The 227,704-nt window shown below is 40.2% G+C and overlaps 5 protein-coding genes, 4 long non-coding RNA genes, 1 other non-coding gene and 4 pseudogenes across 20 annotated transcripts; 7 read left to right on the top strand and 7 right to left on the bottom strand.

Annotated features, from left to right (window-relative positions):
* Window positions 1-13,955: 13,955 nt before the first annotated feature.
* LOC110988145 (broad substrate specificity ATP-binding cassette transporter ABCG2-like) lies at window positions 13,956-95,742 on the top strand. 5 transcript variants are annotated; one of them, XM_087129697.1, is made up of 17 exons: window positions 13,956-14,118; window positions 42,270-42,466; window positions 43,981-44,040; window positions 58,660-58,774; window positions 58,996-59,148; window positions 60,974-61,131; window positions 62,497-62,648; window positions 63,736-63,837; window positions 64,184-64,383; window positions 81,660-81,725; window positions 82,328-82,410; window positions 82,789-82,878; window positions 85,001-85,125; window positions 90,607-90,761; window positions 91,526-91,615; window positions 93,352-93,419; window positions 93,636-95,742. In XM_087129697.1, the coding sequence occupies exons 1-17, from the start codon at window positions 14,026-14,028 to the stop codon at window positions 93,781-93,783; spliced, it is 2,055 nt and encodes a 684-aa protein (XP_086985823.1). In that variant the 5' UTR covers window positions 13,956-14,025; the 3' UTR covers window positions 93,784-95,742. The 5 variants fall into 5 exon arrangements, with proteins under 5 accessions (XP_086985823.1, XP_086985824.1, XP_086985822.1 ...); XM_087129698.1 differs by lacking the exon at window positions 13,956-14,118 and adding an exon at window positions 24,020-24,149; XM_087129696.1 differs by lacking the exon at window positions 13,956-14,118 and adding an exon at window positions 31,673-32,105.
* Window positions 16,843-21,892, top strand: LOC110988146 (uncharacterized). Its single transcript, XM_022251414.2, has 4 exons — window positions 16,843-17,689; window positions 18,043-18,104; window positions 19,574-19,747; window positions 20,234-21,892. The coding sequence occupies exons 1-4, from the start codon at window positions 17,592-17,594 to the stop codon at window positions 20,335-20,337; spliced, it is 438 nt and encodes a 145-aa protein (XP_022107106.2). The 5' UTR covers window positions 16,843-17,591; the 3' UTR covers window positions 20,338-21,892.
* Window positions 25,999-31,273, bottom strand: LOC147796036 (uncharacterized). Its single transcript, XR_015423342.1, has 2 exons — window positions 30,162-31,273; window positions 25,999-29,938 (listed from the first exon to the last, which is right to left on the bottom strand). It is a non-coding gene; the product is annotated as an uncharacterized LOC147796036 (long non-coding RNA).
* Window positions 48,492-64,377, bottom strand: LOC110988150 (uncharacterized). Of its 2 annotated transcripts, XR_015423341.1 has the most exons (4): window positions 64,238-64,377; window positions 63,730-63,857; window positions 49,456-49,584; window positions 48,492-49,269 (listed from the first exon to the last, which is right to left on the bottom strand). It is a non-coding gene; the product is annotated as an uncharacterized LOC110988150 (long non-coding RNA). The 2 variants fall into 2 exon arrangements; XR_002599380.2 differs by lacking the exons at window positions 63,730-63,857; window positions 64,238-64,377 and adding an exon at window positions 61,319-61,538 and having other exon boundaries at window positions 48,495-49,269.
* LOC147796037 (uncharacterized) lies at window positions 68,171-70,969 on the top strand. Its single transcript, XR_015423343.1, has 2 exons — window positions 68,171-69,401; window positions 69,960-70,969. It is a non-coding gene; the product is annotated as an uncharacterized LOC147796037 (long non-coding RNA).
* On the bottom strand, window positions 73,944-76,215 carry LOC147796038 (uncharacterized). The gene is made up of 3 exons (XM_087129960.1): window positions 75,955-76,215; window positions 75,512-75,651; window positions 73,944-75,039 (listed from the first exon to the last, which is right to left on the bottom strand). The coding sequence occupies exons 1-3, from the start codon at window positions 76,213-76,215 to the stop codon at window positions 74,871-74,873; spliced, it is 570 nt and encodes a 189-aa protein (XP_086986086.1). The 3' UTR covers window positions 73,944-74,870.
* LOC110988149 (uncharacterized) lies at window positions 82,261-97,962 on the bottom strand. Its single transcript, XR_015423340.1, has 3 exons — window positions 97,785-97,962; window positions 93,655-95,889; window positions 82,261-83,824 (listed from the first exon to the last, which is right to left on the bottom strand). It is a non-coding gene; the product is annotated as an uncharacterized LOC110988149 (long non-coding RNA).
* A 1,972-nt stretch (window positions 97,963-99,934) lies between these two features.
* On the top strand, window positions 99,935-188,411 carry LOC110988144 (broad substrate specificity ATP-binding cassette transporter ABCG2-like). Of its 6 annotated transcripts, none has more exons than XM_022251404.2 (18): window positions 99,935-100,389; window positions 117,843-117,952; window positions 156,281-156,387; window positions 156,631-156,690; window positions 157,605-157,719; window positions 162,620-162,772; window positions 163,943-164,100; window positions 165,344-165,495; window positions 167,154-167,276; window positions 174,568-174,761; window positions 175,105-175,170; window positions 175,670-175,755; window positions 176,276-176,365; window positions 177,812-177,936; window positions 180,194-180,348; window positions 180,878-180,967; window positions 184,100-184,164; window positions 184,671-188,411. In XM_022251404.2, exons 2-18 carry the CDS (start codon window positions 117,851-117,853, stop codon window positions 184,816-184,818), a joined length of 1,989 nt encoding a protein of 662 aa, XP_022107096.2. In that variant the 5' UTR covers window positions 99,935-100,389; window positions 117,843-117,850; the 3' UTR covers window positions 184,819-188,411. The 6 variants fall into 6 exon arrangements, with proteins under 6 accessions (XP_022107096.2, XP_022107102.2, XP_022107095.2 ...); XM_022251403.2 differs by having other exon boundaries at window positions 99,941-100,107; XM_022251405.2 differs by lacking the exon at window positions 99,935-100,389 and adding an exon at window positions 108,709-110,103.
* On the top strand, window positions 104,539-108,571 carry LOC147796039 (uncharacterized). The gene has a single exon (XM_087129701.1). It carries the CDS (start codon window positions 104,539-104,541, stop codon window positions 105,505-105,507), a length of 969 nt encoding a protein of 322 aa, XP_086985827.1. The 3' UTR covers window positions 105,508-108,571.
* Window positions 110,117-117,835, top strand: LOC110988147 (uncharacterized; annotated as a pseudogene).
* Window positions 125,015-132,215, bottom strand: LOC147796040 (uncharacterized; annotated as a pseudogene).
* Trnal-uag (transfer RNA leucine (anticodon UAG)) lies at window positions 186,655-186,738 on the bottom strand. Its single transcript is given in 2 exon segments — window positions 186,655-186,690; window positions 186,702-186,738. It is a non-coding gene; the product is annotated as a tRNA-Leu (tRNA).
* Window positions 188,412-188,438: 27 nt separating the features above from the next.
* LOC110988153 (uncharacterized) lies at window positions 188,439-190,863 on the top strand (annotated as a pseudogene).
* A 19-nt stretch (window positions 190,864-190,882) lies between these two features.
* LOC147796042 (uncharacterized) lies at window positions 190,883-194,414 on the bottom strand (annotated as a pseudogene).
* Window positions 194,415-227,704: the final 33,290 nt, after the last annotated feature.

Below are 227,704 nucleotides of genomic sequence, written 5' to 3' on the forward strand. Positions count from 1 at the left end.
ATTAAAGGATCCATGAAATGAGGTTCACTTGGAAGCACTTTTTGTGTATCTCTGCACTCTCCTTTGATGTATAAAGACTGTGTGAAATCCTTTTTGAGTTGCATAAGATGCACAGTAAAAACATTTAAAATTGACCGAGCATTTGCAACATTGAGGCTGCCTTCAGTGCAATCACAGGTTTTCTTATGAATGTGCAAATTGCATTTAAAAAAAAATATCAAAAATATGGGTTAAAATTGCCAAAACATTTCCACCAGTTCTATTGAAAAGGTGCTGTTTCAAGGGTTTTATTATTTTTTTTATAATGATCCCTCTAAGCGTACACAATGCAAAACCTGTCTGCTTCTTTTTTGAACACGAAACAAATGTATACGAAAGACTGACGAAGTTTGCTAAAACGATTATTAGTTTCACTTGTGTGACTGGCCTGTCCCTGTCATCCCTTGAAACCCTGAATATTCAGACAGAAAAGTAATCATTCATTGAGTAGAACCAGTATGATGCATGTCATTACAGGATACTGATTTGCATTTACAGACAGAATTGGCCCTCTCGACACAATGGGGCGGACATAATGGGCCCGCGGACACAATGGGGCGGACATAATGGGCCTGCGGACACAATGGGGCGGACATAATGGGCCCGCCGGACACAAGGGGGCGAACATAATGGGCCTGCAGACACAATGGGGCCGACATAATGGGCCTGCGGACACAATGGGACGGACATAATGGGCCTGCGGACACAATGGGGCGGACATAATGAGCCAGAAAAAGTTTGCGGACATAATGAGCCATGCAGACATAATGGTCCGGAACATACGTGTGGTGGTGATGAGTCCCGAGCTGGACTACCCAATCCAATTGCCGTTCATCACTAATGATAAGTTGACGGTTGAGAGATTTTTAGCCTGGATTGAGCAGGTGATCCAGAGCAACGAGCAATTTTCTTTAGATAGTAGTCTCCAGATCAGCATTACCCACGTGGCCATGCCTTTGGGCGGTAGAGTTTCCAAGAAACGCTATGTCAACTTTGACCGGTTTCTACAAGAGAAGAAATGCATCATTCAAATTATCAACAAAGATGACCTGTGTTGTGCAAGAGCTATTGTTACTGCCAAGGCCAAAATCCACGGGCGTGAACGGTGGGATTCTATTAGAAAAGGATATTCGCTACAACAGACGTTGGCCGAAGATCTCCACCGGCAAGCTCGAGTACCTCTGAATAGGTGTGGCGTTGAAGAAATCAAATTGTTCCAAGGTGTTCTAGGGGGATATCAAATTGTGGTCGCATCAAAAGAACATTTAAATGCTATTATACAGCCGATAAACAAATTTATCGGTACTACCATCACGGTCATTATGATGTCATCACCAAGATGCCTGCCTTTGTCAATCGTAGTTACTTTTGTCTGTCCTCCCTGAAAGGTTAAAACACAAAAATGGAACATCGGTGCGCAAATTCTTGCAAGCTCTGCTTCCAAACCACCTGTCCGAAGGAAGAGTGGGTGTACTGCCGTCACTGCAACAGGCATTTCAAAAGCAAGGCGTGCTTCGAGAATCATCTGAAACAAAATAGCGCTGGCAATTCCGTATGTAAAACCCCTACAGATATCAGGATTGCAGCCAATTTGTCAATCGGGAAGAAACAAAGGGAAGAAACACGTATATGGAGAGAAATATTGTTCCGTATGCAGAGAGTACGTGCTCCAGGATCACCTGTGTTATATGCAGCCGGCAATGGAAATGAGTCCTTCAACTGAAGAAACTTTAGTCGAAGATGTCCCGTTTAATGATCAGGAGGTACAGGGTGATGTAAGCGAAAAGACAGGATCCTATATTTTCTTTGACTTTGAGTGTACGCAGGAGACAGGCATTCACGAGCCCAATCTGTGCATCGCTCACAAAGTCTGCATTTAATGTTTAGACCAAGAAGATATTGTAACAAAATTTGGGTCTTTCCTTTTTTTAAGTTAAGGAGTAAGTTCCTCTAAAATATAAGTGTTCTGGCCACAGTACTGCAGGCCCTTATTGTTCATTAATCTTTTGTTATTTCATTTGACCCTGGAGCCCTGGCCTGACTCTGTGTTCCTCAGTAATGCTAGTTTGGTTTGTTCATTGCAGTCTTCAGAATTCCTCTCCTTGTTTCTAGTAGCAGTGGTGCAACATTTCTTACATAACTTTCTCTACAGGCTTATAAAAGCTGCCTGTTAGGCTAGTAGGTGTGGACTTACGGCTGGGCATGGTGGTGGATGGTGGTGTATATATTTGTTCCCTTATTTCCATTTTAGTTCCTGCTGCAGGATCCCTAGTAGAATGAAATATCTTTTCACTATTACTTTGCACCACCACTACAATAGATTTTTCTGGACAGGGTTCGATGGTTTGCTCAGTCTTTCTGTGAGTATGTTCTAATTTAGTTTTCTTTAGTTTTACCTTGTGCCCATTTCCTTTGCCACGCCCCAACTATGGTGTTTCACCGTAGTTGGTCTACATCTGCTACTATTTTACACAGTTTCAGACTGTTTCAGTTTGTAACTCGCCCTCCCCTGGTGTTTTGTCATAGGTGAAGAAGCGCCTGTTAAATTAATAAATTCAACTGTTTGAAGGTATAATTTAAATTTCCTTTCTTGTATTCTTACTGATTTTTTTGTTTAACTTCATAGAAATATAGTTAGTTCCCCTTATTGGCGGTTGGACCTGTTTAGGTTGCCGTTACAATATCACGACCTGTCGACGATGTGGGGATCGAGAGCGAGTGTTTCATGGTTCAGATACACAGAGGGAATTCTGTGAATGGCTTTTTGGAGAAGCCAACGCTGGTTCTGTCATTCTGTGTCATAACTTCCAAGAATATTTTGCGGTATTCGTATGACAATGCAGTTTTGCCTGAAGTCATATTTTCAACGCATCTAAGGGTGCAGTGTCCCAATTCAAGGAAAATTCTCCGCCAGGCCGAGGCGCAGAAAAAGTACCCCCAGAGATTGTTTCGAAAAGAGGGGTCTGTTTGGGCCAGGAAATGGTGGAATTGTGTCAGTATGGCCCAGGATCATCTCTGTAGATTCAGGGACACCCATCTGGGGGCAAAGCAGACAAAAATGGGATTGAAAATTAGTCAGAAGAGCTCCAGGAAGGTGAGGGATGTCATTTGAAAAATGGCCGCTGGGAGGGCTTGGCAACATTCACTTTTTTGGGGGGGGGTGAATTTGTTTTGGGCGGATGATTAAAAAATTCATTGGTTAACCTACTAAAAATTGAAAATCAAATGAAATCTGAAGGACCAAACAACACAATGATTTTTGTTTGAGAGGCCTCAGGGACTTCAGTTACCTGCCATGGGGCTCCAAACTTGGTTGATTTTACACTATTTTCAATGGAGCTTGAATTAGTTCAGTGCACCCTATATTGCCAAGACGGCGGCGTCCTGGATGTCATGGCGGTTGGATTGAAAAATCATTTCTCACGTTTGCGATAGTTACACCAGTGGTGGAAAGAATGGAACAAGCCAGGGATAGCAGTTTTATGAATTGTGAGACATGAGAAACATTTGATTGTTGGCAGCAACACTCCACTGGTAAATACCCATGCAATCATGTGGAAATTCTGAAAAACAATTAACTCTGTCACTGTTCATGCTGCTTGCGTGTAATTTTCAAGAAATCAGCAGTGACCGAAGGACTTGATGATTTCCGTGGGCCAACCCTGACCGAGCTTAACCCTAACGGAGGCCAACCCTAATGACGGCTAACCCTAACGGAGGCCAACCCTAATTATGAAGGGTAACCCTAACAGGGCCCTAACCAAGGGTGGGGATACTTCCTCGATGGTCAACTACAGCCCGCGCACCAACTGACCAAGCTGTGGATATATGCGCAGGTGACTGAAAGTTCTCGAAACACTCTCCTTGGTGGTTTGTTCCACTCTTGTGTTGGAAGTGCCCTATTTTGGGCTCAGGTTTTCAACTCTTGGGCTGGAGCGTGTCAACAGGAATAAATTCTACGTAGAGCTTTCATGTCAAAGCATGGCTGAAGTTTCATGATTTTCTTGTATTTGATCTCTGCTGTTGGTAGTGTATGGCCAAAGGGGTAACCCTTCCTTATCAGTAGGACATGCTAGTTGAAGCTATTCATGGGGAAAGGTGCAATTTTCAAATGCTGATTGCACATTCTTCTGTTTGCACTATAGTAGAAGTGTACATGTACAGTGTATGTATAGGCAGTTTGTGCACATTTGCTATTGGCTGACCTTGATGATTTACTCCCCATAGCACAGCCAGTGGACTTTTTTTTCCAATTTATTTTCAAAAATTGAGTTTTTTGGAACATTCTCAACCATTCAGCATTGTTTCTGTGTCAGACTGTGAAAAAGGGGTGTATATAAAGGGTGCAGTGTCCCAATTCAAGGAAAATTCTCCGCCAGGCCGAGGCGCAGAAAAAGTACCCCCAGAGATTGTTTCGAAAAGAGGGGTCTGTTTGGGCCAGGAAATGGTGGAATTGTGTCAGTATGGCCCAGGATCATCTCTGTAGATTCAGGGGCACCCATCTGGGGGCAAAGCAGACAAAAATGGGATTGAAAATTAGTCAGAAGAGCCCCAGGAAGGTGAGGGATGTCATTTGAAAAATGGCCGCTGGGAGGGCTTGGCAACATTCACTTTTTGGGGGGGTGAATTTGTTTTGGGCGGATAATTAAAAAATTCATTGGTTAACCTACTAAAAATTGAAAATCAAATGAAATCTGAAGGACCAAACAACACATTGATTTTTGTTTGAGAGGCCTCAGGGACTTCAGTTGCCTGCCATGGGGCTCCAAACTTGGTTGATTTTACACTATTTTCAATGGAGCTTGAATTAGTTCAGTGCACCCCTAAAGTCATGAGTATCATGGTTGCAGTCAATGAAATGAAATTCGTTGACTCTCTCAACTTCCTCCCCATGCTCCTCTCCAAGCTACCCAGTGCGTTCGGTCTGAAGGAGTTGGCCAAAGGCTACTTTCCGCACTTCTTCAACACGAAAGCGAACCAAGATAAGATCATGACCCATCTGCCTGACATGAAATATTACAACCCTGCAGCCATGAAGACAGGAGACAGGCAGAAATTCATGGACTGGTACGACCTACATCAGAATGATGAGTTTGATTTCAAATAGGAAACCATTAAATACTGCCAATCCGATGTGGACATTCTCTGTCGATGCTGTCTCCGTTTCAGAGCTCTGTTTATAGATATGACGGCTGATGAGAACACTCTTGGCATTGACCCCTTCCAGCATTGTATTACCACAGCGTCTGCTTGTAATCTCGTGTACTGGACCAAGTATTTAGAGCCTGAGACCGTCGGCATCGTTCATCCTCAGGGATACAGCTCCAACGACAGACAGTCCGTCAAAGCGTTAAAATGGCTGAAATGGATGACCTATCAAACGGGTCATTATATTCAACACGCGGCAAACAATGGTGAGGTACGTGTGGGCAAATACAAAGTGGACGGTTAATACGATGCGGGGGTCAAGACCGTTCTGGAGTTCCACGGCTGTATTCACCATGGGCACACTTGTCTAGACCGTACCACAAACAACCCCTTCAACAATTTGACAATGGAAGAACTATACCAGAAAACCATTGAGAAACGGCAGTTCCTCATCGACAAGGGCTATCGCTATATTTAGCAGTGGGAATGCGAGTTCCATGCGCAATTGAAAAAGGATGACTCGATGAGAGAATACATTGAGGCCTTGGAAGTTCCCACCCCTGTCGTCCCTCGTGATGCCGTCTGCGGAGGACGCACCAACGCGACCAGACTCTTCTACGAAGCTAGGACCGGGAAGAAAATCAAATACGTGGATTTTACCAGCCTGTACCCATACATAAACAAGTATGGTAAATATCCTATCGGTCATCCCACCATCATCACCGAGAATTTTGGTGATATAAGCGAGTGCTAAGTGCTTCCTCCCAGAGGGTTGTATCACCCAGTACTTCCCTACAAGGCAACTGGCCGGTTGATGTTTCCTCTATGTGCCAAGTGCTGCGAAACTCAACAGCACTCTTCCTGTCTCCATAGTGACGAAGAGCGGGCTTTGAAGGGTACCTGGGTCACGCTGGAACTTCAAAAAGCACTTCAGATGGGCTGCCGACTGCTTACTATCTATAAGGTGTGGCATTTTGACCGTGTTGCTCAGCATGATCCCGATACAAAAGGAGGAGGACTATTTGCGTCATGCGTCAATGCTTTCCTAAAAATGAAGCAGGAAGCCAGCGATTGGCTGCAGTGGTGTCAGACAATGCAGCAGAAACACGATTACATCCACACGTACTTCGACAGGGAAGGTGTCAAGCTGAAGTGGGATAATATCCAAACGAACCCTGCGGAGTACTTTGAGAGTTTAATGCGCAATGACATCCAAGTGAACCGCGTCCACTTCGTCTTGGAGGAGATGGTTGAAGTTCACTGGCAGAATACTGATGATTTCATCGAGCCTTCTGGACGGACCAACGTAATCATTGCAGCGTACACCACAGCGCAAGCTCGCCTCAAATTATATGAACTGTTGGAGAATTTAGGACATCGAGTATTGTATTACGATAGCGTGATTCACGTTAGTCGTGGGGGGGGGGGGAATGGGACAGAACTCATTTTAGCATAACTTTGAGAAGTACACGAGCCAACGCTGCAGTGAGTATGCATTCGATTTAGTTTCCTCGTGATTGACACAAGTGGAAGCCACAAAATGGAATGAGTCGGATAAGTGTTTGCGCCTGAAGTAGGGGAAAAACTAGTCATATTTTTAGTTATAAAAATACAAATATGCTGGCATCCTTTTGTCTGTCCATATGAGAGTAAGAAGTGGAACACCATCATGTTGATTTGATGAGCTGGATGGTCATTTAAAATTGGTTTAACAGTTTTTGTGCGACTTCTTTCAGATCGTTGGTCTTAAGTTAATTGGTTGCCATCTTGCTTCCTCCATTGCGCACGCATCTTGGGACAGCCACCAGAGACTGGGTTATACCCCTCACTTAGTTGGTGCGCATGCGTACTGAATCCCACTACGGCTAGAATCCTGTAATGTCATGGATTTTGACCAGGCAGGTGGACCCCGATAGTAATCGATCAACATATTGTATTTGATGTTCAAACTCAATAGAAAGGGATGAGCACAACTCAACAAACAGAATGAAAGGAACGCAGAAATCCAGTCTGAAAGGTGGAACTAAACTAAACAAAATGTAACCATTTACACTTCTTCTTTTATACACTTGGGCTGGCCGCCAGCGCGGAGCGATACATGCAAAGTAGTGCCAAGTTAACATAATAATAGATATCACACAGCATCAAGCTCAGATATAATTGTTAGCCCCCATTTCCATACCGATTAGAAATTAAACACTCAAAGTCCCTTTTGCTAACTTGCACACTATGAAATTCTATTTTCTGTCAATTTCTTGCCTGTCTTTGTCACGTACCTCCAAAATAAGAAGTTGGAAGTCAAGCCAGCATCATGAGACTTTTTCAGTTTCACTGAGTTTTCCCTGATATTTATCTCGGGGGCCTACTTTTGAAAAGTGAGGAATATCATAAACTCTCGAACGAGACACGCAAGAAGGAAACTGTATGGATGAGAACGGAAAGTTTTTGTTTGTGCATTGTAGTCGGGTAACTTGACATCATTCTACGTATTAGTGCAATGAAGTAGGCAACTCGTATAGCCAAACGCACTCGTATGATTTTAAGTGTATGTGTACATTGTGCCCACATCCGGACATCTCATTTTTGTGCGCTATCGAACTCAGTGCGGAAATTTGAATCCGTATGAAAAATGGACTGCATTTCATGTAATAAAGTTGGGTTCAGGTTGACTAGAAATGAGACACAAAGGGGTGAACTCATCGTTTGGGGTTCGCCATGCGGGCCGCTATGTTTGCACATGATTTATTCTGCCGGCGGGCGGAACGTGTAGTTCGTGACATGGGCGCAAACGTTTATTACAATATCTCCCCTTTTTCTGAAAGGAAACAGCTTAACAAACAATTAAGTGAATGCAACAGCTTGGAATAAAGTTACAGGTTCAGCTCTTTGAATAAGATTATTCCGAGAGTTTCTGTACTGGATTGAGTTGTGTTTGTTTAGCTGAGAGTTCACATGAGGTCTGAATATCTTTCAGAATAGACATCTTGATACCGTTCAGAGTCCAATAAAAAGTTAGCTGGAATTGTGAATTGGAGTGTTATTGACCGAGTGATGACTGATTCTGAATGGTTGGGAAATATAAAAACATTATCTTGTTAGAATGTATGACAAGTCTAGTGTCCAGACATGATGTAGTCTTTGTGCCAAATTGGTGCTCTGGTGACTCGAGTGGGTCGAGCTTCTGGGGGTTGAGGATCCGTGGATGGTGTGGCGATGTCAAGGACTGGATCTGGTGATGGTTTGGGCAGCAGGATGATGTAACGTCGGTTTCGACGGTACTCGGTGCCATTAATGCTGATGATGTAGGACCGAGGTGTTCCGGCGTGGCGTACAACTTAACCTTCTGGGCTCAACTGTCCTTTGGTTCGTATCTTCACTCTGTCTCCAGGTGTTTAATGGATCCAGGTCTCTCGCACCATGTTGTCTGTTGAAGTTACATGCGCTCTTCGACTTGTTGACAGTGTCTGCAAATCTTAGCTTGTCGTAGTTGATCTGTTTGGGTTGCAGATTGCAAGGCAGGGCTGGAAGATTGGTGCGCAACTCTCTTCCCATCAGGAGACTTGCTGGGCTCTGGCCAAGGCTAGGCAGTGGAGTGGACCGGTACATCATAAGAGCACGGACTGGATCATCTTGACTCAACAGTCTCTTAGCAATGTGTACAGCCTTCTCTGCTTGTCCATTGGCCTGTGGGTAGTGGGGACTTGAGGTGAGATGTTGGAAGTTGCACGAGCGAATTGGTCGAATTCACCGAGAAACTGAGGACCGTTGTCAGTCACCACCACGTCAGGGATGCCGTATCTCGCGAATGTTGCCTTCATGAAGTTGATCACGGATTTGGCAGTTGTTGTATGGAGGGGATGCAACTCTATCCAACGGGAAAAGTAGTCTACTACCACGAGGTACATCTTCCCCTTCACCTCTGCTAGGTCGCAGGCAATTTGAAACCATGGTCTCTGTGGCAATTGTGTAGGCATGAGGGGCTCGGCTTGTTGTGATGGCTGTATATCCTGGCAGTGTGGACATGATTGGACATATTGAGCTATGTCGGTGCTTATACCCGGCCACCACAGGGCTTGATTGGCCCGGAGTCGGCTTTTTGAGATGCCCTGATGACCCTCATGGATTCTCTGCAACATTTGTCGTCTCAGGCTCTGTGGTATCACAATGCGGTCACCATATGTGAGGATACCCCCAACTAAACTGGCTCAACATCTTTCTGGTACTTTGGCCATCCATCTTTGACGAAAGAAATGACGGCACTCAGAGTACGGTCATGGCTGGTGGCTGCTGCAATTTCAACTAGCTTTGCATCAGATGCTGGCCACTGTGATGTGATCAGGTGGACATGGGCTTCAACCTCTTATTCCAAATCTGCACTGGAGTCGGTAGTGTTGTCCTGACGGAGAGGGGCACGCGAGAGTGTATCAGCCACGACTAGGTTCTTGCCGGGGGTATACTCTGCATAGCAGTTGTACTTCATCAGTCTCATTAGTAGTCGTTGGCAACGCAGGGGGGCATCGCACAAGTCCTTTTGGTTGATGAGCGATATAGGGGGTTTGTGGTCTGTCTGGAGCGTCACTTGGAGACCTTGGAGATAGATGTAGAAACGCTTGCAAGACCAGACAGTAGCCAGTAGCTCCTTTTCGATTTGTGCATAGCGTTGTTCTGCACGTGTCAAGCTTCGGGAGCAATATGCCACAGGCTTCCAAGACTCATCGGTTTGCTTCTGCAGGATACAACCACCGACACCATAACTGCGGCATCAGCACTGACCATGGTTGGCTTTCTGGGGTCGTAGTATGCAAGTGTTGGGGCTGTTGTTAGCAGAGTTTTGAGTTGTCGAAACGCGGTGCGTTGTGCTGGGCCCCAAGTCCATTCTGTGTCATCCTTCATCAGGTCATTGATCGGTGCTGCAGTAGAAGCTGCATGTGGTATGAAGCGAGAAAGCCAGTTGACCATCCCCGTCAGACGTTTGACTTCCTCCTTCGTTGTAGGCGGCGACATTTGCAGAATCGCGTCTACTTTGGCAGGGTCAGGGTGAATGCCTTCCTTACCAAGTCGATGGCCAAGGAAATTTACCTGCTCTTGTGCAATTTTGCACTTGTCCTTGTTCAGCCTCAACCCAGCTCCTTGAAGAACCTGGAGAACATGATGGAGACGAGTATCATGTTCCTGTGGCGTTGCACCTGTTACGAGGACATCATCCATGTATATGACGACTTCTGGGAGATTAACCAGCAGATCGCTCATGATCCTCTGGTACAATTCCGGTGCTGATGTTATGCCAAATGGCAAGCGATTGAAGCAGAACCTGCTAAATGGCGTGATGAAGGTGGTTAGTTTCTGGCTGTCAGGATGGAGTGGGATTTGCCAAAACCCATGCTTGGCATCGAGTATGGAGAACACCTTGGCACCAGCAATTTTAGCAAGTACTTCCTCCAGGGTAGGTATGGTGAACTGCTCTCTGGCCACGGCTTTATTCAGCATTCGCAGGTCCACGCAAACCCTGATGTTCCCATTTTTCTCGGGAGCAATCACAATTGGGGCGCACCAGTCAGTAGGCTCCGTGATGCGCGAGATGATGCCATGTTTCTCCATTTTGTCCAGCTCTATCTTCAGCTTTGAATGCAAGGGCAGCGGTATGCGGCGAGGGGCATGGACACAGTGTGGTGTGGCATTGTCGGTCAGCTTTATCTGGACTGGAAGTCCTTGAAGGCAGCCAGTTCCTTCAACACACTATTGTCATTATCAAGGTGTACACACGTTGCACCATGTTAAGGGACACACAGGCATGTTTTCCCAAAACTGGCTCACCACCATCAATAACAAGGAAAGTCAGTACATGGTACTTGCCCTTGACTTCACAGGACAGACGCTTCTGCCCCCTCGGTTTGACTTTCCCGCCGAAGAAACCACACAGACGGGTTGTGGGTGTGAACTGCAAGGTCGGATTGCGGAGCTTCAAAGTGCAGTAAACATTGAACGGTAGTATGTTTACCTCGGATCCGGTGTCAAGCAGGAAGTTGACGGGTTTATCCTCGACTACGATGGTCTGGCGCAATGAAGTTGGTGATTGGCCATTGTCGCCGGAGACTGCACCGACAAAAAACTCAGTATCATCTTCGGTGTCATTGGGGGCACTCACAGCTCGCATGTGTTTGCGTTTGGAACGGCAAACTTTACTGAAATGTCCGGTTTTGTGACAGGACTTGCATTGCTGGCCTCTAGCTGGGCATGACACATGACTTGGGTCATATCCGCAATTGGGACACCTGACCTGTCCGGTGCGGGGCTTGGGTTTTGGTGTGCGAGTGCTAGACGCTTTCTGTCGTGGTCGATGTTGTACTGCCTGAACAGCTGCGGAGTTGTGAGTTCCTTTAATTTCATGGAGATCTTTGGTGGCAGTCTCAAGAGTTTTAGCAATTTCCAGGGCTTTTTGGAAAGTGAGGCCGTCCTTGGTCAGAAGATGTTTCTTAACATATTCACTGCGGAGGCCACAAATCAGGCGCTCACGCAAGGCGTCATCCAGAAATGTCCCAAACTGGCAGGGGCTGGCCAAGTTCTGTAGTGCAACTGCGTACTGAGCGATGGACTCATCGATGTGTTGATCACGTTTGTAAAATCTGAAACGTTTCACTACAACTAGACGCTTTGGGCCATAGTGCGATACTAGCATCTCGCAAGGGCCTTGTAGCCCTTCTGTGATACTGGAGTTGGTTCAGCTAGGCTTTTGACAGTCTTGTAGACAGTAGAACCAACTGCACTCAAAAGAACTGCCGGTTGTTTTGCCGCAGGGATTTCATTGGCAACAAAATACACGTTGAGACGTTCGATGTAGTTCCGAATATCTTCAGTCTGTTCGTATGGGTCCAGACGACCGATAAGCAGAGCGGCGGATACCAACGACGGGGACTGCGCCATCGTGATGCGTGAGTTTATTCCTGTGCGTGAAACTCACACAAGTTCGTTGGAAAGTTGTAGCGGGAAGGTCACGTTTTGGTGAACAAAACGGAATGCAAAATGACGGCTATGTTATTCTGAATCAACCACCGCTGCCACCATGTAATAAAGTTGGGTTTAGGTTGACTAGAAATGAGACACAAAGGGGTGAACTCACCGTTTGGGGTTCGCCATGCGGGCCGCCATGTTTGCACATGATTTTATTCAGCCGGCGGGCAGAACGTGTAGGTCGTTGCATGGGCGCAAACGTTTATTACAACATTTCAGACAAATGGTTCTCGATCTTGAAGAACTGAACTGATGGATATGAACGATTCGTTAGTCTTTCGGGCAGTATCACCGAAACCGAAAGAATTTTGTAAAAGTGTGAAGAATGGGAGCTGAGTAATGTGAAAAACATGGAAAATGGGTCCCAATGAAAAATGAAGTGAATTTCCAAAAAGTTATCTACCTAGAAGTGAGAAACGTTTTTGGTCTTTAAAGTTACAAGTCTTTCATGTGGCATTAAATTTGTTTGAAGGTAAACCCGGCAAAATTGTGAAAATTAGACACAAAGGTAGGAAAACGATAATTTTCTCATAATTATCCTTTGTCGTAAAATTGACATGTTCCATTTCTTTGATTATTTTCCAGAGGTCTATCTTACCAGAAGCTATTTAATATCACCATTTGATAGATTCTTGGCAGTTTTTTCACACACGCGGTCTTCAGGGAAATGGCAGAACAAATCCCTCACAACGGGTCAACACCGATATGCGTTGTCTCATTGTTAGAATAATTTTTCAGGCCGACGACCATTAATGTCACTATTGCCCATGCGCAAATACACAATATGAAATAATGCATGCAGTCTATGGGGCACGCATGCCTTATATAACCCTTATATTACCACATCATCCGCGAATCCACGAAGTGCACGTGATATGTGCGCTGGATATTCTGTATCTTTTTACGTGTTGTAGACCTTTGTACTCATTTAACCCTAGTTTAACCCTCACGTGCTCGGATTAACTATATGCAGTTTGCGACCATTCATTTAGTGCATGTGACGATCCTCGTTTAAATGTTCTAAGATCCCCATATTTGAACTATGTAGTTTTGAGAGTTCAAAACAAGTTTAACGTTGCTTTTGTTCGGGAACCAGTGCCTATGCATTTGATAAAAACTTTGCCCCCATTCAATATGAAATTTTAAAGACTATAAGCAAACAGTTGGGAGGAACATTTTATCGAAATATCGAGGACATTATTCCGTACATTCAATTGGGTTTTACTGACTGAGGTTTTGCCATTTTAGGTGTACGGAAGTTGCCAACTGTTGAGCAAGAAACTGAAATTTTAAGCTGGCGTAGTTAACACATCCACACAGATAAGGGGAGGATGGCTGAACGTTTAATTAAATAGTAAGTAGTAATTGCTTATTGGGAATTGTAATGTACCTCTTAAAAATGCACAAAAAGTCGTGTAGCTCAGTGTTCAAGAAAGCAAAGCGCTAGAGAAAAAATAAAAACAACGTGTTGAAAGAGGGGCTGGGTAAGATGATCGAACACACACAAAAAAATGAGCTGTGTAAGATGACCCATATGAATACCGAAGTTGTTTGTTAAAAACACGTCTATAAAACAGCAGGTTACTCATACAACACCCGAGTGGTCCGTTTTACATCTTCATGGAACTGCCATACAGGTGATGACTTTGCAAACGGTTTTGATCTGACGTGTCAACAAGTATTGCGTAACGGTAGAGTTGCTAAGCTTGTAGGCCTACATATATATTCCGTGTATGAAGCACGTTGGGGTAGAAGTCGTTTATTTAGTTCACATGCAAGTGTCATTGGTGCCGTACGTACGGAAAACGTTTATCGCTGAAACTGAAAAAAATGGAGAGAGAAAGAACTAGTATTGACTACCAAGAAACTGCCCTTGATGGTGTACTGGAAGGAGTCAAATTAGACAACTACATATCAACACCGGTAAGTGAAAGCATGGAGCAAGGAACAGACGTGACCCCCAGGCATTGGAATTTAACTGGACCAGTGGTAGTAAAAATGTTACGGTGAATTTTCAGGCATTCTGTGTTTCATTTTCACTTTGCACGAGACTCTTGGATAAAAGTTAACATTCAAAAGTCATTAATGATGCGGCGGAATATAATGAAGTTGTTAACCTTATCACACTCTAATCTTGAAAATAATGTGTTCTGCATATCTAGCCAAGGCACTTAATTTAAACATGATGAGGCTGGCCGAGGCGGCACGACGAGCCCCGAGTTTTTGTGCCAATCCGATAAATTCTCATCGCCATTTTGTAGGGATTGGAATCGGATCGGGCTTATAGGTGTCCACTGCCGAATGTACCCTTCGTAGTTTGTTAGTTAGTAAAACACATTTTAAATTACTGGTTAACGTTCTTCATTCCGATCCGTTTCCCCGGATTGATAGAGGCTGAACGAGGAGCCTCACAATAGGGTCTGTTCTTTGACGGCACAATCGTGTTTTCCTACAAGTCACTGCTTTTAATATATATCGCTGGCCTTCGGGACAAAAGTAAAACAATAATTCACAAAGTGTTAAAAAATCTCATGCAACTTTCAGAACAGAAGATAACAGTACATGTAGGCCTACTATTAAATACTGAATGAAACTACATCCCTATTTAAAATTAATGGGACGGATATACAGTTTGAACGACTTTGATGTAACATTGAAACCAGTCAAAGGTGATTTCTGCAAACTTTTGCCGCCCATACAAGTTGTAAGCAAATGAGATTGGACTAATCTTGGGGGTATTAAGTTGATTTAAGGAGAAACGACGAAAATTGGAGAATCAAAGAATCTGCACCTTTTGAGTAGTTTCTCCCACTTAAACCACGTTTCTCTCTAAAGTTTTCCGGTCTTGTTTAAATTTGGTCGGTAAAAGGCCAAGACAGTGTTGTAATTCTCAGCTTTCAATGATGCATAATCGCGCATTTGCGCGATTGCATCATTTTCTTTCAGCCAGTCTTTGGTGTTGCCGGCACACGTCTATATCAGTCCCCCGGGGTAGTTAAGTTTAAGTAATGGTCGTTGGGATTATTTATCCTAATTACCAAAGTTCATATCTTCCATCAGGGGCAGCCTCAGCAGACTGGCAGGGAAGAGTAAACTGTGGCAGATAAGCTACACTGCAATTTTCATTATACTACAGCATTCTAGATGTTACTGCCGTTTTTATTTTATACTAGCTAAATGTGGCTCAACCTGATAAGGCCACGATACTCCACTAAAAGCACGAGGTTGAGTTCCAGCTGATATATACCGTCCCGGGACAACGGGCACCATGCCCCCCCCACACACACACCCAACTATCAACAATTAAAAAAACAGATATTATGACAGAAAAGCGATTTGGGTGTCATTTCCTTTCCTTCAGAAAGTGTAAACCCCGTATAATGTAGCCTTAACCCTCAGAAAGGCCATAAAAGATTACATTTAAAACTCCAATTTTTACCCTCTCCGAAAATGTTTGGCCCCTCGAAAATAAGACTCTGGATCCGCCCTTGTCTTTGTGTACCCTGTAAAAGATTTTTGTTTTTTATTGCGATTTTTTTCTGTTATATGGTTTTACATGGAATATTCATATAAATAAAGAAAAATAAATTTTTTCTAACTTTTACTCATTTTTTGGTAATTTGCCAGAACTTTTGTGATTTGATCTAAACTTTGTAAAAAAACAGGGCGTCATGCAAAAATTTAGTTCTCTTTACATGTTCTTTTTCAGTAATAGACAAGTCTCTGCCATTCTACGCTGCAAATGTAAAATTACAATGGAAAACGTATTTTTTTTTGTTTTTTTTACCGCTGTTGTTTTTAATCTTATTACGGTTTTTTACAACATTTCTATTCGATTCCTATTAGTTAAGTGTTTTACACTACATCCATGTAAATACAGATGTTTCTACTTCCTGGTAATAACATTTACACTGATGGTGTTTTTTTAACACGTCTCTGTTACTTTACAAAACAAAATGGTTAAATCATGGCTGCTGTGGGTTTTTTTTACGAAATTGGCATCATTGCTTTGCTTGTTCTTCTCATCAAATACGTTTAGGTAATCATCTTTTCTTAGTTTTTAAGTTGTCGATATATTTTTTCGTCAAATTTTAGAAACATTTGTTGAACTGCAACTATTTCCAGTGCTGGGCTTGGGCCTAATCTATACCACTGAAATTGAATAAGTTTGATGTCCATCCCCAGATATAGTAGGCTATTGTCCTCTTTTGCAACAATGTCGCTCAGGAGTGGAAAGCTTTGATATAAAGTCTGTGTTAAAATGTTGGGGTATGATGGATTGGCTGCACGATGAAATGAATGTTACATGCAGGATCCGTTAATTGTGAGTCAGAGTTTAATCGAGGGTACCGGTAAAAACTCCACGAGAAAAGTGTTTTTTAACAAGCTGTTTCTTCATTTCAAAACCGTTCTGTCTCGGATCACGCTGAAATGCCATGCTTTCTTGGGCGTCAGCAAATCAGAAGCTCGCCAGCATGCGGGTTCAGCGCGCGCGGGGGGTTTGGGATTGTGGCGTGATATGACCATCGATCCAGATTGCAGCTGTGTGCAGAGGAAACTCGTCCATGTCGTCACTTAGTCACAGCCAGCGCCAAAGTAAAGGTAATTTTACTTGCATTTTTGTATGCATGGTTGATATTCAACCTACTACAGTATATTCAGTCGATGTAGAAATAATGAAAATTCATAAATAAGAGTGAAACTAAAGGTAAAACTTTACAAGTTTAGTTGAAGGCCATCCGACATGTCCAAAGAGTTAGGGGTGCACCACTGAAAGTAAATTCCCATAGACAGCAGTGATAAATCCCCATACTTCACAAATATTTTAAATTTTTAATATTTAAAAATACAACTCTCACAGGTGTTCAGGCTGCACAGAAAAATGATGTTCCACATGTCCTCTTTCATTTTCCTTTCAATTTTTGGGGGGTTGACCAATGAATTTTTGAGAAATTTTCACCAGAAGCAGACCACCCCTAAAATGCAGAAAATGGCCCTGTCCAGAAAAGTAGCCATTTTGAAAAACCCTCCCTCTGCAAAACGGCTCAAATAGTGCCACTTTCAAACCCGATTGCATCCAAATTGCTCAGAATTGGAAGCCCTGAGTCCGGCCCAGAGGTCCAGTCTCATATTTCTTCAATTCCTCAGTTCCATGGCTCTCAGGACCCTCTAATATAGAAAACTTCGATGTGTATAACTTTTATTAATGAGCTCGGCGGACATATTTCTGGCCTAAATATGAGGGTGTACCCTTAGGCCTACAGTGCCCTATATACGTACTAGGCCTACTGCGGTAGTACATGTAGGCTGCATGTACTTCGCGCATAGGCCCTACCATAATACGAACCCTAGCCAGTACAAATTGATGTGGATTTCTTGAAAAACGTTCATTTTGGATGTGTCATGCCATAAATTTTTGGCATACAGGCCTACTTGGCTTTATGAACACAGCGGTGGACATTGGCGTTGCCAGGATTCTTCCAGCCTCCAGGGGGTGGGGGCAATTTCTTTTTCTTCCGGCTCCCTATTCAATCCCCCTTCCCTCATAAGTTATGATTTAATCTAGGCTATATCTACATGTCATGTACAATAAAGTGTACCCCGAAAGACACAAACAAAATCAGAAAATAGTTCCATGACATAACAAGTTAACTAATTTTCCTGTGTAGATAGTGAATTATAAATGCCAGTCAGTTTTTGCACTGTGAAATTATAGGCTAGGCCTAAACGTTTTCGGAAAAAAGTACTTTGAATTTGTTAGACTGGTCTCGTAGACTTTGTATGGAACTCCTTGCCAAATTATCTTGATGGTTGTTTCAGTAAATTTAAATTTTGTTTCCTTCATAGGAACGGTCACGACGGTGGGTTAAAGATAACGGACACTCACCTGGACCTAATTGAGACCAAAGGTATGCACTTGTACATTTAATAGTAAACATGTACATTTGCCAGTTTTGTTCACAGGCAACATCCTCCTTGAAGACATATACTGCACACCGGCGAGTTCACAGAAGTGTTCACACTTTTAGATTCCCTTGTGGTGTCCCAGAGTGCTCAAGATCATTTGCCTCATATTCCTCATTAAACAGTCATGTGACTTGCGATCACAGCAAATACCGAACATACCATGTAAATTAAGAGGTATGGAACTGATAGATACGCCCAGTAAATGCGAAGTCCACAGCAGTCAAAAAAAAATCCAAAACAAAAGTGATATGATTAAGCACATGAAGCATCATATTGACTGTGGAATACGAGTTGAATGTCCATTTTCTAGCTGTTCAAAATGCTTCAGTAATAAGTCTTCTTTAGCTTCACACATTTCCCGAAATCGTCGGGAAAGGTCAGCCACAGAATATTTTCTTGTAGACCCATCTGTTGTGGATGAACAAAAAATTGGAAATGTGCAAAGTGACAAGAAGCCATCTGACAAGTCAGGCATGACTTTTGATGAAAGTGAAACTGGATTGGATACTCTTGTCCCAACTGAAAGTGTCACACTTAATTTGGCACTTTTCCTTTTGAAACTTCAAGCTAAGTGTCATGTACCTGAAAGGACAATTTAGCTTGTTGTTGAGGAACTAGATAACATGCAAGATTTGGCTATAGAGTACCAGGTTGAAAACATTGTTTGAAGAAGGACTCGGAGAAAGTAGTGTTAGACAAGTGGTCAGTGAGTTACTTGCAAATAATTACTGGAAACAAGCCGTGGAGAAACAGTCAGGTAGTTTGAGGTGGGCATACACAAGGAAAATGTACTACCAAGACAACTGTAGATATGTAAGTCCTGTGTCGTTGTGTCTGGGTAAGGACAGTAGGCAAAAATCAATTTGCTTTCACAATGTACCTTTGAAAGAAACTTTGAAGGCGCTCCTGAAAGACCCTTCTATTCAAGCAAACATGCTGTGTTTTACCAACAGCAACCCTGAGTCTCAACAAGTAGATATTTTAGGAGATTTCAAGGATGGAAAAGTGTTCAAAGGCAATAAGTTCTTAAATTCATCTGACACTGACCTAAAGTTGGTATTATTCCAGGATGCTTTCGAAGTGGCCAATCCCTTAGGCTCAGGAAAAAAGAAGCATAAATTTTAGCTGTTTATGTGTCTATGGGTAACCTCCATGCCTATGTCAGATCGGCAATAGACCAAATGCAACTGGTTCTTCTGTGCAAGAGTGGGAAGGGGTGGGGTTCACTTTGACAGGGTTACCCCACAAACGTCGCCCCATGTGCTTTACCTCTTTGTTTTTTGTCTAAATACAGTCATTGAATTTGACCCCTCCTCAAAGTGGAATTGGTTTTTCACTAGCTTTTGACCTTCCCTGACATTGAACAAATACTATGTAATAACCCTAATTTCGCTTTTTTGATTCATGCCAGGTTCATCTGCTTTAACTGCAAAGACGTTTATGCTTGCCATTGACAAGACAATCATTGTCAACAGATCAATCCCATCACCCTTCCAGGCTCTGTGCATGCTTGTGGCTGCCTTCTTCAACTTCAATGCGGAGTATCCAGGCATCCGAAACAAGCCACTCTTGAACCTGTGCAGCGGTATGCAAAATATTCTTTGAGTTAAAATGAGCGCTATACAAAAAATGGTATACTTGTTTACAACTTGGTAGTCATGGTATTTACATGTAATAAATGTTTCATTGGTTTGAAACACCCTCATGATGTGTTGACTGGCAAATGCACATTTGAAAAGGTTTGGCATGTTGTGTATTTCACCACCATGCTGCAAAGTTTTGACATCTGTGGGCACTGGGATTTGCTCATGTAATGGGGATCACCCACTTGATTCTTTAAATTTTGTGCAATCCGTTGCAGATAATCCCAGTTTTTGGTAAGGTAGAGGCTAGGCTTTGTGTAAGGTTTTTGATGGAACAAATCTAAAAGAAGTGTGGTTCTGAGAACTAGAGATCTGTGGTCCTGTCAGATACACCACAAGAAGGAACAAAGTTACATGTACATGTATGTTTAGGAAAGTGTTTCAGTCATGTGAATATAGTTATGGTGAATATAGTTTTTCATCCACAGCTGTCTCCTTGGTATCAATCCTGAAAGGGGTACGAAAGCAAAGAGAAAGAGAGAGAAGGGGCGTGCAGTGCACACTGCCAACAGCAAGGTGCTCTCTTTCGTGAATGCCATCAAGGACTTTGAAACCGACTGGACATTTTAAGTAAGACTTGACTGAGGTACATTAAATCCTGGCACATATCAGAGCTATTTGTTTTGTCAAAATTCATTTTGCCATATTTCCATCACATGGGGAAAGCCAACATCTAAAGTGTTCCATATTTATTTTGATTTCCAGACACCCAGTATGTGTCAGGTAATCATCTAGATCCCACATTGTCAAAGGTACTTGTAAATGTATTTTTTTTATATAAGACATCCAGTGTGTGTTAGTAAAGTGCTCGAATCAGACATGGGCAAAAGGAACAAGTGAAAGTCATTTTTGGAGGTTTTTTCGACCCCCCCAGTGTCAGCAAATAATTTCAATCTCACCAAGAAAAGGTACATGTATTTTTTTAATACTTTTTTATTTCAGTCACCCAGGATGTGTGAAGATATTTTGTCTTTCTTTCATGGAGCAAAGTCCATGTAAAATGCTTTTTATATTAGTTATCAGACACTGAGTGTGTGTCAGCTTAGGAAGAGGTTCCAGAATTTTAAAAAGTACAAAATTACGTTGTTTTTCCTCTATTTTGATCTTCAGACACAGGTTAGGTAATTATTTCAATGCCACGTGGTTGAAGATACTTTTTTTTCGTCATATTTGTTATCAGACACCGATTGTGTGTCAGGAAATCTTTCCAGAAATTAAAAAAACTAAGGTTTATAGAAAACATATTTTTCTTTTTTTTATTTTCAGACACCCAGTGTGTCAATCAAACATGGTCATGTTTTAATTCAGTCACCCAGTGTAAGTTAAGAAAACTGTTCCAGTCATGAAAAAAGTACATGGAAAATGTGTTTTTTCTTTGTGTGGATTTTGAAGCACCCATTGTGTGTCAGGTAATTATTTCGATCCAACATGGCCAAAGGTAATTTTAATCTTTTTTTTCCATAGTGGTTATCAGTCACCCAGTGTGTCAGTAAAATGCTCAAATCAGACGTGGACAAAGTTCTTGTAAAATGTATTTTTATACTCAGACACCAAGTGCTGTCAGGAAACAGTTCTAGAAAAAAGTTCATGGAAAGCATGTTTTTCTTTTCTTTTATTTTTGACTTTTACACACCCAGCGTGTCAGGTATTTATATCAATCCCACATGGTCAAAGGTACATGCCTTGTTTTAAATTTTGGTTTTTTAGACACCCAGTATAAGTTAAGAAAACTGTTCCAGTCATGTAGAAAAGTACATGGAAAATGTATTTGGATTTTGAAGCACCCAGTGTGTGTCGGGTAATTATTTCTATTTGACATGGCCAAATGTACTTTCATAGTGGTTAGCAAACGCCCAGTGCGTGTCAGTAAATGCTCAAATCAGAAACGTGTTTCAGGCATGGAAAAAGTACATGTAAAATGTTATTTCTTTATTACTTTACTTTTCAAACAATTTATTTTTTTCTTAATTTTAGAGTCTCAGTGTATGTCAGCATAGTTCAAATTAACATTTTTCCTGTTCTTGCCTCCACTTTTGGGCTTGTAAAAATACAGTTAGAAAGAGATTAAAATACGGTTCCTTGATGTGTTGTGGTGTTTCTAATTTTACTGACGTTGTGTGTAAAAATATTATAAAAACATGCAAATTGACTGACATTGCTTTGTAAAAAGTAATACATATGAACTGTTTAATCCTAAAACAACCGCTAGTTCAACAAAAATTGTTCAGATCAATGGAAAAAACAAGCATGAATTGCAAGAACAAATAAAGGCAGACAATAAATTAACATTTGATGATTTTAAAGAAAACATCCCACATGTTTTTGGAAAAATTAACATTTTCGTTTACATGAAATAATCGATATTAAATGGGTTATTGAAAACAGATGTGCTGGTATTTGACAGAGGACAAGTTTTATGAGAATATAGTTGCCTTTGTATATCATAAAACAAACGTGCTTGTAAACGCAACAAAACTCATGTATTATACCTTACAAAATAAAACTAAATTAAACAAACGGGAGAAGTCTGGCAACTCAGTTGACCTGTCATTTTCTGTAATTTTACAGAATTATTTTTTACAGTGTAGGAGTTCTTTCGTTTTTTGTACTATCGTCAACACTGTGGTATGTATTGAGGTTTGCATTCAAGCCGTCTATCGGTTCGCTTAAGTGGAGGGAAAAACAACCCAAGAATCTGACAAAGTTAAATCCTGTTTGATTGCAAGTAGGCTGTTACATCCGAGGATGTAACAATCGGTCAATAATGTAATACTAGTCAATAATGTACTAAAAATCGGCCGATAATGTAATACCAGCCGATACTGTGATAACAATCGACCGATTATGTAATAACCCAAGCGTCTCCGCGGTGTCCCCATCTGTTTCTCCTCAACGAGAGACCTGTGTACTAATGACGTGTTCCCCGATGGCTCGAGACTAGGGAAAGTGCATAATGTGACGTCATCCGTAGATAAGCCTATGCCCTCACCTTCCAACGGAAATTTTATTAAAAGTATACGTGTACGGAATGACTGCCCAGATCCAAAGATGCGTGATTCCCAAATTTGCCATTAAGGCACCTTTCCATGTACGTTTATTGGCTGCTTTGCGTACACGATGCGTTTCACTTTCACGGACACCATAATCGAGCCATTAACGTAACAGGCGTGTGCGTTGCGTTCGACCGTCAAAATCACTCAGGGAGCGATTTTGACAGATACGCAACGCTTGGCGCAAGTGTTGACGCGCATATGGGAAGGCGCCTTTAATCTTCTTAATTTTTACTATTAAAACGGGCGAAAAATTTATTCATACTGGCACCCCCATCTTAAAAAAAAAAGCAGCTACGCACCTGAAACGCGGGTGGTCACTTTGAGCCTCGGTAAAATTTCTTTATGATAGCGAATTATTTGTTTTGAAGGAACAACATTGTGCAGTGTCCATGTACTTGATGCAGTATTAAAACGGATGTGCATTGAGATGGGATCGAAAATGCATGTGGGAGGGAATCCTTAGAATCTTTTGCTTTGGGTTTATGGAACCTGTATTTAGTGTGTGCTCTCAAAATTCACTCCCGTTTTTGTTTTACACCCTGCCGCCCTGTTTTGCAAAGTTGATACCGGGATGTAACTCTATATGTTCACTGCTGGACTTTTTACACGAAAAATAACCTACAGAATTAATTTTACTGACTGGATATCTTAAATTTTATAATTCCCAATACAAGAGCTGATTGTACCTTAAAAATGTTGGGTGCCAAGCAGACCATAAACTAGCTTTGATTAAAATACGGAAAAAAGATTCGCCCATGTGTTGGTGTATATTATAAGGAATGGAAATCAATAGGCCCTACAGAAAGTTAAAGGAAAGAGCAGTTTATCCTTGTAAAAGAGGTAGGGCCTAATCGTTTAGACAAAAGAATTACATGTATTTTGGGAAAGCTAACTACGTCTTGGGACCCTTTCTCTGCTGCACGTTTCATGTTGATTCCACAGAATGATTGCGCTTGCTAATTTGACAGTGGAGATTTATATCTGCAACGAGAAGATAAGGTCGTTCTTTTAATAGGTGCTACTGCGATGAGAACGTAGCGCCATCGCCCGCATGTACCTAATTTCAAATTCGTTTACATACGCATAAACAATTTAATCATTAATAATAAAACAGGCGAGTCTCACTGACGCCCTATGTGTACATTTTGTACATGCTCAGCGCTGTTGGTCTGAGGCCAATTTTCATTGTGTTTCCGCCGCTATCACCGGTAAAATGATGCTAGAAATGGAAAATCCAGAAAAGGAACTGGGTGGAACAGACCACAACCAGCCAAAGGAGACTGCTCAAATGGTGAGACAAAATAATCTGTCATACTGGCAGGTAAACTCAGCAAGGTCGATTACTATTATGATCAACACAGTTTGGTTTTTTATATTTTTCACGTTGTGCATTAAGGCATGCCTAATGTGCCAATATAATACTGCTGATGGATAAACGTTGTTTTACGATGTCAATCATTACAAAAATTCCCATTGTCTGTGGCTTTGTAAGCAATCTCTCTACTTTTTGCAGCTGTTCAATAATAAAAATATCACGAGTTTTTCCGTGATGCAGAGAATTTTCTAGCTAATATATTGTAATAGTAAGAAGACATTACTTCGGTGGTGTAACACTCGTGGGCAGGTGGTACGCGCGTGTTCCTTTCCTCTTTGACCAATAGGATGTCGTGATTTGCCAAATACACGCTCGCGTCAAGCTGACAAATGTGCGTGTGAGTGCGGTGCCACCGCAGTTATCCGGTGTGACGTCACTTCAGTTGAAACTGGGCCCACTGCACGTGCACTGCACACTGATCACCGTTTACATGGAACTATGGAACCGGAAGTTAACGCAACAACTTCAGCGATCGCCCAACTGAGGGAGCCTGCAAGTCTTGGTGCGTCCGCCTCTGTGACGAAGCCACTTACGAACTAGGTAGAGTCTGATCGGATTAGTCTATAGACGCGCTAAAACGTCAAACGAACAGGGCGACGCGCAATGGGCAAAACGCGTTTAAGAAAAAAAAGGCAAGATAAAAACCGTACAGAAAGTCTGTATTGCAAATTTTTCGGTCTTTCTGCATACCGCAATTTAATATTTAAATGCTATCCGTGTACATGTATGTTACAACATATTTTGCAATATATAAAATAGGGCCTAGTTTTAATAAATATTACTCGTCCTTCGTTTTTACACAAGGAAATGTACAAAGAAAAATTCGTGAAACGAAGGGCCCAAGTTAAGGTTCTTCTTAAGCCTTTACTAATACCGTAAAATTTCACTCTGTACAAGGAACTTTTCATCAAGTGCTATGTACCATTCTGTGTTTTTATTGAGTGTTGAATTTTCTGCGGCTTGGCATAAAATGTGAGCACACATTATGAGTAGTAGAGACCGGTACGCACAAGACCCCAACCGACCTTCAATCATCGTCCCCCATGCAGTTTACTCCAAAATACCCAAACTAAAACACAGCAAAATCGAAACCCCCCAACACCTGCGACCCACTTTTTAAAATTTTATGAAGCCATTTCACCCTCGGCAACTCGAAAACATCTGAAACCATCTCGCCCTTAAAAACCCACGTTCCAATTTTGCCGTGACTTAGTTTCCGATTACCGCGAAAAGGAACGATGATGGAAGGTCGGAGCGTGTCCATTGCGTACCAGTCTCTACTACTACGGTTACAAAGAGACTATGCTTTTGGTCTGGGTCTTCAAGCAAAAATGAGTTTAAATTAAAAAATCTACATATAAAAAAGGTATGGATACAGAAACTACTAGACCGCAACGCCAACCTGTTTTTTTTTCGGGCTTTAGGCGCTTGAAAAAATCCTTCTTGGCCGATTTTATTAAACGATATGACATTCTTTTACCGACACCAAAGCGTAAACAACAAACAAAGTCGGAACTCGTAAAAGCGGTTCAGCTTTTAAAAATAGCTCAAGATAACGACATAGAATCTACGGCCCTGGGCGCCAAAGGAAAAATATTACAAAAGGATTTGATCACCGCGATTAAAGCGTATATTAACCCACGGGTGATGGAAGAAGTGGACATCCGAAGAATTAGGCGCTTCGGAGACAATTATAGAAATTGGGAGTTGATACCAATGTAGTGTAATTCCCGGTGACGAGAGAAAGTGAGGCGGTGAGGCCAAATTTTGGGGTTCCTGTGTCACTCTCAAATTTTGGTTTATTGGAGATCTCCACTTGGCTCAAGAAAAGACCTGCCAGTACAAAATTATTAATTTAAACAAACACGAATCTTTGGTTCTATAAATTAAATACCAATTTCCATGATCAATAAAGAGTATTGCTGTTGCTACATGTAACTTAAGATGTAACATGTACATGCTGCGGATTTCCAAGGTCATGCATAATATATTGTACATGTACAATAACAAAGGTGGAGGTACTCGTACGTGCACACCACATTGCAAATTTGACATTCAACTTGCCCCCTACTACATACAGCCACTTTTATGACCTTATATTAGCTATTATATAACTCGCTATACACATGTAACTCACCAGTCGATGTAGCCAATCTGCCCCTAGCCTAGGGCCCCCAACCCTGCTGGTACAATTCAGCAAATCCACGGGACCATTCCAGGCCGGCCCTGAACCTGACGACTACAAAGTTTCTAGAAGTTTTGGAAGAGGTCCAAGGTTGTGGGGCGAACGACCAATTTACACGTATATTCATGGCACCGGAGCTTAACTGATTGCAATTTAATCCCTCTATTAATCGATCTGGACTATTAAATATATAACCATTTGCATTTATCTGTAACTCACATAACCAAGCCATTAACATTTTATAAATGAATGCATTATTAAACCTGGCACTATCTCTCGTGTCCGCATAGCATGTCCAAAACACCAAGATTACTACACGGCAGCGTACCGAGCGATTCATGGACAACATGAATTGCGCCCTCATGTGACTACAGCACTTAACAAACACCACACCAAAGACGACCTGATTTACTTTTTTGATTTTTATAGAAAGTATATCAAGGACAGGGCACTCGCCAAGTTTAAGGAAATTGGATCGTTAAAATTACAAACGTCCATTAAGATTCAGTTTAAGATGGAAAAGCCTGGTGCTGAAACTGTCAAAATACAAATCCATTTGACAGTTTTAATTCTTTTGGCGGTAAATTTTCTAAAACCGACTCGAAATCCGCGTGACCTTTTACTTTCAGGCTCTATTCAAAATGTAGATCCGTAAACAGGGACAGACGAATACTCCTCCTTCGTATTCAAAATGATACTGTGTATGAAGTCAGATATGTCGGCAGGGGCTGGTGTGTGTATTGATTAGTTGTTTTGACACCTTAGATGTTAATGGAATGTCCTTTCCATGCAGGAATTTGTGTAGTGTGCCCTGTTTTCTTTCACTGATAGGGAAGTATTGTTTTAGAGATAAGCAAGTTTCCTACCTCCATGGTTTCCTTACCTCTCCTGTATCAGGCACGAAATTAGTCTGGATACCAGACCTGATGATTCTGACTACGAATTAAGGGTCAGTATCACCTAATATCCACGCGTGACCATGTGTATATTAGTAGCTCCATGACGTGGCCAAGACTGCAGGGATTTCTCCAGTTTTCTGGAAAGAGCCCAAATCTTCCGAAGTCGTCCCGTCTATATTCGACATGTTCGGATGGTATCATTAATGTTCGTTAATTCCCGGCCGGGTTGGTAGGCTAGCTGTTGAACGCAAACTGCCTATCCAAATGGCAGCTGTTGATCCTACAACATTTGACTTTACGCTTAAATCGGAGGTCTCCTCGGTAATCTCCCTAGAAGAGAATTTAGGAAGAATCAGAACCTGACGACTGGCAAATGACGTACAGCAGGGTGCACCACTGTAATGAAATAAAAACACCCAGGCTCTCATATGCAGCAAGGTATGAGACGGAGAGAACCCCCCCCTGCTTTGTGTTGGTCATTGTCTCGCAGGAATCTGGGGAATTCCTTTCAGACATCTTGGGGGATGTGTTAAGTAACAATAGTCTGGAATGTGTATAGGGATTGGACATGTTGGGGGGGTACCCCTCGGTCTCATTTCTTGCTGGGTATACAGGCTCTCGACTTGTGACCCCTGCGTCATATCTACTTATGGGTGCACCACTACAAATAAATCCCCATACTTCACAAAAATTTTAAAAATACAACTCTCACAAGTGTTCAGGCTGCACAGAAAAATGATTTTCCACGTGTCCTCTTTCATTTACCTTTCAATTTTCGGGGGGTTGTCCAATGAATTTTTGAGAAATTTTCACCAGAAGCATACCATTTTGAAAAACCCTCCCTCGGCAAAATGGCTCAAATAGTGCCACTTTCAAACTCGATTGCATCTAAATTGCTCAGAATTGGAAGGCCCAAGTCCGGCCCAGTCTCATATTTCTTCAATTCCTCAGTTCCATGGCTCTCAGGACCCTCTAATATAGAATATTTTGAGTGTGTAACTCTTATTAATGAGCTCGGCGGACATATTTCTGGCCTAATTACGAGGGTGCACCCTTATACCTGTGGGTGATGCCCACTGGTCTTTATACACTGGATGGGCAGCTCAGCAATAACTGCCTACGTGTGAATTGAAGTGACAGCGAGTAGTAAGGAATGGATATTTCTGTGATTTTTCTAAGAATTGAAAAATTTCTCTCTCCAAAAATAAAAAAAGAAAATCCAAAAAATCCGCCAAAACTTTAACAAATTCACAAAAATCTCCACTCTCCAAAAAAATCCATAAAAATCCCCAATTCCTAAGACTTAACCAGGTTCCCTAAACTTGTCGCTCACCTTTGCAATCCAATTTGAGTGCGCAAAACTAGTCGGCGGGCACGCCACTCGGTTAATTAAACACTTAATCTACAGCGGTGAAAGAAGACGCCATAGTCCGAGCAAAAAAAGACGTGCAGCGTCAAAGGCATCGCACTTGCTTCGTGTGGGAGACGAAAGACGGTTTTGAAATAAAATTCGACGTCTCTCCTCAAAGAGGAAAGACGCCGATAATAATGATAAAATATACATTATAATAAAAAAATTACCTAATTAGAAATGCAAAGAAATCAAAATGTAATGCCGCAAAATCGTGAAAACAGATTAGATTATATCCATCATGCAATCGAGTCCGATCAAGACTCTTCCTACCGAAATACAAGTTCAGACTGTCACCCAGAGTAAAAATCCCAGGCAAGTCGAACAAGGAAAACGCGTGGCAGAACATAACAAGCGCATGAAACAACAACTTTTAGAATTAAAATCTCGCGAGCCTGCCAAGACAAAATCAGAAACTAAAATATACGCGGATCACAGAAACTTGATTTTAGGCGGATTGTTGATAGGGGTAGTCACTCTCGCATTGTTTTTTTTTTTTTAAAGAAAATGCCTGATGTAAACCAAATACGAGCGCCATCGCTGCCTGTCCCAGCGAAAGCTAGTGCATCAGAAAATTTAGCAATGAAGTAAAATAAAAATCGCTATATAATAAAAAAAAAAATGAGTAAAGCAATCGATGCAAACGAATTGCCAATATAGTATATCACTGCGTTGCTGTCAGCGTCATTTCGATGGGATACGCCATGCTTGGTAAAAAGCTGCTGAAAAATTAAACCCCCTGATTTAGACAAACTCAGCGTAGAAGACGCGGCCAAAATGACCGCGATCGCAAGCGGGGTGTTGGCTACGCAAGGTTGGCTAGCATCAGTTGTCCCGCCACACTATGTTCTGGCAAAAAGGTGCTTCTTTCAAACTGGCTTGAGCTTGTTGAGCGAAGTGTGAATTGAAGTGATGTTGAAACTACCATACACGTAACTGACAGTCAGAATGCATATTAATGCCAGACGATTGTGGTATGCAAGCACAAGAGTTGAGTTGCTCCCAGTCCCATGTTTTATTGCATACGAATCTGTTGTCTAGAGTTTGGTCTAGGTCTCCAGGCCTGGGGTATACGCGCAGACAATAGACCTTATGCCTCTGATGTCATCTATCCTTAGGAACTGTAGGGCTCCCTCTGGGCCAACCAGATCTTGCAGTTAGCCTGACCTTTAGTTCCTTCTTCCACAGCTTGACACCGCTCTGTTGTTATCTGTGTTGAACAGAAAATAGACTTTGGCTCAATACATTTGTTACTACGTGTACATTCATCGTTTCATCGAAGAAATATTTCAATCATATCACGGGACTAAAACTGGTAATCAAAAAAAGTACTTTTAGCTCTAAAAATTATCCCATTTTTCTTGGAGGCATTCTATCAGCACACTTATTTAAACAACTGATGTGAACTGCTGGTCATGTATTTAGCCCCATACCTTGAGTGAGTCATCTAGTCTCAGTTGGGCATGCTTGCTGTAATGCAAATGCTCATTGCAAATGCAAGTCTGACTTCTGAAAAACTGTTCAAATCATTGTTATTGCTTAAATTGATTGAAGGCTTACATTCTCCATTCATGGAGGCTAAAACTGTTTCAGAAAGACCATTCTTGATTTTTGGATGTATTCTTTAGGTTTGAAGGCCATTTACCCATGTGACAAACATGTAGTGAAATTACAAGAGGCAAGTTTTCAAAAGTGGCAGGAGTTCTGCTGGGTGGAGAAAACTGAACCTTCATTGAGTCACTGACAGTGGCACATTTCTGAAATAGTTGAGGGTAAGTCAGGTCCAAACTGTCCGGGTCATAGAGAGATGAGAGGGCCTTGGGGTACATGTCAGTAGCAGAGAGGGGAATAAATTCTTGGGCATATGCATCCATGACACAATGAACAAAGTGAAGAAAGTACACCTGTACATGCTGTCGTTGGAAAGCTTTATCGGCGTCGCTCCCCTATGGCATAGTTGCTGAAGTAAAAATCATCAGATATAGGCGCGTGCTATTCAAAGTAAATAGACATTTACTTCAGTGTTTTGCTTTATTGCTGTATTTCTATGTTTCAGTGGCACTATCTGACTTAATTGTTACTGAGCTAAATAACTTTAAAATTAGTGGGTTAAAAATCAAGTGAAGGTGGTAAGGGCACGGGCGCTTTTAAATTCTGTGGTTCTCATCGTTTTTTACCCTTTTCCCGACGTCGAAAAAATGCCCTTTTTTCTGCCGACCCTGCTCAGAGGACCTCGCCTTGTAAATTGTAGGGTATGGTGGGTAGGGTACCGTTGAAAACATCGGTGAAAATGTACATATGCGAAACTGTGACGATTTTGCCTAAGCATCAATGCAGCGACAGTTGAAAAGCACAGGCGGCATACATGTACTGTACATGTACATGTATGCAGGTTGGACTAAAGCGCCGACCGGATGAACCCACACCGCCCTCATATGTACGCAACAAACAAGCATGCTGGCCTTCATTTACGGGGGGGGGATTGGAATACACACTGCTTATACACGAACACCGTATGAATTAGAACGTTTCTCATACTTTTCGAATTTTGTATTAGACTGGTGGTGTTAAAGGTATTTTCAGTTACTGTTGGGAATTTGGGGGACCATTTTCACTTTATTATATATGTGGAGCGTTAGTTTGAACATGGAGGAAGGAAACAGTAGAGCTAGCCTTGACACACTGACTCCAACGAAGTCTTGTGATGTGAACCAATAAATCTATTTCAGCTAGAAACAGACATTCATGGTTCTCGATATAAAACAAGTGACAAGTAAACATACCGGTAGTGCAATTTGTTAGTGGTTCAGTCATCAATGTACGTGGGATGGATTGTTTTAATAAAAAGGAATTTTCTTGTTGTTTGACCAACCGACCATCCCTCAATTGAATAAAAAAGAAGAAGATGTCTGGAAACCACACTATATAAAACGGATGCCCTTTGAAACCATGAGCCCAATTTACACTCCTCAATGACCTTGACTGGAGCGCAAAGTTGTGTAACAGTAATACGCATTCACGTGACTAGTTACTAAATGTGTGTCGCGTCGTTGCGGCCGTGCCTGCTTGAGACTATGCTAGCCCAGACCATCAGTCATCACGGCAGGCACTTACGGTATTAAGAAGAGATGATGCGTGGCTCGTATCGCCGGACAAGGAGTTAAGTGGAAAACTGAGGAAAGTTCAGAGCGTTTCCCTTAGACTGCCTTTCTGCTGTTGCAATGAGCATTTTGGAAGCTGGGGATAATTCAAATTGGGCTAAGCAGACAAATTCTCTGCAAGTTCAATTGGCAACGTCGTCGAACAGAGGCCGAAAGATTCCACAAGGCGGCCACGTTGAGGGCATGGAGAACAAACGATTCAAGGGAACCGTTCGGGTGAGGTCGCTGTCGTGAATACGTTTTCCGTCACTGTAACAATTTTTCTTTCAGTGAGAATGAGAACAAACAGCTTAGCATCGTTTTCGGCTGTTTTTCAATGATTTTCTTCATACTTACTGGGCCTTGGACGATAGTTATGTTTGGATTTCGTTGACTGCGTCAGACCACCTGTACTATGTGTTCTGGTTCTGGTTCCATACTGCGCAAACACGTCAGTGGTTATCACGCGCAGGTCGGATTGAGGGACGTAGTTCTTAACAAAAAATAATGTTATGTATTTGACCCTCCCAGCACCCTGCACTGTATGGGTGGTTTGTGACAAGTTGAACGCATGGATGTGAGGTCAAAGAGCCTGGGGATTTCAATCCAGTTGATGAAAAAGTGTGTGTTAATTAGTTTTCCTTTAACTTCATGTCATTTTTCATTTTGCCGGCTGAAATCTCCTAATTCGTAGCAGATTTTAATGTTGAAATGATTTCAACATCGAGGTTTGGTCCAAAATGGCAACAGACGTTGGCTAAAAATATGCATGGGCGTCACCAGAATTTTTTTGGGGGGGGCAAACTGTCTTGTTAAAACAATAACATTTAACGGCGGGAAGAGGTTCAATTTTCTTGGTTTTCTTAAGCAAATAATTATGTTCTATTTCATTTCTAATTTTTATTTCTTTGGCTGTTTATTTTTCATTCTTTCCAAGGTCCCACCTTATGTAAATAAGATTATTTAAAATATAAATGAAAAGGTGCCGGGCAGTCTACGATGGAGTCAAAGTAGTCTATCCCACTTCTGGATGGAAATTCAATTATGCCCCCAAAAAGAGATTTCTTTTGTTTTCTTTTTGTGTTCAAAATCAAGCTTGGTTGAAATGTAACATCCCTTTTGTTCCAATTAGCAATCTAAATCTAACTCCCACCGCATTTCACCCAAAAGACACATTTGAAAACGGCCCTCTGAATAGGACTTATGAAACTTTTGAAGTATTTACTTCGGCGTGGGATATATTGATGCAACGGCAAGATCTTGTAAGTCACCACGGTGAGATACACATTCAAAAATTTAACTCGCAGTGGTGAGATAATAACTCACTGCGGTGAGATAGCAACTTGCCACTGCAAGACAGTAACTCGTTGCGGTGAGATACCTGTAGTAACTGGGAAAATTTTTTTGTGAGTGGCCCTTATACGCTTCCTTAATACTCAGACGTAGACCGACAAACCCCACACATATCATAATCTTGTTCACCACCCAAACTGTAGGGTTCATTTGTCATCCGCCACACTTTGTGGGACGACAAACCCCACAATAGTTGTGATATGATACATCAGTATACACTGTAGACACTGGCTACTCCAATTCACTACTCCATGTACATGTAAGTTACATGGATGATGGCCCTTATACGCTTCCTTAATACTCAGACCTAGACCGACAAACCCCACACATATCATAATCTTGTTCACCACCCAAACTGTAGGGTTCATTTGTCATCTGCCACACATTGTGGGACGACAAACCCCACAATAGTTGTGGTATGATACATCAGTATACACTGTAGACACTGGCTACTCCAATTCACTATTCCATGTACATGTAAGTTACATGGATGATATGCTTCTCATATATTAATGTGCAAAACGTTGAGAACAGGCCTAGACCCATGCAATGTTCTTGTTTGTTTACTTCTTTAAAAGTCACCTTGGAAAAAGGCATTTGTAAATTGTTTGCCATCATACAGTGTATTAATGCACCTTTTCCTGGTTCTTCATATTAAAGTGTATCAGTTAACTGAAATTCGGTCATGTGTGGTTCACTAATATGGGCTTGTACATTGTATATGAATTTGGTGTCAGCGTGACTCGACACGCATCTAGATATTGTGCACTTATCAATTCCAGAGACTAGTGCTCAGTTTTGCACCAGACTTGAAAATTTTTGACTGGTTATAGCGACCTTTGGAGGTTTCTATGGCTCCTTTTAAAACATTGAATTGAAACAGTTAAAAAACATGCAAGATTTCTTTTCCTAGCTGTATACAGGACTCAAAATTAGTCTGGGTCTATGAAAACTGAAGTTTAACTTTCAATTTTTGAATTGGTATTGAGTGAAAAGTTGAATTTAAACTGTTAAAACCCTGGAAGAAGTCTTTTACTTTTTGAGTATAGCAACTGTGTCAAGGGACACTACATTAAAATCAGTATTTTTTTAATTCTTGAAATGCCAATTGGAAGTTGAATTAAAACAGTTAAACCCTGAAAGAATAATTTTCCAGTTTGAGGTGTGTTATGAAATATATGGACTGGCCAAATTCAGTCACTAGTGCACGCCCATGTCCCCCCCCCTGTGAGTGATCAGATGAGGGTCCTATTTTCCTTGGCCTTCGACCTCAGGGGAAATAGGACCCTCTTCTGTTCACTCACAGTCCCTTGGGGACAGAGAAATATCTTGCCACAATTGACCTCTCATCTCCTATAATCTAAAAGACTTGTGAAAATTAGTGTTTTTGTACACAGATGAATACAGTACGTGTAGAACTACAAAATCACATTTTATTGTAGTCTTTCGGAAAAAGCTAAAATAAAACAGATTAAAATGTTTTCAGCATTTTGCCATTTATAAGGAAGTAAACTTACAGGAATAATCTGCTTTTCCAAAGATTCTAAAGTTTAATGTAACCTTTGGAAATGAGACCTACATGTACAGTAGGAACAGTATTGGCAGAAATGAAAGGTTGTATGAAATTTTTTTTCCCATCTCTTGGAGACTTTTCCAAAATATTACTTAAGAAACACAATTTAAGTAAATTCTGACATGAGTATTTCTTGGGGTAGTTTAAGTTACATGTACATGTACGTGTAGGAACCATTTTTCCCAAAAATTATCTAACCTGATAGGATTGCCCCATGTCAAATCTACATTTAGCCTTTCAAATAACAGAAGTTAAAATTTATGGAGAACACATCTTCTTAATTGTAATAAAACTGTTTCATCTCCAAGTTGAAAATATTTTGTGTGCAAACTAAATTCATTAAAGTGCTTGCAAACTGATGAACATTTGTTATGACATATTGCCACATTGATCTATAGGTTATTGTAAACCTTGTGTGTCATACAAATGTACCAGTAGACTCCTGAATGACATGCTCTGAACTGGCTCATTGCCAGCATCTAGGACTTCCAATTTACAAGTTCAGGTGCCAAGCTGGCCTTTGAAGTGGAGATACACGTACATGTACATCCTGAATGGAATAAATTTTCAGTAATCAGGATGTTGAGTGATCCCAGGTTGAAGGAATTTGGTAAAGGAGTGAGTTACGTGTACAAGTTGGGGGATACCAGTCCACAAAGCTTTGCATTGGGGTCTGCGAAAAGTTTCCATGTTCTTGACATTTTGAACCATATCGATCAATATTCTAACAGGTAGCCTACATGTACCATTGTGGCATCCGGAGCATTTTAAATGCCCTTTCTCACAACCATTCAGCTTCCTGTGTGCATGTGTAGTTTCTTCACTTCGTATTATACATTTTGTAAAGGATCCTTGACATGCAAATGTAACAGGGAAAAATGGCACACTTCAGATGAGAATAAAAATAAATAAAGAAGAGACTTGAAGAAAATAAAACACTTGGGGAACTCGCAAAAAAAAAAACTTTAAAAAGGATCAAAAGGGAGGAGTCGCAAGAAGTCTAAAAGAATAGGGATACGGGGACTGAAACTTGATTCCAACAACAAAATCTTTTATTTCTTCTAAAAAATATCCCCCCAAATAGGAATGCAACTAGAGAACTAAAAAAACAGGACTAAGTCGAAAATCAGAGAATTGTTGAAACCAAACCTAAAATGTAGGGGAAATATGACCAAGACCAAAATTAAATTTAGAAATTAGACCAATCCTAGACCAAAGTAAATCCGCAACAGAATCAAGGTAAGGCTTAACCAATCTAAAACAAGACCAACCCAAACTAACAAGAAAAAAACCAAGAACCTACAAAACCAACAAAACCGACAAAACCAACACAGCACCTAAGAAAAGTTACAGATCAATTCAACTCAAGCGTTAACTACCAAGTCCACCGCAGGTCTGAGCTTTCAGGGCAGAACTTGACTGGTATTTAATAGGTGTGTTACTTCACCGACTGCCAACCTGCTTACTGAGACTTGGGCTCAAAGCATGCCCATAGTGCCTGTCCAGTTGCATGAGTCATCAAGTAAACAATTATGAGGGGCACAGTGCAACTTTAGGATGGGTAGACTAGGGGGTGCTACTCCTATGCAGTGCATGGACATTTGCATTTAGTACAAAGGAAATAAACTAAGTTAAATCTGCCCCTGCTACACAAACATTACCTGCCTGTTTCTTCATTTTAGTTTTAAGTTAATGTATGTAAATGAACAGTGGGCAAATATATGCAAATTAGGAAGAAGACGACTTGGGGCCAGTCAGAAAATGCATACAGCAATTCAAATTGATGAGGAAGCTAATTAAGGTGAGAACTGGTACTAGTTCTAGAAAACTACTGATCAAATGAGTTTGTTAACTGCTCCTAAGGCCAGTTATGGGGGCGCTTTAAGCCACTTCACACAGACGCAGAAACAGGCAACATGTGACTATCAATTGGACTATCAACGTTTATTTGTCCCAGTCCTGTGTGGGTGGCTATCTTCCGGTGACAAAATAAATAAAGGAAAAATACAAACTGGTTCAAATCAGCAAAGGTTTTATGTGCTTGTCACGGTTTTGAGAAATCTAAACTTAAACAATTATACAGCCATAATCAAGTTTACTAACAATTAAAGTACAACATGTTCAACAACAGATTTGGAAATTTGTCGAGAAATACCACTATTAATTAGGGAAGAACATTCATAAGGGTGCTCACCTGATGTAACTGCTCTACGCCTCAAACTCTGACATTCGGGCCCGTTGCTGACTTTGCTGTCTGTAACTGTATCCAATTAGTTAAAGGTTAATTAATGCAAGCACAAAATTACCAAGGTAACTTAAATGTCAAAAAAGGGAGCGAACTTATCACTTGAATCAAAGATTGGGTTGTCTCGTACGTGCATTGTACACTGTAAGTAAAAAATGCTCCAAGTGTAGTTATGGACTCCGAAATATTAATGCTTCACTCACAATCGAAGCTGTGAATTCTGAGCCAAACTGAAAACATGACATATTATTCATATTCTGCAATTCTTACTTCTAAGTGAGAACTCTTTATAAATCATAAATGGTGAGAATTATGGCGCCCCAACAGTCGTGTGTAACATGGCAGATTCCATGTGGCAAGGTTAAAAATTTCAACGAGTATAACTACAAAAACACTATTCTATTTAGAACACAAAATATAACAAATACAACTGTAAGCTCACCAGTTGTCTACAACACCTGACCGCGATAGTTTCTTCTAGCACTCGCGCCCAAATAGGGCAGGTCTGGGTCGAGATTTTGGTCAGTTTTCTGGCGCCATGCACGCTGCATCGCCAACCTATTGTATGTGCCATGCAGGTTTTCGCGGGCGAGAGAGGGCCTACTAACATAGGAAGTGATCTAACAGAGTTGGTTTTAGAAAACATTGATTTAAATCAACAATTTAAATTTTTTGAAAACTTAAAAGAAAAATGTTCCAATTTTTAGTTTTGTTTTACGTGATTGACAATTTTTCCAGGCTTTGCTCATTTATATTGTAAATAGCAAATCCCATCTGTGAGCCCTTCAGTCCCTACTGTTGATAGGAAGTATGAATACATGTGTGACACACAATCTGGGTTGGTGGGATTGTTTGTTGAATTCAAGCCACTTGTGACGATATACATGTGTACATGTAAATCAGCTTTTTTTGCAGTGCATGAATTTCATGTTAAGAAATTATAATCACGATTTACTGTACTGTAGTTTCACTTAAGTTAAAGTGTTCAGTCCTGAGTTTAACAGTGCAAAGTATTAGTATGTACATGTATGTACATACGTGTACTACCTTTTACATGTATCTCTACAAGTAAACAGGTACCACCTTTTATCACATAACAGATAAAAGGCATTATGCTCATCGAACACAGTCAGCTTCCCTCACTCTACTGCCCCTTGACCTGGTCCTTGAGATACCCCTTCTGTTTTAGGCTATGCAAATGAGTGCATGCAGATGCAAATATGGAAGATTGTTTCAGGCAATAAAGGTTAAGCTGGTGAGTAAAAGGATCATGACATAACTCAACTTAGGTAAATAAAGGGAAAGGGCCAATGAAGAGGAGGGGCGTGATTTTCTTGGCGGGAATATCTAGGAGTGTCATTCTGTCACAGTCACTCGGATGAGGCAGAGGTGTTTCTAGAAAGAAGTTTACACTTGAAGAAATATCTTGTTTGGAATATATTTTGCTAACCATTTTCACTTGTCATGTACTGTGCACGAGTTACTCAGCAGTGTCGCCGCCCAAGCTGCTTTACGACAGAAATTGGATCTCAGCCTGCCCCGAAAAGGCAGAAGCAACAAGCAACACGACAGCCTGCTCAGCACTGCTGTATGGGCCGTTCATGTTGCTGATGAAGGTGGCCCCTCTGCCTCATCAGACATGTCTTGACCGCCCGCCGGTGCAGGAGCAGCCATCTCGACAGCAGGCCTTAACTCCGGAATTGGGGCTGGCTATGGCACGCAGCCACTGGTTTCGAAGGGACCAAAGGAGCTATTCCTCCACAGGTGGTGATTTCAATTTCGGTGGGGTCACGCGCGGTGAGGGCGAGCCCTGCCATCTACCCGCCGGTGTTGCTCGCCGTCATTCCTGTGGGCCCATCTGCTGTGTCTGTGGTGCAATCGACCACCATGACAACTGTGATGTATAACTCCGGGATCTCTATGCCGACTGGAAGTGCTGTTCACGGACTGCCAAATAGCTACCAGCTTCTCCCCTCTGGATTTGCTGTGGGCTTCACTGTACCAAGAGCTTGGGCGGCCGGCGGCTTTGGAGCATCATGCACATCAGTATTGTACCATTCCTGGGCCAGCTGTAGTCACACCTGGGGTGCATGGGGTCCCCTATCTCGACTGCCCACACAGCATGTGCCGTCTCATGGCGACGTTGTTAACCGCCAACCGTCCTCTACCCACTTTGCAGTGTTCCCCAATTGGCTTAGCTCCAAAACAAGAACCCGATCGCTTTCGGCTTATTCATCACCTTTCTTTTCCAGAAGGTGAATCCATCAATGATTTCATTGATAAGCATTGTGAAGTTTCGATCGGGCAGTAGAATTGGTAACTTTTGGCGTGGTGCGTGGCTCACAAAAGCTGCTATAAAATCTGCATTTTGCTTATTGCCAGTTTCTCCTTTAGATTATGACTTGCTTGGTTTTACATTTGAAGGTATGTTTTATTATGATCGGTGTTTGCCCTTGGGTTGCGGTATTTCTTGTGCACTGTTTGAGAAATTTATCACACTTTTGGAATTTCAAGTTAAGTCAGTTTCTGGTTCAGCAAATGTTACTCATTATTTGGATAACTTCCTGTTTGTTGGCTGTAGTGCAAATGACTGCATGCAGCTGGTGCATTCTTTTCAATGGGTTTGTGTGAAGTTAGGCATCCCTCTAGCTGCTGAGAAAATGGTGGTGCCTATACAGGTCATTACTTTTTGGGTTTGGAGATTGATACCCTGCAGGAACAAGTACGCATACCGAATGATAAAGTGCACGCTACATCTGAGCACATTCGTACAGTTTTGGGCAAATGCAAGATTTCCCTTCAAGGTGTTCAGTCCCTCGTGGGTTCACTCAATTTCCTCTGCAGGGTGGTTCCCCCGGGCCGTGCTTTCTTGCACCCTTTAACAGTACTCTTTCAAGGCTTACGCCGCTCACATCACGCTGTCCGCATTTCTCGCGGTGCCCGCTATGACTTGTTCATGTGGCTAGAGTTTGTTACTTGTTACAATGGGTATTCAGTATTTTCTAAGAGTGATTGGCAATCTAATGATGCACTTGATCTTTTTACTGATACAGCAGGTAGTATTGGTTTTGGGGCTTATTTTCAGGGGAAGTGGATCCAGGGCCGCTTGTCTACAGATTGGTCCCAAAACCATCTTTTCGTTGCCTTTTTGGAGTTTTTCCTTATATCTGTTGCGTTGCGTTGCTGGGCCCCGCTGCTGGCTGGTTGCAAGGTGCGTTTTCACACTGACAATGTTGCTGTTATGCACATCATTAACAAGACGTCCGCCCCTTGTCCTCAGATCATGCAGCTTGTACGCTCCTTTGTCTTGAAGTGCCTCTAATTTACCATTTCACTTAAGGCAGTGCATGTTCCGCACCAACTTAATGATATTGCTGATGCTTTATCCTGCTTTCAGATGGCTCGTTTTTGCCGAGAGGCTCCCGGCGCCGCCGAGTTGGCTTTGACCCCAATGCTGGTCCCACCTCGGGTGATTTATTAGATGGTGAGGTGGATGCCTGCTTGCTGCTGCCATAGCTCAAAACTTCCACAAGACTTATGAAACAGGCTGGAGGGCTTTCTATGGCGTGCCCCCCTTGTGGTCAAGGATGTCTGCCACTTTATTGCTTGGTTGTCTGTGAGCCAGTTGGCCCCAGCTACCATTGCAACATACATGTAGTTTGGTTTAAAACCGTATGCACTTGACCCTTGTACATGTTCCAGCACCTGTGTCTGAAGAAATCATTTTCCATCTCTGCAGTTACATGAAGGTACAATGTACATGTACTGTACTGCATGCGTTTCATGTGGGCTTGGAAAATATTGAAGGTGGATTGTGATTTTAATCTAATTACTTGAATTAAATATCTTAAATTTAATCCCAAATTTATTTCATTCTGTAACAAAAAAATTAAAGAACTTGAACACACCTGCCGCTACATGTACATAGATAATTAAACTGACTTCTCTCTAAATCTTATACTAGTAGAAATAAAAATATGATTTAAATAAAAAATCTCTAATAGATTTTTAAAAATCAAATTATTTTGATTTTGTTTTAAATAAGACTTTGCCAGCCCTCTCCTAGTTATTCATTCAGTTATCATATCCATTGCAGCCATCCACATTCTGGCTCTGCTACTCACTTATCAAATGTTTAGCATTCTCAATTTATTTTCCCCTTTCTTCCATTTTCGTGCTTTCAGACAGCAGGTTTATAGTTTTTTCATTCATAGATTTGCAAAGGTTCAGACATTAGATTGTGTGAAGTTGTACATGTACAGCTTTGTACAGTTTTGCAGCGTTGATTGTACAACATTTTGTGGGGACCATTGTGCATGGTCCACTTATAACAGCCATTGTTATGCCCAAAACTGTCTCATGAAATTGATATTGTCCACGGATGAGCATGTGCAGTAGATGTAAGAGAGTAATTGATATACTGCTACAAAACAGTGCCTGTGCTCTGTCAGGCACATTTATGCAATTCAGTGGTATTTGGTCAGATCAGAAAGTATGTACATGTACATGTATACATTAATTTTGCAGGGGCGGACACTATTGCAATCCATGTACATTGTACTGCTCTCCCCAAACCCCCCACAGCTTTTGCTTCAGTTATAAATCAATGTCATCTGAATACATGCCCATTATTTTACTGCATTGTCATAATGTGCATGATATGCCCATGTGTACAGAATGTTTTCAAACATTTATCATAGATTTCACTGGAATGCTCTTACACATGTGCATATTTTATTGATAGTTAAATCGAAAGACTTTGACAATTTGAAACGTGCACAGTAAATTAGATATAAATTTCAAGGAAAATTATTGATTGTGATGTCCTTTGTTGACTGATGTTTTTATGATGTTTCATTTTTTGCCATATGGGAGAAGTCCAGGATTTATAACAAACTTGGTTAACAGAGAAATCTGTGATCCACAAGGGATTGGGGGTTTTGTCTGGTGGTTGAATTTCAAGACATTATTTACACCAAGATCCATTCAAAAGTATTGACAAAATTGAAGAGCAGACAAGAAGATACAATGGCATGAGTTGTTTTAACAGCAATAGCAATCACAGCAGAAGCTGTGATCAGTGCATACTCGTGTTCCATGAGGACATACATGTACACGTAGTACCACTGTGGCTATCCACCCTCCAACATCACTTTCTGGTAGAATTGCCCAAATGTTGTCATGTCCAAATCTCATGAAAATTTTCCCTATCAATGTTCTTCTTATTTAGGAGACCCTTCTTCCCAGTGTTTCCTCCTCTATCTATGACAGCCTCGCTGAAAGTAACCATGCCCCCCCTGAAGAACCTCGTTCTGAAAGGAGCCGTTCTGTTCATGGATGCACTGTATCTTTCCACAATATCAGCTACACGGTCAAGACCAAAGAAGATGGCAAGAGAATAAACAAAATCATTCTCAATAATGTCAGGTAAGTGAACTGGAAATTTCATTGGTGTGGAAAAGTGATTATTTTTGCATGCCAATATGGCATATTTGATCAGAATGAAAACATGCTTGAAACACACTTTAGAATAATTTTAACACTAAACCATAGTTCATGCGTAATTCAAAACGCAAGGTATCTGGGTGTGTGGCAGTTTTCAGATTATTTTTCTGGTAATATGTGGAATCAGAATCTACATTCAAGGACTAAGAGGACACAAGTAGATTTGTTGGTTAATGTCCAATAGAAAGCAATGGTGAACTTGAAAAATTAAAACCAAGCTCCTCAGTGCCTACAAGAACGGCAGAAAAATTGTCAATACTCTACTTTATAAAATATAAAGTCAAGTTTTGTCATCCCACTCAACTTCATGAATATTTGTGTTTATCATCACTGGAGCTGATCTTCGTACCAGTATTTGCATCTTTTGGTATTTTATTAGATTGACATTTCTTGATGCACTATACATACTCATGTAGTTCACAAACTTCTTTGGAGCACAAGATTACAACTTCATGATCATTACTTTAAAACAAATGAATGTTGGTGTTTAATGTGAAAGTTAATTAAGGTACAAAATATGCATAATAAAGGTACTAAATCACAGAACTCTTTTTTGGATGCAGGTTCGTACATGTACACTAAAAATGCATTGTATCAGTATGTGTACTGTAACAGTAGGGTTTCCTAATCTGAAACTTGAGCCCCCATAGGATTGTTAAAATGTTTGGCTGTGTTTATACGAACATGTACATGTAATTTATTTTTTTACTCAAGCTGTAGGCTAACAATGATCATATACAGAAATGACATCAAGATTTGGTTGGAACATCACACACTTTTACACGAAATGATGCATTATGTACCGTACTTATTGTACAGCTACCCAGTACACCCAATTGTATAACTTTACTGGCTGACATTTCAAGGGTCACAAAAATTGTGCCATGAGGTGTTCTGTACATTTAATTAAGTGAGAATAAGGATGAATAATAATCCTGGGGGGATAACTTGGACTGCATACAGTACATATACATGTACATGTACATGTAACTCTTGAAACATACATGTACATGGACAATACGGTACGGTATACATGTATGTATGTCACCCTTCCCAAATAAATGTACTTGTACATGTACTTGAAGTTTAATGTTGAAACCTGCTGGTCATAAATCGTCTACTTTTATCTGATGCACAGTATTTACTGACTGCACTTACACGTAAATAGGTGTTGGTCACACAAATATGTATAGAATAGGAGAAAGTCTACGATTTTCTTGTGTGGTCCTAATCCTCCCCCAGCTTTCACCCACAATGGTATGAGGTTCGCTTTCTTTGTTTTCCTGAATACAATTTGTGTTCTTTTTCACCCACAATGGTATGAGGTTCGCTTTCTTTGTTTTCCTGAATACAATTTGTGTTCTTTTTCACCCACAATGGTATGAGGTTCGCTTTCTTTGTTTTCCTGAATGCAATTTGTGTTCTTTTTCCTGCAGTGGTATATTTGGACCAGGAATGAATGCTATTCTTGGGCCAACAGGCAGCGGGAAAACATCGTGAGTCATTTTTTTTTCATGTTATGTAATGCCTCATTGGCTTTTCTAGCCCCCATGTACATGTACATGTAGCTCCAAGTTTTACTTCAACAAATCTGATATTTTGATGGGTCTAGGTTTGCATATGTGTAAATGTAATTGCTGGGTTTCAGTTTTGTGGGACTTGTGAATACCAGCTCCTCAAAAGACTGCTTCACTGATCTATTCTTACACCCATTATGATTATCCTCTGCTCGCCCTCCCTCCATTTTATACTGTGGTGCTGTTGAACATGGCTCCATTTAGTTAGACATGTACATATACTTGGATATTGTTAACCTTTGTTACATGTAGTTAGTGGTCAGTTGCAACTCTGCTCAAGACAGCTAATTATTTAAGGTGTGCCACCCACTGGACCCTGTTGGGCAAACACAATAAGGCACTTGTTTGCTCTGTGTGCAAGTTTTGCTTCACAGTGTATAACAAGAAGCCAGTTGTGGGAACTCCTGTTACAGGTCAATCAACTTACAGACACTTTCTTTGCTAAGGGTGTATTCAGAGCCACTAAATTTTCAGACAGGGGAGAGGAGGGACCCAATATATTTTATATCATATTACCAGCACACTCTGGAGAAAAGTGGTCAGGATCCTTTTCTTTAACTTTTGCTTTAAATGCAGTGCTTACGGGTTTCTAATGTCCCTGTGGATCATGGCTGATACACATTAGAGGGAGGGCCAACTGTCCAATGGAATTGTGTGATGGTTTTCTGTAGCCACACCTCCCACATTATGCTGAGAACAGTTTATGACAGTGGTTTGTGGTCACTATGCTTCAGTGTATTAACTACTAAGGTCAGGTCATACCATACTGTCTGTGTCCTTTCTCTCTGGTAAGAAGTGACCCCAGAATGCACAATGCACTTCTGGGTGTAGTCCACTAACTCAGGCCCATTGAAAACAGTGTAAAATCAGCATTGTTCGGGGCCCAATAGTATGGGTACCAACATCCCTGAGGCATCTGAAATACATGTTAAATTATTGCATGGTCTATAATCTTTTACTTTCTTTTCAATTTTTCGTGGGTTAACCGATTACATTTTGATTTATTCCCTCAAGACAAAATTACCCCCCAAAAAGTGATTTTTCCAAAGTCTGCTTGAAGCCATTTTTCAAGTGACAACCCTCAACTTTCTCAGGCACTTAAGACTATTTTTCAACAGTATTTTGTAGCCATTCTGCTCTCATATGAAAGCTCAAAGACCCATACAATCTCCTTTTTCAAAAGATACTGGGGGGGCACTTTTAATGCTAATGAGCTGGTCAGAAATAGTGGACTGCACCCTTTATGTATACAGTACGTTGCCTTTGAAAGTTAACGCTGTGAAAAGGAATGGGAAAAAAAGTGAAAGGAATTCGCATTTTGCATTTTGACCATAACTTTTCCCCCTGTGAATTTGCAGCGAATTGGATGCGTAAGGGGTAACAACGTGCGAAAACGGTGCAAAAATTGTGCGAAAACAGTGCGAATCTATTGCGAACACGGCGTGAAACAAACGAGAAACATTGTGCAGCGAAAATGCTCAACACTTGCCACATGCGCACAACTGTTATGCAGTGAAGAGTCCTTTACGCAGGCTGCGCTGTGCTTGGGGCCGGCCGGTCGGGCCAGCTCACCACATGGAATGGGCTGTTGTAGTCTGGTAGCGATTTCCTTGGCGGAGCTGTCCGGTCCATGCAGCGCGATCGCGGGGATGTGCTCACCACGGCGAGCCGTGCCCGCATGGCGCAGTTGTTTTCTTTGATTACCATGAATAAACACTGGTCAATGTCAGAGAATGAATAAATGTTTTAAAGTTTTCTGGATGTTGAGTGATTGAACAGGAGTCCCCAAGTCATGAAGTCAAGAAGCACATGAAATGTACATCACTATTTGTATGTATTACAACAAACTTAACTCGCTCTGTTGCAGCAACATGGGTTATTTGCCCTCTTTTTATTTATTCTCGTGGTTTAGTTTGGCGCACCAAAAAATCAACAATGAGACACTACATGTAGTATTTTGTTACTGAAAGATTTCTTTCGATCGACAAATAAAATCAACTGCTTAAATTGTACGTGTATCTTCATGTAGCAAATCTCGTCTTTTCGCCGATTGTGTTCGGTGTGACATATCGGGTCTGTTTTCACTTGGGTTTCTGATGACATGTTACTTTCTGTGGTCACATGGTTATTGGAAAAAGTCAGCGATTGGACTGTCCATGAATGGGCATGTAGTAGCAGTCAGGATGTCGGGATAGGTGTAGATGCAGTGTGTGCTTCGCGATGTGGTGCGGCATGCACGAGGTCTTGTGGCGGTTTTTGAAGAGATTTGGTCTTTGTCAGCTTCACGAGAACTTCGAGATAACCGGATACAAGGCATTTATTCCGAAATCACGGTACATACATCTGCCAATACATGTAAATGTATTTCACATACATGTACATGACAACAGGTGGATACATGTACATGTGCACATATGCGGTGCACATGTTGAGCATCCATCCAACTTCCAAGGGGTTAATTTAAACGCCACAATAGCCAGCTTTGATTTCGCTTGTCGCATTGTATTTTGCTCAAAACCGAGAAACATACTGCGTTGACATTTTAATGCAGTCTTCTTCAAGTAATCTGAATTTCCTGAGAATTGAAGAACTTTTCTCTTAGACTGATTTTCCTCCACTTTCTATATTCAGCGATGCGCACGTTTGAAACCACAGAGAACAAAAACTTCTGATGTCTACATGTACATGCACAAAATACTACTTAATGAAGAAAGCTTGCAAAAATTATTTCCCCACTACCACAGAAAATCTGTGAAAATCTTTTCCCACTTGTGAGAAAAAGTGCGAAAATCTGTTCTCACTTGTGGGAAAATCTGTGAAAATCTTTTCTCACTTATGGGAAAATCTGTGAAAATCTTTTCCCACTTGTGGGAAAATCTGTGACAATTTTTTTCCCATTTGTGGGAAAATCTTTTCCCACTTTGGGGAAAATCTGTGAAAATATTTTCCCACTTGTGTGAAAAGGTGTGAAAACATTTTCCCACTTTTGGCACACTTTTTCACAATTTGTGAAATGAAAAGGAATTCCCTGGGAAGAGAAAAAATGTGAAAAAATTTTCCCATTTTGGTGTTAACTTTCAATCGCAATGTACTGTACATGTACACCAATTGTTGACTGTCTGGCATGAAACAGCACTGGATGCTTGAGAATGTATCCAAGCCTCTATTCCAGAGAAAAATTTGAAAAAAAAAAATTGTCCAGTGGCTGTATACTGTATGGGGAGAAAAGGCTCGAAGTCAGCAATAGCTCTGTACACAAAACAGACTACTACATACATGTACATGTGCCTGTACTTACTGCTAGTGCGAACTCATTCTGCTGTCAGCATCTGAAAATCACCCTTTCCCACATGAGTAGCTTCAACTAGCTGTTCCAACGGATAAGCGAGGGTTACCCCCTTTGGCCAGACACTGTGAGCGGCAGAGGCCAAGTGCACGAAAGACACTCATACACGCAGTGCTTTGAATTGACATGAAAGCTTGATGGTAGAAATTACTCCAGTTGACAGCCTCCAGTCCAAGAGTTGAAAACACGAGCCCAAAATAAGGCACTTCCAACACAAGAGTGGAACAAATCACCAAGGAGAGTGTTAATCCGAGGACTTTCAGTCACCTGTGCATACATTTACATATCATCCATGGCTTGGTGCGCAGGCTGTACTTGACCATCCAAGATTGACACCCCCGCAGTTAGGGTTACATATGCAGCAAGGTATGAGACGGAGAGAACCCCCCTTGCTTTGTGTTGGTCATTGTCTCGCAGGAATCTGGGGAATTCCTTTCAGACATCTTGGGGGATGTGTTAAGTAACAATAGTCTGGAATGTGTATAGGGATTGGGCATGTTGGGGGGTACCCCTCGGTCTCATTTCTTGCTGGGTATATTGGGTTAGCCTTTGTTACGGTTAGCCTCCATTAGGGTTAGCCTCTGTTAGGGTTAGGCTCCGCTAGGGTTGGCCTCCGTTAGGGTTAAGCTCTGTTAGGGTACATCTTGTAAAAACATTTCTTGAAACTGACACACAAAAAATAACAAAATTACATGACATAACCTATGCATAATTCTCATGTGATTACCTGGACATTCATTGTGCCAACAATCCCATATTTCTGATGTCTCATAATCCTTAAAACTCTAATTCATGGCTTGTCGTCGTCTCTCCACCACTGCTACGAACAGAAACAAAAGAAATGATTTTTAAATCCAGCTGCCCTATGAAGGCATTTCACATGATTTCCAAATTATTTCATTACACAGTCAATTTATAGCAAATATGAAACAGCATATCTTCAGGAGTTGAATATCGCAAAAACTGTCTTATATTGACTCCCAGGTCAAAGGTCATCCTTTGTTTTTCTTTATAAAGTGAATGGCACCAGGAAAAGCTCACTTAAACAAGGTTTTTCTTCTGTTACTTTGGAAGGACACATTTTATTTCTGTCAAACTTGGCATTCTTACAAATTTGCACATCACTGCTACAAATTTCCACATTTAAAATACAAATGTGTACCTGATTCGCATATTTAATTGATATATATGTCAATAAAACGAGATGTCCTGACTCCTGGCAGCTGTAGACTTCGATTAGATTTCTGATGTGGTGGTTGCACGTATGTTGGTAAACATTACTGTTTGTCTTATTTAAAAAAAAAAGCCATTTTCTAATTAATTAATCAATATATGCAATGCGTAAAATTGATCAATTTGCATATATAATTATTCATCCTTTTTTAACAGTACAGCACCAGTGATCGGGGTTTTTGAGGATCAATGCCACATGTACTTGTACGGTATACTCCTAATGTATTTGACATACCCTGTACTCCTCAGAAACTACAGATGAAAGTTCAATTACGTGAAAATGATTTGCATATTAATAACCTTTAATAAGGAATTCTGTGGATTTTTACAGCCCTTTGAGTGCAATGCCAACTGTCACTTTCATATCACAGAGCTTTGACTCGTACCACACTTGTGATTTTAGTTTTAGTATACTAACAAATTCGATGATAGTTCTGTTTGAATGTACATGTAGCTGTGCAGTTCAAGGACGAGTCCATTCTTGATGTGGGTTTGCACTGGAAAGCTTGGTCCATCCTGAGCGAAGTGCCTCCGGTAGATACCATCTTCCTTGGCATATGGCCCAATATCTAAAAAGTACACACTAAATAATAAGATCAAATATATAGCAAGATGCTAACAAAGGTTACATTCATATTAACTCACAATGTTTACCAATTTAGAGAACACATTGTAAATATCAAGTATAGATTTATTATTTTAAAATGCAAGTTGAAAGTATAAAAGGCAAGCAATTCAAGATTTCTAGTACACACCGCCACTGCAGGAGGTTCCTTCAAGTTGATGGTCACCAGCCTGATATGGTGTTGGAGTTTCCAGAACATTGGACACCTGGCTGAGTTCATGGACTGGTTGTTCCTCTGGTCATCTTGTGACACTAGTGTCTGCCATTAAACAAAAGTATAGATTATTTGAATTATTTATCATTAAAGGAAAAGAACAGGCAACAATTTAAAGGTTATTCTGTATTACAATGATACTGATCACCATTGTTCTAGGCATGTTTCAAAAGTAGTCCTAAAAGTAGGAAAGTGTCCATAAATAACATGAAGTAAGTTACTTACAAAGTTACATTCTGCTTAAATTCTGTTCAGAATTACAAAATGATTGGGTAACTTTAAAGAGAAGATTTTTCGAGATAGGCCTAGCAAACATTTTGGAGTGACAAGTATTTTTTTATGATTCACCTTAAAATGGTGTAGATCGACCGGAAAGTCCAAACAAAATCTCACAGTTTACAAATTGGCTTTGCTTTCTTTGATTATATATTTTTTTTCTCATATTTTGACAAACCCCATTGAACAATCTCAAAGACATGTTAACGCGTTGTTCACTTCATGACGTGAACACCTGAACAGTTTGCCACAAAATAGAAACCACCACATGGGATGATTTTACTGAGCATAAATTCGTACAATGATGTCATTTTTTAACTAAAAAACCTAAACCTAACCAAAAGATTAGGAAACTTTTCACTCTTTAAGAATGATATTAATGCTTAATTTTGATGAGTTCATGATAAAAGGGCTCGAAATATATGACGGTGATGATTCACGTTTACGAATTTCTTGAACTAGTCGGACACCCAGACTCCCATCATTAGATTTGGGGTGCCGTCGAGTGGTACGCAGTCTAGATTTAACAGGAACGATTTCTCCGTACAAACTGCTCAAACGTCGTCCGGAACAAATACATTTCCGGATGCTGTTACTAGGCCAATATTCTTAAAAACTCGTGATCAAAACACACTGTGGATCAGTGACGAAAACCCGAATGTCGATGCGATCCAAACCGAACCACGTGCAACCACGCGTGCCGTGCGAGCTTGCACGATCAATGCTTTGACCACTGTGCGGCCAATGGTCACCCCGGGCGTGCTTCCGCAAGGAATTTATTCACTTTTGTCAGGAAGTATTTGGTTTTTTGTGCTAATTTTTCGGAGATCAATAGTTAAGATATTGATTTCTGCCATCCTAAAATTTGAAGGTGAATGGATGCAGGGAACGTTAGATATGGGTGTTAAAACTTTGTCATGTTTTTGTTTTTGCATGGGTTTCATGTCACTTTCTGTATGCGTGTGTGCCCGTGCGCATGTGCGGGCATCTGGGTGTGGTGACGTCACTGAATTGCCTAATTATAGCATGGACGCCGCCATTTTGAAATATAGGGTGTAGTCCACTAATTCAGGCCCCATTGAAAACAGTGTAAAATCAGCATTGTTCGGGGCCCAATAGTATGGGTACCAACATCCCTGAGGCATCTGAAACACACGTTAAATTATTGTATGGTCTATAATCTTTTACTTTCTTTTCAATTTTCTGTGGGTTAACCGATTACATTTTGAGTTATTCCTTCAAAACAGAATTACCCCCCAAAAAGTAATTTTTCCAAAGCCTGCTTGCCTCAACTTTCTTGGGCACTTAGGACTATTTTTCAACAGTATTTTGTAGCCATTCTGCTCTCAGGTGAAAGCCCAAAGACCTAGGGATTTGATTTTGGTGAAGATGTACACAGTCTCACCATTTTGGGGCCATACAATCTCCTTTTTCAAAAGATACTGTGGGGGCACTTAATGCTAATGAGCTGGCCAGAAATTCTCGCTTGAATTAGTGGACTGCACCCTTCTTGCAAATGGTGGGGGGGGGGAATTGCTGCCAGTGGCCACCATCAGCAGGAATTGCTTCAAGTACCTTTCACTTGCACATAAACTTTGTCTGAGTGCCTTTCAATACACACTGAATTCCAACAAATAAAATATTACATGTACTATTTTTGTTGCAAATTGTAAATTACAAAACCTGTTATTATTTTTGAATCACTGAAATGGATGCAAAAACGACGGAAATGCCATGAGTAGGCCAAGAAATTAAGAGGTGGATACTCGCGTGTTGAGTTAACTGGCGATTGATTAAAGTGTTAATTTGAAAGAAATAGACGCTTTGAAAATCTGATTGAAATAAAATCAGAATTCTAAAGCAAAATTGCCTGATTGGAGGGCCAAAGTATTACAGTAAAATGTTTCTACCGCTTCATGCGATCCCTTCCAAAAAGCAAAGGGACCTAAACTTTGGATTTCTAAATGCTAACATCGATAGAATTTATTTAATCACATTCGTCACACACATCCATGGATGAGTACTACTTCGTGGTGTTGATGATGATAGAAAACAAAGACATAATGTCAAAATTAACAATACCACAAAAGGATTAAAAAAGCTGACAATGTTGAATTTACAGCTTTGTAGATGATTTATTTGTACATGTAACAAATATTTGATTTGCAGCAAATCAGCTATTTATGAATTCGAATGGTTTGATTGTCAGTATTTAAAGTTTGTAGTGAAGTTTTTGGGTAATGAAGACAAAGGTTCCAAAGATATCAAAGATTTCTTCTTGTAAAGTCGAGGTTTAGAAGTTACCAAGAAATAATTTCGACAGTCACGCTAAAGTATTTATAAAGAAAAGAAAACAGGCCCAGAGCCGAAGACATCGCATTGATGATGATCAAGTCGCTTACTATCATAAATTGTCACAAGTTCTAACTGATCATTTGTCAAACGGGGCTGGGTTGTGCGTATTTCCAGTCAGAAAAGTCAGCCATCGTTTATTTTGAAAAGGAAAGAAGTGTGTCTCTGTCTCCACTGTTGAATGTTTCACACGCCTTATTCGAAAAAGACAGTTGAGTGTTATTTTAAATGAAAAGCTTTCAACTCTCTTATTCTAAAAAAGGACGTCCAGTGTATAAAAATGTCTGACCTACCTTATTCTAAAAAGGGGGGTCGAATGTATTTCCAATGATACGAATACGACCCCCCCTTATTCTAAAAAGGGAGCTCGAGTGTATTTCCAATGATAAGAATCCGACCCCCTTATTCTAAAAAGGCATGTCCAGTGTATTTCCAATGATTAGAATCCGACCCCCTTATTCTAAAAAGGGGGTCAAGTTTATTTACAATGATAAGAATCCGACCCCCTTATTCTAAAAAGGGGGTCAAGTTTATTTCCAATGATAAGAATCCAACCCCCTTATTCTAAAACGGCGTGTCCAGTGTGTTCCCAATGACAAACGTCCGACCCCCTTATTCGAAAAAGAGGGGTCGAGTGTGTATCCAATGATAAGAGTCTGACCCCCCTTGTATTAAATATGGGGGTGGAGTGTATTGCCAATGATAAGAATCGGACCCCTTTCTTCTAAAAAAGGTGGGGTCGAGTGTATTTCCAATGATAAGAATCCGACCCCCTTATTCTAAAAAGGCATGTCCAGTGTATTTCCAATGACAAACGTACGAGCCCCTCCCCTTATTCGAAAAAGAGGAGTCGAGTGTTTATCCAATGATTAGAATCCGACCCCTTTATTCTAAAAAGGGGGTCAAGTTTATTTCCAATGATAAGAATCCGACCCCCTTATTCTAAAAAGGGGGTCAAGTTTATTTCCAATGATAAGAATCCGACCCCCTTATTCTAAAACGGCGTGTCCAGTGTGTTCCCAATGACAAACGTCCGACCCCTTTATTCGAAAAAGAGGGGTCGAGTGTGTATCCAATGATAAGAGTCTGACCCCCCTTGTATTAAATATGGGGGTCGAGTGTATTTCCAATGATAAGAATCCGACCCCCTTTATTCTAAAAAGGGGGATCGAGTGTATTTCCAATGATAAGAATCCGACCCCCTTTATTCTAAAAAGGGGGATCAAGTGTATTTCCAATGATAAGAATCTAACCCCCTTATTCTAAAAAGGTGTGTCCAGTGTGTTTCCAATGACAAACGTCCGACCCCCTTATTCGAAAAAGAGGGGTCGAGTGTGTATCCAATGATAAGAGTCTGACCCCCCTTGTATTAAATATGGGGGTCGAGTGTATTGCCAATGATAAGAATCGGACCCCTCTCTTCTAAAAAAGGTGGGGTCGAGTGTATTTCCAATGATAAGAATCCGACCCTCCTTATTCTAAAATTTCCAACGTATTTCCAACGACAAGCGTCCGACCCCTCTTATTCTAAAAAGAGGTGTCGAGTGTATTTTCAATGATAAACATCCGATTCCCCCTTATTCGAAAAAGGAAGGGCGAGTGTATTTCCAAAGACAAGCATCCGATCCCCCATATTCTAAAAAGGGGTCTAGTGTACGTATATTTCCAATGACAAATATCCCCCCCATTCTAAAAACGTCCGACCCCCTGGTCCAGTGAGTTTCTGATGACATTTATCCACCCCCCCCTCATTTCTAGTGGTGATAAAACCACACGAAATTTACAACATACATGTACATGTACTTGCATACCTACTTGCATTTAAGCAATTCACTTCATATAGCAATATAATGCCTATTGGCTGTGCATAAACAGTACTCCTGAGCATGCATGTTCAAAACCAGTGACTTTGCGGTCACACATGTCAACCCCACAAACTGCAAGATGAAATTTACAACTGGCTCAGGCCAGCAGTAATATATAATGGGGACAAACGCTATGCACAAAACCCCCCGGCCAGTGGGGTTTCCCTATTCAAGGCATCCAGACCACTTTTCACAAGAGTGTGCTGGTGCTGAGTGGCGGCGGCTGAGTGGCGGAGGTCGTACGATGGGGTCCAGAAATTTTTTAAATTTTAGGTAATTTATGGTGGCCCTTTCAAAGAGTGAACTAGGCTAAATACAGTGGCTTCTTTTACAACCTTTTGGAAGGAGTGGGGTAAAAGTTCTCCCAGATCACCTTTTCCTCAATGTTTAAAAAAAAAAAACAAAAACAAATTGTGGTCCGCCCATCCACCAGTGTTTCTTATAAGACAGGCCCACCAACAAGTACATATACATTAGGGTAATCTCTTCCTCAATCCCTCTAAATTTCATTAAAAGTGGAATGGACCTTTTTCATTTATGGGTGTTTTTTCCTTTGACAAAAAAAAATTACTCAAAATCTTTAGATCTTAAGCTTACTTAGTCTTAAATCTGATGAAGGTTTTTCATCTTTGAATTCTTCAACAGTTTAATTCAAGAAAACTTGCAACATTTCTGGATTCTTAACTTGATTCACAAGTTGCCACGTCATTGCATCCTACCGGCTACTGTACAAATTAGACCACAGTCCCACATGTGTGCAATAAATGTCTCTTGGGTCAACTGCATGCAGTTCGTACAACTAAAACAACTTGCAAAAAAATTAGGGCGGTGCCGAATATCTAAATAATCAATCGATTAGTGAATAGTTGAATATTATTTTTCAAATTTGAATATTCAAATGCAAAATTTATGAAAAGGAAGAGAGAGTTTTCTTTTGTTTTAAGAGAAAAATCGCACTATGGAGACTTGCTTTTAAAAAAGGAGATTTAAATGAAACATGACAGAAAAATATATTGTACGATTCAAAAAGTAAATTATTCAATATAAAATTTAAAAGGAATAAAAATTTTTAACAGGGTAAGAAGTTCATTGTATTAATTGTCTGTGAAATCTTACTAAATCTTGGCTGAAGATACTCCTAGAGGTGAGAAGCTACTGGCGCATGTATTATCGTGATTATAATTTACAATTGTGTGCATTATTGCAACTGATTTTGTGTATAATTTGTTTATCAACAATCTGCTGGTTGGTGAAACTGAATATTCAGATATTTGATTGAATCGAAGGTAGAATATTCTAATCGTGAATTACTCGAATCCCAGCCCTATAAAAATGTGCATGGGCCTTGGGTTGTGAATATGTGCAAGTTTGCCACTTGATACATCTTAGGAATGTTGTTACAAGGCAAAATTACTCCACAGGGAAGTTTACTGCCAAAACAATTTTTGAAGTCCAATTTTTAACAACAAATTGGACAATTATTTGGATGGCTGTGTTCATGTATGGTTGGGTTTACTCTACCAAAGGACAACTCTTGTCGCATGTACCAGTACAGTTGCATAGAGCATGGAAACAGTGAGTGACTTCACATGGGCATTCCGCTAGTCTTGGCCCAAAATTAGGCCTAGATTTTTACAAATTGAAATCAGATTTTCAATTTATGTAAACTTGTTCATATTTTTATGCAAATTGGAAGACAAGTCAGCTTAAAGGGAAAGTTACACCATTGATTTTTTGTCATAATTTTACAAGGTTGGCTTAAACACATGTAGGAGTGTAAAATTTACTGCAGCTTTCAATCCTCTGACCTATTTTGTGTTTGGGAAAAATCAAGAAAAATGCTGTGGCCATTTTGACGGTCAAAGTGAAGATCTTGTAATTTACATGTACATGTATCGTTGCACAGCATCAATTACATGTACTTATGACTAAGCGAACAACGTACACATGGGGTCCATCTGTAGATGAACATGTGTGACTTGCCCTTCCAAATGAACAGTTTTCAATGGCTCACTAAATCAGCAAATTTACCTTGAAGTAACAATGTACATGTACATGGAGCACTGTGAATTCATGGAAAAAACTTTATTGAGCAGTGAAGTTACTGCAGTTGCAATCTCAACTTGTGTCCATGACACAGTGTGCATTTGTGTGCGTGATAGTGGTTCGTGACCACACTTTCGCAGCAGTTTTGTCAGTAGAAGTCTAAAATCCATTCTCAGGTTGCTATCTAATAATTATGGGCACAGTAATCACGGAAATCTTGAAACACAGGAGAATTAACATTTAGAAATTGTAGTGATGAAAATCCTTTCATTGCGCAGCAGCCACTATTGTGCTTCGGGTGTGGAAGTGAGATTTTAGCATTCTCACAATAAGAAAATCCCTTTTCATAAATAAATTGAACTTTGAACTGATCCATATTACGCTAAACCTCACTTTCATTTTCCTCTTTCTTAACTTTACAATGTACATGTATATTGTATTTGATGAATTTCTGTCTGTGTGTTTTTGCTATTTTTACCATGACCCATTTATTCATTTTCCTACACGTACATGTACATGTACAACATCTGTACTCACCATTCAAAAACCTTGGCAACCATTAACAGATACATGTATGGTATTTAAAACAATGAATTTTTAGATGATGGTTGGCCAACCATCCTTTATTAAAACGAACAAATTTTGATATTCTCAAACATAATAGCATTCTTGGCAGAAATATTTTACAGGTTTTTGTTGACCAAGGATGTTATTTACTTTCTTTCAAGTAAGATACTGGTACATGTAGTTAAGGATTATTTGGCATTCCCATTTGTGGGATTTTACCAATGGTGTAACCTCCATGTACCTTTATTTATTTATTGCAAAGCAAGTAAATTCGAAAGTTTCTATTGTTACAAAATTAAGCAAATCTGGATTTAAATTACAAAATCAAATCAAGTGATTTGATTAAAATCACAAACCTGGTAAACCACCATAAATACCGATATTGTCTAAGCCCAGTTAAAATGCAGCCAGTATACATGTATACCCTTCATCATGTACATACCCAAAGAGGAAACAGTTCCTTCAGAGATTCAGGTACATGTACCAAGGGCGAAGTACCCGGTTTTAATCCGGACTCTAAATTTTGACAAAACTACATGTATTAATTTTGCATGCTATAAGTGTAGCCTGGTACTTTAACCTTGTTCTATCATTATAGTGCAGGATCAACAAACCTGTTGTAATATAACTACCCATTACAACAGTTTTTTTTTTTTTTTGCTTTGAAATGTTAATAGAGTAATAACTCGGGCTTGACTAAAGCTCACTTTATTAAGAATATTTAGTTACTTGTGTTGGTTGTATTTCATTGCATAATGTCTAAAATGTCTTGAATCCTAATGAAATGCACATGTACTTGCAGAGATTAAAGGTAAATGTACATGTAGATGTATGGTACACTGATTCTTTTAATACTATGTTAAACTCAGAAGTGGATACTTAAATGAAGTGAAATCAAATCATAATTTAAATCATTTACATATAATTCATGCACTGAAACCCAAAAGCTGATTTAATCAAAACAAGTGGTTTGAATTGAACGAATAATCCTGCCAACCCAGATTTTGTGTAATGCATGTGCATTCATACTTATCAATACTGGGAAAGGGCTCAAAGACGGGGATTTGCCAGTTGAAATTTGTGAAACTTATCAGTTTTAAAAAAGTGAAACTTGCACTATTTCCACAGATTCAGAAAAAAAATAAACTGCTGATGATTTAAAGCAGTGATTGAAAAACTTCAAGGTGATTAAATTGGCCAAACCTTCATGTCGGGCCAAAATGGTATTTTTGCCGTAAGGTGAAGAAAGAGAAAGAAAAAGGAACACCCCCCACGCTAAGGTGTAGAAACCAAAACTAGCATTCCTCAAGATAACAATATCAAACGCATCCATTTACTGTTATCTGGAAATATTCTGATTTGAGCACTTGCTGATGCTTGGATTGCCATTGTCAATTTATGATGTACATTTTGTAATAACTTACTGCACCCTACAATCATTGTTTCTCAATTTGAATTGTTTAAGGGGGATCACCTTCAAAATTATGTTCACACACCAGATGAAAATTGGGGCTGCTTTTCTAGAATAATGGCCCCTGTCATGTTACAGTTGCTGTCACAGCACTGACTCCAGTTCCTGAATGGAGTGGCTACCTTGAGCATGAAAGCATTGAGACAGTTAAATTTTTGCACTACCTGTATTTGTAAGAAAACTTTGCTGACTATTGTTCTGTTATGAGCTGAAACAACTGTTACAGATATTTCTGTACAAAATTTTCCCAGACTTTGGGATATGTTATTGTCACATTCTTTGTGTTAAGTCTCTTCCTTGGCTGATATCACATTAACATGAGCTCATGCAAATTTTCATTGGTATGAAAATCAAAAGACACCAAAATTCTCTCGAAATAGCACAAAAAATTGAAAGTTGGGTGAAATGAGACACAAAATGATCATTTGCAAGAACTGCATTAACAACCATTATATTGCATTGGCCATTTACATGTAATATGAAATACAGTACAGCCATCTGTTTTAGTTCAACAACTTCAGCATTTATATTTTATTAAATTAGACTCCTGGACACCCTGGCAGCAAGGAAAGACCCGAAGGGCTTGACAGGAACTGTGCTTATTGATGGGAAATCTCAGCCTAAAAACTTCAAACTAGTCTCTGGCTATGTTGTTCAGGTGGGTGACTGACTAAACTTTTCCAAGACTACATAATTAGTCAGATTCCATAATGAAAGTACATGTACACCTGGACAAGTTTACAGGTTAGAACTGGTAATGCTTTTCAAAGTAAAAAGTGTTTAAAAAATAAAGGATTTTGCTGTACCATAACTTGTTACAACTTTGTTTCCATAGTTGCTATTACTTGAGATGTAGAACATTTAAAAATTGTTCAACAGGACGATGTTGTCATGGGAACTCTAACCATCCGAGAAAATCTGGCATTTTCGGCAAATCTGCGCCTGTCCAAAGAAGTGTCTTGGGAAGAACGGAAGCAACGGGTGCAAGATGTTATCAACGAACTTGGCCTTAATCTGTGCTCAGAGACAAAGGTAGAGTTAGTTTCAGGATAAATAAATGTAGTTTACATCGTTGTTGCCAGCATTAAAATCATATCATTATGTTCCTCACTTTTAATCCTGAGGCACTCTTTTGCTGGGAACTTTCAGAATCGCCCAAAACTCTTTGCTAGAGTAGAACTGATGTACTGGAATGGCACTTTGACACTCTATACGTGTACCGTAACTTTCAGGATCACTTGAAAGTTTTAGGTTGCCTGGAGCACCACATATTATTATAAACTTGTAAAGTTGTAGTGACCAAGTCCTACAAAATCCTCAAATGGTTTGAGGATTTTGCAGGAGGCTAAAATTCACAACTTTCAGTATAGCCTATGTTTGTGTGGTTTACACATTTTTAAGAGTTCTCAATAAATTGAAAGGAATTAATAATAATCACTGACCTTTAAACTCCAAATGTATTGACACAGAATAAATAATTACAAAAATTAAATTCAAATTCTTACTGTTTGGGTAACTTTTATTTCTTAATTATAGAAGTTGGCTTGAACTGTAAGTTTGTATATATTTCAATTTATGTTTACAGGTAACTGTGACTATCTGTTTTCATTATGTATTTTGACTTCTGTTTCACTTGTGTTTTTGGTGCTACATAGGTATATATGCCTTTTGTACAGTAATTGTGTTTTTGTTCATTTTGTCATGGCATGTCTAATTTTAGTAAGAGTGTTTTTTTGCCCTTTGACCCATGCACGTGATTGCCAGCAGTCTAGAAGTGGTTCCAGCAAAAGGTTGTCTGGTCAACATTTTAATATTTGCAAAGTAAATTCACAGATGGCAGTAGGGATATTCAGTGTTCTATGAATACCCAGTGTAGTGTATTAGCTGCAGAAAAAAGTTTCATTTTTGTACAGAGTGCTATTCAGTTTAGAGGGATGGGTGCAGAGTTAAACCCCTGACATCCATCATGTACATGTAGTTGGAACAGAAATTCAACATCATCTCCTGTACTGTATTACATGTACATTAATATGGGCAATTTTTTGGCAATGAAAGTAGTTACCAGTATTCAGTTGAAATATACATGATTGTCCCCAGCAATATCATCATAATTTTGTCAATGTTTTTTAAAGAATTGTCATTGTGTTTTAGAACAAATTATCAAAAATCATAAATATAAAATGCACGAAATTTGAGATGTGAGTCTAAATGCTAACCACATGGTTCTTTATTTCATTTAAAAAAAGACTTGTTCTAAAGGTACATGTATGTGTAAGGTGAAAGAGTAAAAGCACTGAAAGGGTTAATTTTACTGGGAGACCCTTTAACACAAACAGAGAAACAGCCTTATGGCCAACAAACATGACAAATAGAAGCACACAGCCAAAACCATCAGTAATGAACAGATACTGGTACATGCAACAGTGCACATAATATATAAGGATTTTGAAGGATTCACCAGGGAGGCAGAACCCAGCCAAAAGACAATGGGGATCTGGGTAAAAATCAAACAAAGCTCAATTTTTGCCTTCAGAATAGAATTAATGTGGTACAAGGATTTTTTTAAGAAGTTTGACAGGAAATGAGATTTTCATTTCCTTTTTCAGGCCATCTGGCTGATAAGGACTTTTGAAGAAGGAAGATTGTGGTATGATACAGTCACTTTACTTAACATGACACTTTGCACCATGTGACATGTCTCAGAAAGTCAAGTTTAAAGAAATTTGCTCGCCATCTCTGTACAGTGGCACATTTGGAGGATTCTGGCAAAATGCCAGATTCCCACATATTGCAATTTGGCTCAGTATCAAGTCTCGCCACTAATAATCCTTGAGAATTTTCCTTCTGAATTGGCAAGGTTGGGACTGAGTTCATCCGGGGGGTCTCTGGTGGGGAGAGGAAGCGGACCAACGTTGGTATGGAGCTGATCACAAAACCATCAGTGCTGTTCTTGGATGAACCAACCACTGGCTTGGATGCAAGCACAGCTAATGCTGTCACTTTGCTCCTCTCCAAGTGAGTAGCTTGGTTTACAGGGTAAATAAAGTGACTGGTCTCTTATTGGTATATTTCCCAGATGAAAAGCTTATAGAGCCATGTTCCCATTGGACCTTTTTTGGTTAACTTACCATGACTTTTCTGTAGAATTATAAAATTAAATCCAATGGGAACACACAGTAAACTGACGTCCCTGTCAACTTACCACAATCGCAGTGTAAAACTACCAGGCTGAAAAGGGTCGCAGAAGATTTCCGCACAGCCACGGTAAATTAGCAGGGGTGCAAAAAAGTTCAACTGGAACACAATGTAGATTGACCTCAACCATGCTAAACATACAAACTAGACTACTGCCTACACAGAGATCAATAGCAGGCACACAAAAATGGTTGTATTGTTCCAGCTTCCTGCGCACAGTACGGCAGGATGCCGCGCACACACAGTGAAGCATGCCCCGATAAAGCTGTACACATTGTATCGGGGCTTTTCCTGTAGGGGTTCGTCGTCCTTGTAGCAGATTTGGTTGAATTAGTCAGATTTTGTCTCTGTTTTTGTCAGATTTTGCCAATTTTGTCATGATTTGTACAGTGCAGGCAATGTAATCAACAGGTCTTATTAGGCCTAACACAGTGAATAAACATTCTGTTATGGTAAAAAAGTCCATGTGGGAATGCACAGTAGATTGACAAGAAGGAATGTGCAGTAAGTTTCTGTGGGAAAAAAAGGCCAACAAGGCTCTCATGGGTTTTTCCGGGAAGGTATGGAACATGTTGTGACAGTTGGACACATTGAAGATAAAGCAGTCGAACTCAGAGTAATTGAGTTGTGAATGGAAATATGACTCTGCTTCATTCACAAGACTTCTGCTTCTTTGACAAGATATCTAAGTATCAAAGTAAAACTGTTGTGAACTGCTTACTGTCCACAGTGACCTGAAATATACAAATCTTAAAACAGTTAGAATGCTTGATGTTTGGTTCCAGAAGAATTAGTATCAAAGGCAAAATAATTTCAGCATGCAGATTTTAGCGGTAGTAGGAAGACATTTTTATTGTGTTCTTCACATTTTTGGGTAGTAGTTTCCCCCGTAACAAATGGCTTATGTTCAGGGATTTCTTTGCAGTGTATTATGATCTTAATAGTAAACTCCGTTCATACAAGTTATCAATTTGCAAAACACTCTGAATGTTGAAAGTCTTATCATACAAATAGAATCACAACAAATGATTGATATGCTACCCCTGGAGGCTGTTCATTGCTGTTCTTCCTTGGGTGCATTTTTTTTGTCCTGAATGTGCTCTGTAGTGTCTCATCCTTTTCAATGTTAACACAAGAACTGGACATACAGGTACACCTGTCTTTTTGTGTACTGACATACTGCAGATTGTCCAAGCGAGGGCGTACCATCATCTTCTCCATCCATCAGCCTCGGTACTCCATCTACAAGCTGTTTGACAGAATGCATCTCCTGTCACTAGGCAACACAGTGTACCACGGCATGGCCAATCAGGCCCTAGAGTACTTTTCACAAAATGGTTGGTTTTGAGAAAACATCTTACTTGCTTACTTTTGATACGTTTAAATATTTGTTGTCCAACCTTCAAGGAACAGTCTTTGGTGTAATATATTGTGAGAAAAACAACATTCAAGATTGTCAAGTCCAAATCAGAAGTAACAGAATCATGTTTTGATTTGTATGCAAATTCCACACACCCTTGATAATTGTGCCAAAACTTGACTGTGCTTCACCAAATTATAAATGAACTAAGAATGGCAGTGTCCAACATGTGTTTAAAGACATATTTATGAAAATGGCATTCTTTCATCACTTTCCTCAAAATGACAGCTTACTTGCAAAGTCCCATACATGTAAGTTCTTTAAACCAAGTTTGCTTTTCAACAATTACATGTATTTCATCAATTACTTTGCACCGCTGTAAATGTGGGATTGCACCTCTAATTGCACTCACTGTTTAAACATCCAAACTGGAATATACTTGAATTGTTACAGTGTAGTATTTATATACTACACTGTAACAATTCAAGTATATTCCAGTTTTAATTGCAATTGATTTCTCTTGAGATATTCTGTAGGTTACAAAAATAAGTCAAATTACTTTGTTATAAAAAACAGAGTATATATACATGTAGAAGGAAAATATTAAAAACTGCACTTATACTTCAATAGCAATTTTCTGTAAATTTAATAATGAAATTTTCAAATCTAAGCATAATTCATGCATAGTTTAAGTGTATTTGTGGAACAATTTGACATTGTTAATTCATAATGTTGTAATTGGCACTTACTGAAAGGAGTTGCTAGTGCCTTTTGTAAATTTGTAGGATGACTGCTTGCCTTGACATACATAAACCTTCACAAAGAATCGCTGTAAAATTTATGAAGTAAATAACTGTTTAAAATATGTAAGTACCGTACTTAATTACAGAAAATAGTTGGTTTGAAGTAAAATGACTACATACATAGTCACCCAGATAGATTACACACAGTTGGAGAAAGGCAAAACAACCAAGCAAGCCCAAGCCAAACAGTTTGCATTAATGATGAAATATTAGCTTTGGGAATATTTTGCTCAAAGATGAACACTCTTGACCCACCTTCAGGGTACATCTGCGAGGAACACAATAACCCTCCTGATTTCTTCCTGGATATCATCAATGGAGATTCTATGGCCATCACCACAGTAATGGAGGACAGTGGAACAGGTGAAATAAGGATGCTTACACTAAGGAAGATTTGTAGGGAAAGAAGCAAGGTTCAGGGGTTATATCAACTTTGCTTTGTAGTCCATGTTTCTGAGGGATTGCACATCAATATACGCTTGCTAGATACAGAATGTTTGCTTCCATTTACAAGACTTTTGAAAATATCCACACCAACAGGGACATGAAAAAACTAGAGCCAAAATTTATAGAATTACATGTACCAATAAAGAAGATCCCTTTCGGCTGGCCCCAACTTTAAATAATTTTCCCCGTCAGGGATTTTAAAACTAAATTCTGAGATCACACTTTCCAAGTTTAAAGGGCCACTTGGACTCAATTTTTGCAGGCATTGAAGACAGCCAAGATTCTATTGTCAATGTGGACTCACGGTCCGACTTACTGAGTGACAAGCTTGCCAGCCTGTTCAAGAACTCAGCCCTCCACAGCAGTCTGCAGGAGAAAGCTAGTCAGATCTACAAGGAGTACATGAGCACAGAGGAGGTTGATATGAGAATCATTAAGTACCCAACCTCCTTCTTGACACAGGTATGTTGACGCAATGCTGGGCTCCTTACCTTCTCTCCCTCCACCATCCTGCCCACCCACTCACCTCTCACCATTTAGATTTGCTTTTCACTGCTTTTTAATTACTTTAAGCAGTTACCAATATCCACAAGAGACAGTGTCAAGCAGTTTAACACCAAAAATGTTTTTCTACACCTTTGTACAACAACCAATCAGCATTTGACATTGCAGCACATGACAGGATCACTACAATTTGATACAAATAATCAGTTGGATGCATTAAAAATACATGTAATTGAATGAATTAATTCTCAGATTTTAACTTTATTTTTCCATGGTTTTCAGGTAAAGGATAAGGCCCACATGTACTTCTCATGTACTTCAGAATTAACGGTATCAGAATATGAAATAATATTACGTTCAGACTGAAAAAGGTACTAAGATAGGTACATGTACCTCGTACATGTATATACCCCTCCCAGCTCAAATTTGTTGACACTACCCACCTGGAAGTTGTGTAAAATGGATCATTTTGCGAGATATGTCAGAGAAATAAACTGTTTGGAGTTGCGGCAATGCTTGTAATTGGGCAACCTTCGCAGTTAGGCATCCTGTCCAAATTCTTGTTGGGATCTATAGGGAATAAAAAACCTCCTGACATCTACATTTCCTGACTGAATCCAGTAGGCTTTGTGTAGCACCGTTATCAGGATATTGACAAACATATAATATATAATCAGTGCTCTGAAATATGTGACTCACCTCTCAGGTTTTCTTTTCACTGTACTGTTATTACTTTAGGCAGTAAGCTTAAAGCTTACTGCTTTGGGTGAGAGGTGAGGTCATATATTTCAGGGCACCGATTATACATGTATATTATATTACTCTCAATATTCTGATCAAGGTGCTACACGGCTCTTCATATTTCTCAGGCTTCTTTTGTAGCTTTTTCATTAGTTCCTTTTGCCCCTACAGGGTAAAGGTCTTATACATGTACTCAGCAAACCTTTATCCGGCTCACAGCAGTACATCTCAGTCATCAAACTCTGTCATATTTTGTGCGGCATGCTTAGTGATTACTTCAGGCCTGGCCAGATATCAGCCTAATAAGGGACAATTGTGCAATGTGTGAAAGGTCACAGGCATGCAAATCATGCTGGAAACCTTTGACCAATTAGATTCTCTTGGTTACGTGTCGCAATGGTAGAAGTGCAGATGGCTGTAATTGCACAGCCGCTTGCCCTTCTGGGTGCTCAGTCAAACATAAAATTTCCTGCATTCCATTTTTCACCTACTACCACCCCTGTAGCTCCACCTACAAAGCACATTCATTCAGATCTTTATATTGTACAATAGCAGCATGAAACAGTACATGTAGGTATTTCTTAGGGCAATGTCTGTGGGTTCTTATACATTGCTGCATTCTTTTGGGTTTGTCTGGCAAGTTCCACAGATACAGACAGCCAGTAACTCCTTTTCCTCATATTTTTGAATTTAAATTCCTTTGGATTAATTATCTATAATTGTCACAAAAATTCCTACCAATAGACCAACTCCAACGATGCTAACTTTTCTCATTGAATCGAATTCAGATGAGCCAATTCTAATAAAAGTGGCACATATCTGTATTTCCTTTGCAATGCACAATTTTGTGTTAGTTAAACAATTTTTGTACCCATTTTTCCTGTGACTCCATTCCAGTATTAAAAAAAATGGACATGTTGTTATGACTCATAAGCATCTAATGTATAATGATTTTTGTGATGTATTACCATTTAAATGAAATACAACAATGCGTACACTTTAGGCATGCATAGCACACGCAGCCACGGACGACAGCACGAACTTGAAGAATGCTCTTATTCTTCGGAAACTCATAGAATTTGAATCCCAGTTCTTTTGCAAATTTATGGTTTCATCCACCAATGACCCACAATTTCAGCATTATTGTAAATTATGATGAAAGGACCACAAATTCTCGATAGGGCACTGTAGATGCGGCACAAAGATCAATCTCCGGTATACGGTGCACGCACATGTAGCTCCATGTTTATACATGGACGCTCGTAGGGGAACCAGTCGTGCCATGATACCAGTTTCAATGTTTTCTCCAGTATTACATCATACAAATTTCATTTCTCAACAGCACCGTCAGCTGTTAGATTGTGGAAATTTCTCATAAAACTCAAAGACACCATTCAGAAGTTTCGGCAAAATTACAAAAAATACAGACCCAAAACAGACTTGATTTGGTAATGAATATATGACTTAGTCTTCTGCTTTCAACCTACCCCAAACAGTCGCTAAATATGCAAATTCCTTTGCATCTGATTCAATTCACTAAAATTTCTGATCTACTGTTGTGCGCCCTCTAGTCCCATGATGCATAGCGGAATGGCCGTCATGTTCATCCTTCTTTTCCTAAGCGTGATTCTAAACGGACGTGTCTTTTTGACTTCTTCGAGTTTATCAAGTTTCTGTTTCGCTTCTACACCTTTGTGATATTCTGATCAAACTGTAACGTATTGTAATGAACGTACATTCAATATTTCAGAGTTGATGTGTGTATTTTTTTGTTTTGGTGGTATGGTTTCTCTTCTCATGTGTGTACATTTTATAGATTGTTGACTCTACACTATTATACTACCAAGCACACAGGGTCAACGGGGTGACCCTGGGATTGTTGGGGGTTCCGTGAGACAGAGGTCCAATACTGCAGTCCCCCTTTTTCCTTGGTATATATAGGGTCATCGGGGTGACCCGGGGTTTGTTGGGGTTCACAACGAAGTGCGAGCATTCGGAATTCCATGACCCGCTTTCCCCTATAGACCGACAGGAGTCGGTCTGCGGAGGATCGAGTGGCATCTTGCTAATCTTGTGACTCCGTGGCAAATGTCTGCTTCAATGGTCTTAGCTGCAGTGCGTGCGATATCCAAGGGCTCAGTTCCCCAATGTAACACCAAAGCATCGCAATCGATGATAGTGCAAATTTCCTCCACCAGCTAGGTCTGGGCGCAAAACTTCTGCGTTCCAGTTCCCAAGCATTCCGAACATGTGATGCCGGCCGACAACAAGCTCTTGTCAACACCTACCATGGGCAACACCCGACATCAGCATGGCTCACAAGACTATGCGCCGGAGTGGGCCCACACTGCCAGTGCTATGTACACCGGTCGCATCACCCCCGGTGCCATTGTCTTCAGACACCCTTTCAACCGGGGCACCCAGCCGTGACAAAGACACTGACTCTCCATGGGACAATGTAATGCTGTTATGTAACTAAGGCCTAGTGCATAAATGCAGTTTTATTAGGCCAAAAAAATACGTGATGTAGTTGTGCTGTGCATGCCTATCAAAAATTGTGTCGGTAGGATGGAACATTATGTTTATTTGAGGGCAATTTTGTGCTGATTGAATCAGTGGGGGCGACAGCCTCCAAAAATATCTCAAAAAGTGATTAACACCTGTCTTAATTTATGTAGAAAATTTTGAACAATTCACACAATCACGACGGCAATCACTACAGCAAACTGGCCAACAATGTCCTTGTATCGCGCAGTAAGCATGCATGATGCATCACCAGCGGGCGATAAACCTTGTGCCATGAGCAGAACAACCTCAAATTACACTCATGAATTGTATACATAAATAAATATGAGACCAAGTTCTGTGAATTAAATTAGAGAAAACCTCTTGCAACATAACATCGATGTCTTTCTGGCCTGCAGCCTTCTGCATTCGTGACATGTACGGCCGATGAAGAGTTTTTATGTACAATACATTCAGTACATGTACATGTACAGACTGCCCAGTGGGCACACGACGCGTGAAAGACGTCTTTTTGCGGTCGTTATGTGGTCGTGTGTCGTAAAGTGGTCGTGACAAAAAAACGACGTCTTAAAGACGTCTTTTATCCTCGGCTAGAAACATTGCTTCAGCAACCATGACCACAAAAAAACATGACGTCTTTAAGACGTCGTTTTGCAGTCGTTATCAAATCATCGGTACTACACATACAGTGAAAGGAGAAAAAGACGTCTTAACGACGTCTTTTTTCTCTATTTGAATTGTTTTCTTCAACAAGCAATACATGAAACACACGACGTCATTTTACAGTCGTTATTAAATCGTCAACATACAGCAGAAAAAGATTTAGATAACCTTATGAAGATTTTGCACGGTGACTTTTAGTTTGTCTCGGATTTTGCCGGTTCTCACTCGATTTCACCGCGGTCGTTATCAAATCGTCAACATACAGCAGAAAAAGAAAAAGATTAAGATAACCTTATGAAGATTTTGCATGGTGACTTTTAGTTTGTCTCGGATTTTGCCGGTTCCCACTCGGTTTCACCGCGGAAGGTCAAGTCCCTCCAGAACAATGGCATACAGTGTATTGCGAAATCCCGCCTGTGGCCGCAGATGACTGTTCTGTTTGATTGTTCTCATCTATTCGTCAAGAGGGATGTGTGAAATAGCAGTAGTGCGAATGTCCATTTACAGGAAAATTTTAACACAAGAGGAACTGCGAGTGTGGTTTAGTACACATGCTTGTGATTTATGATTATTTGCAGTGGAACTGACCCTCAACCCCCTCGCCTGATTTAAAATAACATGACATTAAAATACCCCTACATTTAGAATGGATGAGGCTATTTTCTTTCATTGCCTGCATGCTCGCAAGCAACGACTGGCTTCAAGCGTGTGCACCGCGTTACTATAGTGGCTCTGGCTTAGTCTTAGCTGGTTCCAGCCTTCCGAGGAGACTCTGAGCATGCCGACTGGAACCAGCGATGGCAAAGACTGAGGTCATGTCCAAAAGTCAAAACGGGCTTCCAGAACTACGGTTAGGTCTATTGACTTTGGCGTCTACACGTATTTCTAATGGAATAAAGATCTTCAGGTCAGGGAACCAGACTACTTCATAATTTAGTCCGTGCTTTGAATTAAGAGAGCTCGAGTACATGTACATGTTCTTGTATCGCTGCAAGCAGCTTGTCCGATTAAAGAAGAGCAAGACAGGTTAGGCCCTTCCTTAAAAGGTAAGTGCTTATAAAATGTAGTTCTGTTACGTATGGGCATTGTTGGTGAAGCAGAGGTCAGGCTTAAACGCAATAATTTTAATCCTCAACAGCCAACCAGGTTGGCCACGGTTGTTTCCTACCTCCATGGGTGGACTACAGACAGTTTTTATTCGTAGTCGTACGTAGACTCGCAGTCGTAGTGCAGTAAGGAGCATCTGGGCTAGCCATAGTGCCCATACTTCAGCGTCATCAAATATGGCAAATACTATCAGCGTCAATAAATCTAATTTACCCTTTTAAGATTAAACGTTATACCGTTGTATTGGTGAGACTAAATTGTGAAAATGTAACGGCAGTACATGTATGTGATGCAATGTACAATATTGGCCACTCGATGTAGACATGTTAGAGACAGTTGGTGGCAGAAAAATTCTTTTTCATTCTCAATCACAATGAACATGCGCACTTAAGCTCAGACGTGGTGTAAACAGTGGTAGAGGACCGGTTTATTTGCTGCCACCAAAGTCTTTATAGTTTTAACAAAAATGAATTGTCTTATTTGTCTAACATTTGCAGAAAGTGTTGCATCACACTGCACAACAGTGTCTGCAGTAAGACATCGAATAGCGAAGTACCTCAAGCTTAGTATTCCTACCAGAGACAAACCAAGAGCCCTGAGTAATTCAGCAGGCATGCCCACCGGATAACTGTGCGACCAGTCTAGTGCATCAGATGGCCTGTTTCCTGGCTGTTTCATATATTTCAGTGATATTTAATTTATGAGCATAAAGCCTATTTTTGTATTGGGTCTTATTTGAAAACTTTAAACCTTTTGTTGTTCAAGTAAAATATGTTCATTGTTTCCTCGGGTTTATTTCCTCAGGTTGAAGCAATGAAGGCTGTTTAAAGTACGGTAATAACAAAATTACACGTCTGATCGGTTTTTTTTTGGGGGGGGGCATGGGTAAAATCTTTTGCGGCATTAAAACACGTACAGTAATTTAAATTGTAACTGACTAGATCATCCTGTTCCAGGATAGTCTGTTTTCTAAAAATTTGACAAACCACTGCATGAGACAAAATTTTCTCCAAAAGGTGTTCAATATTTCCATTTTTTTTAATTCTAAGCCAACTCGATTTGAATTGTCTTATTAGTACAAGCCTACATCTTTTCATCAACTGATGTCTGTTTTTCTCGCTCTCATAAATGCCATTACATGTACATCTAAAACGTATTTTACTAAGTCTTGCCTTGTTGGAAATGTTTTGCCAAATATTCAGTTACATGGCTTGTACTACATGTACATGTACTGTATGATTAATGTTTCTCATTCTTGCCTTGTCCGTAAAAGTAAAACCTTTTAACTGCTTTTATCCAGGAAGTGTAAACACAAGTGTACCTTGTTTCATCGTCACGTTGATCGTGCTGGGTGTAATTGTAATGGTCCGTCCAAAGCCATTGAATTTACCAGAAATATTATTGGTACATAATATTTGTGTAGACCATCATTTTCAGCAAAGTGTGCTAAGAGGTTATTATAATGTGAAGAATGAGAGTTAAATAAAAAATTATGTTTAGTTGTAAACAGTCGCTTTAGTCAAAATTTATTTTATAGCCAGGCAGCGTGTTAAGGCATGTGAACTTCTTTTTATCATAAAAGAGTAAAAAAAAATTGAATCGTCCAATGCAGATGTCTTTTTTCCTTGATATTTGATGGATAAAAGACGTCTTAATGCTGACGTCTTTTACTGCTCAATAGCTGACGTCTTTTATTAGTCGCAATGTTGACGTCTTTTATTAGTCGCAATGTTGACGTCTTTTATCAGTCGCAATGTTGACGTCTTTTATTAGTCGCAATGTTGACGTCTTTTATTAGTCTCAATGTTGACGTCTTTTACTAGTCGCGATGTTGACGTCTTTTACTCGTCATAACGCTGACGTCTTTTTCTAGTCAGATCACTGACGTCGTTTACTGGTCAGGATGCTGACGTCTTTTGGCTTTGCATATACGACTCAAAAAAGACATTAATAAGACGTCAATATTAGACGTCTTTAAGACGTCATAACGACGTCTCGTGCCCACTGGGTGGTACTGCTTGCTACATTTGCATGACGCATTCTTTTGCATGGGTGCGGTGCAGCGGGAACTAGAGCACCTTCGTTTAATGCATAGAGTTTCGCACACGTTTTCACTACTGTGACAGCGAAACACGAATGTTGACGATGTGCAAAGTATTGGATAAAAAGTGATGGCTCTATCCCATTCAGAGACACTCGCTCTTATAGATTGAATCCAAACGAATAAACTTTAGGTGCTTTTGAAAAAACTCATGTTTATTCGAGGGTGTGTCACTGAGTGATTTATTTCTATGTGGAGACTATAGGGGAGCCTCGGGAGGGTAGAAATAATAAGAATTAAACTTGTGTAGACTGAAACCATGTTTATCCAAGCGGTGGGTTTGATTTAGGTTTTACCTGAGAAATTAGCGGGAATGCATTTTCATCCCTTCGGGGACTAATCAGCTGCTTGATTCAAAATATGAATTGGAATGTGTACAGGTATGGTTTAGTGAGTGGAATGGCACTCACTTGACGGAAAAGTGATTGCGTTTCTCTGGGCATGATATTCATGCACAATTAGTTTGAATGGGTTTGTTCATTCAAAAGTAAAATGAGGATATCTAAAGCGTAGTCAGGTTCCTCAGGTGTGGAGGAGTGATAGTCTTCCGCATGGCTGAGTTTGGCTGTGATAGTGTTCTTCTTGATATTTTTGACTACATTGTAGGCAACTATTAAAAGGAGGTTTGGGGAAAACTTCCTTTAATATTGGGTTGCCAGAGATGAGCTGCCAGTGTTTAAGAAGAGCTCTTTTGATATCTTTGTATTTCACATGGGGATTGTGCATAGTGGGGAAGACGAGTGGAAGTTCTTTTTTGTTCTTCACTTTTCAGTTGTTGTGAATCATGGATTCCTGTTGCCGGAAATTAATGGACTGCATCGACCTTTGAATCTCGGCTTGATTGTAGCCTCGTTGCAAAAGTTTTTCTGCAAAACTTTGTTTTTTTGTAGAAAATCTTTCCCATTATTTGTTTTTCTGGCTTATCTCAGGATTTCTCCTTTGACGAAGCCGTGGAATACGTGTTGTGGATGGGATGAAGTTCTGTCCAGGTATTTGAACGTTTCCGTTGGTTTCCTGAATACTTTCGTATCCAGGGTACCGTTAGAGAGGAAATGTGGACCTTAGAAAATTGTAATGTCTAAATAGGTAATGGAAGTTTGGGATGCCTCAAAAGTGAATTTGAGGGTAGGGTGCAGTTGATTCAGGTGGTGAACGAATTGGGTGAAGGAATCAAGTTATCCATTGTAGATGATGAGAATGTTGTCTCTGAATCAAGCCCAGAATAGGATTTTGTCCATGGGGGCTAAGATTTCCGACTCAAATTCATGTAAAACTATGTCGCAAATTTCTGGGCTGGCTACTGATCCCATTGCACATCCGATTTTCTGTCTGAAGAATTTACATCCAAACTGAAAGTAGTTGCAACCTAGAACAAGTTCTAAGAGAGTGTGGATGTAGTTGGATGGGGATCATGGCGTAGCTGAAGTTGTAGGTTTTGCATACCGATTCAATGGCTTGCGCCTGGTGAATGTTGGTGTACATAGAGACAACAGTGATGCTTGCCAGGAGTGAGTTTTGGGGAAATTTTTCCTTTTCTAGTTTCCGTAATATGTCTGTTGTGTCACAGACATATGTGGATTGGGCGGATACTATAGGAAGGAGGAAATAGTCCACATACTCAGAGATCTTGGCTGTTGGACTTGTGCAACCACTGATGATAGGTCTGCCGACAAAGGGTTCACCCGGTGGGGTTGTTTTATGCATTTTCGGAAGAAAATACATGGTAGGGCAGTTAATGTATTGCTCAAGTGGGTGGAGGCATCAACCCCAATTTTCACAGAACTTCCAGTTGACCGCTCATGCGTCGAGATGTTTAAAAGTTCTCGTTGGTGCCAAACAATGGCGTCCAGAGCTTCGACTTATTTCCAGTTTGCTAGGGAGGACTTTGACAACTTCCTCTCTGTCCCTGAGATTCCAACTGAGGCTAAAGATAAACTTTCCTCCAATGCTCACAAGCCTACAGGAAAGTCTCCATTTTAAGACAAGGACAAGTGTTTTGTTGAGTCTACTCTTCCTTAATTTGACAAAGCCTCATGACATGGTCTTCGCTGCACCATGTTTATGGCACTCCTCTCTGAGTATTTGGCCCGAGCGTGTGACGAAGATTCACCAGTTACTCCCGACTTGGCAGCTGTCGCACTTCGAGTACTTGATGATAACGTCAACTCTGTCTTCGAGCAGTTCGTTTGGATGTCCATTTTAGCCACTTCTGCAGGCAGATCCAACACCTTAGATGCCATGAACGTTCCCCATGAGGGAGTCAAGTAAAAACTTCAAGTACTTCCCCTTTATGGCAAAGACCTTTTTGTGGGAAAGTTCATGGAGATGATGGAGTCAGAAGTTATGCGCATTGACACAACACAAACTTAGTTTCCGTGAACCTCAGCCAGCAGCTCCACCTCACCAATCTCATCCTGATGACCACAGGGCCCGACCCTTCAGACCTCCATGTCAGGGCAGTTATGGTTCCTTTTACCCCATTTGTCAACCCAGTTACCAGACAAATTGTGGCTGTCCATCCTCCTCTCGGCCTACCAAACCACCCCAGAGGAGCTTCAAGGGAAGAACTATCAAGTCGCGTTACCCCCGACCTCCTGGGGGTAGACTTTCGTGATATTGCTTTGAGATATTTAAGGAATGCATGTGCAGGTACTGTATTATGATGAACAGTATGATAAAAATGTATACATTGAGAAGGCATACATTCTGAGTTTCATATACCGTAGGATTTTTATACGTCGTAAACAAAAAAAACCTAATTAAGTACAAATTCCCTTTTGCGTTTTTTTCCCATACTTTTAACCAAGACAGGTCTACTCATAAAGCACTGTAATTGGCCCCAGGAGTGGCAACCTTAATTTAAATTTATACTGAATGAGGTACAGTACTGTAATTTACGCTTAACTTTGGAATGCCAGATGATGGCTTCCCTAATTATTTTGTGTGGACCAAAATGTCATGTGAATTAGCTGGTCAAGTTTCTTGGCTATACCTGTATACATAATATGAGAGGTAAAACTGCCTTAAAGTCTCTTCTATGTAAACAAAATACATGCTGGCAAGAAGATGTTTTGGTTTAAAACACTTTAAACCAAAACTTTAGTTTACAAAATGCAAGAAAAAAAATATTGGGAAGGCAATACATGTAGCTGCTTGTTTTTTCTGGCAAATGAAAAAGCAGCGTTTCTTTTTGCATGTGTTGTGCATACTTAGTTGTCAGGATACTGCATTAACTGGTTTAGTAAATTCAGCCGACAGGCATCATATTTATTCGTCTTTTAGGAAACCATTAAGAAGAGGAACATTTTTAGTCCTGCTCAGCCTGAGTAGGGGCAGCAGCAGCTGTGACAGGGGCACGGTTCTGTCTATTCTTCCGTCCACCGCATTGATCTGCTGCCCCTTCCAGTAATGGACGACCTCCTTTTGGATCTCCAGGTCTATAGCCTTGCTTGTTGTTTTGTTCCTCCGGATCGATTCTGTATGAAACAATGTAAATTAATTTAAGTCCAGTAGATTTACTCAAGCTAAACAACAATGATACAAAACCCTTGCCCTCTTAAGTGTGTTAATTGATAAGCTCTAATTCGAGTTTGAATCCAAGCATGGTTTTCAAAAAAGCTCAACATTTATGGGACCCAAATACCTACCCAAATACCTACAAATACCTACAGCAAATGGGAGGGAAAGGAATCCCCTTCAGAAAATGTGACCCTCTCTCGCTCGATTTGAGAAAAAGAAATTAATACAAATGAAGTTTCAACTTAAATAAAAAATTGGGGGTTGTTGTCAACATTACTAGCTAGGCAAACTGTGAATTTGCACGAGGGAAACCTTAAAAATAACCAGACATCGGACCAAATGACAATTAGTTGATATTTTCAGTGGGCTTAATTCAGTTCAACTATCTCCAAATACATCCACAAACTTATTTTCCAGAATGCTCATCACTTTAAGCTTTTGAATGACTTCTTTCCCCCTTGCCCTGTCCAGTTTAACATTTTGAGCACGTCGTTGTGGAAAGCCCTTCCAATGATGCGGTTTAAGGCCTCATAAGTGGAGAAGCCTCCTGTACTGGACCAGGATGCAATCTAAAATAAAATCCACAAACAGATGAATCATTTTATAAATTCATTCTTGTACAAATTTTGAACTTAACATTCGCCCATAGGCTGAGAAAAAAGTAATGAACTGGTTGGCTTATTTTCATTAATTTATGCAAAAATGAAATGCCAAAGCCAATGTGTAAAATTTTTACTGCAAAGTAAAAAATAGAGATTTTTTGTGTACAATTTATAATGAAACTTTGATACTTGTGGTGCCTCAGTATACTTCAGTTGTCTTCAGGAATATGTAAATTTTCATTGGCATAACAGAGTCATGAATTTCCATACCAGGTGCTTCTCCAAACGCGAGTCTTCCTGAAGAAGCCTCTCCAAGAAATCGATGTCTTGAAGAGACGTCAGGGGAAAGATAAGGCCCTTTGGTAGATAATAGTCTTCTCCATGTTGTCCCGCATCTACATGTAGCTGCAGAGAAATCAGCAAATTGTTTTGCTGGTCCACCTTTCTCTTCAATTCTAGTATTTCTGTTTTAAGCTCCGTCACCAAGGTGCCAGGGAGGTGCTGTGTGGCCACCAGAAATAAAAAACTCATTATGCATGTATACATGAATAATGCCTACACGACTCATGTATTTTGCAATTTTGACAAAGTGACGAAACTCACTACAAAGCAAAAGACAGTATTTGTGCAGCAAGAAAATTTTCTCCTGAATCATGTTAGAATTGTCTCCCGGGGACACTGACATTTGCTCATATTAAATAAAAGAGTTATGCTGACATAACAAGGAGGAATGAGGACACGGTACACAAATCAATTGGATTGATTCTTTTTATCCCAATTCTCTGAGTGCATCATTTTTTTCAGTATTTGTGCTTGTCAAAAGATAGGTTCAATTTCCTTACACGTGTTCACCACTGTTATGTGCTGTACATGAAGAATCCCTCTTCTCAGCTAGTTTAACAACACATTACTTGTGCAGCAGGAATCAACTTATTTGAGCAAATTGGCTTCATACAGTCCCACTTCAAACTGGTTACTGATTCATAACCCCGCCTATGACGATTTCGGACATTAGAAGATACGGAACTTGTGGACGGAATCCTACCTCAGTGTAAGGAAAAAGTGGAAAAAAATTCAAACTCCAAAATCTCGCTATAGCAGCTAACGTTACACATGGACAATTCATGGCCTGATGGACATTAGGCCTATGGTCACAAAGTCAACTGAAATGCCATGATTGTCATGATCGTAATGACATGAATGAAGACCTTGTCAAACAACCTGCATGACCTGGGCGATCAAGGCCTCATGAATTTAGGCCAACTGACAGGACCACACCGACTAGTCACAAGCAAAGCATTCCATGGGGCTCTACACTACAATGAACCATGCCTACTGCATGCAGTTAACGGCCATCATGGCCATGACATGACAAAATTTGTACAAAACACTCATGTCCTTAGGCTACAAAGCACCGAGCCTGAATAATTCTACATGTATACTACACTCATCTCAGTTAATCCAAAATCCTGTGAAGAGCCGGAAAATGGAGCTATAACATTAGTAATATTAAAAAAGTCAGGGAATTTTCAGCATGAAGTGTATCGCGTCGCGCACAGAGGAGGCTTGCAAAATTCAAATGTCTGACAGTAGGCCTATGTACATGTACGTACTGTACATGTACTGTACATGAACGTGCCACGTTGACATGCGAATTGTGCGCTGGGACTGCTGGCTGGCCGATGGGCGTTGTGGATGACTGGTGTGCACGCGTGTATCACATGGGCACCGCGACCTCATGTCGTGATGCATCAAAAATCTCCAACCAAAGTTCCATTCCGTGGCTGGCGCTGCAGGGGTACGGTGATACTGCTAGATCATTCGCATCATGGCAGCATATTATGGTCAGAATTGGAAAACAATTGGCACAATCAGTATCCAAAATCCAAATTGTATACGTCAATAAAAGATTGAAAAAAGAAAAAATAGTTATATACATTTATTTTAAATTTGCCATTAATTTCTTTCGACCGATCCAGCTATTAATTGTTAATTAAACAAAAATTTTATCACAAAACCTTTGTCACTATCGGTCCAACTGTGGTTCAACTTTGGCTACATAACGCGGTTCGTGGGTGTTCTACGATCAGCAAAACCTATGTCTAATACGAGGTGGCTACCATCAGTGGACCTTAAGAAGCTAATGAGCTGCGTGCTAACGCCGCCCAGCCGCTGCTCAGCTGCTGGCGGTCCGACGGTAGCTTGCGCTCTGGGTGTCGGCGGGCGACTTCAACTCTTCGCAGAGTCTTGGGAAAAAGTCACATCAGACAGCCGGTTGCTCATGACCATTTGTTACAGATGCGCCCTCAAATTCTTGAGCTCCCCTCTGTCTGTACCTATCCTCCGTCCGACTCCAGTTCCTACTGACAGAAACAAATGACAGGCACTGGAGTCCAAGATAGACTCTCTCCTTCCGAAACATGCTATCTGCCCGGTTCCCGAATCTCAAACGAACAAGGGCTTCATTTCAACGTTCTTCCTCACTCCAAAGCAGGAACTCAGCAGCTGGTGATCTGTTATCAACCTCAAACCTCTGAACCGCTCTATCCACCCGAGGGAATTCCGCATGGAAACCCTTCGGATGGTCACGCAATCTCTACATGTTGGGCCTCTTCCATAGACTTGAAAAATGCCTACCTTCACATTCCGATTCACCCACGAAGCTACGAATACCTACGCTTCCTATACAACAGGAACCTCTTCGAATTCACAGCTCTCCTCTTCAGCCTCTCCACTTCACTGAGAGTGTCCTCGAGGGTTGCAAAGATCATTGCTGCCCACCTTCAAAGGCGGGACGTCATGCTGTTTCAGTACCTGGACGACTGGCTGATCATCGCCAGATCATTCAACATAACAGAGGTTTTTGCCCGCCTTACTCGCGACATCATGAATCGCCTGGGCTTCATCATCAACCACGAGAAGTCAAATCTCACCCCTGTGCAATACCTGATGTATGTAGCGGCGTCTGTCAACCTTCAACGAGGCATAATCTCACCAACGACCGAACGCATCGACAACCGTCTCGACTGCATGAACGTTTTTTCTACCGAGCAATCTGCTCCGGCCCGCACCTGGCTCCGTCTCCTCGGCTTGATGGCCAGCATGGTGGACCTCATCCCCCTCTGCAGGCTGTACATGCGTCCACTACAATTTCATCTTTTAGCTCTCTACAGGCCAAAATGGGACTCAATCAATCTCCAGGTCCCCATCTCTGACTTTATCAGCCCCCATCTCCAGTGGTGGTTAGTGAAGAGACGCCTCTCTCTCGGAGTTCCCTTCCCCAAGGTGAACCCGGAAATAACTATAACTTCTCATCTGGGCTGGGTAGCCTCCCTACCACCGCTTCACGCATCGGGAACATGGGACCTCCAGCTCCAAGGGAGTCACATCAATGTACTGGAACTTCAGACCGTATTTAATGCACTGAAAACTTTCCACCCATCATAGCATCATAGGTAAACGAGTCCTCATCCACTCGGACAACTCCTATGCCTCCTGATGAGACAAATATTCCTTTGGGCCGTGGATTATGGCATCAACCTCCAGGTGACCCACATTCCTGGTGTTGACAACTCCATAGCAGATCTTCTGGGGAAAGGTACGTCCCACGGAGTGGACTCTGCACATCAGTTTAGTCGAACAGATCTTCACCGAAGTAGAGAAACCGAACAGCGATCTTTTCGCCTCGGCAGAGAACACCCAACTGCCAGTATTCTGCACCAGATTTTACCACCTGCAAGCCTGGGCAACAAACGCTCTTCAAATCAACTGGGAAGGAATGTTGGCCTACGCTTTCCCTCCAATATCCCTAATACCGGCAGTTCTCTCCAAGATCAAATGGGAATGCTGTCATGTCCTTCTCATCGCCCCCTTCTGGCCACGCCAGTCATGGTTCCCGTGTCTGACCAGACTTCTCGTCCGGGTACTGGTGATCCTTCCCGGCAGACCGGATGTGCTACATCAACCAAAATCATCAATGTCTTCAGATTATGACATTTTACTTCGTGGTGTTCAGAGTGAGGTTTTGTTCCGACCGAAATTTCTGTGACATCTATAGCTGACTTCTCCATGCATCTGTTCAAATCAGATCTCCATGTTTCAACTATCTGTAACTACCAGTCAGCCATTGCGGCTATACACGATGGCTTGACTGTGTCAGAAAATACTGCTCTTAAACATCTACTCCGGGAATGTTTCTTGAGAATAATCCCTTCATGGGACTTGTCAGCTGTTCTCCAACTGCTTGCTGGTCCCCCTTTTGAGCCTCTCAGTGACGCATCGTTGATCAACCTATCAGTAAAATTGGCATTCCTACTAGCAGTTTCTACCTCACGTCATGGCAGTGAGATGAAGGCAATGTCCATCACAGATGGCCATATTTCATGGGAACCCCATGGCATTCATCTCATCCAAACGCTGGGGTTTCTCACCAAGAACCAGTGAGGTTCTTTCCTTCCTCCTGACATTTTTGTACCAGACATTGCCAAACACACGGGGACTCCCGACAACAAACCATGGTGCCCAGTGTGACCTTTTAAATGGTACTTAGCCAAAACCAGAAAACTCAGAGGCACAACTTAGCAGCTTTTCATCACTACAATAAAACCTCACCGAGCTGTGACCAGAGATACTATAGCCAGATGGACAGTTTCCGTTATCAAGTTTACCAACCCATATTGGCCAAACTCTGTGGACAATAAAATACTACGCCTCATCAGTGCTCATGATATCCGAGCAGTTACCACATCATGGGCCTACATGTACTTCAGGGGCATACCGATGGAGGAAATATGCAAGGTAGCATGCTGGAAGACCCCATCTCCTTTCACCACATGCTACCTCACCAATGTTCTGCAAAAGGACCCCGCACATGGCAGAGTGGTCCTAACATCAGCCACATCGATGCCAAAGGTTTCTTTATCAAAGTGGTCCACCACTGAAACGACATAACTCCATTATTTGGTGAGTCCGCAATAAAGTTTGGACAATTTCATACTCCTCTGGCGTTCATATTATGTAGTGCGTCCTCGCCGCACCCCCCTCCAAGGGCTCGGTGCTACTCTACATATTTAGTGATTGTTTGGGGTAGGTTGAAAAGAGAAAACTCCTCCCCACAGAAATGGCGTACGACGGTTGATCAGAAGTTTAAGCGAATTCGGAATCAGACGCAAAGGAATTTGCATATTTAGCGACTGTTTGGGGTAGGTATTCAATTAGGTATTAGGATTACACACTAAACACTTTTAAAATCGTTTTGAGTTGGTCTTTAAGGTTTCCATAGTGCTCAAAAGTGTTGCAAGGCTATAATTTCCTGGCTGATTTTAACATCAGTGGGAAGTGATTGTATGTTAATGCACATGTGAACTGTGGTTTGGCTCCTGTACATGTACACTTAGATTTGGGCATGTGGTATTCCCATACTTGTTGGGGCCTGTGTTGTTCAAGGGCCTGGTGTTGCACCATAACTGATGTGCCTGGTGTGCCTATTATTTACTAACTCTTCTGACAACTGGTATGCCCAAATCCAGTATCTGGATAAATAAAACTTCATTAAGGCAGTGGCATAAAACTCGATAATTTACTTTCTGGCTGTTTTACTTTGAGTCTAATTCTAGGGAAGGCGTGGAAGGCCAGTGTTACATGTATGTGGTTTTGGAGTAGATACCAACACTACCGTCCTCAGTTATAGGCACTTATTAGCCTTACATTTCTGTGGCCCCAGAAATCAGTCATGATATTTGCAAACACTGTGGAATTTGTACCCCAGTTTAATGGTTAAAACGTGAAATATGTTCAGAAAGATATTAGCGTTACACTGATACCCAGATACAAAGTGTTAGAGTTGAACAATCTGATTTCATTGAATTGAACTTGGCATTTAGTGAATTATTGCCATGCTCAGTCATCTCGTTGGAGTTCATCACTCTGATGCAGTAATTAAACATCTTCATTCATATAAACAATTTCTGCTGCAGCTGTACTTCGTGTCCAAGCGGACAGTTTTGAACCTTCTGAGGAATCCCATGCAAACATACATACAGGTAAGAAGGAAGGATGACATGTACAATACATGTACAATGCATTCAGATTCTGAATTCAGTTGCAGCCATATGAACCTTGAAGTATACATTGATGTAAGCTGCTCTCTGTTGTCATTTAAAAATTGGAAGTGACCCATCTTTGATTCTTCAAAATCTCCTGGAGGTTATGGGGGAATTTAAGGGGTTTAGTGTGGCAGAGCCCAGCCAATGTTTTTTTTAACAAATAGCTGGATTTGCCTCATAAAAGCTTAAATGCAAATATTCTAGAAAGTTTCTCTGGAGTGTTGGATTTTGCAGGATTTGGAGGGATGTTCTTGGAAGAAATGCAACGAGTGAATAAGCCAATATGGAGTTTGTGGCAGTAATATGCGGAAGCAGAAATGCCTTAGAAAAAAAAGTGAACAGAAACTAATTATTTGTCTGTAAAAACTTTGCGGAATTATCCTTGTGGGCGCTATTCAGTTCACGCCTGAGATCCAAAGACTTGTCTAGTGCATACAGTACTTGGTGCTCATAATAACAAATCAGTGTGGTGTTTCATTATTGAGTTTGCATTATTTTATTGTTGTACTTCTTTATCTCTGTTAACCAACCTCTTACAGTTCATCTTCATGATTATATTTGGCCTTGTGGTTGGGGGTTTGTACTTCCAGCTTGATCTCTCCACCTCAGGTCTTCAGAACAGGTATGCATTCAGAAAGAAATTCTGAAATTGCAGTTGCTCTAACAATTTGGACACCAAACAACAAATTTTGGAGGAGAAAGAAAGAACAGGCTTAACTCACAGTCCACAAGTTTTTTCCAAGTAGGAAATTCAACACTAGTCACAACAAGACTGTGTCTGGAGCAGACAACCATAGCTACAGCTTTTTCTTCTGTTAGCATTTGCTCATGTGTTTACAACTGTTAACTTAGGCTTGAGCCTTGTTCTACATGTAGACACAAGATGTGAATACAGCCTCATAATAGCATGCCTGTTTGATCTTTTCCATTTTTGGTTTCAAACATTAAACAGTCGTAGAAAGATATCAAAGTTGTGTTTTGTTGTTTGTTTTTCTGTCAGAGTTGGTGCTTTCTTCTTTCTCATCATGAACATGGTCTTCAGCAACCTCAGTGCCGTGGAGCTTTTCATCAAAGAGAGGGTTATCTTTATGTAAGTTTAGATAGCAAAGTTCAATCATTGCATAATATGATGCAGTTAAAAAGTCATCCCTTACAGTGCACTTAAGCACCATTAGTTACTGGCACACACTGTTAAACAGCATACACTGGTATTTGATACAACTCCTAGGTGAAGGGTTTCTGAAACCCCACTCACATTTGGATTATGGGATGGGCCATTTGATCACCCCCCATAATTCAGTGGTGCAAAGCATACTTTTTCAACAGCCAAAAAATGACTAAAATAGGAACAAAAACAGAACAAACAGCACAAAAACTTAAAAAGTAGCATGCTTTTGTAAGACGAGGGCACATTATATTTGCATGCAAGTAAAATGAAGGTGTATATCTTTCTCACATTCCAAAGTTTTCCCTTTCCAAGAAATTAGACCTTCATTAGTCTGGTATACAGTGCAACAAAATAGGTTTCCAATTACACAACTTTCCTTTAGTACATACAAAGTTAAATACATTTATTTACATTAATATGCATAATAGCTGTATTTACAAAGTGAGATACATTTTATTTACATTTTCACAGATCATTCTTAACAGGCAGAAATAAACACCATTTTCAAATGTTTGTTCTCCCAGTGATTTGTTCAAAACCTTGGGTTTGACTTATTCACTCAATTGTTAGCAATAAAGGTTGTCAGTACTAGTGTTTAGTGGGTATAATTCAAAGAAACTGTCGGTGTTAAGGTCCACCGTGCAGCCTGTCTTCTATGGCAGAGATGATGTTTCTCACGAGTCCACAGCATTCTTACCAGAGGGGTAGTAACTCACATGTGAGTTTGCTGACAGATTTAGCCTGTCCAACTCCCCTTTACTTGTCTCTCATGGAGGAACCAGGTCTCTGACAATCTTGGTTCCTGGGCCAATCTCTCAAGATTGACAACGTCAAACAGGCTCTCAGTTGCTCAACCTTGGTTTTGGTGCTGTTGAAAGAATCACAACGTACATAATACTCAGTGCCTGTAGCTGGGTAAGAATCGGCCTCTCATAGCTTTCTACTTGCAGGAAACCGAACAGACTCAATTCTTTTCTTCTCAGTTCATGACAGTAAAACCCTTGAAAGTCCCATGACCAATTTGGATGTACACATGTACATGTATTGTTTTCCACACCCTATTTAGTAACTTTGAAAAAAAAAAGATATTCTGTCATTAATCTGAAATGATTTAACCACTTCGGACCGGGGCATTTTTCAACGTTGAGGATGCTGGGCCGGCATGACTATCAGTTTTTCCGTTTTCAAAATCCTTCAACAATTCATCATTCCATTTAATAGTCGTTTATAGCCGCACGGAGTAATCTTCAGGCACTACTCTTAGTTGACAGGTGACCTTCATTGACGCCCAAATATTTCAGCCAGGCCTGCAGCCTTGTAAACAGAGCCCAGATTGTGCGGTGTTATACAGCTGTCTTTTGTTCACGAACCTGGCTCAGTGCACTGCTGACCTCTTTTCAATAGGGGCCAGATTAGCATGCAGCGGTGCTGTGTGGCTCATCGCTGCGGTGGTGGAGAGCTTTTGTCCCCGGTGGTAATCCGCTTGCTCTAAATACCCCAAACCCTGGTATACGGTTTCAAAATAACACTGGATTATCACCACTTTTGAGAGTGAAAAATGCCGGTCATGCCCAGCAGCCTGGTCTTTTGTTCGGAGTACGGTCTTTTGTTACAGGGCCCTGTTTCCTTTGTCCGAGTTCGGAGACCCCGGCCACACATATAAACCATACGGCTCTGATCCCGGAGTCCCCAGCTGGTAGTGGTTAACCAATCAGATCTGTACTCTCTGTCCATGTAATTCATGGTAATTAACATGATAATAGTAAGAGGGGCTTGCCATCCCCTGGACATATACAAACACAAACTTGTTCCTTACACTAGGTTTGGCCTATAAAAACATTTATAATTAAAATTAATAAATCAATAAGGTGTGTAGCAAATATGAAAGTCAAAAGAGTATTCTCCAGACTTCAATTCACATAGGGATAATCTTTTATCATGAATAGTGGCCTGAGTAAGTTCTGCTCCCTCCCTTTCCCCTGTATCTTTTTGAATGTCCCATCCCCTTCTCATTGAAACTGTTAACTGGTTTTGTTTGTTCTAGTCACGAGTCTGCCAGTGGATTCTACAGGTGTTCTGCTTACTTCTTTGCCAAAGTCTTCTGTGATCTTCTCCCAATGAGAATCATTCCAACATGCATATTCTGTGCAATCACATACTGGATGATTGGTAAGTGACAGCAATACAGGTATATGTTGAGTTAGATGCATGTCTACTAGGCCCACTAGCCACTTAATTTGGGTGTAATGTGTCTTTAATTGCAAGCTCACATTTAACTTAGAATATCAGTTACACTGGAGCTGAAAGTATGTAATGAAATCTAGGATGGAGGCTAAAAAAGGTTGATTGATCTGTTAATCGGTGGTGCAAACAGCATTTTATAGGAACCTGAAATGTGCCCACCTTACACCTGTCCCATTGCATTGTGACATATGGACCACAAGAAATAGTCCGAGTGTTAAAGACACACTCATTATTTCTGGAAGTGTCATTACAACCAGGAATTGATTGAAAGTATTGTGCAACATTTCATTTGGCATAAACATCAAGGCCATATGCTAAAGAGTAAAAGAAAGCTACTGTATGGCCCTTCTGTGGTCTGGCCCCATCTTTGAAAATGAAGGCCTGGTGATAACTTGTAAATCACATTGAAGTGGGATAATTTAGCCATGTTAGGGTGAAGCACATGCAACATATCAAACCAAATTGCCATTAGGTTGAAAATTCACTGACATCATGTTTTCTCTTATACTGTATATGGTTTACTGTATATGGTTCATGTTGACAAAAATCAAACTTCACAGTTGAGTGCTTTACAGGTTGTCAAAAATTTTCCCGAAGTTCTCACCTGCAGTTATTATTAGTATTATTTATTTCTGATAATGACACCAAGGATTCTTCAAAAGCTCCCTAGGCACACTGTACTGGTAGCTTTTAAGCCTGAAGAAATGTGTCGAGAGGATACAATGAGAAGCAGTTACAGTTTTAGAGGTGGGAAGACACCCCAGAGGAGTATTCTGGGTAAAACCCGTAGAATCAGGTGGGGAGTGAAAATCCAATCCACATGTAGACCGAGCCGGGATTCAAACCTGGACCGCATAGATGGAAGGGAAGGAAAGAACGACTATATCAACCTGACTCCCCAAGTCTCAATAAGAAGTCACATGAATTGTATATTGTAAACATTCCTGGGTTAAAGTTAACCACCTGCCGCCGGGGAGCCCGGTTTCGGGCACATATTCTTTATATGTATAGCCGGGGTCTCCAAAATCAAACTAAGGGAACTCGGCCTTGTAACAAAACCATACTCGTAACAAAAGACCAGGCTGCTGGGAATTACAGTGAACTCCGACTAAGTCGCCATTGCGTAACTCGTTATATCGTCCAAGTCAGCCATTTGACAAAGTCTTGATCGCCTGTGATGCATTTCCATTGAAAATTTCATTTCTAAGTCGGCATTTATAAGTCGTCATTTTGTATAAGTCGGCACGTTTGCTTTGTTTAAGTCGGCATTAGAAAAAAATGGTGCTTTGGTATTGGTTTCCTTCACCATGGTTGCCAAAGAGTGTCAAGGGCGAGTCCCATGCGTGCGCGGCCAGCATGAATACATCAATACCAGTAACCCCTCTAGTGCTACATGCATGAGCTCTGTCCATTTTGAGGGTCGCTTTATTAAATGTAATCTGTTTCCCTGCCCAAATATTCCCAGACAACCCTTGATAATGATTCGTTGGGTAGTCAGAATCATTGGGTCTGGTATCCAGACTATATTGAGTGAACTTAACCAATGCATGAGTGTGATTGAGAGTGTGTTTTCTGTATACAGTAACTGTATCACATACATGTACGTACTGCACTGTAGAATCGTAATGTGATATGCAAGTGGCTTGCCATCTTTGCTTCGTCATTAGGGGCACATAATTAAATATCAAATTTGCAGCCCGTTAGGACAAAGAACAAATTTGCTGGGATCGACCATGGAGCCAGGGTAGACCAGGGTAAATCAAAGCCATTGAATTAGTGCAAGGAATTATAATGTACATACTGTAGGCAATACATGTGTACGTGTAAGTTGGCAAAATGATGACTTACACGTACAACACAAGTTGGCATTTGTGTAAGTCGTCATAATTCTTGAGTTCCGAGAACGCTGGCTTAGTCGGAGTTTGCTGTACCGACATTTTTTCACTGTCAGAAGTGGAGAAAATTCAGCATTTTTTTGAAACAGCATACCACTGTTTGGGGCATTTAGAGCGAGCGGATTACCACCGGGGACAAAATTGCTCCACCATCGCATCGATGAGCCACATAGTAACGCTGCATGCTAATCTGGCCCCAATTGAAAAGAGGTTGATCAGTAGCACACTGTGCCAGTTTCCTGAACAAAAGAAAATTATGTATCACTGCACAGTCTGGGCTCTTTTTACAAGGCGGCAGGCCTGGCTGAAATACTCCAATGTCAATAGATGTTGTCTGTCACATTAGAGTAGAACCAGACAGTCCTTCGTGTGGGTATAAACCAACCCAGGAATTTTTAAAGAATTTTGAGAACAGAAAAAATGAAAAAGATCCTGTCCAAGCAGTATCACTATTCATAAATGCCCGCAGCGCGATGTGGTTAAGTGTTCGTGTATAAGTGGTAACACTTCTTCTAAAAATAAGCAAAACAACTTGTGAAGGACTTAACAACAGCATCAATAATTAAACTCAACATTGGTTTTGAGAGGCCCAATTTCATAGCATTTCATAACAACCGATTTTTTGCTAACAGTAGGGGTGTGCATTTGCGGGTATTTTTAGAACCGGGTACCCGTTTTTTGTTAACATCGGGTACCCGGGGACCCGGAAAAGAGATCGCCTGATAATGGCATTGCGCGCAACCCGGTGGATCATGTGCCCGAAACACGGTTCTTTTTGGTACCTAGGAAGCAAGCAGAACATTGTTCTAAACGTCAGAGATAATCTTTCCTACCTTTTTATCAAACGAAATTGTTACCTTCAGTTTTCAAATTTTGTGTGGGTGTATGAAACAGAAAAACAAATCTTCACGGGAAACGTCAGAAAAAAGAACAGAGCTGCAAACCACGCACATGATATACGCACCTGCAAACGCTCAAAGGAAATGTCCCGGATGCTGCATGACCACGGACACGCGGAACGCATGTGGCGTGCACGAATGGTGAGCGCTGGTCGTGTCACGTGCGGACCAGATCAGCGCTATGTACGTCACGGGTTAAAAGGCTCAAAGTTTTATGTACAAAAATACCACCGTAACTCGAACAATGCCCACACCATTACATCCACTTATTTTGAAGTTTCTGATTAAAAAAACCGCCACCAAAATGCTTCAAACGGCGTTGAAAGTATCGGAAGTCTAAATAGGGTCAGGAGTCATCGCAAGTTCATTTCTTTTCTGACGAGGACCAGCACGTTGCATAAATCAACGTAGCTGCAACTGTGTAATCCTGGCTTTCAAGACGCTGAAACTAACCTGATTGCAACGCGGGCCCAATTGTAGTCCCCTTCAGGCAGTCCAATCGCTGACACTGCAGCAGCCATTTGACCGTAAAAAGAAAGGTCATGTGACCACACATAAGGAAGCCCAAGTGAAAAAAATAGCTGCGCTCCACGTTGTTAAATGACTAAGCGATACGAAAGTTTTGCCACACGAAGGTACGTACCACGATGAAGTGGTTTAGTTTTATAAATACTTTTTCAGGATAACTCCATTCCCCTGAGGTTCAAATTGTCGAGATTTTAATGCATAAGTACTTCGACAAGTGATATTTGATTGGCCGACTGTATTATGACTTGCACCTGTCAACATTTCCTTTTTTTTTCGAATGAAAAAATACTTGGATTTGAAATGCTTTAGTACATACAGAAAAAAATCATTCCTGTTTTTTGGTCAATTCCTCATCCACAGTTCCGCTGAATCACTGAGGAAATTCAAGTTGCTTTAATTTGAAAATAATTTTGAAACGGAATATTTCTTGGTATAAAACTTAACTAAACTGGTTCTCTGACTCTTTGGGTTTGTAGCGCACATTTAGTGCTTTGATTATAAAAGAGGCCGATCAACCGCACAATTTGTGTGTGATCGCTACTTACCGCACGCCGTGTGGAGTCCCAGTACCGCAGGAATATTACACAATCCGCTCTCGCTTCGTCGTCAATCCCGACATAAAGTACTTTTCATTCATATTGTTTTATTTGACAAAAATACTCTTAATTCAAACAGTAAGCACTACTTATTCTGCACAAAAGTCATTTAGGCCGACAGGGTTTGATAGTTACATATACAGTCATGCAAGTGTACATCAACAGCGCTCCCCCCTCATAAGACAAAACTCCTTCGGTCTCTTGTTCATATAGGTTTGGTACAGTCATTTTCCTAGTTCCAGATCGCGAAAATTATTCAGTAAGACTGCAGCTAAAAAATCCTCAAATTCGAGTGAAATATGGTCAGAAGTCAACTTTGTGTTTTGGATGTACTTCAATTTTTTTTCTTCAAAATCTAAGCTTTTATATTTGGATTCACAGGATCAATCGACGAAAGTGATGATGACACCTTTCCTAGTTCTGGATCGGTTTAGAATCGAGACAAAAACGTCTTCACAAATAAAAAGTAACCACACGAAAAATCCATTTTCAGCCAAAACCATTTTAAAAAGTTGCTTTTCTAATAGAGAATCTTTTAATTTTGAGAAAATTAGATGAAAAATAAGAATTCTAATGAATTAAAAAAGGTAGAAATTGCGTACGGTTTGACTCGACTTTTAAACTGTACAGTGAGCTATCAACGTTATCCTCCCCGCGCCGCACAGTTGACGAACCCATTACGTCACATACATTTCTGCTGCGCCCGTGTAGTTGAGTTCGCAACGACTTTGCGTGGTAACGCTGGGCGATCCGAGAGTGGGGGAAAAGCTTGCCGTTTTCGCTAAATTAACAAAAACGAAAACTCTAAAAAAGTAATTTTGATTAAGCGGACATTAGATGCAAAGGTTTATATGACTATTCAATTTAAAGAAATATTTAAAATCACACGTAGCGAGTGACCTATCGCCTGTGAATTTTAGTGTTTTTTTCGCTCTTGTGAACTAGGAAATTCCGGAACTAGGAAAACGACTTGCGGTGCAATTGGCGGAGTGGGTAAAAAATTAGCTGTCAATCTCCGAACTCAAGTTTCATGTATGACCGCGGGACCGGGTTTTCATCGGCACGGTGGTTTTCCATTAAGTCTGTCCTTCAGTAAGAAATTTCACAGACATTTTATGCATGAATGTTTGTTCCTAATTTATTTACTTTTTTACGGGTACCCGGCCCGGAAAAATGGAACCGGGTTTTGAAATCGACGGGCGGGTACCCGGGTACCCGGCACAGGCCTAGCTAACAGGGTCTCCGTCTAATAACAAAACTGTTAAGCATTATGTTTAGCAAAAGCATGCTTAATCCAGGAGGAAAAAGTCGGTACAATCAGTGACATAACCAAAAAAAAATCACTGTGCGCTTGTAACTGTTCACATATCCCTGCCATAATACAGTGCATTAACAAGAATATAGTTTTGTGCTAACTCTAAGTTAGTAGTGCTGTGAAATTGAGCCCTGGTGTGATTATGATGGATTTTGCCATCTCCCCATCTACAGGGCTTAAGGCAGAGTTAGATGCTTTCTTCATTTTCTGTGTGAACATGGTCCTAACAACTGTGACTGCCTGTGCCTTGTCATTTGCCATCAGCTCCAGTGTGTCAATTATGGCCGTTGCCACTCTTTTTGTTGCTGTCTGTTACATATTCATGATGGTAAGATTTTATTGTTGTTTTCCTTCAAATTATTAGGAGTGTGTGCCAGTAAATGGGTTTCAAGTGTAATTTATTATTTTATAATCTGTATTGTCATACAGATGGTATAAAATGGAAAATTAGTGCTGTTAAGTGTCAGGGGGGGTGTAAATATTCACAATGGGAATTAAAAAAATGCAATGGATATTTAAATCAATGACACCAACTACACAATATTGTAGCATGTCCCGCTGAACAGGGTTCGACGCTGGTATAGAATGACATACCGCAACTCACCGTTTTGGTCACGAAATCTCTGTTTTATTGCTGTCGCGTACACCACAATGTGCTCTTCCGACAAGCTCTAAACATGGCGCCCATCGGTAGGGACTGCGCAGGCGCGAGGCGGGAAAACCGCGGGCCGTTCGCATACCAGCGCGGGCAGCCAGCCAACTCCATGGGGGTCCGAGCTGGCACCCCCACCAGCCGGACCCGCCGGCGCTACAATATGAAGTAATTACTTACTGTTATTCTGTTGAATCAGGATACAGGAAGAAAGTTTCAAGTGTAATTTATTATTTTAAGAACATGTTACAATTATTTAAATCAAAAACTGTGAATCAACACCATAGATTAATGTATTACAACTTGAACATGTTGAATAGCAAGATCCCAAATTGGAGATGTTACTGACAAAGACTGAATCATCTGGGCAGACAAATAAAATGAATTATCTCCAAGGAGTGGCATGCCCTAATAAGTTGACTTACTTTATTTGATGACAGATCTTCAGTGGACTTCTACTGAATGTCACAACATTACCAGAATGGCTGCAGTGGCTTCAGTACTTGAGTATATTCCGATACAGTCTTAATGTAAGTGTGCTTTGTTAGCCCCACCAGTTGCATACATGTACAAAGTCAGTTTTAACTTAAAGTCTGGCTGATTATGTCTGGATTTGTGTTCAAAGGGTCTGAGAAATGAAATTGTTTTTCTATAGGCCTCGAAAATACACTTTTGCAACCTTGTACCCATGTGCCAAGCAGTGTGTCCCTGTGACCACTTGTTCTCCGACTCTGGTACTGGATCACTTGCACTTATAAATGTATGCCCACATGTCAATTACGAATAGTCTGGTGCCTAGAAATACTGTTCACAATTCGGTGTCTGATATAAAAACAGGGTTAATTATATGTGTCATTGTGAAGCTGAACACATTTCAAAAGATCAAAAGAATAGAATCTTATCCAGCCAATTCACACTGTCACATGTCATACAGATGGTATAAAATGGAAAATTAGTGCTGTTAAGTGTCAGGGAGGGTGTAAATATTCACAATGGGAATTAAAAAAATGCAATGGATATTTAAATCAATGACACCAACTACACAATATTGTAGCATGTCCCGCTGAACAGGGTTCGACGCTGGTATAGAATGACGTACCGCAACTCGCCGTTTTGGTCACGAAATCTCTGTTTTATTGCTGTCGCGTACACCACAATGTGCTCTTCCGACAAGCTCTAAACATGGCGCCCATCGGTAGGGACTGCGCAGGCGCGAGGCGGGAAAACCGCGGGCGTTCGCATACCAGCGCGGGCAGCCAGCCAACTCCATGGGGGTCCGAGCTGGCACCCCCACCAGCCGGACCTGCCGGCGCTACAATATGAAGTAATTACTTACTGTTATTCTGTTGAATCAGGATACAGGAAGAAAGTTTCCCATCCAGGGGTTACTCTGGCAAATAAGTGGAAAAAGACCCAAAATACATGTTCTCTGGGTATGAGATTGTGTTTCAACCAACGTTTCTTTCAAAAGGCATTATGGTGCCTTTTTTATGCAAATGCAATTCCTGTATTCTTTAGACAAATTGTGCAGTTTTCTTAGAAAGAAAACCTCCATGTAGTCCAAAAAAATGTGAACAAAAAAGTGCTGGAAATTTTGATGTTTTGCTATCCAAAATTTCCTTTTCTTTTATAAATTATTGTGTAGTTACAACACAAGCAACCCTTTGTCATAAATGTTTTCAGTGCGCAAATTTTGGGGTGACAATTGAACAGAAAATAATACAAAATGTACTGCATCTTCCCTAATATGGCATCACAGCAACAGCACCCTCGGTAATGGGAGACTTTGAGATAGTCCTTTTTAAACACCAGTTCTGAGTGTGCACACATTGTTCTATGGACCAGTGAATTTAGCCAAGACGTTTTGAAAACTTTTACAGGCCCAAAAATTTTAGTTCAGGGTCATCTGCTAAAAACAATTTATCAAGAATTTTTCAAGAAATCATCATAAAGAGTTCATGATTAAAGAGTGTTCACCATGCTAGTAAGTATGAGGGTTGTAATTTTTTTTTAACAAGACAAAAATAATGTCCTCATAAGGTTTGTCAAACCAGTGTGCGCTAGTTGTGTGAAAGAAGTCACTTTAGAACATTATCAGGGATGTACTAAGTTCCAAATGTGACATGAAGATTCTGGCTTTTGAGATGATTGTTGAAGTTCCAAAGAGATTTGAGATGTGAACTGTGAAGACTTTAACCATAATACTCGAAGCAGAGAACAGAGCTGGAGTCTAATATTGTACATGTACATGTATTTATGTCTTCAGGCCCTGTCGGTGAATGAACTTCGTGGATTGGAATTCTGCAGTTTTGTGAATGGTACTAAGATAAATTGGTGAGAAAAGCTCATTCTTTGTTTTCATTCCACTATTAAATGCAGAAATTACAGATAGAAGGGCATGCAACCTTGTTCTTGTTTGACGTTTGTAATTTTACATGTTACGGTTGACTTGTGGAGTTTCTGTGGGATGATGTCAAATGTGCCCTCTCCTGAAACATGATGAAGCACATGTAGGTTTGTTCTAATTTGTTTTAATCCCTCTGTGCACAGTGTGCCAGGGGAAGCTTACCTTGGGCAGCAAGGCATTGATGACACAGACTGGGGTCTCTGGAAGAATGAGGTTGCCCTGGGATCAATGATCATCATCCTTCTGATCTTGGGTTACATCCAGCTGCGGCGCATCCACAAGCTTAAGTGAAACTGATACCCATTGCAAAAGACAAGCAGTGAATCGCCTGCACAGTTGTCACAGCTCCTCGACACTGTTGTTGGGTCTTCAGCTGGATACTTTGCAGGGAAGCAGACACAAAGAGGAATTTTACACACAGTCACACTTATAATAAACATCAGAGTTCTAATTGACAGCAGTTGAAAGGGACTCAACTTCTGCAGATCCTCAGCTTGAATCTTAAAATGTTGCTTTTGCATTCACTTTCCCATTACGTATGAACCTACCTGTATTCTGTTGTATAACCATTAGGTCCATGATTAACCACTTCGTGCTGGGGCATTTTTCAACATTGATGATGCTGGGCCGGCATGACTATCATTTTTTCCGTTTTCAAAAACCTAATATTCATCATTTCATTTAACAGTCGTTTATAGCAGCACGAAGTAATCTTTAGGCACTACTCAATGTTGACAGGTGACCTTCATTGACGCCCGAGTATTTCAGCCAGGCCTGCAGCCTTGTAAACAGAGCCCAGATTGTGCGGTGTTATATAACTGTCTTTTGTTCATGAACCTGGCTCAGTGTACTGCTGACCTCTTTTCAATAGGGGCCAGATTAGCGTGCTGGGGTGCTGTGTGGCTCATCACTGTGGTGGTGGAGCGCTTCTGTCTGTAATGCCCAGCAGCCTGGTGTTTTGTTCAGAGTACGGTCTTTTGTTACAGTGCCCTGTTTCCTTTGTCCGAGTTCGGAGACCCCGGCCACGCATATAAACCATACATCTCCGATTTCCCCGGCAGGAAGTGGTTAACATGTCTTGTGCACAGTGGGTTTCAATTACCTAATAACTTAAAGAGTCCAGGACTGGTAGTGGTGATCCTTTTAAAATGTAAGCAAGTAGGCCACACATTTTGTGCTCAACAATTTTTAAGGTGATTTTCAGTAGCACCGTCAACTGACCATAGTCATGGAGTGTTGTCATAGAACGTTCCTCCTTTTGTAACCCAAAGATCAAGTTCAGTGTGCATTACATTGCTTGCTTTGCAAAACCAACCTCACTGAACTCTTAAAAAATATATTGTAATATAGAAAAAGTATGGAAAAACAGTCAGCAAAAAGTATGCAAAGGTTGATGGAGTTAAGAAAACACTTCTGATGTAGAGAAGAAGGAAATCACAAATTTCTCAATTGAGATTTTATTTGCAACTTATTTTTACTGAAAAAGCTGTGATAATAAAAGGTGGAAAATGTTTGAAAATTATCTGAAGTTGTTTTGCTTGACAAATCTGTAACATAGAGTTTTTGGTGACCCTGTGTAAGCAGATCTCATTTTAGAAGTGTAGCTCTGATAAAAACTGATGGTTTGGATCAGTGCGATGTTTTAGAAAAAAATTATAATGTATGCATGGGGCATTGAGATAACTGTAAGCTAATGCCAGTTACTACCAAATTGACAAATTCAGAAGTTTGGAAAGGTTATAATGTGCACTGTGTAATATACATTGTCATTCAAAAACGTCAGTGTCTTTATAATGCAAATTTGAATTTTGAATTTTAACTTCACAAACAATGGATTATTAAAGTATGTACATGCTTACTAATTTTAAGCAGTGTGGGGGTTGAATGTGACCTCCCTCAATTTTACATCATGATACAAAAATTGTTTATTAATTGTAGTTGTATTACAAGGTTGTCGAATTAACCTCACATCATGATTTGTTACAGTTAAAACTCAACAAATTTGTACATGCGTTGTATCACAGAATTGGTTTTTGTAAATGCGGACATGTTTTTCATGATCAGATATTTAGAAATCCAGTTTCAATTTGAAATGAGGAAATACTTGATATAAAATCGTATAAGTATATGTTTGCCATAATAAGATTTCAGTGTTGCCACATTTTTTAACACTTTGAACAAAATCTAATCTGCATCAAAATACTTGTGCTGTCATTATTTGTTATAAACCATTTCCTATTGTTACACGAACATGGAGTCCCAAGTCTATGATGTTCTCGCTGTTAACTTGACCCTTCGCCTGTGTGCACACCTCTGTTCCATCCATCCGCGCATAGGTTTGGGCTTTGTGAAACATCTACATAAGGCCTGAGTGCAGGAGTCCCTGTGAAATGAAAACTGTCAAACTGCGTGGGTAAATATAAGTCGTCAGTTAGACTACGATAATTATTCACATATATGAAAGTGAATAAATCATAACCAGTGGCGTATCCGGTGATGGGGGGCAACTTGCCCCCAAACTGTGTTTTTTAAAATTGTTTTTATTTTTTACTTTTACAAAGAACACTTGCTAGGTAAGACAGTAATCGCGATACATGTATATGTTATTAAACATTAGCACCAAAACCCGAAATGAAATCAAGGATGTCGGGACTGTGAACATTAGGCTTTTGATACTCTCCCGAAATCATGTTGAATTAGTCCAAAGTCACAGTCACTTTTGAATTTGCCCCACCTGATACCAAAGGCTGGATAACACCGCTTCTCATAATGCATACAGCTTAATTCTTGGAAATTTCTCACCCGAGGACAATTTTTAAAACAAACAAAAAAAGGGTGAAGGGTATTTTTTTAAAATTTGTTTCACGAGGCAGGAGGGGAGTGATTTTCTTGATTGGGACAGGATTTTTACTGCGTCTAATATGTGCTGAGTCGTCTTTGTAACTAATGACCAAGAAATTAATTAGGACAAAAAATGTGTGGGCTACAATTTTTAAAGATGTGCACTTCCAATCAAAATCTGACATCGGAACTGGATTTGGATTGATCCTTTCCCATAATCCGGCAAATTCTAATTTTACCACAACTTGGCATGAACCAAGATTTATTTCTTCAAATTACTATCCCGCCGTGGGGAGATGTAATGATTCTGCCTGGTATGTTCCCAGTTTCGATATTAAGCCTTATCCCGAAACTTTATGGCGTCTGCATCCTGGAGTTGTCTCCCTCTCCCTCCTTTTTGCCACAGCGGCATACATGACCCATTGTATTTGCACCAGGAATGAATGGCATTCTTGGGCCAAACAGCAGTGGAAAAATGTCGAGCTATTTTATTTGTCCGTTGTTATAAGAGGATTTTTAATGACTGACAACTCAATTTTTCCATATCATTAGACAGACAAATCACGGTTTTATGTTCAGCGGAGGCACTTATTCATTGACCCGAAAAATCTGATTCGTCCTGTCTTCTGCTTTCAACCTACCCCAAACTGTCCCCGTGAAAAAAATATGTACATGCCTTTGTTAAAAAATGGCTAATGGTGTCGTATTGCATATCCAAGATATCTGGTTGGGTGAGAGGACACCTGGACCACTTATTTGATGCGAATGTTTTTTACGAATGAAACTTTTTTCCAAGTTCGTGTTAACGAGGTATATAAAAGATGTCATTCTTCTGTATAAGACTGTCTTCTGAATATGCCTCCGTATTTGCCCCCTTTTATTCTAATGTCTCATGATCTTATTTAACTTTCACTCTTGTAGTCATAAATTTTTCATTTATTGACCTCGTGTGTAACTTGATATGTACATTGCAAAACGAAAATAAATGTTGAGTCAATTAAAAAATGCACCTCTGCACTGAGATGTGAACGTGCTCGTTATGTTACTGGGATGGGGGGTTCCCCGCTCATACTTCACCCTCTAGACGCAAAATAGTGAAACTTCACTCTCAAAAAGAATGAGTTTCATATAAATCAACTCCAAAAGAGTGAAAACCACTCAAAAACAAAGCCTAAGGAAACCACTCCAAAATCACAGAGGAGCCATAAAGCCCAAGGGCGAGATCTCCTGTCAATGGCTCCTTGGCAGATTGTAAAATTTCATTCTTTTGGAGTGGTTTTCACTTATTCCGGGGGTTTTACTTTTGTCAGAGAGGGGCTCACTCTTTTGGAGTGTTTTAAGAATAAGAGTGCATGAGTTCTTCAATCTTTTGCATTAAGAGAGCATGGTGCCAAACAAAAGAGAGTGAATGAAAAAGACATTTAGCTGTGCATCAGTAACAATATAATTACCTATGCGTCTGCCCGTCCGCAACAATCAGACATAACAAATCTGAGGGCTTAGCTCCGCTGGAAAAATTCCTGGATTCGCCTCTGATAATTGGCACAAACGTTTCTCGGTATTTTTTCTGATGTACGTTTTTATGGAAGGGGCGATTATACCATGGAGGTAGGAAAAGACCGTAGGGGTGCAGACCCCTAATTCAAGTGAGAATTTCTGACCAGCTCATTAGCATTAAAAGTGCCCCCCCCCACAGTATCTTTTGAAAAAAGAGATTGTTTGGCCCCCAAAATGGTGAGATTGTGTAAATCGTCACCAGGATCAACTCCCTGGGTCTTTGAGCTTTCATATGAGGGCAGAAGGGCTGAAAACTACGGTTGAAAAATGGTCCTAAGTGCCCGAGAAAGTTGAGGGTTGCCACTTGAAAAATGGCTGCAATCAGACTTCGGAAAAATCACTTTTTGGGGGGTGATTTTGTTTTGTGGGAATAATTAAAAATGTAATTGGTTAACCCACAAAAAATTGAAAAGAAATTGAAAGATAAGTGACCAGACAAGAATTTCATTTGTGTTTCAGAAATCTCAGGGATGTTGGCGTGCATGCTATTGGGCCCTGAACGGTGCTGATTTTACACTGTTTTCAATGGGGCTTGAATTAGTGGACTGGACCCTATATTTCAAAATGGCGGCGTCCATGCAGTAGTGGCGGCTGGGTTTAAAATTTATCCCTCTTGTTTACGTTGGTCCTGGCAGTGGTGGAGAGACCACAACAAGCCATGAATAACAGTTTTATGGGTTATGAGACATCAGAAATACTGGATTGTCGGACACAATAAATATCCAGGTAATCACATGAGAATTATATATGTACATGTGGAACATGTCACTTTGTAATTGTTTGTTTGTCGGATTCAAGAAATTCTTTGATTAGGATGGACTGAATGAAACCTAGAAAAGCTGGATTTCAACCCTAACAGAGCGTAACCCTAGCGGATGCCAACCCTAATGAAGGCTAACCCTAACAGAGGCCAACTGTGGCGGGGGGGGGGGTCCGGTTCAATTTTAGATGGTCAAGCACAGCCTGGGCACCGACTGGCCAAGCCCTGGATATGCACAGGTGACTCAAATTTATCGAGACACTCTGCATGGTGATTTGTTCTACTCTTGTGTTGGAAGTGCCCTATTTTGGGCTCAGGTTTTCAACTCTTGGGCTGGAGCCTGTCAACTGGAGTAATATCTAGGGTGAGCTTTCATGCATGGCCAAAGTTTTACGTCTTTCGTGCACTTGGCCGCTACAGTTGGCAGTGTCTAGCCTGGGTAACCCTCCCCATTATTTGTAGCAACAGGTAGTTGAAGCTGCTCATGTGAAAAGTGTAATTTTCAGCTGCTTACTGCACATTGTATTTGCACTAGTTAGTGTATATAGGCAGTCTGCAGTAGTTTGTGCACATTTGCTATAGGCTGACCTTGAGCATTTTCTCTCCATATACAGCCATTAGACAATTTTTTTTCATTTTTTCTCTGGAATTGAGGTTTTTGATGCATTCTCAACCATTCAGTGTTGTTTGGTGTGAAAAACTGAAAAATGGGTGTATATAAAGGGTGCAGACCACTAATTCAAGTGAGAATTTCTGACCAGCTCATTAGCATTAAAAGTGCCCCCCCCCACAGTATCTTTTGAAAAAAGAGATTGTTTGGCCCCCAAAATGGTGAGATTGTGTAAATCGTCGCCAGGATCAACTCCCTGGGTCTTTGAGCTTTCATATGAGGGCAGAAGGGCTGAAAACTACGGTTGAAAAATGGTCCTAAGTGCCCGAGAAAGTTGAGGGTTGCCACTTGAAAAATGGCTGCAATCAGACTTCGGAAAAATCACTTTTTGGGGGGTGATTTTGTTTTGTGGGAATAATTAAAAATGTAATTGGTTAACCCACAAAAAATTGAAAAGAAATTGAAAGATAAGTGACCAGACAAGAATTTCATTTGTGTTTCAGAAATCTCAGGGATGTTGGCGTGCATGCTATTGGGCCCTGAACGGTGCTGATTTTACACTGTTTTCAATGGGGCTTGAATTAGTGGACTGGACCCGTAGGGCCAGGGAGGGGTTCGCCGAGCGCTTAATTTTACCATGAGAGGGCGCTACAACTATCGGTGAGGTCGAGACCGCAGCTCCGCGCGCGCGATCGACAAACAAGCTGCACGGCCGGTCAGGCTGTACTGTGCGACGGCGCGGCGAGCCAGCTTCGTGCGGGCTGCACATGGGAATATGCCAGCTGCCAGTATAAGTGGAAAGGCCTGGAGGCCGGCGGGATGGTTATTGTCCGGCAGCTCAGTAAAGGTCAGAATATTGTTTGTTGTATGACTCAACAAGGGATTTCTTTTCTTCATAACAGCTGAACTCCAACTGTCAGAGTGCCTCCTAAATCTCGACGAGTTCGCTGTATATGGTCAGATTGGTTTGATTGGGCACTAGGCTCAGCAAACGCGAGGGCGAGAGTTTGGCTCGCTCGTCCATGTTGCCAGTGAGCTGGCCAGCTGTACCGAAGAGCGTGTGCAAGTTGTGGTGCCCGGAACCCCCTCCGAATTCTAGAAGACACGCCTCACTTTGCTTGGCTTGCGTGTGAGTAAGAACAGTGTACCCTCTTTGATAGTACTAAGAGCCAGTCACTAACCGTGTGCTAAGAGAATTGGATTGTAACGTCTTATTTGTTAAAATTTTATTTTGATGGAAGCAAAGATGGACATTTTCAGTTTCACGTGAAGGCCAACATGTAAATTTTATTATTCTTAGTCGGGGTCCCCATGCCTACTCGACAAGCACTGCTTCTAAGGGACCCCATCTACATTTTTCCCTTTATGTCTACATATCTACAGTTATGTAGGAAATTGAATGAATGTAAATTGTTGAGTTTTGAATTTTTTATGATGAAACTGAAAGTGGGAAACAAACTACAAAGGTATGGATTTGTGGTCATACTAGTTAACAGTTATAAAATATCTCCTGTCTTAGTATAGGTGTGTGTGGTTCTAATAAGTACTGGAGGGTACTCACCGTTTTTAATAGTATGCATTCTCAGTCAGAACAGCCTAAAAGCACTTTCCATATCACAAAGGCATGTCAAAGTGCTGAAAAAATCAGAGGTTGATAACTTGGATAAAACAATACATGTACATGTATCTTACAAAATGATTGTAGTCCAAACATCTGACATGCCTGCTGTGGACCCTGGTAAATAAACAAATTCCTATACTATATATGTACCGGATAATTGGTCATGTCTTTTTGTTTACATAAGTCAAATATGGCAATTAACCAATGCCAGGTCAGATCAATTGCTTGCTTACATGTACCAGTATGTTAAGTCTTGCCGCATAATCTATCACTACACTACATGCACTATGTACATATTCCACCTTCAGCCTGGTACGTGTACTTTTGTATTATTCATGGTAGCGGATTCAATCCTAACCTCTTTATCCTGAAAGTGAATGATTCTCAAGTCTTGAGGGCTGAATGGCAGAAACTATTCCAAAAATCTGGACATATACATGTATAGGTATGGTATCGGTATCTCAATATCAGGCTACATATACGCCAATTTCAATTGTCTTGATTTAAATCAAATTGATCTATGTACCGGTATGTAAAGTGCTGATTTAAATCAGCAGTTTCATTTCATTACTGAATAGGGTATGTTGAAATTTTGTCAAATGATTGATATTTTATCCCCAGGTTTTGCATTTTCCTTCTGTGAGCCCGCCTTACAGTACACCCACATGTATAGTGTTGATAAGAATGTTGTGAACTCAGACAATATGGGCTGGGAGTAAGCCATGTGGTATGTGGTTGATTCAAATCAGCGTTTTGGATTAAGACCATAAATTAAACAATTCGTAATATAACATTTTCACCTCGGAGTTCAATGTGGTAAAATGCCACTGTGTATCTTTTTATGTTTTCAGGTATTTTATTGGAATATGGACAATTCACAATAGTGCACCTCTAAGAGTTTATAACGCATTGACCAATCACAACATGCAGGTCTGTCCACCCTTTCCAAACGTGCATTGGGTCGACAGATTTCACACATAGTGATTGGCCAATGCATTGCAAACTTGGTGCACAATTGTGAAACGCCCATATTAGAAATGTATATATGTGAACATGTACATGTAGGTCATTATACAGTGAAACCAAAACCAGTGACAAAATGTTCTTAGTATTGTGAGTTTAATCAAGCCTGAGTCACCACTCTTACGTGTAATGATCACCAAGAATTTCAGATTTTTCATTCACAAACCTATTATAATAAATGAGCTTAAGTAATTATTTGATTATTTATCTAGAAACTTGACAGTTCTAATTGAACAGGTACACATATTTTTGAAGTGTCACACCCCAAAGCATCTAAAGAAGAACACATATAAATAAAATTGACCACCCTGCTCAATGTTGTGTATGAGAGTCCCAAGATATACATGTAAGGCAGGGACTGATACCGTATCTGTCCAACAAGTGCTTACAAGTATATGTACATATGCACTCGTGGTCTGTGCAATCATGGAGGAAGGACACAGAAAGATGGACAACTCTGGCACTTCAAAGTGTTTGATGATCATCACTTCCCAGTCAGACAAATAATAGAAACCATCCCAAAAATATGCTATTGCAGCCTGCAGCTTACATGTAGCTGGACAAGTGGTGCCAGTAATATCCTAGCTATACTAGGTGGTGGTGTTTTGCTTGCAGAATATAACTTATCCAGGAAATATTGAGAAAGAAATCATGTTTGACCTTCATGTACATGTACATGTACTTTTGCTATTTGTAAATAAACTTTTTGATTTTGATACGGTGTTCCATTATCCTTGGACTATTTGCAGTTTTATTTTTGTCCCTCCAAAACGTCAGGTCTCCTGCGTTCACATACCCATGCCCAGCCTAAATTTCCCATGTGCCTATTATAATTCGCTGAAATACTTGATTATACGTGCTGCCCCTTGAACCTCCACAACGCACTGCTGGTCCAGCCACCATGTTTGTCCTTTTCTCAGTGCTTATCGTTTATGGACGTGTCTTTTATGGCATTTTCGGAGTTGCGAGTTCTGAACCTTTTGTATTTGTGAATTGACTTGATTTCTGTCACAAAATAAAGAGTGATTTCCTGTCTTTTGGTAAGAGTGCTTATTTTTTATATTTTCTTTGTTCTTATCTGCCCCTTTTTCTGTGCATCATGTACAGGTTTGGGTGTGATCTACTGTGATGCGATGTGTTGGGTATGGCCGTTGAACGGGGTTGGGAAGCTCTTTTTTATCAATGTGGTGCGTGCGTTCGAATAATAATGGCCCAACGCCATACGGGTCTGGCCGCGGAGCGTGGCTTGGTGGGCTGCCCTGCTCCTTTGTGGTGTGGTTTTGTGTTATCTGATTAGCGGCCTTGACGAGGAGAGACCCAGTGGATTGAAAAGGCCGGGGTTGAGCGTGCTATGCCGCAACACTGCCCTGGACCTTTATCTACAAGATCGGGTTGAGCATGCTACATGTACATGTATGTTGTAACAATACTTAGATCGCTGATGACCACTACTGGAATTGATCGGGCTGAGGGAGCGGGTACCGTAACAATGCCCCTGATCACTGATGACTTCTCCATTCACTTACCCACCGGGCCGAGCGTGCTGGACTGCTACACTACCCTTGGTCATCGGCGCCCACTCTACGCCTACAGATCGGGTGAGCGTGCTATGCCGCAACAATACCCTTGATCATGATTGTCAGGGAGTAATGAGCTGTTCCTTTCTCTATGCTGCAGGTTCCGGGCATCGCTACCTACTTCATTCCTGGATGGTCCTACCAACCGATGGCTCAGCGGGGCCCCTGGGGCAACGGTCCACCGTCCGCCCCAGGTCCTTCACGGGCTCCTGCTCACCGAGCGGCACCTACTCGGAGGTCAGGCCAGTCAACTCCCTCCAAGCGGGTAACGGGTCCCACAGCGGGCTCGCCATGCTCCACCACTTCTGCCACGGGCGAGTCAGCAATTCAGCATGGCACCCAGCCTTCCGTTGGTGTGGACAATGGTGCCCCTTCTGGACTGCTACCGGTATGCCACCGGGGCTTCAATTTGCCACATCCCATCCAAAGCTCTAGCTTGCTGATGGACTCCAGTCATGAGGCCACCGGGGACACTCCGGGACAATCTGTGTGCTCCTTGAAGGAAATGACCAACCACTTGGGGGATCCCCGCCCCATCCTTCGTCCAACCGTCCTGGCCTCCAGCTCCCCCGCACTGGTGAAGACTAAGAAGCGCAAGGCCAAGTCATCTTCCTCGGCCTCTTCTTCATCCAAGGCCAAGAAGAGACGCCACTCCGATCCGGGTCCACCGCCACGGATGGCGGCCGTGCCGACCCTCTTGGAGGCCTTCACCTCTCTTACCCGCAAGATAGACTCTAAGCCTCAGCCAGCAGTGACGGCGCCCGACCTGGGTGCCCTCCCGGCCGCCCCCCTCCCTCACATGGGGCCTTCTCGGAGACCGAGGCGACTTCTATTCTCCAACGAGAACCATCTCTTCAGCGAGACCCAGCGCCGGAGTTGGCCCCGGCTCATGGTGATTCGCTCCGCTTGGAACATGGCTCGGCTCTCCATTCTGCCTGTCTTCGGCCTCTCTCCTCCGAGGATGATGACATCGACTCTATGGCTGGTCTGACTCAGCCGGAGGGCTGCCTCTGCCTTCTTGAGTGCGACATGATCTTCGTTCCCATCATCAGATCCCATGCCGACTGAACAGGAACACATGTCGTTCAAGTGTCGCCCTTCTCCTGAGCCCATCTTCCTGGAGATTCCCCTGGATTGTTCCTGTGTGGAGATGATGAATGCCTATGTGAAGGTTAAGCGCTGGCGTGCAGCTCCTCCCAGGGCCGTGTCTTACTACCGCTTTCCCCAAGAGGATGTCTCTCACTTCCTGTCAACCCCAGATATTCCTGACGCTGCCAGAGACAAGATCTCATCCGATTCAGGCAAACGCAACACCTTCAGGGTTAAGGACAAGGCCAACTTTGACGCACTTCTCCGTCACCTAGATATGGCATCCCGCTTCAGCCCCCGATGTTCAGCCTTCCTCCTCCTTCTATCGGAGTATATTACCCGAGCCTGTGAAGAACACTCTCCTGTCTCCCCAGACTTTGCAGCCGTGGCTCTGCGAGGGCTCGACGAGGGACTTAACTTGGTCTTTGAGCAGTTAACTCGTATCTCCCTTCTGGCTACTTCTAGCCGCAGAGCCAATGCGATGGACGCAATGAATGTCCCCTATAATTCCGTCAGGAACAAACTCCTGGACCTTCCGCTTCTTGGGAACGATCTCTTCGCCAGAAAGCTCACCGAGGTCCTGGAGTTGGAGGTGATGTGTATGGAGACTGCCAAGAAGATCTCACTTCGTGAACCTGCAGCTCCTCCGCCACTACCTCTTCCGCCAGATGTTCGCAACCACCTCCAGTGGTGGACTATGAACGAGCACCTGTCGACTGGTTGCCCCTGCATTCCCCCGAGACCGAATGCCACGGTGATGACTGACGCGTCGCTATTCGGATGGGGGGGCCTCCCTTCCTCCACTTCATGCATCCTGGGCTTCGGACTCTTCCTTCCGCAACAAACACGTCAACCTGCTGGTATTTCAGGCAGTGTTCAGTGCCCTTCACCATTTCCAGGAGCATTCAGTAGGCCTGTCAGTTCGAATTCAGAGTGACAACTCCACAGTGGTGGTGTACATCAACCATCAAGGCGACACTCGCTCCCATCAGCTCTGCGTCCTTTCATGGCAGATCTTTATGTGGGCGAGCGATCCCGACGGAGTGGACTCTTCATCCGGGCTTGGTCAGTCAGATCTTTGTGGAGATCAAGTGTCTCCATGTCGACCTTTTTGCATCGACCTTTTCGCATCAGCTGACAATACTCATCTTCTGACGCTATGTTGCAGGTTTCCTCACCCTCAAGCCTGGACGACGGACACTCAACAGGTCGACTGGTCTGGCCTTCTGGCGTACACCTTTCACCCAATCTCCTACATCTCGTAGGTCATATCCAAGATAGAACAAGAGCCATTTGGGATCCTCTTCATTGCCCCGTTCTGGCCTCGCCAATCGTGGTTTGCGAGACTGACAAGGCTCCTTGTTCGAGGACCATTGATCCTTCTGCCCAGGGAGGACATTTTTTGTCAACCCTCCATCCTGCACTGGGCGGTCTTCACTAGACGTGTTGGATATATTGTCCAACCGTCGTTCAGAGTGTCAGGCCTTTCTGCGGATGCTGTGTCCATGGGGGCCCAGAGTCAATAACCCACCACACGCAAGATTTACAACAGTTGACTAGAGCATTTTACTAGATGGTGTTTCTCCAACGGAAGCTCCTGTGAGTTCTGTCGCAGACTTTTTCATGTATCTGTTTCAATCCGGCCTCCAGATTGCCACCATCCGCAACTACTGGTTGGCCTTGGCGGCCGTTCATTCCTGGTTCAGCAATGGATCAACAGTTACTGATAACGCTGCCATTCACCATCTTCTTCGGGGAATGTTTGTCGAGCATCCTCATGTCAAACGCTTCATTCTATCCTGGGACCTTGGGAGTGTTTTATGCATTCCTGCCAGTCTCCTCTTTGAGCGACTTTCTGATGCATCTGATCTCCATCTCAGTATCAAGCTGCCATTTCTCCTGGTGGTAGTTACTTCCAGACGCAGCAGCGAGCTGCATGCTCTGTCAATTGCTGAAGGTCACATCCGCTGGAAACCGCACAGGGTAGCCCTTATCCCAGCCATTGAGTTTTTGACAAAAATCCAGACACCTACCTTCTGACCTCCTGACATATTTGCCCCGAACATAGCCTCGCTTTCGGGAGGTACACATGTAACTCTGACAAAAAATGGTGTCTGGTTTGCACTCTCAAGTGGTACCTTGCCAGGACCAAGCGTTGCCGAGAGCCTGGTTCCAGCCTCTTCATCACGGCGACAAAGCCCTTTCATCCAGCAGCAAAGGACACTATTGCCCGATGGACAGTCTCGGCCATCATCTTTGCAAACCAGGACTGATCGACACGACATGACGAGACGACCCAATTTCACGTCAGAGCCCATTATGTTTGGGCCGCTTCCACGTCCTGGTCATGCTTCAGAGGAGTTTCCCTGGCGGATATCTGCCAGGCGGCTTGTTGGAGATCCCCCTCCACCTTCACCGAGTGCTATTTGAGGGATGTTCTGCGGAGCGAGACGGCTCATGGCACAGTGACTTTGTGCTTGGCGGTCGGGACAGCATCCAGCACTCTCCCAGACCGAACAATGAGTTCTTCATCATAGACACGTCTTTCTTTTTGTGAGTGTTTGCTTGCGCGACGCCTGTCTATATTCTTTGGTAACTACACTCCTGTCACCGACCCACCTCCAGGGTACGGTGCCACTCTGCATATGTAGGCTGGGTAGGGGTATGTGAACGCAGGAGACTCCTCCCCGCATTAGTGTGGGTCAGGTCTCCTAGTGATACTTACCCCTGCCCAGCCACTCCTGCCCGTCCTTCCCCACTCTGGCTCCGTTTTTTTTTCTCCGCTTCGAAAAGGACGAACATGTTGGGTGGACGGCAGTGCATTGTCGAGGGTCAAGGGACAGCATGCATTTTACGGCATGTTCTTCATAAAATGGACCAAAATGCAACTCCGGATGTCATTTTTCAAAACTTCTAAAAAAGAGTGACTTTGATCATGTATTAAAGATACAAATTAGCACCTTCAGATTTATAAAAATGATTATATTGGGATAATTAGGCATAATATGTACTTATGGTGGACATTTGGTTGGCTACCAGTGCAAAGCAAATGGAGTTGAATTCATTTAAAGTTTTACGTCAAAGTGTTTACACCAGAGGACTTGATTTCAAAAGTTCTCTCAACAAGAAGGGAGAATTCAGTATATTTTTTGACTGATGTATTTTAAAGCACCTAAGAAATAACTTTTAAAAAATATAAGCCATGGGAAAAAAAGAGCGAAAAAATTGACAGAAAATGATGAGAAAAGTTTGGCTCTCTTCATTCTCTTACCATTTATAATCACCCTCTCTATACCAACATATTTTCCAGGTCTTATATCTTTCGACCACCAAAAATTATCTTTAAGTTTGGCTGCCTGAAAAATTTATAATGAGTACAATATGTTCGTTGCGAACGTCATATTTGACAGAATTTTGATGACGTTCAAGAATTTTGACAGAAACTGCATGACGTTCGAGAATGCCGAAAATGCTGTCACATGTAGTGCACGAAAATTCCATTTGTGATTTTCCTTTTGCAGGTAATTTGGAAGATAGCTCCGCTGAAAATAAAATTTAAATTAACAACTCTAAGCATTAGATTTTCATCATGAATCGTATTTTATGTCATTTTTTTGCCTACGTCATTCAGAATGATGGATTTTCTTTTGAGAAAAATTGTTCCAAAGAGAAAAATCGCAGAGCGTTGCCATTCCGTGGAAGGGCTCATGAATATCAAATAAAAAAGAGGGCGCACTATTTAGGTTGATGTCAAAGGTGAAACAGGCCATGATGCAGCGAAATGTTTCTGTAACATCAGTGCGAGAGGTTGATAGAAGCCGCAAAGTCGCCATGATCAGTATTTTGGACTGCAGTTTTCGGGAACATACTTGAAGAAAATGTGATCGGTCCAGTCGTAAGAGGATGATGGTTTGGCGGTGCTTTTTTGCACTTTTTTAAAAGCTTGTGTTGTACATCGGTATATGGATTTTACTCCCTTTTTTTGCAGTCGATTGTTTTTTACACTAATGACAGAATCGAATGACATTTGCGACTGCCGACTTCGAGACCCGATTAATTGTAAGAGGTACTTTTTAATTCTGAGATTATGGTTTTAATATGTGTAAATATTATCACCTTTCACCACATATAAATCTGTGTAAAATAACCTCGGGGATTATCACTCCTCAGTAAATTCTATTGGCATAGATTTTAACAAGGGAATTCATGTCTGTCAAAAATGCTGACGTTGAAGACTTTAACTCCAATTAAGTTGAAAGGTTGACACGGTCATCATTGTTCCAGATATCAGCTATGACTTCCCTCATTTAATACATCAAATATTAGAAATTAATTCACTGCTGTTCACTTCAGGAAAAATTGAATTCCCAAAGTTGAACATTATCTAATGGTCCATATTTTGAGGAATCTGCCATAATCAAATCTTTCAGCGAATTGTAATAGGCACATGGGAAATTTGCATATGTAGGGTGGGCAGGGATAAGTATCACTAGGAGACCCGACCCACTTAATACAGTTTTTCGGTACTCGTCTCCGAAGAACATAATTTGGGTCCGGGGGGAGTGAGAACGGGCATTCTAAGTTTGGTCCATGCCAATCTGGATCAGCTGGTATGCGGATCAGACCAATAACAGGCTGGGCTTTCTCGCGTGCTTTCCCAGTTTACGCAGGAAGGCCGTCACTTTCTTGGTTTTCCCCACCATACATGTTTGCATCAAAATTTCATCTTGGTTCACATCGTAATTTTGTCAAAAATCCTGCCTATCAACCTAACTTCTCAAATCCTCGATGGCAAAGAACGGACGAGGTCGGAAGAGACAGGCTCCCGAGAGCGCCGAAGCAGCAGCAAAGAAGGGAAATTCAGCCAACGCTTCACGCCCTCCAAGTCAGACTCGGTCACAGGCCAGAGCTATGCAGGCATTGCTCGCCCCGCCATCATTGGCTGCACGCCCGCCAGACGTACATGTTCACAGCGGCCCCGATGACCCCGTGGTGACAAGTCAGCTGAACCAGATGATCGTAACAGCGCCCTTTCGTGGCCAGGGTTCGCAGAGTGCGAGCACTGCAACATGTACACCATGCCGTCCTCAGCCGATCTCGTCACCCTTTCCGGCCCCGAGTGTAGCGTCTTCGTCGGCCCCTCTGAGCTCCGTTCAGCCTATTCCAGTGCTGGTATCTCAGGGGCCCCTTCCTCAACATTTACTTGGCGCTCCGCTGCCAGAATTAAGCCAACTTTGTCCCTCAGGAACTTGCCAGTCTTGCCAATGCCAGTCGCAAACGAGCGGTCTAGAGTGCCAGCCAGCCGTTCCAGCATCGTGAGCGCCAATCGTTCGGTCGATTAGTCATCCATCAACTCATCCCAGCGGGCGCAGTCTTGATGCTCTTCCCCTTCAGCAGGTCATTTCTGGAGCCCCAGCTACGGTGACATCCCAACCCACAGGTGTACCATCTCTTCTACCATGACCAGGTGGAGCATGTGGGGCTGGATCCCCTCCAAGTTCAGTGGTGCCTGGCTCGAGTCACCGCCCTCTTGGTGAGTATGGCATTCCTATTCAGGGGCCTCCTTTTGCGTGGCACAACACCTCTACACAAGGGGTGGACGACGGTCCCTTAGTTTCAGTTTGTGATCCCTTGGGGGCTACAATTCTAGGTAGTACTAGAGAGAGGATCATAAAAAGTGAATTCATTGAATTAGATCTGCTTCTGGAGTGCCACTTTCACAGCTCCCCCAATTCAAACCTCACACTTAGTTTTGACAACTCTGGGCAGTTACTATTGAAAGACACCAAGAAAAAGCCCCGAATTACATCTATTTTGGGCTGTACGGATGCTTTTTCTTGTCTTTTCCTTGATATTTATCGGCACGTACCCCAAGCGGGCCCAAGAACTCCAAAGGACGTGCATGTGATTAGGATGGCCGGTTTTCGGGTAAGGGCTGGTTAGAATACGATAGCTATTGCAGGTTGCGCCAACAATTCCACCCTAATACATGTAGATCCTGGGCTATTATTGACGGCGAACTGTGGGCCCTGTTTGTGACCGCCCCCGCTGGCCCCAGCTTCAGCCTTGGGACCCAAAAAGGGGTCAATTCTAACTTTCCCAAGCAGCGCCCTTTCAACTCCTTTCGTGGCAGGGCTTCATCCCGTGGATCCGGGTTTTGTTTCGCATTAAACCGCACAGGTTGTACCAATTCCCAATGCAAGTACGCCCACATGTGTTCCTCCTGCCAATCCCTCAAACAGGGGGGCCCTCATGCACAGCACAAAACAGCAAATCTAGCGTCTCCCGCCGCTAAGGCGCTACTTCCCACTCCTAGTCCTTGTTACCCAAACATTTCAACAACTTGCATTAATAAAACCCACTGTTTATGCTGCCTAGCATATACTCCAGTACAGTTATCTGCTTTATTACCATTTCTTGACCTGTACCCCAATAAAGAGGCTGCGACGTGCCTACGTAATGGGTTTTCCGCTGGGTTCAAACTGGGGCTCCAAGGAGCAAGGACTAGTTTTGATTCTCCCAGTACTCAATCTGTCAACAAAAACACTTCTGCTGCCCTAGATAAATTATCCGATGAGATTGCTCATGGTCGCATGGCAGGTCCCTTCACAGATAGGTCATTGCCAAATCTCAGAATTTCCCGAATAGGGCTTGTCCCGAAACCGGAACCAGGACACTATCGTCTTATACGTGATTTGTCTTATCCAGAATCTGGGTCATTAATGAAGGGATCGACACACAGCTTTGCATGGTGCATTACACAAGTTTTGATCATGCGGTCGACTTGGTAGTTGGGGCAGGAAAAGGTGCATTTTTGGCTAAAGCAGATGTAAAATCAGCATTCCGTCTGCTCCCCGTTCACCCTGACGATTTTTGTCTCTCGGGCATCAAATTGCTCGATCATTTTTACGTTGACAAAGCTCTACCAATGGGGCCTTCCTGTGCCCCTGCCTTGTTTGAAACATTTTCTACCTTTCTTGAATGGGTGGTTAGGAAAGAGTCAGGTACAGATCGCATCTGTCATTATGTGGATGATTTCTTGTTCATATGGAGTTCAAACTCATGAGGGGGTATCTCCTGCCTGGAAATCTTAAACTGTTTCAGGAAAGTTTGCAAGGAGTTTGGAATTCCGTTGGCAGAAGACAAAACAATCGGCCCGTCCACTACACTGACGTTCTTTGGACTTGAGATAAATTCAGTAACCCAAATGGTTTCGGTTCCAGAAGCAAAACTCCAAAACAGAGGTTCAGTCTATAGCTCAGTCAAAGAAAGTTACCTTCAGTCCCTCATTGGTTCCTTGTTATTTCTGAGCCGTGCTGTTCCCCCTGGGCGGGCATTCCTCAGACGCCTCATTGACCTACTCTCAGGTGTTAAGAAGCCCTGGCACTTCATTCAATTGTCACGTGGTGCCAAAGCCGACCTGAATATGTGGCTGGTATTTCTGCGTAGATTCAATGGAAGGGCCATCATTCCAGATCGGTTTTGGTTGGAAGACACCGACCTGCAGCTATTCACGGATGCAAGCGATGGCATCGGCTCAATGGAAATTGGTTCTGTGACACTTGGCCCCAGTCGGTTTTGGCTGATTCTCGGTCAATTAGATGGCTGGAATTTTTTCCGGTAGTTGTTGCACTACCTCTGTGGGGCAGGCGTCTGACAGGTAAGCGGATTATCATTCGCTCTGACAACAAGGCTGTAGTTGCTATTGTTAATAAACAGTCTTCCAAGTGCCCCAAGATTATGCATTTGGTCAGATTCTTTGTCCTGCGGTGCCTCTCGGATGTCTCTTTCAAGGCCACTCACATTCCAGGTGTTAAAAACCAAATTGCTGACGCTTTGTCACGTTCCCAGATTACCCGGTTTCGGGAGCTGGCTCCATATACGGCCATTCAGGGTACGGAAATCCCAGCCTTCCTTTGTAAAATTTAATGGCCGAGGCAGAGCGACTCCTCGGAGCTTCCATGGCCAGCAGCACGTGGGTGAGCTACAATAGAGGGGTTTCACTGTTTCAAGAATCTCGCCTTCAAACTGGCTTACAGACTTGCTGGCCGGCTCCATATGGCCAGGTTGTGGCATTCATAGCTCATTTGTCCCTGCAGGGCCTGGCCTCCTCCACAATTAGCTCCTGCACCTCTGCTATTTTGTTTGTTCACAAAATACACAACTGGCCCGATCCAACTAATAACTTCTTGGTTCTAAAAATTCGGGAGGGTTGCCGACGGCAGCCTCATCAGTCAGACAGCCGTCGTCCCATCACAGCTGGCCTCTTGCAGAAGATCTGCACCATATTAGGCCACATCACTTCATCGGATTTCGAATGTTCCTTGTTTTGTTCTGCTTTCCTCCTAGCGTTCTATGGGTTTTTACGGGTAGGTGAGTTTACTGTAGGCAGTAAACATGCCGACAGCTCTCGCACTCTGGGGCTCAATGATGTCTGGTTTGAGGACTCCGATCCATTAGTCATGACTGTAAGACTCCGTTTTTCTAAAACTGATCAGCGGGGAGAGACTGCAACTCTCCGTTTTCATTAGCAGGCTATTTGCACAAGCGGCCCACTTTAGGGGGCCCTCTATTCATCCACTTCGATGGATCCCCCGTAACTGCCTTTCAGTTCCGTCACAAGCTCAAAAAGTCATTGGAAGCAGCAGGAGTTCCCTCAGCAGGCTTCAGCGGTCACAGCTGCCGCATAGGAGCCGCCAAATCCGTGGCCCTTAATGGTATTTCAGTCTCAGAGATTCAGACTCTGGGTCGTTGGAAGTCCTCAGCGGTAAATCTCTACACCCATCCCCATAGGGTCTAGCTAGGAAAATATTTCATTCCTGTATTGCTAAGTGCAATTCATCGGGTAATTGACTTTAACACTGGGTTTTGGAAAGGCCTTTGCTCTCGTTCCCTTATTTTATTCATCCACAGGCACTACACGCACATGGGTAATTTGAGACAGCATTGTCTTCAGAGCCAGTCGGTCCGACCTTTGATGTTCAGCTACACAGTGCCTCCAGTGGTTTGGCATGAGGGGAGCAAAACTGATAGAGCTAGTTCCCATGCTCAACCGTCTTTTGAAATCAAGGCCAGCGCCTAAAACCCTTGTCATTCATTTGGGTACGAACGACTTGTTCTCAACCCCGGTCGTAAGATTAAAATGTACCTCTGTACTGTTCGGGAAACATTCCCGACCACTCGTATTGTTTGGTCAGATATCTTATATCGATTGTTTTATCATGGGGAGGCAAAACATGGGGTTGGCAAGACCAATGTTTGTGCTTTAAACAAGTTTGCTCACATGGTTTGCCACCAAAGCTGCTATGCCAGTACAATCATTCATGTACACAACATACATTTAAATGCATCAGATCCATCCCTATTCTGGCGCGATGGCCTACACCTCTCCAATGTTGGCAATATAAAGTTTTGCGAGAATTTGCACAACGCGCTGGCCTTCTTTTCACTCTATCCAGATGCACCTTGTTACCCACCTTAATGTTTAGAGGTTTCACACACCCCTGGGAGTCGGTGCCGATTTGGCTATTTAGTCTGGTTAATTTTGTTTTGTTTTTTGGGGGGGGTTGGCAAGTTTTCTTAATGTCAACTTGTTTGGTGGTATGTCTATTCAATTTGAGTAGGAAATGCTCCTTGTCCAGCCTGGGGTCATCTTCCCGGGGCTAGCCTCCCTGTACCTTGGGGAGGTGGTTGTGGGAAGGGACCCTCCCGTTGGGAGGTGGATTCTGCCAGATTGCTACAGGTTAGCAATTTTTCCAAATGGGGCCTCTTGTTTAGTTTTCGTTGAAGCACAGGGCTGTTCCAGGCGACAGAGCATTCTTTATTTTGACCAAAGTGTTGCTTTCTTGTTTCAAGTACAACCAGAAAACCGGTAAATCTGATCATCAATTAAAGCCCAGCTGGCAGTTTACTTGTCGTTCGAACTTCATCTGATCTCTTACAGATTTTAATACTTTAAATCATGTACTTGTTCAGTGTTCTTGCTTGTTGAAAAAGTTTGGGAAAAAAGTCAAGAAAATAAATTCGGTGGTGGACAACCAAAGAAACGGCAGAAAATTGTCTCTGTATTCTCATTTCCTCTGGAGCCAATGTGGGGGAAGATTTTCAAAGAGCTGGTATGAGTTTAGCTAAGACTGGAGAGCTAAGTTTATCATGAACAAAATACGCTTTTTCATCACTAGGAGTCATCATGAGATCTCAGCAAATAGTTTGTATAAAAAGTGTCTGTTAAAAAGTGGATCAAGGTACTTTATAACCAAGCCTCCTCTTCAGTTCTGGTTAATGGATTCCTTTCTCAGTCGTTTCAGATTGGGAGAGGTTGTAGGCAGGGGGACGGCTTAAGCCCTTATCTGTTCCTTTTGTGTGCAGAAATTTTTTCAATGATGGTATGCATTGATAAAGATCTTCAAGGCATTGCGGTTGAGGGAATGGAATTTCGATTATCCCAGTATGCTGACGACACAGTTTTGTCTTGAATGGCTCAGCGAAGTCAATGCAGGCTGCTTTCAGAATTCATGACCAATATGTCTGGTTTAAAGGTTAACGTTGAGAAGACTAATGCCATTTGGATTGGTTCATCAAAAGATAGTGGGGAGAAGCTTTGTGAAGAGATCAATGTGAACTGGGTCACAGCTAAGCAACCTTTAAGAATTCTTGGTGTTGGCTTCTCCACTGATCTTAACTCTATGATTTCGCTGTATTACAATAGGATTATCCCGACCTTACATGTATATGGCCAAATTTTTAATTGGTCAAAGAGACATTTAACAGTGTTGGGCAGAATTGTTTTAGTTAAATCATTACTTATGTCAAAACTTATCTACCCAGTGTTAATCCTTCATGATCCTCCCTGTGATATGATTGAGGAGTTAAATGGTCTGGTTTTTAATTTTATTTATGCATATTTTATTTAAAGTGAGTGTAGCTACTGGTACATGTCAACTTACATGTACTTACAAAACTTGCCCCATCCATGGATTTCCACAGTTTTTCTTTTTTAAGGCATCTCTGCTAACAGTTGTTATTTAAATGAGAAAGAAACACCTGCTTGTTTTTTATAGTGAGAGTTTCAGTATTGTTTTTCAGATTGGTTAAATTTGAAAATTTACATTACAAAATGTCAAAATGATTGCTGATTAAACTTGGCCCAAGGCTGCTGAATGATCCAATTGTAAACAGTGGTACAAGCAGTCCTACCCCTGTCTTATTCATCATATTTAACTTGTTTGACACCATTGCCATATGTGCAACAGGTTGGAGAAAAACTCTTTTAAAATCTGAACTGATACCAGGAAGTTGGTGTGTTAGACCTCACTTTTTTCATTGATATGTTTGGGAATTTCATCAAAAATAAATAAAGCTGAACCGACTTTGGTACACAATAAAATGCAGGTACAGTACCAGAATCACAAATACTGCTCAGTATCTTAGAAAGTGAAATCAGGTCAAACTCATGTAATAGATTTGGTGTAAATTATGTCCTTCAAATGATTTGGTGTGAATCATGTTCTACACACGTGATACTCACAAATGCATTTTCACCGAATAATCATGTGATTCAGTCACATAAAAATGAAGGTAATTTAATCATTATAATCATTTGTTTGGAGCAATAACAGGCATGCACTTTATTGGCCTATTCTTTTATCACGTTTTGCATGCGTCAAAAATGTGATTGACTAGTTCTTTTACCATGTTTTCAAAGATCCAACAGGCACATTATTGGCCTGTTCTTTTGCACTCCTCATTTACTTTTTCACTGTTTAGCATTGTAAATGGTGAAAATGGTGTTCTTTTGCATGAGGTGGGAGCCAGTGCAGTATAGCTGTAGCTGTAATTCATTGAGCTTTGTGCACGTTTCACCATTGCAACAGCGAAATGCGCAACAAGCAACAAATTGAAAGGCAGCCATCTTTGGAACCCTCTTAATCAATAGACTTAATTTTAGATCGACACATAGATAGAGCCATCACTTTATCCAGCCCAATTATTCAAAATGTCCACCAATTTGTTACTTCAATTAATTCAAACTCCTGATTCGATTCTTATTCCTGGTGCACCTCACAATAATAAATCTGGTAGGGAAAGCTGCAGTATTTCTGTCATTCAATAGAAAATATTAAATTTCCTTAACTTACGGTTGCTGGTCGATGTTGTTGACTTGTCTCCCTCCAGCGTGCGAAGTAAAGATACAAAAGTAAAGTCACAATCTGCTCCAAACACAATCTTATAAAATAGCTGTAATTCTTCCAAGCCAGATGGACTCAGAAGATAACTCTTTGGGCCTATAGCTTGCCCACAGATCAAACAAAATCGCTGCAGCAGAGCAGGTTAACGGCACAACCACTCACTCAGATACATGGGAGACGACTGCCCTGACTCTATGTTCAAACCGAACAACCTTCCACTAATTTACACCTCATTGGCTCATGCTCTTCAAACTTCACTGTACCACCATTCTCATTCAAACCAAAACTCATGCATATACAATCATGTTCCTCAACAGAGTGGGGGTTACAGAGACTATCCATTGTAAGTGTGTGTGAATGTGGGTATTGGGAAGATGCTCCCAAAAGTATGCATGTACAAGGTGTCTTTATTGTTTTACCTGTTCACTACGGCTCTGGCCCAAAAGACGGAACTAAACAGAATTATTCACAGATACTCAGGGTGGTTTATTGTAACACTACTCATGGTCTTCTGTTTGTGTGAGACATCAGCATTAGTCAGTCGTAACGGATCTATCACCGGGTAAGAGCTACCCACGAATTAGTCTGGTTCCTTGGACAAATTGCCCTTCCGACTTATGGACTTGTGGCCAGGAATCAGTCTACGACTGTGAACAGTCAGGCGGTGCGGAAATAGAGGGGTCCTGTTCGGAAAATGTTGAGAAAAAAAAAGGGCAAAAAAATTGAAGCCCATCTTCAAACTCGACACGCGCACTGACCAGAGACTGACCATTTTTTTGGGGGGGGCTTATGGAGTGAAATTAAGGCTTTATGTCATGCTGAGTGTGGATTAAGTTTTAAGGTACATGTACCTGTAGGGGTACAAAGGTTTTTGGTCATTTCAGACCAAGGAAACCAGAGATATATGTACATGTACATCAGCCTGATGATGAGTCAAATGGCTTGGAACAGATTTTCATTTTAGTACAAATTGACTCTTACAGGCCAAAGAAGAGAGGAACTCTTTAATAATGGAATGAAATTTGTTTTCCTAAAAAAAACTAAGATGGTAGGGTCTTGAACAGTTTTTTCTTTTTTGTTATAGCACAGAAAATGGATGCTACCATTCCCAATGGGAGAATATCTCCAGTACCGATACCTGGCCACAATCCTGTAACCTTAATGATGTCTCATGAACAAGAAATGAAAAACAAGGTTTGTATTTTTATACATTACATGTAGCTATGTTTGCATCCAAGTTTAGAACCAAAAAAGTTGTTTTCAAAGAGTGATCTAGATACATGGATAATGGTTGTTCAACCTTTTTCCAAGTTTATGAATTGAAAGTCCACAGGATGTAGACCTGTCCCATCCTGTTGTAGTGTACATTTTGTATGCTCCCGAAAAGGATGGGGAAAAACGGATAGCCCTAAATAAAAACTGTGGACAATACAATCTTCAAACACTGTGCTTTTTGTTGATCATCAGCTGGCTAATCTCAAGCCACACTATTCAGGGCTAATTTGGTACCTGTACGTATATGTATGTGCAGAGATACAGCAAATCAATGTAAATTTACAAGCACATCTACAAGTACTAGTACATGTATGTATTTGCATTTGTTCAGCCACTTTGAAACTGAGCTGTATAGAATAGATTATTAGATGAGATGTCAACACTGCGGTGGTACAACACGCGTGCAAATGTTAATGTGGAGTTGTGTTTGCGCTGGACTATTTTTTCCAACAGTTTCACCAAGCCATTGGTAAAATGAAGAAACCCACTGTCTGCACTGGACTTTTGACGCAGGAAAACTTTACAAGACCATAGGAGAAGTTGTCAGTGTAATGAGTTATGAGGGCACTTTGTGTGACTCCTTTCTGCATAACATTTCTGTCCTCGTTATCATCTGGCAATGGCGCACTCTCAACACCAGTTAATCTTGGAACTGTATCAGTAACAATTTCTGCTATGATTAGGATCAACAGAGGAACAGATGCACTGGAAATATTCACCTCATGCCACACTGCAACGAAATGTGCAACATGCATGCTGTTGTGCTTGGGCCAGATTGCCCATGCTTTTACCACCTCATGCTGTATATACTGGACTTACATGTACATGTACAGTGTACATTTAGCTTGCGAATTTGTGATAGTTGTTACTACTCTAAGGGGCATATCCAATGTTGGGGGCGGGGGAGGGGTACAAGAGGGACAACATCTATTGAGTGGGGGCCACAAAATTGGAGTTTCTTTGTGTAAGGGTTTATGGCATTTTTCAGGGGCTGGTGGCTATGGGCAAGGCTGAATTTTGGGGCATTTTTCAATTTTCATGCTCTTGAAAGGAAAGGAGTTGAAATAGTCCACCCGCCCCCCAAAAAATCACCTTGCTCTCATTATTTATCAAAAACTAAAATGACTTTGCCCCTGGGGGGAGGGGTATGGCCTTTGTTGGCTCCCGCCCGTGACTAACAGAAAGTTCTGGGAGTTGAGCATTTTGTTGTTTTGGATTTGCCACCTGTCAAGTTAATGATGCATATTACTAGTTCATTTAGCTGTACTGGTAAAAAAAAAAAAACTAGAAGCAGTAGTTGTTACAGCAACAACCACAGAGCTTTTTCGGATTTCGAGTTGTTGAACAGATAATTGTGTCAGTGATGATCTGTGACAATTTTGTTCTTGGACCCTCTGCAGCAGCTGGAGTAAGAGTTTACACCTAAATATACAGTCGGTCACATCGACAAAAGTGCCAAAGACCGGCCGTTGAAAAACAAGTACAAAACCTGTGGGGAAAGTAAAATATTACAAAATGAATTTTAAAAATCACAAGGTGATGTCATCGTGACATTTTCATTTGGAATAATTCTTTTTATCAGGGTCTTTGTTGGGTGCAACTTTGATGACGATCAAACGTCGCAAAGTTATACCAACATGGTGGCTTGAAAACATGTGCAGTGTCAATAGATGATTAACACACATGTATGCTCCTTTAAGTTTATGTCACATGATTTGCGTCTAAACCGAAAAGGTTTCATGAAATATTACTTGATATTTTGACTCTTGAGTATGTTCCAAATCGAAAAGCACTGCGTAAAACATACAATTTCCCTTTCATTCTTGAGCGGAGGTTGAGGATTACTCGCTCATCACGATTGGTAATAGTGTGTTGTAGAAAAACGTGTGAAAAACCTACGGGAAAGGACTGCAACTTTATTCTCGGGTCACGTAACCCCAAATGTTGATAGGCAGCCCCTCGGGTTGATGAACTACATACGCTTTCAATACAAAGTCGCTCAGATGAATGAGTGCGACAGTCTTTGACTTCAGAAAACTTGTACAAAACCTATGGAGACAAACTGCACCTTTAAAGTCATGTCATGTGATTTGCCCTTATATCAAGAAAAAATTATGAAATATTATTTGATATTTGGACTCTTTGGTATATTTTTAATTAAAAGAAAGGGAAAATTTAGTTTAATTTTTCGTTTGTTCTGGTAGTAATTTTCAGTCGAAGTTGAGGACTACTCACTCATTAGGCTCGATAATAGTGTGCAGTAGAAAAACATGTACAAAGTCTATGGGGAAAATTAAACATTCAAAAATCAATCAAAAATAGTTGATGACGTCATCACAACTTCATAATCTTGGTATCATTATTGTACAGGTATAACATTTTTTGTTTGCTGTAATTTGATGACTATTAAAGATCACTAAGTTACGAAAACAGTGGCTTGAAAACATGTATAAAGTCAAAGGGCTGTAAACGTGTGCAGAAAAGCTGCTCCTTTAAGATTTGCATCTAAACTGAAGAAAAATTATGAAATATTATTTGATATTCTAAATCTTGGGTATATTTGGAATCAAATGAAAGGGAAAATTTAGCCGGACTTCTCTTTCGTTCTGGTAGCAATTTTCAGTCGAAGATGAAGACTACTCACTCATTAAGCTCGATAATAGTGTGTAGTGCAAAAACGTGTACAATCCCTATGGAGAAAAACTGCACCTTTAATCTCATGTCACATGACCACTGATGATGTCGTGATGATGCAGGTGTTCTGGACCCTCTTTACGTAGTGGAGTAGGAGTGTGCACTAACATGAAATCAGTTAGATTGACCAGCGTCCCGAAGTGTGGCTGCTGAAAAACGTATACCAAAACTATGGGGAAAAATAAAATATTCAAAAATCAATACGAAATAATGTGATAATGTCATCATGACGTCATCCATTTGATATAAATCTTGCATAAGGGTCTTTGTTGGCAATCACTTTGTCAACGATCAAACATCGCGAAGTTACCAAAACTGTGGCTCAACTACGTGTTCAAAGTCAATGGGCTATAAACTCATGTGCAGAAACACTGCTCCTTTCATTTCATGTTACGTGATTTGGGCTTGAACTGAACAATTTTTATGAAATATTATTTCATATTTGGACCCTTAGACATATTTCAAATTAAGTATCGGAGCGTAAAGTACCAGATTTCCTTTTCTTCTTATAGCAATCTTGAGCCAAAGTAAAGACTACTCGTTCACTAGTGTCAAGTAGAAAAATGTGTACAAAACCTATGGAGAAAAGTAAAATATTCAAAAATTAATATAAAATAAGGTGATGACGCCATCATGACGTCATTCGTTTTCAATAAATCTTGCCTCAGGGTTTTTGTTGCCTGTAACTTTGATGATGATAAAACCTCTGAAAATTACACAAATGGTAGCTTGAAAATGTGTACAAAGTCACTGTGCTGAAATAAATATTGAAAAATCAATACTAAATCACATGACGACATTATCATGATGTCATTTCTTCAGAATAATCCTTGTATAAGGGTCTTTGTTGACTTTCACTTTGATGGCGATGAAATGTCGCACAGGTTTCAAAATAGTGGCTTGAATATGTGTACAAAGTCATTGGGAAAAATTAAATACTCAAAATTCAATAATACATGTAAATCAAAGGACGATGTCGTCACGACTTCGTCAGTTTGGTATCATGTTGCTATCACAGTTACTCCTTGGTGTAACTTTAATGATGATTGACTATTGCTTAGTGACCCTAATAGTGCCTTGAAAACTGTATACATAGTGCTTGGGAAAAATATTAAATATTCAAAAATGAATAAGAAATCGGTTGATGCCTTCATTGTGACGTCAACATTTTGTTTTCAAGTTGGCATTGGTGTCAATCCTTGATGTAACTTTCATGACCTTTGAACTACATTAAATGACCAAAAATGGTGATTGTTGGAAAACCGTGTGCAAAGTCTATGGGAAAAAAATTAATTATTCAAAAATCAATAATAAGTAATTGATGATGTCATCATTCTGAATTTCTTCTAGGACCATCCTTGGACGATCATCCAACTATCCTCCAAGTTTGAAATCATTCTGATTTTTCTAACTGCCAAAGTGTACTAGTGGAAGAAGTTGTCTGAAAAAGGAGGAAAAAGAAACTAGGCACATCTTTGAACTAAGGTCCTTCAATGATGTAAGTTTCGATGAAGTTCCAAAGGTGCAAAAGGACCAAAGTCGATGGTGGAAGAAACATGCACAAAACAAATGGGCTTTTGGTCAGAAGAGGAAGAAGAAGGAAGAAAATAAAAAACAGAACAAAAATTGGGATAAGCCAACCCCCCCAAAAAACACAACGATTACAATAGCTGTTTTGGCAACTTGCCGAAACAGCTTTAAAAAAAATGATAGGGAAAACAATACCAGTTTCGGCAAACTAGAGGTTTGACTGTTGTTAAAATAACGGCAGGCTCTCAATTTTGAAAAAAGAAATTCAAGAAATTAAACTATGAAAGTATCAGAAACAAATACCGTAAGTAATGATGTTTTATTCAATACGATGCGATATGTATTGAAATAAGGCTTTGAATAAATGTGATTTTTAATGTGATGAGAGCTGTTTACTGATAATGTTTGAAAGAAATCATCACATGTACTGGTATTTCAAAGGATATTGAGCTTGAAGAAGTGCACTTTAAATGTCACTTAACTTGTCACCTAATACTTCCCTTTGTAGTCAACAATCTGCAAAATTTCAACCCAACGGGACGTGTATTTAGGAGATATCAGGCCTTAAAGGATGCGTATGGATTGTAGAGGAAATATCCTGTTTGAATCTGCAATATTGGTCCTTCTGTTGCAAGGCCGGTGGACATATCGAGCTATAAAATTAGTCATTTTGGCGTTTCTGTAGACCTCAGCACTGTGGTCTTACAGTTCTAATATCAAGGGCGCATTGTGCAGAGGCATACAGAATATAGGCCATTTTCCAGTTTCCAATACTTATGCCCTTTGCACAGACAGCCAATGAAGAAGCAACATCTTGCACTAGGATAAAGAAAACCCAAAATTAGAGAATAATGAACCAGGGCACACATGCTGATTTATAAAGAAAAAAAATATTCAACCTCCGACATAGGCACTTCTCTGCATACTAAATATGGATACATATAGCACAACACAATGAGTTAGAAAACTAGCCACTTTGGTGTTTCCACTGATCTCAAAGTTACCAGGCTCGTGGCTTGAAAATGTGTACAAGGTCAATGGGCTGAAATAGATCTTAATAAATCAATATTTAAGAAATCAGATGATGACTTCATCATGAAAACATCTTATGAAATATTACTTGATATTTATACTCTCAGGTATATTTCAAATCAAATAACAGGGTAAAATGTACGATTTCTCTTTCGTTCTCATAGTAATCTTGAGCCGAAGTTAACGACTACTCACTCATGAGTTTTCATAAGTAAAACATATACAAAACCTATGGAAAAAACTGCGGCAAGAGTTGCCGAAACAGCTAAAAATAATCAGAAAAGCAGTAGCTGTTTCGGCTGACTCACCGAAATAGCTAAAAAAAATCCAGCGAGTATTTTCACCTGCTGGATTGTTTATTGCCAGATTTTCATCAAAAGTCTCTAAAGTGGTTGTGTCTTTGTTTTCTTGAACATTTAACGTTTCAATTGCATTTTTTGTGCATATACATGTACCACGTACATGTATGTATCTGAACATTTTCAAGGTGAGCGGCCTTGCTTTTTCCATCCTGAACTTTAGCTCAGATTCAGAATGAACCCATTTCTCCCAGTGCTGTACCAGGGGCCCCATTTGCAAATATGCCAACAGGTGTGAACAGGAGTAATGGCTGCTGAAACAACCTCCCAAGATTTATATGGACAGATAATGACCAGGGTTTCAATAAATGCTTTGTTTTGCTTTTTGGGCAGTGGATTATGCCAGGTAATTCCCCTGAGTGGAGTGCTCAAGTTAGGGGGACTTCTAAACCCAATAAGATATGATTTATTATTTAACTTGCACTTGAGCATGCTGTACATGTACATTTACAGGTGCAGACACTGAGGAGAAAAATTCTCCTCTGAACTTTTTGAGAGGATAGGTGATTGTGTTTTTTGGGGGGATGCCTGAAAGAGTTTTCTTGAACTCTCGTTTGCTTTTTTCTTTCTCTGTACCAGCCTGGCATAAATGAGCATGTAATTTACAGGACGGGCAAATAACAGTGTACATGTACATGTATGCATGTGATGTGTAACTGCATTTAGTCTTGTCCAGAAATGTAGTTTACATCATTTCAAATTGACACTGCTGCATTCTTCCTAAGCATACATGTACTTAGTATATGTCAAGTTTGAAAGATTAATAGCGTTTTCACAAGTCTAGAATTTTCTGCCCTTGTTGAAATCGACCTGCACTTTGCAGAAGTCTCCCTCCCTTAGATAAGGCAGTTGATCTACAGTACAGGTGTACCCCATTTTGTTCAGTGTACATAATGTACATGTACTTCTACATGTACAGTGTACATGTGAGAAGAGTACTGAAACCAAAATGAAAAAAAGGGATTTCAGTAGACCTTTCCACTGATAAATTCATAATTTTGCACACATACATGTACATTGTACCAAGAACATTTCCGGCAGCTTTATAATTGAAAAATATAAAAACTTCCCAATCATTCTCTCTCTAATGCTATGACGAGGCAGCACTGTTTCAGCCTTACTTCCCAATCATTCTCTCTCTAATGCTATGACGAGGCAGCACTGTTTCAGCCTTACTTCCCAATCATTCTCTCTCAAATGCTATGACGAGGCAGCACTGTTTCAGCCTTACTTCCCAATCATTCTCTCTCTAATGCTATGACGAGGCAGCACTGTTTCAGCCTTGTCCTCCAATGTGTCTGTGAATGGGTGCATGTGTTTGACAAAGACTTGCATTCAAACGTGCAAAACAGACAGTAATTGCAAGTTAGCTACCAAAGGCATTATTTACAAAACCCTCTGCTTTGGAATCACTAGCACTCAGGACTCTTTTGGCAATTAATAAATGACCATCACTTCCAACTACAGAGTGCACGGTAAGGGTGCCCGGAAATGTCTTCACGTTGGACCAGTTATCGGTGATTACCTGTCCACTGGCAACGCAATCATCTTTTGTGATGAAGAAGTACTGTATTTTGTTGCCTTCCTTTCCGCTCCTGGCAAGCCCAAGCAAAAAGTCAAGAGCATCCTGTATTACTGCAGCTTTTTTCTTGACGGCTTCATCTGCCAGACACTTAACTGTACCGCCGATGCCATCACTGGTTCCTTTCCTGTGTTGTGCTTCGAAGTAATCCCACTGTGCTTCTACACCGGTGAACAACTTATCGTGGTCACATACATGTGTATATATGTACACGTACATGCGTACCACTGCAAACATTGTCTTGTTTCTGTATTGTGCTGTTGGACTGTCTGTCCAGTAATGGACTCTTGATAGATTTGGCACAGTTTCCTTCAACTTTGGCATCAAATTTGTAATTATTGCAAGTATTGTGGATGTATTGTGGGCTCTCTCATCTGAGATAGCAGCTAAGCTTTTGTGGACTAGCCTACCATCTGTAGTATACTACGAAGGGGTGAATGGTGACAGAGTCATGTGTCCAGTAACCACTTGTACTTCTTCAAGTGGAACGCACGTGTAGTTGTCTGAAAAATCCATGTGCACAATTCAGTGGTCAGGGGGAAAATCTTTGCATTTTGACATAGCACGATACTTGTTCTGCACGCGGAGAACATGCAACCAAAATTCTTGGATGTTCTTTGTAAATCTTGCACAGAAACCATCTCTGCCGAGTGAAACTTGAATGAGCTTTGTTTTTTTCTATTGTCTACTGTAATGCAGGCCCATTCCTCAAAGCTGATGTGATCTGGCTGGATTGACTGAAGTAGCAAATGTACTTCTTGCTCATTGCTGTCTTTTATGAACTGATCTTGGTTGTCTCTTGATACATTTCCCAAATTTTTGAGAGCCTTGAGTTTCAGCGACAAGTTCTGATGTCTTTGACACAAGTAAGCATTTTGGGATGCAAACTGAACCAACTTGATGTGAGGATATAGGTTTCTTCTTACCCTATGAAAAGCTGATAGTGACAGGTGCCGTTTCTCTGGATTTTCTGTGATGTACTTAAGGTGTAGATTGTCTATGTAGTCAATGAGGTATCATGTCTGTTTCTTGTCACCCACACCTGTCTTGCATGCATCTTTCTTCCCAGGCATCATTCTTGAGTTGTCATCCCTTTCTAGGAAATCTTTAACTTCATTGTGAAGAGAATTCCAGAGTTGCTCTGTCTTTGTCTCAGAACCAGCAGAGTTTCCTGTCGCCTGTGCCAGGTTTTGTTGACCCAGACCACTTGATTTCTGGACCATAGACAACAACCAATACTTCCTGAGAACTTTTTACCACAAAGAAAGTTGCTCTTTATTTGATTTGGTTTTCTTTGAAGCACCAGTCATCTCGTCTAACACAGCATTTGAGAAAAGCAAGTGTCTCTTCATTTCTCTCGTAGCCCTTTTCTCTGAAATGCCAGCATTCTTCGGTATCAAGTTGGCTTTTGACCTGGGTGTATTTGAAGCGTTCACATTTGGTTTAGATGAGGTTTCATGATATGAGGGATGAACTCTATATGTATTAATCTCTTGATTCACCGAATACAACTTGATAACATTTGAATAATATCTCAGAGCTATGTGTGATTCTGTCGATAACGTAGATTACAAGTGGAGTTTGGGACACACTTTAATATTTAAAATCGAAATCCCTAAAGGTAAGAAAGGACAATCCTGATTGGGGATCATTTTGACATACATGTAGCATTTCCACATACATTAACATCAAAACCAGTACAAAGTGACACTAATTTTGAACAGCACAGTCCTGGAAACGCCATTTCACTTTTTTGCAACAAATACGTTCAGTGTACATGTATATTGATGAAAACATTCATTTGAGACCAACGCTGGATTGAAAAACAAGAAGATTGAAGACAGCTTATATTTTCGAAAATTTGTTTGTAATGACTTGCCTTAAATAAAAACTGTACATTTCCAAATTACCATGCCCAGATTTAGGCATAGACTCGGTCAAACTTATAAATGCGACATGATAATCATGCATTTGCGGTAATGTACCAGTACTGGGAATGGCCCTACTGGCTGTGGTGAGCCATACATGCTTATGTCAAATATTTTTTTTTCCTTCGTGTTTTTTTTTTGTTAGAATAAAAGTGGAATTTTGCAAAAGATGAAATATCCTGTCTTATCATTGTGTACACTCAGAATGAAAAAAAGAATTATTATAATGTCAAGATAGCTTTGTATTTTGACTTGTTGCTTTTCTATAGGGTTCTGTTTGAGTTCACTGGTGTATCCAGCTTGGGGGGAGGGAAGGAGGACAACCTGCCTAGCGTCTGGTGACATTTTGCCCTTCAGAAAAAAGTGCCAAGTGTAATCGTAAAAAAAGGGAAATAAATTATCCATTGCCCCCCACCTCAAAGCAGTTTGATCAATTAATAGTAATCAGTGATCAAGCAATCTTACAAATGATATCTAAATCAGGAGAATGAGCAAGATTTTCTTTTTCATTTTCTTTCTATTTTGGATGAAATTGGTAGATGACATGGTGTTTTTTTCATGGACACATTTGTCTGAAGCTGTCTGCAAACAGCTCAGTTGCTTTCAAAATTCCAAAGTGAACAAATTGTTTTGATTTCTCTTTTCTTTATAGTACTTATTTCTGATTAGTCTCAAGGTTCCATAGGCTTGTTTTGATTTTTTGATAGATTAGTTACCGGTATTACAGTTCGTTAGGGTACAAGGTATTCATTGTCAACAACTAATTGCTTAATTTGCACTAATGAATGTTGCAAGGATGGCTCTGTATATGTAACATACAATACAGTGTCAATGACATTGAATTTATTAATTGAAAGCAAAAACAACAATGAAATGGCAAACACGAGAAAACTTAGTCCAGGAAAATCTACAAAAATGCAGGACTTTCTGCGTACAAGCCATAATGCAAAATTGAAGCTTCTTCCTGAGAAGGTTGAAAATAATGTTTACTGAGGCACAAAGATGTATTTCACAGGTTTGTAATCAAAAACATTGATTGCAGCTACCCTTTAAGGAAAAGCAGGTAACGCAAGTGATCTTATCCAAAGAAAAGGCAAAACATGCTGGAGAGGCACTTTTGAATTTCCTTCCACCTCCTGCATGCAAAATACTTTGAGGTGGTCTTCACTGTAATACCATAATTCCTGCTTATAAAATGTACAAGCAAAGGAAAATCTCAAAAACAAGGAATGGAAAAACAACAAGGGACCTTTTTCAGTTCCCTGATGTGGTAGGATAAAGCACACAGACTGCCAGCTGGTGACATAAGGATTAGGGACTTTGGGGAGGAGGGGGGTCCCTTCAAAAAGTTGATGTCCAGAAAACAAAGTTCAGTGACAGGAAGTAACTTTAGCCTTAGGTTGGTGAACTTTGCCGTAATAAGCTTTCTTTGGATGGCCTCTAGGGTCAGATGTGGTACCTGCTAACTGAGTGTGGGAAGAAAAACAGCTTAATTTTAATGTATCGTATGAAACAGTGGGGAGAATTAAAATGTAGTTAATCTAGTGATAAAAGGTTAATCTTATACACTGTACATGTACATGTACCATATCACATCATATCACAATACTGTACTATGGGGCTGTTCATACCATAGGGAACAGAATTAACCAGTTCGTGAAACATACCGGTAAAGGTCTGGTATGCATTGAGCTTTTGATTTTAAGCAAGAGGCATATCCTTGTGTACACTAAATATTGTTCTTTTTTTTAAAAAACTCGTCATTCCAATAAAACATCACTGTAAACGCATGTGTATTTTAAAACCTAAACCTCACTAAAGGCAAAAATGTTGAATTTTGTATCAATGGAAGTGGGAAATTATAACGAAGTGCTATTTGTAGGCCTATTAAGTGACTGGTTTTTCCACTACACTGCACTGCACAATGCTACAAAATCCACTTATGCTCTGTGGTTCATTTACAGTAATTTACTGCTTTTTGGTGGATTCAAGGGTTTACCGGTAGTTGGGGTTTAGTTGTACCGGTAGGAGGCATACTACTTGCACTTGTGAGACTGGTCTAGAGAATGTTCCATTAGAAGATTTCATACTTCTAGTGTTAACTCCTGGGAAAGTTTGGGCATAAATCTAGTACTATACCTCATACATGTGCATGTACAGCCTTGTTCTGACATACCGGTACTGCTAAATAAGGTCTGCTGTTTGTGCACCCTTATTTTTTACTTATAACTTAACAAATGAAACCAAAACAAAATTGGAGACTCATGCATCCAAGTACTACATATACATGTACACGGTGTACTTAGTATTCTGAGATTTCAAGGTTCTTTGTTTCTTGTTCATACATTTGAGAGTGCACAGTGAAGAACCAGCATAATGGTTGGTTATGCTTGGCCTACGTTCCCACAGCTCTCTGTAGAAAATGTACGTTATGAAACCATAAACAATAGAATCCTGCCAAGGCCAACAAACAGAATATCCATACAGAACTACCGGTACATGTATTTCCACTGAAGCATGAAGCTACACTGAGTCACTGTATGGCACTCACACATAAAAAATGAGAATCGAAATGTTGATGAACAGGCCAGCATGGTACATGTATCATGTGTATCATACATGTACAAGTACATGTAAATCCTTCATACTGTTTTTTTTATTTCTTTTAAAAAAATGCTTTCATAACAAAATGCTTTCACTTTCCAGTTACAAGCAAAACAAACCATGAAGTGTTAAAGCAGTGCACAATCCAATTCTGCTACTGACATGTACATGTACGTACATGTACTGTGTACAGGCATACATGTATACGCATACATACATGTATACATGGTACAGTAAAACTGCTGCTTAAAAGAACAGTATACATTGTACAGGCTGTTGCTACATGTAGAATAAAACATACAACATACCGATAACAGCTGTTGTGTTTGATTAGTTTTCATCCTGTTTCAAGTCAATAGTAGACTAGGGTACATGTACATGCCTCGCATTATAGGCCACAGGCTGAAGCTCAAAAGACGCTTAAAAAATGAGTACCACTCCCACCTCTGGGGTCTACTTTTTTTAGAGTATATTTTGTAATTTGAACATGTTTCCTGCTTTACAGTAAAACTTCTCCACAAAAACTTTAGTTATTTTCTAGAAATAACATGCTGAAATTCATCGGTCTCACCGTGGCGCTGTTCTTATTCCCAAGATGTTGTGAAAAATCCTAAGAATGGAAAAACTCTAAGATCTTGGGAGGTTGGGAATTTGGTGGAATTAATAAAATCTTGGGTTTTTGCATTTCTGTTCACCTTTTTATATATGTGAACATAAATTTACGACTGGCTAAGCACATTAAATTTTATCACTTCATGATCAAATTATTTACATGTATAAGCTGCAAATTTGGCAATAAATTGTACCCTGTGCTCATTTAAGCATTTGGCAGAGGGGATAGCACTGTTGTATAGTAGCTTCCGGTTACACCGTGTGTGCATTACATGTGCAGGTACGTATACCGGTACTGTGGTTAGGAGGCATTTATACATGGAAACCCATTGGAAATTTTTTGACAAAATCGGGATCCTCTCATCCAAAAAACAGCCAATTAGGAGCCGCAAAAAAATGTTGACCAATGGCGAAAATGGTTTGGAGGGGCAACCATCCAATCAGAAATTTTGTTCTTTGTTACTTGGCAAGGCCTGGCCAGAAGCCAATGAGAAGTTGGGTTGGTTCTATTCTCTTTGGGGTTAAAACGTTGGGCGGGAAGGAAAAATTGTCGTGTTGTCACTCTTGTCTCGGCCTATGGAGGAGCAACAGCTACAGTCGGATTCTTCTACATCTTCTGCCAGAGCAACTGTGGCTGCTGCCGGCTCTTGATAAAGCACGGCCATACCTACAAAACTAATATTCCAAAGCTTGTCTTTAATGGCCAATGGTACATGATACCCTAAAGGGGTCACTTCTGATGGGATAGGCCTAGTATTTTTGTCCTTGTGTGTTTCATGTTGTCTGCTTATAAACATGTACATGTACATGTATCCAAGTCAAATAAGGCTTAAGGTCAGTATAATGTCTAAACAAAAGTGTAAATTTCCAATGCATGGAGGATCAACCACTTCTTGGGAAAAAATCTGATTTGCCTCCAAAATCATCACATGAAACATGTACATGTATGTCCCCCTTACAGCAGGCTAGCCATAAATATCTATGTAGGGACATGCATGTGAATGGTACATGTACCATGATGTAGCACGCCTGGGCTCCCAAGATACATGTGCACGCTCCTCAGCCAAACTGCACACAGGAAGCCAATGACAAGGAAAAGAAACAAACCCAGAAAATTCCTCTAAACTGACACAGGTCACCTTTCAACTGAAAATCACTGCCAAGTTGGGTGAACACTTCCTGTAACAAGGACTGATTTTCAATAATTTCCAATGCTTTTCTCTTTCCCTTGCCATAGAATACACTTGTTGAGTGCACCTAGAGAAAGTGTGCAGGCCAATCAAGGAACTGCATAGTTCTGCACCAAGCTGGTTGCACATCTTCAAGTCCAAAATTCCACGCTTTCTCCTTATTCCTGTCCAAAAGAACAAATTACAGTCAATACTTTCTTAATTACCTAGAGCAAGGATTCCAACATTGGTGTCTGGACTCTTGATGGTAACACTGGAATGATCTAAGCTTGCATGTTTAGCATGTAAAAGCAGCGTCGTAGCGGCTTCTTTGTGATCACATTCCAAACTGTGGCACTCATAAACTTCACAACAAGCATCCTTCCTCAATAACTTGTGACAAATCCTCCCAGGAGTTTTTAAAATCTCCAAGTCAGTTTCAAGTTTTGTTTTCTTCCAAGATTCAAAAATGAACTCCAGAAGCTCCTCTTTGTTTGTGCCGTCTGATAAGAACTTCTTGAACTGCTGGGGTGTCTTCTGCTCTGGACCATATATCTTTATTACATCAGACCCTGTGGCTGCTCTACTCTCTCTTTCCAAGTTTTTGATTCTGTCAACTGGGTATCTGTCGCTGACAAAATCAACTGTTGAACATCCATTTATGCTCCCCATGTTTACTATTGGTGTCAGTATGAGATTGGAGAATTCTCCAAAGGTATCAGGAATGTCTCACATTGCCTGGAGATGTGCCATGGCATTTATCAGCAATGCTCCATGGGGTATCTCTGAGACCTTTACTTCCTTACACTTCTCCTCCAGGACCCTCATCAATGCAGATTTGTCAGTCTTTGCCAAGGTGCCATTCATATTCAAAGGAAAGGAAACACTACCGAGAGAGTACTTGAAGACCTCCTTTAAGTCAGTATTCCACTTTTGCCCAGCCACAAGGAGATGAGAGAAGAACACTTTAATCTTTTTCATAACGTCTTTTCCAGTTGTGCTTTTACTTGTGGAATCATCAGTGAATGTCTTTAGCTTCTGCTGTTTGATTGTGGCATGAAAGTCCTGTGTCTCTGTAGTTGTTTTCAGAAGACATTGTTTGATGAAATTCAATGTACTGGTACATGTAGCAGTTTCTCCCTTGGTCTTGGCATTAAGAAGATCACTTTCAACAGCATCACTGGCAACTGCCCCTGAATTGAGAGCAATGAGTTTTGAAGTAATTTCAAAGGGATTGATCATACTCTTAATTGTGGAGACTACATGTACATAGGTGATGGCTTCTTCAAGCCTTCTGATACGAGGTTGGTCAAGTTCCTTAGATAACCTCTCCACCTTATAGTAGCCTGCCATTCTTTCACATTCTCTTGCTACTGCTGCTCTCTGTGGCTGTGCTACAATCCATCTTTGGACAGCACCTCTATTGAGACTGATACCTTTAATTTCACCAGGTGTTTGGCAGTCACGGTTGAGGGTTTCTTCAACAGCTTGGTCACATGCAATGGATGTAAAGGCATGATTACTTTGTCCCTGAACTGTCGATGCACCCGTCTGACTTAATTCACCATTCACACGAGGATGAGACTGTGGCAATCTAATCATCTCCATCCAATATGCCAGCAGGAATCTCGCATTGTTTGTCCTATCTCTGAAGCCTGCCTCTCCAAAACGCTTTCCAATGATAGACATGAATGACATGGCAGTATGGAATTCTCTTAGTCTGACCACTAGGTGCTCCTTGAGAGCATTCTGTGCCCAACAAATTTCCTGCACTTTGGCATAAATTGCTTGGTCAAAGACCAGGACAATTTCATTGAGGTGGAACTTGTCTGCTATCACTAGGCTGTGGTGTAATACCTCCTTCTTTGTGCTCATCTCTGTAGGCGATGCTTCAACTGAGGGGTGCAGGCCTCGAATTTCATTTTTTTTTAGGGCACTGCCATTTGGCATTAGTGGACTGGCAGAAATAAAGGGCAGTAATGCCAAACATGAGGGCATTAATGCCATCAGCGTACCAAAGTTAAGGGCGTTAATGCCATCCCAATTTTTTTTTTTATATCGCATGAAAATGTTTCAGGTCTAAGAAAAAGTAGGATATGCACAGAGCGTGCCGTATTAGACAAAAAAAGTGCTCGAACAAAATGTAATAACACAATCAATGTTGTTCTGCCATTACCATCTTTTGATCTGCCATATTATATAAAAGCTATAATTGTAACATGCAGTGTCAGGTGTCGAAATACACCTTTTTCCTGGTCCTACCAGAACCACACATGCAGCAGCATTGAGCAATCTTTGTTCGGGAGCAGGCCATGACAATTTTTGGGGTTTTTTTTTGGTTTATTTGGTTTTTTTTTTAGTTTGCCCATTTGGGTAGACCATGTCGTAAATTTGCTTCTTTTCCTACCTCCATGATTTAAGTAAGGCCTACTGCATACATGCAGTATTTTATTAGGTTAAAAACATACATGTGATAGGCCTACATGTAGTTGTGCTGAGCATGCAATATGCCTCTCAAAAATTGGGTCAGTAGGTCATAACATTATTTTGTGTGGGGGCAATTTTGTGCTGATTGAATGGCATCAGTGGGGAGGAAAACTTCCAAAATTATCTCAAAAAGGCAATACACAAGAAAATTATGAAAAATTCACACAATCACGACGGAAATCACGACTGCAATCACGATGGCAAACCAGCCAACAATGTCCATGTACGTCCTTATGCAGTTATCTGGTAATGGTGTAGGCTATCGCGTGGTAAGCAGGTGTGATTCATCTAGTCGGGCGCTAAAATGAGCAGAACAACCTCAAATTTCTCATGAACAAAGAAAATACAGACATAAATAAGAGACCAAATTCTGTGAATTAGCTTGCAGAAAACCTCTTGCAACCATGCTGCAACATAACATCGATGTCTTTCTGGCCTGCATTCGCAACGCGAAGAGTGTTTATGTACAGTACATGTACATGCAGTACATGTACAGTACAGACTGGTACTGGTTGCTACATTTGCATGACGCATTCTTAAGCATGGGTGCGGCACGGCGGGAACCAGAGCAGCTTCGTTTAATGCATAAAGTTTCGCGCATGTGTTTTTGCCACAATGACAGCGCGCAAAGAATTATGGGGCGATTTGTGCAAGTGAATGCATGCGCAGTGGGCACGGTGTTCTAGTCGATTGTGAGTAATCAAGGAACGATGTGTATGCTGCTTTCCATGTGCCTCGCTGAACAGGGGCAGTCAGTATGTATGTGTAGGGCACTACAGCCAAGAGAAAAAAAGGGCACTGCCATCTTGGAGGTGAAACACGATCACTTTTGGGAGGCACCACGGCTAAATGGGATGGCACCGACGGCCATGGCCATCCTGGCCATCGTGAAATTCGAGGCCTGGGGAAGGCACTGGTAGAAGAGAGCAGATTTCTCCAGTGGCTCCAAGGATTGTTGGCAGATGTTAAATCTAGTCCACCTTGGTAAATGGGGGTCATTTTGCCTTGATATTATGTACAGGAAATCACTCTCTAGGGCACTTCCAATGCACGGCTCCCATTTTTCTGAACTTCTCTTCTTTACCATGTTTACATCAGTGGTGAACTATGAGACCTACCAGATAACTAGGAAAACTCATGAGTCAGGCATGCAAATAAATATAAATTATAAAATGTACAGTTAAACCCCGTTGTTCAGACTTGGATAATTACCTTTTTGTCACAGGAACCTTCTTGGTCCAACAAAGCCAAAGTACAAGCAGATTTTCCAGTTAATGCTTCACTTTCACTTTCCAAGTACATGTAACTGCTACAGTAGTTGAAGAGCTGTCTGATGAAAGTGTGTCCTCAACAACATGTCCAGCTGACACCACTTAGCAATACACTATTTTGCTTTCATTTACTCTTGCAGGCTTATGGAACACAAGCTGTGGATAATCGTTCTGCAGCAGAGTCTTCAATTTATCATTTCTTGAAAGAAATTAATAACTATTTTCTGATCACTATTCAATTCCATTTCATTTTGAGGTCACAGAGTTTAACCTATTGAGGTTTTACTGTACATTCTACGTTTATATAACAAGAAAAACACTCAACGACATTCCCAACACTAGGATTTATGACGCTAGTTTTCAGTTCTTACTATGTAGTGAGATACGATTAGTCAAAAAAGATACATGCTATTTCACCGAAATATTGCAGTCGTGGCATAGATATTCTTTGGGATTCTATTCAGCAATTCAGGCTAAATGATGATCTGTAACAGTCTTCTCACCTGATTCCCATGGGCTCAATGCCTTCAATGTTTTTGATTGATTTGATGACAATTTCCGTCAGCCTTGACATTCGCAGTATTTCTTCACCATCTAACAGTCTTCTCTGAACAACTGATTTGCAAAAAGCATTGCAGCCATCTTTGTGGATTTCAAACTTGTCCTTCCCTGCAGTCCTGCATTTATGAAATAAATAATGCTCACGTATACATGTACATGTCTGTTTTCATTATACAAAATTCAAGAATGTGTGAAAGAGCTATAGGGGCATGATCAATTTGCTCCAGCAGACAAAACGGCTGAAGCATTTACTCATAAAATACTTTTTAAACCAGTGTCAGTGGCAGACACGTATGAAGGTTCGTTAAAATATAGGAGTTCAAAAACATAAGAGGGGCAGGGGTCCTGCCTGTTCCAATGTATTTCTTCTATTGAGTTGAATCTGCTATTCATGGGGTTTGTAGTTGGGCTCTAGTGCTGTGCATGGAAGTATTTCCGTACACCAAGATCACTTTTTGTAAATAAACCCTGTGAACAACCCTGTATTTTTTAAGAAAATGCTTCAAATTTTCACTGCATTGTGAGAGCTGAGATCTTGTAGGGGAAAATCTGTTATCTTTGCACAAGAGAATTATATTCCCTTAAAAATCATTTTCGGATTTACAGTGTTCACTTGGAGTGGGCAAACATCAAGAAAGGGAAAACGTTTATCATGCATTTACTAGTACACATGCCACAACTACATGTACATGTAAATTAAGTTTCATAATTATGAGCAGGAAAAAAGTGCAAAAAATAATTTTCTCTCGAACAACATTTCTGTACAACCATGGTGTACCTTTTGTAACAGCTTGATTGGTACCAGACTTCAATGGCTGCACAGTCCTTGTCCCTCACATGTATGTGAACCAGAAGCATCACTGTTCGACGTTGCTGCCTTAAGAAGGTTACCTGCATGTACATGTATTCAGAATACATACAATATGTTAACAAGATATTATAAAATAGCTGGGGAAGACTTCCATACACAAAGTTCATTTGACTCCCTGTGCACGTACCCTTTGAGGCTGGTGAGTAAGACTGCTAGGGTGTGTGTAAAATATTATATTACGATGAACGTTGGGGTTCAAGAAATGAGGCAAAAGATAGCTGTGTTGCAATTGGTCAAGCTACATGTATCATATAGCTGACAGTTATTGAAAGTACATGCTCAGTGATGCTGCTGATTTTCTGTAGTTTGGATGGGCAAACTGCTCAAGAACGTCACCATTTCAATGGGGATTTAAGGTGAATAAATCTCCCCATCTGACATGTACATGTTATTTGTTTTATCATGTTAAGGGTTTTTAAAATTCTTGTTGGCTAGCTGTTTGATCGTACATGTCTTTAACCCTAACCCTCCTCAATCCTTCACCTGTTGGAGGACTGAGGAGTGTTAGGGTTAATATTTTATGTGATGTGTTTGTGAAAGTTTTTATGTGTCAAGTTTTACTGTATACAGGTACATGTATAGTACATGTAATATTAATTAGCTGGTTCGGCAGTTCAGCCGAACCAGGTATTGTAATCGTTCTGTTTTTTTTTCTTTCCTTTTTAGCTGGTTCGGCAGTTCAGCCGAACCAGGTATTGTAATCATTCTGTTTTTTTTCTTTCCTTTTTTTTTTTTTTTTCCTTCTTCAGCCAAGTTCTTCTACCCCTACACATTGTCCCGCATAATGCGTGAGCAGTCCTCAACTTCGACCGAGAATTACAACCAGAACGAAGAAGAAATCAGACTAAATTTTCCCTTCCGTTTGATCGCAAATATACCCAAGTGTGCAAATATTAAATAATATTTCATAAGTTTTTCCCAGTTTAGACAAAAATCACGTGACATGAAATTAAAGGAGCAGTTTTCCTGCACACGTGTTTCTAGCCCATTGACTTTGTACACGTTTTTGAGCGACAATTTTGGTAACTTTCCAGTCTTTGATTGATCCCAAAGTGATAGCCAACGAAGACCCCGATGCAAGATTTATTGCAAAGGGATGACGTCATGATGACATCATCACCTTATTTTATATTCATTTTTGAATATTTAATTTTTCCCCACAGGTTTTGTACACGTTTTTCTACTTAACACAAGTGAACAAGTAGTCTTTAACTTTGGCGCAAGATTACTATAAGAACAAAGGAGAAATCGGGTACTTTACGCTCTGTTATTTTATTTTTAATGTGCGTAAGAGTCCGAATATGAAGTAATATTTCATAAGAATTGTTCAGTTTAAGCGCAAATCACGTGACACGAACTTAAAGAAGCAGTGTTTCTGCAAACAAGTTTATAGCCCCTTGACTGTGTACACGTTTTTGAGCGACAATTTTGGTAACTTTCCAGTCTTTGATTGATCCCAAAGTGATAGCCAACGAAGACCCCGATGCAAGATTTATTGCAAAGGGATGACGTCATGATGACATCATCACCTTATTTTATATTCATTTTTGAATATTTAATTTTTCCCCACAGGTTTTGTACACGTTTTTCTACTTAACACAAGTGAACAAGTAGTCTTTAACTTCGGCGCAAGATTACTATAAGAACAAAGGAGAAATCGGGTACTTTACGCTCTGTTATTTTATTTTTAATGTGCGTAAGAGTCCGAATATGAAGTAATATTTCATAAGAATTGTTCAGTTTAGGCGCAAATCACGTGACACGAACTTAAAGAAGCAGTGTTTCTGCAAACAAGTTTATAGCCCCTTGACTGTGTACACGTTTTTGAGCGACAATTTTGGTAACTTTGCAGTCTTTGATCGTTCCCAAAGTGATAGCCAACGAAGACCCCGATGCAAGATTTATTGCAAAGGGATGACGTCATGATGACATCATCACCTTATTTTATATTCATTTTTGAATATTTAATTTTTCCCCATAGGTTTTGTACACGTTTTTCTACTTAACACAAGTGAACAAGTAGTCTTTAACTTTGGCGCAAGATAACTATAAGAACAAAGGAGAAATTGGGTACTTTACGCTGTGTTATTTTATTTGAAATATGCCTTAGAGTCCGAATATGAAGTAATATTTCATAAAAACTGTTCAGGTTAAGCGCAAATCACGTGACACGACCTTAAAGGAGCAGTGTTTCTGCAAACAAGTTTATAGCCCATTGACTGCGTACACGTTTTTCAGCGACAATTTCGGGAACTTTGAAGTGTTTGATCGTTCCCAAAGTAATAGCCAACAAAGACCCTGATGCACAATTTATTTCAAAGGGATGACGTCACGATGACGTCATTGCCTTATTTTATATTTATTTTTGAATATTTTATATTTGCCCATACGTTTTGTACACGTTTTTCTACTTAATAAAAGTGAACAAGTAGTCTGGCGCAAGATTACTATCAGAACGAAGGAGAAATCGGGTACTTTATGCTCTGTTGTTATATTTGTAATATGCCTAAGACTCCGAATATGATGTAATATTTCATAAAATTGTTCAGTTTAAGCGCAAATCACGTGACACAAACTTAAAAGAGCAGTGTTTCTCCAAATGGGGTTTTTTGCCCATTAATTTTGTACACGTTTCCAAGGCACAATTTTGAGCCCTTTTGGATGTTTGATCGTTTTCAAAAAGACAGCCAACAAAGATCTTGATAAATGACGTCATGATGACGTCGTCATGTGATTTACTCTTGTTTTTTCAATATTTATTTCAGCCCCTTGACTTTGTACACGTTTTCAAGCCAGCATTTGGGTTAGTTTGAGAGCTTTGATCAACAATACTTATCTTGTTGGTAAAACAGTCCCGAACCAGCTCTGTGTTTGTACTTGTTTACAAACACTTTTCTCTAGTAGTATATTTATTATTCTTTTCTTTCAATTCAGTTTTATCTTGTAATTGTACATTGTCAGCCCTTGGGCTGTCTGCTACAAACATAATAAACCATAAATAAACTAGAGAGAAGTGTTTGTAAACAAGTACAAACACAGAGCTGTTTCAGGACTGTTTTACCAACAAAATAAGTATTAGCAAATGTGATGAAAAAACCTGACATTAAGAAACTATGAGAGAGTAAAAATGACGAAATCAAGACCACATTTTATCCTGGCACTTGCTGCAAACAGAATGTTGCGGAGGGCACAGTTGATTTTATATGGGTTTGTATACATTTAAAGGAATATTTAAGTATTCCAAATTTAATAATACATCACCTGATGACGTCGTCATGACGTAAATATTTAAGAATTATCTTCAATGTATAGTTAGTGCTTGCTGTAAGTTTGACGATAATCAACGATTATTAAGGTACGAAAATAGTGCCTGGAAAACGAGTACAATGTCAAGGGGCTTAAATTAATATTGAAAAATTAATAATAAGTCACATGATGACGTCATCAAGACGTCATAAATTTGGATGTGTCTTTGCATAAGGGTCTTTGTTGGCTGTAACTTTGAAGTTGATCAAAGCTCTCAAACTAACCCAAATGCTGGCTTGAAAACGTATAGAAAGTCAAGAGCTGAAATAAATATTGAAAAAAGCAAGAGTAAATTACATGATGACGTCATCATGACTTCATTTATTTAGAATAATATCTGTATCGAGGTCTTTGTTGGCTGTTACTGTGAAAACGATCAAACATCCGAAAGGGTTCAAAATTGTGCCTTGAAAACGTGTACAAAGTCAATGGGCTATAAACTTGTTTCCAGAAACATTGCTCCTTTAAGTTCATGTCACGTGATTTGCGCTTAAACTGAACAATTTTTTGAAATATTACTTCATATTCGGACTCTTAGGCATATGTCAACTAAAATAACAGAGCGTAAAGTACCCGATTTCTCCTTTGTTCTTATAGTAATCTTGCGCCGAAGTTAAAGACTACTTGTTCACTTGTGTTAAGTAGAAAAACGTGTACAAAACCTATGGGGAAAAATTAAATATTCAAAAATGAATATAAAATTAGGTGATGATGTCATCATGACGTCATCCCTTTGCAATAAATCTTGCATCGGGGTCTTCGTTGGCTATCACTTTGGGAACGATCAAAGACTGCAAAGTTTCCAAAATTGTCGCTCAAAAACGTGTACAAAGTCAATGGGCTATAAACTTGTTTGCAGAAACACTGCTTCTTTAAGTTCATGTCACGTGATTTGCGCTTGAACTGAACAATTTTTATGAAATATTACTTCATATTCAGACTCTTAGGCATATTTCAAATAAAATAACAGAGCGTAAAGTACCGGATTTCACCTACGTTCTTATAGTAATCTTGCGCCGAAGTTAAAGACTACTTTTTAATTTCTGTTAAGTAGAAAAACGTGTACAAAACCTATGGGGAAAAATTGAATATTCAAAAATGAATGTAAAATAAGGTGATGAAGTCATCATGACGTCATCCCTTTGCAATAAATCTTGCATCAGGGTCTTTGTGGACTATCACTTTGGGAATAATCAAAGACTGCAAAGTTACAAAAATTGTCGCTCGAAAACGTGTACAAAGTCAATGGGCTAGAAACATGGGTGCAGGAAAACTGCTCCTTTAATTTCATGTCATGTAATTTGTGTCTAAACTGGACAAAACTTATGAAATATTATTTAATATTTGCACACTTGGGTATATTTGCGATCAAACGGAGGGGAAAATTTAGTCTGATTTCTTCTTCGTTCTGGTTGTAATTCTCGGTCGAAGTTGAGGACTGCTCACGCATTATGCGGGACAATGTGTAGGGGTAGAAGAACTTGGCTGAAGAAGGAAAAAAAAAAAAAAGGAAAGAAAAAAAACAGAATGATTACAATACCTGGTTCGGCTGAACTGCCGAACCAGCTAAAAAGGAAAGAAAAAAAAAACATTGCTGGACAATGTGTGTACAAACCCTATGTTGTGCAGCATTGCCATCCATGGTTCAATATAGGACAGTTTGTTGAAAATTGAAAGCCCAGGGAGGTGTCACCGTTATTCTGCAATAGCGCCCTCATAGCCTGATAAGGGACAGTCCGAAAACTGTGTGCAATCTGTGGAGAGGAGGAGAAATTAATTGTTAAAAAATCAATAATAAATAAACTTCTTAAGTTATCACTGTGAATTTCTTCTAGGACCGTCCTTGGATGATGGCTCAAAGGTCTGCCAAGTTTGAAGTCGATCAGATTTAGTAAACTGCCAAAGTTGACTGGTGGAAGGAATTGAGAAAAAAAAAAATAATAATAATAATCAGAAGAACAATACTGTTTCGGCAAAGTTGCCGAAACAGCTAATAAATAAATAAACTTTATCAGGACGGCATGTATGAAATTTGGTTGCATACATGTAAATAGCTGTGATGGAAGGGTAAGTTGGCACAATGACAACAGCCAAAATGTGTTTCTTGGAGTTTGTACCTGTACATGTATGGCTATCTTTAAGAGTAAGGTTACACAACAGTTCTGTAAGTATATGTAAATACATGTATTTGTTAGGTCCTGGGAAATGTAACAAAAATTGAAAATTACACACCTGCATCTTCCATTTCAGATTTACACAGCTTATCTTGTTTACGATTTTTGCTTAATGGATCTCAAACAAATATCTCAACTTTATCACAAATGATACACTTCACAGGCAGGACTAGATTGGAGCACACAGGTCCACGAGAGTGCCCGGGCCTCTTGGCAGCACATTCGTCATCTTGAATTTGTTAGATGTGATCTAATGCTCTCAGGCATTTCCATGGTGACTCGCGTTACATTTTAGTTCATTTTGAAACTTTTATAACCACACACATACTGAAATGTAGCAGTTAAAATTCCACTTACATGTACTTTGTGTAGGTACATGTACATGTACTTACTGACACTTGGTATAAAAAACACAAACAAAAAATGATTTTAATAGATAAAAACGCATTTACTGCATTGTAATTATAGCAAAAAGGAAAGCAGTAAAATAGGCTTAGGTTTAAATCAAATTTCTCATCAAACTATGAATAAGGGAAAACAATGAATAGTTATCAGAAACTCACAACTCAATACCATTTCTACGTCACCTAAAATGATGTGCATTTCCCAACCAGTTTAGGAAAAAAACATAATCGATGTGACTCGCGTTACTGTGACTCACATAACCTCAAGATTACCCTAAAATTATGCACACATTCACTTGATTGTTTGTGTATACATGTACATGTAGTTACCAGTGCAACATTGGTTTCAGGTTTGCAGTTGAGAAGTCAAATAGTTGCCAAGTTAACAATTATAACATTTTCATATCGTAAAAGATAAAAGAGTTACTTTGAAGAATTGACATGTCGTGCCCACCAAAAACCAACATACCTGTACATGTAGCGGTAAATGTCATTTTGAAAGAATGCCACATTGCCACATATGATTGATCAAACACATTTCATGACAAGAAGTTGTAATGGCAACGATGGTTGACTGTGAATTTTTCAGCCTGTTCTGTTCAGCTTTTGTTACGTTTATTGCTTTCTTCAGCTCGCGACTTTTTCCGCTCATCTCATTCTATTGCTTATGGTAGTCACTATGCATGTACTTCTCAGTAGCACACAGCTTTTCACGTCTTTTTCGCTGTCTTTCTGCTGCCTTGAGAGCCACACAACAATATCTGAAATGAAAGAAACAGTTCTAGTAAAATTTTGTGACATTCCTTATGGGTAATTTTACAAAAATTGAAAGGCAATTAAATTAATGATACGATACCTTGCAAATTATTAAAATATTTAGTACAAAGGTGTATGTCCTTGTGATTTTATATGTAAAGTACATACAAATTTGAACATTTCACGCGCTGTCACATTGATTCCTTGGATTATTTGGTACTTGTAAATGTGTATAATGTTGTGTGATACAAATGATCAAAGGTGACCCTGCAGGCACTCCTGCTGGGTTGTGTTAATAGTCAGCTCTTAAATTACTTTATGTGTGGTTTATTAAAAAAATTGCTCCTTAACCATTTTACTACAATGCCATTCGACAATACATGTATGTATATGCCAAGTGCTAGTAAGTAATATTGTTAACTGTACAAGTTTTAGGCCTACCGGTAGTACATGTACATGTACATGTGTGACGTGAAATGCAGAAAGAGAAAAATTAAGCTAAAATAGGAGAAAAATTTACCAGTATATATACATGTATGTATACTACATTGTGTATAATCTGGCTAATTACATGTGTTGCAATAACTATGGAGGTCATGCTACATAGAATTGCATGCATTCATTTGTCCAAATTCTACAGTTGGAGCAAATTGTGCTTCTTTTTCCCCTCATTATTTACTTTCACTGGATACAACTGGAGCGAAGTCAAAGCAGCCAATTCTAACAAATCAGAAAGTTGGCTTATTTTATGAAATTCTCCATGCTTCAATTGATCGTTTCTTCCCGCTAAACTGTTGCCAACCACGAGGATAAACCATGGATGAATCCTGAACTTAAGGCACTCATAATGAAAAGGCAGAAAGCTTTCTCGGAGGTAAATTTTTTCTTTGGCCACTTCTGCGGAACAAGGTTTCTCGTGAAATGAAAAATTACAAATCTAAGTTTTATAAAGGAAGTGTAGACGACCTTGAAAACAGTAATTCCCAGGATTGGCATAAACAAAGTAAGAAAATGTCTAGTCTGTATAACAAACAGAAAACTTATCTAGCGGAGGAGGCTGCTAAATATACTGCAATGGAGACAGCCTAGCATATTAATGAACATTTTTTGTCGTAGCATGTGATATCTCTTGCCTAGATCTCAGTAAGCAGCCTGCATATTTACCAGCCTTGGCACAAGTGCCAACTATTACCACACAGAAAGTATACCATGAATTGAAAAAGGTGAAAGTACATAAAGCCGGAGGCCCCGATTTAATTCCATCCACGTTGCTTAAAGAGTTTGTCTATTAACTGTTTTTTCCTTTATCAGATATTTTTAACTGCTCTTTGAAAGAAGGTATTGTTCCAAAAATATGGAATTCTGCATGTGTGGTGCCGGTACCAAAGTGCCAACCTTACACAGTTAAAAATCTTCGTCCAATATCACTGACTTGCGTTTTGCCAAGTCTTAGAAGGCTTTGTAACTAGTTGGATCAAAAATGATATCAAATGTAATTTAGACAAACAACAGTTTGGTTCTCTTAAAGACAATTCAGCTGCTCACTATTTGATTAAAATGTTGGATCAAATTCATCGCGACACTGATTCAGCCAAAACCTCTGCTGTTATTGTTGCTACAGACTTTTCCAAGGCCTTCGATTATATGGACCACAATATTCTTATTCCTAAATTCATCGATTCGGGTGTTTGTAGATCTATCATTCCTTGGATATGTAGCTTTCTTTCTGTGAGCGCACTCAGGCAGTCGGTTATCAAAATGAAATTTCTGAATGGCGGTTTATTCATTCCGCAAGGCAGGGCACCAAACTGGGACCTGTTTTCAGTGCTAGATATCTTATCCTGTTTAGAAATGATCAATGACGCCAGATCTTTCATTCCTGAAGTCATTCACTATATATAGTATAATATAATATGTATATGATTTAACACAATGCCAGACATTTAGCGATGTTGTTCAAACTAGCTTGATTCAAAATCAACTTGATCGACTAAACCAATGGGCTAATGACAGTAACATGATATTAAGTGTTGATAAATGCCAGGCACTGACTGTTTGTTTTAAAAAGAATTAACACTATCCAGATTTCAGACTTGAATTTAGGTGCTTCGATTCTTGATCAACTGAACTGTCTTAAAATTCTTGGCATAAATATCCAAAATAATCTCAGATGGGATATCCAGGTAACTGAGATGAGTAATTCCTTTAATAGAAGGCTTTATTTGTTAAGTCAGCTTAAACATTGTGGCACATTGATCAACGATCCTGTAACTGTGCACATGCAATATATCAGACCTACCGTTGAATGTGCATGTCCTGTTTGGCATTCTGGATTGACAAATAAACAACAGGGATCGCTAAAAAAACTACAAAAAAGAGCGTTTCGGACTATTTTATCTATGGATATTTCAAGTCATATGTCATATGATCATATGTGCAGTGAGCTGCAACTACCCTTGTTGAAGGAAAGACATGATCAGTTGTGTTTGAAATTTGGCAAGAAACTTCTTATTTCTCAACATGACTGGCTTCCACCGATGAGGTCCAATAATTTACGTAATGCCAACACTTTGTCAATCCCAAGATGCCGAACTAATAGATACAAATCCAGTTCAATCCCTTCTCTGGTTAAACTACTGAATGAGAGCTACTTAGAATTTTCTTCTTGTAGATTGTATGTCCTATTTGAATTGTTTACAATTGTAATAGTGACATTTTAAAGAACTTGGTTTGGTTTTAAATTTTTAGAATTTTTCTAATTAACGGTTTTATCTGAGTAAATTCTTTCTTTGAGATTTTTTTTTTAGCAATTGTTGATAAACTGGCCCACAATTCAGCCTCTCATTTATGTAAATGTAAATGAGGAATGTTGCAAAACTAACAGGAACCGTTGTATGGAATATGAAAATATTATCTACTGCCCTCTATTTAAGATGCCAGCAAACTTAGAAAACAATTGGCACTGATGTAAAGATAACAAGCACTGCAACTACTACAGTTTAAATTGTGACTCGCGTTACCCTACCGCTAAATGCTGTGACTCGCGTTACATGTAACTCGCGTTACCAACTTTCAGTGCTAGATATCTTATCCTATGCAGATAACCTAGGGTTGGTGTTGTTATAATTTGGTTTGTTGCACACCAAAGGAGGTGGTTTATAATTGACAAACTCAATAACCCTGGGGTTTTGGTATACAGTTAACTTTTTGTGTATTATGTGACTCACGTTACATCATCACCACCACTTGATTCAAAGGGTCTGTCCTGAAAAAGCAAGAATAGAAATGTGACACAGGGGAAAGTTGACACCAGACACATACATGTATACATGTTTGGGTCTCCTTTCCAGATCTTTAATGGTACAAAAGAAACCCCCAGTCAATGAGCATTACAGTAGCACGTGGAACCTTGAAGAAAGTGTCAACTACACTGTACTAAATAAGGTGTGCAGTACTTGTTGGCTCTGCTGTGGCTTAAAGGTGAGTGACTCACCACCTGACCACCAGCTTATGGCTGCCTACTTACATGAACTGTACAGTCTGAGCCAAACTGCCAAGCGATTGCGCTGAGCAAAGGAGTTATGTAAATTGACTGTCACATAAAGGGAATGTTTGCCATAACATGTAAAGAGAAAATGCTCTCATGAAACTATATCCAAATTTTAACTCAGCTTACAAATTAAAATGGGGTTGTTTAGGAAGAACGTGTAATCGCTCTTTTGATATGTGAAAACTAAATAATTACAGACATAATGTTTAAAAGGTGGATTTTCAAGTTAAAAAGCCAGCAAAGATTAGTTGAGGACTTTTGTCCATAGCTTTAGTCAATATGCTATTGTAAAAATACAACCAAATTAAAAAACTGAGTGAAAAAAAATTGAGTCCATTTTCCCTTTTTACACAGAAATGCGCGCCCTCTCCTTTTTTTTTGCAGACATGATTCACTTTTTATTGATATACCAGTGATAACACGGGTGAAAACCCAACTCCGGTTGTTTTCGTGTACCTCACTGAAGGGAAGATCTACCAAGTGTGTGATAAATTTGGCCATTTTGGTCCAAACGCACATCACATCCAGCCATTCTCTTGAGCACTGGACAATTTTCAGCCATCGCAACTTTGTAATTTGTTGTGCCTCTTCATTTTGGATATGGCTCAAATGAAAAAAAAATCAATCACCATGATTCAGGTGATTGCCATGACCTATGAACTGCGACCCGTGACTTCCACTATATGCAGCTTTAGATTGACAAAATATTGTTACGTGATCTGCTGCGGATAGATTTCTCGTCCATTGTCAGGCGAGGTCAAATTACAGCTGATCGTGTATATAATTAATTTCTCAAAAATGACTGGTTGTTTCATGGAGAACTTTTACTATGTTCTTATCCATGAAATATGCACCTTAAAAATACATGTATTCAGAAATACGTGTACATGAGGTGGGAGCGAGACAACATGATAGAAATTACAGGTGGCGGCCTATTAGAGCATTAATTTATTTTCCCTTCAAAAACTCCATATCGTGACACTTGGGACAGACTACCTAGTATGTACCGGCACTTGTCACCCTATTTGTACCCGTTTAGCTGATGAAGCCCACCAAATTGTTGTCATACAGTTTTCTGCTCACTGAATGAAATAATTCCATTTCATGGATGTGTGACATTCATTATTGTTTTTTACAGCGCCTAATTAAATCCCCATCTGTAGAAGAAACGGAATGGTGTTTTGCATAACTTGCCATTGTCTTCAGAGGTGGACTCACACAACAAAAACATTCCTTCTTTGTGTGGAGAGCCACGATGCATGTAGAGCAATGGTACACAGTGAATAATTAGTTACCGGTACATGCACTGTACGTGTTTTACAGTCAACTGCGGAATTTACATAATTTCCTGATATGTGATTAACACCCCACCAATCATGTGACGGGATTTATTCAGGCATTGCATAATATATTACAGTACACATGTACAGTGTAAATGTACTGTACGTACATGTATATACATGTATGTAGGCCTACAGTCATTTGCAGAAGTTGAAGACCAGCCATGCAAAATGCATTAACCTGAAGAAAAACCAAACTTAAACCAATCAATCATGGCAACTTATGTTTATTTTCAATAAGTAACCTTATTATCTTGGTTTACAGCTACAGTATTTGACTACATTAGAGTACTGTAGTTCTTTTATATCTGATTACTTAGACTGGATTTTTTTTCTCATGCTGCTTTACAGACAAAATGTCATACAAGATCTGCCTTTGCAAAAAATATCATTTAAATGGGTAAATGTACATGTATACCAGGTACATGTAGCACTAGTATGCTAATATTATGCACCATGACTGTAAAAACATGTTAAGTAATCATTCAGTGAGACAATGTGACAGGAATACCGGAAACCAGTGATATTCCAGGTGGTTTTAAACTTTTGCAAATGACTGTACATGTACATGTATGTTGATTCTTTCATTTAAGGACATGATTTGTTGCCGCTTGTCACTAAATAAAATATATCCCAGTCATGTGCGTTTGTAGTTTCGGACAGGGATCTTGTAAATGGAGACTTGGTGTTCTCCTGGTTTTCATTCAACATGTTGAATGGATCATGTCAAGACAATGCTAGACAATTTTAAACCATCCCGTCACAGATAAGTGCTGGTAATATTCCAAGGATTTTTGGAGGATTGCTGGTCAAATATCCAGCATCTGCAGAAGCAGTTAGAATGTAGGAAAGTGATGGAGAAGTCTTGCCAGTTGCTTGTACATGTAGTGTGTTGCAGAACTTGCAGCTGCCGTCATACATGTAGCCTCGCCTCAGTGCTGTGCTGGTAGACCACCGCCACGTTTGGGACCACAGTCCTGGAACATGGACAGTGTGCCATAATCCTCATTCGTTGATGAGTAAATTATAGTTACTGTCATAGGAATCAAATCAAATCACTTTCACTATAAGAATCCTATACGTGTTTATCACTTTTTCCATGACACTTTGAGAATTGTAGACGCGGCACTCAGACATGCCTATGGGTTACTGTCTTTTTTCTAGAAGCTTCACATTGTGTACACATCTTACACAGTACAGACCATCCAATACAGGTCAGCATACTCCTTGTTATTCTCCGCGATGTGTGAATAGTCTGTTGCCACTGCACTTGAACACGAGTAAACGTGCACATGTATGCCAAGCAAATAACTGTACATGTATGTTACATACCACTCCATCTTAAGTAAGTTGTGCTCCTTTTTTTCAAAACAAATCTCACAATTATTTTTACCAGCTAAGAGTAAGAATTTACAGGTAGGTTCATGCATCTTAAGGATTAGTGTCTAGTTTTGTGAGTTGTCTACACGTCAAAACTCGTCGTTTCACTGCATTTGGGGTTCAATGATGCCAGCTTACATATACAGTGTACATGTACATAGTCCGGTATATGTATGTATCTTCATGCATGTCTGTTGTGCATATCCCTCCTCAGTTACATCGTCAAATCAACACTCAAACACAAACTTTGACTTTTAATTACAGGTTTTGCCTTCCCACGCGATGAACATGTACAGTACATGTATGATACATGTACATGTATTCATAAATGCCGTATATTCAGGGCTTGTCCGAAAGCTAATGAAAAATTCACAAGCTTACAAGGGTGGGACCCGAACCCACGACCTCCTGCTTACTAACGTAGTGCAGACATCTTAACCACTCAATCACTGAGCTTCCCAGGGTGGTTTGCCAGTCCCTGTCAAATGTACATGTACCATAGCAGTGGAAAGAAAATGCCTGTTTTGATTTTTGGCCGATGATTTACATGTAATTGTATCTTGGTTTTGGGGTGACCAATGTACATGTATCTCCAAAACCCTACTGGTAGATGTTGAAATAGTGAAGCCTTTTTCAAGTTGGTACCTCTTTAAGCTACAAAGGCCCAGGTCTCACGAATATGAACGACACAAAGCCTGGTCCCATGAACATGACACAAAGAAAGTCTGGTCCCATGAACATAAAGGACACAAACAAAGTCTTGTCCCATGAATATGAACAACACAAACCAGTTTAAGTGTTCAACATGCATGTACAGTCATTTTGAAAAGTTTAAGACCACCCATGCAGAATATGGTAACTCAAAGGAAAAACTTTAGCAAATAAATCTTTGAGAAGGGGTTTATGGGCAGGTTGTGACTTGAGCCTTGTTAGCTTACACTAACATTTGTCCCAGTGGACTGCAAAGCTGCTTCAATCTTTCGACAAGAACTTGAGGGATCCTTCACAATTTGCGACCAGTTGACATGGTCTTCATGAGGGGTAGTTTTTCTATGACCATTCTTTTTCTGATCAGAAAATGAGCCATCTCTTTGGAATTTTGAAAGGGCAATGTGCACAGCAATCTTGCTGCAACAAGCCCTCTAGCTAATTTTGCATTTAGAGTAGCCCTCTTGAAGGAGGGGTCACTATTTGGGCCCTTTGAACCTGAATGAGACTGACTTTTTTACCCATGCTGCAGTAAAGACAGAATGCCACACAAGACCTGTCTTGGCAAAAACTTTTATTCAAATGATTTAATAACACGACTTTCAAGTTACGGACTGCTGTACTATATACATGTAATCGTCTGATGAAACAAAGGATTTTGCAGGCCCATTGACAGAAATGCCAGAAAAATCCAGGTGGTCTTAAACTCTTTCAAATGACTTTAGTGGACAAGAACCGTGCAAGAACATTACATTTTGAGTCTGCCTCTTCCGCAAGATTCCTACTGTATGTACATGCTACACATACGGTGTGTTTACAGCGGTACTGGTACAATGTAGGTCCCCATGACGTTTCGGAGTCACTGGCATATCAGTAATACATAATGAGCATTTCTGAAATCGGCAAAAAGGGTCTCTCTTGAGAGCCCATATTTTTGACATTTTGCGACCATAAATAAGAAAACTGTTCCATTTCTTCTCGTTAAGTTTAGAAGATGGTCTTGTCACTTGTTGTATTAAGGTTATAACTGGGGAAAGAAGGGTTCTTTTCATTGCCTGTTTAAGCTTCTCCGTTGCACCCCCATCTGTCTGACCAAAATGTACTGTGGTAGAGGAACCTTGTCTGCAAACGTGACTGATGCTCTTCACTTTGTTTAGTGGATACATGTACCCTACAGTATATGCATTTATTCATTGTCCAGAAGCAAAACTGAGATTACTGCCCATAGAAAGACTTTTGTTTCATTTGTCAACTCTTGCAGGAAGTCACACCTTTAAAGTGTCTACTCAGAGAATGACGTTATGTTGTTTGAATTCTGGTTGTATTGGATCATGTTTTGAAATTTCTCACAATTCTTGCCTAATCTATGGTCCAGTTAACTTTCGAGCACTCTTGTAGTCAAGCCCTTTCATAAGTTGTTCAAGTGAACCAAAATAACAGGCAGTGTGCGGCCGATGTGTACTGTACAGTATGTGCATGTGTCGAAAATGATGCCAGAAGAGCAAAGTAGAAATAAGGTACATGTACAATGTATGTTTGTTTGGGACCCTTAGTATTGGGACAAAATCAGAATGCCAAAATACTTGTATTTTGAGGCCTTCTGCAAATGTTTGTATTTTTTATGACCTACTTCATGTTCTGAATGCTAATGTTTTGTCTCCAAACTACTCAAATACATGCACAGTACCTGCTCATTCAGGGAATCGCGTCAACATTAAACCAACTCACCTAATGGATATCATGAACAAGTTTAGGATCAAGATCCAGATTTGTAAAACAAACAGACCCCAAGTGAGTATCTATTTATAAGTTACTGTAACTTGGGGACTCCGGAAAGCAGCATTTCTTCCCTCTTGAGTTAAAAACTAAGACTAGAATCTGCCTGAATTTTGAGGATGGAACAGATCTTCATAGTTATGAATTGAGCAGAAATGAGCATTTTCAGAAATAAACATGTTATGTTGTAAATTTGCCATGTTAAAATTGAAAATATACAGGCAACATGCACTCAATTGCCACAAATCAGTTTCACGTTCAACTAAATATTTCAAATGCACACAGCTGGCGGATTCTGAGGTTTGGAAGTTGCTCGGAAAATGTAAAAAAAAATTGAAATGAAAAGTCACGAAGTATTCTGTTGTTTGTCCCAATGGCAAAACAAACCCAGTTGAGATCAAAGTAATTGAAGTGGATTATCTGAATCCATTAGAATTCCTGAGATATTTGTTTGTGTATGTCTCCTTCCTTGGCTGTTGAGAGGTCATTGGCATAAATATTTCCACTGAGTCCTAAGCTGCAAATTGCATTATTATCATCATGCACTCACATTCACAAATTGCAGTCTGGATTAGAGGCACTTCTAAATGTACTTGGATTGTCAGCACTTGTTGCTGAAGGTGCAAGCGTCCCCCCCCCTCCGGCAAGACAGGGAGCAATATTGAAATGGAAGCATTTTGACTTGAACCCTGTTTTTGAAGTGACAGTTTGGACTCTAGTCACAGTAGGACATTCTAGTCTGTTTTTATTACTTTGGAGTTGTGTGCACTCAAGCTTTGTTGACACAAATGCCTGGTCTGAAGGGGGGATTATTTTATACCTGGCCTACTTTCTTCAGAGATATTGCTTGGCAAATGTGTGCTTACATGTACATGTAGACTAGAACATCAACTGAGTCTAAGTATGGTACATGTATGCATTTGTCATCATGTTGCCTGGATTTCCATTTACCCGGCATACCAGTGCACATACATGTATTTCCTGAATTGAGCCTTTATTTTGTGGGCCATTTCTTCTGAATTAAACTTCATATACATACATATACATGTACATGGATGAGGTGATGATGCAATTTTAGGCAGAATCTTCACTGTCACAACTGTTTTGCTATGAATAAAGTCTGCATGTTGGCGGTCTGTTGTAAGGTGAATTCTGTGTTTATTGCTTATTACTGTATGTCAGTGATCATCAGTGAGCAGACTTTTTGAGCAATGTTTGTAGTAAAGTACTTAAAGGTACTGTAGGTTACACCACTGGTAAAATCCCCCAAATAGAACTACCATATAATCCCGGAATATCCTACTTAAAACAATTACCGGTACATAACAGTTTGTTATGGTGTAAAATACCGGTATTTTTGCCCAGAATGCTGTAGGTTTTGAGAAAACAAAAATTTTGTTCTCTTTTTACACAGTGGACGGTCAGCTAACCATTTTTTAATTGTTCATTTCACTTCGGACACCACATTCATTAACTGGCGCTGATTTTCTTGTAGAGAAACCTAGCTGTCATGCCAGTTCCCCACCCTGACCCTGCAGATGTTGTTTGCTTACCTTGTATTTTTCCTAAGATAAATTACAAGATCTTCGATTTACATGCAAAAATTGTTGAAACTGCGGCACTGTTTTTCTTGATTTTCACAAAGCAGTTGACTCAAACATGATACAAGTCAGTGGAATCAAAGCTGCAGTGAATCTTATACACCATAATCACCAATCTTGTGAAAGCACATGTACAGTGTATGACAAAAAACCCAACGGTGTCCCCTTCCTTTAAATTGGGGTTTATGCAGTGATTTGCTGAAAGTGAGCCTCAAGCAATATATCTGCAATCCTGACTTTGTTTGGCTGGAGCAGTTTGGCAACTCTTTACAAGCTGTTCTAAAATAACGTGCAGAAAAAGATCGACCAAAAACCAGGGATGTGTTACCTTCATTCACTTCAGAAAAATACATGTACCTGTACAGTATGTAGATTATATATGTTTTTTGGTTACAATATTATACATGTAAGTTTCATGTCCGTTTCATGTTGAAGATTCAGATTATGAAGCTTTTATAAGCTGTTTTGAACCCAGAATGAATTGATAAACTTTTTTCTTACTCTCTATAGACACAAGTGATCATGGCAAGATCTTGCATAGATTGATAGGATCAGCAGACTGTCAATGAATTGACTGTATCATAAACAATGGGGAAAAGCTTCAATCCAACTAGCTGCTGGCATGCACTAGTATAATAGCATGTTTCATTGTACCAGCATTTTGTACAATTATTGCCAGTGATAAATATTAAGAAAGACAGATGACCATACTTGTGAAGCATTGCTGAATGGACATGTAACATATACCGGTAGGTTGTGATCTGTTGAGGCTTTGCAAAAGGTACAGCAGAAAGAGTATTGAGATGGAGTGTCAGCAAAGTATGGTAAGGTTTTCTATGTTAACTTTTTTGGGGGGGGACAACTTATACATTAGTATGTAGCTGAACTGGGCTGCCAATGAGCGAGCAAATATACTGGAAAATTTTCTTGGATCTACGTGCACATGTACAATTTTACGTGAGCAGAGAAACAGTCTTTGTTTTCACATGGGTTTGTTGGCCATGCATTCTTGGACCGTAGGATTTTCTTGGATCTGATTTCATTTGCTATGGAAGCCTTAGCTTCATGTATACATGTATGTACACGTAGGATTGGACTCTCATTGAATTTAGCAGGGAGCCCATCAGATGCAGCCTTGAATAGAATTAGGATCAAGGAATAATTTGACAGAAAGACCCTTTGGGCAGATATGAAGAATGATGCTTGAACATGTTGAAGACATTCAGCTAACATGTACATGTAACGGTACATGTGCATGTTCTAGTTGGTGTACGGATATGCGCTGGGAGTGACAGTGTGGAATTGTCTGTTATCTTGCGTGTGGAAGCAACTTACAATGTTCCAGCAAGTGGCAATTATTTCCTTTCTGCCATTCATAATGTGTAGAGTCCAAAATTGTTTGGACTGATATTTTGCTGATGTTTTGACACCAGTGTTATAAAGTAAGGACTACTGGTCTTCGGAAAGTCGTGCTTAGTGAATATTAGGGTCCGTGAAACAATCTTGTTTTTCTGGACCATAGGGAAAAGTGCTAATTCATTGTCCTGTGGAACTAAAATGAACTTTTTTGGTACAGTGTACATGTACCTATGCTACTATACTCGAGTACTACATTTCAGTAAATGGTGTCAATATGGAACCAGGGTTGGAGTCACCGGGTATGCTTTCTTGAGGAATTCGATCTGTTCTTTCCCACCTTCCTTCTTCCATAAGGAAGAAATGATGGGGGGGGGAGAATGAACTCTTGATACAGCTTAACCTCAGTGGAGGAATCTGCCTCTGGCCCCATCTTGACATTTTCTCTAATATTGTCATGGTACATTTTTTTGTGCAGAACCTCCATGAGTTTTTTCAGTTATGTGCATGTAAGTCTAACAATCATTTTGCCTTCAATTTTATGAAAATTTGACATACTGTCCTCACAAGTGTCCATTACTGCTGAAATGTCAGCTAACAATGTTAACTTTTCCCATTAATGTGGTCAGTGCACGCAGGCTGACATACCATACTTCAAGGCATGAACTACTGGTATAAATGACCATGCAACAAAAGCCCATGTTAGACTTCATTCCAACTTCACAAGCATAATAACAATGACATGAATAAAAGCAGAGTATTAATAAGGTGCGTAGTATCTTACTGCGCTGTAATTCAAAGGTGGGATATAATATCATACTCGTATTGAAGTCTTTATATGCTGTAGCACAAGTTTTTAAAAATGATATGCAGCAGCCATGAGGAGGGTTCCATCCCCTGGCTTTGAGATGGTCCGAAACAACGTGAAGCTAGCTCTTTTGGGGTTTATCAAAATTTGTTATTCAAGTTGTGCAGTTTGTAAGCTTGATTTCAGATGCACAGCTTAAATAAGTTTGTAAGTGATATGCTGGAATGTATGTACATTTTGCTTCTATGTTGAGACCTGTACATGTACAGTATACCATTCATGTACTTGTACATAAGGCTCTCAAAACTAAGTACAGTATGCATTCATGTACCGGTACATGATTTCATTACTCTCAATATGAAACAGCTTTTCTTTTTTTTTTGTCCAGGATCTGCAGGTATGTGGTTCAACCATATCCTTCCATAACATCAACTACAAAGTGGATATCAAAGTGAACAAGAGAAAAGTAACGAAATGCATCTTGAGGGATATCACGTAAGTCTGCAGTACATATTGTTTATCGTCTTCTTTTACATTTTGGCATCTACATGTACAGTATAGATCAAATAGTTTCTTTGTAGAATCATCAACCTTGACAATAAACATAAGCAGCAAATATCCCTCAAAACTTGTACTACATGCTTTCAATCTGTAAGCTTTCTCTTTCCTGTTTATTTCTGGGTTTTTTTTGAGGGAAATTTAAGTTCTTATCCTGCTTTCAATACTTTGCACCTTTAGTGGAGTGTTCCAGCCAGGAATGAATGCAATTCTGGGTCCAACAGGGAGTGGAAAAACATCGTAAGTTATACGGTACATTACATAAGAATATGTAAATATACGGTAGATGGGACACAGTACAGTGGTATTCTAAAAAGAATACATAATGTCAGCAGAAAAAGTGTGAATTGATTATGAAAACTGCTTACAGATATGGTTAGTTTCACAGTAAGTGAGATTTTTTGTTCCATGGTTCTCATATGGAGAAAAAGATTTCAATTTTTCAAGTGCTTTCCTCAAAGAAATGCATGTACCAGTATGTACATGTACATGTATGGTAATTGTATGGTATCATTGACAGTGTACCAGCAAAAGCAGTTAAGTCAATTCAGAAGCTTGCTTTGAAAATGGGCACTATTACTGGTACTAACAAGAAATGTAATGGCAAACACCTACTGTGCCAAGTCAGCAACTTCTCATAAATCACTGGTGTGTGAATTCCTAGGGTTTTTGTAACTGGATTAGCTAGTGCCTGCCATTTCATCCTCAAGGGATTAACAAAAGGACATGACCATATTCAGTTACACTCAGCTGTCTCAATAACGACTTAATTTATTGGAATTGAAAGTATTGTCAAGGATTCGTTGATATCTTTTGGTTTAACTGTAAGCAGTTACTTGTGCAAGGATTGGTCAGTATAGTCCTACACTCTTGTTAATACCTGCTGAAGTATTTAATCTGAAAATTATCCTACAGGCTTGAGCTGGCCATCTGGTACTGTTCTGTGATCGAGGAACAGAACCAGTAAGAGTTCTTGGTGAGGATTAGTTGTAAATTGACCAAATATTTTCCCTTCTCCTGGTGTCACAATCTACTGTAAATAACAAACATAATAAACTACGTCCCATTGACCCATATTCCTACTGAGTCAGGGACGTCCACTACAAGATATCTTTATTTTTTCCTTCCCTGATCTGCTTTTTTTTATTTGACAGGCTCTTAGACATTTTGGCTAGACGGAAGGATCCCCGGGGATTAACTGGTACTGTATTGGTAGATGGTGCCCCACAGCCGTCAAACTTCAAGTGTGTGTCTGGCTATGTTGTCCAGGTACTGGGTCCCTTCTCCATGATTGATTGCTCTGTTTGTTTTTCTAGGGTGATTAATTTGTTTTTTCACAGGAGGAACTTGTTTATTGGGAAAGTGTGTAAAAAAGGCAGCAAAAACTAGATATGAGTGTTGAATTATAGAAGTTGGAATTGCAGCATTTTTTTTTTAATATGAAGTTTTTACCTAGAGCGTTGAAAATAATCATTATCACTGTTCTCAACATTACAGGCCATGTTGGCATGGTGCCAAGTGTATTGGACTTACATGTAATTGGTCAGAGTTTCCTTATGTTCAACACCATATTGCAGATGCCTTCATGTACATGTATAATCACCATATATAATCACATTCCTTTCTCAATCAAAATTCACACTTCCGCTACATTCTTCCATGATTGAGTAATCTCACAGATATAAGTAAGCTGTTCGCACTTCTAGTTGTGTGGAAAAAAATGCCTGAATACCGGGCACACAATAACATCAAGTTTGGACACTGCAAATGCTTGTGGTGTGATAAGTTGTTGGAAGTATGATGTTGGAGGCTTAAAGGACATAAAGTACGGCACTTAAAAGAAGAGAACAGAAATATTAAAGGTACCGGTACTTTACATGTATGTTGTTGGAGTCGGCTGACACGGAACTCCTTACTTGTGCTTGATGTACATATTATGCATAAAGTAAGATGTATGTACATGTACATGAACACTGTTGTACAGTATATTATATGCATACATGTATGTGCATGTGTTAAAGGGGATGGACCGTGCTCGGAAGATTTCTTGTAAAACATGCATCAACGCATAAAACAAACATATATTTAAGAAGAAAACACATCTGAATAATTTCAAAATGCACAGAAATTTGTTAAAATTATAGTTTTCAGTTTCACGACCCTATTTCACTCTCATCTCAGAGCAAAAGCTAAACAACAGCCTTCGGGTACAGAAAGTTGTCTGAAGAAATTCCCTGGAATTGTGACATCACAGGACGGAGTCCTTTATCCGGCGACTGTTTAATGTTATGCAACGATGCGTCGACATGTACATAATGTAGTAGTAGCATTAGTGATAGCGTGTGCCATCATGTCAGACTCAAGCAACGTTAATTCCAGCTTTGATACTTTTTCCAATCATGACAGCAGTCAGTTGTCATGTTCGTCTTATTCATTTGACGAAGAAAGCGACATTGAAGGAGCTGATGAGGCACAATATTGCCTTATCAGTTCAAACCAGAATACACTCAGGAAGAGATTTTGCAACTCGAGGCTGTTAGCCATGGGCATGGCGTTGACTTGATCTATGGCAAAGCATTGACTGGTCATGATTTTTTCCTGCACCATTATAAAAATTTGTCTTTCTGAAAAGACGTAATTGTCCTACCATTGGCTATTCAAAAGCTGTATAGTAGAAGTAGTTCTTGTATGGTTATAGGCTAGCCTACATGTACTTCGTCAAAGTTTATGTTCCATTCCGACAATTTGTTTTCACTGTGTACTACAAGTCACTTGCTTGGCATGACCGTGCGGCATTAATTGCACTGGAAAAAGTTCACGTGCGCCAGTACAATATAGTCCCATTTTACATCGTGTAGTACATACATGGGTGTATACGTGTCAGTAATGATACGTGTATATAAACGTGCACATGCATTTTGGAATTTTGAGTCCTCGTAAAAATCTGATCGTGTGTTATCCACAAATCTAACCCGCAAATGCTGGTGTGAAAAGTTGCTTGGGAAGATATAAAAACTGCTTTGATTGCGACAACAGCCTCTGACAACAGAGTTTATCAGCATTCTTTCGAAATTCACAATTCACGATAGAAATTATTACACATGTACGGCTTGATGCAAAACAAAATTAACGCAATGCGTCAAGTTGTCCAATAGTTTTGCCCTGTGTTAAGAGAAGGACATAGGAAACAAGATCAAATTGTTTTGTGCCCGGCAGAAGGGCGTCAGCGCTTATGCCCTTTTGCCAGGAAGCATGATCACTGCAAACTGTTTGTGGCAAAAGGACGAAAGTATGCAACTATTGTATTTTAATGAAATGTGAAGATTTCTTGGCAAAAAGTAAAAAAAAAATGCCCAAGTCTTTTAATAAGTTGTTCAAAGATTGCTTTTTGTACAGCTCAGGTTGATTTTGTATAAATTATATCTGTTTTTACTAAATAAAGAGAGTGTATTTCTTACTTCCTTTTGCCAGGAACATTTTTTCTGCTGTGATCCTGCTTCGCTGCAAAAGGGCCTAAGTGCACTTATGCCCTTCTGCCGGGCACCCGACGAAATGTGGTTGACTTGACACATACGAGTTACGTACTCGACTACGCGCCAGAGCAGAGAATATTATTCTTGCGCGGACCTATCAACTGTCTTACCAGAACTACCGGTATGCGTTCTTGTCTGGAAAGTTGATTCCGTCCAATGGTGTCACATTTTCGCCAAGATTTGTCTGCTGCTCTCATTAACCGATTTCAATAAGTTTTTGTGAAGAGCCCAGGCGGAGAATGAAAAATGCACATAGAAAAATGCCAATTTTTGCTGATTTAATGAGATAAAAGAGGAGTTAATGCAATTTATTTTATATAAGACAGTTGAAAACCATCATATGACGTCAATTTAACCCTACATGGCCGATCCCCTTTAATGCAGCGAAACTTGGATGCCATTTACGTACCAGTAGGTGCATGACATGTACATGTACGTGTGGTATACATGTATGTGTATACATGTACAGTAACCGAAGTTTTTGGATTTGTTGTTGTGGTCCAGTCTACCATTGTACTGTGACTAGTACAACTGATTACATGCACAGTGTTTCCCTCAGGAATTTCTTTAAGCATAGTGGGTCTGGGTCAGGAAAAGGCTGAGTGAGGGGGGGGGATATTCCGCTCACAGATTTGGCTCACAGATTGCAAATGAATGTGGAAATTCTCATTAACATAAAAACAACAGTTGTCATTACAGCTCATACCTGTCATGAGCAATTGTCCAAGTTGATAGTTGGTTAAGACTCTTGCATGGTTAAAAGCAATACAAATCCTATTTCATTGGCCCTTTAATTATTTTACATAATTGATATTCTATTTTTGTACATGGTGGTTCATGGTGATAGTCAAGTCTGAAAGTGTATTTTTATCTCTAAGATAAATAAGGCTCAGACATACAAAATACTTTAAGAAAACAGTTGTGTGATAAATGTAAAACTTATAGGCCTCGCGGGAATTATAGAAAAAAGGAAAAATGAGATTATCTTTCATTGTCAAAAATAAAATTGCAAAAGGTTGAACATATGTCAATATTTCAACATGATATGTGTGAGTATTTAGCTGCAAAATTTTGATGACGTCAATTTCGCATTCGTTAACTTTTGTTAACTTACTGCAGCGGATACTTGTGATATAGTATATTGTCCGGCGCACCAACGACGTTTAGACTTCATCCAAGTCGGTAGACAGTCATGAAAAAAACACATGAGTTTAGGCTGATTGTATTTTGCGTGAAATTGAGTGCGAAGCATGGTGCACTAGTAACACTAGAAGACCTGTTATGTGTCTGTTGTTTATATCACAACATTCGCTCGCTTTTTCTATTCCAAAAGAACGATGCGCCATGTTCAGTTAATGTACGTGTGCATGCACATGTACATGTATGTGCGTACTTGTGTGTCCAGCTGGCTGCCTGTACTGCGCGGCCGTCACTTACAGCGTCGTGTTTAGAAAATTAAATATTTTTGTAGCAAGCGTTAAAGGTAATTTAATGGCACCATTTTAAGCATAGGGTTCAATTTTAAAGTGTAGCAGTAAAAAATAAAGCCTAGCGGCCAGTCAAATATTCTAGCGGCAATTCGGTAAAGCGTAGCAGTGCCGCTATGCTATAACGCTTTGGGGGAAACACTGATGCACATGCAGCTTGAAAACTGACCAACATCCTTGGCTGTGCATTTATCTCAGTGCCTCAGACACTTTGAAGGAGATCTGGATTGGTGATAATGTGACAACATTATCTGCTCATGGAAGACTACACCAATTGGGGTAGGGGATGAAATGAATTCTCAGATCATCATCCTTGCACTGCATCTTATTCTTTCATCCCATGTACAGCCCTACATGTACACGTACATGTACTTGTGTGTGTATGCAAGATGTACAGAAGTTTCATTGACTGCATTCATCCTTACTGTACATGAATGTGCTTTGCAGGATGTACATGTAATTTGAACATCACAGTCTACTGCCTGCAACCTATGCAGATTACCAATACATCAGATCCTGTCACCAGTTTTAGAAAATTTGTTCAATTACAGAACCCCAATTCAAAAGTTTATGGTCCAAGTGTAACAGTATAAGGTGCAAAGTATTTTGAATTGTGTACATTTATCATTCAAAGGGGCTAAAAGACTATTATTCCTTCTTATTGGGGCTCACAACATTGCACATCTGAACATTCCTCAAACCGTCTCGGCTCCCTGAGGAGTATGCAGTCTGATGCTACCATTTCAGATGCAGATACCTAAAACACACTGACCGTATCTACGTGTCTCATGCTCATGGTACACTTTTACATGTAACCTGGACCACTAGGCTACATGCCCATGATATACATCATACAGTGGAACTTTTAAAATTCAGTTTGTAAACCTAAGACTTACATTGACTCATTATTGTGTAACTTAGCGTAGTCACTTGAGGTACTTGAAGTTTTGGCGAAGAAGTCAAAAGTGGAAGATTTCACAAACTTGCCTTGATCAGCCTATCATTTGTCAACCACCAAAGACAAAGGCATTTTTCAAAATGTTGAACTGAACTGACTCAGACTGTTTTTCTGAAGCTGGACACAGAGTCATTGTCAATGCTGTTAAAGTAGTTTTCCAAAATCTTTATAATGTCAATAATATTGTACAGGATGATGTTGTCATGGGAACATTGACAGTCCGAGAGAATCTCGCCTTCTCAGCAGCTCTACGTCTGCAGGGTCATGTCAGCCATGAAGAGAGAAAAGAGCGTGTAGAAGATGTGATTATTGAGCTAGGCCTCGCCGATTGTGCTAATTCAAAGGTAGGTACATGTACATGTAACTTCAGCCCTATACATGTAAATTTATCAGCATCAATGTTTGGAACCTCCCCAAATCCTTCACTGTGCAGGAAACCAACCGCATGGTTTTTTTGTGCCAGTATGTTCAGGAGAAATCAAGTCCTGTGCAAACTAAGTTTTGCTTGGCTGTTGACCTTGTCAACATTGCAAAACCCTTTAAAAACCTGAAGGATTTTAAAGGATATGATAAAGTTAGGATCAAAGATGTCGGTGTGGAGGGGCAATTATGCTTCTGTGGTTTTCAGAGAAAGACTTGTTCTAACTACACCATATTTACATGTCAAATGCAAAAAAATATCCTCCAATCAGATTATTCTGTAAAGGTATTGAAACTACGTGTCATAAGAGCTTACCAGTGACAACCCAGGATATTGACTGGAGGAACTTTGTTTTGAATTGATCATACTTACCAACAGGGTATGATAAAAAAAGAAAGGTCAAATACCATGTTGTTTCCTTGAGATCGGTTGCCATGGCAGTAGGTAAGCATTGGTGTGTGACCATACATGTACGTTGCATGTTGCAAACTAGACAGGCATAATTAAATGCAAAATCATCGTAAATTTTTAATCAAATAACATAGCGATCAGTAAAAACTGTGATGGTTTGCCTAAATCCTAAATTTTGCACGGCGCTGCAGTCTGCTTGTATCAATGGTGGACGTACATCAGGAGTGCCCGTTGAATACATTCATTCCATGCATATTAGAGACATCTCTGGGGTGTAATGAAACTTGGCTGAAGGCAGAGTGCATGTAATAATCTATATCAAGATCATCAATCGGGTAAGAAGCTACACGTACATGTACTACTGAGGTTCCAGCACACAGTATCACAGGAAGAAAGATTCTTGTAGTTGGATACATTGGCCTGGATGCCAGTACAGTTACTGTGAGCGTGGTGCCACCTCATTAGTTTCTTCTACATGTAATTCTGCTTGCTGGATTTGTCTGTACGGTATGTATGGCTTGTATTGGAGACCAGCATACTGGTATTTAGTGAATGGAAAGGTGCAAGATCACTCTGCTGTGTGTGGGTTAGTCTGCGACAGACAAGAGAGGCATTTGTAATGATACATGAATATAAAAGCAGTTTTTCACAAATCAGATTTCCCTTTCTTGTCTGTCACTAGGTTGGGACTGAGTTCATCCGGGGGGTCTCTGGTGGGGAGAGGAAGCGGACCAACATTGGTATGGAACTGATCACTAAGCCATCAGTGCTGTTCTTGGATGAACCAACCACTGGCTTGGATGCCAGTACGGCCAATGCTGTTATAATACTCTTGACAAGGTACTGCATTCAGCAAGTGTAACAGAACCTTCAAGTGTAAACTTGCTTTTGTTAACATTGGAGTTGCATGCAAGCGAATGTGTAAAAGTGCATCGGCTATATGTACATGTAGTACACGCAGGCATGGCTAACACGTTTATTCATTCATTTATTTAAACTTATTCATGGTAACCCATTCAACTGCAATTACTTTTCAAATGGCCCTGTTATTAAAAAGAACTCATGGTTGAGCTAAAAAGTAAGTGAAAGTGAAAGGTAACTAAAATATAAACTGTATGTACAACAACCACGTAAAAACAGTAATCAGTCACCCAAAGTAAAGTAACAACTTTGTTACAAAAATAAAAATGTTAAAATGTCAAGCATGTCTTGATCCACCTCAAACAAACATTCAAACACGTTAATCTCTCGTGTTTTGTACACACACAAAATTCAAGAAGTCTGTGGATCAACCTGTCAGCTGTGCATAGTCTGTTGTAATAGCAAAAATTGCTTCGTTAGCACACCTAGAACATTGAACAACACAGAAACATTGTACAAATAGTGTTCAAATCACTATGAGTGACTATCTGTGATGTATAGCTTTATATTAAAAGTTGGCCAATCGGCCCTAAACAAAGGCCCTGGTTTCTGGTCAATGTGCGTCACTGTAGACCTGTGCATCGGCAAAATTATTTTTTTTTTTATTTTGTAAAATGAGTCCAAAAGTTGCCAAACTTGCTTGATCCTTCTACTACGTGTAACATGTTTTAGATGGGGTATGGTTGAGTAATATGTTCAGTAAAGGAGTCCCTCTAGGCCCCCATTTTATTTAGTCATGCACTTTTTTCAGATGACGCCATGTCTGTGTTATACATTTACATCTGGGAACCAGCCAAACGAGGTGGTCTTTAATATGCCCTTTGTACGTGTACATCTACCAGCTGAAAACGCTTTTAAACAGTAAATACCGGTAGTGTGGGGCCAGTCTATTTCTGTGTTGGTAGCAGCGGTATGTATGCATGCAGTGATGGACATTGTGCGTTATATGTACATCATTTCTAGGAATAAAAAAGTGAGGGCAAATAAAAGCTGCATTGCAGCACCACTTTTGGAGCCAGCTGCTGACTGGAAACCGGAGCCTTGGGGGGCCTTATATCTTTCATTTTTTCGAAAGTTACAATTTTAGGTTAATAATTTTTTTTGGAACTTCCGCTTCATAAAAATGCCACTTAACTTGTTTTGGGGGCTGTCCTCTTCCCAGTTTGGCCAAGAGAGGGCGGACTATCATCTTTTCCATTCATCAGCCACGGTTCTCCATATACCGTCTTTTTGACAAGTTGCATCTGCTCAGCAGGGGAGAGACTGTGTACCATGGACCAGTAGAGGATGTCCTTCAGTTCTTTGAATCCATTGGTGGGTGGCTTAATTATACAGGGAGACCCATAAGCATGCAACCGAGCAGTAATATTTTGTATTTTGTAATATTTTGTACATTTATAATGATAACCCTGTCTGGTCAACTCAAGTGCCTGAAAATTTGAAAAAGGCCCAACAACGGATGTATTTTTAATGTACACTGAAATCCTTTAAATGGTGAGAGTAGATGTATTTTGATTAATTTTTACAGATACGTATGTGAATCTTGCCTGACCAGCTTTAATATTGTCTGGTTCAATGCCACACCTGAGTTTGAAACTGCTAAACTCAATTTAGATGATATGCAGACAATTAAAGAGAATAAGGAAGCAGGTTAAAAACATTGTTCAGAATATCTGTCTTCCGGTTAATGATTATTTTGATACGATGCATTCAGGAAAAAGGTCGATATCAGTACGTGCAAGAACCAACCATTTCAGGGATAGTTTCATGCCATTGACCATACAGGTTTTAACAATGAGAATTTTTATGTATAAAATGTGTATACAAATTAACTGTTCATAGAATAGTTTTATTCCCTTGCTGCAGTGGTTTTAATAACTAGGTTTTAAATTTATAAATGTGCCAGAGTAATTGTTGTAATTGTAAAAGTGTGTTCAGTGTTTTGATTTAAGTGATTTTAGGTGAGCATTGTCTAACGTGTGTATAGTTGTTGTGATCAATTTTTTAAGTACCGGTATGTGTGTTTTAGATTTAATTGTGTATTTACATGTAGATTTATGAAGTGCATTGTTTGCAGGTCCAACATTACAAATTCCTATTATGAGTGGTTTTCATCATGATCATTGGCTGAATAAATCAATTTATCTAATCGATCTAACTGTACTTCACTGTTTCACAAACAAATGTATGCGTTAGGGTTGTGTCGCTACCAACAAAATGACCACTCCCTTGTGACATGGCTCTTTTCAACTGATGATGGGCTGCTTCTGTTTAAGTTGGATTCACCTTGTCTTTTCAATACTCAATTACTGCATGCAGATTCAGTGCAGTTTCAACACCTGTTGGTAGTGCTTCCATTATTGGCAGTCATGGTTTTCCAGTTTTATTGTAAATATGTCAACTTTATTTACAGTCATTAGTTCAAGTGTTTTTTTTATTTCCAGCAGTGTGCAACTGTTGGCAGTGTACAGGCACAAGTACATGTACATACACTGTGTGCACAGTGAATGGGAGAGCCAGCGTCCCACTTACTATGAAATTTGGATAGAACAAACATTTTGGCAACATCCAGCAGACTTGGTACTAATGATAGTCAATCACATGTAGATTAAAATTTTTTCAAGATTCTGATGAGGTCTCCTAGTCAAGATATGCAACACATCAGTGTGCCACTGTTACAATAGTGTATAGTGTAACTGGATTTCACGCTGCACGATTTTTATTCAAGGTCACGGGATATCAATATTGCAAGTTACCAAAACTGTTGCGTTTTGTGATACTTATTCACTTGTGTCATGCAAAACTACATGTTATGGCGTTTTAAACTCAAGAGAGGTCTAGAGTCTAGAGAAAATCCTGCACAAGTGACACCATAAAATTGTTACATTCTACAGAGTTTAGGGCCATGTCTTTTTTAGACTATTGGAAGTTTGATCATAAAGGCTGTTCTTGCGACTGATTTTTTTCTTCAGGCTTTCAGTGTGAGGAACACAACAATCCCCCAGACTTCTTCCTGGATGTCATCAATGGGTACATTGGGTCACCTTCCTTCCTGGAAATGCCAACTCGTTGCTCTTCATTGTCACAGGAAGGAGGTAAGGCGTTATCCAGAAGCTAAAATTCCCGTCATTTTTGGTCCCCCTGAAGGTTGAAAAAGGTGAGATATATCAGCCCACTTCTTTAATAATGCTGGCTGTTGAGAGTCATATATTTGTATGATACATGTATAATTTTTCACAAGCTTGTATGGTACATGTACTTTCCAATATCATGAGGCCCTGCGATGGAGTGATGTGCAGTGGTAAAGTCCAGTTTCAGCACATCACATTAAAAAACTTCCTAGACATTTTGTGTTTGCAAAGCAAATGGGGGATTAAATATATTTAAACTTCCACCACTGAAAACGCTGGGAATGCTTGACTGTTAAACCAATCAGCTGCCCCTGTGAATTTAGTTTGCCAGATCATGTTTACACTTGCTTTCAGTGTAGTGTGGTTATGCACATAAAGCCCAGCCGCATGTATAGTTTGTAAAGCCTGGTTTCCATATGGTTGTTTGTAACACAGACAAAAAAAGGCAAGCTTATTACACTCAAAGAAATGCCCTGTCGTTAATTAATACATGTAATGTCCTATTAATGTACTATTAATGTACTACAAAGGTGATGGGGGGGATGTGTGGGACTCCAAGGGTGAAAGCACAAATACACAAGCTGACCCGTGCGCTGGCCAACCGAGCACACACATCACACACACCCGCAACCATCCCCGAAAATCCAGCACAACCACACAACCTTACACAGCTGTACTTGTGGGGTATTCCCTTTGTTCTCGTGTACAAACCTCCCATATAACACACCAAAATTTTCAAATCACTCCCTTTTGAACCAGATTCACTTTAAAATAATTCATTTTGCGACACATGAATGACACTTGAAAATTCCTCCTTTTTGAGTAAATTTGAAATATCTAGTGTATTTCATGAAATCCTTATTGGGTACCCTCTCAGTACCCTACAAATACCCTATGGGGTACTTCCCATTGTTCCGGTACCCCACAAGCCCCTCTATACACGCGCACCCATACCCAAATACACACAAAAGTCCCAAGTCCAAACATTCCATAGCACATTTATTCCACAACCTAGTCTTTCCTTCACAAAATTTCAACAGCTATGTCAAAAAATTATGCACCGACCAAAAATTATACACAAAAGCCACACAGCTTTTCTGTAAATCAACGACATTAATGACAAAGTCATAGAATTTTTATTTTTTTTTTAATTTTTTTTTTTTTAAATACACGTAAGGGAGAGCAAAAATCCAAAATTAATTTCATCTCCGCGGCACAAATCCATCTTTGAAATAGTTGTTCGCTGTACCCGCTGCTACATCTGATTCGAACCAGCCAGCTGACACCGGCGAGCTTGGTGGTCGAGTGGTTAAGACGTCTGCACTAGTAAGCAGGAGGTTCGAGTCCCACTCGAGTACATGTACGCTTGTGGGTTTTTTCACAAGCCTTCGGGGGCATATACTGAGTATACAGTGTTAAAGATACATGTCGGGCAGGGCAAAAATCCCAAACTAATTTCATCTCCCTGGCGCAAATCCGTCTTTGAAATAGAAATCATAGAACTCTTGCATTTCGAGACAAAACTCCCTAATTTCTATCGCTAAAATATCAAATTGTCCTCCAAATCTATGACAAATTAACACCATTAAATATAATAAAATGCGGATATTCTACAATTGACTGATAACAGGGATCATTCTTAAACTCTACAGAAATAAAGTGAGGAAAGAAATAAAGAAAGGGCAAAAAATGCTCACAAGGTTACCTGTAAAATTGGGGTAGGCAGTGCTGAAAGCCCGCACTGAACAGCAAATACGAAATACGAATTTCAGATCGTGTCAAATAAAAAGTAACAATAAAATCTGAAAAACATTTTGCATGGGCCAAAAACAATTTACAAACATTCATTATATATAATCCTAATAATTAATAAATAAATTTGCCACTAAAGGACCCTAGAAAATATCACCAACCAAAATGGTTATACACGAACTACACGAACGGAGATACATTAAGGTACTTCGTTTGTTTTGTGCAAAGACTCCAATTAGGTAAACACCACACACCAAAGTACGGGACTAAAACTTGGCTAAAACAAGACAGATAGACCAACAAGACAAACGGACCAACAAGACAAACGGACCACTAAGACAAACGGACCAATAAGACAAACGGACCAACAAGACAAACGGACCAACAAGACAAACGGACCAACAAGACAAACGGACCAACAAGACAAACGGACCAACAAGACAAACGGACCAACAAGACAAACGGACCAACAAGACAAACGGACCAATAAGACAAACGGACCAACAAGACAAACGGACCAACAAGACAAACGGACCAACAAGACAAACGGACCAACAAGACAAACGGACCAACAAGACAAACGGACCAACAAGACAAACGGACCAACAAGACAAACGGACCAATAAGACAAACGGACTAACAAGACAAACGGACCAATAAGACAAACGGACCAACAAGACAAACCGACCAATAAGACAAACGGACCAACAAGACAAACGGACCAATAAGACAAACGGACTAACAAGACAAACGGACCAACAAGACAAACGGACCAATAAGACAAACGGACCAATAAGACAAACGGACTAATAAGACAAACGGACCAATAAGACAAACGGACCAACAAGACAAACGGACCAATAAGACAAACGGACCAACAAGACAAATGGACCAACAAGACAAACGGACCAATAAGAAAAACGGACCAACAAGACAAACGGACCAACAAGACAAACGGACCAACAAGACAAACGGACCAACAAGACAAACGGACCAACAAGACAAACGGACCAACAAGACAAACGGACCAATAAGACAAACGGACCAACAAGACAAATGGACCAACAAGACAAACGGACCAACAAGACAAACGGACCAACAAGACAAACGGACCAACAAGACAAACGGACCAACAAGACAAACAGACCAATAAGACAAACGGACCAACAAGACAAACGGACCAATAAGACAAACGGACCAATAAGACAAACGGACCAACAAGACAAATGGACCAACAAGACAAACGGACCAATAAGACAAACGGACCAACAAGACAAACGGACCAACAAGACAAACGGACCAATAAGACAAACGGACCAACAAGACAAACGGACCAATAAGACAAACGGACTAACAAGACAAACGGACCAACAAGACAAACGGACCAATAAGACAAACGGACTAACAAGACAAACGGACTAACAAGACAAACGGACCAATAAGACAAACGGACCAACAAGACAAACGGACCAACAAGAGAAACGGACCAATAAGACAAACGGACCAATAAGACAAACGGACCAACAAGACAAACGGACCAATAAGACAAACGGACTAACAAGACAAATGGACCAATAAGACAAACGGACTAACAAGACAAATGGACCAATAAGACAAACGGACTAACAAGACAAACGGACCAACAAGACAAACGGACCAATAAGACAAACGGACCAATAAGACAAATGGACCAATAAGACAAACGGACCAATAAGACAAACGGACTAACAAGACAAACGGACTAACAAGACAAACGGACCAACAAGACAAATGGACCAATAAGACAAACGGACCAATAAGACAAACGGACCAATAAGACAAACGGACCAATAAGACAAATGGACCAATAAGACAAACGGACCAACAAGACAAACGGACTAACAAGCCAAACGGACCAACAAGACAAACGGACCAATAAGACAAACGGACCAACAAGACAAACGGACCAACAAGACAAACGGACCAACAAGACAAACGGACCAACAAGACAAACGGACCAACAAGACAAACGGACCAACAAGACAAACGGACCAATAAGACAAACGGACCAATAAGACAAACGGACCAACAAGACAAACGGACCAATAAGACAAACGGACCAACCAGACAAACGGACCAACAAGACAAACGGACCAACCAGACAAACGGACCAACAAGACAAACGGACCAACAAGACAAACGGACCAACAAGACAAACGGACCAACAAGACAAACGGACCAACAAGACAAACGGACCAATAAGACAAACGGACCAATAAGACAAACGGACCAATAAGACAAACGGACCAACAAGACAAACGGACCAACAAGACAAACGGACCAACAAGACAAATGGACCAACAAGACAAACGGACCAACAAGACAAATGGACCAACAAGACAAACGGACCAATAAGACAAACGGACCAACAAGACAAACGGACCAACAAGACAAACGGACCAATAAGACAAACGGACCAACAAGACAAACGGACCAATAAGACAAACGGACTAACAAGTCAAACGGACCAACAAGACAAATGGACTAACAAGACAAACGGACCAATAAGACAAACGGACTAACAAGACAAACGGACCAATAAGACAAACGGACTAACAAGGCAAACGGACCAACAAGACAAACGGACTAACAAGACAAACGGACCAATAAGACAAACGGACTAACAAGACAAACGGACTAACAAGACAAATGGACTAACAAGACAAACGGACCAACAAGACAAACGGACCAACAAGACAAACGGACCAATAAGACAAACGGACCAATAAGACAAACGGACCAATAAGACAAACGGACCAACAAGACAAACGGACCAACAAGACAAACGGACCAACAAGACAAACGGACCAACAAGACAAACGGACCAATAAGACAAACGGACCAATAAGACAAACGGACCAACAAGACAAACGGACCAATAAGACAAACGGACCAACCAGACAAACGGACCAACAAGACAAACGGACCAACCAGACAAACGGACCAACAAGACAAACGGACCAACAAGACAAACGGACCAACAAGACAAACGGACCAACAAGACAAACGGACCAACAAGACAAACGGACCAATAAGACAAACGGACCAACAAGACAAACGGACCAATAAGACAAACGGACCAACAAGACAAACGGACCAACAAGACAAACGGACCAACAAGACAAATGGACCAACAAGACAAACGGACCAACAAGACAAATGGACCAACAAGACAAACGGACCAATAAGACAAACGGACCAACAAGACAAACGGACCAACAAGACAAACGGACCAATAAGACAAACGGACCAACAAGACAAACGGACCAATAAGACAAACGGACTAACAAGTCAAACGGACCAACAAGACAAATGGACTAACAAGACAAACGGACCAATAAGACAAACGGACTAACAAGACAAACGGACCAATAAGACAAACGGACTAACAAGGCAAACGGACCAACAAGACAAACGGACTAACAAGACAAACGGACCAATAAGACAAACGGACTAACAAGACAAACGGACTAACAAGACAAATGGACTAACAAGACAAACGGACCAACAAGACAAACGGACCAACAAGACAAACGGACCAATAAGACAAACGGACCAATAAGACAAACGGACCAACAAGACAAACGGACCAACAAGACAAACAGACTAACAAGACAAACGGACCAATAAGACAAACGGGGACACATGTTAAGGAATTGGTGCCCATTATACTAAGACGATAAACTATTTCCATTTTCAAGCAATCTCTTGGTCTTTTTTCCAATTGTAGAAATTTTTCCAAAACAGTGAGACACTGCATACGACAGGCCAGAATCTCAACTACACAATACAATCATTTCTATCTACATGTAGCCAGATTTTTTGTTTGACTTTCATACGTTATTTGAGACACTCCTGCACAGTGTGATCTACGTCTTTACCATGCACAAAACCAAATCCAGCCCCGTACTGAGCACAGTACACACTACGGCCTGTTACATGCGTACCGATGTATATGTACATATGCATGGAAATTATGCATCAGAGCCAATGTACATGTTCATGTGGTTCATGCTTGCATAGTACATGTAAAACTGGGGATATACCGTGAATTTATACATTTCCTGACAATGTTACAATGACAACTAGACCTCTGTTTCAATATAAACTTCATTTTGACTTAATGTACATGTACTTTTGTGTTCGTCTTTCGTTCCTGTGTCACTCAATTCTTATGCTCGCAAGGCCATAAGATTATGCAGGATAAACGGAACTGGTGCTGAGTTAGGTTGATATGCAAATGCATCTGGTTAGCAAGAGCAAAAAATCTAGTGCAAAACCCTCAGCAAATCTAAAACCGTCACTCCTTTCTCCACCACAGCCCACTTTTGAAAACTTCAGGAAAACTTCGAATTCTTTGTTTCGAGTCTTCAAAAAAATTGCATCAAAACGTAAACAAACTACTGCTTACGAAAAGAGCTCTTCACAAAAATCACTAGTTTTGATCACTCTGGTACTATTTCTCATTTTTCTTTTCATAAAGCACGGGAGGAAATATCATGAAAATATTTTTGGGCAGGTATTTTTGTTTCCAAAAAGTTAAAATAAGACATGAATTTCATGAAATGATGCAACTGTTTGCCTGACACAAATTCTCATGGCCTTCATTACGTGTGCAAATGATTCTAAAAATGGGACATGCACAGTTAGTAATTTCTCTCTGAAACATACATGAGACACGAACAGAGGACACGTTGCATGACGTCATTCCTTCCATAATTTAAAACAAATTGGCATCTGAAACTCTGTGATTTTTTGTGGAAAATACCCTTTTAGACTGGCTGTACCACTTCACGATGCCAAACCTGTACTCCAATTTCATGCATTTCGTTGATGGTCAGCTATTTAGTTGATCATAAGGGTGTAATATTTAAGCATCAAAGAGAAAATGGGCAAACTTTGTGGAACTGAGCGAGAGGGACATCGTTGCATACCGGTAATGCCATCATGTGTGTTTGTGTTGGGATATCATGGCTACTTGATGCAGACAGACGGCAAAGTTGAGCCTGGCTCAACTTTACTGATCGTTTGCAGGCTAGTTTGCATTTGTATGCACTTTCGGCAATACCTCTGTTTGGCATGTTTCTATACGTCTGCATTGCAGTTTGCATCTTGATTGCATTGCTCTGTACATTTCTTATGTTGACATGGAAACCAGGCTGATGGGGTAGCTTAGTGCCTCATTTTTCTGGAGGGGGCAGACTTTCTTCAATAAAGACTTCAAAGCCTTTTTTTTAAACAAAGTCTGAGCTAAGAGGGAGGGGACAAAGAGAGAAATAGCTCAGGTCTTGAGCAGGGGGTCTGTGCCGCCCACCCTTGACCTTTAGTTATGGCACCACTAAGAAATCTCACAGGTAATTTGTAATGCGATATATCTTTTTTTTTAATAGAAGATTTGGGAAGGTTCACTGGAGAAAATACCAAAAGCCTTTACAGAGAAATGACTCTTGTAAATTCCCTATAGATAAAGACAGTGCTGAGAAGGCCACCGAGGTTGTTCTCACTGAGATGGACCAACCGTCACTAGCAGACCTCTACAGACAATCAGATACATGCACTACTGTGATGAGAGAGGCTGGAGAGATTTATTCTTTGCATAGAAACAGTGACGAGGATGTCACTGTTAGTATTCAATACGCTACGTCCTTCCTTACCCAGGTATTACCATGCAGTCTGAATCATTTACCCAAGCCCTTTTGGTGTGTATGTACATTAATTATGCCAATACCTTCTACGTAAGGTGCATTAGAGAGTTGACCAGGGATCATCCAGATTTTTTCATCATTATCCTGAGCGTACACAAAAGAGAAGAGGTTAACAGTCTGGGTGCATGTTCTCTGGTACCTTACACACACGGATGCATTGAAGAAATTTATTGGCAGTGCATTTTATACAAAAACCTTATATGGAGTGTAATACATAAAGTTATTTTCTTGAAATGAAGTGTACTTTAACTATCAGCTCAGAAGAAATTTCAAATAAATTTGTGTTTATTTTTCAGTTGTGGTATGTTTCCAGGAGAGCCCTCATCAATTTTGTCAGGAACCCACAACTTTCTATTTTCCAGGTAAGCTGAAAAATTCACTTAGAAATGATAGTACATATCCTCTATTTGTCTGGCACAGCCTCCTTCGAGGAATAATACAGATCATGCTGGTTGACTATCTCAAGAGCCATGTAGAGATCCATCACCCTTGTGCCAAGAGAGTGGAGTGCATGTGACGAGTTTTCAGCAGAATATGCACAAAAACACAGTGCCTGTGCTTGAGGGGAATGCACCTTGGCTGGCAAACTGCAGATTCATTATTACTGATAATGTTCGGTATTTCCTCTGCAGAGAGTAAAGATGTACTCACATGCTTGTCTTGTAGGTGCTCATGATAGTTTCTGAAGAAAATATGTGCCACAAATATTCTCAACGAAAAAGTCTTCCCTTAAGTTTATTGCTGGCCAGAGCTCTGCATTCATGTATGTGTTGACCACAGAATCTAGTCTCACATCTGCATATACAAGTGCAAATTCTTGCCATTTTCCTGCTCATCAAATCCTTTGACCTTTTTGTCCAGCCATTGACAGTTGTGATTCTTGCCGTAATCCTTGGACTCATTTACTGGCAGATGGACACTTCACTGAACTCTGGCATCCAGAACAGGTAATGCAGCTCATGGTGTACATTTATGTCCAAGCAGATTTTGTGTTTGGGTGTTAAAGCCAAAAGTTGCGTAAAAGGTTTCAAAAGAGGAAACTGTCAAGTAAAAGAGAAAGATTCTTTGGTCAGGATTCATCTTCACGCAATAATGTTGGTGAAAGTTGTAAACTGCCAGTCATCAATGATGCTACAGCTCTCACAAAACAGTGGAAATATTCTTTCCAAGGTTATCAAATGGATCCAAAGGCCGGGTAGACTGAGGCAACTCAACTTTAAAGTGAAGCTTTCTCCAGTTTACTAACTGCTGATAAATATTTGACAGTGGTCATGATCCTCATGCACTTTAATTACAAGTTGCATATCCTATTACGAAACCAGCATGGCACTTTTTGAAATGCTCTTTTAAAATGATTTGAACCAAAGAGGAAGTCTCTCTTTTACTGTTCAGAGAGAGGCTTGGAAATTTGAACAAAATCTGTGTCATGGAACCTTTAACATGCTGTTGGTATGTATGTATTTGCAGGGTGGGAGCCTTTCTTTTTGTGACAATGAACATGGTGTTCGGTAACATGAGTGCAATCGAGATCTTCATCAAGGAAAGGGCCATCTTCATGTAAGTTCAAGCAAAATTCATCCTACTCTGTGTTGATACTATGTGGACCATCCTTTACATTGGCAAAACAGGTTGAAACCTGCCTTATGCAGTTTTCCCAAGTATTATACATAATCTACTCCAGTGTCTGATGTTTATTGTACTGAAAGGATTCTCAGTTTGTGACTATTGTGACAATTCTTAATTTGTCATAACCATCCCCATCTTTCTAGCTCAGGCATGTGGGGGGAGGGCATAGTACATGTACCAGTACATGAACATGTAACTGCAACAGGGAACATCACAAGAAAAACAGATAATTTTGATGCTAATGGTTTGCCATTGGGGGAGGAGGGCAACTACTCACCAGATGGGACCTTGCCCATCGGGCCCCTCTTTATAGTGACAAGCCTTTTGTTTTTTGTTAATTTATTTAGGCAGAAGTAAACAAGGAAACAACAACATATACATACATAAAAAATACATCAAATTACAAAGCCAGGGATAAACTGAAAAGCTGTTAATAACATCAGGGTTCTTAAGAACTCAAAAGTAAGCACATACATGTACCATACTTAAAGATATATGAAATTGCTTCAGAAGTAGTGCATACAGAAGAATAGTGAATTTTTACTTCTTTTTTATATTGATTGTAATTATTGCAGCATTTGATGTTATTAGGTAGTAAATTCCATTAAGAATTCCAATTTAAAAAAATGTCTTGCACTCAAGCCCGTTTATTCTTGGAACTACAAAACTGGTAAAACCATTAGTAGAATGACAATGCATTTCTGAAACCTTATCATCAGCATACAGCAGCAAATTAGACTGGGCACTTATGTTCATGTCATTCACATCACAAAGGATGAGCAGTGGCCCTAAAATACTACCCTGTGGAACACCACATGTTATTCCCATTGGTTGAGATTTAGCCTCATTAACACTGACAGCTTGCTGTCTGTTTGAAAGATTTGATCCAAACCGATGACTAGAATCTTAATGAATACCCATAGCTTGTAATTTTTAAATTACATGGTCTACAGTATCGAAAGGCTTCAGTAAGTTCAATTAAACCACACAAGTATAATTTACCCATGTCCGACTGAGATTGAATATAATCAGTTAAGGAAATTAAAGTGGTGTCAGTTAAATAAGAACTTCTAAAGCCGGATTGCAAATTATGAATAAGGTTATTATCAGTGAGATACTTTTCCAATTGAATGTATACTGGTCATTTCAAAAGTGTTGATATTGGCCTAAGTATACTGGTCATTACAGTATGTTAGCCTGTCAGTGGAAAAAAAAAACAAACTAATGTTGTATTGGTCATTGCATAGGATTTGGCGGTTTATTAAATCTAGAAATGGTATTTTGAATGAGGAGATTGATGTTCTTCCAGTTTTCAGTGTCACAGGTCTTTATAATAACACTGTCCTTCAAGTAGTAGTCTGCTATTTCTCAACACAGACACGAGTCAGCCAGTGGTTACTACAGAGTCTCAACATTCTTCTTCTCCAAGATTGTCTGTGATCTTCTTCCAATGAGATTCATACCAACGTTCCTCTTCTCTCTCATCACATACTGGATGCTTGGTCAGTAATTTTAACCCAGATTCATAAATAAGTGCTTCAGACAGTCTCCCTATTCAATAATGTGCAATTTGACCATGTATTATCATTTGATAATGCCCGCAAAGAAATGATAATGCCTGCTGCATAAATCATGCACTGGCATCTGGATACGAGACAGTTTAATCGATTCTCAGTGGTCAAGAGTCCATGTGCACGTGGCTCGCCATGCACATGCCAAGTCTATATAGGAGATTGTGTTTGACAGCTTGCTCAAGGAATATACTGTAATATGGATGGGGATGTTCAGGAAAATGAAAGTAAACTTCTAGAACAAAATCGTTGGAAATCCATAACTTTTAAGACCAGCTCAGGAGACTTGATGCTGATAGTGCCCTCGCCTGTGGCTCTGGCATGAGCCATGTCCATTCTCCTTAGCCTGTCCTAAATGCATGTTTAAGACTGGCCAAGCACATATTTATTCCCTTATTACACTAGTTAATCCTGTGCTCATCTAACCTGCTTATAACCTTCTAGGATTCATTAAAATCTGTGCCTAACTTTTTTTGCTGCATGAGTGAATAGTAACTCTTTCAGGTAAGGTAAACTTAATTATTTTCAACTTGCTAATTCCATGATTATCTAAGTAATCCATATGTATCATCCAGTTTAGCACCTTGCCAACAGTTTTGAAATTGAGTCAGTTGACTTTTGAAATCTAATTTCACCATTTTCCTGTTCTCAATTCAAGATATTTTATAGCAGTGTTCAAAACCAGTACATAAAACTTCTAAAGTCAGTCATGCCTTTAAAAATTCTTTGAGAAATTGTAGTCATTTAAGGGCTGTATCATCATTAGGTTAAGTTCTCTTTTAGCAGTAGTTTTTACATGGACTGTGCTAATAGTAGGCCAAAGATCACATGTGTCTGTAATGGACATTGGTGTCTGTGGCTGTGGCTATTCACTGGCAGGATAATTGTAAAAAGCTGAGTCTCAATATATCCGGTATTCATAAATATCTCAGACAATTTCATTATTTAACAACGTGCAATGTGGCCATGTATTAATGCTTGATAATGCCCACTGCAATTTGATAATGCCCGCTGCGTAAAAAAAATGCTTGCACCTGGATATGAGACAGTTTAAGCCATTTCTATTGGTCAAGAGTCTGTGTGCGCCAGGTCACGCGGAACATGCCACACGCATGCCAAGTCCATTTCAGGAGATTCTTCTGGACTATTTGCACAAGGAATGTACCATAAAATGGACGGGGGTGTTTGGGAAAATGAAAGAAAATTTCTTGAACAAAATTCTTGGAAATGTATAGCATATTGACTTTTTTTGACTCTCAGACTAAAACAGTATTTATGAATGGGAATAAATATGTGCTTCGTCTGTCTTAAACGTTAGTTAAACCGTTAGTTAAGATCGACCAAGCACATATTTATTCCATTATAAATGGTGCATTGTGGAATTTGATTTCTTCAAGAGCCCTTGAGTAGGATTGAATCTCATCATGGGACTTTGGTACTCAAGTCCTTCTGCAAGATCTTCATACTTTTTCCTACTTTGGTATATAATTGATACGATACCTGCAAAGGCACAGTGTACATGTAGATTAGGATTTTGTATTCGCAATTTACTGAAACTCAAATCCTCTGCAAGCCAATCTGAGAAGGCATCATTTTGTAGCAGGCCCACACCTTTACATGCACATTTTATTAGTTGAAAATTTGCTGTGTGTGTGAGTTTGTTTCTGCATTCAATTGGGGACCTTGAACAATAGAGGACAATAAGGTCCCCGATTGACAGAGGGTCCCCGATTGACAACTGTGTACAAAACATATGGGTGGTCCTGTAAAAAAGTTAAAGTACAAACAAAAGAGGAACAATAGGGGGTCCCCAGTTGCAGGCAAATACACACTTGTCTGTGTGTGTACAACCTGTGTGTGAGCACGGCAACCACAGCAGTTATGTCTTCTAATTCTAGACAAAGAATTAAGCCTTTTGGAATCTGTGAAGAATTGTAGTAAAACATTTATGTCATTGGCATCCACCAATCTGAGGTCTAATGCTGTAGGTTTTGTGCACATTCATTGGAAAGGTGAGGCCATTCACCTCATGTCGTAAGGTTGTGTTGTTGATGTGACATTCATGAGCTGCCTAACCTGGGTCGGTGTTTGCTTTATTGGGAAGTAATAAGCAGATACCAAATTGATGATAAACTGTAGATCAGGAGTAATAATGTTATCTAATATCAGTTTTCTTTGTAATGACCAGGTCTGAAGCATACAGCCAGTGCCTACTTCGTGTATCTGCTCAACTTGGTGCTAACAACATTTACTGCTTGTGGTCTTGCCTTTGCCATTAGCTGTAGTGTGACATTACAGAGCATTGCTACACTGTTCATCTCCATGACATATGTCATTATGCTGGTGAGAACTGGCCTTTTTTTAATAAAGGTTTTGATTGCTTCCATTCCTGATTTTGTTACTCCTTTTGGAAAGTTTTTACAAATATGAAGTTGAGTAGTACTTTTCCTAGTAATCTTCCTGCATCCTCCAAAATCTACTACCGAGCAAAAAAATAATGGCACAGTCTTAAAGAGATCATTCGGTGATTTTTGGATGCTTTGCTGAAATTAAGACTGAAAAAAGGCATCTTCATCACTGTCTTTACTTTCTGAATTTTATTTGAAACGAATTTTCGTGGACATTTGACTTCATGCGCCAAAGTGCGATATGGTAGGTTTGCCTGTTTGAGGCAGTTTAAGAATATTTTGTGTTTTATGTGTTTTCAGAGTGGCAGTATTTGTCAGAGTCAAACTGTCAAATTCCAAAGGGTATACTTTGTTATCGCCGTTTGTGTGGAAGGTGGCAATGGTTATAACAGTACTCTACTGCACTGTACATGACAAATTTGTCTCTTATGTATCATTATTTCTACTTGTTCTTTTTTGTTCAGGTCTTCAGTGGACTCCTTGTCAATATTTCCTCGTTGCCATCCTGGATTCAGTGGATCCAGTACCTCAGCCTGTTCAGATACAGCTTAAATGTGAGTTATAATGATGCAGAATTTAAAAAAAGGTCGAGAGCTTATCTGTCTGATTGCCAACAGAACAGAGGGCTTTTTTGCATTCTTTTGTACATTTGAACAACTACAGCATCATCACATCAAGTCATTTTTTGTAAATATCACCCCTCTTTTTCAAGTTACTGTATCTGCAAGCCAGATAGAACACATACTTTAAGAGAAACAGGGCTGATGATGCCACTGTCACGTGAGGTAGAAATTGCTCTAAAGCACTCTCTTTTCAAGATATATGCAAGATTTGAACCCAATCGGACATGTACTTCAGGAGATATGGGGCCTTAAAGAGTGCACCTTTAATGTCATATGACTTGTGTCCTGATGATGTCATTATCACCTGAGGTCAAAATTCCTCTAAAGCACTCCCTTTTCAAGATATCTGCAAGATTTGAACCTAATTGGACATACACTTCATGAGATATAGTAGTTTAAATGATGCACCTTTAATGTCACATGACTCGTCTGCTGATGCCATTGTCATCACATGAGGTCAATTTCCCTTTGTAAACCTTCCCTTCCTAACTACCTGCAACATTTCAACCCAATCAGACATGTACAATACAGTAAACAATACAAAACATTTTAATTATCGCAGAAAAACACAAATTAGACATTTTAAACATTTATCTCTTTTGGCGTTCCATACATTGCGATCTGCTCTGGGCAGCACGTGCTCAGTATTTTGCCAAGTCCTGAGTATATGGACTATGCACTGTGTTGTCTATGTTGCAGGCAGATATTGGGCATCCACGCACACAGTAGCCACTGCACACAGTATTGTGATGTTCTAGTAGGCAATTTATATTTTAGGGTTTTTTTCGGCGGTGCTTCACGTGTGTGAAAAAGTACACTGGTTTGGTTTCTATTGAGCACTCAACTGGTGCAATTTCAGGTCCGGGAGGTCCCAAGAGTCTGAGAAAATGCATGTGCACGTCGAAAATATCGTCCCGATGTGTTGCGATGTGACCGTGCAAATGGTGAATACGTGCATGGACGAAATGCTTTAAACAGTTGGTTAAGGTCTGACATAAGAGGCCCTGTTCCCTTTGTCCGAGTTTGGAGACCCCGGCCACGCATAGAAAGCATGCATGTCCGGATCCGGAGTCCTTGACAGGAAGTGGTTAAAAGTGGTGGCAGATAGAGCCATTGCAGCCCATACGGCAATGTAGAGGGGTTTGCCTTGTCAAAATGCACTCAACTAAAAAGATCGCCTCCACAAATGTAATGGTTGCAATGCCATACTTCATTGAGGACAAGGTCAAACACCAAAAGCAAAAGCTTCCTTTCTGTCATCTCTAGATAGGACACCATCACAACCTGATACAGAGAGGACAGAAGTGGAGCTCAAGCTAGACAATAATTCATGTTCACAAGAGATCAGCAGTTGTACAGTGTTTGTCAGAAATTCATTGTGACTTATATCCAGATGGGACAATTTGTTAGTCAAGCATTCCTTGCTCTTTAGATTTTGGAGAACATTTCTGTGATACAGTAAACTTTTGTTTGAATGTTGAAAAAACTTTGCTATAGTGAAGCAATAAGATCAATCTTACAAGATCTGTTTTCATTTTAAGTGCAGTGCACAGGCATTGCTGTGCCAAAGAACCTTGTTTCTGTTACCCAGAGAAATAGTTCAATCAACATTTCACTTACAGTGAATATCCAATATACTTAAGTTTAACAAATATTTGCCCTGACCCACCCACCCCCCAAAAAGCCCCATTAATCCCATACCTCAAGAACCCATTTTTAGTCCAATGGTGTGTTGTGGTGTTTAGAAAGTTAAAGTTAAATTTCAACAAAATCATGGCACTAAAGTTTCAGGTGAAATATATACACATGTATCAACAATATTACGGCACTCAAAATCTGATATGCATGTACTTGTAAGTGAGTGTCTTATTCCATCAGTTACTTCCTTTTCCAGCCATGCCCTTAATGTACTCCTAATGTCTTTTCTTAGAAATTTAAGCTTATTGCCACTTGTTGGATTGAAAATAACAGCATAGGGAAACCTCACTTTATATTTTTGGTTTAATGTTAAAATGGATTTGAATTTGTTTACACAACAACCAAGCACAATCAAGGCCACTCCCTAACTGCACCTCACCTCAGTTTGTAGTTTGAGGCTTTTATTCTTTTTTTTAAATTCATTTTTATGTGTAAATATGGGACATCGGTTTCATTAAAATTTGTTAGTTTTTTGTTTTAAGTGTGTAAACATAGTATGCATTGATGAACTATCCAAAGAAAGAGAAATAATCGATATCTGAAATTGTACAACCCTGACAAAGTTTCATCATTCAAATTCTTCAAAAGTATGACTTCCTTGCTCAGAATATGCAAAGAAACCTTATATATCCAACAAAACAGGTTTCACCCCTCTGGCTGCCAGACTATCATGAGCATATTAAAGACTGGACAATTTTTCAGCTACTGTATGAACTGATGAATATTTACTACTACACAGTGTGCTGCTTTTTGCTATATTGTACTGTTGTGTACACTGTTCTCTTGCTTTGATTGACACATATATTTTCTTTATAAGAATTTAAATACCCATCAAATTCCATGGGGAGTCGGGTTGGCCTAGTGGTTCTTTCCTCGCCTTCCACCTCTGTGGCCCGGGTTTGAATCCTGGCCCGGTCCACATGTAGATTGGGTTTCTAGTCCCTACCTGATTCCATGGGTTTTACCTGGAATATTCCTTTGGGGTTTTCCTCCCACCTCTGAAACTGTAACTGCTTCTCACTGTCTCCTCTCTAAAGGTTTCTTCAGGCTTGCGAGCTACAGTGCCTAGGGCACTTTTGAGGAATCCTTGGTGTCATTACCAGAAATATATAATAATAATACAGATTGCCTTCCTGTCACTTTTTGAAGTAATGAAATACTGTTTTGGAATACCCCAACATATACTTGCCTTCAGTTGTGGCTGTCGTGTTTTTAACCTGGTTGGTTAAAATTGATCAGTCTGGTGTGGATCTTTTGATTCCTCAGTTGTTTGGCCAGTAAATGGTTACATATCTGTACATGACATCAAAGTTTGTATCTCCAAACATTTGTGGATAGCTATTGTTTTGTATTCTTGTTTGCCAGGCTCTTAGCGTAAACGAGCTTGTTGGTTTGACATTTAGTGGAGAGGTCAACAACGTCACAATGAGGTAGGCAGGAGTTAAATTTAACCTTTGACCCTTGTGACATGCTCCCATGTAACTGGCAGGCATAGAAAATGGCACCATCAGTTACCAGCTGTATGGAGGGTAGCTTCTTTTAATTATTGCATGTGACGGCATCAACTGCAGCAAAAATCCTGTCAGCAAAAGCATGCCTTTCCAAAACTTGCTTGCATAAGGAAAATCCAGGGGTCCACAAAGTGGCATAGTCAGGCAATCATGTGTTACAAGACGTTACCTTTGAAATTGAAGGAACAATGCTTTTGACTCGTCACAAATTTGTTTGAAGTCATCAACACCAGCCATTGTAAGCTTCCATGTGTTATTTATCGCAATTTAAGATATGATGAATCATGGTGATTTGTAATATCAACCTTGGATCCAATTAAACTGAACTTGTTTGCTAAGACTCTCAGCCCATTGATTAAAGACTGAAACTGGTATGATTGGCTTGTAAGCACAGCTGACCCTTTGTTTGGGTTTTGTTCCCACAGGATGACGGGGGAGATGTACCTGGAGGGACAAGGGATTGACTATTCCCACTGGGGTCTTTGGAAGAATGAGCTAGCCCTAGTCATCATGTGCGTCGGCTTCATGACTATGGCTTATATCAAGCTCAGACTGATCCCTAAATACAAGTAGGGTATGTTAGCAAACCTGGCAGGCTGTAGCCTTGTGCTTTTTTCTTTAATTTCTGGTTTTTTTAATGAAACGAGGAAACCAATAGTAATAAGAAGAATAAGAAGATTAAACTGAGCTGTCAATGATAAATTCTACAGAACTTGTGAAAGACACGCAGGTTGTTCTTTCAGTTTCAGCATATCATGAAGACACTTTTTCACCTTTCATTCATACCCTCTCATGAAGACACTTTTTCACCTTTCATTCATACCCGTTCATGAAGACACTTTTTCACCTTTCATTCATACCCTCTCATGAAGACACTTTTTCACCTTTCATTCATACCCCCTCATGAAGACACTTTTTCACCTTTCATTCATACCCGTTCATGAAGACACTTTTTCACCTTTCATTCATACCCTCTCATGAAGACACTTTTTCACCTTTCATTCATACCCGTTCATGAAGACACTTTTTCACCCTCTTCCGTTCATACCCTCTCATGAAGACACTTTTTCACCCTCTTCCGTTCATACCCGTTCATGAAGACACTTTTCACCATCTCCTATACATACCCTCTCAATTTTGCGCCCTGGACGCTTTGTTTTGGTTTGTATTTTGTTGAGGAGTAGAGAGTTACGGTCAGGGTGTTAATTAGGAAGAGCTGTTGTAAAATGCTGACCCCAAAGGCTTGTGCTGAGACAGGATTTCTTTCTTGCCATAATGTCATGTGTTGCATTCATTTAACTTGTAAAACTTCTTCAATCTTTCAACTTTTCCATGATTTGATCCACCCCAAAATATGGGCAATTCACATTGCAGTGCACCATGTTTTTGTTGGCTGTAAACTTGAAAAATGGCTTCTCTGTGGCAACCTCTTGGTAGTGCAGTGCATTATGAATTACTCATGTCATTACGCACAATGCAGCACGTGTCCCATCCTCATGAGGGAAATATGTCCCCTTGATTGGAGTGAGGCTGAGTGGGCACTTGCAGCTTCCTACAGCACAACATAATGTCATATAGCTGAAGATATTGTAACGTATATTTAAAAGGATCTGTATCCAAGAATTTTAAATGAGGCAGTTTTAAAATGTTCCAAAAATTTTAACTCTTCAAAGTCAAAATGTAATATGTACATGTTACAGAAATGGCTGAGGATTCAAGGCAGCTGTAAGCATCAGGGGAATGCTTAAGTTTGTATTAAAAGATGGCTTTCAAAATCTTTTGTATTGGAGTAACAACATTTACATCAAGTTTTGTAGATTTTGTTCTTATTGTTATAACTAAACTATATTCTATCTCAAAGTGCGTACTTTTGGTGAATCATGTTTTAAATTTATGTATTGGATATTTGTATTTTTATTTCAAACATTGAAAATATATCATCATGATAATGTTGATGTATTAATTGGCAAAAGTGATTTCAAATATGACTTGAACACATTCTTACATTGGTATAGTTTTTCAAGATGTATTTTTTTGCATTGGGGAGATGTTAATTTATATAACAGATTTTGCCCTTACCCGATGCATATATTGATAAACACTGTATGCTCAATGCTTGTCCGAGAGGTTGTGAAAGAATTCACTAGCTTGCTTGGGTGGGACTCGAACCCACGACCTCCTGCTTTCTAGTGCAGACATCGAAAACCATTCGACCACCGAGCTTGCCGAGGTCGGCTGGCCAGTCCGAGTCGGGTGATGCAGCCGGTACCGCGAACTATTTTCAAGATGTATTTTTTGCATTGGGGAGATGTTAATATATATAGCGAGTTTTGCCCTTACCCAACGTATATATTGATAAACACTGTATGCTCAGTGCTTGTCAGAGAGCTTGCGAAAAAATTCACAAGTTTGCTCGGGTGGGACTCGAACCCACGACCTCCTGCTGACCTCCACGACCTAGTGCAGACGTCTTAACCACTCGACCACCGAGCTTGCCGCGGTTGGCTGGCCGGTCCGAGTCGGGTGAAGCTATTTTCAAGATGTATTTTTTTTCCACAATACTTTTTATTGTGGAATTTTCCAAGTGGATGATAGAATGTTTACTTTCAAAACAGTTTTATTCAGTTCCTTATGGGATATTGGTGAGAGTTTTTTCTGTGTGGTGCAATGCTTAAGAATTGTTGGTCCTTGTGTGAAATGATACATTGAGTAAAAAGTATTGTGAGAATTTTCTTTATGGCAATACAAAGTACTACATATAGGTTGCTGTTCTGTGATTTTGGAATTGGAATGTGTAGGCTTGAGCAAAAGGAGTCCACCCACTGTTGTTGGGATGTGCATGAACTACATGGTTAGACTGATTCAGACACTAGAGATGACTGAAGAATTGTGGTAGTGATTGAGTGGCAGGCTGATGATGTCATAGAAGTGCACTTTACTGTTATTGTTGGATGTCATTTCAGGCTCCAATTTCTTCTGAACACCGTGTGTTGTTCATCAGATTGATGTACAGTTTTGTATATAGCAAAGTTCTGCTGACGGAGCGCCGGTCACAGGAGGTATAAAATCCTTCACATTTTGGCTGGCAACCAGCTTTTGTTCAGCAAAGGGCAAGTTCAAGCAATGGCTATAATTTAAAAACATGATTCAACTGACTTCGCCTGAATGATGGATGATTTGGACCACACACTTATAGGGTGAAAATGATGACTTGGTGTATACAGTATTGTAAAAAACAAACCGACATTGTCAGTGTATGATTTTGTTTTTCCGCTTATATGTTTAAGGTAATCTAAGCTGTAAGTTGTAAATCAACAGAGTGTGATGCATACATTATCCTGGTTTTGTTATAATTTCTGTGTCGTTATAAAAATGTGTTGAGATATGGGGGAAAATTAAACATTTTGTCATAATGCATTTGTGGATATCCTTGTGATAAGGACCAGCATGGACAGGGAAATATTTCTGAGTTTTTTGTACATGTACATGTAGTTGTCTTTTTCACATGTTGTTTCTCTGCTAGGATGAAATGTTACAGATTTATGTTGGGCTTTTAAATTTGTCATTTTGATGTCTACATGTACTCTTGCCGCCAGTGTACATAAGCTAACACAATTGGTCAATTTCATATCCATGCTGTACTCTTTGATATGCAGCATACATTTGTGTAACCTTTTGTATATACATGTACAGCACAGTCAGAAATATGATCTATGGGACTTTTAGTTTAAACTTTCAACACATTATGAAGTATTTAAGGCCTAAAGGTTGATTCATTCTCCTTTTCTTACTGTATTTATGATCGCTGTTCCACTTCCTTGTGAACTGGTCCAGATGTGACTTTCCTTTACTCCTGATTATTTTTTTTGTCAAGCATGTTCAAATAATGGTAAAATTTCATGTTTAATGAAAACGTTTGGCTGTCCTATCCTGCAGTCATAGCCTGGTGGGGTTACACTTTGGAGAATACTGTGGGTGTAATCAAAGAAGAATTATAGGGCAGAACATTAGTATTTTTCTCCAACACTCTGACCCATATAGACCTGTCATGGATGACGTCACAGTTTTGTTTATCTGCCATCTTGGATTACATACATGAGCACGTCTTCACCGTTACTTGTCAGCTGTGTATAAAACTCCACACGCGCGGGAAGATTTGAACTGAAGTGAGTTTGTACTGTAGTTTGTTGAAAATGGTCAACTTTTGTGCTGTACTTTGACTGTGGAAACAGGGGGGGGGAACATGATAAGAAATCTTTTTATCGTTTACCTGCTGTACTGACAAGAGAAGGTAAGGCAACTTGCATACTTTCACTAAAAGAAAAGACGGACAGAATGGTTGTCACGGGTTTCCAGAAACATCAGTGACAGAAACTTACAGTGCACGCGAATTTGCTCCAATCACTTCATATCTGGTGAGTAGCAATGAACGTAACTTTGCATAAATTAACAAAATTTCAGTGCCCTTTGAAAATATGCGTATAGCCAAATTGGTTTGCTAAATTAATAAGAGTTACATGTATGACTCGATATCACCCCGTAATAGTATACTTCCCGATTCCCAATAGTGCCTGTACATGTAGGCCTACAAGGCTACATCACTCAAGACATGTCAGAGCAAGGAGTTGACCATGCTCATTCCTGACACTGCTTTCTAAATCATCCAGCTACAGTCTTTCATATTCGCCATGGATCCTGGAAAATATGAAAAGGCCCCAATGCAATGTAATGAGAAAGAAAACACCCAGAAACAATTTTTCCAGCTGAAAAATGCCATCAGGGAAGCAATTCAGGTGCAATCAATGGTCAGTTGACCATGGTTGACAGTGAAATTTAGCACTGGAGAATTTCAAAACATAAGAAAACTCAATTTTTGAGACAAGTCCCATGTTATATGTCAAGCGTGAGATGACCGTATATTTATTTCCCTCAAAATTAATAGGTAAATATCTTATTTGTTACTATGTTTATGTTGGCCTTGTTTTTATGAGCCCTACTTTTTTCCATATTATTTAACACCACAGGAAAGCCATCAACACTCTATGATACCACTAATCCTGATTGGGCACCCAGCTTGAAGCTTGGACACAACAAGGTAGATAGTTGCTCAGTCGCTCGAGACTCAGGTATGCAAGAAGTGTGAAGAGACGAGCAGAAATGCAAACATAATGCTGCAAAAGCTCTCTCACAGCTCGGGTCAGACCACAAGACTCAACCAGTGGATGATGAAAGTAAGCTTTCTGAAGTAGTTTGCCAAACTGACCTTGAAGGGAATGTTTGCATCACAAAAAGAACTCTGGCGACTTTTGGAAGAAAACAGAACACTGAAAGAGCAGCTTGCCAACACCAACAAGTTTGATGAGGGAATCTTCAAAGACAATGATGAAAATGTTAGGCATGACACAGGACTTCCAAGTTTTGCTGTACTAGTTGCACTTTTTAATTTTCTCCAAGTGTATATTCCACATACATTCTTGAACACTTTAACTAAATATCAACAACTGGTTCTCACTCTTATGAAACCTCGGCTAAATCTTTCCCATATGGACCTTGGAAACCGATTTCATGTACATAAGTCGACATCATCTACACTGTTTTTAAATTATGATTGATAACATGTATGTGAGGTTAAAGCCACTAATATAGTGGCCTGATCGTCAACAGTTGATGGAAACCATGCCCATGTCATTTAGAACACACTTTGGTCAAAAAATAACTGTGATTATTGACTGTTTTGAGGTATCCTTAGAAAGGCCATCAAATCTTGCAGCACGATCATCAACATGGTCTTCTTATAAATCAAACAATACAATCAAATATTTGATAGGTATAACATCACAGGGTGTAATATGCTACATACCAGAGGGGTAGGGTGGCAGGGCAAGTGACACATTTGTCGTTGAACACAGTAGCTTTCTGCACATATTGTGTGTTGGTGATGTGGTCATGGCAGACGGGATTTGATGTTTCTGACAGCATTTGAATGATGGGGGCTAAACTTCTTATCCCTACAATTAGACGTGACAGACTTCGTCTTACAGGAGAAGAAGTGGAGAAAGCACAGCGTATTGCCAACTCAAGAATTCATGTAGAGCGAGTCATTGTCAAAAATATACTATTCTTCATAGCACAATTCCCATAGACTGTGTGAAAGCATGTGATAGTAAAGTCACAATATTTGACAAAATTACAGTTATACGTTGTGCACTGACCAACATGTCCATCTGTCATTCCATTTGATTAGATGAAGTCTCTTGATTGTGTTGAAACCAAGTCATAGGATTCAAGATGATTCTTGTGTCAAAGTTTCTGAGTCGAGTCAATACTTTCCTATCATTTTTTTTTAGTATCAATTTTTTTTCTCAAGTCAACACCACTATATAATGGCACTTTCATAATTAATTCAACTTTTAGTATAAAGAATACTTAGTTTTTGTTGCTTTCCTGTAAATTCCAGTCTTAAAAAATTTTGATTATTGCATTTGTATGACAAAGGAAATAATTGGGGATTTGGCTTCGTGTATTTTGCAAGCAACAGGAATACACTTTGGTTTAGAATGTACACTGACAGGGATGGTGAACTTCTGCATTAAACTAAAGCATTCATATAGAGAGAAATTGTGTGTATGTGAGTGTCTTATTTTGGCATCTCCTTACATGTACGGTTTTTACGGCACTCTGGGCAGAACCACTTCCCTTTTGGAAGCTGCTTTATCTGGAGACAGCTCCGATGAAACCATTTAATCCTGCATGTGTCATTGTGACATGCAACCATGCTATCATTCTCACTTTGTGGTTTGCCGCAGTAACAGTGATTCATTGACATAGCACTCGAGGCTACACGTGAAGTGGATGGTCTTGCGTAAAATTTCCCAAGCAGTTCTGGTAGTACCGCCTTTATGAAAAAACTTGTGACTCTTCTCACAAATCTCCTCCCACATCTCTTGATTTGGTTCGATTCGCTCTATGTGCAAGTCAGCAGAAGTCCACACAATAAAATCAGCATACTCTGCTTCACTGGTGGGTGTGTGTTTGTACTTGGTAGTAATAATCATGATCTTGAAGTAGACAGATTTTTCCATCCTCGTCAGAGTGAAAGCATGTTCTTGGCAGTGAGGTATATTCTTCTATTTGGCTGTCACTAGCACAATATGGGTATTTCACTTCAATTACACCTTCTCCACAACATTTGCAGGAAACACGCCCATCTGGTGAAGCCCCAGTGTAAGGATACTTCGTGTTGATGACAAAGCCAGACTGCTTAACCACAAAATTGTGATGAGTGAGCTCCATCTTCTCTTCATATGCCCGGCGGGCATCTTCCTCATTGGTTCACCCCCATTTTGTTGCTGTTGTAGAAAATTTAGTGGTTTCAGGGTAATAGACAGATTGAATGAGAGATTGAGAGGGTTGATCTGAATTTGTTCCGTAAACTCTCCTCATTTTCGATGCTGTGATGCGGCCAGCTCGAAATTGATACCACTTTTTTGCTGCTCGACTGCATACGTGTGGCCTTCTCCACATTGTTTGCCTGATCCTTGCTGACAGAAATGGACATTTCAGTACATTTTTTCAACAAGTCTGGGAATGGCAGTTTGCAATTTTTTGAGTCGTACAGGCCTGGTAAGACTGTGGGGAAGTTGCTTCCCTCAGGATGAAATTGATGGCTGTAGTTAGGAACAACAGTGAGAATTGCAGATGTTGTATCTGCCTCATTCAGATCTTTGTAGAGCAAGTCAAGTTTGTCTTTTGTGGGGCTGGTACCTGAGCTTTTTGTTTGACATCACCACCATCAGTTGTGTTGACAGATCCATCTACAAGTATATCCAACTGCTTCTTAGTTTTGGCCGAAGTAAAGTCTATTTTACACGCAGGGAGATAGGCAGCTTCTTTTACTGATGATGGTAACTTCCAATAAGCTGGCTCTTGGGTCACCGTTTTTGACTCTCTGATGCAGACTTTCGTGTAAGTGTAGAACATCAATGCACTGACATGTGTACACGTCTCCCCAATGCAGCTATACAGTCACAGTGTGCTGCCAATACCTTGCCACTCCTTTCTGCAATTATCCATGGCTTCAGGGGAGTTTCCTAAAGTCGTTGAGAATGCATCACCTGTAAATCGATGAATATGGATGAAGTCAATCAGTAATACAAATAATGAAATAATGGAATTCCTAGAAAACACACCCTTCAATAATAAGTGCCGGGGAGTCAATACAACAGTCGTGCTTGGTTACGTTTGTGTGGAACTGAAATTTTTTAATTTAAAAGCAATAATAGACCAAAACAACTTAAGGCCTATTTGGTGTTTCAACTGTGGAAACATCTCTATTTTTACTTCAAACATTCATGTTCTTTCGATTGTGTTGTCATGGTTTGTTGGTTGCTTGCCACTGAAAGCTGTATCTCCATGTATTCCAGCATATAAAAGTTCAAATAATTATTGCTATTGAGATGTTTACATGTACAATACATGCTGGAGCTGGATAAAGAAATCATGGCTCATCACTTGAGGTACTGTGTCTAAGTTGGAACAAGAACAATGGCACTTCAAAGTTGTTAGAATGCAAAACTCGAACTTGTAGACTGAAGAAAATTGGGCTCCTTCATGCACTGTTAAACCACTTAATTAATTTCCAAAGTGGCTCAACAGATCATGCAGGATTTTTAATGCAGCCAACATCATGCAAACTCAACTGTCAACACCCAGCAAACCCTGCAAAAAAGCCAAAGCAGAAACAAAACAAAACCAGTTGAAAACAGGCAGGCCTAGGCCTACCACAAAAATAAAAGGTAGGCCTAACAGTAAAATAAAAGTTTACAAAACCTTTAACACTAGACCATGTAGACTATAGCCTCCTAGAGTCCTAGGCCTCTGCAGCTTACATGTAGTTTGGCATGTTAACCCAGTGTCTAGGGCACATTCATTGGGGCTGGGCTATATAGGTAGTCCAAGTAACTAGGACCCTAAAACTGACATTTCCAACTCAGATTACAAAATCGTCAGTTTTGATTTTTCAATCAGAGGCGGACATGTCAGTTTAAAAACTGACAGTGACAAGTCCACCTGAGATTGAAAAATCTTCAGTTTTAGGGTCTTAGTTACTATTCCCCTAGTTACCTGTTGGACTAGGGCCGGGCCTATCAGCAACACCAGCACAAGTAAGCATAGGGCACGTAGGCTACATGAAGTAATAGTAATGAACAATGAAACTATGTGCCCAACTAACGTTACGATATTGGCCTAGCGTACTCTTACTCATGAAGGTCCAAATATATCCTTCCAAAGTTTGTCTTACCTTGGCAGAAACTACATGACGATCATTAATAACAGTTGCCACAACATTCCGCACCCATCTGCTGACAAACTGGTTGTAGCCTTCGAGTCCCTTGTAGCATTTCAAATCCTCTAGCATGTATGGGCTTGGGGAATGCACTAGGAAATTAATGGTGTCTGGATACGCCAATGATGGCAACAAAGTAGCATCTGCACTCCATGATCGCAGGTTATCCTTGTAGGGATCTATGCCAGCAATAAAGCCAAGCATTTCATCATATCGGGCCTTGGAATTCCCATCGAGAGAACTGTAATACAAAGCATTCCAACGTGCAAGCTAAAGCGCAGCCTGCGTGTAAACAAGTACGGTAGTAATCCAAGATGGTGGATCATGCTGTTTCTAGTAGCAACGTGACGTCACTAAGACGGGTCTATCGTAGGATAAAGTTGGAGATTGATGTTGGTGCTGTATTGCACAGACCTCCATACATTGCTCAGCATTCTGGAGGCATTTCTGGCTTTGCTAAGTGACTCTAAATGTCACTGCCTGCTCCCTGGTCATGATGGCAGTGCTACCTAGATGGGTAGATTCCTCAGTGATGGGTTGGTCTGTATCACTTATTTTGATTGGGAAAAGTATTGAGACATTTAATGGCATTACCTTTGTCTTCTGATAACTAATCCTCAGGCCTGTTTGTGCAAAGCTAGTGAGGCAAGATGTTTTTTCCTGCATATGTTGATGAATGTGGGAGAATGAGTGTCAGGTCATCATCGGTGAAGTCAAGATCTTCCAATGTGGATTAGAGAGTCTATCAGATGCCTCTTGGTTGGTCTTCAGTTGTTTGTCATATTACCCAGTCTGTGACTATGTTGAATAGTTGTGCTGACATTTCACATCCCTGCCTTACTCCTGTCTTACCTTCAAAGCAGATGTCGCTATATCCTACTCTACAAGTGGAGTTCTCGTAAAAGTCCTTGATGACAGCGATAATCGCCTTTGAAATTCTGTATGCTCAAAGCATGATCTGTGAGCTGTCACTACCATTCTGCACATTGCTCAATGATGTTGCATATGTAGAATGAAGCTTTGGTCAACACATCCTCTTCTTTTTCATAAGCCCGCTCGTTCTTTCCTAAGTTGCTTGTCTAGTGTATCCAAGATTTGCTATCTGCTAACATGCCATACTCTTTCCTGAGGTCAGGCATTACCACACAATAGATTAAAAGTTTCAGTGAACTGAAGGCTCATTTGAATACCTATTAATCGATTGTGTGGTAATGCCTGACCTGAGGAAGAAGTATACGGCTAGGTTGGCAGGTCTGTAAAGGATTTTGCAAACAGCTACTAAACGTACATTTCTTTTGGATCTTCACGATTATGCCCTTTGACCCGTCATCAGGTATCTACTCCTCCCACATCAAGAACACCTTTATTACAACTGGATGATGTGGTTTCTGGAACATACTGTATCAAGCCATGCACTAAGATGCTAATTTTCATGTGGTGACATCAGACATTAAGGCGTTCTCATGTCATGATTATTGCCTTATTTTAATGGTTGTCACACCCCATATAGAGGAGTTAATTGTTCCCTGCTGTTGTTAATTGTTCCTTGCTGTTGTTAATTGTTCCTTGCTGTAAAGGTTCATGAATACTCCACAGGATAAGACCGAACCTTTCTATGAGGATGTATGAGTTCAGATAAAATGGATATGTCTGTGGTTGGTTCCATACGTGCCTTTGTCTCTTGTATCTGCATACTGAACCCTTGTTGGGTTCATTGTTACATGTAATGTACTTGTGTGGCTGTATTGTGCATTGTATGCTACACCATAGTTATTGGAGCTCTGCTGTCTGTGGCTAAAAGACGGAGAGAATTTGTAGGTATAAATATTAAACAGCTTGATCATGCTACACTGTGAAAAAATACTGTCCAACGTAAGTGTGAGGTTTGTGTTGATTTTTAAGTGCCATTTATTTTTACTGTTGAATGTGGAGTTCCATATTTGTGTGATACATGGTAAGAATACTTCTCAAAGGACTGTCATTAACTCAGTTTATTCCAATATAGAGCTTAACATGTCATCCACTTTCAATAACTTGCAATTTCTATATGATTTCAATGACTAAAGATATATGAGTAACTGTGTTTGGCCACTGTGGTGGTTGCAACTTGGTGGTGAAATGATCTATATGTCTTGTGTGATACGTAAGAGTGACAAAATTTTCTTTCTAATCCTAAGGGTTGAAAGTTTGATTGGTCAAAACAATGCTCTGTTCTGACATCTGGTTTCAAGAATTTTTGTGCCTAGGATGAGTAGAAAGTCTGGGTTTGGAATGATTTTTTTTTCGAATGGGATGTATATTGAAGAAAATGTTCATGTTATTTATTTACTGATTCGTCGTTTTGATTGAATCTGGTTTTACCTTTCTGTTTAATAATTGTATTTTGTATCAGTCTATAGATGAAAAATGTATTCACTCATATGAATAACGCTTTTTATACAAAATCCAGTTGTTTCATTCCATTGATGTACATTCCATGCTGAATTCAGACTATCATGTAGTTAAATTGATGATACCTGTTCTACATCGTGTCATCCCCTGCAATTTACAAGACGTTTTGGTATAGTGGAGCCACGGGGGATCAAAATTTCAAGTAGATTTCCAGACTTCTGACAAAATTACAGAAATCGTTAATTAATGTAAAAGTCAAGGCAGTACCTGATATTTTCTTATAACAGTTACGAGCGTTTCTAACTTTCGGAATCTGCATGGGTTAATTGATGTGTTATTTAGATTGAATAGAATAGAATATGCTACTGATGAGCCACCATTATACTTGAGTAAATCCGTCGAATTCGGGAAAGTAATCGACAAACAATACCGTAGTTTTTAGTGCCCCTCTCATTTTATATCTTACTTTTACGTATCCGTAGAAATAATTTTCGTCTATAGTTTGAAGAGTTTTGCCTGCAGTGTATTTTTCAACAACTCTGTGTTCTTTTTATGCTTTATAAACAGTATTTAAAGTGAAAACAGTTCATCATCTTTTATGATATCACAGGGTTTACTTATATATATATATATATATATGCTCATTGTATTCTTTTCTTTAAAGGTTTCAGTATGTTGGTGACTATAATTTGGCCTATGCAAATATAATGTTCCATTTTTTTTATGAGAAGTGTGCCACAGTTCTTCCATTCTCTTTTATTTCTAGGTGAGATTGGTAATGTATAAGAAACGGCTAGGTGAACATTTCTCGATTGAATAGGAATGAATATTTGGTTGCCACTGGAAAAGTCTGTGGCACAAATAAACGTGCCATTTTTTAAGTTTAAAACCATGCTATATACCACCAAAATATTTTTTCACTAACAAAATCCATCTTTCCCGAGCTGGTGTGACCCCTCGCTTCACGCCACGCCTTCGAGTGATTCCACTGTATTTAATCTTATTTTGACCAATCGTTTCCAATGTAATTCTACGTGTTGGCAGTTGTGGTGATCTCAGAGGACTGATTATTTTTTAATGCTCTCTTCCCAAACGTAACTCATAATGTGCCTTCTGGATTATTACGGTAACAACAATTTCCGTGCTCGTTTAGTAAATATGTTGTGTCATTCTGTGATTGTCAGCACCAAAACGTTTATGTTTTAGTGTCTGAATATTTTCCTTTGGTGATTCTTTATTTCAATTCAATAGAGCAGCCGAATGTCAAAAAGGACATTGCAGAGGCATAAAAAGTTGCTCAAAACGTTGTCCAAAGTAAGGCCCCTTAATTTGTTACTAATTATACATTTGGTAATTTTCCCTTGCTCCATCACTTCATTATCTGCAATATTTGTACGAAATTTAAACAAGTCTAGCGGCACATTTTAAGTCGACTCTCCTGGCATCTCCTTGTAGTTTTGCTTGCGATGTCCTCAAGCCTGTGCAGTCAACTCTGACACCTCAAACCTGTCTGTTATATCGGGGTCACACGTCTCATGCTGTGGTCCTTGCATGTACATGTCAACTTCCAATGTTCTTGTGAATTCAGATGTTTTTGTAACCTCTATAGACAGATTTCAAGTCCTTTTTGTTATTTCTTAATCCTTAAATCCTGAATGTCTCACTCGCAAGTGTGTGCATTCATTTTTCGGGCCAAGTTTAGTTCCAAGTTTATGGGCTAATGTATGCTTGTACTAGATACATAAAGATGTGCGTCAGATTAGATGAAAGGACAATACGATCCAACACCCCTAGGCGAAAACACAAATCCAAATTCAGCAGCCTTGGTTCGATCCTATCCGATGGCCTTGGTGACTCCATCCAAACCAGATCCGAAAATGACAAAAAGTGCTGAATGCCAAGTGAATGCCAACTTACAAATACATGATCTCAAATTTCTGTGAGTCACCAAGTTTATTGTGAAATTTAAATAGTATGACTTTTTCAAGACCTAAACATAAACTGTCGCAGTTTAGGTCATCAATTAAAACCCAACGAGTTTTTACCAGTTAACCAACAGCTGTTGTGTCCAGTGGCTTAATCTGGGGGGGGGGGCAACTTGCCCCTGGCGATTTTTTTTTATCAAATGTTAACAAAAAATTGTTTATCAAATATTAGCGCCAAAACCCTAAGAAAGCAACATCACGAAATAAAAGCAAGGATGTCGGTACCACGAATAAAGTTTTTTATATTTTTCTCAAACTTTACGTTGAAAACTGGATACACTCTGGTTGTGTCTTTTTAACTCAGTAGATGAGCACTTAACCCCAAACGATGGATCAAAATATAGATTTTGTCTTTTGTATCGCTGTTGTGTCTGGGTTCAGTCATATAAATCCTTTGTCCGCCCTCGTGATAGATGGTATGTTCATCCTGCATATTTACAAGCTCATTTCGTGATTGTGTCTTTTTCTATTGTGGACTTGTAGGCCCTTATCGCTTGTATTAGAAGTGTGTCTGTCTGTCATCATTAATTTAAGATACGTGCATTACACATCTGCTGTTTATAATACTGAAATGCAAGGCTTTTGTGGGATCTTGCATGCACTGTATGCATTCCCCAAACTGTACTTTGCTATTACCTTCGTTGTGCGGGCATTCCTTTATTTTCGCGTAGTTAAGAAAACTTTATGAAAATACTATTTTTTCCTAATTTGTGTAAACTATTTTGCGCTGTAGGTTTTTGATGACGCCTTCTTTGACTGTTCCTCCTCATTTTGTGACAGTAACCCTGACCACCACATGCCTCTAGAACTGTTTCCCAGAACGGGGGGTAACCATGTGTGGACCCGACTTAAGGCCGGTTCATATTTGGCGAAAACACGAACACGAACGGGAAATTGTGACGCCCGGTAGAGCCTGAAAGTAAAAAGGTCGCCAGCAAGCTTCCGGAACCCTTGTGTGGTCCACCTAGGCCTATAGGGATTTTACATTGGGCCGTCCTATCACGTTCGAATAATTTTTGGAAGAATAATTCCTAACTGAAACCACCCCATGAAACACTCGTGTTGGAATTTTACCTTTATCTTCCTCAAGTAATATTCAGGAAAAGTCACCTGGAGATGGGTAAAAAACGAATTTTCTCAATGACCTTTCACGTCCAGCGATATTGTACCTAGGTCTCCATGTTCATGCACATTTGTTTTTACTGCCCGTGCTTACGTGAAAACGAGATTGTACAGCCTTGCAAAATTTACGTACCTGCAGTCGATGGGTTCCAGATTCCATTGAGTTAGATAAAAGATTAGAAGCTTTCATAATTGAAGTAGAATATTGCATTAAGTTTATTACCTCATAAATTATAAGATGGTAATTATAAGAGAGTATTTTCCAGTTGTCCCACGTTCTCCCTGACATCTCTCTACTTGTGAATGGTGAGGAATATCATGAACGCTCCAATGAGTATGTATCAAGGAAGAATGAAACCGTATGAATGAGAACAGACTACCTTTTAGTTGGGCAATGTGACGTTATTGTGCGTAAAAGTGCACGCAAGTAAAAGTTAACTCGTACGCAAATTCACCCGTATCCAGGTATACGTGCATGTATGTCTTTGCCCAATTCCGGACATCTCATATTTGACCGCTGTCGGACTCGCTGCGATCGATGTACCTCTTAATTAGTCTGTCGATAACTTTCTCAGAGTACCTTTTCTGAAGCAGGAAAGAATAATGACGCAAATTATGTAAATGACAGTACTCAATATTGATGCTCCCGTCGGTGACATTACATTTACACTATACAGTGTTTTTAATCAGCGCGCCAAAGGCCGGCTAGCCACACTTGTTGACTTTATTACCGCGCGCCACAGCCGCTTTTGATCGATTTGGGGACCAGTGCGGCATTGTCACGCATCGCAAATAACCTCTTCGTCACGCAAGTAACCGTTGTGTGCAAAGACCCTGACTCGGAGAGCATTTGGAACCGAAGTGACAATTATTTGTTCAGTTGGTTTACGGTACGGGTATGGTTTCGACGTTTGATTTTTTTGATTGAGCTTTAGTCGGCCCATTTCGTTCATTTGTCGGGAAGAATGGGACGAGATATTTTGCCGATGAATTTGGTCTGTTATTAGCCAAACAATTTCTGGCGAGAAATCCCATTTATTGGCCATATGCCCGAGGGACACCGTTGTAGGCCTGGTGACTGTTAATTGTGGGAGTAAACTGACCACATTTTGCTGATTGACTTTCGAATTTTGAACGCTAGTAAAGCTGAGAGAAGGTGTGCATCGGGAAAAGATTCTTCTGTCCAAAGGATCAAATAAAAATCCTACACCCCGCGATGAGTTTAGCGTTAGTCATCCTCACTGCAACTCTGTACTTTGGTAAGTCTGCATTTTCAATCATTTGACCTGGTGTAATTGAGATAATCTTTTAACACCCATGCACTTTTGCCAAGGGCTAATGAAGTTACTTTTCCGCAGGCCTATGATACAGATGTCTGAACATGTGTTTTTCACGATTGCAAAGATTAGTTAGACGATATGTTAGGATTTTTTAGAATGCCGTGCCTATATAAGCCCAAGTCAGTTTCACTGTAGTTACGGCTCACTTTACAACCTTGAGTCATTGAAAGGGAATTTTACATGGCTAGAATAAATCGGCCCGTTACTCTCTGCGTTTACAAAATTATGTTGAGAATAAAACAATGGGATTGGTTGACAACTTGACACTGTCAAGGGAGTAACTTAGTGGCGTTAGTCCACTCATTATTATTGTGACACTACTAGTAATACGTAATATCACCACATTGAATGTAGCATACTGTGAAGACGACGAATCAGATAGGTTTGATGACTTAGTTGGTCACAATTCCATAATTCAACACAATGCCGATAACCTTAATCTAAAATTTCGTCTTTGTATAAGTAAGTCAAAGTTCATTACGCTAGTGGTTGTGCGCAACGAGATGCATTTGTCCATTCTAAAAAATTCTCCAAATTTACCTTCGCCCCACGTAAAGGCCGTTTAAGGTGATACCAAATACATTAGAAAAAATTTGCACCCCGAAAATATTTAGCTCCCTGCCAAAACAAAACTGGTTGTGGATTAGCCCTTGGAATTTGCAAATCTGATATCCAACAGACTCAAAAGACACAGTATTTAATATTGGATGACATAGTCTGTCAGAGATCTTGAAAATAAGAACATTAGTAAACCACGAAGATAAAGGGGAACAGGTCCTCAAACCAGAAACCAAAAATTGACAGTTTTGTATATACCTCTAGTGTTCTGTTCGTTTGTTGAGGAAGATTAAAGGTACAAGTATCTTTTTACTTTACCTTAATTCTGATATGTTTTTATGGTCAGATGATTACAAATGGTTCAAGTCTTATACTATATACTCGTGATGGGATTCGTCTCTCCTGTTCTCCACCCCTTCGACTTGCCATAATACCATCATTCTCTTAACACTCTGACACAAAATCCTGGCGTCGATGGGTCTGCCAATGTACGGAAGCGTATAAGGGCCACCTGCAAAAAGTTTTTTTTGAGATACTATCTCGACGCGGCGACTTACTATCTCGCAGCGGGGACTTACAATCTCGCCGCGGCGAGTTACTTTCGGAATTAAGAACGCATCCAAAGCCGCGTATATTCGATCTCTTAGACGGTATTCTGCGATAGTCTCATAGTGCTTCAAGTATATTTTTAAAAGTGAAGCATATTTTTCCAAGATTGTTTTAACGAAGTTTTTACAAGTTTCTTGTTTGTTCATGGTTGCTAATAAATTTTGATTTATGTTAATTTGGACGTTTTCTCATTTAGGCTGAAAAAGTGTTTCCATTTTCAAAATATGTTCAGTCTATTCTGTACAAACGTTTTTATTTCAATCTGAAAAAAGTTGGGACTTTAAAAATTCAGTTTCATTTTTTTGTTTTTTGGCTTTGTAAAAATTTACGCTCTTTTAAAATTCCTTGGAATCTAGAAATACGCTGCGTCATTGAAAATTCATCCACTCTTCCAAATTTCATTCGAATCTAGAAAAAAATGTATCAAATCCTTAAAATTTCGTTATGCTTTTGAAAAATCAATTCCAAATTTCTAAATTACGATTTTTTAAAAATGGCATTCGCTTGAAAACACGTCCAATTAAAAAATGCTTTCCATCTATCAAAACATGTTCCAATCTTTTCGCCCCTAGTTCTGCTTCGTAACTGGGGAGTACTCCGACCGATATAACTCGGACAGCTCACAAAGTTCTTGGTACAGGCGCGGCCGGAAATACCCGTATATACCAATACAATCCGAATGGTCTTTTTCTTCTCCCTTTATTCATATGGCTACCAATTTTATTCATTTTAATCTTTGTAACAATTTTTCAATTTTGAGGATTATTAAAGAAAAAGTGTTGACGTTAAACTGAATTTAACATGGACAGGATAAGATCGAAATAGTTCGACTATTCCCGGAAATCTGGGGGAGTGTTGGTCACGTGGACATTGGGTGATACAGGACCCTTCATAAGAAAAGAAGTCGGAATCATTGGGTTGGTATCCAGACAGAGTCTTAATATGCAGCGAGTTGAACTAGTTTAAGCCAACTCGCTGCGGCGAGATGTATCTCGAAAAATTTTTTGCAAGTGGCCCTTATACGCTTCCGTACAATTGTATGCCGCACGACACATCAAAACCCAAACGGACAAAACATAATTGGCCACCATAAAGCGAATCCCAATTAGCAACGAGTCCAATGGCATCTGCGTACCGGCGTGATGTATGACAGTGACCACGCCGTAAATCGCAGATTGCTTCCTATATGTCAGTAGCCACAATCTGTAAGCGTGAAAGGCGAAGTCGCCCCTTTATTTCTGGATAATTTGCATTCTTCAGACGCACTGGAATTTTCTTTTGGGGCAGGATTTCCTCATCAAGGGAGACGAGTCAGCTAAAATTAAGAAGGGACCGGGATCAGAATTGCTACCTGCCTCCCGAAAAAAAAAAGTTCCATTTGATCAATAAACAAGAAACAATAAACCCTAAACGTCGTCAACATTGAACTACAACAACATCCATCACTGAAGAACTTTCTGTTTCCCTTCTCTTGTATAAACCAGGGTAGGATCATCTTAGTACGCATGCCACTGGCGTATGCCTCCGGGTTCAAACAGCCTCGTGGTTGGGAAACGGATATTAAATAACACAAGATATTAGCCAGTCAATCCTTATGTATTTGTGAACAAGTTTAAGTTGAACAAGTTTTTGAACAAGTTTAAGTTGAAAATACTGCTCTCGTATTTTCACTTCGGCAATGTGGTTTGTATTTCAAGTATAAGGTGAAATAGATGAAAGGTGATAAGTAATACATGAATTTGTATGTACCTATCAGTGAAGTATGTCACACTTAACAGTGTTTCCCCTGCAATTAAGCTTCAGTAAAACTGTGTGGCTTCCAAATTCAACACTATTTTTCCAATAACAATAATTTAATTGAATGCTTCAAAATGAATTGGCTGGAAAAAAATGGCTGAGTACTTGCGCTATCCTTAGTTGTCAGATATATAGGGACACTGGGAATTATTTTCCAAGCATAAGTAAGCCTGAGGGAATAAGTCAAAGTAACTCTAAGTAAAATAGGCCCAGAAATGAACCATTTGACTGTATGACCCGCACTTCCAAAATTATGCGATTAAGCGGTCATTTTCACTTATGTTCATTCCTTTGATAATTTTTGGTTGACCTTCATTCTCAACGAGTCTTTCTCCGACTATATTTGTCTTTTTATTATTTCCCAATGTAAAAGGTTTTTGCTACTTGTGACCCCGTCGATTTTTTTTGCCGCCTCATTTTAAAGATTCCATTCCATACATTTCATTGGCCTGTACTGACAACCCTCTCTCTTAATTCCAAAGAGTGAAAATTCACTCTATTCGAGTGAAAATTCAATCCCTCCGATTGAAAATAAGGACCAGATGGATTGGAGTGAAATTTCTTCACTCCAGAAGAGTGAAATTTCACTCGAACTTCCACTGCAAGGCGCTATTTTCAGCCTTTTTCGGTCTTTATTCAGAGTGATTTTTCACTCCAAAACCTCTTGTCCCTAATTTCAATCTTCCGCGCATTGAGAAAACGCTAAGGAAGTTTTACTCTTTCCAGAGAACATCTTGACGCGACATACGCCTCACTCTGTATGAAAACCGTTTTATGTCCTTTGCTTGCACTTTTCCTATTAGTTGACGACACACGAACCCAAGGTGGTTAAAAAAATCAGCAGCGAGTTTGCGAGCGATTTATATTTTATACCCAGTATAACATTTAACCTGTTTCAAGACCCAAGAATTGGTAGGCAGAGATAATTATCTCGAGTTGCAAAATTACAGATATATCTTAATCAAGCTCTCTATTTACCTCGATGCGTTACGAATCTGCAATGCACATAACATGTAAGCTTATCCTATCAGCCCTAACAATGGAGATAAATGGTAACTATATCTACGCCTTGCATTTTTAAATTCAACCGTTAAAAAGCACATTTGTGTCCCAGTTAATTTTCTTTTTCTATTATGTTTGGCTATTTCAAAGGGCATTTTGACGCCTATTTGCTTTTTATGCATATGTGAGTTCGTATTACGCAAATAATCCCGGGCAAAAATATAGGCCTAGTTACACCGATTTCAGCAAAAAAAATAGCTTGACGTCTTGCTGTGCTCAATTTGCTTTTCTTTGGTTAGGCCACATAAAAAAGAATTAGTTAAGCATCGGCGCCCGGCTCAAAAAATCTTGCCGCGTGATTTTTTATTTCTTATTTTTTTCTTAAATTAAAAGTTGTCTTTTTGATGTCCTTAGCCGTCCACCATAGTTTCTACAACGCCCACACAACCTCTTGTATGCACAACATGCGACCTGAGTACAGTACCGCACAATGTCAATACCGTACATGTACTGTGCACGAGTCTCAGAAGTTAACATGGCACTTTTGTTGCGTAGATGCGGCAGTCCAGATCTCGGAAATACCAACGCATTGAAAAAAAATCCCCACTCCTTTTTTTGCAACTGATGTTAAACTATTCTTAAGTGGCCTTATTAGGCTACCGAAGAGTATAAGGGCCCCTTGCAATTTTTTTTTCGAGTTATCATCTCGCCGCAGCGACTTAAGAACTCGTTTTCCGTACAATAAGCGAGGAAAAACGCCATTTTATTAATTACTGTTTGCACTGTTGCAAATGCATGTTGCATGTTTAGACGGTCAATTTACAACGACTCCATGGTCAACACAAAGGCTGCTAGTTCAGCTTGGCTGCAACTGATGGCCTTTAACATTAGTTCACCATATATTATTTGCTATTGCCATATCGGGTGCAAGCTCTCCCCAGCTTCAGCACGAAAGCAATCAATCTAATGTCATTTTACCTCCAGACTAATCAAGTGTAATAGAATTTGTCCTTTCAAACATCACACATGGGGAAAATCGATTGTTAAAAGGCTTTAGGGTAACTTAACTGCGTCTCCTGACTAGCAACGACTAATTAAAGTATGTCATCATACGTCAAGATAATTCCTTCGGAATAGGAAGCTAAATATAAAAACATAGGCCTACACGACGCACTGATCACGGGGACTTCAGTGGCAATTTCAGTTCAAGTAATCTCGTGCATGCCAGTGACGCAGACCGTTGATAATCATAGAAAATTGGTAACGTAGACTGCACAAGTATTACGATCGGTCACCGTAACTGTGTTAGATAATTAGACACAGACATGCTCAAATAAACTATGAACTTGTAAACATAGAGCTACCCATTACGTCACCGTAACTAAGTTAGATAATTAGACACAGACATGCTCAAATAAACTATGAACTTGTAAACATAGAGCTACCCATTACGTTTCCAATTTCCACATGTCAGGAAGTTAAGTAATTGCTAAATAAACGCTGTACTAGGCGAACTTGAGTTACTTGAGTAGGTCACTCCTAATCTTCAGCAATGAGGATTTTGATAATGACAATTCGTTGAGCATTATGCACAGAATTCAAAATGACAATAGTTTGAGATTAAATATCATACTTTAATACAACTGCAGCGATATGCCAGAGCCTGTAGGATGGGTAAACACGTTACCGTTTGCCTCTGTTTGAAAGTAGGCCTAATTTATAGTGCAAAGCCACTGATGGGGGTGATGAGTGTTGAATGTAGAATAATGGTGTCGATTGGTGATCGACAGCGGTCATAACAAACATGAATAAGACCACGACGATGACCGTTATGACTGCATTCACACAGCACGCTTGTCCAAGGCGGTCTCTGCGCGGTTTTCTCGAGGGGCAGCCCTGACATTGCAAGCCACCGTGTACGTTCTGTCACAGAATACACCAACCGCTTTTATGGTACTGCAAGCCAACTTAATGCTGCACACAACCGAACGACTGTACGCACACACCCTCCCATGCATGAACGACCACCATGACCTGGCTGACTCGCGCTGTGTGCGGGTATACAGGCACTGGCACTCCTCGGGCCTCGGATTTTTTTAATCAATGGCCGCGGTTGACCGTGAGACAAACCGAATGCCTTGATCAAGGCTACATCTTAAGCTTCTGTATAACTTTGTATCTTCTTTCACTATCAAGGGGACCTTCTGGGATTGTGTAGTTCGGAACCACTCCAAACAGGTCAGTCCCAAAAGAGTGCAACCAAAGGCAGTGTTTTCTTACATGCTAACCCTGATTTTGTTATGGATTTAGAACTGTACATTGTGAGAAAATCCTACTTTTTGACCAGTAAGCAACCATGTGAAAGTTATTCCTCCATGTATCATGTGTAATGATTAACACTGAAACTTTGTACCTCATCATTGGCCTAAAAAAGTCCCCTTTCCACAAAATTAACCCTACCGTCTATTCAACAGGATGTCACCACCATTCTACCTGGATGGGTCCTGTTATTAAAATGTTATTTTGTGTTCTACTACAGGGACAGGGCCTCCCAATACACAAGCCACGAACCTTAAATGCTATGATTGCAAATTTGACGTGAAGAAGTCAGACGATAATCCGGAATGTATCTACAATGTGAACCACTCCTTCACACCGAGAGAATGTCAGTCGCACGAGAAATTCTGCAAGGTAGGAAGAGAAATTCTGCAAGGTAGGAAACTCTAACACATCCACACACACACATGCACACCCGCACACCCTCTCTCTCTCTCTCTCTCTCTCTCTCTCTCTCTCTCTCTCTCTCTCTCTCTCTCTCTCTCTCTCTCTCTCTCTCTCTCTCTCTCTCTCTCTCTCTCTCTCTCTCTCTCTCTTTCCGACTAATCAGCTTTGTGTCCAGGAAATATATAACATTAACGTCGGCAACAACAATGTTTCACCTTTTCGTGATCCGTTTTTTCTAATAATTATTGTATATCCATTCTTAGATACAATACATCAATCATTATTATCATCGTTGCAAAACTGTAACATGCAGATCAAATGAGCGGCCAAACAGAGAGGAAGAAAAGACACCGTCACAATGAAAGTAGGATCTACAGTGGTTTATTAAGAAACACGCCGGCGGACTAACATCATTGAATGTGTGGTGCTGATGAAGTTAACGAGGAAGACTAAACTGAAGGAAGACTGAAGACTGAATAGTATAGTGCAGGCTGGGTGGTAACTACCTAAACCCGTGGTCAAATTTGCTGTCGTACAATATGGGCGATTCACAATAGTGCACCTCCAAGAGTTTGCAACGCGTTGACCATACAGCGCGCAAAATCTGTCGACCCATGCCGTCCATCGCGATTCCAAAATACATGAGCTGTGCTGCAGGCGTTGATTTTTTTGGGGGCGGGGTTGTTTCATCCATTCATCAAATTGAATTAGTTTTTGTCATATTATCTCGAAAAAATATGAAAACGAGCAAAAACCAATTTGCGTATGTAGGTGCTCTCACATAATAAGTGTGATCCCAGAATTCGTCACTATTTAATTTACCCGGCTGATCCTTGTTCGAATGTACGTGCAATTTCTTTTTAAGACCGTTGATGAAGTTTCCATTGTGCTAGATTTGTATGTAACCTTATAAAGATTTCTCTGTGGTCTATGCTAGCAAATTTCCAAGTAGTTCTCCCATTCCTCCAGACAATTTGTCCACAATCGAAGGACCGCAAGTTTGACCACGGATTGAGGTATGGTAGTTACCACCCAGCCTGCTGTATATTATTACCCTCAGAATATTCAGTCTTCAGTCTTCCTTCAGTTTAGTCTTCCTCGTTAACTTCATCAGCACCACACATTCAATGATGTTAGTCCGCCGGCGTGTTTCTTAATAAAACACTGCAGATCCTACTTTCATTGTGACGGTGTCTTTTCTAAAGTATTCAAAATTCAATTAAAAATCACGTGATGACGTCATTGTAACGTCGTTCATTTTCTGTAAACCTTCCATCAGGGATCATGTTGGCTATCACTTGTCTACGATCAAACATCGTTCCCAAAATTGTGGCTCAAAAGCGTGTACAAAGTCAATGGGCCATAAACTCGTTTGCAGAAACACGGCTCCTTTAAGTTCATGTCACGTGATTTTCCCTTAACCTGGACAATTTTTACGAAATATTACTTCATATCCGGACTCTTAGGCACATTTTAAGTCAAATAACAGAGCGTAAAGTACCCAATTTCTCTTTCGTTCTTATATTTATCTTCAGCTCAAGCAAAAGACTACTCGTTCACTTGTGTTAATTAGAAAAACGTGTACAAAACATATGGGGGAAAATTAAATATTCAAAAATCAATATAAAATAAAGTGATGGCGTCATCATGACGTCAGTCCTTTCCAATTAATTTTGCATCAGGGTCTTTCTTTGCTATCACTTTGGCAACGATCAAACATCTTCAAGTTACCACAATTGTCGCTGGAAAAGTGTACAAAGTCAATGGGTCGTATACTCGTTTGATCAGCCCTGTGCAGCGGAGGGTTAAGTTCATGTCACGTGATTTGCTCTTAAACTGAACAATTTTTTTGAAATATTACTTCGTATTCAGACTCTTGGCAATATTTCAAATCAAATAACAAAGCTTAAAGTACCCGATTTCTCCTTCGTTCTTATAGTAATCTTGCGCCGAAGTAAAGGACTACCCGTTCACCCATGTTAATTAGAAAAACGTGTACAAAACCTATGGGGGAAAATAAAATATTAAAAAATCAATATAAAATAAGGTGATGACGTCATCATGACGTCATCACCTTTTGTCTAAACTGGAAAAAGTTAAGAAATATTATTTGATAATCTGAGTCTTGGGTATATTTGCAATCGAACGGAAGAGAAAATTTAGTCTGATTTTTCTTTCGTTCTGGTAGTAATTCTCGGTCGAAGTTGAGGACTGCTCACACATGATCGAGAAAAATCGAAGCTCAGGTAGTCTTAACGTTCTTGTGCAAAAACGCCATATATGGTTCAATATAGGACAGTTTGTTGAAAAATGAAGCACTAGCCGGCAGATGTAACCGTAATTCTGCGATAGCGCCCTCATAGCCTGATACAGGGCAGTCCGAAAACTCCGTACAATCTGTGTACAAAGTCTATTGGAAAAATTAATTATTCAAAAATCAATAATAAATAAACTAATTAATTTCTTCTAGGACCATCTTTGGATGATTGTCCAAAGACCTGCGAAGTTTGAAGTCAATCGAAAACTGCAAAAGGGTATACATCCTGCTCAGAGCGAAAACCCATGTTATAGAATGGGATTTGATGTGAAAGAAGAAAAAAAAATTATTAACAAAACAAAAGTTGTTTCGGCCGGTGCCCGACACAGCTAACCAGAGCTTCTGTGTCTGTTTGCAACAGAACATATGGCTTTTTCGCTTTTCATTGAAAAAACCATAGTCATGATTGCATATTTGCAAAGTTTCATCCCGCTGGGACATACACTTTTGGAGATATAAGGCTTTAAAAATACATCTTCGGTGTCACATGACTTGTTTACTGATAACGTCATCATCCCATGAGGTCAATTTTCGTCTATAACACATCCTCTTCCAGATATCTGCTAACTTCCAACACGCTGGCCATCTCCTTTTGGAGATACAGGGCCTTAAAGAGTACACATTAAAGGTCACGTGACTTGTCTCCTGATGACGTCATCATCAGGCGAGGTCAATATACCTCTAAAGCACTCCCTTTTCAAGAAATCTGCAAGGTTTGAACCTGATCAGACTTGTACTTCAAGAGATATGGGGCCTTAAAGAGTGCATCTTTAATGTCGCGTGACATGTTTCCTGATGACGTCATCATCACATAAGGTCGATATGCCTCTTAAGCAGCCCCTTTTCAAGATATCTGCAACATTTGAACCAAATTGCATATACGCTTTTGGAGATATTGTACTTTAAATGGTGCACCTTTAATGTCACATGACTCGTCTGCTGATGGCATTGCCATCACGTGAGGTCAATTTCCGTTACTAAACCTTCCCATCCTAGCTACCTGCAAGGTTTCAATCGAATAAGACGCATACAATACAATATACAATACAAAACATTATGCTTACTTTGGAAAAGGCACAGATTAGATTTTTAAACATTTGTCTCTTTTGGCGTTCCATACAACGATCCGCTCTCGGCAGCACGTGGTCGGCATTTTGCCGAGTCCCGAGTATGTGGCTTACGCACCCTGCGCCGTCTATGTTGCAGGCAAATATTGGGCGTCCACTCACATACAGGGTAGCATATGAACGGCATACAAAATGGGATTTCCGAGTTGGTAATTTATATTTTAAGGGGGTTTTTGTCGGTGCTTTTGTTTATGCACTTCATGCAGCTGACTCCAATGTTTTAGCCGTCAACTCATGCACAATTCAAGTTTATATCTCTTTTTATTGTAACTTCCGGTCTGATGACGTCATCAGCCCCAAACTTCACACACGAGTTAAGAGGGTAAAAATGATCATTTTCATCAATTTTCAAGCGATTCGAACGAATTTCGCCACAGACATCTAATCAAAATTCAAGAAATTTTAACCTATTGCTCGAGGGTGCTCGATAATAAGGTGATGTCATCAGTAGATGATTTGAAGAATAAAATAGCCCGACAGACTAACACCGTTAAAAACAACTTGATACCTATTACCATTTTGAAACAATAAACCACTTCCGATTTCGACCGGAATGAAGGGTGATGTGATTTGACTCACACGAGATGAATTCATGACCACATTTTATCCTGCCACTTGCTGCAAATAGAATGTTGCAGGAGGCCACGGTTGATTTTATATGGATTTTTATAAATTTGACGGAATATTTGAATATTCAATATTTAATAATAAATCACTTGATGACGTCATCATGACGGCAATATTTCAGTATTGTCTTTGTTTTATAGTCAGTGCATGCTGCAACTTTGACGGCGATCAACAATTACGAAAGTACCGAAATAGCGCCTCGAAAACGTGTACAAAGTGAATGGGCTGAAATATATATTTAAAAATCAATAATAAATCACTTGATGACGTCATCATGACGTCATGCTTTGGCATACATCTATGCAATAATGACTATGCCTATGCAAACTTTGAATGCTGCACAAAAAATTACAAAAATAAAAAAATAAAAAAATAATAATAATAAAAAAAAAAATTAGCTTTTTCAGATGGTGCCCGAAACAGTTAAAAAAAAGGGGAAAAAAAGAAAAAATAATCAACAAAAACAATAGCTGTTTTGGCCGGTGCCCGAAACAGCTAAAAATGATTTACAAAAACAATAGCTGTTAAAATAACACTTACCACGTACAAGACAGAGTGAAAGCACTTGCACACGTGCACACCATTCATAGAGTGCGCACACCACAGTTAGTATAGAGATCAGTGGCGCACACACACATACTGATTCCCGTCCCGGCCCTGCGTTCTGCAGGAGACTACGTAGGGAACGGGAACCAGTCAAGTGTGCGAATTCTGCTATTCACAACCTCATCTCCATTGTGTCAAGCAGCATGGTTACTCTGGATTGGAAATAAAGTAACAACTTGGGACAAGGTTGCATCATAATGCATTGACTAGTCTTCATTCCAGCATCAATTTCATTGTTTATTGCAAAAATCTGAACATTACGGTGTTGTATTTATATCAGCAGTTGAAGATTTGACTCGAGCGGAGGTAATTTTGCCTTTTGCAATCGTGTGCATGCGTGGTAGCTAGATGCACATTTGTTATGGTCTCGATTGGTCTCGAGGGGTAGACCCGAGACTATGACATCCGCGACCGAGACCAAGACCATAGAGCTGGGTTTGTAGCTCTATGCCAAGACCGAGAACGGCGCTTTCGAGACCGAGACCAGCCCTCCCAAGACCGAGACTTTGACAGGGCGAGACCAAGACCGCAAAAAAGGTCTCGAGACGGTCTCGAGACCGAGACCAGGTCTTGAGACCTACAACACTGGTATCGTCCAGACCATTCTATGATACATTCGCCTCTTCTCAGAATAATGAACAAAGCAAAAATGAAATCGATTGGAATGACCAAACTAATTTCCAACCGAATAGGCCTTACCATGGAGGAATAAGCCGAACAAATTGGACCAATGCAGACCTACCCGGATAGCAGCAAAACAAGACAGTATCGAAAGAATGGAATAAACTGAGCTTTAACCAAATCAACACAAATTCTCTCACATGCATGACTATCATGGCTCGTGTTTCCTCACCTTTTTCATAGGTTGAAAGGGTTCGATTTAATCGAGTCACCCGCACCTTTGAGCGTGACTGTGCAGAGAAGTGCAGCAATTCTTGTCAAACATGGGGTTTAGGCATCGACGAGGAAACGTGCATTTACTGCTGCAGCCAGAACGGTTGTATACCAAACTCAGCTCCAAGAGGCCAGTGGAGCTTGAAACTCCTGGCTTTAATCTTGACGATGACGTATGGCCAAATGAAGTTCTTGTAGTTATTTTTTTCGGGGAAATCAGCCAACCGTGCCGAATCACATTGCAACAGAGGGAGGACATTGCCTGGTATTACGCCCGCTCATTTCAAAATGGAGCACTAGGCCAAAAAGTCTCCGGTTTCTGGTCAGTGCGTGCGTCACCGTAGACCTGCGCGTTGGTAAAGGAAAAAAGTTTTCTATTTGGTAAACGACGTCCAAAATCTGCCATGTATGGAATCTTGCTAGTGCGTAATTTTAACGTGTTAAAGGAAGTTGTAGAAAAAGCTTTCTGTCTAGGGCAAGTGTGTATTTGGGATGGAAGGTGTGGAAGTAGTAATAATATAACACAAAACGCAACATTTGTCTTGTATATTTAGTTTGCACTTAATCGCTCTATTTAGAGAACCACGTTGCTGTGTAAAATTTAGAAAAGGGAGTCAGAACTCTTAACGGAATTCAAATGTAAACTGCAAATTCTTCGTGCTATTTGCACGTTGACGTTGTTAGTGCTGAATGTTAATTCATGCATGCTTTCCTAAAACTATAGTCTTTGAGATAATAAGCCCATTGTCACTTATGTTTCCATAGCATCAACATTTATGTTTGTATTACAGACAGTATATCTAATGGTATCACGATGCGTCAAGTTTTCCTCGAAAAGATACGCTTCTGTAAGTGATTATTTTCAGCTGAGAGCTGGCCGTAAAATGCCTGTAAGTGAACAATACATTAAAAGGTTTACATGCAGTGCGCCTAATTTAATTTAGTCCTTGAACATACACTTATGTGCTTCAGTTTAACCTGTTTTCAATTTTTGGTCTTCTATTTTAAAGGCACCATAGGGTGTCTTTTTGGGGGGGGGGGGTTGGCTGATACTGCTGCTATTGTAATTGTTGTGAGCCAACTATGCCATTCCAAAGTGTTCTTTATATGCCACACACACAGCGAGCGGGGTCTTAAGTGAAGATATTCCCAGAGCCTGTGTATCACCTGTTTTATATACTCTGCTGTGTGCTCCGTCTGCGAGTGAACGTCCATTACAGACTACATTTGACCCAAAGAGACTGGCGATAACAGCACTCCGACTATGGAATTCCACATCTGCCGGTTATCCGTCGCCCGTCGTGCGTCGTCTGTCGCCCATCGCGCGTCGCCCGTTAACGAGTAAAGTTAGGTCTAGATAGTGTGATTAACAGTATCAAAAGCTTTAAAATTAAAGTCGTTAAAAATTAGTCGTTAACTAAGAAATACAGTCTACCCTAATAAAAGTCTGTTTTGTTAATTAATTTAATTAATAAATAAATTTATCCATTTAACATAATGTGCTTATTATTTCACATACACGTTACTTTACCGATATCATTCTTAAAAAAAGGAAAGGACAAAAATTGCTTCTTCTAAGTGGAGTACGGCGCAACTGAAGAATCGAATACATTATTTTTTAGGCTAAAGCATGGCGGATCGCTCGAAAAAGTACTTGAAAGATTAAGGGTCAAAGTGAAAAATAGCACTGCGCAAGTGTGACAAAAAGAACAAGCGACGGGTGACGCGCGATGGAAAATGGTATATAATTAGATAATGACAAAATAGTATGGTGTTCTATAGACGCCAAAATAGCGTCACGTCGCCCCGATGCTACGACGCGACGCTACGACGGCTCCGTCGCGTCGTGGAGTCCCCTCCTTTTTCATTGTTTTTATGCTGTGTTTAATGCTTTCTGTTGGATGGTGTTCTATAGCCGCCAAAATTGCGTCGCGTCGCCCCTTCGCCACGACGCGACGCTACGATAGCTCTGTCGCTTTGTGGCGTCACCTCCTTTCTCATTACTTTTAAGCTGCGTATATGATGCATTACGTTATGACATCGTGTCGTTGCGACGTATCGTCCCCCTTTGGCGTCGACCCGTCGCGTCGTGCCGTCGTATCGTGCTCTCCCCGTTGCCCTATTACTGGTGGATATGGGGCGCCCATAGAGACGGAGTTAACTTCAATACGAATAGACCTAGATACCATTATTCATGATCAAATCTTGTAGGCCCTATGGGTGCATTCCTCCAAATCGTTGGATTTCTAATATTTTGTGATTCCACGGAGCTTTTACAATACGACATACCATAATCAGGAGGAATTACAGAAATAATTCTATATATCCCGAATTTGGGACTAGCAGTTGCCATTTCCGGGGTATTTCTTTCACAAAAAGCCCCAAATTCCCGACCTTTTGGGGATAGAGGCGAGCGGCTACATTCAGAGCTGAGCGCATAGTTTTACTTCTGTTTGGAGGATATCTTCTGGGATCTTCTGGCCATAATCTTGAATTTCCAGTGAAAAAACGGAGGACAACCTCTTTCTGAGAGTCAACAGTTCTGATTTTGCACAGTTCTCTATGGGCGCGTTTTTGGTGCAGTGCAACCAATAGATCTCCATTATTGTTCTCCATTATATAGACTAGATAGGACATCGCGCATTGCTTGTGCACAAAACGCGCGGCCGAACAATGGCGGCGCTTCAGAAGGGTAATGTTATGCTGTATGCTGTGCATTTCTGTTCAACATAATCTTTTTCTCATGGGATGATGGCTAAGCCCTCGGTCTCCCTCCGAACAAGCCTAAAATAAACAGAAAATACAAAAATGTCATTTCCGGAAATAACTGACCATCTTCTTATTAACTAACCCACTCGAAAGCGATAATGTTAACCTGTTTCTGTGTGTTTGTTTTTAATTCTTTTTTTAAACACCTATTGTCTACGGTTTCGCTTTAGCAATATTTTCACTTTGGGTTCAATAGTTATTTGCTCGGTATTTGTGTGTAAAACTTTGAGAATTCCAACAGGGCATGCAGTAGGTTTTGTCAGTCAATATGATGTCCAAACTATCCATGTGTTTTTTCGTCTGGTTTCGATGAGCCAACACTGAAAAAAATTATCGATAAAATGATTTTAATTTTACACACTCTCAGGAAAAATAGAGAGTAAATTTTACTGAAAACCGACATGCGGCATACACAAGTTCGAGAATCTTTTCTGTTAGCACAAAGTGAGCGCAGCTTTAAATGAGCGACCAAACTAATTTACTGCCGTTTTTAAAACAGACGGTTATTAATCAGCTTTAAGATTTACATTTAACAACTACTTTCCGGTATAAAAAACGTCACTTTTAACTCAGAGCGAATAATTTTGTTATGTAGACAAAGTTTCTTTCATTGCGTTGACTTTGAATTCCCTTATTTGTAACTTCATTCAACAGAAACGTCAGCACTCTGCTTCTCACTTTGGTTCATCTCTGCCCCGAAAAAGAGTTGTGTAACTCGTATCACATCGTCTGTCACACGATTTGGGTTGAGTGCATCTTTAGATCCGACAAACACAAGTCATGGCTGTCTTCGAGATTTTTCCGGGAAAACCCGGGGAAAATAAACGACAAATTCAGTTGTTGAAACCACTTTTGCCAATAAGTAACATTTCAGACGGTCCCAACTTCGAGATAGTGAAGTTTCATATACAACGCCTGATATGCTAGATAGACTGTCATAAATTTCTTACTATGCCATACAGGCTTAAAGATAAGCATTTTAAAGTACAAGTTGAGAAACTTTCTGAAACTAAAAAACTGCGACTCAAATTTTCTTCTGTTCCTTCTGCCAAACATGACGTTGATCTCCGGTAATTCACTGCTGCGTACACCTCAGCCATTATTCTTTCCAAATTTATCCATTCCAAGTGCAGAATTCAGTTTTTCTTCGAAATCTGACGATTGAAGCACAAAAACCTCAACCAGTTTTTGAAAAACTCCATTTTAAAGTACACGCAACGGAATTTGCTACGGTAGACTCGTTATTTACCCTCCTGAAAATACGCATACGCGGGACACGTTTTGGACGCGATGTCCTATCCATGTGTGTATAATGGAGATCAATGTGTGCAACGTCACGCGCATAATTGTGTGTGTAAAAGGCATTAGAGCGAGAATAAGCACGAACATTGTGTTTTTTCCAGGACTTGTTACATACGCCCTCTATTGGCCTAAGTGATCACCAGCCATTTTTAGAAACAGCAAGGGTGCACCCTTGCAAAAAGGCCAGAAATCTGTCCACCGAGCTCATTAATAAAAGTTATACAGTCAAAATATTCTATATTAGAGGGTCCTGAGAGCCATAGAACTGGGGAATTGAAGAAATATGGCACTGAACCTCTGGGTTGGACTCCGGGCTTCTAATTCTGAGCAATTTGGATGCAATCGGGTCCGAAAGTCGCACTATTTGAGCCATTTTGGAGAGGGATGCATTTTCAAAATGGCTACATTCCGGGGCAGTGAAACTTCCTTCGTTTTAGGGGTGGTCTGCTTTAGGTGAGAATTTCTCAAAAAGTCATTGGTCAACCCACTAAAAATTGAAAGGAAAGTGAAAGAAGACATGTGGAATATCATTTTTCTGTGCAGCCTGAACACCTGTGAGAGTTGTCAGTATTTTGAAAATACTTTTGAAGTATGGGGATTTACCATTGTTGTCTGTGGGAATTTATTTGTAATGGTGCACCCATAAGGCACGACGACACGATACGACGACACAACGTGACTGCACGACATGACGCTACGACGGCTAGACGGGACGGCTCGATACGACGGCAAGACGAGCCGGTACGACGCGGCGGCATCGAGAAACAACACAACGCAACGCCACAACGGCACGACGCAACGCCAAGACGGCACGACAAAATGTATTAAACACAGCATAAAAGTAAAGAGAAAGGAAGCGACGCCACGACGCGACGGGACGACGCGACAGAGCTATTGACAATAGCAACGGAAATATTGACAATTTTGGCGGCTATAGAACACCATAGAAATGGACACAACAAAAGCAAGAGGCGATGGACGACGGGGACAGCAGATATGGAATTCCATACTCCAACGGATCACCTGTTCGTTTTCAAGGTAGTCTGTCAATGCACTTATTGACAAACAATGTTTTTATTCCACTTTTACATTGGCGTCATTCCATGATAAACCATTTCAGCCTGTCGTCATCCAACTTTTATAATGTTGACATTCTTAAATAACTTATCTCAGGATGTCATCATCCTATGAGAAATTATCTTAGGATGTCGACATCTTGCCTCTATGATGTCGACATCCCAATGTCAGGATCTCAACAAGTCGGATTTCCAGAGCTCCGTACTAACTGTTACCATCTCATGATAAATTATCTTTGATAATATTTCAGGATGTAATCTTCCTGTAATGAATTATTTCAGAATGTCGACAACCTACTTTCTGGATGTTATCCTGCGATCTCAGGATGTCATTAGGCCTTGATAAACCAACTCAAGATGTCGACAACAAGCCTGTAATAACTACCGGTACATGTATTATCCTCATTCTGAATTTAGTCAGAATCACAGCAAGTTGGGTAACACTTTTGGAGCCCCGTACTACCAGTGTCACTGTATTTTTTTAAAACAAAGTAGTCGTAAGAATTTTCCAGAAAGTAACGTTTTTCTAGTACAATAATTGCTGGAAAACATAAAACATATACAAAGGTAGGACTGTGGCAGAATTATTGGGCTAGTGTACGAGACTTTGAAGCGCAATTGGCGTGCCGGTACTTCTTTTTAAGGACCTGTTATCTACTTGTTGCTAGTCTGTGGAGCGATTGGAGAAAGTTCGTCTAGACCAAGTAAGTGCTTGAGAACTGACTCTATAATTCGGGACGAGAGGCCATATTTCAGTACCCATCGCGACGGGAGTCAGCCTGCGTTCCCCACTGTTTCGTTTAATTCTGACCGTTTGTTGGAGGTGAATTCGCCCCGTGTTTAAGTTTAGATTTGCATCGTCACTTTTCACCATTCTCGGAGCCATCCCTTAATGCAGAGCCCGCCCAAGTCCTCACCAGCAAGATCTTTACAATACATTATGTAAGATCTTAATAATTATGTAAACACTTGTGTAATATAATCAATGTACACTAACTAGTATAACCTGATCACTGTCAATTTCTGTTCAATATTTCTAAGAATTTGTTAAATATTCTAATTAATAAATCATCATCGTTTCTTTGTGTTTATATCAGGGTGATCTTGTTTGATTTCTTTGTTACATCTAAAGACGTTCGGGCTTTGTGAATAATTTACGTTCATTGATGTATAGTTAATACAGTTGACAGTGATACTATAGTGTTTAGATTTTTTGATCTAAGGGAGGAAAAGGACCTCATTCTTTCAATAATTTGTGCAACAAAACTTCTGAAAAGTGAATTTAAATTTCCTTTCTTTTTAAATTTATTGTTGTATGGGTACATGGCAAACATTTCTCGGAATTTTTTCAAAGAGCGAATAGGGGCTCAAATTTTGGACAAAAACCTATTATAAATAGAGTTACTGTGATTGGTGAAACAGAAAACTAAATGTCTCAAAATTGGAGATTTTGTTCGAGAAAAACAGACTCCGCTACGAAGCTCCGAAGGAGCGGCCATATTAGCCGAATGTTACTCGGTTTGGACCATACCATTATCTTAAGTTGGCAGGTTTGTATGGCATTGGCAGTTTGTATAATACCCAGTAATGACTTTTCCGACAGGTCAGTGCTTCATAAGCATTTTCGTTGCACCCGTTAACGGTTGAGGTATTTCCACGAACTGTGTTTTCCAAAGGTCGCCTGTCCGGACGATCCTTAATTGGAGAAAACATAAATTTTCTCTTCTCTCGAAAATTTCAAAATAATTCGACAGCCCCGTTTTTGAGATCTTGCAAATCCTGGATGTACATTCAATATAATTGACCGAAAAAGAATGTCAAGTGGCTTTCTTTCGTGGAAGACAGAATATTAAAGTTGCACAAAAAGTTTGTCTAAGAAAGCTCCAAGTTGCCTGCCCCTTCTATGTTTGCCAACATGTTGTTTGTGCATTAGCTAAGAACGTTGACACAGTGAACATGGAATCGTTCAGTACTTTTGGAACAATGAATGCATTATGATAAAATGTAATTTTTATACCATCAACTCGAGCCAGAAATAAAAATTAAAAACTTAATATTTAATGTAAAGATATGGTTTGCAGGCATTTAACACGTTATTACGTTCTTGATTTCCTACAGTGTGATTCAGCGAGCTGAATTAGAAGCCAATATACTACCCATGCCGTGGCACAACGATCATGGACAGGTAGTGCACACGCGTTTCATTTGTCTTCAACCATTAGGTATTGAGGGGAGGCAGGCATTTTATAGTCACTTTCCTTCGTGTCTGTCCTTCAGTTACTACGTTATGAATGATGGAAGCTCATTTCAGATTTGAAACATGAGAGACAAAAACTATACTTATGTCAACTGTTGGGCAGATCTGCCTGATGAAGTGTTTTGGAGATGAATGCATACAGCTCCACTACAATCTGGTGATGTTGAACTGAACCCAGGCCTTTCCACTGGCAGCCAGAATGATCCCAACAAGCACTCCAACCTAAAATGTGTCCTGCTTAATGCTCGCAGCGTTGTCAACAAATCCCTCGAGCTGCAAGCTAAACTTTCCATTGACCAAGTTGACATCGCTTGTGTGACTGAAACATGGCTGTGCTCTGACATTGTTGACTCGACACTTCTTGAACCCTCACAGTACCAGATCTTCAGACGCGACAGAAACCGCAGTGGTGGGGGTGTTCTCCATGCATGTAAACCGCATCTGCTAGCATCAAGAAGAGCTGATTTTGAACCAACTCCAGACATTCAGGCCAACTTCAACGAATGCGAACTCCTCTGGGTGCAAATTATTTTACCCTAGAACAAAGGCAAACTACTTCTTGGCACTTGCTATCGACCTCCATCTTCGGCAACCGGCTTTGATGAAGCTCTGTCCTACTCAGTCAATCGTATATTACCATGCTGTCACCAATTCCAAGCAATACTTCTCCTGGGGGACTTCAACCTTCAGATACCCTGCACAGTCTCACTTAATGAACGCATTCCGGTAACTCTCAACAACCACTCTGCAACTGTACTCAACCTGGCTGAATCACTTGGTATGTCACAACTTGTCTCCTTTCCCACAAGACGCAACCCAAACGGCAATTATACTATGTTGGACATCATCTTCTGTAATGATCCTACTTGGACTACAAACATCTGTGGAGCACCAGGCTTGGGCAACAGTGACCATGACTCAGTTCATTTTGAGATTACTTCAGAACCAGGTCATCAACTTTTTCAGCGGACTTTTCACCAGTTCCACAAGGCAGATAAACAGGACTTCCAGACAACGCTGAGTCGTATCCCATGGGACCTGTTTATTGATGAGACTGACATCAATGAAACATGGGAAAACTTTTTGACTCTCGTCCATGCTACAGTCAAGGACGTTGTTTCCATTGCAATTTCCAAGGGCCGACGCCGTTCCCCGTGGATAACCTCTGACATCATCAGTGCATCAAGAAGAAAGAATAGAGCCTACCAGCAAGCTATCAAGAACAAGAATACAAACTTATGGAACAAGTATAAAGAATTAAGATCTCAGGTTAAACGGTTGACTAGAATTGCCTGCAATGACTACGTTCAAAATCCTGCCTTAGACTGTAAGCTGCATCCTAAGCGTTTCTGGTCATTTGTGAAAAGTAAAAGAAAGCCCCAACATCTGAACTCTTTCAGTTACGGTGACCAAATCCACACAATCCCAGTTGAAATTGCCAGTGCCTTTAACCGGTATTTTCAAAGCAACTTCTCTCCACAGCAATTCCCTTACCAACTTCCAAAAGACCATGGAAAATGCGAGGCTCATCCTGGAATGACTCCTCTCCAGAATCTTCAAGTTAACCAAGGAGATGTACTGAAAGCCATCAAGAACCTCAATTCATCCAAGCCTCCAGGTTTAGATGGTATATCCCCAAAAGTTCTTCAATTCGCCGGACCCCCTATTGCCCCAATATTGACACGCGTATTTAATCTCAGTCTCTCTACAGGTTCAATTCCCCACAGCTGGAAGTTGGCAAATATTGTTCCTGTATTCAAACAAGGTGATAAATTCACGATTGTTAACTATAGACCAAACTCTCTTACGTCAGTCCCTTGTAAAATACTTGAAGGTTTTATCTCTAAGAAACTACTTACCCACTCTTCACAGTATAATATCATTCCTCAATCTCAACATGGCTTCCAACCTAAACATTCCTGCACTTCTCAGTTGACAACCCTGTTTGATACCTGGTCCCATGCACTGGATGTCTCCAAACCACCCAGAATAGATGTCATATTCCTAGATTGGTCTAACGCTTTAGATAGATGTGACCATTTTATTCTTCTCCAGAAGTTGCATCGATATGGTATCTGTGGTAGCCTTCTCCCATGGATTAAAGATTTTCTTTTTGAAAGGCAGCAACGAGTCATCTTTGCAGGGGACAGGTCAGAATGGATACCAGTAACCTCAGGTGTACCCCAGGGATCAGTCCTTGGTCCTGTGCTTTTTAATCTATTTACATCTGATCTGATTAATTACGTTCAATCACCGTTACCCCAGTATGCAGATGACACTGTACTCTATAGAACTATTAGAAGTAATGAAGATGCATTTGTTTTACAGGAAGACCTCAACTCTATTTCAGAATGGTGCAAAGAAAACCACATGCAGCTAAACTCTACCAAGTGCAAAGTTATGCATATCACACGATCCAGAAACCAAGCCCTGTCTCCCTACTACCTTCAGGATCCTGAGCCTCTCCAAGTCGTCACTTCCTACAAATACCTAGGTGTTTTTTGTCAAACGACCTTACCTGGACAAAGCATGTCAACATGATTCGTTCTAAATGTTCAAAACTTTCAGGCTTCGTTCGGCGTACAGTAAAATCCAGGAATGCAGATGTATTACTTAAATTTCATCAATCTCTTTGCAGACCTGTTCTAGAATATGGATCACCAGTTTGGCTACCTCACCCGAAAAATCACATCCAGAATATTGAGACAATACAACGGCGCTTCACGAAATCTTGCCTCCCCTTCAATAATGCCAACTCCCTTTCTTATGAACAACGCTTATCTAAACTTAATCTTTCCCCTCTCTACAATCGTCTCCTATGCTTAGGTGTCTCGTTTGTCATCAATTGCCTCTACAAAAATATAGATATCCTGTCACACTTTCTCCCACAGCCCAACACAAGGAAGATGGACTCACTGCTCTTTAAACATCAGTGCTGCCGTACTAACTGTGTGAAATTCTCTCTTTTTACACTCTTCCCAAGATTCCTCAATTCACTTCCAAGTAACCTCCGAAATCTGTGTTTGGAACCCTCTCTGAAAGACTTCTTAAATTCTTTACGTGATCACCTTTTTCACCAAGACCCTATCTCCCTTGCCAGTTAGACAGCCCGTTGCCATTATCATGCCGCTGAATGTTGCCTAGGTTAACAGTGTATTTATTAAATAAGGTATACAAATTATTATTATTATTTTTATTATTGGTATTATTTTTAAGGGGTTTAGTTTTTTTTTAATATATATCCCATTTTTCCCCAAGAGACTTTAGCTATTTATCTATTTATTTATGTTATTTAAGTTATAAGGATATTATTTATGTAAAGCCTTATATTTTTTTATATTGTATCAATATATACCTTTAATTGTTCTCATTGTTTTCTGTTTAACCAGTTGGAGAGCCCCTCGACAGAAACCATGTTTCTTTTGGGTAATCCAGCGGGAGCTTGTTAAATACTGTTCACTTGTCCTTTGTATGTCTTGTGTATCCTATTCTGTAATTTTTGTAAACTGTATGTTATTGTATTTCTGTGAAATGTTTATCCCGAAAAATAAAATAAATGAAATGAAATACAATCAGATTACAATGCTGTTCGGTTTTTCTACTTATTTGGCGGGTAGGCTTATTTGCATTAATTCATCGCTCTTGGAAATTAGAAAATGTGCTCTGAACTTTCAAAATCATATGTCAGACGTGACAGCGACACGAAAACAGTTGGACCCCTAATTTATAGAATGGCCCATTTGTTTCATTCTGGTACTTTGTAATCCAGAAACCAAGCTTATGCAAACCACCACACACAGTTTCTACATGGGAGGGGCGGATCCAGGAATTTTTCTGGGAGGGTCAGGCCGGAGATTTATTTTTTAAACGCAGACAACCGGAAACGATCATGAAGCATTACCCGGCGTACATTGTTGACAATTGTATTGATGCATTTAGTCTCAGAGCAGGGGGATTCCGACCCCCAACCCCTGGCTCTACGCCTAGTAAGTTACAAAGTTACAACTCACAACACCTAATCAGTTTTTCTAATGATGAGTTTTTGACCCCCAAATTTGGACTCTGTTCCACAAATCACCATAAATCAGTTATTCTACTAAAGCTGCCAGGAGCGCTGACACCAATATGTTCTTATCCATCAATCACGTTTACATCAGGTAGTTTGGGTAGCCTATATTTTAATTGTTAACTTTAATTTTACATTCTAAGTGGACCGGGTCGATAAAATCGTGCGTATAACTTCGTATTGTACCTCTAGATGGAATGTTGTCCAATAGAAAAGTTCACAATTCTGTCGGGATTTCAAGTTATTGTTTATGTTCTTTGAAACCGGGATTTTATAATGACCAAGTTCGTCATAACATTGTGCGGTCCTCTGTCATAAAAAAAAATTTAAATTATTATGAAACATTTAGTAGTAAACGAATAATATTAAAATGAGCTCATTTTTACACTTTCGTATACTTTATTTCACAATACATGTAATTAAATTTTACGGACAAAATTAGAAGCAGTGTTGTGGAATTTTCTGCACCTATTGTAAACATTACCGTCATTTATAATTATGTTGTGTTCCCTAAATATCAGGCTGATGGAAGCGTGACTATCATTCACCTAGAGACTAATACTCGGGATCAACAATTTATCAAGTTAACAGGATACAAGGAATTAGGTGCCAACCACACCGTAGCTGTTTATTGCTCTCAATCTCTATTCCCCCACTGCTTCATTTGTTAAAAGTTGTTTTGGAGGGACTTGCATCATAACCTACATGTTACCTCTGTGTAGAACAGTGTATTGTACTAGGACCGTTGCTTTTCATATTGTGCCTGAATAACCTCCCATTGTAGGGAATACATTCTGCAAATATGAATCATCTGGCAGATGAGATTTAATGTTACTAAATGCTACTTATTGCTCATCAACCATAAGAAAACATCCATCAAGTCAACCCACAATGAATGGCATAATATACCTCTTGAGGGGGTCAACAGTCATGCTTATCTTGGGATAGAAATACATGTAAATCACACATTATTAAGCTGGACTGATCACATCAATAATATTACTTCTAGGGCAAAATAAAATAACTCGGATTACTGCATAGAAATCTTTACAGCTGCTCTGTAAAGTTGAAAGAAACTGCTTATAAATCCTTGGTTAGACCTAAAAAAAATGCGCCAACATCTGGAACCCATATCACGAATCAATAAAGCAAACTGGAAGCAGTATACACTGCGGCAAGTAGCTGTAGATTTGCGGGCAAAGATTTTCGACAGATAAGTAGTGTCTCTTCCATTATGACGAATTAAGTTGGGATAGAAACCATTGGAAGAGACGCTGCGTAGACCCATTTATAGACTCACTCTAAGTCTATGAACCATCAAGTAGCGATTGACAAAGATCATTGTCTAGAAACTTTAAAGGGGAAGGGGTAAAAACATGAAAATCGTCGTCAATTGCCTTTGCTCACCCGCGAACACAGAAAAATCGCATCAGATTGGTTTTGATACCAAGAACTCTTATGGAGTTGAATCATTTGCCTGGAAACACACGTATGTCTGAGAGAGACGCAACTTTTCATATTATCACTGCATTGTAATCAGGAGCCATTCATTATAGCGTCCACTAGCCACCATGAGCATGCAACTTATATATATCGTGATAGAGATTGTCATAACACTCAAGCAGAAACAGAATCTTTCTTGTGTGAGAGAGCTTTTCTCGGTGCACCATGCACACTCGGAATTTTGAATCCGCCTCTATGATTGCATGAAAGAGGGATGACTTGTGGCACCACAACACTCGATTTACAAGCTACACGAAGGAAAATGAAATAGGCAAACATATTGGCCTTTCTTTTACCTTTCCTTCAAAAGAAAAAAACAGGCTCACTTTTGGGGGCATGGCCCCTTTCCTAGGATCCGCTCTTGGTACTACGCTGCACGATGGAGAACTGGGTCAATAAATATGGTGAAATTACATGGTACATTGCAAAGACGCTATTACTTTGGTAAGTTGATTGATCTAAGTTTTTGCTGGCCCGCGCCCGTAAACACAATGTAGACCATGCAAGGATGGTTTGACACTGTCGTTTTGTTTGCAGCTGCTCAACTGGGAGGGAGGCATATACCCGCATAAACAGTCGTCGCCCCCACTAGGAATAAAAAAAATAAAAAAACAGCAGTATTAGTAAATAGGCTCATGTTTTTAGAACAATCTAGGACTTGCACCTCCCACTGTAACATCCAGACCCCCCTCCCAAAGCAGTGAGATGCCTGTCTGGACATCGCTGTTTTTCGACCATGCATCAACTGTAAAAAGAGTAAGGCTAAATGCACAGACCTTGTTTTCCTCAGATTTCCGAGGATGACTATATAGAATTAATTGAACTTATCCATATAACTTGCATGTGTGGTTCAAGCCAAGTCCAGTCATCGTCTGGTAGTAGTGCTTCCGGTTGCCTGTGGCCTACTTTATCGAAAAGCATGTTGCCCCAGTTTCTTCACATTGTCTGAATATTGCCTTGTTGGTACTTTCAGGTTATAATTTTGACGATCCTACGGCTTTATGTCTTTATAAATAAAATATAATATGTACTTAATTGCAATTGCTTGAAGCCCATCATGCGACCGAAATGTCACTTTATTCATACACATGCACCTCAACGTACCATTTGATGAGAGGATTCAGGGGGGAGTAAATTACTTTGATGAATATCTTCGTTTTGAAGGAAATTTTTACTAAGATGTGATAAACTGCTGGAATTGCCTGAAAAAATGTGACAGCTGACAGGAGAACCTGGCGTAACACCTGGCGGATGCTGGTGCCAAAAGAGGCAATGGCCTCAAAAAAGGAGAATATTTGTTGAATAAACAGAAGTTGATGTTTAAATTGGGGAACTTTTTCCTTGCCCCTCTTTCTGTAAGAGCGCGTAAAAGCCCCAGAATCCAGCCCCACCCCCATAAGGGCACATTTCTACATTTTTATCCCCAACAAACAATTTGGCCCTAGAAACCCGGCTGGCCCGGTTTTTGATCTGCCCATGATGGACATAACTTTGGAAAGATTCTGACTGAGCTTTTCAATCACGGACATATTTTTTATACATGTGAAATGATGAGTTCTTCTGTGAGACAATTTGGGCCCAAAATTGACCTCTGAGCAACTGCTTTTTAACCAATGCGCGTGTGCATTACGGTCACATTGAGAGCCCTATTCCAACTTTTAAAATAAATGACCAAGTTTTGGAGCAAATTTTGTTTACTAAACAAACATTTGACAAAAACTCGGTCTCTGCTTCTTTGTTTTCACAGAGTGACAATAAGTCATCTGAGAGACCGCATCGGGGGTGGATCCAAGATGTTTTGCTGGTGGGGGTTGAAATTTGTTTCGCGCGGGCGATTACATGTCGGCTTATTGTCGCGTTGTTGACGCCATGCACTATCGCTTTGTCGTTAATCGAACAAGCAAATAAGAAGACCTCTGTAAAAGGGCTTATGCTTTTAAGAACTTGCAACCTTTAGGCCCAGGCCTCTCAAAAGGGCAATGAGTGTGCTTGTAGGGTGGGGGTGATGCCCAACCTCCCCTTAGATCTGCTCATGCGCAGA

The sequence above is a fragment of the Acanthaster planci genome, linkage group LG19 (genome assembly GCF_054643075.1).
Source record: "Acanthaster planci isolate LZ-2023a linkage group LG19, COTS_SCS, whole genome shotgun sequence".
Taxonomy (NCBI): Eukaryota; Metazoa; Echinodermata; class Asteroidea; order Valvatida; family Acanthasteridae; genus Acanthaster; species Acanthaster planci.

Bases quoted from the DNA above. Each gene is read 5' to 3' on its own strand.
- LOC110988145 (XM_087129695.1), top strand. From the start codon at position 39,996: ATGTGGCTAGAGTTTGTTACTTGTTACAATGGGTATTCAGTATTTTCT. The intron at 64,384-81,659 runs GTATGTTGACGC...TTTCTGCTGCAG, and splicing joins CAACCTCCTTCTTGACACAG to CTGTACTTCGTGTCCAAGCG. The intron at 81,726-82,327 runs GTAAGAAGGAAG...AACCTCTTACAG, and splicing joins CCATGCAAACATACATACAG to TTCATCTTCATGATTATATT.
- LOC147796039 (XM_087129701.1), top strand. From the start codon at position 104,539: ATGCCGACTGAACAGGAACACATGTCGTTCAAGTGTCGCCCTTCTCCT.
- LOC147796038 (XM_087129960.1), bottom strand. From the start codon at position 76,215: ATGAGTTTTTTATTTCTGGTGGCCACACAGCACCTCCCTGGCACCTTG. The intron at 75,652-75,954 runs GTATGGAAATTC...ATTTTATTTTAG, and splicing joins CGCGTTTGGAGAAGCACCTG to ATTGCATCCTGGTCCAGTAC. The intron at 75,040-75,511 runs GTGATGAGCATT...TGTTTCATACAG, and splicing joins AAGTCATTCAAAAGCTTAAA to AATCGATCCGGAGGAACAAA.
- LOC110988146 (XM_022251414.2), top strand. From the start codon at position 17,592: ATGTGTCATGCCATAAATTTTTGGCATACAGGCCTACTTGGCTTTATG. The intron at 18,105-19,573 runs GTATGCACTTGT...GATTCATGCCAG, and splicing joins GGACCTAATTGAGACCAAAG to GTTCATCTGCTTTAACTGCA. The intron at 19,748-20,233 runs GTATGCAAAATA...TTTCATCCACAG, and splicing joins ACTCTTGAACCTGTGCAGCG to CTGTCTCCTTGGTATCAATC.
- LOC110988144 (XM_022251403.2), top strand. From the start codon at position 100,080: ATGGTTATTGTCCGGCAGCTCAGTAAAG. The intron at 177,937-180,193 runs GTCAGTAATTTT...TGTAATGACCAG, and splicing joins CATCACATACTGGATGCTTG to GTCTGAAGCATACAGCCAGT. The intron at 180,349-180,877 runs GTGAGAACTGGC...TTTTTTGTTCAG, and splicing joins TGACATATGTCATTATGCTG to GTCTTCAGTGGACTCCTTGT.